We start from the raw sequence: 288,358 nt of genomic DNA on the forward strand, positions 1-288,358 counted from the left end.
ATGGCAGTCATCTCATCTGCACTGGAAAAGGTAAAAGCAATATAATTTCATTACTCGCAGTGAGCTTTTGCCTGTCACATCTGCAGAGCAATGACACCACAAGAAGATTTTTTAGTGTTAGATTTTGCTCAAATAACATATAATGGCTTCACTCTGCATGTGAATAACCTAAGAAACGGGTCAGTTTATCAGCAGCTAAAGCCCATATATTTGAATGTGTTAACTTTGTAGAAGTAATGGATGTTTTATTATGAGCAATCACAAATGTTATCAGAGCTGTAAAGCCATTATTTAGCTTAGCGCTGTTCATTGATTAAGAAGCACTTTTAATTAAAACTACCGAAATTCTAGTCTCCTTCATTAGTGACATAATGGAATTAAGATAAAAAGGGGTCAGTCTGGGGATTATTCTGTGAATATTAATTAACTCTATTAATTAATATTCTGTTAATTAATATTACTTAACAAATTCTGTCTTGGAAATGATAGTTAAGTTAATAGAGAATTATAGCCAAAGTGGGAATCTCATATTTGTTTGGTTTTATACTTAGGAACCTAAATTAGAAACCTGATTAACAGGAGTAAAATTCGCCCTGCCAAATTAACATTGAAGTTTTGAGTTAGTTTGTGTTCAGATTTTAAGTTTTCTTGCTCATATTAGTAAGACACAGAAAAATATCTACCTAGGAAATCCTGTTCTGTCTTCGATGACCCATGATGAAGAAAAATACAGAAATGAGGAAGGGTTCCAAGTACATACAGACCTCCAAAACCAAAGACCTCTCTTATTCAAGAATATAAGCATCTAGGACATCTAAATGTTTGTTGTTGTTTGGTAGTCGTTTTTTTTTTTTTTTTCTGTAAACCAAACGTATTAATCTGCAACAGTAACCCCCCCCCATTTTTTAACACATTAATACACATTGTATGGTTTTAAAATAGTTTGAAATTGCAATTATGTGGTCCAGTTTTACTCAATTTCACCCACACATAACACAGGAGTAAATCTAACATGAATGCGAGATGAGGTACTTTTTGAAATGTAATGTATATATATACAAAAGGCAGAGGAATTTCCTTTCTCTTTTCTAAAGGATTTTGAAAAGCGGCAGCTTTCTTGAGGTCTGCTTTCCAAAATGAGAGAGGAGCATGCGCTTCCAAATTATCTAAATTGTCCTGAATTTTCAACTAAAATAAGATAATCAGGCAACTTTTTCTTTGGGAAAAAAAAGTATCATACTACCAAATCCAAGATAATTGTCACTATGAACGCTATTTGCTTTAAAGGTACTGCTTGCTCTGAAATTTAAGTTTTCTTAATTTTCATTACAAATCTGAAAAATTGTAAGACTGTAAGCTGCTACCAACTAATTCTGGGCATGACTAAAAACATCAAAAAATCTGCAAACTATCTTTTAGTTTTAAAAACTACCACTCTGCCTAGTAGCTATCTTAATTAGTAGCCATCAGATGAATCTTAATTCATTTTTCTGTGTATATAAAATCAAAATCTCAGCAGTGAATTTCAAAGGAGTGGAAATATTGTTCTTTGTTTCTTCCCTGGGGTTCTGCAATGGCTACAAAAGTGATCCAACATTTAAAATTCTTTTTCATAGTGAAAGTAGTATTCTTTCAGGGGTTGCTTGGAGATCAATTCCTGGTTTCTCTCCTATTCTGTTTATTCTGAACAAGCAGAGTTTGAATGTAATGTGGAAGAAAGAGATGTATTTACTCACGCATATAAATGAAAGAAATTATCGTCAGAACTCCACATCCCAAATGTTGGGCTTTACTTGTCTGCACTCATTATTAGCAGCTTTGAAATAATTCTGAACCAGTCTTAGTATTAGTTTTCCCAAATAATAAGGAATAAATAACCCATATATATGGGGGTTTTTGTGGTTTTATTTAACAGCTGCATTTAAACTCTTTTTTTATATCTCTATACCTATATATCTATCATTATATATAGATAGATACAAATATATATAGAAAAAGTATTCTTGACGCTACACATTATATAAGAATATGGTGTATATACTATGATAGAACATACCACCTATAATATAATATCAATTATGGGTGGACATATATTATGTATTATTATAAATAACTGATATATAATCTAAATTATGGATTTTACATAAATGCTAGGTATTATAGTATATATATTACTATATACTAATATGTAATGTATAATATATAAATTATTGTTGGTTATATAAACATAATATATATATATATGTTAATGTTAGTTCTAATGCTTGTGCCTCCTTTCAGGTCACCACAGAATGTTAGTTCCCAGAAGCTTCACTGAAATTATATGGTCAAAAAATAAACTAGCTCAGGGTTCCTAAAACAAACTTAAATTCTAAAACCTACTTTATGTGGGTCCTATTTCAATCGGTAATCAACTCTTTCTTTGGCATCAGTAAGTCTAGATTTTGTTCAGGGTTTTTTTTCGCTTTGTTTAATTTTGGTCTGTTTTTTAATTTTTGTTCTTTTAGATGATATCTTCCACTTCATTTCTCAAAAATTCACTAGTTTGAACATCAACCGAGGCTGTGATAAATTACAAATCCATAAAACCAAGAGTAAGTCAATAATACTTTTTAAACAGCACGTTTTCCCATATCACAGGAAAGGCGTAAATAAATTCTCCTTGTTTCGTAGGCACTAAAGAAAGTGTGCTGAACATATTTTGTTAACTTTGCCAAGGCTTACAATTCTGAAACAGGCAGTTATGCTTGGTGTAATTTTAAAGGCTTTCAGAGAAAAGAACAGCATGGAAACTAGTGCTTACCCCATCCAATTCTCCTTAATGTTGTCTTTAATTACAAAACAAGTGCCGTAGCAGTATTTGCTCAGAAGTACACCTGCCACAGCGTCCGAGATAACACTGGGGTTTGACATGATGCCTCAGCCAGGATGTCAGATGCTCACCCAGCACCGCCTGTGCCAAAGCAGTCGTCCAAGTTCAGTGACCTAAGGAACATGAATAAACGTACCTGCAGAAAATGTCTTTTGTCAATGGGACGTGACCACTGTGTTGCCTTAGCTCCTACTGTAGCAGGATTTAATAGCAACATAATCCTTGAAAACGACACTTCAGCCGACAAGCTGACAGTAGAAAAGACAGAAAGACGGGAAGAAGAAAGTGAGAGGATATTATCTGATGCATAAAATGAAATCCTTCTGAACATCACATCACTTTATGCTACAGGTCAATATTGGACAAAGATAGATGTTTAACCAAGTGGTTTTTGATATGCCAAAATATTATTTGCTTGTCATCGCATTAAGCAAAAGTATTCCTATTAAGTTACAGTTAAGAAGTGAGACGGATACATGACAAATATCCAGGTTTCTTTGCATTTGCTATATAGTTTTAGTTAAATACTCTCCAGTTGAGCATTGCATGGAGCAAGGCAGTATGTTTGCAGCGTGCATGCATATACACCTATGTGCAACATTATGTCTAGAACGCTGCTCGTCTGTTTTCAGGGATACTGGTGAACTAGCAGGACTGCGTGAATAAAACAGCAGAACTGATATTAACTTAATCTCCAGTCCTTGAGAATGGAAGAACTGCCTGTTTCAGGAGCATTCAACACTTCCAATTATAAGGCCCTGTTCTTAGAAGCTCCTAGTTTTAATTATTTGAATTGTTCTTTCCATTTTGGACTTCTACCCCAGGTACAACTTTTCCTTTAATTTAATCCAAAATGATTTAACTCATGTCCAATGTAAGCTCAGGAAAAACAGACCTTTTTTTTTTTTTTTTCCACCAGACTTAAATAATAATAATAAAAAAATCTCCTAATGACCTTTCAGTTCTATACCTTAGCAATGACTGGGAAAATGTAAAGCACATACATTTTGTCACAAGTACGTTGTTGGTTTTTTTTTTTTTTTTTGGCCATATCTGCAAGACTGGAAAATTTACACTTTGAAATCTGTGGTTGGTGGGATCAAAATCCACCAGTGTGGATTTTTTCTGCGCTCACCCTTTGTGATGCTACCGTAGATTATGCAGAGTTAAAACAATTTATTGAAGTAAAGGCTGCCTTCATTTTCCTAGAGGAGCAGGGAGCTTGGCGAAGCTTCACTAGTGCCAGCTGGGGGAAAGCAAAAGAAAAAGAGAGCTACTGACCTTGCAGTCGGTCTGCAGGGCTGCCAAGGCAAAGCCTGCTGCAACGCACCGGGAGCAGCCCACGGCACGGCTCCTGGAGGACAGGAGACTTGTCCGGGTGAGCTGCAGAGGACAGCTGTCCACATTTCCATGTTGCCCACATATCAATGGAAAAGCGATGGGCTGAGGACAAGTACAAAGGAAAGAACGCAGCAGCAGCAGACAGACTTGCTTTCAAATTGTTTCTCATTGTGTCTTCACACAAATTATATTCAGGTGATATAATTTTCTGTATTAAAAAAGCTTTTTGTTGACCATTTGTAAAAAAACCTAGCTTTTTGGCTGTACTATTACGTAACAAAACCTATTTCTGGGTGTACTATTAAGGAAAGGGTGCAGGCAGATACATGTTAAGCTCCCGTCTGAGCTGGGCTGATGTAAACACATGCATTCAGGAGATGCTGGCACCCACGGTTTACGTAGGTACCTAAATACAGATTGAACTGAACGGTTTTGCTAATTTTGGTCTATGGTTTCTTCTGAATGTTTGTGAAATGTTCTGTATCTGCACATAATCAGCAGGTTTCCCTCCACCCCACCCAACCACTACATCCACTTCTGGCAATGATTTCAAATGAACAGTCACTTTTGTTTACTTTCATTTAGCTCAACATAGCTTGGTCACTAGGTATCAATACATAATTCTAATCTCTTGCAATTAGCGTTAATTACAGTACGTGAATCTATAAAATTGAACTATTAATCATGATAAAGTACAAAGAGATCACCACATCATTGCTGTAGTACAAGGTTGAACGTGCTGCGGAAAACTAAAACTCATTATCTTTCTTACTCTTCTGAATCAGTGTATAGATTTGGGGACACTACTGTTTCACTATGCAAATCAAGGTGAAAGCACTGAAGTAAATTTCTAATGTTATCGTACTTGAAAATACCACAGAAATTTAAGGAAAAATATTTTCACTTAGCACAGTTAATGACTGTCAGGAAAGTTTTCCTGGTCTGATACTTTACATATATGATTTACTTTAGGCATGAGTTGTTTCATGGCTTGAATTAAGGCAAAAATTATGAAGTTAAAACATGACAGTAAAATCAAATTAATGTTTTATAGATCATTAATTTTTATAGTCTTTACTCATGGCACCGTTAAGAATATTTTTAAAGAACAAGTTAGTGGTTTCTGGGTATGGCTTATATTCAAGGTTTGTTTGGTTTTTGTTTTGTTTTGTTTTTTAAACTATTCATTTAAATAAATGAATAATTCTTACATAGCAGTGCATTTTAATATATATTTAATCAGATATGCCAAATCCAGTTGACTGCTTGTTCAACTTTAAAAAGAAGCCACTAAAAGTAAAATAAAGAGGCAACTATCAAGTAGGATTGCAAATGCAGACTTTGCTACCTATTTTCATTATGAAATGGTCTTCTTTTGCGTTCTTAAGTGGCGCCAAAATAGGAATTTTTCTTATAGACACTTAGTGAACATATGTAGAAAAAAGAATGCTCAAAATACATAAAATAGAAGACAGGCAAGTAAAATAGATATTTCTAGCTATTATTGTTTTGAGATTTTTTCTAGAAATACACCCGTTTCTGGACCTTCTCTTTAAGAAATCAAATTTGAATTTTTTTTCAACAAGCAAAGAAAATGTGCTAATATATCATATGCTCCTATAACATGTTTTGATCAGAGGATCTGACTTAAAAAAATTAAACTATCTTCTCCCATAATGATATATTCACGTTATAGAAAGTAGTGTATTATATAATTTGTGCTGAAGTACTTACAGAAGTGAGAGTGAGACAGCTTTCCTCAAGCTACAAGGTCAGGGGGAGACACAGAACTTAACCTATCTTAAGTTTAATGTTCTAAGACTCAGTGAGAGCATCCTTTGTTCATATTCAAAGAAATTCTTGTTTAAAGAGAAAAGTCAGTCCTTCTGACCACTTCGTAACACATGCCTCTGAAGTGGACTGCCACTGTAATTTTTGGCTTTTCATAGCCCCTTATTACTGAAAAAAGTACAAACTTCACCGGTTCCTGAATAATTGAATGAAAAACTCTGTATATAAAATTCCATATGAAAAGTCAACAATGGACTGGATTTCACTGCCTTAATTCTTAAGCAGGGAAGCACCAAGACACCCTGATGACTGAAACAGAAATCAAATCTAATGAAATACATATGCTCACCCAAGCAAAATCAAGTTCTACTGGAGAAAATCACCCATTTTAAACACACAAATAGGCCAAAACATTTCAACAAGAAAACTAGAGGAATTTACTGTTCTATTTTTATATACAGGCATTGCCTTGACCTTTGACATTTTGCTAAAGTGAACACCTCAGTTATAAATTTTATAATGCAAAGTAAAATCTGACCATGGATGAAACTTCACTCGAGACTCTTTAATTTACATACACTCATAGATGTATATGCATATTCACATGTAAACTTATGTATATACACATATATAATATGTATTTATGATTACAAATACATATGCACATAGATACAGGTGGACAGAGAGATTAATTCAGAGAAGTCTATTATGCAAAAGGAAAACTGAAATGGAAGTTTAAAGTTTGAAACAACCTAAAATCCATCCCATTCTCTTACAGAGGTGAATATGTTTGGCCTGCTCTTAAACTGGAAATTATATTGCTTTTAGCTGCTAAACTTTGGAATATCTAATAGAAAAGCGCTTTGTTGCCTTATGTGTAAGGATACGGTCTGTGACCTGGTTGCCAGGCAACTACGCGGCATTACAAAACATTTTCTTAGGATGTGCTGCTCGGCGGTATGATGAGTCCACACAGCGAAACAGACCCAGTGACACGGTTCTCTCTGAACCTGAGCATAAAAGAGTTTTAGAGTGTTCTAGAGAGACCAAGTAAGTGCAACTGTGACTTAAATTGTATAAACTGAAGTTCCTTTATGACCATGTTCTTTATAACATTGAGTAACTACAAATCAGAGGAAATAGCTTCAGCCCAGCGCTGGGATGTGAAACTACTCACACTCATGGCTGGAATGAAAGAATGGTTATTGATCCGCTGAGGGAAAATATACACACCGTTGCTAGTGACAAGCTATGTTAAAGCTTGAAAACATTATTGTGAGGGGTTGGGATTTTTCTTTCTTCTTGAAATCCTTGACTTTTACCACACAAACTATTATACATCCCAATGTCCTCTCTAAAATACTTTTTTCTTTTTTTTTCCACGTATAAATTGAAAAGAAGTTTCCTCTCAAACTGAAAAGATGTTTATAAGTTTTTGAACTGCAGTTCTCTGAGATACAACCATCAAGGATGGATTTAATTTTAGATGTGAACCAACCTCTTGACAGAATCTTTAGAATAGCAATATTTGTTAAGCCATACCTACAAAATATATCAAATATACCTACACCGTACACAAATAAAAGATTAATTTATCCATCCTTATATTTCTTAATTCTGTGTCATTATGTGGGTTATTCTAAATATAGTAGGTATGAAGATAAGCAGAGATTCCCTGAGTCATCATCTTCAAGTGAAATTCTTAATCACTGAAAATGAGTAGCAATCAATGTCTCCACCTGAAGGTAGTCAAGTAATCCTCAGACCAAACATAATTGATTTCTACACCTTTAATCAAAACAGGAGGATAAATTCTCCCCACCAACATGGGTTTATTCTGTTCTGTCTCACCTGATCTTCACCGTCACTTAAGAAAAGGGCCATACAAAAGTGAAAGCACACATGCATGCAAACATCCCCCAGACCATGATCCCATGGCTAGAGGAAAGCTTCCAACAATAAACCTTTTGGAAACAAACAAACAAAAAAAAAAACCAACCCCAAAATAACCTTACAGCACCCCACCCACCCCAATATTTTATGTTGTTTTTCTGGTGGTGAACATATTTATTACATTAATTATCTAACAGTGAAATACCAATTAAATGATGCACATTTCAAAGCAAAGGCCTGCTCAACCATTTCATTTATGTTAAAAAAAAAAGAAAAAGAAAAAAAAAAAAGCAGCAGGCTAGATTGTTGCTGATGTACAAGGTACAGTTTTTTCTTGTTGTGGACACCAACCCCAAGCCCTCTCTTGACACAGCAGTAATAAGCAGTTATAACAGTAGTAGATGTGCTGTCAGCACTGCTGAATCCTTCAGAAAGGTGAAAGGAATGCCAGGTAGGACAGCTTACCTCGTTCCTCTGGGACATGTATATGAAGATCCATGTCCTTTCTAGACAGATGACTGAAACAGTTTCAGTGACCTTTTCTGCCCATACCTCAGACACTTCAGTTAATAAGTGTGTCATATACAAAGAAATGTTGGTTTTGACATAACTAAAAATTAATGCCAGCTGCAGGTATGACAGGATCACAAGACTCTTGATCACTCAAAATTTTGAAATACAGCAGACTGTCTTCAGCCAGGTTTGTTGTGGCTGTAACTGAAATACAGCAAATTGCTGTATTGGCCCACATTTGTCTGAAACAAATTCATATTGTATTTGATAGGTATGATTTGATGATAATTGATTTTTGGATCAGATGTGAAAAATCACATGTCTTTTCTGATTTTTCTTTTTTTTATTTTTGGCCAGATTTTCACTTCTTTTGACATTTAGCACGGACAATCTTTTCTTTGATAGTAGTGTGACTTTGTTGAGCAGTACTTTGCCATTATTTTGTCAGCTCATGAGTTTCTTTTCTTTTTAAAATTGTTGTAGTTTCTCCAGGCAGAGAAACCTACTATTCTGCAATATCTATTTTTGACAGCTGTCAAAAATACAGCTGTCAAACAGATGAGACTGTTGAAGGATAGGTAAAATCTTAAAAACTAAAACTGAAGCAGAGAGCACCATTAAATGAAATACAAGATTTGTCTATTTGCTTTTTAAACTGATTGAAAAGCAAGCAAAAGCAAACTAATATAGTAAACTACTTTGAGTCTAGTAGAAGTTGCAATGTGCTGCTGTGTGTATAAGAGGAAGGTGGGAGTTTACAACAGCTTACAACACTTCATGCAAGAGGAAAGCATAAAAGCATTGCATCAATGTTTTTGCACTAGTTCTTCCATCATTTGCATCTCAACAAGGTGAGGCATATGAGTTCCTAAATTAGACCAGTAAAGACCTATGCACAAAGAAGCAAAAGCATTCTGTCTTCCCTCTCTGCCCTTCCTTTCTCCTTTCTTGTCATAGTGTATGTGACCCATGAGAAACTGGAAGAAATCTCGGAGTCACAGAGGTTACCCCAACCAAAATGCGCCTCTGCTGTAGTGACCAAGAGCCACCTGTAGTGGACAAAGTGGGGTTTTACATTTAAAGTGTATTTATCCTGTTGAGATCAGCACAAGTATCAGAGATTGAACTGACTTCCTGTGACTGGTACCCAAGCTATAAAATTTTAACTCAGTTCCATCTGCAACAATTTTTTCTTGAATCCTCAAAGCCATGACTCTCTCTATCTCCATCCCTTTACCTCTGCATTTCCGTCAATGCTTCAGTGCTCAAAACCAGACTACTTGTGATAGCAGTTAGAAAAAAACCAACCAAACATCTTTTATTGTTTAAGTAAGCGGATTGGAAATGGTATTACTGAAAGGTGATGGACATGGACCCCCCACTGTTCCGTTTTTACAACAGTTGCTTTTATGTGCTGTGTTGTACTTCAACTATGTTCACACAGATGTTTTTTTCCCCACATTAACTGCCCCATAATTCTTAACTTGATCTAAAACCTAATCTGCCATGAAGGTACATGAAATAGAACAGACTGAGAAAATATTTAAGAATGGCTGTTGTTACAAAGAAAATAATTTATAGTATGCAGTTACTGATCAGGTAGAACAATACTTCAAAAACCGGACTGCATTACAAAGCATTTCTTCAAACATCCATTTTGGATTATTGCTGAAAGGTACTAATCGGTCTATTCTAGACTAATTTACAAACATTCATAAAATAGTGAAAAATGCATGCTTTAGAAACCTGGTACATTTCATGCCTCTGGACTAAAAAGAACATGAAGATGGAAGCAAGGGATGGACATTTTTAATGTAGATTAGTAGTGCTTAGGGTTTTTTTCTTTTGCATTAACAGACTCTTCAAATTTTTTCTCATTTCTTTCAGGTGATTTTTTATCTTCGGGCTTAGTCCATGGAGGGTTGTGCAACTTCTGTTGAAGATGAAAATAGCATCAGTGTAAGCATTACATACATGATACATGCATACATAAGCAAATTAAAAAGTATGTTAAAAAGGCATGTCAAGAGTGCACGCAGAGCTGTATTTCTGTTAAACTGATGTACCAGTTTTGAACTACTATAACAGAATATGATATTCGTCAAGTGTGTCTAGAGAAGGGTCCTGATCTCTACTAAAAAAAGCATATTTAAAAATCTTTGACAGTGGAAAAGCATACAAGTCTGATGCTGATTTATAATCATGGTGATTTTCATCTTTTTCTCTCGGTCTATCAAATGAAGAGCTCAGGTGTACAACTCGCTTAAGACTTTTCTGTTGGCAACACACCTGCATACAGCTTCACATATTGCAGATATGTAATCATTTTGGAAATCTCTCCCTTTTCCGGTTCCCAGGGGTATGGGCATCACATTATTAAATTATTTGACTACTAGGACAGGCCAGTTCTCCAAGTATTATATGGGTTTGCAAATTGTTACTACCCAGAAGCCATTTTGAACAGATGAATTGAAATCAGGTGCAGTCAAAGTCTGAACTGACTAACCACTTCTGTTTCAAAAGCATTAGCGTCGAATGTGTAAACATACTTCAAATGATTGCATGCTTTACAAGATCTTTCAATAAAAACCTGAGAATTACTCAGAAACAGAATACCTGAAAGCTTGTCTCTGTTTCCGCTGTCTTCAAACGAGATGTTGAATTATTGCGATTCCCCAAACACGTCTTGCCAACCTGTCAATACAAATGTCAGAGATAATAGCTTCATATTTTTTTCCTAAAATATTCGTGTTTTGCCTAAAAAAACCCACTGATGAACAAACCCCAGAATCACAGTGGTTTCTTTTAGCCTAGTTGATGAAACGGAACAAAACAAAGTTTTCATAGCTAAGCAAATCCCATACTCCCATCTTCCCTGTAATAGTCTAATATGGCTACAACTTCAATAACGCTTATCTAAAGCTTTTTTTCTCATGTTTAAATCTCATTGCAAATAGTGAAGTTTATTCCTACAGTAGTCCCATGGAACAGATAAGTAATTATAATTGTCTGTTACGGGTGAGGAAATAGTAGCAAACAGCTGAAAATTATCATTACAGTTAGGATTTCTCTATTACTAGTCGATTGTCTAAACTGTTGGATCTCTTAGGTATAATAATCCCAGAGTGGGGATATACACAATAATTCCCTCAATGGAGAAATCAGATGACTCTCAAGGTACAGAAAAACTTGTTAGATTCATCACTGCCATTTTATTCCAGCAATAATGTAATTTTCTTTGCCAATATGGTTTTTAATATTAGGGAAAACAGAGTTGAACAGCAGAAATAAAATTAATTACACAGTAGATTTTTGAACCAAAGAGATCTCGTGTTATGAGTCTTAAGTAGAGATTTACCCAGCACTGAAATTTCCACTGTAATTAAAGTCCCTTCAGGAGTGGGATTAATGATGCCATAGGCAAAGAAATTAAAATGTGAAATACAGTAAAATATTGATAACCTTTGGTCATTAGTTTAAAATATGTTCTCATTGGAATTTCTCTCCTTGTTTTGCTATTAAAACCAATACATTTAAATGGAGTGAAAATAAAATAGAGGTTTAAGTTTTTAGTCATCAAGACTCTTTCCAACATAACAGTAATTTTGTTTATTTTAAATTTTATCATAAATTCTTAGCATAAACCCTTGAAGATTTTTTGAAAGTAAGTTAAGCTTAGATATAATATTTTTTATACATCAGACATAATCCAATATATTAATGAAAAAAGGGGAAAAAAACACTAGTATGTGGACATAATCTTTGCTCATAGGAATACAAATGCAAACGTTCATTCAACAAGAAATTCCCAATAATATCCACTACAAGGTTTGCTGGCATTTCTGCATTTTTTTTTCTTTTTTAATATTATGTTTGAAAATATTGGCCTAGGACAGAATAAGCTATTTGTGTCCAGGACAGCAAAGGAAGCATAATCAAAAAGAGAAAAAAAAAAAAATCTCTAAATGCTATATTTTGAGGCATTTTTTTGGACAGACTTTCTTAAGAACACGGAAAGTAAATCTGAATTCATCCTATAACAGCTTAAATCATGACACGATAAAAATTACCTCATTCAGCAGAGAGCACTGAAAATAAATATCATAACGTGTAAATTAAATATCAGGAAATTGTATAAATATCCTTACAGTATAAATGACAGTAAGGCTGAAGTTAATTAAAAAGTAAGAGACTGACAAGGGAGAAGAAAATTCATTAAGTTTTTGCACTTGAGAAATTCTGACAGTCCCTTGCCTGTAACAAAGTTGATCTACGAACAGGTGTGAATATGAAAATGAAACATGTTATTAAGAAAACTACTTGGAAAGGAGATGGCTGCCTCCCTCCTGAAAGCTTCTAGAGATATGGTGCCCCTGCTGAGGATTTTATAGTACTTCAGGGAGATTTTAGTCATGTTAAAGCTACCGAAGTGAGCCTCTGAGATGGTGCAATTGAAGTGATTGATCGTGGGGACTATTTTTCAAATTTTTCCCACTATACACAATAGCTAATAAAAGTTGGATTAATGTTTCATAATAGGAGATAATCAGTGTAGTACTGATTAAAAAAAAAATCTATTGATAAAGCACTTCTTTTATGAAAAAAAACAAAATATAAACAGATTGTTTATGTTCTAGACAAAGATTGAGATGACAAAGATAGAAATTTTTAATAAATTTTTAATACTTCAAAAGCTTAAAAGTGTGGTCCTAGCAGAACTTGTACTTAAAATATTTACTATTGAGCTAGAGTTAAAAAAAAAAAAGTTTTCAGCTTAGTCATGTTTAGAAAAATTTGAGGGTTTCACAGACTTCTAGGTGAGCAGCTTGAGGATGAAAGACGTTACAGGTCAAGAAAGGAACAGTATTTCAGGTTGTGCAGTGAAGAGGACAGAGTAACACCAATGAAATATGAGATCATTTACAAATCCATAATCTACCCTAACTGTATATACTAAAAGTTTTCAGGTAATCTATTTCACCAAGACAATACATAGAAGATAGGAATCCAAAAATATTCATTGCAAGGAATAAAAATATTGGTCAACCATTTAAGTTACATACAAAGAAAAAAAAAAAAAGGTTGCCTTAGAAAAAATAAAAGCTAATGATAAAAATAACACTTTGTAAGTGACTAATCCTTCATACCCTTTTCATACACCAGCTAATAAAGGCTGTCTTGGTAGGAGAACAGAAGTGAAGATTTATGTCTATAGTATTTCATATTTTTTCACTCACAGTTGTTTTCCTTTATAGTAACACACCATATGGATCGCTGTTGGAGAAAGACAGTAGAATGGGACGTTTTTCTAAACAAAGCAGCTCCTATGTCTTTATGTTGTTAAAGCATAAAGCATTCATTATTGATTCCTCGTCACAGTGAAGCCTTGTATATCATTAACAAATAAATTACAGATCAAACCACGGCGATGACTTGCAATATGCCATCGGTCAACAGCAGCTCAATAGCCAGAATCGTAACCAGTCACTGTGGATGAGCTGCGTACGTCCGCCCGCTCTCGGCTTCACCTCAGGTCAGTTCCTAAAGCTGAGACAGATGGGTGCAACAGCATCTTCTGCTGCAACTGTAAACTGGGTTTAACACAACCTAAACTGAATCCCATACATATACACCCTCACGCATATATACAAACACACGTGTATATATACACCTGTGTATATATGTGCTTATATATATGCACTACCACACCTTTCACAGCCGTGCGTAATGTACAGACAAAAAAAGCCAGATTTTTTTTTTTTTTTTCGCTAGTTCCCTCTATGCCAAATGGTGGAAAGATTGTTTTGTTTGCTCTTCTGTGTGACTCTCTTTTCCTGTCAGATTCACTCCTGTGAAAGGCACACTAATTACAAAAATACAGAATGATAGCTTGACATGGTGGAAACTAGCAAAAAGCAACAATAATTGCTTTTGGAAAATAAAGGGGTTGAAATGTTGTCAGCGTGTTTTTTTTATTTTATGAAGATGAGATTTTAGAAGTGCTGGCTAGAAGAGCTGCTGGGACTTTGCCAAGCTCTGAATTGAGATTTCAGCATATCAAGGACACGAGGATGAACTCATAGCTGTGTGTTTCTTTCACAAGAGTGGGCATTCCTGCCACCCTGTTTGGAGATGTGAGGGTGAGGAAGGGGAGAAGAACAGGAAGATGCCAACTGTGAAAGCCTCTATGCAGGACACTCATGTTTCTAGCTCATACACAAACCCTCTAATGCCACGGAATACAGCAGAGCACACCCTTACCCCTCATAACTCATTCCCTTCACACCTTGCAACATCAGGGAGGAGGAAGCCCGGTATGAAACGATAACCCACTCAACATACGCTTGTGCAGAGATACAGACACCTGGGCAAAAAGCAGCTTTACCCATTTCTCTCAGAGAAGATCAATTGTTTTTCTTCCAAAGAATGAACTTTTTTTTTTTGAAATATTATTACTACAAAAGCTAATAAAATGCTAAGACTATAACAACAGACTAAAAACATCCAAGTAGAATCAATACCTGAAGTTAAAAAAAAATTGGCAATAAGTCCCAGAAAAAAGATCTCAAGTTAGTCTGGTTATTTTAATGCAACTCTATTGACTCCTCTTGTACCATCATAACAAAGCAGGTCATAATTCAAAATCTTGTCAGCAATACTTCAAGGATACTCTGGTTTTCATGCCAAATATAACATGACATTTCACAATAAGGGCTGTTTCCCCAGCTGTTGTGCAGAAAGCTGTATGGAGAGGAGTGGGAATCACACAGAAGATTAAAGAGATCTGTCTGCACATAATCTCTATTGGTATTTCATAACATGAAATCATTTTTTGCCTGTGCCCCTTCTTAGTGCTTCCAGAGAAGTTCAGCCAGGCTCTTAAGCTACATCCTAAGAATTTAAAAAAAAAAGAAGAAATTCTAATACCCAGGGGAAATGAAGGCATTGTATCTAGATGATTGTGCTCTGTCCCTTAGCTAATGTCTTTCCAGGGATCCAGGAGTAGAGTAATAATACGACATAATAATGTTGGTTATTTTCTTGTTTGTGCCTGACGTGGCAGGTGGATAAAGAACACAAATTCAAAGGCAGAGGACATGGCAAATGTGGACAAGACTGAATACCTGGGAAGCTGTAAAGTAAGGAGAAGATAACACACATGCTTTAATCTAGCAATCTTTAATCAGCATGACTAAGATCTTGAAATGTTTTTAAAAGTGCAAATTATTGTTAGCATGGTGAAAAAATGTCTTTAAATGCAAGATAAGAGTACTTCAGCATACAGGTCTGCATTTATGAAACCGCCAGGAAAATAGCTAACAATGTTCTCAAATTCTAACTTCACAGACTTTAAGGCTATTTCCTGCCATTGCCATTTAGAACAAAATAGGCAGTTTATTCTTAACTATGTTCTGTGTTTTCTTCTGCCTTTCTTTAAGGAGCCTGAAAGTGGCAGTTTCAAAGGGAATAGGGATGGTAGACTAACTCCCAGTCTCATTCAGAAGCACAATTCCCATGTTCCCTGTATCAATGCACTGCTGCAATTCCAAATATTTCACAAAACTCCAATGTGGTGTACAGGCACTTAAAACACAATGCAAGGTAAATGCATCTTTACATGAACTTGTCAATTCTCCAATTCCTTGTTATACTTTAAACCGAAGTTTTGGAGATTCAATTAGTACTTGCTCTATTCACTGGCCACAAACAATTCTTACATCACCATGTTGGAAGGCACTTTTGGAATTTTTCATTGTTTTCCTCACCCAGCTACGCTTAACGTTTATTAAAGCTTTAAATGCAGCTATCACATTTATAGGTTTATCAGAGATGAAGAGGGATTCTGCTATTAAGGTTTTCTTCAGTTCCTAAAGACTTCCAATCAAGTACATTTTGTCCTGGCTTAATTAGCATGTGCCCACACAAGCAACCCCCTTTTTCTCGATTCAGGAAACAAACCCTCCCCACTTATAGTCACAGCCAGCATTTATCCAAGTACACGGTTATTAAGTAAATGATGGACTAGTCCTTGAAGTAATTTTATGACTCAGAGCAATGAAACAAGACAGAAAGATGGATTTCTCTGAAACTTTGAGTCCTGTCTTCTCTCTTCCTCCCTCCCTCCCCCTAATATTTCCTTATTTTAATAAAAATTATAATAGTTTAATGTGTTATATCTAACCATTCGTAACAGATCCTGGAATTCCACCCACAAACGAATACATTTTACAGAATATTCTCTATATTTCACATGTGGAAGTGTTCTTTACCTTGCCATTAAGTTGCTCCCACCAGATATACTGGATATTTCCAGTATATCTGCCATGCATTTTATAATTATGGGCATATTTATAAGACAAACATTAAATTCATTGAATTACATATGCTGCATTTTTATCATAAAATATCAAGAAGGATCTAATACTCGAATGCTAAGCTTTAAAAGTTCTAGCACACAGCAGTCAGAATTTCAAGTAGTAAAAGCTAAACCTTTCCCAATGAAGAGCCTTCAGGAAAGAGAAATTCTAAGAACTTTTATTCAAATGTGTTTCATAGTTGTTGGCCATGCCATTTCATTGTTTTCACTGTTACTAACTCTTTTCAATTTGCATAGTTTCTTCTTAATGTCTTCTTAATATTTAGCTTGGCCAACATTTACAATTTTTATAAATAAACACAAGAGAAGTCTTATTATGATTTTCTTCTACGTGGTAGAAAAATAATTAGACCAAATTTAGTGATGTTGAATGCTTGTTATTTGCTCAACACAAACTCTAAGAAACATGTTAGTGATCTATTTCTGTATGTAAAATAAAATTTTCATACAGGTGCATTGCCTTAAGCAATACATTTTGTATATATAAAAGGAAAAAAAAAAATTCAAGAGCACTAAGTGGGAAATTTAACAAGATAGGAAAATTGAGGTGGGGCATGTGTCACCTTTATCAGTTTAGTGTACAGTTTGATTAACAAAGTATCTTCGTGTGAAATTCTGGTTACTAAAATACGCAGCTTGATCAGTATAATCTGCAAAATTTCAGAAGTTGCAGTATTCAGTTCACCTAGTGAATCAAACAGCAGAGCTGGATTGGTTCACAGCTGGATGTATAAATCTTAAAGGATCAGCCAAGCGGGCATTTTCATTGAAAAAGAATTTTCACAGAAACAGTTAAAATTCAGCATGTCCCTTGACTATTAAACTATGCAATTTGATCTGCAACCCGCTGAACAATGTAACTGGAAAGGTATTCCACTGCGTCAACGCAGTGAATAAGAACTAGATTTATTTTCCAAATAAGTTTAAATAAGTGATATTATATTCAGCTTTTACAGTTAGGAAATAATTCTGTGGCTGCCAAAGGGTGGTCTACTGAATCTGTATGATACATGTTGTAGCTTCAGCATTCCTCCGCCTCACTACAGCCCTCCCTTTTGGCTTCAGCAGGCACTCAAGCAGAAATGCGGGATGTCTGCAGAGTACGATGGAGGAGAAAGGACCGACCTAGTTCTGAAGAGACTAAACTAGGTACGGAAGAAAAGGATGGCACAATGAGGTCAACTGACAAACTAGGTATCTTAATGAAAGTGGTACTCAGCTGTATCATTCATACTGTCGCAAGTCAGCCTCCTCAGCTCCACAAAGCACTAGGGCTGCTATGGGCGAAAGGAGCACGATGATTTGTTCACCTACTATGGCAATGATTAGCTTAAACCAGTGTAACTCACATAGCAGAAAAAGAACTTTAACACCATTTAATTTTGACTCTGCTTGGATGAGAGATCTCTTTGGAACTATTCAGATAAATCTGCATTTCCAGATCCTCCTGTATTTCTTGTATTGTTGGCTCAAATGACCTGAAATATTTAATCGACAAACTTGGTTAAAATTAGCTAAAACTCAAAATTAAACTAATTGAAAGTGACAGAACTTAAATTATTTGTATTTAAAATAGAAAAAAAGGCTACATTTCCTCATTAGACAAAAACTACAAATTCTCTAAAACTTTGCAATGAATTTGATGTTTGAATTGACCTTACTCTGCCAATAATTATGTGTGCCTGTTGGTCTACCATATGTGCTGCAGACCACTCATATTTTAAGAGGGCTAAGTCCTACTTGTTCATATAACAAATTGTGACCACTTGTACCTCAGAGTGATTGAAATTTTTTGAATACTGAGATTTTAGCTCTTTACTACATGAAGTACACACTTTGACAAGTTTTTTTTTCCCCAGACTGAATGGATATTTTGATTTTTTATTTCTTCCTCCCTGTAATGATACAAATTTTCCACTTTAGAAAGTGACTTGTTATGAAACTGAGACTTTGGAAATTGCAATTTTGTGCTGCCATAGAGCAAACGGCTTCAATGAAATCAGTAGTGTGCGTGCAGTTATACCCACTCCTGAATATGACTGGATGCTTTATTCTCTTTTTTTTTTTTTCCTCTTGTCAAAATAATTCCCACACTTCCATGAAACATTTCCTTAAGAGTTTGCTTTCACATTTACCATTTACATATATGCAAAATAGATGATGTTCTACTAAAATGCCATTCTGCAGCAGAAATAACACCATTAGTCAAGTTAGGTCCGCAGTTTCTTCAAGGACATGTTTTACCAGATCTGCTCGTGAATTTATTAGAGATCTGTATTTCAATCTCCTTTGACCCTCATTGTTTAGAAGATATGGAGCAGGATGTATGTAAAATGTGAATATATGTTTTCATAAGACACATCTGCAGTTCTTCATATCCCTCTCCTATTTTAGAGCACAGTATACTGAGTGGATGGTTAAACTAAGTTGATGTAACTTCTTATGACCTTCACTGTCGTCATTTAGGGAACAGAATTACTGAATTCACCTTAAGAATTTTATCAGGTTGAAATTTTGTTATAATGATGATTTCTTTTTTCTCTCATTACTCCCTTTGGAAAGCAATGGGGCACTATAATGTGATCAAAGGTCTGCAATTGAAACTGATAGAGAAAAATGAAGCAAAATATCGTGGTTGCTTAGAAACATGTACAAGTTTTGCTCCAATACTCGGCGTCCTTTGTCACTGAATGATTAATGAACATGCAGTGTTTGTTTACTGCAGGAAATTAAGGCAGTAAATAAAAGCACTATCACTTTTATTTATCAGAGAAGACTACAGGGACAAAGAGCAAGAAACCTACGATGAGAACAAAGAATCACTTTATAAATTGTTTGATGTTTTAGCACTACCAAATAGGTGGGTTTAAATGACGTGTTGCACACGTAAGAATTGCTTGTTATGAAAAAGGCACAAAGTACATTCTGGTATAAAAGCCAAAAAAAGCTCCCAAAAGGTTTTGGGAAGAGGGAAAAGGGAAATGATACAGGGAAAAGAGCTCTGTAGAACTCTAGCTCTGCACAGAGACTTTCATGAGCCAGTCATAGGGAAAATATCTCCGGACAAGACTAAGAAAAAGTAGTTTTCACAAGATTCCTATAATAATAATAATAATAATCATCATCATCATCTAAATAATGGAAACTTTAAAAAGAAAATTGATATTTTTTTTTTGTCTGATAAATTTCACATGATCTGAGATAATGAAGATGTTATATTACAGGATATCCTACCTACTTCTGGCTACTACAGGTCCCACATCAAATTTCATGACAGCTAAGGTATCAGCAGCATTTAATTTCAAAATTTGCTAATAGAATTTGGTCTGCCTCTATCCCATTTGTAAACAAATCTTTATTTCCATTCATTCCAATGTAAATTACATTAATTATTCTGAACATGCATAAAACCATAAGAAGAAATCGCAGTAGGATTACAAATCTGAGAGGGATTTTTAGCTATACAGACTAAAAAATATCAATTGAGACCAGCAACCTGCTATTTCCCTTTTTTTTTCCTTAACAACTGAAATATTGCACATTCTTCTCTAGTCAGTCTTTACTCAGTAACACTTCCAAAATATAATCACATTTTCTTTGTCAGAGACATCATCAGAGGATCTTTGCAAAGTTCTGAGAAAATGTTGCTGAAATATCAGGTTTCTAAGCAACAGAGTTTTAAGCATAATCATTAAGGTCCTGGTCTTTTATCTTGGCCTCAACCTTCATTTATTTTTCTTTTAAAAATGGCACATGAGAACTTGTCATACATTCTCAACCATCCAGCCTTTAATTCCTTCACTGGGAGTTTAGCAGCTGTAAAAGCTTCTGATAAAAACACACATAAACACATACAACCAAATAATGATAAAATTATGAGGAAAAACTCTAATGTATTCCCAAGTCTGTGGAATACGTTCACAGTTCACAGGTACAAATGACAGGTTTGTACTATTGAAGTAATATGAACCTTTAGGAAAAAAAATATGTTATGTGTTAACATAAGATATAAAAAATCATAATAAAAGGTGGGAAGAGATTGCTAGCCCAATGTCGTCATCTGCACTATTATGTCCCATGCAATCCATGTTCAGACAGACAGTATGTGTAAGAGAAAGAAAAAAATTTCAACTTAAACAACCAGGGAAAAAACCACTGTGAGCAACCCACAGGACAAAAAGTGGTCAAGGTAAGTCCTTAGACTTGTAAAATGGTTGGAACAGTTGTGAAAACATATTTTAATGCTTTAGTTCCCTTTGAAAATTTTACTACCTTTCTTTAATCAATCCTTAGGTTTACAAGAAAACTTTCCCATTTTCATAATTGAAGTTTGTGTGGTAGTTAAAGTGAAATCAGGGGATTCTGGCAAACTCAGATATTTTATTCTCCCATGACAGGCTCCAAATGATCAGTTTTTGAAAATTCATATGTGGAATCCCGTGAGTGCAGACAGATATCTCATAAAACTTCACGGGTCAGTTTGTGGAAGGTAGCATAGAAATAGAGAAAATTCTCTGAAAAAAGAATGATTTAATGTCCCTCTGGCAAGAAAATCCAGTACTTTGAACGCAGCCACAATTCTAAACTAAGTCCTTCTATAAAATATTATGTATATTGTCTATTACTTGAGCTATATTCATAGATCTACTCTTTCGCTTTTAGGACAGGATTGTTGCAGTTTGTCCTGCTTCACTATGCAGGTTGTTGCACTTCAAAATAGCTCCTGGCTCTGTGTTGCTTTTCCGCTATCTGCACAAAGAACCAACTCCTGGAATTCTCTTTGAATCATATCCATCAATTGCTTTTATTTATTAAAAAACAAAACAAAACAACTAGCTAAACAATTTTTATCTCCAATTACTATGGAAATAAATAAAAAAAACACATACCTTAAAAGTCCCACTTAAAGTAAAAAGAACATGTTTTCCTGTACCTGTAATGTTTTTAATTACACTGGAAATTCTGTTTCTAATTGGGATAAATACCACACTGTTTATGGTTTCCTGTTTGTAGATGAAGCTGTCCTAAAACCTTTTTTTAACTCAGCTCTCAAAGCCATTTCCCTCAACAGGCACTGCAAGCACAGAGCAGTGAAATCTTTGTATACTCGTGTGAATCCTTGATTGACTGTTTAAAATGTGAAGCGAATGTATCTATGTGTATTACATAATATACATTTCTCAGCTGGAAAATAAATTTATAGCAACATGTTTAAAAGCACGATAAGACTGATAAAACTAATGCCTGCTTAATTTTACAATAAAGAATTTTACCTAGCAAAGTACAGTGAATTTGAATATCCCTATGGTATGCTTTCTCTAATTTTACTTCTTTATTCTCCATACAGGAGGTTTTGCCAAATGTAGATTTAACAAACCTTAAAGATTTAAAATTTAAAAGAAATGTGAGTCCCATAGAATATAGAATTGGTCTTAAAATATGATAATTGAGAGAGTAAATGATATAAAACTTAACCCTATTACTCAAATTTAGATATATAGCCTAATTTCTTTTTCTTTGAATTATAATGGTACTAGGGAGGGAACAGAGTTAGATTTTAATTTAACTGGAATAATGAAAAATAGGTCAACTCCTCAAGACTTCTAACATCAGTTAGAGTCGTCTTCTGCTTTCTCAAACAAATTTTTCATACCATGCTGACTAAACGACTAAAAATACTAGTTGCTAGAAGCACAAAACCACACCACCACCCCCTAATCAAAATAACCGAATCCTTGATTTTATGGTAAAGTGCACCTTTTAGGTGTCTTGAAATGAAGAGAAATTAAATACTCTCTTGATTTGTGAAATGCGTTAACAACTTTTCTTTTTTGCTCTCTGCTTTAATGTATTCACTTCTGTAAAAAAACAGAACCTTGCTTGAACCTCTTTCCACAAATATTCAGCCTAAATAAATTCAGCCTTTACCTAAAGTAACCTATATTCCATCAAACTTTCCATAACTTTCCCAGGTGATAACCAATCTCTAGTCATAATCTAAATGGAGTTCACTCCGACTTCAGAATTTCACATCTTATTCATTCTTCTTCTTCAATTTTTATTAATAAGAAGTGAAGTTTCTTTTGTCTTCACACATTAACAAATATGCAACAGCAAATTATGCCCTCTTCACCTGGATACATAATTTCTCCTTGTCTCTGTCCCCCTCTAGAGGATGCAGCAGAGGGGAAGTCACTTATAACTGATAATTAATAAAACTAGTAACATACCTGTAATAAATGGATAATATATACAGCTTCTTACAATTTGTTGTATACTGAATTATCTAAGATTTTTTTCTAAATTTTTCTACACGTTGCTATGATCGCTACCAGCAAGCTACCCAGCTACCTCCAAAGGAGTTTGTTGTATTTGGACGTAGGTAATGTGTTCCCTAGTTCATTCCAGAGCCGTTTTGAGGGTCTTTTTCCTGCTGTCTTCTGCATTTATTCTGCGAATTAGTCAAGGTGGCACTATACTTTTCAGGCTATTGAGTAGATGATACACTCTCTCAACAACTTTTGTCCCTCATCCTTTCTGTCTTTCCTGTTTTATTTGCATCGGTATAATTGCAGCCATAATACATGCATTTGGGATTTCTGTTAACAGCTCCCACCATGCTGTTTGAATGAGAGTTTTGCCTCAGCAAAAGCAACAGATTTAGCTTTCTGTCAGACGTGTCATAAGAATAACACAGCTTGTGGCTTTCCTAGACTGGCAATGGACAAGATTACATATTTTCAACAGTTACACTGTCACCTCTTACATCTCCCCAAAGGTTTTGTTTTATCAAATGAAGCAACTGTGACAGCTGTTCCTGCTGATTAGTGGAAACAATATGTAAACAAGGTTTTGCATCTCGCTGTAATGCAGCAGTTCTTTAACCAGGAACAAGCCAATTCTTTACATAGTTAAACATCAAATCACATCTATTCCACTGCTCTTCTCCCCACGAAAGCTCTACAGAGCTGGTTTGTAAAATATATGTACCAGCTTGACCAGGAAAGGTAAGTCATGAGGATAATTGCCTAAGGCATTAAAATTTTCGTACAATCTAGAATAGAAACTGATTTCTAGGTGAGCTATGCTTACATCTTGAGAATCGCACTCCTGGATGCTCCGGTTTTCTTCCTTTCTCGAGGCCACGTGAAAATTCTCTTTCTCTCCTGAGGCATTTTGCTGGACATGGGAAATAATAATAAAAAGAACATAAAATAACCAGTTAATGTAGCTAAATTGTGAGAAAAGTCACATTTGAAAAATCATGATAAAAACAAGAAAACAAGAGGTCAGATACTGCAAACTGTGAACTACTGTAGACACTACATTTTCAGAAAATTTTCTAAAGGGCATGTTTTAATATTAATTCTCATTAAAGCACTCCCTCATAAAGGACTACTTCCATATAAGTAATCAAGACTTTCTACTTGAAAACTGAACATGCAAAAGTGACTGGGCAGTATATTGTTTTGTATGTTACTAAGTAAGATCATAATGAAGTACAAGGTAAATTACATTTTTTTTTTTTTGTGCAAACATTTAGATGAGGCTTTTAAAGGAGGAAAAAAAAAAAAAAAAGAGGATTTTCAGAACTCGTATTCCTCTGACTCTTCTGGATTCTGGGAAAGATTTAGACCCTGAGTTCAAGCTGTTTATGAAGTGCTTTAGCTTACTTCAACTGTCTGCACCCTCTGCCTTCTGGGACCTCACGTCATTGCGAGCTGGCAAAACGTGTTCCATCTCATGCCTTTCACTTACCTCCTTACCCTCCAAATGGACTTCTGTATAGGGCAGCTACTCAACAATCCAGGCTATCACTTTATATAAGCAGTGAATTTCCTTCCACTGAAATATTAGCCAGTTTATGCATGTTTTTTCATGTCCTGCAACTTTTAAGATTCAAAGGGACATGAACAGGACAAATATGCACTGCTTTTTTTATAGAGAGCTTGCACTGTATTTATACTTCGGTATAGTTTAATTTAGCTTGATAACTTCACCATTTTACAGCCTTAAATACTAGACCATGACAAGGAATTATTTCAAAAAGAAATAACCCATAAAATCTGAAAAACGTATTACTAAATTAACTGGATATTCTGATATGTGTATCATTGCCTGTACACTACAATGAGACATAAAGTAACTAGAAAGACTGCATGTACCATAATTGCTGATAGTCATGAGATGATTGCCATGACCACCTTGTTATTCTTAGTTCTACAGAATCATTTGTTTTATAAAGTATTCATCTTCCAGTGTCTAATTCAAAGTTCACTAAAATTCATGGAAGGAATGTAAGATTTGTCAGTGTTTCCAAAATATACCTCTGCTAAAAAAACAAACAATAAAAAACCCCTCTAAAACCCAAATCAAAACTTAATGATTTATTCTTACTGTGATACAATATATTCCCAGAAAATAATCAAATTTAAAAAATAGCATTGATGAGCCCCTCTTTTTGTTATAAGTTTCAGATAATGAAGAGTTTGAAACTACCCTTAGGGATTTGGCTTCCATCAGATTGTCTGCAAGACATCTTGAAACTGTTAAGGGGAATGGGGACAGGGAACAAATCAAACTAATTTCTCTGCAAAGAAAAGTTAGAACTTCAGAACTTTCCTCATGTCACTCATCCTGCATTGAATTATTAACAAATACAAAGTTTTCAAAAATGATGGAGAACAGAGGAAAACAAACCTGGCTGATTACTATTTGTAACATAGTCTCTGTTTAACAGCTCTTTAGTGAGGAGTTGTCAGTTTTATAGAGAAACTGACTACGAGAAAAAGTGATGAGAAAGTGAACAGATTAAAAGAAACAATAAAAATAATTGTTTTGTTAAATAATGAATGTCATTTCATATCTGTATTGAGTGATTCGCCTGTTTGGACTGAAAGAACTATTACAGTTCTGCAAACTTAAATTGCTTTCCATTGAGTATGAGAGACATTATGTACAGTGAATGATAGCACACACATTCACCTGATTTCTTGACTACCTGCACCAGTAAATCCACGCGGCATGCCAGGAAAACTGCCCAGCTTGAAGCCTTATTAACTCAGGAGAATAAATGCCTGTGCATAGTGCCTCTCGTTTCAGAATTTGATTCCTTCTCAAGATTGTAGTTTAGCAAATTATACACACAGCATATATACGCAATTTCTCAGCATGGTGTACTCATTTCTACAGAAACGGGGGAAGTTTGGGATATTTAGGTGAGGCTGTCATCAAGAAAACACTTTCCCAGTGTCATGTTTTCAAACCCTTATAGCATTTCCTACCTCTAGGAAAACGGAAAGCAAGAAAATTTCCAATTCTCATCCTTCAAAATATTCAAGTGCAATATTATATCCTAGAAGTCTTCCTGTTTTTTCTCTCCCAAAGCAAAACATAATATTCTTCCAGGTGTTTCAGTTTTCATATGATTGTCTTAACCAGTAGGACCAGATTCTGTAACAGCCTTTAAAAATCACTTGCCACAGCTGCAGTGCCCAGACTCCGGCCAAGGGAGCAGTGGGAGGTCTGCTTCATTCCCTGTCTCGTTTCTAATTGATAAACATCGCATCCCTTCAGCTATTGCACAACCATCATCTCCAATTATTTTTCATATTGTTACTGTAAGCTGACACTGATCTGTATGTCTTGAGTTCTAGTTTAAAACCCCACCACAATTCTCACGTGGAGGATAGCAGAACAGAGGGCAAGAAGGTGTCTTGCCAGGCTACGACTGGGTCTTGTAGATTGGAGTTCTGTCCTTCTGGCCAGAATGCCACAGAGCTTTCTTGCATCTCATGTGGGTACTTTTAATCTATAACATTTTCAGACTACAATACAAATAAATATTTCTGAAGGCTTATCCATTTGCTGATGATGTGGGTGTCTTTGAGCTAGACTTTGCAAACAAGATCCTTTGTTATTAAAAATAATCTCTCCTAATAAAAAATGAATATGCCATTATTTGTCTGCATGAAGCCTATTTACTAGACTGACAGCTTACCTAATAAAAATGCCATCAAGTATTCCAGAGTGAAACGGTTCGGAAACAGTTTCTGAACTCCTTTCCAATTTGCTTAAAGCCTTCTGAGCTCTCCTCAAAGCTTTTCAATACAGGATTTTGCAAGCAAACATTTTTTTCAAGGATCATCAATCCTTTTATCTTTTTTTCTTTGAAATAATTTAGAAATTACAGCATCCTCCTGGTGAAACCTTACAAGCTTGACTGAAAATCAAGCTTTACATTTCAGATATTTGAAATAAGCAAAATTGTTTACAATGCATTTAATGTATATTCTTGCAGATGAAACTAGACTCCGTTGGTGTGCACTTTGCTTGCAGCAAAACTTTCAGAATACTTACGATAGAGAAGCAAGCCAAACTCATTATTTCTTTGAGTTCTTTTCCAAAGTCTGCACTGGAATAAATGACAAAAGCCCAATTCTGCTTCATGCCTTTGAAATTTCCTTCAGTTATGCTTTATATATTTTTAATTTCTAACATCATACAGATTTTCTTTCTTCTCAAAGCATGCATTCTTATTAAAATATCCTCAACTGCTAAATAAAATTGCAAAGGTAGGTCAACTGAATTCCATCTTTCAGAACGTTTTTTGACTTTGATATGTGGTTCAATTCTTTCCTATATTAGAAATAGTCTTATCAGATCTTTCTTTTTCCCACATGGCTCTCTGGTGTGGCTGCACAACTCTCTCTAGTCAGTGTTTGTTCACATGTGATGCCAGAGTGCTATTGACAGGAGTGTTGCCAGATGACCTGCCAACACAAACGTGAGTTCCATCAACACATTCATTTCCTGTTACTTAGACTCTCACAAGATTACTCTTTTCTACACTGAGGGTTTCTAGTGATATTGAATTTCCATGTTAAAAAAAAAAATAAAATTTAAGGATACTCATACTGATCTAACAAGAAGATTGCACATTTTGAACATAAGCAAACAAACAAAGCAATTTCTGGCAGAGTGCAAGTTCATGATACCCAAGGACCAAAAAAACCCAACCTAGTTCTATAAGAGTCATGACAATTTTTCTCTAATGATGGGCAATGTCCTGATATGCATATTCATAGACTGTTTTGATAAACTTTAAATGCAGAAATCACTGGAGTTTGCCCAGAAACACATTTTTCACTACAGAAGGCTTCACTGGCCCTATCAACAAAAATTCAAAGACTACTTGTCTTTGGCATGCCTGCTGTGCCTGGTTGCACTTTGTGACAACCTTCTGGCACGTTGAGTGAGGCCAGCCTCAGAGACACCCCCCGGGCTGGGGCTTGCTCCCATTCACCCGCCTCCACTGCGGCTACTAAACGGATGGTCTGCAAAGGGGCTACAAACAGGAAACAACCAAGGCCCTCTTCTCAGCACATTCAAACAGTTTGTGTTCTCCTGGGAGATGCCTTATTCCTTTGGGATGGAAATAGCTTATTGTCATGTCTAGGAAACCCAAAATTGCTCAAAGATTTGTAGCACTTACTGTGAAAAACTAGAGCAGTTGTACATGTCGCCGGTGGATGAAGTTGTCAGAGCTTTTCTGGGCAAGGGGCATAGTGCAAGAGCCAGAAATATTTCCTTTCCAAAGTCAGTTCTGTCTGACTGCTCCTGGAAACCAGGGACTTTGTATATCACGTGCACACACAAGCCAACTGCCATGTAATGCCTCACATATTTATTTCAGTCAAGAAAAAGGTGTCAAATCCTATCACCTTTTCCTTCCCACCTCTTTTTTGATTAGCACTATTTACAGTTACAGAAGTTCACAGCAGATTGTGTGATAGACTTTTGACTCGCTCTCCTAGCCCTACAAATTTCAGCCATTTAAAAGTAATTGAGTATCTATTACTTTCCACAACAGAAATCACAGACAGATATGTATTAATATCTAGGTATACTATAAAGGAAATAATTGTATTGCATTTCTTTATTTCCTCACTTCAAAATATTCCACAGTTTAACTCACATGCAGAAATAAATGACAGGTCCAATTCTAGTAACAGTCATCACCCCATATATTTCTATGACAGAGAGGGTAGTCATATATGTATATACATATATTTGTGTATACAGCAGAGGTAACTAGCTTTGCTCTATTGCAGAGTCAATAGTATTCAACAGTAAGTGGGAGAGGCATAGTTCATTTTTTATTTCTATTTAATTAACATCTACAGAGTTACATTCATATAGAGTAATTCTTCTCAAAGGACTGCAAATCCTACAACGTACCAAATCTTTAAATTTCTACATACTGCTTCTTAAGTAAATACAATTGTCTTAGATTTATTTTTTTTTAATTATTATTTGCACCATATTAAAACATCTTTAAGCTGGAAAATAGCTGCTTACTGGCATACATTATGCCAACATTGAGCATTGATCACAACAATCATAATTTTGCAGGTAATCTAGGACAACCTCACTCCCATTAAAAGTGAAAATTGTTAGGACTTCTTTAACATGGATACCAAAAGACCACATTGTCTTTTCTTCACATTTTCCATGCATTTGTGTTCGTTGCAATAGAATTTCTCTGAGATGAACATTCTCAATAATCTCAAATGGCTGAACATCCATCAGAGGGAAAGGACTTGTTCTTTCAAATAGATCATTTGGGATGATAGATGACATATTTAGATGTTAATTTCCTGAATCACCCTTTTCATAATATTACTACCAGCACAGAATTTTCCCTCACACATGCAGCTGCCTCCCAGCACTGTATCATGTTGGACATAATATGTACATTACTGTTTTAAAATTTTTCTTTGCTATGTGTTCTGAGGTCCTTCCTCTCTTGAAAAAAACTACTCTAAAAGAAAAAAAAAATTCAAAAAGTTTATCATTTCTCAAAGAGCTAGGGAAGTTACCTTGAAGTTTTCAAGCACTGTTTGTAGTATTTCCTACTACATAATTCTCGCAGTTAAAGTCATTTTCCTTGGGGAAAAAACTAGTTGCTAACAACCTCAAACCAGTGGAGCTGATCTCTAACTGAACATCCTTTCTACATGAGAGCCAGTACAGTGCTCCCTGAACTCCAGAGAGCTGGAGGATGACAGTCATCCAGAGCAAAGCACCCTCTCCAGGCAAGTCCACCATGATGTATAGCAAACTCACAAATGTGCTTAAAGATAAGAAAGAAACACAGAAACAGATGATGAAAATAATAATAGGTCACCTTCCTCTTGTAATATACAAAATGTATTTGCATTTGCCGTATGGAGTGGAACTCTACTAACTATGCTCAGGCATTTAGACAATTCTATAATCTAGTGTTTAAGTTGTTACCCAAATGCCTCCAAGACAGCTGCAAAGGGCTGCTAAAGGAGAGAGGACTTGTAGGAGAGCAGTGCCCTTCACAGAAATAGCTGGAGAACTATTGTAGGGCATCTAAATAGGCAATGGATGCCAATTCAAAGCAATTCCCAAAATACCTAGCTATGCACAAAGAAGGCACATCTGTTTATCAATGTGCTCTGAATTCTGCTTTTTTTTTTTTTTCTAATACAGCTTATTTTGAAAGCATTACATACTTCAGATAATTTAAATACGTGTTTTCTAGTAGAACGTTAAACCAACGTTTTCAGTTGCCTCGCTTCCTTGTAACAAGTGCAGTTTCTTATTTATATTTCCACGCAGTTGCCGGGGGGGAACCCTCATGAAAATGTATGCAATCAGTTTTCTTAGGATCAATAAGAGGAGCTCTATGATGATTCACTGTACCTCAGCTTTCAACACAGAGATAAAGTGATGTATTTACTTATATTAGCCTGCAAACAATACAGACGATATCCAAGTCACATGTTTTGAGAAGATTAAGCAAAAGCAAACCACAGAAAATTCTGGTAAGATTATACAACAGAGCGTGCTAAAATTACCTAAATTAACTGAAGACAAAACTTAGAAATACTTTTCTTTGTACTGACTTTGTGAAACCCATAAATAATAATCTACATTAAGATGAGGACAAAACATCCCTATCTCCTTGTCACACAGCAGACATGCATAAGTTTGTATGAAACTTATGAGAATACAAAAAACCCTGAAATTATTGGAGTCAGCTGTTAGGTAGGCTGTTCAGGAAAATCAAACACTAAAGAGAACTCCATATATCATATAATTTTGGAACCTAGTGAGGTTAAACGTTTACAGTCTGAATTATATTTTAATCAATAATGACCACCATAAAAGAATCTAAGTAGTGCTCAGTGCACGCGTACCCCATATGTGGGCATATATAATTATATATAATTTATAATATCCAATACCTAGCATGATATATAATCTTGACATAAATAATATATTAATTTGGATATAATTGCACTTGTATGTCTGTGCACAAGTGTGAGAAGAAAAAGATAGCACAAGATTGAGATTAAATATCACGTCTAATTCATTTTTTAATGTCTTGGTTCTTATCCTTCCTAACTGACAAGATAAAATGAAAATTCAATAAACTATAATATTAAAAGATTTGCTTCCAATATTTAAGAAAAAACAATCTGATCATTTTACAAGTCCCACAAGGTGACAATTTCATGAGAGTTAGAGAAAGCGATAGGTTTGTTACTTTTGGTATGTGCGTTTCTACATTTTCTTCCAGAATACAGTTAATGTTGAACAAAGCATTATTACACTTGCTGATATGTTTAGATTTGAAGGTCACTGCAAGTTCTCTAGAGCATAAGTTATTCTTTTTTGGGGGTGGGGAGGGGTAGGGAGGTGAGGGTTTTTTTGACAGTACCCATTTATATATTTTCAAATACTCTGGTTATCAGCATACACGTTCACTTGCACAAAGAACGGCAAGGAAGCAACTTCCTACTTTTTCTTTTTATTTTTAACAGGAGTTGAATGGCCCTTATATGTTAGAATATTTCCTAATAATAATAACAGTAGCAAGAAAAAAAACTACTTGTAGATGGTTCATGTTAGTACAGGAAAAAACAAAAAAATTAATCAAATAAACTATTCACTGTCAAGCACTTGTTCCGTTCCAAAATCGTACATGTCTAGAGTAGCCTACGCGGTAGCTTCCAAAGTAAATGTTTATAACGGTCAGGCTATCAAGAGCTCTAAATAGAAATAAGACAGAGAAAAGATTCAACACCCCTCTTTGCAGAGAGTGGAACAATAGGATTGACACCGATACTTTTTGAATTTTTATAAATGTGCAATAAGCTGAGATTGGAGCATTAATAGCTATTTAACTACCCACAACTTTTTTAATTCTTTACTGGTTCCCTGTAGTAATTCTGTGTTCTCTTGTTTTATGCTTCAGTCTTCTATTACTAGAATCTTTTATATGAAAAAAAAATAGAAAATTAATACAATAAAGGTATTTTAACTTTCAATAAAATGTTGTCTTGCAGTTCTATTACTATCTCAAAAACTGTGAATACCCCCATACATCACCCCCCCCAGAAAACATTGCTGGTCCTAAACAGCTTATGCTTAGACCAATTTTACTTCTCTGTCACATTAATAGGGTGGAGAAAATCACAACTGGCCATAGAGCCTGAAGTCTAGAACTAACCAGAGAGCAATGCCTTAAGGCACTTAAAGCCAGGGAAATCTTTAATCAATCCTATTAGATCTATACAAGACCTAATAATAACCCAGCAAAATTTCGGTTTGGGTACATTCTGACAAGCTATATTTGCTCTATAAGATCATTCTGGCTGCCAGATTTTTCTACCTTACACTTTTTTGAAGTGTGCCTTCATAAGAATTAAAACAAAACTAAACAAACAAACAAACAAACAAAAACATTTAAAGAGCAGCCTGATTCCAGTTATAAAAGAACAAACCTGTATAAGTTTATTGATTTTAACTATTAATAAATAGTTAACTATGGAGGATATTCAAGCCCATTCTGTATACAGGACAATTGTTCTACTATCATACAGTTTCTGGTGATGAGAGCTTGTGCAGTTGCAAGAAAGATTCTTAAGAAAAAAGACATTTGGAATTTCCAGCAGATAACAGAACTGAGAACTGCAGCTAAATACATAAAAAAATCTTCTGTAATATAAGAAAAACTATTGCAATGTGAGGACAGATGGCATTCCAACAGTACTGGAAATGGCACAGCATCATAACAACACCACAAACCCCAGCTATTCAACTTTGAGGGTCACTGAACACTAACATTTTCCAAATGAGTCCCAATTACAAAAGCACCTGTGCCCAGTAATTTTATCTTAATTCAATGAAAAATGCAACATATTTAGCATCAAGAGTCTTCATAATTTCTCATTTATTACCTTAAGTGAGTTAGCCTATTGTTTACCCACTCTATTTTAATAGAGGACATAATTGCAAAGTGAATTTAGAGGACACTTGGCTTACAATGTGCCAAAACCAAACTGGTCGGTCTTTGCTAAAAATATCCAAACTTGTTATTCATGTAGTGAACTTAAAGTATGCTAACATAAATATCAGGCTAAAATTTGTATATATGTAAGAACCTATAAAATGAGCCCATGGAAATGGGAATTACATCTTGTCAGTAAAAAGCAATGCAAGACTTCGGTATTATCATTAGCAAGTGACACTGCATCCTGTAACAGAAGCCTGTGGAAATAGTAAAATATTTGCTTTGTATGATTATCTACTGGGATTTTGTCTGTAACTGGGTAGGTGTTCCCACAGCTGTCTACAGCTTCTGTCTTGCTTTAATCATTTGGCTGATATGTAGAGAAGAGAAAAATATCTTTTGAAAAATATCTCCTATTTTACGAGTGTATACCAATATATGACAGTTTGTGCCTTAAAGAACAAAAACTAAATTATACTTCATATAATGCAGTTAGGAAATTTAACAAGTCCTATTAGGTCGCTTCTACTCCATCTGTAGGCGTAGATTTTGTTATTCCTGACTTTTATAGGTGAGAGAAATGTTCTACAGCTATACAATTTGCTTCCTTTGAAGTCAACTGGGCTAATGATACAAACATTTTCTGAAGATTAGTGCTGCCTCTAATGATGTCGTGAGGTGTGAGCTGCATACATATTACGTATTTTGAGGACAGCTGACTGCTGTGGGAAAGGTGTTGATAAGACATTAGGGGTTTGGTCCTGCAAACTCCTAGGTACCCCCACAGCAATTTCAGTAGAAGCTGAGCAGGCTCAGTACCTTACCAAAATGTGTGGAATTCCTATATGACGTCTCTTGCCTCTCTTTTTTTAATCCCCAAAGGTAGCCTTTTTCTTTGACCTTTCTGGTCTGAGGTTTCCCTCAGATTAATTTCTTATTCTGTCACATATTTTAAAGAAAATGTTTGTGCAGTACTACAGGACTTCAGTCCCGAGTTCAGATCTCATGGCACTACAGTTAGGTCACTGGGTTGTGCTGCAGACATTTTTATAATTCATCCAATAGTGTGTTGTTAAAGGTCCACAGTCAGCCTTTGCATAAATATCTCAGGAGAAGTGGATCCTAAAACCTTTATTTATATCATATAGGCATGTATATGTCATTGGGTATATTTAAGAGCATAAAAATATCATTGCTAAACTGCGTTCAAGGCAATTTATTGGACCCAATACACCTAAACCAATATTACCTAGATAAAAGGAAAAGTGGAATAACCTCTAAAATGGGCAATAATTACATTTATTACTGAATGCTCTATATATTTGGCCTAGAAATATGACTGGATTTGCCACCTAGCACATAAAGACTTTCTTGAATTATTGTCCTGTTAAAGGACTTAGTAATAGACTTCTGGCATGCGTATCTTTAGTCATTTGTATTTCAATTATAAAGTTTTAATTTGGTGGTTTTATGAGTCAAGTGAAAGAACTGGGGGCAACTTGAGAAATAAGTGCGTTTGTAGACAGTAAAAGCTGTATCTACTTTTCATATTCCATAATTGTTAAAAGAATTGGTTCTGTGAAATATCTATGCTATAGACCTGATACAAAGCACTTAGATATCAATATTTTTCTAATAATTTTTTAAAAGACAGGACGAGCTCTACTGTGTTTTGCTGTCTTACACTAACAAAAGTGTCCTTCAAATCTTATTTCTGAGTACACTTTTGAAATCCAAGAAAGAGAAAGTAATCTTCAGCATGACTTTCAAGGTCTTCTATGACTCTCTGGCAACATGTTACATGAACTTTATTTCCAGGGGATCTTTTTAAGTATAAACAACAGATTTTAAAAATCTTTTTCCACAGTGCACCTTGAAAAGAATGGTCCTGATTGTTTAACTTGAGACTGCAGAGTCATAAGCAATTTAGCAGCCAGATTAGCCCAAGACAAAGACAGAGAGATACAGAGCGCTGACTGACCTAGACAAATCAGAACCTTAGGGCAGCTGAAAATTCATCACCTAGATAGCGCTGCTCATTAAAAAAGCAAAAACCACCCCAAAAACCCAAACCACCCCACTTAAACACAGAAGGACAAGATATCAGAAAGCATATAAGGAAAAAGGCAACCAGTGTAATAAAAAAAAAAAAAAAAAGACAGAAAGAGGCATTAGAGACAAATGGTAAGTAAAAAAGAACAAATATAGTATATTTTTATAATGTGTCTGCATTGCCATTAACTACAGCACATAGAGTTATTCACGCTAAGCTGTCTCCATCTCATCTCCCTATTTTTAATTCTTGCTTGTCACATCATAAATTGAAATTTACTTGGAACAATGAAAAAGTGTGGACTTGATAACAATCAGCATGCTCAAACTAACTCTCCTACCATATTTTTCGGTAGACAGTGCCCCTGATAGATGAGAAAACAGAAGTACAGCACGGTAAACTGCAGGATCACTTAATTAGTGGAAGTAATAGGAACAGAACTTTTTTTCATTCAGTTGGCCATGCTCCATTTCACATGGCTCACCCCACACAGGGACAATAAGTGAAATAACAGTCAATTAAGTTTAAGAATATTGTGGTAAAATACAGTGTAATTCCATCTCCAAACAAACGCAAATATTCTTTTAGGCCCTAAGCACGTGAAGGGAGTGAATACATTTGAGACTTCCTGAGACTCCCCATGCATTTAAAATATAAGGATGAAAACAGATATAAACCAGGATGGCAAATAAACTGCAATTTACATTCTACATAGGAATATCAAAGCTTTAGAAATATGCTCTATTAAAAAGTTAAAAAATTAAAAATTAAAAATATCCAGCTGCAGAGCACAGGTTGTACAAGTACTATACCGCAGAGCGGAGTGGGTCTGGACTTCAAGTTTGTATTTTGTGCTAAGATATCTACACCATCAGTATTCCACATTTCTCCAGAACACCTAGAGACCTGTTACTGTGCACTTTGAGAAAGGAAAAAAAAACCACCAACGAAAAAAACACAAAAACCCACAAAAAACCAAGCAAAACGTCTTCAATAAATAACATCTACATTTCAATCTCTAAATGATGTATTTGGAGCGAAGCTGGTTTTTTTCAATGTCTTCCTAATAGAGATTTAGGCTTGCTTGCTGGGACTGGAGGTCTCAGATCAGTGTGTGTGATATAGTACACTGAATATACTGTAAATATCTAGGCACAAAGTTATTGTTTGAGGATGAAGGGTGACCTTGAAGAAGTTTAATTGCTTTTGGCACTTATGTAACCTTTCATAGAATTTACTGCCTTTCAACAGAATTTTTGTGCAAGTCAGTAACTTTGTTTTGTAGATTACTTCAAACAAAAGCTAGCTGATGCGCTTCTGCTATTTTTGGCTATAAATTCATAATGAAACAATTCTATGCAACTCTACTGAGGCTATCATAATCCTAAAATCATGCATTTGAGATATTGTCTTTTCACTTTTTTTTCCCCACTTGATGTGGTATATTCACAGATGTGAAAATTTTCTATCTTCACAGTTCTCTAGGCCAGTGCTCTGTCACATCGTGACCGAAACACAAAGGAAGATGAACCATGGAATCACCAAACCAGATATATTTTTTTTCAACTGCCATATTGTTCAGAACTACAGTTGTGCTCAACTTCATGATGGTCCAAAGTATGATGTTACATTCACAACTGGAAATGGAGAAGACGACAGTTGGTTCCCGCAAGGTTAAGATTTGCACGACAGCTCAATTTCTAGCCCAAGTACTAGAAGTACTTTCACATTTGTAATTTATTGGATAGCAGAGGATGCCAACATGTAAATAATTAATTTGTAAGATAATCCATAGTCACTCTATGATCCTGCATGCCTTTCATGTTCACTCAATAGTACAGCAACTTAAAATTAATTAAAAAAAGAAACCAATTGGCTAAACTCTGCAAAAACTGATGAGTGTGACATATTACTAAAGATACTAAATATCTCCTTTCAAACCTTCAAAGAGAAACAGCAGCTATAAAGTCATCTTGAGTACAGAAAAATCAAAAGTTGCTTCTTCTTTGCCCACACTTTTAGCGGACCAGTGTCAGAAATGTAATAGTTTTTCCCCTCTCTTCCCAGTGAGACCTGCAAAATTACTTGAGAGTCGAAAGAATCACGTGTTATTCTGACAAGGAGCCTTAATATTAATAAAGAAAGAACCAGTAACCTAAACAGAGGAATATCGACATGAATCAACATAGATATTGATACAAACCAGCTGAGAAGCTGGACTGTGTTTCTGGAAGGTGTGCTACCAAGAAACGATTATGTTCAAGGACTGTGGGGTTCTGATGTATCTTCAGAATGAGTCTGAAGTCAGAAAATTAACCAAAACCACAATGTAAGATCCAATCAATTGTAGCTATTCTAGAGCAGCTGGAAATCATACTGAATTTTTAAAATAAAGGAATAAAATGTTAAAAAGGTAAAACTTCTATTTGGATAAAACACACCTGTAGTTTTGATTGCGTATAAGATGCTTCCAAATGCTGGGACACTATTTCTGTTTGCAGCATAAAGCATTCGAGGCATCCCTTATGTTCAAAGGGCTGTGGAGTACATGGAAAATAAACATTGCAAATTGTGTTCTCAACAAGAAAAAAGATATCGTCAGGGCTGTAATAAATTTTTAACAGGTTTTATCAGTAAATAATAAGCACAAGGTCAAAACCTGGACTTCTAAGACCATATAATAGTCATCTACATCTTTCCTCTGTGGGAAAACTTGTGGGTTAAGAGTAGCATTCTCCAAGTTTAAGAATAGGTAGGGTGGATTTTGGTTACGTGCTTTTAGTAGGGAGAGCATTTACAGATGTATATGGATGTTCTGCAAAACATCAGAATCCTGTGTTGTGAAACTAGATTTAATCCAAAAGGTTTCCTTCGCTCTTCATACCGGTGCCATATACCCTAAGGTACAAAATACAGAGGGGCACTGGTGAAAGAAAAAGCTTTGGAAAGGCACGCGACTCACACGTGTCTACTTCAGTGCTTCTCCATGAATAGTCTGTCAATATTTGACAGCATAAAACTGCTAAATGTAACAAAAGGACTACCCTCAATTTTTATTTTCTTACCCTTGTTACTGTGGTAACTCCCTTGGAAGCACTGAACGGCAGGAGCAAGGACACAAATCTCAGCACAAAGCACAAGGAAAGAACAGCTCTTTTCTCTCTACAGATAATACACCAACACTGGCCCACTGACAATTTAGGCCAAGTTGTCAGTGATTACAAGCGCGCTGCCTTACAACCACGAAGGATTTATTCCTTGTCCTATTCATATTTCTTCAGTGATGAGGTCTTCCATAGCCCCACATTGATCCTTTCATATGCAAAATAGTTTACAAATAATAAACCCAAGCTTTCATATCAGCTTTCTTCTGAATTATGCACAATTTTTGGCCATGTGAATTCAAAAGAATCCTTAAAGCTAAAAGACTTCTCTCCCAGTCTTAAATTATCAAGAGTTACTTCTTCCCACACTTCTATATGGTTTTGGTTTTTTTTGGTTTTTTTTGGTTTTTTTTTTTTTTTTTTTTAGTTTACTGAACCACCCATTTCATTATTCAGCACAGGCTTTTCACAGTAAACTAAGATTAAAGCAAAGTTTAGATTTGAAGATGGGTTGGTTGAAATACAATCTGTTCATCTGTTTATATTTATCACTGTTTTTGTTGTGGCTAGACTATCTGCTGAATATGAATGTAGATTTTCTTCAGGTAACTGAATAATTTGAGCAATTACTTGTATGAACAATCACAATCCCATTTGCAAATTCATTTTGTTGCTCTTCTGTGTCGGATTCAATGAGCAGCTAATGGAATTCTAACCCAGAGATGAGGCATCTTTAATGTTCATCGATTAAACCAGTTCCACAATATGAGTCTTAGTAACAATGACCGAATAAATTCTCTTATTAACCTTTAGTCCCAGATAAGCTATGACCAAAAACTCATGACAAGTTTGTCGTTGGCAGTGGGACAGATTTTCTTCACACTGTGCATGAATCACTGATGTTTTTCACTGTACAGGTGCAGAAGAATCCATTGTATACAAACACAGAAGAACGGATTCAGACCTTTCAGTGGTTATTGAAGGCAGACTATTTGATCAGAATAGAGAAAATGATACCAAAAATCACTATAGATAAATGCATATAATAATAAACATATCCATATAAACATGCATATAACCATTGGTATTTTCATTCTAATTGTACTTGATTGGTGACATATCAGAGTAACTTGGATAAAAAAAAAAAAAATCTGTACTTTGGACCAAGAATATGACCTTGCAAATCAAAAAATACAGAATGAGCATCCTGTTCAAAGCCAGAAAAAATTCAGTTAAGCCTAGTAGTTGATATTTTGATTACAGATATTCTTTCATGGTAGAAGAATTTGTGAAAAGAAATTGAAGCAGCAGTTATATATTTTCAAGATTAAACAAGAAAGAAAAATGATAAATTCTTATGGACTTCATATCAGGGGCTATAATACAGGAGAGATTAAAAATAAAAAGTTCAAATAATAAACAAGCCCTTACTTCATGCACTTAAAGTAAGACAGTAAAATGGAGTAAAGGAACTAAAGGTATTAGCAAAAATCTTTTACGTACTACCCAGAGGTTTAGAGATGGGGATGGGTGTGGAGGTTGAGGATGGTGTTTTGCAGTTGTATTTTTAGTTGAATTTTTTAAAATAGAAGCACTAACGACAACGCTGGCACTACTAGGAGTAGGGGAAGCAAAGGCAAACACAGCAGGGGAAATAGAGGAAAAAGACGTTATACTGTTGGGTTTTGCATTATAACTCCCAGGTCTTCTCATGTGCTTCTACCAAAGAATGTGCATTTTAGAAACACATCGAGTTTTTTATTGCACTGTTTAATTAAAATATAAGGAAGCTTTCCCATCTAAAAGGAATTAATCCCTTTGTTGTACTTCCAAGCATAGTTTATCATCTGTTCCTGGCACATGTGGCCATATGTCCCTCACAGGTCTGCTGATATCAGAAGTATTATCTCCATTCCTGTTGAGAGCTTTTCCAATCAAGTAACTAACTACTGGAAAAAATCTACAATAGCCCTTAAAAAAAAAAAAAAAAAAAAAGGCAGCAAAGGCTGCCGAATCTGCCTACAAAGCAAGAAGAATCAGAAAACACTGAGCTGGACAGAGCTTCCTTGAAACCAGTGAGGCTGCTGGTTCTCCTCCGTTCTTCAGCTGTTTCTGCTGTCTTTTCTATCAGCTGAAACTGGACTGTTCCGGATGCTCAGGACAGCTAAATTAAAAACGGCTGGGGTTATTCTTTGCACTTCATTACTGTAATAGGATCAGAAATTTATGGATACAAAAATAAAAACTGTAAAGCCCTTACTACTCTCTGCAGTTATGCCAGCGTACCAAGAATTACACATTTCAGTCTCCTTCTCCTCAATGTTTGAAGGGTACTAAAACTGCAGAAAATACATTCCTGCTAGAATGCCACCCCATATTTCCAAACTGGCTGTTACACGGTCATGTTAGTGTTATGAAGCCTAAATAAACAGCACAGCAGTACTTGTACATAAATTCAGCCATGATGAATGCCAGTATCTGTAGCTTCTAGCACTTCTCTTCTGGAGAGTAAGAGTGTTTTCTGACAAATTACAAATACCTGTCATATATATTTGTATCCCCATAAATACAAAGCGTTTTTAAAACCATTCTACAAAATACACCTAAGTAGCCCAAGGACCCTTTGCATAAAGTGATTGGTGAAATAATTGTCATTATAAGATCTGAAATTAAAAAAAAATAAATAAAAAAATAGGACCATAATTAGAAGAGCTTAAGTTTGGAAATATCTACCTTTCAAAGGTTTCCATAATTTTTAGTCCTATGCCTAACGATTCCTATAGCAAATAATTTAGAATAATGAGAGGTAGTCTAAACCCAAATTTCATCAAGAGAGTGGCAAGCTTCATAGCAGAGAACAGGCAGGATTTACAAGGGAAGGAGGCAGCTGTTGGATGTACTGTTTACTAATGCATGAATTTGTTTCCACATCAATTCTTTAATCACATTTTTTCCTAGTAACTTTTGACTTAGTAGTACGTCATGTGCTTATCTGTGTCCTTTTTCTTCATCATTTTGGGCTGTTGCCTGGATTAGGTGCCAGTATGTAATTTGCCAGGACAGCACCGGAGTCAGTTGTGATATATTGGCTTGACAGGAAAAGACATTTTCATGCAGGCTCTTAAAAGTACAAAATGCATCATTCCATGCATTTGGAAAGGGCTTAACTCACATTAGTCCAATTTCAATAGTAAATAATAATGGGCTGGACAGCAAAGTCCTAGCGCCGCAGGTGGCATTTTCCTCCAAGCAGCAGAATGCTTCCAGGGGCACTCAGCGATGATGATACAATATGTCAGATGCTAAATTATTGTGCAATGAAATTTACTGTCCTGGTCTAGATTTTGTCTGTTCAGCTCTTTTTATCTAAGATCTAAAAACCAAAATACACTTAAGTGTAATAGAGAATAAGGGGTGGTTATAATTCCGCCTAACTGAACTACATACTACAGAGGGAGAGTTACCCAGCTTATTTCTTCTAATGAATGTCTGTTTAGGAACAGGCAGAATCTGGGCTTCAGTTACACTGGATCACGACATGCAAGATAGAAAAGAAGGTCTGAGTTATGTGTTTATAACTCCATTTTGCTGAATTTCTGGTACCAAGGACATGGATGAAAGCATTGCATTATTAAAGAGTCTTTATACAAGTGGTAAACTGGTAGAATAAATTTTTCAAGGTATACATCAATTTTTTTATAGAAAACCCTTGTGGCAAATATTATGCTGGGTGAGACTAGATGCCCATAAAGGTTTCTTCTGTCCTTACTCTGTATCACAATATAATAAAATCATGGTGTAAACCAAGTTTCGCTGATGCCAAAATATTACTCCCACATAGCAGGGGCTAAACAGCAGAAGTCTAGTTTTTGAGTGACCTCATTACTCGTGAACATTTATGTCTAATGCCAGAATGTAATTAGCTCACTTGATATGGATCATATGACTTATGACACCATGAGGGTGGTGGAGCACTGGAATAGGTTGCCAAGGGAGGTGGTTGAGGCCCCTTCCCTGGAGACATTCAAGGTAAGGCTCGACGAGGCCCTGGGCAACCTGGTCTAGTTGGGGGTGTCCCCCGCTGACTGCGGGGGGGGTCGGACTAGATGACCTTTGAAGGTCCCTTCCAGCCCAGAGGATTCTATGATTCTATGACTTCAAATTTCTTCTAACTATTATTTGTTTAACAGTAGCTCCATATCTATTGTAAATGTATCCCTAGCTAAAACAAGAAGAAAAGGAAATAGAATTAATTAGATTTGAAAAATAGAAGTTTTTGTTGCATCATCATACATATAGTAAATATTACTAGAGAAAAAAACTTGTTAATATATTTATACATGTCAATTACCTATATTACATTATATCTAAACCTGTAATTTCGCATTCCCTTAATAACTGCTAAATTTTGTCATCAGTTTTCTTATAGATGGGGCATGTTAGAATACCTAATGTTTTGTAGTATGCAAAGTTCAAGGATGGCCACAGAGATGGGTATATACTCAAGGGTACAACTACATGTGTAAATAAACCCACTTCATGTATAAATACCACTACATGTGTAAATACATCTACTTCTCTTCATTTTTCTATTATTTCTAACATTTAAAAACAAGATATCCTTCACTGCAGAGGAGAAAATATCAAAATTATCTTTTATTTTTTTATAAAACTATCAAGATACTTAAGCATCTTAAGTTGGGGGTTTTTTTGATGTTATAATACTTAAGAAACTGAAACAACCAAATAAACAAACTCCTTCAATAAATGTCTTGATTTTCTACAACTGTCACAAAGGAAAAAACAATTAGCTCTGGGATAATGAACATTGTATAACATTTCTTACACTTCAGAGCAGCAATAATACAGAGTGTCAGAATATGCTTTATAGGCAATTACAGTCTTCCCAGTTGAAAAAAAGCAGCTACTGAAGTTACAGTCACAGACATGAACATCTGTATTTTCAGACAAAAACAAAGCCAAACATGCCCAGCCCAGGAAGAGTTACAGACCCAGGAGGACAGACTCAGTGAAGATGGAACCCTTCTGAACCATGAGCTGAGTGTCAAGAAGGAGGTCACTTGGAAAAATGCTTTTCCTTTTGAGACTTCAATTTTTTTCCCTCAATCATGCCTTAAAAGTGGCTTTCTTATTGATTTAAGAACAGACAGGAATCGAGGCAGACAAAGGTTTTCCAAAATAAACTCTGTTTGCTTCCAATTGTCTGTTTCTTTAAGTCCCTTCTAATAAAGACATTCATTCTTATAAAAAAAAAAAAATAATACCTGACAATACAATTATCATCATGACCATGGTTCCATCAACAGAGATGAAGACTTATTTTCCAAAAGACATGAGAAAATAGGATTCTATAAATAATCTGTAAACTACCTCAAAATATTTAGTAATAGAAAAGATTCAGTAATCATTTATTATATGACTCAATTTTCACCACTTCAAACATTAAATTTAAGCACCATCCATTTAACTTTTAAGGACTTGAACAAATATAGGCTTGATGCTAAAAGTTTTGGTTTTAATTGAATGGCTGCTTTTCCATTATATGAGATCACATAACTTCAGACCATGTTATTTTCTTATTGACAATAAAATAAATAACATTTTTGATTCATGAAATAATAAATGTAGAATAAGGGGATGCTTAACAGTTCTGGAAGATGATAAGACCTAAGCCAGTAGGTGATTTCTTGAATTGCTCAAGACTAAATTGAACTTGAATGTCATGAGTTTATCACCAGTCCATTCTACATTTCTTCTGCTTTATGATTCAATGCAATGTTTTTCATCAAATTTCTAGAAAATTCCTATTAATGGCCAGAAGGCCCAGAGTCAATCAATATTTTCTTTCTGAATATTTTCCAAATCACGCCTTTGCTCAAATCAAAGAAAAAGATCACTGAACTATCTCTAATGTTTCCCACTTGGCTCCATATACACATATCAAGTGAAACTTTGTAACAATAGATTAATAATATATTGTATACAGAATACTGGCATTAATAATTTTTAAATAAATCCTTACAATATCCTTGAGCAGCAAAATTCCTTTGGGAGTACTTTCACAATTGCATTCAAGTTTGTAAGCCACTTAAAATTAATAATTAAATCATCTGCACATTTTTTGTATTCTTTAACATGTAACATCGGTAGAAAAAAGTGCTAATATTAAGAAATCTTAAAATAGTTTTACTAACGTGCAACTGCAAAGGCACATTAATTCAGTTTTGTTTTCATTGCTCATATACACATTTTTTAATGAAACATGTAATAAACACATCAGCTAGGAAAGTCACAAGATAAAACAACGTGTTACTATTTTTCTGCTAAATGCAACTTTAACTAATATTAGAAATACTGTATATTTCCCTAGTCATCTCTGCTGTCACCAGGGGAAAAAAAAAAAAAAAAAAAAAAAAAGAGAAACGTTAAAGAAACCGTCACTTGGTATGAGACATAATCAGGTGAGGAAAGGTATCTCTAAAATAATAGCATCTGAAAAGTAATTAAGGAGATCTTTTCTTTTTCCCTTTTGATGGAGAAAAAGACAAGTAAACTTGTCTAGAAAGCTGCTGAATGTCACAGCAAGCCTGAGGCTGCTCTAGTGTGGCAGCCCAGTTTTAGACCAAGGTAGAATTTCAGAAGATGGATATAAGCTGTCTGTGCTAATCCCCAGGTCCACACGAGACCATTAGCCATAATTAACAATTTGGGGTTTTGATGTTATTTAAAACATTCTTAAGAAATTTAAATTTGATATAATCATACCCCTTTTCCACCACTCTAAAGCGGCAACCCACAGTATTTTTGAGACTTGTCATGTACTAGATTGTGGAAGACTGTACAGAAACATCTGATAAGTAAAAACATTAATTAAAAAAGAAGTTATTTGGAGTGAGACTTCGGAGTATTTTTCGCACACAGGCAAACTGACCTGCAGTTAACAGCCACAAAAAGTGCAGTAATAAATGATTACCAGTTACCTCTTCAGCCCATTAGCTCATTGCTAATTTCAGAGTTGAACCCTGGGGTAATGGGCCAGTCCAGATACTTATACTTTGGAACAAAGAGGAGTGAGGTCAAATAGTTAATGAAATGAAGATAATTATACAGATCGTGTCACTAAAACTTGAAGAAGAATGATATTGTTTTGGAGTTACGACTAAATAAGAGATGCCAGGTGCTTTCTTTCCAATTTTCCTTGATTGTACTCAGCTGAAAAAAATTCTAAAACTAATTTACTATCAAGATAATGTGCTAATAATGAAGACTTCTTTAAAGTAAGTAATAAAAGCAAAGAGCTTCAGCTTTCAATTTAATGATCTCTGGTGTTAAACGGTTTCCAGCATGTAATAAAATTTTATTAAAAATTAGTCACTGATGAAAAAGGGACATAGAAAAAGTCCTGTAGAAGCTTTCTGAGGCAACAGCAAAAACATACTCAATCTGAAGCAAATTCTGGAAATAAAAGATATGAGGAAGAGTTGACAAACCCTTATGAATCATCATTAAAAATAATACAAGACTATGGTTGGTATCTAGTTGATCGTAATGAGAATAAAAGTCTATAAGACCAAAGAGAGCTATAAAAAGCAGAACAGGAAAGACTTACATGAAGAAACAGGTCACGCTAGTCATGCTTCTGCAATTAAATTATCTTTTATCTTTTTAAAAACAAATTTTTCACTACATTAGCCTTATGATACTGATAATACCTGAGATTTCTATGGTGAGTACTTTAGGAGGAGACACGTATTTGTTACTTTCTTTGAAATTACATTCTAAAATGATGGAGAGTGTAATTTTTCAACGCTATTTTATTCTCATAATGTTTATGCATTAGGGTTATACGATTGTATGTCATTACCGCATATTAAAAAATGTGGCTGACTCTGCATTTAGTAATTGCCTTTTTCTTTTTTTTTTTTTAATTGTGGTTTTCCAATCCCCACACAGAATGCAATGATCTACAGGTCACTGAAACTGCAGGTGTCAGCGATATCTCATTAGCTCAGGCAGAATCAAAGTTTGAAGCAACAAAAGTAGAGAAGCACTGAGGTACCACCAAGGCAGAATTCCTAAAGCTTTAATGGAGCACAAATCTATTCACTGCCCTCAGTCCTCTTGCTGTTTACTTATAGTGACCACAGACATTATATTTTCTGTCCTTAGGCTCAACCTCTGTTTCCTCCGATAGAGTTATGAGGATACATACACACTACTTTTTTTCCCCTCAATTGTGAGCACATAATTAATTTCCAAATAAATCCAAGCATGCAGTGCTATATCTGTATTGGTTTGTATTATCCTGAAGTTTGATGAAATAAAAAGTTTTGCTCATTGTTTCTAGTCTGACTTTATGTTTTATGATCTTTTTGAAAAAGACACTTTAAAATAGACCCTTCAACAAAGCTGCCTCAGACAACACTGGACCTGCTGTTCTCTCAGGTCTGAATGCTCATTTTATAGGAAAAGAAATAGCCTTATGAGATTTATTAATCTTAAACTTAAGGAAGGGACAGATGTCAGAAGAGAATATGTCAGAAGGGAATGAGATAATGATGCTGAAAAGTAGTTATTTAGGAGAAACGATGAGTATTTAGCAATAAAGAACAGGAGAATGAAATAAAGCGGGGAAACAGAGGAAAAAACCTGAGTACTAGAGCCTTTCTCTGCCCTTATGGTCTGAAATACCAGACAGATGCAGAGAATGATTCAGGCAACAGCAAGGCAGTAAGCAGCAAAAAAATCAATGTAAAATTAGAAAAGAACAGTCAGAAACATTTTACATGTTAGAGCTTTGGTTTTCCAAATCCACAAAAGAGAGACTATGTTACCAAAAAGTGGATACATATTGTGAATTTCAGATATCCAATTCATATCACTAATATCTTTTTTAAATTCAGACTAGCATCTTTTATTTTTCAGAAGTCCATTTGCCCACCTTTCTTCCTCTGGGATGGGGTTATTACACACAAGATTTGGGGTGCTTCCTGACATAAAGCCATGATGTCAGTTCGAAATGTAATGCATAAAGAGAAGTAATTTCCAACTTACGTTTTCAGCATGTTACACAGAGGTCACTCTGAGTAAAAATAATAAGAAACATTAGAAAAGCTTTCAGTGTCTTAATCTTTCCTATAAGGACAAAAATTAGTCCATAATTATTTGTGTTGTTTCATAGATTCTTGAGCAAAGAATTTGCAATTGCTTTGTTCAAAGGGTCAGAACCTTAATTTATATTGGAATATTATGATAAATACTATGAATGGCAATAGCTCTGATTATAGGAAAAAAAAAATATTTCCTGAAGTAATTTATTCTGATTTAGGTTTCTTTCTTGACCTACAAAGGGAGAGAGTTGAGATGATACATTGCTACATTCATCTGGTTAATTTTTCATGAATCTGAAGCTATCCTGTTAATTTTCCAGGCTCTAAAAAAAACACTCTTAAAAGATCGTTTAAAAAAAAACGTTTTTCAGTCTTTGTAAACATGGATTGGGTCCAACCTACACATTTCAAACATTTCTTCATTCCTTCAAAATGTCTGCATATATTTTGAAGAAATGTACACATGTGACTATAGCATTTTTCAAATTTCTAGCCAGTTATATAATATCCTACAATACAATAATAATAATTGTATAAATAATATTTAGTGCAAATAATCAACTATTATTTTACATAAGTATTTATATCAAAAAATTCTACTTTTGTAGAATGAAATGGACAAGATCTAGAGCCTAAGAAATATCCCGGCTTTCTAGATAATTCATAGATCCTTTATAAATAGGTTATTGTAAGAAAAAAAAACAAAAACCCAACCTTCAAAACTCCTAATTAGTGAAGAAGCTAACACTCTCAACACTATGATCATTGTATTTTTCCAGCAGCCTTGCTCTGTGTCTGTAGTAGATGCTCAGTAACCACGCACTCAGAATAACTGTGAGCTTAAATTTAACCTAAATACATTCTTTTTGTGCCAACACAGAAAACTCAGCCTCGTGATTTCCCATATGGCCATTTCAAAATGCTTTTCAGAGTCTACCTTGATCCTGACCAACTTTCCAGACTTGCACCTTCTCCGTACAGTCTCACAAGCTCTCAACCAGAACACGTTCTTAGGCTTAACAAAGATACAAAGTTCCTCAAGCTCCCTTTGATGGGGAATGAAGTACTTAATTCCAGACAAAAGGAGGATGGCCCACAGTACTTTAACTTTTCTGGATTTTTACATTGATCAATGTATGCCGGAGTCCACAATATTCACAATATATGAGGTAGAAGCAACAGCTCCTTGCAGCAGTTTTTACCACAGAAGTGATGCATTTTCTTGTGAAATCTTTACATCTTTTAAAAATGGAGTGGCAGTTCCCCTTTCAGTCCGTACTATACACTTCTACAGAAGGATAGTTGTCATTCTTATTCAACCTATATTTCCTCCATCAAGTCTAGGACACTGAAGAGGCATTCATAGGTGGGCTTTCCACCTATGTTATGTACAATATGGGAGGGGGTGTTATTCTTCACAGTCTGAAATTCATGTGTGTTTCCACTCTTAAAATAGCACAGTTCACAAAATACATTAAAAAAACACAGGGCATTTATAATGAAGGAATTCATTCGAGGAATAAATAAAACAACGCTTTTGCATTAGGCAAAAACACTATAGAGCAAACTAATTACTGTTATATTCTGGTATCTGTGTCACTGTGTTCCCCATAATTTGTGTATTCGACCTTGCTACTGGAAATAGACCTTTCTTCTGTTTCACTTCGATTTTGGTTTGTCATTCATTTCCCATGTGTTACTAAAGATCATTTTGTTGCATTCAGAGCACAGGTATATTTACATTGCACAGCCAAAGATATTGGAATGATAGCTATTATTATTCTTAATTATTTTTTTAAGGTATAACGTTAACTTTTTTCAGAAAGAGGAATTAAAGCAAATGAAGTAAGAATGCACTCCATCTACTAGCTCCATATAAATTCACAGAGTTGTTTGTTATGCTGAGATACAGTAAATGCAGAAAATGCCTCAATAGGAAGTCAGTACCAGTGCTCTGATTCACAGATTATACCAACCCACATTCCCCACAGCAGGTAGCCTCATCAATATTACAGTTTCCATCCATTAACAACACCCTTTAAGGACTCAGGACATCTGGAGATTAAAAAGGAAAGCAGAGTTCCAGTCCTCCTCCTTCCTCTTCATTTTTCTCTTTCCTTATCACCTCTGTAATGGGCACAAGGCAAGGAAATTGCTACAGGAAAAGCCCGATTGAACAACTCTCAACTAGTTTGGAAAAATTTTCCACTGGCAGAACGCAGAACATTATTGCTGCGACATTACAGCGCAAAAGAAACTATATAATAAAAATAACTGCAAATAATCCAGAAAGTTAAAGACCTCACAGTTCAGTATTAACGATCAGCCTTCTGGTTATGCTTGGGTTTAGTGTCATTGAACTTGTATGCACAAAGCCCTAAGTCCATTTGTAACGGTTAATGCTTTCAGCACCAGTATCACTATTATGACAGGTACATGAAAGGGAAAATGGGTTTGGTCTGAAATACTAGTGCCAATTCAAATGGCAAATTCTGTATTTTACGTTCTCGTATACTGTAAATATTAACTAGTTTAAGACATGTCACAAAGTACACATCAGACCGATACTGCTTTTGATCACTTTAAGGGAACTTTTTCTGTGATTTAAATGTAAGAATTTTCCATTACTACCCACTCTTCCAAATTACTGAGCTATCCAGAACAACTTTTTTTCACCGATTCAGGCATTTTTGTGCACTGATTTGCACTGATTTTTTAAACTTAATTTATGCTTCTTTATGTCACATTCTCTAGAAAGACCAAAATAACTCACTACGAAATAAATTTTTAAAATGAACCTTCCCAAGAAATTTGGCAATTTGCTTTCCTAATTATCCTTTCTACACCACGTTCTTGTGTTAAATATCATCTCTAACAAGCACTCAGGTATTATGGTTACCAGTTATGAATACAAATATACAATGTACTATTTCGTTTTGTTTTTTTTAAGCAGGAGGCCCCCCCAATCCCAGGGATGATTGTCCCTAAGTGATACAGGTATCGTATGATGTACCCTTCACTGGATTTAAAGTAAGTTTGACATTTGTAGAAAGCAATTTTTAGGCTGGATGAGAATATCTTTGAAATAAGATATTTACCAAACAAATCATAATTTCTTTCCTGAAGGTGAAACTGCTGCTTATCAGACATGACAAGATGCGTAAGTGCTGCTCATCTGAAGTTCCCATTTTACATATGAAAACACATATAAGTAATCACACACATTTATATTCACCTAAAAATACTAGCCTGCTACATCAAAATGTTTATGTAAATCAAATTAAAAAAAAAAAAAAAAAAGAAAGCTATACATGTGTAGTGTAGAGTTAGTTGGTTTGTAAGAGGGAAAAGAAGCCAAGGAAAAGACACATAAGAATGGATTATCAGAGAAAAAAAGCCTTCTATAATACAGCTCAAGTGCAGAGGGTATAATTCTGGACTCGCTACAATTCTTTGACAACCTATTTCACAGTAGCAGATTTCAGTGGTTTTATAATCATAGATAATGCACAGATTTGTAATAATGAGGTGTCAATGTGTGGAAGAAGAGGATTGCAGACCATTATTTTCTCAGACATTTTCATGGCATATGCCAAGTGCAGAGAAATGTGAGCAACGTCTATTAAAGAGGAAATACAACTTATTCAAGCACTTTTGGATACAGAAGACTAAATGCTAGTTCTCAAAAGGTTGTAGCATGGAAATACTGATACATTTAATCATCATGAACATTAAACACTACATCTATACGATCGTGGAAAGAAGAAGAGTGTTCTGTGTTTCAGTTAAATATCAAAAATCTAATTCTAATCGCTATACTGCATTCCCATTTCTTTCGTTGCACTACAGCGATACTTTCAAAACCAAGGAGACCTAAATTGTTTCAAAGGCTCTGACCCTACATCAATCTTAAACACAGGCAGTGTAGCTTGTTGAGCGTTATCCTTCAACACACCTCTGCTTTCATGGCAGAGGCACAAATGTTTCCAACCTGAAGAGAAGGACAATTAAGAACAAGATTGACAATCCTACAGCCACATGAATTAGGAAAAATGTCCTCCTGAGATCCCAGAGCGAAGCTCAGACTGCATGACCTACAAAAGAAGAGTCCACTCTCCTGCAGAACACAAAACCAGTGATCTTAATCTAAATGAGCAACAATATCCTCATGTGCTGATATTAATTAATACAGTGCTTTGTTTCCAGAGGTAATAATTTTTGGGGCTGAAGGTTTCTTCCTATAAAACAGTTATTAAGGAACCGACAATCATTATTGTAAGAGCAGCAACGTGAGATCCAGTTTTATAACTATATTCTGCTTTCTGAAATTATATTTCAATTTTATTTACACACAGAAAGATTACTAATTTTTGGATTCAGTCTCTGTACTAATGGTCAATATCAACAGCTGCTTTATAAAAATTACAAATTGGCTATGAATTAGCAATTGCTATTTATATTTCAGGAAAGAGTTTTGGAATTTAAAGAGGATATTAAAGTGTCCTTTGGTCATTCTTCTGTAAAATTTCCTTTTAATTGAAATCACAGATTTCTTTGAGATCTATTGAATAAGTTGAATGCATGAGAAAAATGCAACCCTGGAGATGAAAATTATCAGGACAGTTGTTAATCACTTTAAATCTTGACTGCATTAAAATGCTTGAATCTACTGAATCAAAACACCTTTCATAAAATCTTTCTCTCACGCTTTCTCCCAAACTGCATATTCCCTATGGCCTATTATTGATTCCATAGATCCCTTTTGGCAAGTTTGATTTGGGTGTTGCAAACTATTTTATGTTTTTATATGTCTTTTTCACTAAAAAAAAAAACATAATAAGGAAAAAGTGTCTTACTGTTTAATGCTACATTACCACAAACTCGTTATCAGTGCCTCACAGGTAAATAATCCTATAAATTAGCATCTTCACTTATTTTAGATGCAAATCCATCTTCCTTGTAGATTTGGTATGCAGACATGGTCCATTTAGCAAGTGATAGCTAGAATTTTGCTCCTCAGCAAAAATAGTAGCTGCTTCTCAGCTTTTAAAAAAAAAAAAAAAGTTTATTGACATCAGAAACGGGCTTAGAATTATCCTCAAAATTCATCCTGATCTTCCAATGAATTTCAAATCCTCCTTAGTTCCAGTTTGGTGCTCTTACAGGACAAACTTTCAAAGATGTTTAAAAAAAAAAAAAAAAGACAGACAGAGAGAAACCATACCTTGGTGCTTGTCACTTGAAATGCAACTTTTGAGCCCTTTGTAAGCGGGGATGTCAGCTTCTCAGCTGGTTTTGAAGGGATTAGATTCGTAGCGGGAGGCTGATTGTGCAGAACGGAAGACAGGCAAAGCTGCACCGTCTCCTTCAGAGCTTTCAGCTGTGACTCCTGGGGAAAATAAGAAATCATCACTTCTCTAAGGTGCGTTTTTATAAACAGAATTGTTTGCTTTCTCTCTCTGCATTAAAGCAAACATACATGAGCAGCTGCTGCTTTTTCTTATTAACAGAGGAAATTGAGGCTGTTTAAAGCAGGGGTTTTTTTATATGATTAAGTTACTGTGCATTACACACCAAATTGCCTAGAAAGTCATTGCACTCCACTTTCCTCCACGCAGTTTTATCCACATTGATTATTGCAAATAATTATTAAATATTATTTTATCTGAAAAGAAACAGAAATACAATCTACAAAACATCGTAGAGTGTCCTGACTTTTACGTATAATAGTTAGAGAGAAGTAAATGTTCACTAGTATTGCAAAGATGCAGACTTTGCATGGAATTGGGTTTATAATATTCAGAATAATTGGTATTTATCCACAGGTTATAAAGATTGATTTTAATTCAGCAAAGGCAACTTTCCCTCGTGTGCATATTATGCTGCTGCAGTGTATAGTAAATAAACCATAGGTCTTTTCATCTGTTAAGAATATGATTGTCCAGATCCATTACTGTCCATCAAGCAGCCAAACTAAAACCTTTAAGTGCTGAAGTGCTCATGAGTCATGTTAGATAGAACGCTGCTATATTACTCACAGAAATACAGATAGGTGTGATGATTAATGAAAATAGCAGTCACTGAAATAAGCTGAGGCAGTAAGAACAGTGAAATAACTACGACACTGAGGAAATCTTATTTTAAATCCTTGCTCCGTCACAGCAAGTCACTTGGAGTAAAATGTTAGATATTGAGGTAACATCCATATGTTCATGTCAGGTCAAGTTTGGCAGCATTTGGCCTTAAAATAAATATCTTGTTCTTCATTCTTTACATTAAGAATATGTCTGTAACTCCAGGGTATACATCAGCATGTTTTGACCTTCAAAGATTTTTTTTTTTTGAAGATACATAAATCAAGGATTGTGAGGTATACCATGGCAAAAGTTGACAGAGAATACATATATATTCAACATATTACACACTACATACTATGTATGTGAAATATTACATATAAAATATAAAAATTTTTCAGTTATATGAATCGCAAGCAATGGCATTCAGCATACACCACCTTATTTTAGTTTATTTGCTGAACAAGTGTTTTTTAGAACCTGACAAATATTCCATATTTAACATCAGATACATTCCCTCGTTCCATTTCAGGGAAAGTTTCTCTCATAACTGGGAAAATCTGAGCGTTTCTTTAAAAATAAACAAAAACAGTTAGTAGGGTACATTTCAATGGTAGGATCAAAGACAATCATAAAAAGACCATTAATGAGCAGCACAATGAGGAAAATCAAAGAAGTAGGAGGTAGAATGGAGTTTAGTTTGTTTGCAAACAGACAAAATTTAATGTCTTTCCCTTAAGATGTGTTCAATGAGGAGGAATGCTAGATTATCATCAAAGAGAACAGCACTTTATATGAATAACTACTTATTAAAATGTACGAACCCTGAGTCAGACCAGTATGTCTCTGACCTAATGGCAACGTAAAAGGGAAAGGACTACTTTATCCATCTGACTCCAAGATCTTTTAATTTCTAATTGACAACGGAAGATCTTAGCATACTTCTTTTCATGTAATATGTTTTTTCCCCTACCTTTTCAAGCAGTGTCTGCACACAGAACATAAATCACCATTTGACATAGTCAAAATAAGCTCAGACACCAAACTGGCAGAGGTAGAAGACTGTCTAATTTTGCTTGAAGATATGGACTCAACCATTATAGCACTATATCACCCACGCTGATTGAAACAACACACCTCCTGTCCAGAAATCCTTCTGGATAATTTACTCACTTCTCCTGCCCCTGCCATCCAGTGCTTGTTCTACCTTGCCTATGGCCAGCCATTGTGCCATTCCAAAAGTAAAAGCAGAATATTTCGATTTCATCCTATGGGTAGAAAAATTCAATTTTGACTTTGCTGACAGGAGATCTATAAACAGGTGGCACAAGAGTATGACATAAGGAAACACTATTGGAACCAAAGACATTGTTTGACAAAGTTCTGAATAACCTTGCATAAACATGACTGTGGTCAAAACAGGCTGCGTGGTAGTTAAAATACCACCAATGTGAGACGTGTGTCTTCAGATTTTCCAGATCTGTTTATACTCTTGTCATGTGGTTAAATTCAATATAGAATAATCTGGGCTGTGGTAATGCAAAATTTGTCAGTCTTCCAAGGATCCATCACGGAAACTAGAAAAGTGCTGTAGTGTAAATAGACTTATGAGAGACACCAAGTCCACTGTCAGCACAAACTAATATTTAATACAAAAGCCTGACAGCCTCCCAAAAGAAAAATACAATTTAATGCCTATTTATAGGCACAGTCTGAGATTCGATCACTCAATTATTCATTTCAAATACAGCTCATGTTGCAAAAATGTGCATTGCTTTGCATATTGCTTCCATTCCTTTAGCTGAAACTATGTATGCTAAGACTGTCAAAATAGTTAAGGCCAAGACTTCATATGGATGAGCCATCAGCTGCTTCTAACTCTTTTAAGTTCATAGTTCATACAGAAAAGTTCTTAACCAGGGGGAAAAGGTACCTGCAACTTAAATGGTCTTACTACTCTGCAGTTAGAACTAGTCAAACACAGACATTTCTAGTCTCATAAAACCGTCTCGCAATTCTCACTGGCCTGAACTGTGCCTTTTTCCTTCCTCTGTGCTGACTTTTTAACTCCTGATTGCCATTTCCACTGGACTTTTGCAGCATGTAAGCGATAACGCTATCCAAAGACTCTTTCAATGATAATTTGCAAGAAGATGACACCGGGCTTCTGGTAAGCCTATGAAATCGTAACTGAGCCCTAAATCAAAATTCTATAATATTTAATAGGAAAGAAACAGAAGGTCAGAGAAGTCAGTTGGGTGTGCTGCAAATCCCCTTTTAATTTGCAGACAGAATCCCTTAATAGCATTCTCATTAAAAGTTCCTGATGTCAAATGTTCTTTGCTGTCTCCTTCACAACTCTCTGCATTATAATGAATAACTGCATTTAGAAGGTATTTACAGCAAGCATTGCCCTCTTGCCATTGCCACAGACAGTGAATCGGCACTAGTGAGAGACCATGTCTGACTGTTATACGAGCAAAGAAACAACATACTTAATTTTTAAATTAATACGTGGAACAGTTCAGTTCACGATATATCACCAGACGTGACACAGGTTTGGATAACGTTATTGTGAGCATTGCTTATATTTTGCAGTGATGGATGCAAATCCTCACTCAAGAGGATGATTTCAGTGATTGCGATATTGAAGATTAAAGAAAAATGCTTTTAGCGCAAGGGCTATACTTTTTTTAAAACTTCTAATGGAACCTGAAAATACTAGAAAGCAAACAAAAAAAGTTGTCTTTAATAATGTACTGAAGTCTCTTCCCTTTCTGATAAACTGCTTTCTCCCAGCTACCCTAAATCTAGAATAAAGCTCCCCTGTTGCACAGCTGTCAGGAGTGAATGTGTCCTGCTTTGTCCCCTTCCTGAGATTCCCGGCTGCCTCCCTGTCCTGGGCGGCCACCTCTGACCACAGCAGAGTCACATCAGTCCCACCCTAACAAGAGACTGACCCATTTCTCTTCTGCATCCTACCCGGAACTATGACTAAACCTCAGACAAAAATCCTATCGGTAACAGGCAAGTTCACATTAATATACTTTTGCACATAAAGAATTGTAGCACTTGGCTTTCTGTGGGTTTTTGAGATGTTTCTTTCTAATTTGATTGCCCTCCTCTTAAATCACTTTGCAGCTGTACTTCATGCATCATAATTAGTTCCACTGACTTCAGTAGCATTGCACCCAGGTACACGCAATTAAGTAAACATCTACATCTTTGTAAGACTTTCATTTGTTTTTGTCAAGTTACACTGAAACGTTCACAGGTGATAGAGATAAACATGCTTACATTACAATTACACCTCTTACTTTGTCAAGGGCTGCCTTTTCCAATTCATCTTTTGCAACTGCTAGTTTTTGTTCCAGATCCGTTAGCTGTTGTGCCTGTGGGAATAAAGAAGAAAAAGCTGATGCAATCTACAAGGCATTTTTTCCCCATAATTTTCCATGCGGTGTCTGTGAGTGAGGAAAGGATATAAATTTTACAAGTAATACACATGAATTGGGTCAGAATTGCTTGCAAAAAAGACCAGGCCTCAAGGGATTTAATTTTTTTCTAAAAATTTTAATTTTTAAAAATTATATTCCATACTGTAAAGTATTTAGAATCATGCCATAGTATCCTTTTGGAAAATTCAAAGTATTCAAACAGTTATTATTATTTTGTTCATTTATCTGACTTCTGTCTGTAACAGTAAGCACTATGTCGCAGTTTTAAAGACTGAGATGCTAACATTAACATAACTTGGCATAAACAGAGAAATTAGAAAACACCCAAACGTTCATGCATGTAGACACCTTATAAATGCTGCTCTCTGCTGGTATAACAAGGGGTTAAGTCCAGATTTGTTTCTCCATCTCCTTCCCTGGAGATACGAAAGGAAAATTCACAAGAATAGCTAGTTATGTAACTACATAGTGAGAAGGCATTTGGGGAGATTTGTGTTTGAAGTCAGGGCCAGGCAGCAGCCGGCACCCTGTGCGGAAAGACCGTTGGCTTTTTATATGATGTAACATTATTTTCCTGCACAGTCCCTCAGGAAGCCATCCGGCTTTTTACAACATATATTCAATGTACTGAGTGCAGGGGTTCAGGAGATGCTTTTAAAGCCTCAGTAAACAAAGACAATGAATTTCTCTCCTCTTTCCTAGGAGCTAGATACACTCAGACAGACTGCTCGCTTTAGGGAAATACAATCTCTGAAAACCTTTCCATTTTAGGGAAGTAGGAGCTCCCAGATTCCTGCAGTTCTCTGCCCTGTCATTAATAATGCATTACTATGCAACCAAAAGGAAGAAGGCACAGTTTTCTTTTACTGTTGTATTTGCAAAAGCTGCCCACAGTTGTCCCCCGTTTATGGTGGGAACCATAGAGAAAGACACTGGACTAACCAGTTATCCTTTCTCTCTGAAATTCTGATTAGGTAACACACATTTTGTGTGTACAGAATAATTGGCTGAAGTTCTCATTTCTCTGCTAAAGAGCAACACACTTTAATTTTGACCAAGCATTTGCAAGCACCCTTTCCCTCAGCACCACCCCACGCTCACCAGGTTTCTGAAGTTCATCCCCAGCCAGATGCTATTTTTCTTGCTGGACCTTTCAAGATCACATACACTCTGCTGACTGTAGCATAGCTTAACATATAGCCACACAACGGAAATGCTCCTTAGCATAAACCCCATAAAACATGGTTAACTTGGTCTCTGTGTTGGGGCAATGACGGCACGCGCAGCACACAGCATAACTGATGTGTATGAACTTAAATAAGCCTATAGTCCTCAGCAGATACCCCAAGTGGTGTTTATTAGCATTAGACATCAAACGACTATTAGCGTTAGGCATGGGTTGATAAAAGACAAAAGCCTGGCATTTTCAGTTCCCTGCTCATGTAAAGAGCTACTTAGTCACATTTTAAAACAGGATTAGGTATTTATCTGCAGATTTATCACAGCAGCTACAGTTTCATTAGTCAAAACCACGTATGATTAGCCAATCTTGCTTCAAAGCAGAAGCCAACTGTTTGCTCAGATGATGGGAAGTCTCTTGTGACTGCAAACCCTAATTTCCACTGCATCACATTTCCTACACCTGATTCCAGTCACTATCACTCACACAAGACAGATCAGATCACTGGTGTGGTTCCCTCAGTCTGGCAACAAAGCATCCTATATGGAAAGAAACCTTCAATTTCATTGAATTTGCAAAATTTAACTCCAACTATCACTGGCTTTTTAGAGAAAAAACTTACTAGCATACCAGAATTTTTCTAGAGTTTATTAACTTTTGCATCTGTTACTAAATATAGTACATAATATCACTCACCATAAACATGGTCCCAGTCAATGTTTGAAAGACTGAACATTAAACTTGGCTTTATCTGACACAGAGACAGTTTTCATTCGATACTAGAACTAGACCAAGTATTTTCTCTCATTGTTAACATTTTAATTATTACTTATTAAACTATTTTTACAGTACAGTTATATAAATATATACGTTTTTAATTAATGAGAACCCAGATTTGAAAAACCAGTGTATATATAATTAAATAATTTGAATTGCCATTAAAAAGGACATTATGCAAAATAACATTTACACGATAAATGAGAGGCCAGGATAGCATCTCCAATGATATGCATTGCTAAAGGATTAGAATCACATGGAAGATGATGGATTGCTGCATGGTCTGGGCCAGACAACTAGGCAACTTCTCCATTCTGCGAACCATCTGTGTTACCATTTAAATCAGTGAAATAGCAGAGCTAAAACTGTGAATTTTAGGATGTTAGGTTTTCTTCCACACACACGTTGTGTAGGTATCTGAAAATTCAGGTTGTTGATAAGAAGCAGGTAACGGTGGTTACAGGTGACTGCTGCCTCTTTCGTTGCAGGGAAATGTCTGCTGCTGTATAATACATTGTACTCAACGAAACTGCAGCCATCTCAAAAATCAAGTTGGAGGAAAAGCATTTAATTTCTTTAATTGCTGTCTTCCACTAGAAAAAATTAATTAATCTAACATATTGTCATAGCATTGCTCACCATCAGTTTATGGTGAAAAGGTATTCTTCCCAAGGACAGGCTCACGTGTATTCGTAAAGTCTTTCAGAATGCAGCATTTACCAAATCTTACTCTTATTGTTGGTGATATTGTTATATTTTGATGGACTAACTTTTTCTGTAACTTTAATGTAGATTTATTTTATTTCACAGATTACTAAGCCCATAGGCCAATGATATAGATACAATTGACATCAAGTGAGAATAAAATCCTGGCAGTAAAAATGCATTTTTGATGAACCACTCACTGGAAAGTAGTGACATTTATCCAAAAACTGCAGCATAATCATATTTTTCTGATTTTTTTTTCTAACAAGGCTAATTCATATTGCAATAGATTCACTGCTGTTTTAATGTATAAGTTTTTTAGGGACCTCAGTTCAATTAATGTGGACAAAGAAAAAGGACAAAATACCAGTACGACTACACAAGCCCAATTCTCATAAGGAGTAAAGTATCTTTAAAAAGCATAGCCTGGAAAAACTTAAAAATATTAAGTTTCTCTTAGGCATTCTTGTAGGATCAGGTCTTACAGAGGAAACAGTGAGATAAATAATTTTTTCATCCTCCGAAAGGCTGCACTGAGCCATTACTGTCAGTGAAGTACACTTTTCTAACTCACTGAAATGACTGTACTTACCTTTATTGTGAATTACATTACACAAAATGCCCATATTGAAGTTTTCCCAGTCATAAATACAAAAAGCAAAAAGAGAAGACTAGTCTGATTTCAAGTAGAGAGACATCCAGAGAGAAATCCATACTGACATAGATTTTTTTTTTATAATGAGTGATTCAGACCAGAGATAATTTCTGCATGTAACAAAAAAAAAAAAAAAAAGGCGGCAATTTCTTATATGCTTTTGGGATAATGATTTTGAATGTTCAAGAATTTATAAATATCAAATCAACATAATATAGGTAATCGAAATGTTCTTGTTTCTCAAAGTCACACAAAAGCAACAAAACAGGGGGGTGAGAGAAAAGTTTTGTAATCTGAAAAACAGTGGCTGGAAGCTTTACACTTCTACACTTCCTTAGTCATGTTAGAAGGAAAAAAACATTCACTAGTGCTCTTTCATGTACCTTTGGGGAAGTTCTAACTTTTGTTTGTTGTAAAAAATTATACCCATGTAAATACAATGCATAAATTACTGTGGGATTATGCATTGATCATAACAACATGGTACTTTACAAACAAGTTCCAAATACAGTTCCTTTAAGTGTTCTTGTTGGTATTTTACCCTGAAAAGGTAGAGCTGAACTTTCTTCCCAAACCTGCTAGTCTATAGGCTTTGCCTCCTCCAAGTCCTCCCATTTCTTCTCAGGAGTCAGATAAAAACCCTAAAGCTTCTCACCCATGAGGCGAGTTACTAGATTTTTTTCCTGAAGGTACAAAATCAGCAAAATCAGGCTGTGATCCTGTTTCTGTGTACAATTTAACAAACCCCAAACCACAATGACTTGTTGAAAAAAAAATCCTATTTCTTTCAGAGAAGTCCCAGGAACAGGATCCTTTAGTACGATCAAACACTAAGTGTGCTGTGTGGGTCAGAAGGAGCGGTGCCCACCTTCACATTTCAGTCTTATTTGATCCCAGATCTATTCCACGTTAATAGTGGGACATGAATTCCACTCCCAGAATAATTAAGGGTTAAGGTTCAGGTCAGGTGAGCGACGCAGCTGTACAGCTATTACAAATACTGCATGCTTCTTAGCGCAGGTAAAAAATGTTTTTTTCAAAGGCTTTTTAGCATTTCTTTCCCAGAAAATTTATACAGTACATCAATGTGGAATATAAAGTATATAGTGATAGTGGTGGTGTAGTTTTTGCATGGTTGTTAAGTTTTTTTATTTATTTTGTAACTGTTGAAAATACTCAGGGGAAAAAAAAAAAATACTCCATTCCCTTTCTTTTCCTTATACAAAATTTCAAAATTTGTTGTTGGGCTTTTTTTTTTTTTTTTTTTTCCCAGAAAAGGCTAGGGTATGGCTTCATGTTAGAAGGATTACTCACACGTGCAGAGATAAACATAGTCATGACCAGGTTTTCTTCACTTCAAGACATGATAAATTGGGATTTTAGTTGGTTATTACAAAACTTTTAAGGATGTATTGTATTTCATACCAAGGATTGTTGTTTATTGAGGACAAAATTATCACACATACTGCTTAATTAGAGAACATGATTGACTAAGTGATATTTAATCACGTGTAGATTGGACATTCTGAACTCCATTTCCTCCCCCCAAAGGCCTTAAACGAATGTTTAAGGAGAAAAGATAAAATATTTACTATACAACTTTTTATTTTATAGTTGACTATTTTTTTTTTAACATGGACAACTTTTTAATTAGAAACCATTTAACCTGAAAATTGAATAAATTATCTGGTAAACAGAATTCTACTGTGTTTATTCTCCAAGCATTTTTTATATCTTAGAAAACAGAGGCTTGTGCTTTTAAATTATACTGTGTTCTGTAGCACAAGGTGTTAAATGTAACTGAGGATAACACTTTTTGGCAGGTATTCCATTTAATCAGTTGTGTAGCAAAACCCAGACTTTCAGCAACATCTGAATTTTATTTCAAGCACTTCCAACAAGAAGAAAAGTCAGTTAAAAACATAATTTCTGCAAAGAGTCACAGCTTGTGCATTTTCTTAATGTTCATTACTTCCAGAATGCTTTTATCTCTTGTTTGTGACTACTCTGGATGCACATTTAAAAAAAATGGAAATAAGACCTTTGTGCTTTATTAGCTGAAATTTCCCTTTTTCTTCCCCAACCCTCGTCCTTTTCCTTCACATAAAACTAATTGCAATAAAAGCAAAATAGCAGTTTGCTAGGGTTTTAGTAAAGTACGCAACCTCTAAACTAAAGGAAAATAACTGTTTCTCTGCAGAAACAGGCTCAGAGGATGCTCATGTAGAGAAGAGCCACGTCACCCACCTTCATGCCTGGTTTGCCTTTTTATCTCCTGGAGGGGATTTTCCTCCCCTCAGTTCAGGCCAGAGCACTTTGGGTTTAGCACCAGTTGTTACGCCCCATGGATAACTGATCCCCATGATTACAACAACCTGCTGCTCTTTCTTTTCTGAGTCAGTCTTCTTTAAACAGTTGTATTGCTTATTTTAGCAGTAAGAGAACAAGCACGGAGGGGGGTAAGCATTTTAAAATTCATTTGGGGCATACCAGCGTGCTCTACACCTCTATCAGGACTGCACTGGAAACATTTACTACCTCTTTTCTTGAGAGAGGATTAGTTCACATCTTGCCCAAAGCATCAGGTTGGGTTTTTTTTTGTTTTGGGGCTTCTTTCTAAGATTTGACCATTCCATTCAAGAGTATAATTCAGCCAGGAAAATACAAAACAAAGAAAACTGAATTTGTATTTCTGGGAATATCACTTAACTTAAAAGTGTTTGTCAAGAAATAACTCTCTCAAAACTTTCAATTTCAAAAACATTACCTCGTATTCAGCTAATGAATAAAGTCTAAAATATCCAACACATACAGTATTCATTAATTATTGCAAAGTGCATCCAAATCAGCCAACAATGAGTCATACAGAAATTTAAAAAACCCTCCCCAAAATACAGATTAGATTTATTGTATTTATTTTGAGAACTTCATGCTGCAGATCATAGATGGCTCTGAATTTGCTGCCAGCAATTCCCAGAAAACAGAATCAAGCAAGGGGGAGACTAAATACTGAAGAATGATCCTCTCAATTAATTTTTATTTCTGTCTGATTTGGAACAAATGCTGAGGTATTCAAAATTCCCTCTGCTAGGAAGCACATCCAATTTAAGACCTACACATCAGTGCGCTCCAGATGCTGATTGCCCAGACCCGGGTGATCTCCCAAGGGGTCACCCCACAGCATGGTTCGTCGAGGAGCCCCAGGGCCAGGAGAGCGGCTGGTTCTGGATTTCAACCCGTGCCAGGTGCCACCAAGGACCTGGTGCCCAAGGCACCACCTCGGCTGCTCCTCCAGCCTCTCCAGTTCCAGGGAAAGCCAACACGTGTGGACATCGTGGCAGGTGGCTGCTCCTCAATTTCACAATTTGTCATGTTTGTGTCTGACCATTCCCTCCGTTACTGCACAGAGGCTGGCAGCACATCATGTCCTGATACCCTCAGCATGACATGTCTTCGGTTCTAATATTTCAGAAAAAGACATTTTTCATGGTGATTTCTACAGCACCTACCACTGCAGAAGATAAACTTTGAAGAAAAATGATTGTGCCAAAACAGCTGCTCTCAAAGCGTACTTCTGGCTTCAGCATTAGTCATACATCATCTTCCCCCCTTTTGCCATATAGCACACATGGATTCAGGTCCATTGTTTTCATAGAAAACATTCCCTCTTTCTCCTGCTATATGTTTACACAAGATGAAGCTTTGACTCATCTTTCAGCTTCTTATGTGTCTTTCTCTGTCCTATTTTTTTCTCTGATCTTTGGGCAGTTTGGAATTTTTCAATACTTTACGTGACAATGTTTCTAAATTTTTCAATCCTACCGGGCACACTCCAAATCATTATTATAATTAAACCATTTGGAAAATGTCAGTCAAAGTCCCAATCAATTTCAATTTGATATCAATAGCAAACCTCTCCTCATTTTAGCGGGAGCTGGACCAGGTCTGTAAGTTGATTGAATAGCTGTACGCTGCCAGTTGAACGTGGAGCTGCTGCTGCTAGATTTCAGTAACCTTGTCTCATGCTGGCTATCGACTAGCCTTGTCTCACGCAGTAACTCAGGCTAGCTATTTAAGACTGCACTACCTCCTAATGCAAGTTCACATCTTTAAGGCCACATCCTCAGGGCCACATAGCATCTTTTAAAATTGGATTTTTCAGTTCATTTAAAAAGTTACAACAATTTTCCTGATCATAACTGTGTTGTAAAAAAAATGTACTGACAATAAACTAATAGACCTGAATTATTAAGTACTGACATGATACCCACAGTTTGCAAATCTGATTTCCAAAACCGCATGAAAGCATTAAAAAAATAGAATAGTAGAAGGAGATTTGTTTCAATGAGGACATCAATGAATTATGTTAATACATAATTCAATGTCCTTTCTGGGAAATACATATATGATGACATCCCTCCACCTTCTTGTACGTCACTTATCTCTTTATATTAAAAAAATTCCCATATCTGCAAATAGCTTGTAAGTATTTTTCAGCAGCCAATTCTGTCTAAATATTTGGGCCCTTCCTGAGTTGCTAACATAATGTGCTAACATTAACACATTGCTAATGATTATAACATCATAGAAACAATATACAAAATGCTAAAATATGGCGTTTGAAATGGAAAATATGCATCAGCAAGAACATGCCAAGGTAAATGGTGACACCTACTTTCTAAGCAACACATATGTAATCTAGATAAGACTTTCTACATACACTTTTGTCCATGTTGTGAAAATACACTGTACCACTACTCAGAAAAAAAGAAAAAACTACTACAAAAGAAATAGAATTAAAACCAATATATCTTATGCTTCTTGAAAACAAAAACTACTCGCTCACCATACAGTGATAAAAGAAGATGTAATAGAAAATGAGGAAATGGTCCCTAACCTTTGTTATGTCAACAAGTAGCTGTCTGAAAAGTGCTATCTTTTACCACCCAAACATCAATGACAGATATTTATGCAATTGCCCTAATATATTTCACAAAAATCAACGAAGCAAATATCAATTTCCTGTCTCTCCCAGGAGCCTCAGCTTCTGAGAAAAAACAACTCAATATTATCCTGTCTTAAAGCATTTTTCTACATCCAATAAGGAGCCAGATCCAATCACAAATAACTGATAACCCAAAACCCAAAATAATACAGCCAACAGTGGGCAACATCCAACTACATATCTAAAAGTGTACATACTCACTTGATCAAGAAAAAGAACACAAACCAAAGTGTTCCAAAGTGAATAATCCATAAAAGCATTATAAAAACAGAAAAAAAAAAACCCCAAACACCATAAGCCTTCTCACTTGCAAAGAAAAAGAAAATAATCCAGCAGCTTCTAAGACTGAACTACCACAGACAGGAAGAGCTATAGGGATCCTAAAACATGAAGTACAACATTCATTATACTACAGAGTAGAAATACTGCAAGGAATACCCCACCATCTCCTATCTAAGATCTCAAAGAAAACATTAATCCTCACTCGTGACATTAACCCATAAAACCCTGCACAGCCTAGCCCATCAGTCATCCACCTCAGGATGCAACTTGCCAGATTCTTCAGCAAAAAAAAAACGGCAAAAAATTTATATTCAATTCTATTATTCTCAAAATAGCAAAAATTCAATTCTGTAAAATTACTGTATTCTAGAAATCCATAGCTAAATAGAATAACCTTCACATAACAACTTCAAACATGAATAAAATCTACACCATGCTTCCATTCCCTCAGCCATCAACGCAATTGCTTTGAGTACTTAAAATTTTCTTTCTGCTATCCTGATGACTTACGACAAACAAGCATACTCCTTGAAGAAAATACTATTTTCAAGCAAGTCAAAGTAATAACTGTACATTATCACATTGCAACATGAAACTTCAGCTCTCCTTAGCAACGTGCTCCCGGCTGTCATACATCACTGGATACTGCAACTTCTGTGAAAGAGCATTAAGCTATTAAACATATAACTTCACTGATTTTGGAATTACCTCGTATTGAAAATGCTTTGAAAGAAAACTATCATCAATCTTTCTATCTGGCTTTGCACAAATCAATGTATACAAATGGAACCAGAGCATGAAATGCAAACCACTCCATAAGCTCTGGGCTTGTAGACAGGCTGATCTGCATGTATAACCACCAAATCACGTCATCTATTACTCACAAATATTTAGTAATATTAGCACAAAGATTATAATTCCTGACCTGAAGATGAAGAAAACCATTTTGCAATACTTGCAGCCATGATGCTATCTCCTACACTCAAAGGACCTTTTCTACAAAAGAACAAATCATACTTTGAAATAATTAGTCAAAATAATAGTACTGAGCTCATCTCTCCAGATCAGGGCAAATTCCACATGATATCTTTGATGCAAAGTATTATTTAAGCCTTCCTTCCCCAAATTATTTTAAATTTTTTTTTGGGGGGGGGGTGATGAATGATTTATTTCCACTACCACCTCCACCCCTTTTTCAGCCAAATTTAAATGCTATGGTACACAGAGCTCTTATTTTAGATGTAGTTCTAAATTTTTAGACAAATTGTTTTAGACAAATGATCAATTTTCTCTCTAATACAACTCTGTCCAATTACAGATTGATAAGAGTTTTCACCTGATTGCTTTCTATTAGTCACGTTTATGCATCATCACTTTTATTACTTTAGGAAGTGGTATTAGGTTCTACGATCTCAGTTCTTATAGACTCAGCAGAGTGGATGAAAAACCTGAAGACTGAAAAAGAATATGCGTGACACCCACCTTCAGAAAGAGAGAAATTGAAGAGGTCATGACTTTTAGATCCTTTAGTACAATATCCACCTTTTGGAAAAGTACTGAAAAGAATAATCAGACTACATTCTCTAGGGGATAGAGTTTTATTAGGTATATGTATCATTCATGAACTAAACAGTGAACCAGACATATACTCATTAAATATTCTGGTGACATCAAACCAGAACTCTGTGTGTCATAGAAGAGGGGTTATATCTAAATTTATCCTGACAAACTGGAAAAATAGGATGACATTCACCAAAGACAAATATAAGATGCTAAATACAGACAAGAATAATCAATAAAACAAATAGAGAATAGAAATAGAAATAGAAAGAGAAAGAGAATAGAATAGAAATAGAATAGAGAACAGTAGGGATGAATGACTCGAGATGATATCACCACTGAATGTGTTATGTTTTCTGTAGAAAAGGCAAAGAACACTTGGGTACAGACGACAAAAATTCTTTTGCTCTGCTCAGCATGAGTGAAATGCCCAGCTAGACTCAGTGTCCGTTTGAGGGACAGTGTCAAATGCTTTGCACAAGTCCAGGTAGATGACATCTGTTGCTCTTTCCTTATCCACCAACACCGTAACACCATTGTAGAAGACCACCAAATTTATCAGGCACGATTTGCCTTTAATGAAGCCATGCTGGCTGTCACCGATCACCTCCTTATTTTCCATGTGCCTTGGTATAGTTTCCAGGAGGATCTGCTGCAGGGTCTTGCCAGGCACAGAGCTGAGACTGACCAGCCTGTAGTCCTCAGCTCTCCATTTTTGCCCTTTTAAAAATGAGCATTACGTTTCCCCCTTTCCAGTTGGCGGAACTTTACCAGACTTCCACGACTTCTCAAATATGATGGATAGTGGTTTGGCAACTTCATCTGCCAATTCCTTCAGGACTCGCCAATAAATCTCATCATGTCCCGTAGATTTGTGCACCTTCGGGTTCCTCAGATGGTCTCAAACCCAGTCACTGGGCAGTACCTCATTCTACCAGTTCCTGTCTTTGCCTTCTGTGACGTGGGTGGTTCCCGGTGAAGACTGAGGCAAAAACGTCGTTAAGTACCTCAGCCTTGTCCACATCCCAGGTGACCAGGTTTCCCATTTCCTTCCAGAGAGCACCTCCATTTTCCCTAGTCTTCCTTTTGTCACTGACATACCTATAGAAGTTTTTCTTGTTGCCCTTGATGTCCCTGGCCAGATTTGACTCTATTTGGACTTCAGCTTTCCTAACCCGATCCCTGGCTACTTGCACATTTTCTCTATATTCCTCCCAGGCTACACATCCCTCCTTCCAGCCTCTGAAGGCTTCCTTTTCTGTTTGAGTTTGTCCAGGAACTCCTTGTTGATCCATGCAGGCCTCATTTCTATTTTCCTTAGAAAATAGCTTTTGCCAAAACCGAACCAGATTGCCACGTATGTATAAGGATTTTTTTTATCTCAGTAAACAGGAAGTAACCTTTCTTATTCATGTATTTAAAAGGGAAAGTCCATAAGAATATCTTCAGACTTTTCATCATCTATCAGACTCTGCTTGTATTGTGGGCACTTTTCACTTCATCTTCATTCTTTGTAAGAAAAGCAAAGGCTTATAGAACAAAATAAACTGAATCCAAAGAAAAAGAACCTCTTTTTTTCTAATAAAATCATAAAAGAAAAATATTGAAGCCACACTAGACCAGTGAGATTAAATTTATCAAAAAGAAAACATCATAAAATAAATAAAAATATAGCTAAAAGGAGGTTCGTTTTGCTACTTTAATTCATTGTGTCATTTCTGGCAAAGTCCAGGGAAACGTTTTAGAGAAATTTTCTTATCTGAAGTCTTTAATAGTTATCCTCTGAAAATAGTATCCTTAAAAATGCTTTACATTAAATGCATAACAACCAGCAAGTCTCCTCTTCCAGACTCTGTTCAGTTGTTATGCAACATGAAGTCAACCTGTAGCTTACAGACCTTCTTATCCCTAATAAAGTCACTGGTTGAAAATCTCTGCCAAAAAAAAAAAAAAAATCGCTAATATTTTGCATTACATTTATGTTAATAACTGATAGTTTATAACAGCTTTTTTTTGTTGTCTTGTTTTTCCTAAGGAGCATTGCTAAATCTCCCAAGGGAGACTGCAGAAGATCCAGATGCTGAGGAAACACATTGGATGAATAAACACACTACAGGGTAGAGATCCTGTCTGAAAGAGAGTTGACGTACTCTCTCAGGGAAGTTGATATGACAGGCCCACAGGAAACCATCCTCAGTTTTCTCTTATCGTCTCCTTTTAACACTGAGCAACAGAAGTTACATTTAGCATTACAGGGCAATGTAAAAACAACAACAAAGATAAGAGCATTCTTTTTGTGCTAAAAAAAAATATCCATGTATAAATACAGTTTAAGGAAAACTGCTACTTTTCAGGAAAGCTCTCTGCAGGTATTTTATGGTACTTTGAACAAAATGAAGAACCCCTTAAAATGTGTTAAATGGACTCATTTTTCAAACATACAAGGGTCAGCTGATTTCTGCAGTTGATAAAAATTTTAATACAAGCAGGTGCAAATCATGGGTGAAGTGAATGTACACTTATGAAATGGCTGGATTTGGGTCAAGCCTGACCACCAACTGCATACGAACAGTTAGAAGAATTGTATTGGAAAAACCCAAAACATTTGCATCTTCACACATGTGCAAGCACACTTTTGTAAAAGGTTATCAAAGATTTAAAATTATGTAATCAATTATTTCAAGCCCAGGCAACAAGGTAATTTATATTTTAATGTGTAGCAAAAGTTCTCTGCTAAATCGGGTCCTTTGGTGGTTTTGTGGGGGTCTTTTGTTTGTTTTTCTCTAATCATTTCACCTCTTTCTCTGTAGGGAATGCAGAATCTCATATTCTGCATTACAGAAATAAATACTTTGCAACTCTGGAAAATAGGTTTACCATGGCATGTAATTAACTAGTTCTAATAAGGAGCAAAACACATATGGTGGCATCAATTTTACTTCAGAGGGAGGAATGGTATAAATATTTACCATACCCAGTCAATATGATGTGAAAACAATTTTACATCATTTTGCTTTTCTTTGACTCTGTTTACCGTATCAAGTGCATGGTATAAAATTACTTTCACACATCCTAATTTTTTAATTTATTAAATTAAATTTAATCCAATTAATTGATTGGTGTGGAACTGTGTTTCAAGGAATTTGGAAAATGGTTTTGACTATAAAAGTCAGACCTTTATAGGTCTAGTTAGGTAAGTCTTTAAAACACATCCTTTGCCCCTTATAAATAAAGTCAATTCAGGTGTTTCCCAGAAAAAAATACTTTCTTGAAACAAGGCTTTGGAAGAAAAAAAAAACCATTATTTGTAATCTGCCTTCTCTTTCTCTTTTAAGCCTGTGTAAGTGGTTATAAGACAAGCGTAAATTGGAGATACTGGTGTGATATGGAATAGTCCTTCCGAGGTACTGAACGCTCAGTACCTGAAACACTATTTAGGACCATAAAAAAAGAACTGAAGGCAAGTGGCAATCCTGGTCTTAATTTGTGATACCACAGTTCACAGAAACATGTGGGTTCAAGAGTACCACCACAAAAACAAGCTAGACTGCTGTGAGGAGCAGCAGAGGTTGTCAGGCTTTGGGAGTAAGATTCCTATAAGCAAGCACCTGGTGGCTCTAAACATGTGAAGAAGTCTAAGGACCTCCCAGGGCCACAGGCAAGCACTTCACCAGTATAAATAGCTCACAGCCTTGAGAGCTGTGCTTCAGGAACTGGCCCCAACCATGTACCCAACTGGAGCAAACGTGGTTTGCTCTTCAGAGGAAGGTGCGTAATTATAAACCATCCTGCTCATGATAAGACTACAAGCAGAATACTTATTAGCAATTACCTGGTTTGTTGCAAGGTAGATGCTATTTATTTGCTTATTTAAATTTAAATTCTACTATGGAACAAAGATTAAGTACATTAGTAGGCTAAGGTTAGTTAACTGTCGCTCACATTCAAGCTTTTTAGGACTGTCTATCAAAATATTTTGTCTCAGAATTTAAATGACAAAAGGGAAAATAGATAAAGCAATAGATGAAATTCATAATTCTGCAACTCTGAAGCAGAATCCTTAGAAATTCATCACAAAAACAGCAAACAAGGATATACTCAAGTCATAAGAGTGAACCATTCTCAACTTTTACATTTAAAAGAACGATAATTTCAAAAATACAAGATACTTGTATAAACTGATAGTGAAAGCTCTTGCTGGGTTTACTTTTCTTCAGACTCAAACATATGTTTGCATTTCATGAATAAAAAACCAAATTATTTTTAATTCTTTTTTAATTTACTAAAACATGTGACGACTTCTAGGACAGTATAGCCAAATGATGGGAACTCAGTTAACGAAGGAGGAGTAATTTGAAAACAAGTGGTTATGAACGCCTGAAATAAACATAGAACTTAATTTAGCAAAGCGTTTAAGTTTGCGTACTTCACTGAATCAGAGTTTTAGGACCATAATTAAATTATTGTAAGTAAAAGCAGACTAATTCAGAACTAGTAAGTACCTTCTTACAAAGGCAGCTATAAAATTAAGAAGTTTAAGCAAAAATTTTTATTAATGATTCCTTATTTTTCTCATTTTAATACAAAGCAAATGTCAACTTTTGTCAGCTCTTTAAGGATACTACGCTGCACAACTTAAGGGACTGAACTCCGACAAAGAGACAGAAGCTCAAATCCTAATCTCAGTAGAGGCACTGACCACCTCTATAGCCTTGAGCGCACCACTTAACTTCCATGACTCTCACTGCTTAACAGTCATATGGCATTATATCACTCACAGAGACAGAAAAATAGAGACATATATACACATAGCCACATAATTAATCAGCTAGATTACCAAACACTTTGAAAACATTAGAAGAGTAAATACACGCCAAATAGGATGAACTCATGTTCTATTTACTACCACTTGTTAAGTTACTGTCACATACTGTGAAAAGTAGACACAATTTACCAATTCACTGGAGTATTAAAGGAGAAAGCTGTCTTTTCTTCCCCTTCATCTTCCTCTCCCACTTAATCCCCCCAGTTCTAGTCAGTACAGTCACTGACATTAATTGTTACCACAATTTCAGAACTAGTTTCTCGATGTTGATTATGCAGAACAGAAAAACAAACAAAAAAACACCCTACTTACTTCACATAGATCTTCACAACTAATTCCATCACAGAAAGCAAGAGTTCAATGGGCACAGACAGATGCATTCCCTCATGCCCTTTAGGAATCTAATACGAAGTTTACATCCTTCTGGTGAACTGCTGGGAGAAGCTTGCAACGTTCAGAGCTATACAGAGAACAGAATTCCCTAAAGTCCTCAGTAAGGCATACAGAAAATGTAAGGCTTTATGAGGTGGGAATATGGTGGAAGGGGGAAAGGGTAGAATACTGTAATGCGACAGTAACTAGGAGCCCAGAGATTATCACGCACACCATTCATGCTCTGTGCTGCCAGAAGACTATCCATCCACTGTTTTGATCTTTTATCAGAAAGAATCAGTCTCACAAAACAGCCTCAACAGCATTGATAACATGAAATCTGTTTAGTTCCTAGACTCAAAGCAACTAGAGATGAAACACCACCTGTTCGTGCCCAAACCTAGCAGTGTCTCTCTGATCAGACAGAGATATTTAAAAATCTTTCTACTCTATACAAAATGGCTTCTACTCCATTCGGTATTTCTTACTTAAGACTTGAAACACACACAAAACAGCACACTCAACCTACCCTTTCCCACATCTCACACGATTATTTTTGAGGACAGCATGTTTGCTGTTCCCTTTTCTTCAGAAATTGAAATTTCCTTTAGTCAGGAAAAAGACCACCAAATAAACCTGAAAATATATTTATGACTACACATGAAGGATATATCAAATTAGCAAGTCAGGCAGACATGTACAGAACTGCACACAGTCAAGAGATGTTTCAGATATTTGCATGTGCCGTTCTCAGTACTTCGGAATCAACTTCACAATTCATTAACATCCATCTAAAGTTCTCAAAGTGTTTTTAATTACACTAGTTAATAATTTCCCTAAAAAGCAAGTAGGAGTGTTCCCTTGCTAAGCATTACTACACAGTCTTGCATAATTCAGACCCAATTTCGGGGTCACTGCAAATTAGCATAATGAAAACAACAAGTAGACAGTAGCACCAAACAATCCTTCTGCCTCAGCCAAAGAAAACAAGCGTTCGCACTCAAGCAAGTTTAGAAGCTCTATTTTTTTTTCCTCTGTTCAAACTAGCAATTATAGCTTAACTGAATTTCAAGAAAGAATTTGTTATTTTTGTTAATCCTAGCTGGTATTGACATTTAACTGCATAGATGTATAATATGTGTAGGTTTTATCTCTAAACTTATTCCCTTGCTTTGTGCCTTATGATGACCAGAAATTAATGGTCCTGAAAAACCTTGGAATTAACCCATGTGTGAAAAAAACAGGGTAAAAAAGAAAAAAAAAAAAAAAAAAAAAAGAATTCACACAAATCACACTACGTATTTTAAATGGCCTTCCTTATTCCATCTTTACAGTACTATGCATACAATAGAGAGAGTTAAATACTTCCAGAAGGCAATTTGGACCTCTTATTGAGATGAATTGCTTTGTAAGAAATTCTAGCTCTAGTCACTTTGAAGATGACTACTTATCTTCATCCTTTATGCCAGGATTAAAAGCACTACTCAATTAGCAGCCTCCAGTCAGGTGACCTCAATCTCTCTCTCCCTTCTTTAACAGGGATTAACTTCTCTCTGTGTTAACAAGGACATGATGCACTTCAGCAAAATGTCTGTATGTTCTGTCCTTTTTTTCCCTGTCTCCCCCTCACTCACCACCCCCCCCCCCTTTTTTTTTTTCTTAGTATGCTAGCTAGACTGACTATTCATTTGGATTGTATAAACCACAGACAATTTTTTTCTAGAAGGTTCAGTTTTGATAAAGATGTTTCAGCATATAGCAGAAATATGGATCCAGGGACCTGAGGAACATTCCATTGCTCAAGTTTATCACAAACACAAAAATTCGCTTTAAGGTGCTGGCAATCATAGAATGGTTTGGGTTGGAAGGGCCCTTTAAAGGTCATCTAGTCCAACCTCCCTGCAATGACCAGGGACATCTTCAACTAGATAAGGTTGCCCAGAGCCCCATCCAACCTGACCTTGAATGTTTCCAGGGATGGGGCATCTACCACCTCTCTGGGCAACCTGTGCCAGTGTTTCACCACCCTCAGCATAAAAAAAAAATATCTTCCTTGTATCTAGTCTGAGTCTACACTCTTTTGGTTTAAAAACATTACCCCTTGTCCTATCACTACAGGACCTATTAAAAAGTCTGTCCTCATCTTTCTTATAAGCCCCCTTTAGGTATTGAAAAGTTGCAATAAGGTCTCCCTGCAGCCTTCTCTTCTCCAGGCTGAACAACCCCAACTCTCTCAGCCTGGACTCATAGGAGAGGTGCTCCAGTCCTCTGATCATTTTTGTAGCCCTCCTCTGGACCCGCTCCAACAGGTCTGTGTCTTTCTTGAGCAATAATTGATATTGCCCTGGAGGACTGCTAATTAAAAATAAAAATTAAAAAAAATCTGTAAAATATTGTTTAGTTAGAAAGATTAGAAATGCATGAGAGAATCTATGGAACAGGGCAAGAGATTTTGGTCACCAGCAGCAAACTAGAACATTGCTTTATGTGAGCATGTAAACACAGACATACATAAACTAAATACTTTCCACTGCTTTTGTCAATTTAAAAACAAAGACAACTTCTGAGGCTTTGAATCTTTTATTCCTTGCAAAAGTAATTTTATAAAAAGCACTGTCCCTGTTACAGGGGTTTCCAAAAAAAAAAAAAAAAAAACCACCACCAACCAACCAAAATAGATGATATTTCTGAAATTGCATTACGGTATTATGCCTGTCTTTGGTGCTTTGAGCTCTTTGTGGTATCTTGAGAAGGAAATGATTCCTCAGAACTACAGTAATAAAGGCAGCTATCATACTCCTACATTACTTCAATACTATATTAACTCTAATACTTTAGCTAAATATAGTGAAATAAAACTTACCTTAAAAATCAAATCCTTTTTCCCATAACGAAGCTCTTTCAGCTGGGCTTGGATCTTTTTTGACTGAAATTAAGGAGAATAAAATCAGGGTGTTTTAAATTTTAAATATTTACTTTTAAGAACAGAAAGAAAAAAAAAGAGTTATTAAGTTCTGACAACAGCAGAAACTAGATCAGCTTTAAAATGCAGAAAAATAATCAAAATCAGTCTATTTCTTTTCCAGGGTAGCATGTCTGAACCAGGCAAAAGTATCAAGGAAAATGTAAAATAGCACTCACGTAAAGAACATACATGAATTCACACTATTGTGAATAACCACTGGGCTTACGCATTTTAGACATGAGATGTTATTAATACTTTTAATACTTTTCATGAAGCATAACTAAAGGCATCACCTTTGAAGAGTCTTCTTTTTCTTAGAGGGAAAAAGTTACCATAGTATTGCATAGGTTCTTCTTTTCAATGGCTAGGGAGTTCCAGTGAGTATCCAAATGAACTAGGCTCTCAGTTTGCGACCATGTCCTCTAGAATTGGCATATTTAGGCTGATTTATATCAGCTTAGGCTGATACTTATTTTAAATATTATCAAGTTTATCCTTAAAATAATTTTAAGTAATGGTCTATACATTCTTTTACTTATTTAACCAAAATATAATAGAAATTAGGGTTTTTATATATTACACACACCTATTTCACTCTTTATATAAGAATTTTGTTAAAATAATAATTTATATTTAATAAAATCTCAACCGATTTTCAATATTACTCAAAATCAGTCTCAACTGATATTCAATAAGCTTTCTCACATTACTTAATACCAAATGTTTAGAACTTGCTGGAATGGATTAGAAGTCTATTCTGCATTTACTGAAACAGCACATCCATAAATATAACATATTACAGATGGTAGCATATCTTCTGTAAATCGGAGCTTTTAGAAAGATTTGATGTCTTTCCAATTGGTACAGTCAAATTAGGTGACAGAATTTTGGGAAGGATAAATGAATCTAAAGATAAAATTCTAGCACTTTCTTTAAATATTTAAGAAGTATGACCAAATTGGTTATTGTAGTCCATAAAATCTGAAACAAATAGCCAAGACCAGTTCAGTCTTTCTTTAACTATATCTGCTGTTATTTCATCTACACAGCAGAACGTGCCAATTGCCTAGACTCAATAGCCCTGTCTTCTGATCCAGACAATGCAGTCGGTAGAGCTATGAAATAAATTCCTCATCAACTAAAGACCAATGAGAAAACCTTAACTGACTTTAATTGTTCTAGGTGGTGTGCTTAAGAAAGTATACAGTCTCTGTGACATACAAGGTATCCAAGTTGGCTGTAGAGGAATCTAAGAGTTATGATTAAGGTATCACTCATTCACTAAATCACAAGCCTGTGATGAAATTAAAAGTTACGGAGCTATATATATTCAGTGAGTAATATAAGTGACTCAAAAGCACGTATATGACCTGTAATTCTTTGTGATAAAATTTGTTTGGTTTGTGCTTTTTCTGTGCTTCTAGGGAGTGGACTTACAAAACTGACACCTTTTAGTGCAGTCAGCCATGTAATACCATCTTTAGACACAGGTTGATAGCCATTTCTAAACCACAGCATCTGGCAATATTTCCATTTCTGTGTCCTGGGAAGTTTGAGGTTTGGGCCACTCAGCCCTTCTTTCTCCAGGGACCTGAATCCCTGGAGAAGAAAAGGCAGCCATATAAACAGTATAAGATCACTAACATGCTCCCATCTATGCAACTGGAGAACAAGGAATCACAGGGCACACTCAAACTCTTTGTCTGCAGTCTGAGAGAGCAGAACGAAGCAGGAGCTTCCTGGTAGGCAATTGTATCCATGAAGGGTATTTGAACTAATAACTAAAAGAATACTGATTCCACACAATTGTTATGCTTGGTGAGTACAGTACTTAATTAAAGAGCAGAAAATGCACTATGTTTCTCTGGCTGACACTACCTAACTGGCAAAACCACAACAAAAAAATGGTGCTCCGGTAGCAACTTTGCTTGTTCTAATGGCACTAACCCACTTAAAAGCCACAAATTTGCCAGGATGATTAATAAAGTCTGAGATTCTTAAGGTTTAAAATACACTCACAATCTGCTGCCTTGAGAGTTAGCTAACTTATGTTTAGTTTTCTGAAATTCTCTGACAGCAAGGCTTGTCACACTACACTAAATTTAATTTAATCCTAGGTTTCACCCTTAGACTTAAAGAAATTTATGTTGCAAATATTGAAGGAGACATAATCAGGGAAAAGATCTTCAAGTTAATTACCAAATATTCAAGATGTTATGCAGCAAGGAAAAACAAACTTGAAACAGAGAGGCAAACAGAAAGCTATGTTGAACATGCTGCCAATTTTTTTAGCAGTAAACAAGGGCAGAAAATATATTTGTATTCACATACTGTGGCATGTTTGAAAGCAACAGTGGTGATATAGGAAGTAACATAGATTTTGAAAAGTTAGCAAAAAAAACCCCACAAAACCCAAACCTAAGCCCCTATTATTTCCTATCATTAAGGATTTCCCAGAAACAGTGCTTGCAGATCTTCAGTTAGGCTAAATAACTAATATAACTAGGTACTAGGTACTTGGACCTCATAAGTTTTGACCTTGAAGTTAAAAAGTAGCCTTAATGAAGAAAACACATTCAAGCACAACTATGAAAATTTTAGTCAAGAAGATAAGTGTTACACTTCTGTTTCATTCTGACAAGGTGCATTGACTTTCGCAGTATTTATATGTGCAAAAAAGCATGACTAAAGTCATGTAAATGAGACAATCAGATTCATATATAGTAATATTCTCTGTCATGAAAAGTTAAATAGCTAAAGGGACTGCTCATGTGAATGCATTTAGCTGTACATTTATGTATTGGCAAAATATAGGGCTTTTGTATCATCAATATCTTTGCTAGCTCACTCCTCAGTAGAAGGAAGATTCCTTTCCCTGTATTTTTCAAAGTGACCCTTTTTACCTTGAAGTAATGAAACATTCTAGAAATTAACAACTATAAATCTTTCCTGTCTCTATAAATTATTTTTTAAAAGGTATTCAGCTATTCCTGTCTTATTCTCAGCAGGGAGATCAGGGAAAGGAAATCAGTTTTATACGTGTTACAGATGTATAATATACATCTACAGAGCTATATATACTTTTCATAAGCATGCACAAACTTTATTTTGATTGTCTAAAACTTGAGTTTGCAGCTTGTTTCTAATGCATTCAAGTTGCTTCTAGTGAAGTCACAGAAATAAGTTAGGATGAGAGCGCTTTAGGAACATTCACAATATACATATAATATATAACCTATGCCAGAACCTCAGTAGAAAATACTACTATGCAAGCTTTTTTGGGGTATGTTAGATTCAGAATAGAGAGGAACATTACTTACCTCTTCTGCATGAATACCACAAAGCTTGTTTCCTGACAGGAGCTTGTTTTTGAGGCTTTTGTTCTGGGGGGGGGGAGGGTGGGGGTGGAAAAATAAAGCTTTATTACTGAGAGTTACTGAAATATTAAGGGACCTTTTAAATATTTGATCATACTGGTTTTATTTTATACATGGATAACACCACCTTCAAGTCACCAGCAAAGACACAGATAAGAAGACAAGACAGATGCATCATGGCACAATATCATCTCTTATAGAATTCTAAAAGGCTATGACCTTGCATTAAAACCTGCTTTCACAGAAACAGGATTGCACATAGAAACCTTCCAAAACACTCTAGAAACTGAAAGCAATTTAAATTGGATATTCTGGGGTAAAATAGCAAAGAAAAAATCCTCTAATCCTTACCTGGTAACACTGGCTACTGCATAGCTCAATATCATTTTCAGTAAATCATTGTAACAACTAAGTAATAGGGCAAAGATCTCATCACTCGACCTTGATGACCAAATTCATGGGGTCTTTGCGCTAAATTGCATAATTCAAAACTGCACATAATGAAAAACTTTAGAAGGTTAGCTCCCTGATAGCATTTTACCAACTCAATATTCTTTTTCATGTAAGAGTTTTAAATTTATTTCTTCTTGTTTTCAGGGAAAATAATAAACTTCGGTAAAATGAATTTTCAGTGGTCTGGTAATTCTTTCTACACCTCCTCACCCATATTATCCCATAATTGACAGTCAAGGGTAAAGATTTCTTTGCAATGTGAAAACATTTCAAAACTCTTCAGAAACATAAGTATTCAATAAGTAGATCTTCAAGTGCTGGATGTAACATGCTTACACTAAGAAGAATTTAAAAGCACACCAAAACCAACTTCTCCTGTGCTAATGAACTGCAAACATATCTACAGAAACCTAGTCCATCACATTTCAGGAATGCATATTTATTACTGAATAGCAATAGCTTTCTTGAATATTGTATGAAAGAACAAGCTAGCGTTAGAGAAAAAAGGATAATTACATCCAGAACATCCATTCAAATTTAGGTCCACGTCCCACTGAAACAGTGGAAGCTTTATTTCCAAAAGTAGAAGCTCTACGTTTTTCTTGAAAAAACCCTCCTTACTCAAACAAACGCAAAGAAACTAAAATTCCATTTGAAACCTCCTGTCGTGGTTTGAGGACCTAAACCATGACACCTCCTTTACACAAATCCAAAATAAGGAGAAGATATAACATCAATTCACATGTTTCACCATTGCTATCTACCATGCACCAATACACATCGCTGCAGAAACAATAAATCTTTTCCAGCTGTTTGACATGGGTGCCCACAGCTCTGTATCGCAACAAAAAGGAATTGGGATGTTACTTTGAGTGAGACAACCCAGAGTCTGCCTCATCAAATGTGATTTGCAAAGGGCTGGGTGTGGGGAGGGAGAGCAAGTGTTGTTCTCGTAAGTCTCACAGTCAATTACTTTTTGTTCTTTTATGAAAATGATATAGCTCATCACAGAGCAGCACCTTATTGTACTAACCACTGCAGAAATACAGAAAGTTTCTGGCTCTGCACAAAGGGAACTGGGTAGCAGATACAAGATGAACAAAGATAAACCAAATAGAAACCAAAGAGATGAAGCACACCCAGCACATCTATTGCTCACCAGGCTTGCATCTAAAGAGCTACATTGTGCTGTCACCACACTGTAGATGTGATTGGTTTCGTATAAAAGAGCAGCATCACCTCTTGAGGTGACGGCCTAACAGATGTGACAAAGGCACTGCTTAATTAGGGATTGCACTTAATTAATCCAGGAATTAAAGTCATCACTTTGTTTTGACTAACTAGCTTCATTACCCTCCACTCTCCCTCAGCCTCGCCATGGTTGGCTTAAGTAACAGGCTCTATCCATATTTCAGAACCAAAGTTGTAATCCTTACACTTTTACTCATTTATGTTCCTTTGGCCAAGCATAAGCTACTATAAAAAATACTTTTATTAATACATTAACACTTTGCAAGTAACTTCTACACATGTTGCTTTGAGAAGACCCTGCAGTAACCCAGAACATGAAGAATTGAATGCTTACCCCCTTGAAAGGGCACACATTTATTAGATGGTTGTCACAATTTCCACATTTTGTGCCGAAGTAGCCTGGCAAAAGAATATGGTTCAAAAATAAAACTTGATGAAAATATTTTAAGTTAGAAGATGGACTCTGTTTTGGAGATTTAGGTAGGTTTAACAGGATTTACCAATGCTGTCTCATTATCCAGTCTACTAGCAGAAAAACCCCAAACTCCAGGGTTACCAGAATGTAGGCAAAACAGTCATGATTTAATCTGCACTTAGCATTTTTAGAAATGAGAGCAAGCATTAAAGGTTACAATTATCAAGAGCATAATAAGTAGGAACTTGTCAGAGGCAGATGACAACTTCTTGCTTACAATTTGAGTGTTTATGTTACTTAGCAAATAACATGTCACTGACAAATACAGCTTTGCATCCTGATTAATAGGGATAAATTTTCTATAGCAGAATGTGAAATATACCAGTAAAAGTATGTGAAGTATAATAAAGTCTGATTTGATGGGGATTGTGAATTAAATGTTTCAAAATGAATGGTCTGATCAGGTACATATTCTGTAAATTTGCTTGAAAGGGGCTATTCAAAATCAGATTAATCAGTGAGATTTTTAGGTTACAAATGCATGTTGAATCAGGACAGAAATTCTGACTTCTAAGTCTTAGAAAAGGATTCAAGATGATGCTTCTTGTTTTCCTATTAAGCATCCTTCAAAGAACAACCACAAAAGTTAAACTAACTGGAGTTTTACACAGTTTTTATTTCAAACATTTTATTTGTTATAAAATACTTGAATGGAAAAGGTGCTGGAAATTTCCTGTTTAAAAACCAATAAAATTTAAGGAATTAATTAAGTGTCTGTAAACATGTCTTTAATAGCCGCTATTAAAATTATATAGAATAATGATTTTAATTAGACATGGCCTTTTAGATTTAGCAAAAGAATACCATTATATTCAAATTAACTAGGTATTTTAATGTATTTTAACATCTCGGAAAGCTTGTAGCACAAACAGTTAGCTGGAGTAATCATATCATTAAGCCAAGTTACTCTAGTATTTAATTCTTAATTTATTAAATCTTTTAGCTCATTTGCACCAGTAGTTTCAGTTCACCCTAAATTCAGGTGCAGAAAAGCGCTGTCAGTGGTTGCCACACGGGTGGGAATCCTGTTGTCACTTCCCATGCAGTCCATTCTTACTGTCCTGGTACCTACACTCAAGAAATTGTACCAAATGTGAGTACAGTGTCAATCAGTGTCAGCCAAAAAAGTGAGAACTCTCAATGACAACTTGTCAGATTTGTTAACATATTCCTCCCAGAGTTTCCATACTGAAAATAAAAAGCCTCATTCCTAAATAGAATTGTCAGTCAGTCCCTGGTCATTCTTCTTCCCCTTTCCTCTTATACTGCCATAACATTCATATATTTTAAGTTCTGATTTTATTTTTAATATGTGAGATCAGGCTTAACAGAAGCTGAATTCATTATATGAATATTGACAGTAACCCTATATTTAAGTTGCCTAAAGATCTTCCACTGATATAAAAACACATAGGAGAAGCTGTAGCATCTGCTTCCCAGTGTGCCTTTGGAATCTGCAAGGAAAAAACACCTTGCTCACTGGCTAGAGGCGTATATATTCCTCTCTATTCCTAACTTCTGAAATAACTTCACTTTGGTCATTTATTCTCCTGAATCAAAGGCTGGTAACCGGCCAAAGTCATCACCAAACATCTGAAGAGACACACTTATACATTATGACAAAAGCAGAAACCTCTACATGACAGTCTGAGCACATCACCTCTCCAGAGGAGGAGGAGAGAGGGAGAAAAAATACAGACAGATATGACTACCTTAGAGTTCTTAGAAAACAATAACCATGACGCAAATGGTGCTTTCTTTTAATATTGTTAGAGAATTTTATTGAGATAAAAGTTAGTAAAATTCTAGTCTCCTTCCTTCTCCTTTCTCCTTCTCTCTACAATATCAATGCATAATGGCAGGAAGGTGCAACAGATTTACTTATTTGCTTATTTTAATTTCCATCTCCCTACTGTAAAACTTGGACAAAGGCTTGAAAAGAAAAACACAAACTATACGCTTAAAAGCTCAATATAAGCACTTCTACAGTTGCACTTTTAGGTCCTTCCTTTTCTGCAAACTCATTTTATTACAACCATTAATTATACAGCTTCATATTGTATTTTTCATAATATCCCCTCTTCATTTAGCATATACAATAGACAGCACATGAGGCAAGAGTCACAGTTTATAGGCATTGCTAAATGTGTCAAACTACTCCTGGGTCCATTTATAGGGGTTTATCATCATTGTAAATCAGAAGTTATGGGGTTTAACATTTATCTGATTTATCATATATTCTGCTTATATAAGGGCAAAATTATGTGACCGACATAAAAGGCAGAGATTTTCAGGTTTCATTGCTTGAAGTCAGGCTATCTTGATCTCTGCCCATACAAATGAGTGCTTTAATACTCTTACGTTTATGTTTCATAAGTTGAAACACTAGTATTACCTCTTTGAAACAGCATCAAGATCTCAACCCAGGCTGAGCAAACTATTCAATGTAGACATCATCAGTACAAAACAAGTTTAGTTTGCCTGCTAGCCTTTGAAAGCACGAGGACACAAAGTATGTTCAAAGGAAGAAAATCACTTTCTCTCTCAGAAAATTATTCCCAGCAATCAACTTCAATTCATACATTTTATCTGAGGTCTGACAGCAGTTATTTGTTGTATACAAGATACATTTTGGCTCTGCACCCCTTGATGAATAGCACAAATCAAATCATGCTGAGCCCCCTGCTCATCACTGGAACATTTCTCTCTTACGGACATCCTATTTAAAAAAAAAAACCAACAACCCCAAGAACAACAAAAAAACCTGGATTCTGCTCAGCAGGAGCGTCAGGGCCAATTGCCAAGATGAACTGTTTTCCACCTCCTGTTAAAGCAAAGCAGTTCGCTGCACCCTTAGGAGAGAAATCAGAAGACAGCAACAGACCAAATTCAAATATCTGGACTTATCTGATATCACAATGTATTGCTACCCGCTTTGCTTTGGATATTAGCTTTATATTTCACGATGATGAAAAATGTTTTATACAGCATGAAACACTGCAACTGCTTTAATCCCAGCACATTTGGCTCAGCCCTTCATCTTTCTGAGACAGATAAATTGAGTTTCCTGCACTCTACTATGCATCGTTTTTCAGATAAGACCTTAAAAACTGGCCCCTTTACGGCCAGTGAAGACACTGCTACTTTTTGTAAGAGGATGAGTTTGCTTTGATATATTGAGGATGTTTGGGTCTCTTTTCCCCACAGTTTTTCAGTGATCAAGTGTGCCAAACTGCTGAAGGACTCTGCTCATCAGTGTATTTTAGTACTGATGATGCATATATGAACTGCACCTTTTTCAGATCTGTCTGGATCTAAACTCAGAAAGCACCATTGTCGTTCTAGATCCAAATTTCTGGGAAAAGTCCACCTTCACCATGCCCAGGCTTCCGCCTCTCCGTGCCCAGAAATGCCCTCCAACACCTCTGCTTGCGCTGTGTTTAGGAGGCAAACGCAACAGCCAGAAGCTGACAAACAAACTGAGTAACGCAGCAAACACATCACAGACTAAGCTGCTTTAAGCTTAGACGTATTTAGACCTTTAATGTTCTGTTTTGTTGCTTTGGGTTTTTTTTTTTTTTCCTGTAACCTGTCCCCCTGCCCTACACTCTTACACTACAGATAAAGTCATATAAAAGCAGGCTTCCCTCAGTGGTATACATTTGTTTTCCTCTGTATATCTATCCCTTTTAATACTAGACACTGCTATTTTTTCTCCTGAATTTCAGGTAGTCCAGCTGAGATGAAGGAGCTGCTAAGCAACACACAAAAATCTTCTATTTCAGCTTTTAGCAAGAGTTTTGTGTTGGGTGCCACAGGTCACACGTACAACTATTTAGAAGCAGACTATTTTCATGAATGCCCAGGCACGCAGGGGAAACTCTGACACCAACACAGTCTTCTAGAGAAACCAGCACACACTTTTGCTGTTTAGTTGAGAAGTGCTGTGTCCACAACTTCTTCCAAGGACTAACCTGGAATAACTTGTGCTCCAGGGAAGCGCATAGAGAAAAGGAAGGGCAGAGTCAGGAAATATAGCTGGGTACAAAGAGCTCCCTCCTGAGAAAGACAGGTTTTGTTAGTATGCCTTCATCTTTGTGCATATAATTACAGAATCACAGAATCTTCTTGGTTGGAAGGAACCTTTGAGATCATTGAGCCCAACCAGAAAAAAAAAAAACAAAACACCCCAAAACCAAAAAAAAAAACCCACCACAAAAACAAAAAAAGAGCCAAACACCAAAACCAAAAACCACACAAAACACCCACAACCACACCCCACACCCACCCACAAACAGACACAAACCAACAATTTCTGGCACTAGAGCACGCCCTGAAGTGCCACGTCTACACATTCCTTAAATACCTCCAGGGATGGCGACTCCACCACCTCCCTGGGCAGGCTGTTCCAGTGCCTGACCACTCTCTCAGCAAAGTAATTCTTCCTAATATCTAATCTAAACCTCCCCGGCCAGAACTTCAGACCATTTCCTCTGGTCCTGTCATTATTCCCTTGGGAGAAGAGGCCAACACCCACCTCTCTACAACCTCCTTTCAGGGAGTTGTAGAGGGCAATGAGGTCTCCCTTCAGCCTCCTCTTCTCCAAACTAAACATGCCCAGTTCCCTCAGCCTCTCCTCCTATGACTTGTTCTCTAGACCCCTCACCAGCTTGGTGGCTCTCCTCTGGACACGCTCCAGCAGCTCAATGTCCTGCCTGTAGTGAGGGGCCCAGAACTGAACACAGCACTCGAGGTGGGGCCTCACCAGCGCCCAGTACAGAGGCACCATCACTGCCCTGCTCCTGCTGGCCACGCTATTCCTGATACAGGCCAGGATGCAATTATGATACATATATATATGACATATATATGACAATTATGCACAGCAACAGCCTGACTTTTGGATAGTCTCCACTCTAGCAAATAAGCAACTCCTTATGTGTGAGGCACAATAAGTATGCTCTGCAGTTTTGCCCCATATGGTCCCACTGTGTAAAACTGAAATTGTGTAAAACCTGTTGGAGCAAGTCCGAAGGAGGGCCATGAAGATGATCAGGGGGCTAGAGCACCTCTCCTATGAAGACAGGCTGAGAGAATTGGGATTGTTCAGCCTGAAGAAAAGAAGGCTCTGGGGAGACCTTATAGCCCCTTCCAGTACCTAAAGGGGGCCTACAGGAAATCCGGGGAGGGACTTTTTATCAGGGAGTGTAGCGATAGGATGAGGGGTAACGGTTTTAAACTGAAAGAGGGGAGATTTAGATTAGATATCAGGAAGAAATTTTTCACTATGAGGGTGGTGAGGCACTGGAACAAGATTGACCAGAGAAGTTGTGGATGCCCCATCCCTGGAGGTGTTCAAGGCCAGGGTGGATGGGGCTTTGAGCAACCTGGTCTAGTGGAGGTGTCCCTGCCCATGGCAGGGGACTGGAACTAGGTGATCTTTAAGGTCCTTTCCAACCCAAGCCCTTCTATGATTCTATGAAATGCAATGCCACTATCTGTACTTTATCAGCTATCTAACATTTGCCAGATGACAACACCAATAGCTTCAGGCAAATACACACCACTGCTACCCAAGTCTCCTGCTCTCCATGAAGTTTGTTGCAAGTAGCCTCTACTATTGCTGTGCATCACCTCCAAATCTATTTGCACTACATTTAAAGATGTGGGACTTGTTTTTCATCCCTTTTAGCCTGTATTTCGAATTGCATGTCTGCGAGTCACAATAAGTTTTGCTCTAAAGCTCTCAGCTAAGGTGAGATTTATTTACTGTCCAGTTCTCACAATTAGAATCACTTGGAGAGTGATGCCTGCTCAGAATGCTGTAATTCATTCATGTTGAACAGTCATTCGGGAGCTATCCTCATTCCTTCTGTTTGCCAGGTGGAATTCAGAGTCTTCACTATGACTTGTAAAGCAGCTAGTCTCTGCTACCACCTCCATGTACAAATAAAATAAAATGCCCAATCTGAACTTCCCCTGACACAGCTTCATACCATTCCCACATGTAAATAAAATAAATATAGATAAATATAAATAAAATAAAAAAAAGAGAGAAGAGTACACTGGAAACAGATCTGCATTGTAAAAGCAAGATTATAGTACCTTGATACTTTAATACTTGGGAACTTGCTTCGCTCCTTAAACCAAAGCTCTTTTTTTTTATCCGAAATAACTGATATTTGGAAACTTTTTGCATTTGCTAAAACACGCACCTGAATATTAATATTCTGCCAGAGTTTGCAAATATGTATCCAAAGACAAAAGAACTGGTTTTAGAAAAAATAAAGCAACTTCATGAATTACTAATTGTTTGGAAGGTTAGGGTGCAATATCAAATGTTGGTACACGCAGTCTTTTCTATGCATGTCTTAAATAGTCCGTGGGTAAAAAAAAGTCTCTATCTCTCATCACTGAGAAACAGTTGATTTTTATGTTTCAACAATGAATCACTGTACTGGACCAAGTATGCTTTTTTTTCCAGGGTGTTTTTTGCTTTTGGATTATAAGGGGTCAGGGCCATTTATTTTCTTTTTCCTCTAGACAGCTCATGATGGCAAGATCATACACAAAAATATTTGACTGTTTTAATTTTCCATTACCTCTTTCTGACATTTCAACAGGATGTCGTTATGGGAAAGCAAATGCCATTTCTAATTCTTTCCGTGTCAGATATTCTAATTAAAAGCATAGCAGCATATTAAATACAGAATCCCATTTTACAGAAATTATATCTGAAATTAAGGGTAATTGCCTATGCCATGCAGGATTATCTAGAGAAGAAACCTGACAATTCTTTGATCTTTTCTTTTGGTAGAGATGGCTGAGTGCCCTGGGGATGGTTTGTGGGATCAACAAAGTAGAACACCTAGTTAGGTATAAGTTAGCCTGAAGCTCCTTCTTTTCATTTGTCTAACATTTGTGAACAGAATGGTGAAAAGAAGCTGGTGCTGCTGCCAGCTGCAGGTTAGGTTTAAAAAAAAAAAAACAACCCAGTGAGAGCTCTATTAAAGCAAGGTGACAGAAATGAAAAGAGCATGCTGCATGTGACCAAACATGTAAATAAAAATAATCTAAATATAAAATGCATTTCTGACTTTCAAAAAACCAAGCTCCTCTATCACTAGAAGAGTGAAGGGTCATACTGGTTACATTCTGCTCCACAATTTCACTTTTTCTGCTTTACCAGTGGCATGGGATGAAATGCTGCATTAAGCACAGTTTAGATCCTTGCACATTTGCATCCCAGAATTGTCAACATCTGTCTTAAAACATAAATGGCATAGCTATGAAAGGAGAAGGGCAGGAGATGACTAAGGAATACATTTATGCTGCTCGCTGTGGAGTCATATCACTCAGGTTTGCTTTAATATTAATAGGCTGTCTCCTGAATTCTCTCAGTAGCAGTGCATTGAGTATTTGTTGTTACAGAACTTTTTGGCCAATATATTTAATTTTTAAAAGAGGTTTGCAAGTACAATCTACAGACATATAAAATATATATCAGCTGTTTTGAAGAAGCTACTACAGTATCTTTCAATCAGGAAACAGATATCCCTGAGGCAGTTTTACTGGCTTGATTCACATATTAAACACATTTCCACCATGCTGTGCTTGTTCAATATACTGTGAGATAAGTTCCTACAAAACAGGTACTAGATAATATTTTCTTCTTGCCTCTGTCCTGGTACGGTCTTAGAACAAAGTGATCTCCAGAAGTATAATAATTTTCATGTTAGGATATTTCAGTACTTTCTAAAATATTATTTTAAATTCACAAATTCCATGCAAACATTATCACCAGTGTTTCCGGGTTTGGAAGGTGAGACTTTTGTAAGGGCAGGAGGCAATGCAATACTGGCTCCATCTTTGGAACAGATGAAATAGAAGTGAGTTCACATTCTCTTATATCTTGTTAAGCAAATCTTGGTAGCAATTTATCACGATCAGTAGATGTATAATAAAACCATAATGTACACCCATGTGTCTTCAAAACATCAGAAACATAACCAAACACCATCCACTATCCTACTACATCAGCTGCAGGCAGCAACACAAATTCTACCAACGTCTGAAGCTGGCAGGACATGAAATATCTTCAGCCTTGTAATGGCCTGGTTACATTAGCAGGGACACTGTGCTGTTTATAAGCAGCGTGGAGTAAATCAGTAAATAGCTCACTTAATAATGCAAATATAGGCACGGGACAGTTTGCACAGGCAGTTCAGGGTATTCTTACTCTACCGGCACAGAACTCTAATCACATCATCATTAATCTTTAATTATTTCCTAAAAGTCATTCAGCAAGATAAAGAGAAGTCGGGAGTAGGATCTAATTCAGAGGACCTGACTGACATTTTTGGGGCAATTAACACTATTTCTTCAGGAACCATTGATCTACCCATGATAGTGAATTTACCTTTTTATTCCAGGAGTATATCCTAATTTAAACCAAGCTATTTTCCCATGTTATTGAAAAGTGTTTCCCCCTGTTAAAGCTCAGTACAGCAATGTAAGGTACAGATACTTCGTATGTGGCTCCTAAGGGTTCTTATGAGAAAATAAAAAAGGCTCTGAGTAAAGCTTAAACTTCTTTGATTTCTGAGAGTAGATAACTTTTATCTATAAACTAACTAACTATTTTTCAGAAAAAAATAAAAGTCAATAAATAATATTTTAGTGAAACACTGAAGAAGTTAAAGATCATCATAAAAAAAGTTGAAGATAACACTTCTTGGAACTTGTAAGAGAGGACATGGGACATCCTTCCTCTAAGAACATCTGGAACAGAAGGTGACCCTACCTCATCATCTGCTAATCAATTCCTATTTTTAACAGGAATATTTCCTTCTCATTGATGCTTCCATGAATGTGGACCTGAGTGAGTATTTCAAAGTCAAGGGAGATTTTCAGTGAGATTGGGGGTCATACCCTAAAATGGTAACAATTTAATATTGCAAAATAAACATTTTCTTAGTAATTTTTTATAAGTATTTTATGCAATAATGCAAAGTTCTTTGAAATTATTCCAATAAAACATATTTCTCTGTAGATAAACTGTTACATGTTTTCTTTTGATGACTTGATTCAGTATTGTTGTTCAGCAACGGACAAAGGGGATTTGCTGATCATTTCCCTCAGACGATATATAATTAAACAACAGAAGTTATGCTATGTTACTCTGAAATTACACAGACCAGAATTCTGAATTATATTAAAAAAAGGACAAATCCCCAAATATTTGAAGTATCAAAACACATGCGTTGCTTTTCACTCTGAATCTCTGCCCAACAGCCTATAACTTTTGGCAAAGACTACCTCCAAAATTTGGCAGTGAACTGTGCATACAAAAGAAAAGCATGTGCTTCCTTTGTCAGAAAAATAAATTATTAGTACTTTGCTATATCTTTTGATAGACACTAAAAAGTAAAGCAGCAATCAGAAGTCTTTTCCGCTGTAACCAGACTGTTAGTCCTTACTGTTATCTCCTGGCATCCTGTTTTTGTGCACATTCCAAATGTCATCTATTACTGATAATGTTCTCTGAACAGCTGCATTGATGTGCAAGTTGCAAAAAGTAATTTGCCTCAAAGTACTGGGGCCATTTACTGTATTTAAATGTCAAAAAAATATCCTGTAATTCTTGGTTAACTTCACATTTTGTTCCATGTTGCTTCTGCAACAAAACAAGTTTCAGACTGCTTGATACCAAGACTTACTCTAAAACTGTTTTCACAAACCAGGTCATAATTCATTCAAGTTACTATTAGCATCACACGTCAGAATCCCAGCCATGACTCCAGATATTTCGCAATGCTTGTCATGTTGAAATAGCATCCCTAAACCAGCATCTTCCCTTTCTTTGCCATACTTTCACCTTCCCAAAGTAGAGAAGAAATGGCAGAATATCTTTCATTCTGATCTATTTTAACTGTCCTTCGATCATCTTTAGTGAGTCTTGATAAGACCAAAAATTTTAAATATTTAGGGAAATTTCCGAAATAAAAATACAGTGTTTCAGCCAAACTACTAGACTAGCTTCACTTAGGTGACGTGTCAAGCATAAATGTACACATTGCATTTTGTAAACAGTAATGTCTGTAGTTACACTGCAAATGGTGTAATAAAGACAAACAATGAATTAGAAGACAAAACAAACTTGTGATATCAATGATAAATTGTATGCGTTCAACTCCATACACACAGAGAAGGAGAGGCTAGACAGGAAAAGCTTCCTACCTTAACCTCACAGACCATGTGTTAGTCATCTGACAGATATAAAGATCTGTACAGTCAAAACGTGTCAGAACAAAATGTGTTTTTAAATAAAAAGCAACCATAGCCATGAAAAATCCCAAGTTGGACCTGCAATCTTGCAATTACAGGGTTATGCTGTACAGGTCATATAAATCACATGCTATTTCCAGGCTATAATTTCAACAATGAAAGACTCAGACATTTTGGATGGGAGCCACCACTTAGTCAAATGGACTGCTGAACATTCCCAGATACTTTATCTACCAATGATGGCAGCCACAAAAAGGAGCCTAGATTTTCTCCTGAGAGTACTAGGTTTTTTCCCCTTTGCTTCAGATATCCAAGTGAAAGCCATTTGGAAAGCATGTCAAGACCTAATAACAGAGAACAGAACATGCATGTCAATGGAAATTGTAGAATTTACTGAGCATTCTCCTCCTGACAACAGCCAATATCCGTAAAGTAGGACTAAGGATTTATTCCTTCTACAGCAGGTAACAATGATAAGACCTCACTTCCAAGACTTTATTTTGAAAGCTGTGGTAAGAAAGTATTTAAAATATTCTCTGAAGAAGTTTGAAAGGATCTGCATGATTTTACATCTGTCCTTGAATAGCATCACAGTTTAAAATATTTAGAGCAGAAAGCATACTCCCGCAAACAATACAGCCAGTAAAACAATGCTATGCTCTTACTTTCCGGGCCAGAGACCGCTCTGTCTTTTAAACACAGGAGAGTGGTTTGCAGATGGAAATTTTATATAAATCTGTTATTCCTTACTTTAATCGTTGCGAAAAAAATCCATGTCAACTGTCAATATGTTATCATTCAAAATTCTATTTAACGCAATAGTTTGATAAATGGTATTTACAAAATTTGTTTGGCTGTGTTTTCTGTACCTTAAGTGCAGTCTATGTACATTGCCAAGGTATTTTTAGGACTGGAAACATGCTTTATGAGAAACAGAGAGACTTGTTATTTTCTAGATTTATGATCCTTTTTATTTTACTGGATAGAATATAGGCACATTAATCATAATAGCAATTATTTTTATATTGATTCAACTAAACCTTCACAGGACATTTCATGCTAAAAATAGAATAACAAAAAAAAAAAATATACGTGGAGTAAGAAAGAGATAGCTCTTCACTTCTCCCACCTCAACACTACGAATGTGAATTTAGAATGTTTATGTTCCTGCTTGAGATTATCATGATGCAAAATATTTTGCTGAATATGGTAATTGATGCATAAAATTACATCAGAATTAATGCCTGGTTGCACTTTCTCCAGATTCTTTCTGGATTAAGCACTAAAATGGGAAAACACTGCATGCTGATGGATTGGAAAAATTGAACAAAGTTTATGCATCTGGAGAACTATCAACAAATGTTTTAAAAACCTCATCTGGTAAGGACTAAAATGTTGCACATCCTGAAACAAAAAGAAGGCAGCAAATCTATCCAAGGAAAGACCAGGAAAACCAGAATAGACTCAGGCAGATGGTCTATTCTTTGAGGACTGTATCAGTATGTGCAATGTCAGTCAGGAGTTGACCACATCCCCTGCCCCCAGACATCAGTCAGCAGTGCTGGCTAATCACATCAAGTGCACACTGACAGGATAAGTGATGACAAAGTGATGTATAAAACAAAACAAAATTGTAAGACCAAAAGGAGGAGAAGGGAAGTAATTAATTTGTCTGCCTGGTGATTTAAGGAGACTATGCACCAGGTTCATCAGTCCTGTGTGGAGCCTTGAATTAACAAACAGTGAAATTCTCATTCAGCTGCATGAAATCTATGACCCAGCCTGAGATTTCAACTCTGGGAGCTGGCAAATGTAGCTATAACCATGGAGAACATCGTTGTAGCATTCCCCCAACATCAAAGGCTTCCCAATCCTAAAGGCGTCTGCTAGCTGAATAAAGTACCAGGAAATGTGGCAAAGCAAAATAAATGACAAATACTTAGTATTTATCCCTACAATACATTAATAAACCCATACATGCGCACAGAAGCAAAAGATATAAATGATACCTCCTTTACAAAGGCTCTAGGGAGAGGTAAATGATGTAAAACAGCCCAGTACTGTTTACTGCTCCCTTAAGAGGAAAAGGCTTAGACAGAAAGCAAAAGGCCAAGCGTGTCAACTATGTGCTCATTAGGTGCAGATTCTGGATTAAGAGTCAAGAAAAAACAATCTTGCACAAAACCAGAGCAAGAGACACATATTTTCTTCAATATGGACCCCAATGCTGTCCTGTTGCATCTCACTGAGGATGTGGAAGATCTAGGTTTGGCATTTTTCTTAAAGAGGGCAGATCCAATACACACATACATGCATCTTTTCAAAGGGGTGCTCTAATCCTGGAATTTTTGGTATATTTGGGGTCATGGAAGGAAAAGTATAGAAATTTAAATCCCCTCTGTAAAAGTTTTTCCACTTTGCACAAAATGCATGAACATTCAGGACACGTATTCCTAAGACAGTGCCCACAAAATTCTGCGCAGGATTAATTTTTCATTTTTTTTTATTATTATTATTATTCATCCATACTTTATATTTCAATACCTATTCGATTTTTTCCTTTTTATTTTAGTCAAAACTAAGTGTTAATAGGTTTGGACAAGAAAGCAAGTTTGACAGTCAGCAGATTTCACATTAATACTTGTCTTGGAAAAGAAAGGATGTAAAAATGTAATTTACCCAATCCGATGATATCAAATAGAATATTGGTCTGTCAGTCACAGGCAGGCAATCTAAGTAATGCATCTGCCCAGCACATTTAATAACTTTTATGCTCAGAACTATCTTAGAGATCTGGCTCTAGGTCATAGAGGTGTACTTTGCATGAATCCTTCTTAAAGCTACAGCTAACTATGCATACTATTGAGAAGTCGTATGCTTTTATCCAAAAAAATATATTTCAATATTTCTGAACGCAGCTGGATTTTCAGAGGAGTCATCTTTTAATGAACTTAATGCTCAACAGCTGCATGACTTGGAATCCATAATTATTTCTCAAAATACAAATTCCCCATGCGTGTCATTCCAAATTCCCACAAGGTCAGGATTTAAATTCATAAATTTGTAGACTCATTTCTGGAAAATATAAGTAACTATACTTTGACATACTAACAGCCAAGACACGACATAATCATGACGTAAACTTTAAACCTGACAAGCCAGGCAGGTGTGTGGTTCTATTCCCAATTATACTTACTACATTTAACTTAACTGATAATATCTCATTTTACTTTCTGTAAGAAGTAGTGATCCTACTGAGTGTTCTTCGGAATAATTGATTAACCAGAGAAATAAGGCATTTGGCAAGTAAGGAAAGGGGAAAACAAGGCACGGAACAATGAGAATCCTGATTAGGGGCTAGCGAAGGAGAATAACCAACCAAGCTATCAACCACGCTGCAGCAAATGCATCCATCCCAGGGGTGATGCCGATACCACAGCTCAACCAGATAACAGATTCAGCAAACACTTGTGTACTTTAGGGATCCAGCAAAGCTCAACAGGTGAAACCAAATCTACCTCACTTTCCAAATACTTCACAAACTTCTTTCAAAACTTTGAGATGGCTGAATCATTAAATCACCTCTGCTGAGGCCGGAAAGTGGAAGTCATTTAATTAGTGGTTTGTTAAAATTATCCGTACAAAGCCCAGTTACTGAGATGAAAAAAAAAAAAAAAAAAAAAAAAAAAAAAAAGACAGCGGATGCTAAACATTTTCTTTAGGAATCATGCAATACATTGTATTAACGTGCTTTAAAAAATTTCCTTAAGGTTCCTACACCACAAGTCTGCAGCCCCTATAAAAGACACACATTTCTCACTATAAACCACCTACTAAACAGCAATATTCTTTTTCTTTTAAGCAAATAGTCCCGAATTCTCTCCGTAAATGTATAGTTCTACTTACAAACTTGCAAAGACAGACAAAACATTACAGGCTTGAGTGTCCTGTCTGGCACCTCCACTCACCTTTGCAAGCCGGAGAGTTACTCTGTGAAAAACTTATAACACTATTTTAAAGTCAACCTTAATTGAATGGAGCAAAGTAATATATTTTGGACTATATTTAAAGTATATCTAATCAGACTTCAAAAGAAATCTGAATTAGATCTAGAAATATATAGTCTAAATCATCACTAACAGTAATAGGAGAGAACCCCCAAAGGTTAGGGCGAAGTTAGGTTTTAATTTCCTTCCTTCTAACACTTACAGGGCTACTCCTAGTTATATTACTAAGACTAGAACAACAAAAGGAAAATCAAACATTTTCCAAAGGAAAAAAAAAAAAAGTGGGACATTAATGATGAAAAATAATTAACTTAAAATTACTGAGAAATTTCTACGCCATTCACTGAGCTTAAACCACCATAAAAACTGGGTATTATTTTACAACAATTTTAAAGAACTCCCAGTAGCCATGCGATCTGTAGTGCACGAAGTGCTACCAAACTATTGTTTTCTACATAGTACTTGCTCTGTGCAGAGGATGTATGTCATAGCAAGCAATGCAGTGCAAATAAGACTACTGTGAACTGGACATACATACTGGTCTCTTTCAAATGTAAATAAGTTGGGGCTTTAGCCAAAAGATAAAAACATGAGTTGGCAACAGTCACTGAGAATCTGCATCAATTAAGAGAAAAATATTTACAATGTGTTTCCACCTAAGCAAGCATTTTGGTGAAATGCAATGGTATAATACTGCTTTTAATTTAACTGTGTATGTTTTAGCAATCAAACTAGATCTGCTTTTGCTTGTTGCAACAATAGAAAGTTTAAGAAATTTTACTTTTTATCCATTTTCAGCCACAGAAAAAGAGTCACCCTCTGACCCAGAAAAGGATGCAATTAACTATAATCGTATGAGACAATTCACTGAGTCAGTTCTTGTGTGTTGTTGAAATGATGCTTAAGGGAGCAACATGAAGCTTGAAAAAAGATAATTCAGATTCTACAGAGTATATGAAGGAGGCATGCTGTATCGGCAGGGGGACATTGCAGTAGTAGTTCACGAAGAGGATTGAATTGCTGCATCCTTATACCTGTCTCAGCAGTTCCAGGTTTGACTGGTTCTTTGCTATGTCATTTTATTTACATTTCTGCTAAAAATAATGTGGTCTTCACAATTAATTCCCATGCCACATTTTATCTTCCTGTGAAATTAAAATAAGGTGACATCAGGTATCTTAGCTGAATCAGGATGGGGATTCACAAGACAGACAGCACTATAAGAAGGAACCACTGGTAAGTAGCAGGTTACTCCTTTTACCCAGAACTAATCAGCACCCATTGAACAGCTAAAGGATATGAATTTCATGCCTGGGTACTAATATATCCTTGATGTGGTGAGGGCAATTTTTCGGCACATGAAGGAGGAGTTCTTAACTCTCAGGTCCCAGATCTCCACTTTTCTCCTAAGCCTTAAAGTTCATCAGCATAAAAATCTATAGTTTAAATGCTGAGTGTCTATCATTGGCCAAACCAAATACGCTAAAGCTCGTGGTTGTGACGCACAAATGCACAGCAAGAAAAGATTTTTTTTTAAAAAAACCACAAATTATGCTATTGAGAATTCAAGGAGGGGAAAAAAAAAAAAAGTCCATTAAATTTAGTCTTCTCTATGCAGCAGAGAAAATGAGAAATTTACAGCATAGCAAGCATTTGATTTAATACAGACAATACATGGGAATTACCTCAGGAACTTAAATTGGGTTCATCTGCCCTCTGTGACTACTGAAGTGATGCAGCAGAGTACAAGCAGAGAGGCTGAACCACTGTCCCATCTACTCCTGCTTGTTCATTTAGGCCAAGCTGGAGCCACAGCTAGCCATCAAATGAGGTGTCATCACATGTTTCCTGGGAATTTTGGTTCATACAACTCTTCTACTATCTCTAATATCCAATATTTTTTGCTATCCATGTACATCAAATTAAACGGAAAGCATTTAACAAAATAAAATAATAAAATAAAAACAAAATAAATCAGAAATTGACAAATTGGAAATTAAGAAAAGATAATCCTACCATCTGCCTTCACTCCAACAGTAAAACATCCTCATTTTTATGACATTGTTTTTCTACCACCTTGCTTGTTAAAAAATACAGCCTTTAGACCACAAATAAACAGCCCAAAAGAACACACATCCAAAGAGACAGAAGTTGTTAGTGGCTATTCTATTTCTTATGAAGATGTTTCAATTTTCGGCTTTTTATTGTCTCTGGGTCTTTTTCTACATAGGAAAAACTCCCCAAATCCCTTCTCGTGCCTCCCAGTGCCTCAGCACCTAAAGCCTATGATGCTCAATGTCATGCAGCACATCCCACGCTCTTCCACTAAAACGTTATTTTACTGCACAAGTAGGCCTCCGTCCCAGTAACCTGCCTCTCAATATGGACCCTGGCATAAAATCCATCATGTTTAAAGGTACGTGTTCTTGCAGAACACCAGCCATCCATTGTCAAAATTAAGGATGGCAGGCGGATACCATTTTAAGAAAGACAAAAGGGATGCATTTCCATAGATCAGTACTTGAGACAATTGCTGAGTCTATTTTTGAAAACGTGGATTTTCTAGCTCAGCGCTATCCTGAAGTACTTCAAATTTAAAGATCAAATTATCTCCTTCAGTAAATCAGCTAAGCTCCACTGAAATCAAGTGAAAAATAATCTTACATACGGACTGAAAAATCTGATACAAACAGAATAATTTAAGAGTGACATGGAAAGATCTGAAGTTCTGATAGAAGCAAGAAGATCAGCAAATCAATACTAGAAAGAGAAAACTTTCCTGGGCACACCAAGGGAAATCAAGCCATTACAGCTGAACCAGCTGCTGGGATTTTGGCACCTTTAAGCTATTTTTAACATCACATTATGTTCTTGCACATGCATAAATATGTCTATATGTAAAGAATGTTTTTGATTTAAATGACCACGTAAATACATACATACAAATACATGCACAAATGCACACAAACAGGAAGTGGACACCTGACGCAGAATTAAATGTATAGTCTGAAATAGAAGAAATATTTTACATTTGAAATAAAGTAATCACTGTACATGAAAGGACACACAAGTAAATGTATAGTCTGAAATAGAATAAGTATTTTACATTTGAAGGAAAGTAATCACTGTACATTAAAGGAGAGCATAGATTGTGGATGAACCATAAGAATTTGACATTTTCACAATTTTTTAAGCCATGCAGACCTTTCCTAAATTCATTTATGTATTTAATAAAACAAAACACTATTCAGAGATCCTTATTCACAAAATTAAAACCTTCCAGAACACTTTAAGCAGCATCTACTTGATAAAACCCTTATTTCACCTAAGAAACATTTCCACATCTATTAAGGAATGTGTGTTTTAAATTGTTTACAAAACAGAGATCATTAAAAAAAATTAATAATTCAAGAATTATGACTTGCTGTGTCAAATATTTTTGGCTCTAAAAATTATGAAATCAAATTCTTCAAGAGCGGAAGATTCATTAGATGGGAAAGCTTTTATAGGTAAACTTGACAAATGGGCAAAATTATTGGGACAGATATGGCAAAAGCACTTCACGGTAGTCTAATGAAAACTGTATTTTTAAATCATAGCATAGCTATAAACCCAGCTTTCTTAAGATCAATACAGTACTGAAACAACAACTAAATAAAATCAATGCAACTCACTCGAGTTATTATGCCTAAAATTAGTGACAAGGCGATTGATCTGTTTAATATTTCCTTCTCCAATAACATCTGCCCCAGATATGGTTGAACAGAGTTCAAAAGGGAGAAAAGACTCCAAAACTAAGTGGTTTAAAATGTTTCTGGATAAGAGAAGACTGGCAATTTTGGCCCAGAATAGCACAATTTCTGCATTTAAGAGGCTGACTGGACACTGAGGGTGAACTATTTCCTACCACTAGATTAAGATCTGGTGAATTGCTGCAGTGGTTTTATAGAAAGAAGACAGTCAAATTTATTTTGTTCCCATGGCACTAGCCAATCATTTTTTTTCCCCATATCTTCAAGGTAAGCAATTCCCTAGCAAGGCTGAGATGTTCATTAGGAAAAGTGATACATAATTATTTGACATGAACAAACTTTGAACACCCTCCTAATAGGACCCCACTGAATTTTTTGCAGGGACAAAAATGTCTGCATTTAAAAATATTCCAGGCTTTAAGGCTGAAATATATACGCAAAGCACACGAGAACCAATTCTTTTTGCTGGCAAGAAAAAAACCTGTTTCATATGGTTGTGCTTCTTTTAAGTCACATTCCAGCCAAACAGCTTGCACAGACACCTTAACTCAGGTAGTACATGACCAACAACTTAGGAATTTTACGTGTGGCTTTTTTCTAGAATAATTCTAACATAAATTTCAATTAAGTATTTTATTATTGTTATCTTTTAAACCTCTTTGAATATACATACAGAATTGGAATTATCATTCCAAATATTGTATTTAGTTTGATCAATTTACAACAAGAGGATAATTAGTCTCAGGAGAGAACTATAATCTTTATAAAGTCACAGGCTATCAACCCTCCATTGAAAAAAAACCCGCCATACAAAGTCAACATTTTCCAGCTACACTTCATCTTGATTAAAATTAAAAAGTACAAAACCACAGCAGTCAAGTTTAATTTAAACCTCTGCATAGCAAAAAATATTTTTAAAAATCACTTTCTGCTCCCACTGCCCTTAGCAAATAATCATCTGTATTCAACAGTATGATCCTAAAGAAAACACAAACACTCCAAGCCTTCTCCCTCAAAATCAATGGTAGTTTTGTATGGTGTACCATTATATGATCAATTTGGGGTTCACCAGTCTTTTTTCCTCTAAATTCTTATTGACTTCCATGGAAATCTAGTTATAACTATGAGAATCATTTTCCTGCCAACTAATGTAGTAGTCTGAGCTTCACAGCCTCTGGAGAGCTCTCAGCCCAGGTCAGAAACATTCCAGGTTCAACATAACTTTATCAAGCAACTTTTCAAATTAATAGGCCAAATGCATCTTAATGTCACATATACCTTTTAAAATTCTTATGCTATTAAGTACTTTGTGCTGCTTTCAAAGAATACTCTGATACTGAATTTCTATGACTCCAAGCTCCTTGAGAATGATCCCTCTTTTTTTTGATCCTAAGTGACAAATATCAGTAATTGATAGCACTATTCACAATGATGAAAGCAACAGCTCACCTTCTCTTTCTTTATGAACCATGGAAACTTGGTTACTAAATGCTCTTTTATTATTTTATCTAAGGATAAAAATCAACAATGTCTACTTAAGATTTTGAAGTATCAATTTACATTCTTTTCTTTTAACTACATATACCATCATTACTTCCTTTTAAGTGTGTGGGAGAATGGCTAGCTGAGAAGGGTCACGTAGACATGATCCAGCTGGCCGAGCAAAAGCTTGAGAAACATCGGATTCAGCCCCCGTAACTACTGGGCTGGTAAAGACACCTCGTCCTTGACTATAATTGTTGTAAGATAACAGAGAGGTTGCAGCTGCTCAGGCATGGGAAAAGAGGATGAAAGTAACTGTAAAGAAGGAACCAAGGGTGGAGTTGATCTTTCTAAGAACTAACCAATCATGAGCTTAACTTTTGTAATATGTATGAGCTAATTATGTTAGAACATAAAAGGCCACTGTGTGAATCAATAAACGAAGCTTGCTGATCACTCATATTGAGTGGCCCTGTCTTCCCTCCGTCGCGACAAATGGCGCCCGAAACAGGGACCCTACAGAGGGCTGAACCTGCGAGCCACGGTCAACGGAGTCTCAGTGCTGGTCCTGTAAGCAGCGCAGGAGGCGAAAGGGATTAAAGGAAAAGGTCCCCGCGCCCGAGAGCGAAAGGGATTAAAGGAAAAGGTCCCCGCGCCCTGGAGCACCTATAGAGAGTGTCCTGCCGGCTACGCGCCGCCGAAGTCTGGAAGGCTGCAACAGCGCGCTGACGAAGGTATGAATAGACAAGCGGCGTATGATTTGCTCAAATGCTTTTTAGAAAAGCGGAGCATAGAAGGTTTACATTGTAAAAAGGAATTACCAGATTTATTAGCTTATGGGGCAGCTAGAGGATTCTTTGCCAATCCCGATACAGTTTTTGAGGAAGAGGAGTGGCGGAGATATGGGGATAAAATATTTGATGAAGTAATAAATGATGAGAAGTTAGCCAAGAAACTGATGAAGCCTTGGCGTGCAGTTACGAACGCTCTGGTGATGCATAAAGCAGAGCAGAGAGCTGCTGCTGCTGCGTCTGAAAGGTTAGGGGGATTAACTGGGACGGGTGCAACTGCCTCGCAACAAAAGCCAGGTCCCCCTCCCTCGGGTTGCCCGTTGCCTCCCTCGGTTCGCACTATAGTCGTCCCTGAAGGGGTAGCGGGAACGTGGGAGCACTCGGTCTTTGTTCCATCTCCTCCTGAGTCACCTGGAGATAGTGAGGACCCATCGGCCCCCCCGATGGAAACAGAAAAAGGAGAGAAGTCAGAAGAAAGTTATGCAGGGAAAGGAATGAGCCATAATCCTTCCACGGAGGGGCAGAGTATTATCACAGAAAGACAGAGGATGTGGCAGCAAATTGCAGAGGAGGCGATGGCCTCCGGAGATAGAGAATTTGCCTCGAGCATTGTACATGAGGCGTTCCCGGTAACTTACCAGCTAAATGACCAAGGGCGAATAACTGCCACAATTCAGAACCTAGATTGGAAGTTATTAACTCAGTTGCGATCCACGGTGAGTGACTCAGGGATCAAAGGAGAGCCCACAAGGCAAATGCTAGACTTTATCTGGGGCACCAATATGTTACTCCCGGGGGATGTACGTAGTATTATGAAGTTGATTTTGACACAACACCAGCAGCTGTTGTTTAATGCGCATTGGCAGGCTGCTTGTCAGCAATCAGTTGCCACAGTAAGGCAACCGGGAGATCCGTTACACGGAGTCACCCTTGATGAGCTATTGGGGGTGGGACTGTATCTGCGGCCAGAAGCACAGGCACTTATGGGACCGGATAAAGTAAAAGAATCAATGACATTGGCAAGACAGGCTTTTGATCGTCTTAAGGAACCTGGAGGTGTGCCTTCATATATGGGTATTAAGCAGGGAAGGGAGGAACCATTTGGCCTATTTATAGATCGAGTAGCAGACGCCATACAGGCAGCCGGGGTGCCCGATTATCTCAGAGGCACTATACTAAAGCAGTGTGCTATACAAAATAGTAATCCGGCCACACGCAACATCTTGGCTACATTGCCAGGGACATGGACTATCGAGGAAGGACTAGAAAGGATGGCTCAGGTACCGGTAGGGCCACAGGCAATGTTAGTTGAGGCAGTAAAGGAACTAGGGAATAGTTTAAAGGAACACGCGCAGGCTACGCAGAGTCAAGTTCTTGCAGCCCTTGCTCCTTTGCAAGCCTCCGTTCAACGATTAAATGCTACTGGATCACCTCGCCCACGATGCTACCGTTGCGGCGCTGCTGGACACATCAGACGGAACTGCGACGCCGGCTCAGTATGGTGCAGAAACTGCCGGTCAGACAACCACAATGAGACTGCATGTCGCGCTTCCAAACCGGGAAACGGACGATTCAGCGGGAAGAGCCGCCCCGCGCCGACACAAAAAGCGGCTGCATATCCGGCAGCACTCAATCCCTTCAGCTCAGACCAGCCACAAGCGGAAGCCTCGGCTTGGACCTGGCAACAGCAGTAGATTGTACCCTGTTGGACTCAAAGCCTGTCAGCATTGCTACCGGCACACAGGGACCAATCTGTATCAATGGACAAGCTGTCGGAGCACTACTTATAGGCCGTTCATCGGCCACCATGCTGGGACTTAATGTGTTGGTGGGACTGATTGATAAGGATTACCACGGTGAGATCCAGATCATGGCCCACACGTTATTCCCACCGCTCTTCATCGCTAAAGGCACCAAGGTGGCGCAATTAATTCCCTTACCACATCTTGCGGGAGCCCTTCCACCACTGCAAGAGCAGCCACGAGGGCAAGGAGCCTTTGGATCTACAGGACAAATGGCCCTACTAACTGTCGGCTTGCGCCAAAGGCCACAACGCCCGGTTGCTGTGCAATACGCCAACCTAACTATATCATTTGTTGCTCTTCTAGACACTGGCGCTGACATCTCCATAATCAGCACGCATAAGTGGCCGGCTCAATGGCCGACCTACGCGATCAGCGCCACGGTTGCGGGAGTAGGAGGATTGACCCTTGCTCGCAAATCACCCCTTCTACGATGGACCAGAGGGGACAAGGTATCATCTGGGTTCCCAGCCGTTGGGTAAGGCCTGCCATCGACCATCCTGAAGTCACCGCTGAAGGTGACCCGACTAATCACCATAAACCAACGGACTGAGACCGCTGTGCCTGAGTGTGAACCATGAGGTCGCAAAGACAGAAATTAATTGTACAGTCTGTGGGGTCTGTAACCCCTAGGTATTATGTGCATGCTATTTGCTTAGAAGTTGAAACAGAGAAAATGGTTAATTTAGGTATAGAAAGCTTTATAGTAGTTGCCTTAGTTGTAAGCATAAGAGCCATCCCATATAGCGAGATGTTTGACCCACGAGAAAATGTGTGGATAACTTTAGCTCGATCACTCAACACGACCAGCTTTTGTGCAAGCCTAGCAACACCCCGCTCCCCATTTACTACGTGCCTTATAGGGGTGCTCTTGGAGACTGGTTGGGTCTGTCCGGATGGCTGAGAAACCTTTTACAGACGGGATTGCTAGTCTTAATCATTGTACTAATAGCATTGCTTTGTGTGAGTTGTGTGTTGTCTTGTATGAAAACCCTTGTGTTACGAATGTTTAACCAAGCCTGTGTCATTCAAAATAAAAACGGGGGAATTGTGGGAGAATGGCTAGCTGAGAAGGGTCACGTAGACATGATCCAGCTGGCCGAGCAAAAGCTTGAGAAACATCGGATTCAGCCCCCGTAACTACTGGGCTGGTAAAGACACCTCGTCCTTGACTATAATTGTTGTAAGATAACAGAGAGGTTGCAGCTGCTCAGGCATGGGAAAAGAGGATGAAAGTAACTGTAAAGAAGGAACCAAGGGTGGAGTTGATCTTTCTAAGAACTAACCAATCATGAGCTTAACTTTTGTAATATGTATGAGCTAATTATGTTAGAACATAAAAGGCCACTGTGTGAATCAATAAACGAAGCTTGCTGATCACTCATATTGAGTGGCCCTGTCTTCCCTCCGTCGCGACATAAGTGGTCTTTAAGTGGTCCAGGTAATTTTAAAATCTTGGTACTAAAAGCAAACTTTTCCACTTGTCTGTATAACATGAATAAATTAGATCAGCACTTTCATTTTCCTGTTTGGCAAAATTTACACTAGCTTCAGGGAAAGTTTTACATTAATTATAAAATTTCATCTGTGCTTAAAGTTCTCTTGAGTTTGGCTCTAAGCCACCTTGCCCTTGAGATCTGTAATACTGGAAAACACTGATTTGGATAACACTAAGATTCACAACACTCTCTGTACAAGATCAAAGATTTTAATTAGGATTCATGCTGCCCGTTTTGCCTGGTGAAGCTGTCACTGAGAGTTGCATGTACAAAGAAGAGAATACAGATCTTTTTAACTTTACTATTCGAGATCATCTCTTATACTTCATGTTTTGCTACCTTTTTGAAATCAGATGTAGAAAAGGAGCCACTAGGATTTTTTATTCTCAACCCTTAGTTTCAAACATACTGATCATACTCGCATAAACATAAATTGAAATGGATTATCAGAGAACCCCTATCCCAAAGGCCTATACAATCTGATTTTTTAAATACTTGAAGTTTATCTTGCACACTACCAACGTCATGTAGCATCGGTATCCAGGAGCACTAATTACCAATGGCAATTTCCTACACAAGGAAATGAAGGCACAGATTGGAAATTACTCTTTCTTTTCTCCACAGATGATATTGTGCTACAAATGACAACGGAAAAAGACTAAGCTTCAGGGATAAAGAGACGGTTACACAGACTTGAGACTAGATGAGTAAGAAAACTAAAGAATTTACACCATTTTTGGATTTTTTTGACTTAATGAAGGAGAACTTCAGAAATGAGAATTTAATAAAGCATCCTGGGCAGCCTGGGAAAACTGAGTAAAGACATCAGAATTACTTCAGCAAGATTACAAATGAACATTGCTGTGATTTTCAACTTTGCTGTTAACTGAAGAGACAACAGACAAAGAATATTGGGCAAAATCCCAGCAGTTTTCTAAACATTGTGGCTAAGTACAGGATGAAAAGAGGGCCCTAACAGGTATACATTTAATTTTTCATCTTCTCATTCATTAAGGTACATTTTACCTAATTTACCTTCTTATTTGAAGATCTCCTTCCCTTTCTAGTAGTTCACGGATGTTAATCAGATTGTTTAAACCCTGGATCTGGATGTAAAGAATGAATGAAGAACCCAAAAATACGGCAGTCCCTAGAAGAGAACGATCCAGACACACCAGATCCAATATATTCCCTTAATTGATGCTGTAATTTTATCATTCAACAGCAGCTGAGAAAATGTGTCCTATGCTCCTGGGCCTAACAAGGTCAGGAAAACAAAACTTTTAAAAACAAAAGCTTATTCTAACATTCACTGCAGTTGCTACTGCATCATTATAAATATATTTCACTGACAATCTTTATGCAGCAGGATTGTTCTCTGTGTGATCTCACAGATTGTTGCCTAAGAACAACTTTCAACTGATAAAGCTGCATTTCCACCTTTTCCTTATCATATTCAGTAAAAAACCTCATAGAGCCATTTTAAGCAAAAATTTTTTTAAAATAGGACATTTTACTTCAAAAGGAGGACTAATCAACAAGAAACAATACTGAATTCAAAACCCTTCAGCAGAATATGGTATCTGAAACTGCTTCTGTGCTCTCCCTGCTCTTTCACCTTTCCCTGGACAGTGCCCCTGTCCCTCACACTTATGGATGTTTTCTGCTGAATTGTAGAGCCATTGCACTACCCAAACAGGGAAGAGGACTTCACCCAATTTTCTTCTCAGGGGGACAGACTTTTATATTTAGAAAAAAAAAAAGTTAGTTTTACCTACAGAATATGAAGAGCAAAACCTACAATGTCCTCCTTTATAGAGTAGTACCAGCATACAGTCTCAAAGCCTTTAAATTTCATTTCTGCTTCACTAAGGGAGGTTTGCTGTTGGGTTTTTTTTCCGCACCACAATTCAATGCAATTTGACTGAATTCACCCTGCAGGGCATGAAATTCCCAATAGATCAGGTAAGACTTTAAACTGCTGTGACTTTACCTTTTATTAGTGCAGCTAAACACAAAGAGATTGGAGAAAATTCTGTTAAGGATGATTTACTCAACACTAAAGCTATAACCACAATTTATACATGAATAGAGCAAAAGCATTGTTTACAAGGTAGTTATTTGAAACGATGCTTCTTAGCAAAAATAACACATATTACTGAGAGCTACAGTCAAATTCATTTTCCACTCCTGGTTTTCTTTGTATTGCCTGTACTACTATACATCTTTTATGTAATTCGCATTTTCAAAGTTCTGCCACAGCCTAAAGAGCAGAGAAACATATTGCTTAATATAAACCACTGGATCAACTTTATAAATTGTTGTAAATAGCATCTGTAAAGATAGCAACATACCTTAATCTAGCTATATGCAGACATATTGTAAAATGCTTTGCCGAAAGATAAAAGACAAGCTAGACAGTCATTTCTTATCTAATCAAATGTAATTCAATGATTTAAATAAGAGCAAACTTCTTTTTTTTTTATACACACCTCTAAGTCTAATCTGAGGCAATTATAGCATGCAGGTGACAAAGCTGAGTAAGATTTCACTACCTTTCAGTAGAGAACAAACCCCCTTTATGGACTCTTAGGGAAAATTCCCACCTCCTTTATCTCAAGGAAATTGCATGTAAGCGTACATCAGCTAGGACACTTACCTTTAACTGAAGATGGCTTTTATAGGTGTACCAGTAGGAAATTAATGAAAAACTAACAAAACGCACAACAGATATGAAGGCAGACAGTCATTTAAGAAATTAATCCATCACGTCTATGTGTATTTAGAGTTGCACTCAAAATGACCTATTCTGAATGCCAAACGACCATTGTTAAGACCCATGATTTTTCTGATCGCTTTAATAAACAAGGGTTAACACAGCATCCTGCCTTAGCTTCATTTGTAGAGCAGTTTTGGCATCATTTTCCACAAATGATATCTGACTGACCTGACAGAAGTGAGCTGCTCACTCTGTAACAGGTCATCTCCAAAAGTGAAAATTTTTAAAGTATTTTATACATATTCTATTTTAGCCTACATTTTTACCAAGTTTCTTAGCTCTACTAGTGCTTCTGAATTTCCTCTTGGTTTCTTTGTCAATAATAGAAACTTTTCAAAATAAGAGGTTATCTGTTTCTACATCAATCCTTTATTAGAGTGCATTAACACAAATCCACACGATGGTACAGCTGGAAGTCTCTCAGATTTTTTTCCTGATATTGCAGGAAGCACTTAGTGACCGCTAAAAGACAGGCTTTTTAGACACATAATCCCTATATGCTGTATCTGGCTCTTTTTTTCCTCCACACCAGGGACTATTTTTGTTGTTGACTGTTTTTTTTCCAAAGCCTTGAATAGCCTGAAAATTGCCTTTCTGTACAATGTCCTCTCCTCATACGCTACATCACAGCTGCTACATTCAGTCGGAAGCTGTTGTTGTCTATTCCTATCTCTGAATTGCAAAGCTGAATGGCAGTAGGACATGCGCTGAAAGAACAGAACTAAATAGGGAATTATTTTTACAGTCATGGAAGAGCCTGAGATTGCAAAATTCACAATTTGCCAATATAAACTGAGGGCAAATAAGATATTTGAAAGGACAAAAGTATCTATGAAAGGAATTCCATTTTTATTATCCTTCTCTATATATCTACATGCAGATAGGATTATTTTAAAAGACATATAAAATGCTATCTACTGTTTATATATATAGCATATCCAATCTTATAAACAAGATTTTTAAAAGCATACTGTATATTCAGTGATTGGAGGCAGGACCTAGAAAACACAATGCTTCCTCAAAACCACGCCACTTAAATTCAGTCAAATCTTTCTCAAAATTTTAACTCCTTATTGAAACCCTCAAAACCAAACTCTGAAATTCTAGAAAACCTGATATTAGTGGGCTTACTTTTAGGCAACTGGCAAACATAATACAGAAGCTTAATAGGAAGCCATGAAGTAGGTATAGCTATTGGTGCCTTTTCCACACATTAGCTGATGCAGAGAAGGACGAAGCAACACTCTCAAATCAAATATCTCTCAAGGGAAGTTTAATTGACTAAGCCAAGAACAGAATGTTGGAACTTCTGATTTCCGGGGCACACTAGGATCATATTCGTTCCTTAATCACAAGTACTATTATGTGTTTCCTCCTAAAACGCGTGCAAAATAAACAGCGACCACAATCTTTTCTTACAGCTCTTGGAACATCTTGCAAGATGACAATATAAAAATAGAAATATTTCAGGCAATTTGATCAAATTCGAAACTAACAAAAAGTGGAGTTTTCCAGTATTTATCTATGTGAATTGTTTGGATAGAGTAGCAAGAATGGCAGATGCATCACCTGAATGCAAGTACTGTCAGTACTTGCACAGCAAACATTTTCCTGCCCTTTTTTTTTTTAAGCTACATATCATTGCTGCTCTTAAATATATGTGTGCAAACCCCTTGTATCTTGGGCGGGGGGGATGGACAGGCATTTAGGTCTGGGTGTTTGGGGAGGAAACAGGCCTTTATCACTTCTTATGCAATTTTGAAAACCTAGAAGGTCAAATCTTTATTGCATTTTTCCTACACCTCATTTCCTTTTTGCTGCATACGATATGAAGTCTCTTTTCCTTAGTCATGTCTTTGTTATTACACTCCTTCTGCAAGATTTAATCCTTTTATTCCCACATCAATTTCAAAACATTTGTAGAAAGTGCTGGAAGGTTCTGTAGTTCCATATAGAGCATCTAGACATTAATTCACTATTTCCCTAGAGAAGAATGTGGCCTTTTTCTTCTCCTCAGTGAAACTTCATTTTCCACTCCCTTTTTTAATTTTATGACTTAAAAGAGATGAGTAATACAAATCAGACCAATCTTTTTCAACAATTCCAGTTGAATGATAGTTAAATCCTATGTAATTTGGACATATGGAGGATGAAGGAGAGGCAGGTGAGCAAGAGCAGAAAACACATCACCAAAGGCTTCAGGAAACTGAAAATTTGTTTTATTTGCCTGGTGTGTTCTCCTTCTCATCTAAACCATTATCTCTAATTTAGCCATTGCTTTACCTCTAAGGAGAATTACCATTATTCAATATCCTTTTTTTTTTTTTTCTTTTTGAGAAGCCCCAATCACAGATGCCCCAAATAACATTTATACAGGACTCCAGAAACCGTCCACTCAGCAACATACAAAGACCCTGTCCATCTTCTCTGCTGTTTTGTAGTCAAAGTTCTTGCCTAAAAACTCAAAGTCACAACCAGTTGTGGCAAGATAGTGGAGATAGTTATGAAAAGTACTGCTCAAACACTTATGATCTTATAAACATCAGCTGCTCAGTTTACATATGCAGTTTTCTCCCGTGTGTTTATCTGTTCTCCCAGGATTTGCCAAGATATGAAAAAGAAAACATGATCTTTTTCATTTTTCGTACAGTGTGGAGACCCCAACCAGACTGAAGCTTCATTTAGCGCCAGACATTTGCTCTATGAAAAAGACCCTGACTGAAAAAAGCTACAAAGTGAATGACTGCAGCCAGCCCTGCAGCCCCCAAGAAGAAATGTTATTCTTGTTTGTTTTCAAGGGTTTCCTCGGGCTGAGCTCAAGAGGAACTAATGGGAGACTTTTTGCAACAGCTGTATGTGATAACAGCTACTACTGTGGCAGGACAGCAAAACACACATAAATGCATTATGCAGACATTTATATCTCATGAGAGTACTGTGTATAAATATGGCAAATAGTAACCAATTTTGAACAGTCAAATTCCAAAAAAACAATACAAGCTGCCTAGAAGTTTTTTAAAAATGCTTTATTAGAACCCCCTCAAAACTTTGATTGACTCTATAAAGCTAAGAAGGCTACACAGGGAACAACTCAGAACATATAAAAACTTGCTCAAGGGAGGAGAACAGGAAAGGACTTTAAAAAAAATAAATATAAACAGTGAAGTAAGAGGGACTTTGACAGTGTAAGAAGTTGGGGAGGTATCTGATATCAAAAAAGGATTTAGAGAAATTAATGGATGGCAGGTTCGTAAATATACACTCCAGGGAATACGCAGGGATACATCTTCTGACATCCCAAAACCAGTGTTTGCAGATGCTGTGGGAAGTGAGGCAGGCTCACATGCTCTGCCCTAACAGCATTTGCTACCGGCATTGTCACAGAGGAGACACTGAGATTGATGGACCATTAAGCATTTCAAACGTTCTTGTAATTCCAAAGATGGGAGGAGCCACACTACTGTGCCACACACAAGGTTTTTACTTCTAAGAGGAAGAGGGAAGCAGATTTGAAATGTGTGTGAACTTGTACATCTGTGGGTATCCAAGTCAACGTTTCTATGTCTTGAATTGAAGGAATGTTGAACATTCTTAATTGTCCATCCATTTTAGCTAGTGATGGAAATGTTTAGTCACTCTGCAGACTGACACACAATTGGAAACATAAAATTGTAGGTATGCAAAATAGATGTTTCTCTGAAAGGCCCCATGATAGCCCTAAAAACCTTGCAACAACGGTACATCCAGTTTACCCAGTCAGCTCTTGCAATTTCAGAAAGGAAGGCATCAGGAAATAAAATGTAAAATGAATCACTCCATCTTTAAATTGAGAAACAAATACTTTTGGTGCCAACAACAAAGATTACTTTCAAAGCAGATTTTCTAAAATGTGCTATAAATACACTAAATATTACAGAAGTCTACTGACCCACCTAAGAAAATCATTAGCAGTCAGATGGTTTGCATGTAGACTAATGAAGTATTTATTTGTGTGCAGTAAGAGACAGGTTTTTTTAAAGCTGGTCAATAGGATCAGACTGATATGATTTATTAGAATTAACAGGCTCAATTGCAAAGCATCCAATAATCACAGGTGGGAAAAGAAAGCAAGGTGGTTGTCACTGTAGAAGATGACAACTGAGAATGTGGCTTAAATAACATGAACAGCTGAAATAGACAATATTTCCTTTATGAGTTAAAAAGTAAGGTGTGCTTTCTTCAGCTTGGTGGTATAGATACACTCTCGTAGACTAAAGACATCAGAGATCATTGTTTAAGTGCTTTAAGGAGATCAAGTTTTCACACACGTTTTCTGAGTTTGAACTCAGAATAATTCAGAAGAGCAAAACATAAGAATTGAACAAAACAGGTAAAGACAAGAAGTTTGGATGTATAAAAGAGCAAGAGATCATCTGAATAAAATACTTTCAAGTGCAAGGTTCTTTGCAAAGTGGAGCAATGGAAAAGTAAACTACAACCTGTTTTACACAAATTGTTTGTTGAGAGAAAGAAGTAGGAAAAAAATATGGTGTTGCTCAAATGTTTTAAGTTTCTATTCCAAGATCACATTTCAAAATAAATTCAGTTTATTTTTATAAAAGCATGCTTTATTGGGAATTTTGGGATCAATTTATTTTTAGTATTCATGACAAAAAGCTTAAGAAAATATTTTAAGAATGTAATTTTTTTTTTTTTTAATTTTATTAAGAATCCCAATTTTGAGATTGTATTTCCTTTCTCCTCCTCTTGCTGTATATTTTTAAAGCAGGTAATAACACTGTGGATAAAGTTTCACTGCGTATCAATAATCTATAGAACTGAATTGCCTTTCCGAAAAAGCACAACTCATAAGTACAGCAAAAGTTACAGAGGTGTAACTATGGACCTATGCACCGATAGCAAGTAGTCAACAGGTGCATTCAATAAAATACTATTTCTAAATGCACACCATCATTTTTGTTTGCTTTTGTGGCTAGAGTATTTCACTGGAGCTTTATCTTTCTACTACAAGGTGTGTTTTAAACATGAAGCCGAATCATAATCTTCTTCAGTGTAAACTCTGAATGGAGATGACAATCAAATGTTCCTCTTACCTCGTTTTGGAGGTCACGGATCATTTTGCTCTTCCTTTCCATTTCAGTCTTCAAAAAGTTAATCTACAAGTTTAAAGAAACAGTGAGCGTCAGCTGTTGAAATGTACCTAAACATCAGTTTAACCATTAACTATTTTTTTACTAAAACAAACAACAAACTTCTGCTTATATACCAAATTAGTACCGGCCACAGTTAGGTAGTTGCTAATACAAACTTATAACATTATATTTATTAGAAAACATAATCAAGAGAAAAAAATTGCTGTGCATAAATGGCTTACTTTACTTTTGTATCAGTAGATTTAGTGTTTATTTTTCACAATGAAGTCCCACATGATCTTCAGAGAACTAAGGATTTTTAGAATATTAACTGATCTTACAATCTAAAAAGTTTTTAACCCTCTAAGAACACAACATCTATCATAGCAGGTTTCTAACACAACTATTTGATTTGAATGCTACAGTACTGTCCTAAAGAGATAAACCCCTTAATTCTGATCAGACGCACCTGTGGAATAAAGTGTATTATATGTGAAAGTATTTAAATCCGGTCTTTAGTTCCTATTTAATTCAATTACTTGCCTTGGAAAGTAGATATTTTGATCTTAGTTTTAACACTGAATTTAGTCAAAGACACTTTAAAAAATAGTTTTTGCAAATCAGTTTAAGTTTCTTTCATGATTAAGCTTTCCTCCTGGTTTATGGAACATAATGGGAGAAAGGACATAATTATAATAACTAGGATTAAAAGAACACATTCCTGTCACTTTGAAGGAGGATGCTCTTGGATAGGATACTTTAATTAGCAAAATCCTCATCCCTATATACACCTATTGCCCCATGCCGCATTCTCTTCCCATTGACACAAAAGCCTATCCTTGTTTCATGAAAAACTACAGTTCATTTGACACTGTAACAGACTTGTTAAGAAAAACAAAACCTCTGTAAGAAAACAGATCTGGATTATAGAGACATTGACCCAGAGATTAATGGTTTGGGCATCATTCAGATAAAAAATGACAGTGAATCTGCATGATATGACAGCTATTCTTAGAATCATGTCCACACTCAAGTAGACAGATGTCAGTAATTTAAAAACCATCACCGGACTTGACATCACGCTCATCTGTATCAAAAGAGAAGTCAGAGAACACTATCATCACTTAAGAGAGAAAAGTAGGGGGGGAGGGGCATGAGACTAGCACCAAATGACATGCATAAATGTTACTTCTTTTGCAAACTCTACCAAAATTTTGTCTAAGTGGTTTGGTTGTGGAAATACTAACTATACATCCAGCTACCACTTAGGGTGATGTTTTAATAAAAGACTAATATATTCAGCACTTGCCTAGCAACCACGTCCACAAATACTGACATTTAGTCCATGTATATTGTATAATAAATACGAAGATTTTGCACACAAATAATTAAAGATCACTATCAAAATACGAGATCAAGATTAACTGGGGAAAAAAAAAACAACCTATTCACATGTTGGATTTTTTCAGCTGTTCAAAAGATTTACCAGCTACCATTAAATACTGACAAAAATAATATACTGACCTCCATTAAAGAGTGTTCCCTTTCTTAGTCCTAGCTCTCAAGAGAATATTAATACTCCTCTCAAAGCACTTCACTTCTAAATCTGAATATATATGAAATAATTAAAGCGATATGATACGAAAATTACTGTCTGTGTACTCTCTATACCTAGCCTGTACGTATCAGCATGCATCTTCTGGTGGAGAGATATTTAAAACACCACAGTACTGTTAATTTAACCAGCAATCTATGTGAGTTAAACTAGTAATTTTTGTTAATTACTGTTCACATACACATGCACCTAATATCACTGATATGGATATCTTAAATAGGGCAAGCTTATTGTTTTAGCTTAGCTGATTAATTAAAAAAAAATATGTCCCTTTCTTTTCTAAAAATAATACTAGTATTAATTAAAAAGTCATTAATTTTTGCTTTCATATTATAACAGCATTTTTAAAGTGTTTTTACTAAGTCTCTAACAGCTGAAGAGCCACTTACTCATAAAGAATAGGCTACAGAGAGCTTCATAGGAGGGATTTATATGGCTTGGCTACCAGACCTAATAGAAAGATAATCATTTAAGTGCATCTATGTCTATAATTTTGTACTTTAAGGCAGATCAGACTATACAAGAGCATTTGCATGAATGCTTTTAGTCAGTTCCAATGACACGGCATAATACCATTTTCCAGAAGACATATAAAAATTCTACTTTCAGTCACGAAATCATGACAGTACAATAAACAAGAACAGACATTTATACCCATCTCTAAATTAAAAGCCACAAAACAGAAAAATTGAAACTAAGAAACTTTCTACAACTCTTCTTCCTTTCTACCCACTCTTTGTTCTTGTTTGACATTCACCTCTTTCCAAATGTTGACTGCCTTTAATTACTACCTCGCTGTAATTATGAAAATAGATAATGAAAATATATTGGTGTTCTAAGGCTGAACTTTGCAATATTAAGCAAGGACACTGCTTCTGTCTCCTGGAGACAAACATCCAAGGTACTCAGAGCTTTGTGTGTTTCAGAGCTCATTACATTTATTAAAGGCAACAGCTTCCATCCAGTAGCCTTTACTCACAGCAGTTTGTGACCTTGAAATGTTCAAATTAAATTTTCCCCCATCGAAATACAGAATGCTTTAGCAGATGGCAGTGATCTAATTCTAAGAGTCAGACAATAGTTAGTTATTAACTACAGACGAAGGATGGAAGAATACCGATATAGCATCATTACCACACAGTCAAAGCTCAGCCGTATGTTTATTTGCTTACCTCCAGACCTCTTGTATCTTGCTCAGGACTAAGAAATGAGCAATTAAAATGGGACTGGAATACATTCATTAACACCTAACTATTTTGGCACTACCTGGAAACCCTAATGTACTCAATATTAATTTTCACGGTCTAATTTTCAAGTTATAGTGTAGGAATCTACTCCAAAAGCCAGAGAGAACTGGTTAGGCTATTACCTAAATCATAGGAAATATTCTTTCCTTTGGGAAAAAGTGCTCTACAAAGTGATAATATTTCTAAAAGCAAACCTAAAGATATTTTTACCTACTAGGACTTCTTAAATGAATGTAACTTTTAAGCTGTAAGTTATATTTTAATTCATAGACCATGTTTTTGTCAAAGGTACATTTAAGACTTTAGGAGCTGTCATAAGGGCCATTACTAAACAAAATAAATATTTTTAAAGTGAAATTAACATCTGATCTTTTTATTAAAAACATTGCAGGCATAAGTTTGTGATGGTTCTTAAGATTCTTGTTTGGTGGTGCATCTCTCTGAATTAAATTCCCCATATTCTGTTAGTCTTTTATGACTAAGAAAAACCCTACTGATTTCAAAATAACCATATTTTTTATTGTTTATTTTTACAAGTCATGCATAATGTGTTACTTAATTTTCATTTTTCAAAGTGAATACCGAGCAACTGGGAAAAAGGAATTTACAGACATGTTTTCTCCTCTATTTTGACAGACTGTACTATAACTGTATTGTCAGACAATTCTATCACCATGTCTTTTTAAAAATTGTTAGCATGATATAAAATACCAACAGGAATAAAGCTTAGTCTACTTAGCCAAACTACTAAATATTTTCCTTTTTCCTTCTTTACTTTCTCCCACATCCAGCGTTATCCGGCTCTTTTTTATACACTTCAGTTGCAGTTAATGGGAAACACCTTTGCAAACCTTGAGGTTTGCACCTCCTAAAAAATAATGATTTCTTTTGATACAAGCAGGTATCATGAAGCACAGTCAAGAGAAGAGCCCTTCTTCAAAAAAGCTCTAAGAGCCTGTTAACCTAATGCAGACATACAGAATCACTACTTACCCTGTTTATTCAAATTCACTGGGAAAAAAAACCCAAACCACCACACTTTCAAGTTACATGTGTTATTTGCCCTCTGCCTCTTTGTTAGCAAAAGTGAAAATTAATCCATGGTCCCTAATCCTGTTTCTGGAAGAAGTGGTTCCACTTCACATTTAGAGATATAGCTTGACATTATTATACATTTTTTAACTGCATAACAATCTATTTTAAATTGCTTAGGTATTTGATATTAAATGCAGACCTAAACGCTCCGGCAACCCTCATCAATTGTTAAAGAGGATCACAGGTTATTTGGAATGATGTCTTACACATTTTACATAAATGTTGTATAATTAAACCCATTATGGTGCTTCTGACTAACAAGCTTTATCTGTTTAAGAAATGTTTTTTGATATACAAATAATCCACAGTTCTAACATGAGATGGTCTGTAGAAAAGCTCCCTCACAACCCAAGGCTTTCTGAAAGACTGTGTTTGACCTTGAACTTTGCAACATAGGACTACACTAAAATTTAAACCTTCCTTATAATAACTAGCATTCTTCGGTACATTTTATTTTCCTGGATAGTGCAGCTGAGACAAGGGGCATGAATTTATCCAAGGTCTGCCATATATTTTCTAGAAAGACCTGACCCAAGAAGGACTACTGCTGTTCTTCATATGTTAGTGCTACAGATGGAGAAGACAAAGGACCCAGAAAGGGAGTCCTCACTCCTGCTAAGGGCCCCAAGGTCAGCCCTCAGTGTTATTAGTACTGTAAAGGACAGAAATGTCTTTACACCTCCTTTTGGTTTCCTTAAGCCCAGGTTGCTGCTTCTACCCTCAGAAAGTTGTTACTACCTAGCACCACCTCCACTAGCTGCTCTCTGAGAGACAGTACCTACCAACACTTCAGCAGATGCTCAGAATGGCAACTTTTTAGCAGCTAACCAACCATTCTTGGCTTTTCTGGTCTTAAAGGGCCAATAAAAAGGATAAGCGTGCACAATAACATGGATAACATTGTTTCTGCTGAATCCTTTGTGCGACTGGTAGTGAAGAGTCTTGCCACACATTGCAGAAGACTTGGATGCAAAGTGTGATGTATTGCTATGACAACTCCTTTGTTCTTTTGGTTTGGTCAGAGTCCTTGAATGCTTTCCAGGTTATTTTTCATGTAATTTTACTTAATCCTTGTGAATTCTTACTTACACTTTTGCATTTACCTAATAAAGAACACCTTCAAGCAGGTGTTCCCTGTTGAATACGTACAGCCCTGTTGAATAACACACAGGAAGCACTGTAGTATGCCTCCTTGGCAAGTGCAGAGAAGAAATATGTATTTCTACCCCCCCAAGTGTTTTATTCATGTGGCTTTGAGAAATATAATTCTATTCTTATTTACTCTGATTATAATCGAGTTACTTCACCAAACCCTGTAGAATAAAACATGCTTAAATTGTATTAGAAACAAGACTCAAAATTCATTAAATTAGAATTAAATTCAAGCTCTCATTCAAGGCTAGCCTTGCCTCAAAGTACCTAGACCTTCTTTCACAGCATTCATATTGTTTTCAGAAAAACGAGAAAAACATGGAGAAACTAGGTGTAAAGCAACCCTGTGTGACAGTAATAATATTTATTTCCATTTCTATTGCACTTTTTGAATATTCATCCAGTCTCACTGTATTGGTGAGCTTCATTATGCACCTTGTATCCTGAGGCATAAAGAAATAAATGTCACAAACCAAGGACACAGTTCTGCATTCCTTAAAATCAGTAGAAAATGTAATATTCTATTATTGGCAAGTTTTAGAATATAGCTCAAGAATTCAGTTTCTCTAACCAGCTGACAACACTCCCAGCCAAGTTCTGTTATAAAATCAGAGAGGTTTTTCCTGGTTTCTGCACTAGGTATTACTTTCGCTTACAGTTAACAGTAGATTTTGTTTGACTTGTGTAGAACAAATCTTGTGCTCTTCCCCAGTGCCAGGGTGTGGACTGAATCTACACAGGACACTGCTGCTCAAGTTAAAAAAAGCACTATATGACAAAGAACAAAGCCAATAATCCATTCACGACATCTGAGATGTATTTAACCCACAGCTGAATTGTCTTGAATATCAAAATCTAATACAGAGATTAAATAACAAAATATATTTTCAACCTTTAATTTGTAGGACTAGAATTCATTGTACGGATAAAGCTAGTGGAAATGTGTCCGTGCACCTGAAAAAAAGGGAGCTTTTGACCAGCATGTTCTGAGTACTCAGTAGAGACAACCAGGTTCTCATTTTCTTATTTCCGGACTATATAACTCACCATCTTAAAACAAGCGCAGACTATTTTTTTTTTTTTCTGGATATACACTGCCCTGGCTATTGAGAAACCCTTGAAATATGCTATTCTTTTCAACTCAATACAGCATTCAGTTTACTTCTTTTCTTCCCTCAAGGACAAAAAAGGATTTTTGTTCTCTAGATAGAATTACAAGTACCAAAAATCCATTAAGCACATGTTGTGGGGGACACAAGAATAGGTAAAACAGTGTCTTTACTCTTCAGACGTCTGAGTGACAAAGGGAAAAAAAGTGTTTTCAAAAATCACATTAATTGAAAGAAACTTGCAAAAGGAACACTTTAGTTCAAAATCTGCATTGTTTCTAATCAGAAGGTAGCATGCAAAACATGCACTCTCACATCTTGTTCAACAAGGGTATAAAGCCACATACAAATCACAAAAGAAGACATTTGGAAATATTTGCTAAATTCAGTGATAATTCTTAAACCTCTGTCTTGGAGGAACCCTTGTTTTGTGGGCCTAGAAGACAGTAAATTCTTACTAAATAAACTTGTAATTATCTACTATGAAACTAAAAATAGATCTATAAACCCTTACAGCAGTTTGTTTTCAAGTCCAGAGTTAGAATCACAGAACACCTGAGGTTTGAAGGGACCTCTGAAGATTATCTAGTCAACTTATGCTTAGTGGTGTCCATGTTATAGGAATATTACTAACCAACATAGGAAAAAATTTCCTTTTTACATCTTAAACAGAAAACATGATTCTACTACTTTTTTTTTCCTGCAATAACAAAATGTGCCTATTTATGCCCCATGACGTTACAGTGCTACATAAAAATCCAACTGATTGTAAAATTTATCCAGAAACAGAATTTCATTAAAGCAAGAAATCTTAATGGGTCTTAATAACTTAATAACTTCCTATTGTGATAATTAGATCTACTATGGTCAGTCAGACACTCTACTATATATTTTGTTGCTGAAAATCTGTAGTGATTCCAAAAAAGTCAATGGATGTATGACAGCGTACGTTGGTATAGATGAGATACACATGAGGGTCCACAAAGATAATCTCATCAGGGAAAGGACTTAGGCCCAATTCTCCAGGCCCAAGTCTCCAAAAGTGTATACACACACCTAAATCCCACAGCAATTTGTGAAGACAGGGAATTAGTGATTTTGAACATACAAACTTTTTTCATCTCCTTTCTTCTGAAGCTTGTAGAGTACTACCACATACTTGAAATCCAAGCTTTTTATGTGCAAAGTTATTGGAGCTGATGACAAATTCTCAAGACAGAATGATTAAAAAAAGACAGAAGAAACAAACAAAAATAATGAAAGAGGGACAGGGAATCACTCACAGTAGCCTGCTGCTTTTCTGCTTTCTCAGTTGCCTCATTAAGCTGCTTTTGAAAGGCCTCCTGGAGAGATTTCATTTCTTCCCTAGTTTATTGAAAACACAGAACACAAACTTCATCACAAGTGTCCATTGAGAAATAATTCTTCCGAATCAAGACAAGGCACCTTTAATTATTTAGAGTAACAAGCAGATGTACTATGTATATGAGTCTTGCTAATAAAATCATAATGACCCCATGAACTATAGTGCCAACGAAAGACAAAAATTATCTGTGATGGAAATTGGCCACCTTTTACATCTACTGAATAGCCTGCTGTGCAAAACATCTGCCAGTGTATAATTTCTAGCAAAAACGATTGGCACCAAAAAAAGCGACAAATGTGGGCTATTGAAAATGCACCAAAATGGAACCATAATATTATCAAAAAGAACTAGCTTATACCTGCTTTAAAACAAATAAATAACGATCTGATAAAATTCAACCTTCACCTAGCTCCTTCTAGAGACAAACACCGCAAAACTTGGTAGAAGAAAAAGGCAAACAGGAAAAAAAAACAAACAAAAGGATAATTGCTTGGATTGGGCTTTATTTGAATCAAAATATCCCTTTGTATTACTGATGCAGGAAGACAATTTCTCTAAACTGTGAGAATTGCAACAGGCTGAGATCCTCGGCAGGCCAAGTCTTTCTACTCACAGCATATGACACATTTTGGGACTGTGACAAATTAGAAGAGTTACATATTTTGGAGCTTCTTTGGGGCTGTTGCTTGCATGGATAAACCTTCACAGAAGACCAATGCAGAAATGGATAACATTAGATAACACAGATAACAATTTATCCCAGTGAAAACTAAACTGGAATGGAAACCATCTAGCTCACACAAGAACAGAACTTGTGAGCTGCTGGATCATCTTTCTTTTTAGCCAATAACACTACTACTTTTAGCAATTTCAGCAGCACTAGCACAGAACAGATTTAATTGAAATACTGATTGAGCAGCATGAAACCCATGCACCATGAGCACAATACAGCTCTCTTATCACACAAACAGATGCCTTCATTTCAAAGTGCTGATGGTGCACACAAAGAATTAAACTTGAGGCATCATCATAAGTGACCAAGTTTTACTTGCAACATGGGAAGTACTGAAGAATTCAGATGAAAGGGATTAAAAAAATATCTAATTTGAAGTCAGCAGAACTACATCTACTTACACAAGCTGAGATTCTATCACTCTAAACTTTACTCTATCATCCATCATTGCAGAGAATAATCAAAATAGTGCTCACAGACCGAACACAGCTCATGTTTGTTCAAAGAAAGAAGATCATAAGATTAATACTGGGATATATTGTGAATTTTGGTTCAAATACAATAGATTTAAGCAAAACACTATGTTCACTGCTTTTCACTTACTCCAGATGAAATACACCCTGAGGCTTTTGGCAAATAAACTGTGACCCTTGAGAAAATCGATGGGGGAGATTCTCTGGCACATTTTTAACACCTCTTTCTTACACTGAACTTCCACACCTCTCCGGAAGTGAAATCCAGTAAGCCTGTAAAGAGCTGTCAAGTACTCGCAGTAGCTCCAAGGCATTTTCTTGGAGTTTATTGTAAAAGCCTTTCATTTTCTGAAGAAGAGGAAGGGCTGCTCAGCGATACTGCTCTGACCCAGGGTATATCTCTGGGAAGGGCTGTTGTGCCATATACTCAATAGCTGAATCCCTTAAAAGCAAAATTCAACGTGTACTTTGGGTGGACCTTGAGAGGCTTCAAGTGGTGATTTAAGGAGGAGATTAGGAAGTGGTTGTTACTAGAAGTTTTAACACAAACTTGTAGTATGTAGCAAAATTTTCCCTTAGCAGACTCAATTTTCCCATCTGCAACTAGATCTATTTACTAAACAGTCCATTAACAGTTTTAATCAATAAATCTCTCTATTTCACAAAAGCTGCACAACAATCAAACCACTACAAAAACACATTCCTGTATGAAGGAATAAGGGATGGAGTCCGTGACAAGGGCAACTATGATGCTGAGATGTATACCTTCAGTTGCACCCAAGCCACATTACATTTAAGTGTTTAAACAGGACGTTAGCTGAAGTCTTACTTTCATCATTTAATAGATTTGTCTGGAACACTTGAAAGACTTCTATGTATCTGATCCTTCTCTGTCAAAGTAAAAATGAGAACTTCTATGAGTATTGTATTATAGATCTTATTTGTTGTGTATTGAAGAAGTGAAGATCATTTTATCACAAGCCTTCTCTACAGGAATGCAATTTCATATACTTCTATTAAATACAGTGTCAGCAATAAGATGGCCATGGGATTTAAGTATTGCTTTTCTAACAATGAAAGAAGTACGAACTTTATTAAGTCCTTCAATATTTTTTTCCTAAGGAAAAAGATGAAGTATATATGCATTCATTATGTATTATTGTTTCAGCGAAAGTGATCCCTATATTAGTTGCATTTTCTTGTTATTAAAACTGTATTGATGTCGTTATTTGCTGGTCTGCATTCCAAGAATTAGGAGTAGTAGAATGGTGACAGTTACTTGCAGCAAAGCATTAGGGGATTTGAGACTAAGGACTAGGCTGGGAACTTGCATCCCCCACCATGAAAACTCATTGTTTCTTAAGTACTCAATGATAATTTGAAGTGAATACTTCTCTCTGCTCCTAACTGCCTTCCTCACAGATATCCAGTGCAAGTATTCCCACATTTGCACAATGACTAGTGATTTTGAGTGTCTACATGCATGAATATTTAACTATGAGGCCTGAATAAATACAATATCATCATCTTTAAATTCAGAGATTGAGATAATTTAATAACTTAATTAATTAGGCACTACCATCAACTAGTAATTTTATTCTTTTTAAGAGAAAACGTCATGACTAAACTTTCCTGAAAAATTCAAAGTCCCTTTTCTTTAGCAGATATCTCACTACAGCAGTTGAATATCTTTTCCTAATATGGGTCCAATATCAGCAAATAAATAATTTGTTTCAAAAAATTCCCAAAGAGCATCCCTTGCCCTTATTTTACTGCTATAATCAGTAGACTCTGGAATATAGTGTTTATAGATTAAAGTAAAAGGAAAGATGGAATTTCCTAGTCTGACAGTTATCAGTCTGGAAACAGAAAGAGAAGGGAGGAGGTAGGGGTCTTACCTTTGTTTTTGGCCCAGTTCCAGAAGTTTCTGCACATCATTTTTGGCTGATGCTTCATCATTTTTCAAAGACTGATAGCAAAGGAAGAACTCTATTACCAAAGAGATCTTTAATATTATTAATCTGTGAAATTATTAATTTGGTCATCTTTCACAAAATGCTCCTGGTAAGTAACACATAATACCACTCATGAGAAATGGAGGAACAGCCTGACTTTTCTTTTACCAGAACTCAGCACAGCTAACTGTACACAGCTGTTTTTCAAATATTAAATGAGAGCTGATCAAATAAAATAGGTAGGTTTAGAAACAAACAAATGACTGAAAGCATTAGGATTGTATGACAAAAAAAAGTGTGTATATACAGAAGATAATACTATAGCTCTTTACCTATATCTGGTTCTCTACAGTGTTGAGTCTAAAATATCTCATAGTATAACTTCGCTGAGTATTACCTTCAACTGTGCTGTCTAAGAAATCCCATTCTCAAATTACTTTGTTATAAGGAGAAGCACATCTCCCTAAAAGGTATGAAGAAATCCCTACGATAATAAAGAGCGATGAAACACAAAAAAAATAGTACAGTAGTTCATATTAATTAGAACAAGAGAAGCCTAGAATATAAGGCAACATAACATAATAATATAATATAGTACAGTACTGATACACAGTACAAGTATTTCTCTGTGAACAGATACAGGGATGCTACTCTTTATATTTTTCTCATCTAGCTTACATCAAATGGAAGATCAAAATGCAGTGTCAGAAAAATACTGTCCTTTTAAATGGCATGAAATACAGAGACAAATCTCAACCAAGAATCAGGCTGAATGTTTTCATCAGACCAATAGACTATATCTGGAAAAGACAGGCATGCTCTCAAGTGAGCATCTGGTGATTTCAGGGCCTCAAATCCAGAACAGGATTTTTCATCTATTTTTCACTCCAAGGAGCTGATTTGACTCCAGAGTTAATCTGACTATTGCCCTTTCAGTTTATCCATGACACCTCAAAACCTCCCAAGTTGTCTCAGCTCTAGCTGGAGGCTCATCTAGCACAATTTGTCAGCTATACTTGTAAAGTAATGCCCTGCAGTAAATCCAGTCAGTCCGCATGCGTGGCATGTCAGGTAGCTAAAGTGAGCAGCTAAACGAGGTTGAGTAGATGGAACTCATCAGCAAAGATGCAACCTGCAAGAGTAAAGGAAATCCTTTATAGTAGCGGACAGGACAAATGTGTGGTAACTCCACTAAGACAGCTTATTCTATTTCCTTCCATTCCTTTTTTTATTCTACTATGCTCTATTTTCCTTTTTTTTTTTTTTTTGAGTAAGTGGTCAAAGGGCCTAAACTCATTAGGATAACGTTTTCCATAGAAACGTCAGTACAAGGTCAACAAAATAATAATTATTCACATACCAAAAAAGCTCACCCCATATTTTTTATAATAAATACATATCAATATGAAAAAATCAAGGCAAATAATCCTACAGAAACCAAGACATAACCTAACCTGGAGGTTTACTTTAATTCCCTCAAGTTCTTTAGAGGTCTTCGACAGTTGACGAAGGATATTGCTCCTTTCCTTAAAGACTTCTTTCAGCTGTCTTTCCAGTTCTTCATAGCCCTGTCTAACACAGAAAATAGAAGCATGAGATCTTCTCAAAACATTCCTCAATGCATTCGAAAACAGTCTTAGGTCATACAAATTTTACTAATTCAAACATTCTTTATAGATTCCTAATTGGAGTTTGGGGAGGTCCCTCTGTTCACCTGTATAATAACTTGATTTCTCCTAACATAGATAAATAGATGTCTTATAAGTCAAAAGGATGTGCTGCATCTGACTACACAAATTATCAGACTGAAACACTGTTAATGGTGTATTGTCTGTGATGAACGGGAGACAGAAAAGATATATTTAATGTGAGTGATGGTACACTGTGAGATTTTTCATGTTTTAAAAGATATTCCCTGCAAGAAGCCAAGCAAAACTTTGAAAGTATGAATTTCTGTGACAGCCAGTAATTTGAGGGAAGGATGATTCACATCTGTTTTAACTTTGCAAAATATATTTCATTCCACAATTCCCCCCACTTAAATCTCCTTAAAGTATAAACTAGAACTGACAAATATGCTAAGAGGAATCAAACCTAATTATTAATTAATGGATATGTCAAAATATTCTATCCTTTTCAAAATGGTAATTTTAACTTGGAATGCAAACTATATATTTTAAAGTTTTTCTAAAATCCACAATGAAATAAATCCAACATATATTGGTTTAGGTTGAATGACATACAGATCCAGCTCTCATACCCCGTTTCAGAAAAAAACCCCAAACATTATAGTTAATTCTAAAACAACACACTTTCATTTGAGTTATCTTCTATTGCTTCTTTTGAGGAAGACTCAAACATCCATTCCCTCTACAACTTAATTTTATTTTTTTCCTCCTTGCTGTACCTCTGGTTCTAAGAAGGGTTGTGTGGGGAAGAACCTCAACTCTGCAACACATCAGTAATATTTTATTATCAGACCCAAGACCTTGAAGTTAAACAGGAATCTCAATGCTCCTTTAATGGATTTTGAATACTCACTTTAGCAAAGAAACTCAGTGAAGCGAATTAAATATGCTATTATCAGCCCTATCTATTTTAGCAATAGCTCACAAAATACGATAGATTTATGAAAAAAGAAAATCCTTCTATATTAAATGATACTTTGGACACCTAGAAGAGATGAAAGCGAATAAAATGTCTCTTTCATCAACACAAGACTTTAGGCAACAAATTTTCACTGTATATTGAAGTTTCAGGAATAATTATATTCAGCTTTGACAGAATGTTGCAAATTAAAAAGGATAGAGTTCTTTGAGTTTGCATCTCTAATGAAATACAAAACATCTCTAATTTCTGCTTGCTGCTGCAAAATAAGAACTAAGATGATTTGTCTGCAATGTAGCACCCAAACACTTTCAGTGAAGATCTTAAGCACAATTTCTAGGTCAACTGTTGCATTTTACAGCAGAAGTTATCTTTTAGAGGAAAGTTGAAAAGGAAAAGAGGAGGGAGATTCACCCCCTCAATAACAAAAAATGTTAAGTTTTCCCAGGGTGGTTAAATAAAAACTGCAGTCTTTCTAACGTGTTCCATAGCTGATAAATAAAAGCTTAGCTGTCAGTAAAATATTTTATTCTCTTTATAAACTTTGCTTTTTCTTTCAATTTGTGGATGAACTTTACTTCAAGAAACTGTGGTTTCAAACCATTTCAATTATGTTCATCCATCAGAGGAAAGGAAAAACTGCAGATCTAATCAGGGAACAAGAAGTACTTCTGAGAATGACTGCAAGAAGACACGGCGTAAAGTCAGTGTTAAGGACATAATGCCAGAACTCAGCTATTCATACCTACTGGTAACCAAACAGCACCCACAAGTAATCTAGTTATCCTTGATATGGACAACTAATATTATAAAAAATAAACCATCTCAAATAGACATCACGTAGTGAAAGTCATCACAGGTTTACAACAAAATTCACATGCCAAGATACTGAACCTTCCAGAATTTAGTATGATTTACATGGAGGGTTTGGTTCAAATTTTTCTATCAAACTGAATGAAAGATCCTACTGTTATATATGAATTAAATCTAGCCAGTGCTAAAATACCTGATAAATCTTAGCATTCTGGTTGTTACCTGCAATGTAAATAAAATCTCCTGCATTTAAGTTTTATATCGAAACACCTATCGTTTTTTTGTTACCACTCCAGCTACGTGTGATTTTAAACAAGTTATACATCACTGTACAAGAGCTGTCTCACCTCAGCGGCAGTAACAACGTTATGTGTAATCAGCCTGACAAGCTTCAGAGAACACTCCCCTTTTAATTTGCTGACGAACAGAGGTCAAGGAGGAATGTCCTCCTGCTAAAGCAATCAGGTAGTTTCAATAAGGTCATCACTTCCATTCCTCTTTTAGCATCACAAAATGTGTGTGTTAGACTTAATGGTCTCTTTTGCGGCTGATATGTCGTGCTTTTGTTTAAAGTTAAGCTTTGCATTTAAAAAAAAAAAAAATTACCTGCAAGTGGTAACACTGTTTTAACGATCACTTTAAAGTAACATCACCACCCCTAACTCCAGTTTAGCTTGAGCATTTAAAGGCCATCTGTCCCAAGCAGCTAATTATGCTGCCCATGGGTACTCAATTGGCACAGATTTCATTCTCCTGTCTTGTAAATACTGATATCTTCCAATTTGCATCAATTAAGGCATTTCCTGAATTTTTAAATTTAATTTAGTATAAACTAAGCATGCTCTTACATTTTCTGTCATATTACATTTTGTGGCACACTGAGCTGGGAGGAGACAAAACACCAAGAACAAACTTACACAGAGAATCACAAAACAAACCATACCCTCAGAACTGTTAGAAGAGAACTTAAAAAAATGAAAGAACAGCAAAGACACAAGACATAGCTATCACATCTATTAACCCTTAGCTCCTCAAAGCTTTTAATCGTGGACAATATTTTATCTGATGACAAGCCTTGACTCTTAGCATTGTGTCCAAGCACAGTGTCCATGTAGTGAAGGCAGTAAAATCCAGCTCTTCCCGTGTGGCAGCCAACAAACCCTTGGATCAGTTCATCTTTTTGGATCACCTGAATTTCTACATTGCAAACTTGTGTTATTTAGTCTAACGTAGTGCAATGCAAGTGAAAAAGGTAAACTTGTAAAATGCATTGCTCTAAATCGTGAATCTTTTAGATGATTCAAGTCAGTGTTTTTCTACAAAACTGAATATACATTCACTTTTACACTTCTTTAGTATTAACAGGATTCTCAGGATTGGGTTTAAGGAAAGATCCATGGTCAATTGGTTTTCTTATTCTCCCCGTTTTGAATGCTAAAAAAACAAATTTTGCTCTCTCATATATTTGATAAGCACTCTATGGAAGTTTTCACATACATACATAAATGTAAATATAAGTATGGATAGACAGGCAATTCTAGAAAAAGTAATTTTTCCACATCAGCACGCCCTTACTCTGCAGCTATGAAAAGCCTAATGTTTTTTCTGAAGCTAATGTTCGATTAAAAAAAAAAATAAATTCCACCATGATATAGTAACATTTTTCCATATTTGAAAACACATAAATCACAAAATATATAATCACAAATACAGAATTTTGTCCTGATGAATATCAGCAAACTCCTCTGATTGCGATTAACTAACAAGAAGGTTATTTGTATAATTAAGAAAAAACTGCAACATAGAAAGCAATTGGACCAGATATCAACAAGCCTTAATCAGCATAATTCCTCTGAATTCAGAGAAGATTTAAGTTGAAAGAACACCTAATCTACATCTAGGAACCTGAATGAAACATACGACATGGATGGCATCATCCCTCACCATGTGGGAGAAAATAAGAGAAGGAACTGTAGTAGAAAAAACAGTGAAATGTTAAACTCAATGATAAACTACGTGTGTGTGGAGAGAGAAAGGATTTTTGCAGCCAGAACAATTTGCTTATGCTGAACTTGGATGCCAGTTTTGTACTAAAGGACAATTCTGGAAGAAGTTGAGTCAGTTAATGTGACTTGTGTCACCACTGCATCACCCTGCCATAAACACCATGAAATCCCAGTGACTCAGAAACTGTGAGGGTTCTTTACTCGTTTTGCGGTATAATTATACATGGCCGAAATAGCTTAAACCCATTCCTAGGACACTTCACTATGAGATTATACACAGATTAAATCTGTTCTCTGAATATTAGGTTACACCAGTTACACCATTGTGCAAAATAAAGTGTCATTATCAGCATATCCACCTGGGACTAAAATGAATATTTGCCATTTTAGCACATGAATGCTTTTACAAATGTTCATTATGAAACAGAACGATTTAGCAATACTCTGCACATTAAGGTCACCTGTAGTACTCTAATTGCAAGTTGTTTCCCTTTTACCATCAGGCTATTGATGTAGTGTCAGTGTAAATTCCAATATCATTTGTTTTCAGGGAATGATATTCACTTACACTTTTAAGCTTAGTCAGCTGTTCTGACTCTTCTATTATTCTTACTGACGTGATTTAATAGATTATAGTAAACATTTCAGCAGATTCTAATTTTCAGTATGCAACAGAGACAAATGCCTAGTAACCAGAAAGACTCACCACCCAGAGATCACTCCACCTCTGACTGTTATTTCCTTAAATATTAGAAGGTAGGCTTTTAGTCTCCACTATACGGATTGAGTTTATTTCTCACTGAATAACATGTACTATGTCAGGACAAAGTAAAATTGATTTTGTTTTCCCACTAGGTTTACAAAGCCTGTCTTTGAAATAAAACTTTTATAAATATTTCAATTATTTATGGTACATAAATGTCCCTGACTGAAGAAAACCCAACCCTTAAAACAAAAGAGCAAACTGAAACACAGTCTGCAATTTCAGAAAAATTTAGATATCTCTTTCAGCAAATCTGTTGTCAGCTATATTCTTTAAGCCACTCTTTCTAAAAAACTTCACTGTTCTAATTGCAACTAATAGTTTAGGGCATTCTACTGTGAATTCTAAGAAAATTAGGTGAGATGATGAGAAGGTTACAGCTTCATGGGTTTGGTTAGTATTTTAAAGGAGCAGCAGTTAAGAAAGGAGTATACTGTATACATTTTCATGCATCATAAACAGTAAATGCTGCTTACAGAGCACGCTTGGAAAGTGCATGATTGCCTAGGTGTTTCTAAAGCAATCTTTTGAAGACATTCTTGGTGGCAGATGTGTACATATGAATGTGGTTTGTATTCAATTGAGAAAGATTCATCACAATTCCAAATCAATGTATCTGGAAGGTGAAGATAAGAATCTTTAGAACTGTAAAAAAAGCAAACAAGAAGGAAATAACTTTTGGTAACAGAGCATTATAATGTTGCTTTTTCTCTCTTTCTAAATATTAGCATTTTTTATCTAGAGATTCAGTGGGAGGGAAGCAATTTATTAATGATTAGCAAACAGAATGATCAGTTTATCTAAATAGAGTAGGCAATATATAATATATATAATTATAGTGTGTATCTATGTAATGTATTATAATAGTATCCAATCCGAGTTTCAACTACTTGTATCTGATTTCAGTGAATTCTGAATTAACAATTATATTTGGGAAAAAAAAAATCATATAAGCATTAAGTTGATCATCAGATAAGCTCTTGCTGAAATCCAGCCTTTGTCAGATACAACCACTCTCCATACTCAAATAGCACTTTCGTTATATGTTTTGTATTTGGGTATTATCTAAACACTGTGTTTCAGAGTGTGGGGGGCGGGGAAGGAAGGAGGGAGGAAGAAAAATGAACAGAAAACTTGGGGACTTAGAGCAAGACAAGGACCTTCATAATTTGTACAAAATGTATATACAGTTGGAATGTTTCATCCCTACCTACTGAGAATAACGTATGATCTGGTAATCCAGGCTTGATTTATTAACAGTTCAAATAAAAATCACATTGTCAGTACATGTATGACTATAGCAGGTTATGACCATTTAAGTAGAATTAAGTGCCCAACCTATTCTAACTTTAATAGCCCACAAAATGATAGGAGCGCTGATGCATCTTATTTGGTTTCTACATAGCTAGCAGCTAGAAATTCAGGCCCTTTGCATCTATTTCCTCTTATTTTTTAATGCACTCATCGTAAATAAACCAAAACAATCTATCATCTTTTTGGCAGATTCTTGGCTGTGCATCAGCAGGGAAAAGATGCAACTGTCAGTTCCCATCAATGAGTCAAGGAGCCAAAGGAGATTTCTGAGGACTTGTGGCTGGCTTAGACACCCGGCCCAGGGAAATGAAACAGCAAGTTGAATCATCAATGTATAACGTGAGACTGAAAACCAGCACCCAAAAGAAAATCCCAACTTGTATAAATCCACTGAAAAGTGCACAGGCCACAAAAGCAGAGTTGATACCACGAGGAAGGACTGTACAAAATTCTGTGACTGACTCCACAGTAAAATGAACTCCTCCCAAACATACAGATAGGTGTGTTGAGCCTTTTTAATTCTTCAGTAGGCTCTTTGCCTAGAACAATGAATCCATACTGGATTTATACAGCTGTAACATGGAACAGACATCTTCAGAAAAGGAAGTTATTAAACTCTTTGCAACCTACTCAAACACAGACTGCATATATATGGACTTGTTCTCTGTATGTAGAGTTGACTTTTCACATCAGTTCTACAGGATTTAGTCTTTAATAGGAAATCCATTAACATCAAACCCATTCTTTTTCCAATAGCTAACATTACCCTTTTCAGTTCTGATATTCTTCATCATTTATGTCCATAATACTCCCTGATTTTCTACTGCACATTTAAAACTTTTGACTATGACCTCAATTGTATTACCCTTAAATTTAGTACTGTTGCACTAGTCTTCTCAAATAACCAGCAATACTTTTTTCCAGCTTCTTTTACATTACAGTCAGATTAATCTTTCTGTCCCAGCTAGCTGTATAATTCAATCTCATAGTTGTTTTAGAATTTTACATTTAATTCTGCTGCTTAATAAAAAGAGAACCTACCAACGTCATGGCATCTGTAGGAAATTTCACTCTCTGTAAGCTGTTATTTCAGGTGATATAAAATTGAAATATTTCTACTTTACCTGACAAAACTGTCCATGGGTATCCTTGAAAGTCTATTTCACTGTTTAAAAACTTAGTTTAGTAAAGTTCACTGATCAGCTATAATCAAGTTTTAGAAATGAAACTTGTAAAACTTTTTTTTTTCAATTAACCCAGAGGTAACAAGATGAGAAATTAGTCCCAGATCATTTGATTCTATGTACATAACCATGCACACACACAATGTATACATATATAAATGTAGACACAAATAAGATGTATAAACCTAGGGCTAATGCATTTCTAGGCAGAGATACGCCATAGGAGTATTCTTTTTAAATTCAAGCTGGAACCCTATAATGTTGCAAAGAACATGCATAGTGAGATCAGCTGGCAGCGTGATCTAGATTTACCAAGCCCACTCAACATTTCTACTGGCTGTGGAAGGGCAAACAAGAGGGTATATGGTTAGTTAAATTAACTTCTCCTACTCTATTTTTAAAAATAAATGTGACTTGTCTTAACAATAAGCTCCTCACCTTGTGCTATATGGCACTTCCCAAAAATCTAATACTACTAAGTTAGATTCATTGCCATAATAAACCATAATTCGCATCTTAAGAAGTTAGGATAAAGCTATATTGGTACTTAAGGGAATTATGTGCTTGACTAACCCCTCATTTACCACCAAGATCCCGCATTCCTCACCAGTTGCTATCCAGCACCACGGGCACCTAAAGCATTTTCTATGTTACTAGAAATTAAATCCTGACACTGCTGAATTGATCACAGGCACCAAGAATGGAACAAAGAGGACTTGAATCCATGGTCTGGTGACCAAGCATGTACCTAGTTTATGGACAATGCAAGTGCTGATCTTGTGAGTATTTATTTAGGCAGGAAGAAAAGCCAAAGCAACAAGCAGTGTGGAAACTAGTGTTCTCCCGCACTTATGGAGACCTGGGAGGGGCTGGAAGTTGCATGGATAATGTAAACTGTAATAAGAAAATAGTTGTGATTTCTGCTAAAGGAATCTAAAGTCCCTTCACTGAAATGAACGCTACAAAGATTGCCAAACAAGGCAGCCCAGACTGGCTCCCCCGTGTTCCTTCAACACCAAAGGCGTCCCATTTACACAGCTTATTCACAAAAGGTAACTCCAGCCTGAGACGGGCTAACCCCTTTATATTCCGTGATATTTGAAGGAGAACAACCACCCTTTCAGACAAGGAATACAGTGACTCAGGACCAAACCACTCTCTGGCAAGATTTGTCTCTCCCACTGACCTCAGAGGAAGCCAAGTGATAAGCATCATCAGGGTACTGTTTTCTGGGAAAGACGGAACAAAACTGCTGGTTTATTCAGCGAACACAGGTGTGGTACTGACAGTAGAGGAGTGATCCTGATAAAGGCTGGCAGGCTGCCTGCTCGCACCAGGGCTGCCGGCACAGGCCCACTCACCTGGAGCAGCCTCCACCACCTTTGAACATAACTATAGTTACAGATTTTCAAAATCCTTACTCTGCTTAAGAATTTAGAGAAGATGTATCTGCACCTCCATTTCTAGTCTGTCTCACATGTTTGAGACAGCAGGCATTAAAGAAAATAATTGGGTTACTAGCAGCAGATATATATATATATATATATGTTAAAATTTGGAAGAAAGACATTTCCTTACTATTTAAGCTCCTACCATTACAAAATATGATTATATTAGGTTTATCCTGTAGCAACAAATTTCCTATTTTTTTCCCAAATATTGCCAATTTCTAAATTTTTTTTTTTTCTAATTTCCTAGTTTCCAAATACTTAACATTGCTGTTGCATCCTAATGTCTACATTAGTTCTGCTCAGACGTGAAGAAAACAGTCTATTCAGTAAAATTCTTCCTCTTTCAAATGCTCTGGTGTTAATGCTATTCAACCTACATCATTACAAAAAATAAATGCCAACGTTTTTCAACTGAAGAAATAAAAAATGCCTCCATTTGATTAAAATTGTTCCAGACATTCTTACAGAAACTTAGAAATTCAAGAAGAAAAACTTTATTGAATATTCCATCATCTTTTCCTGCTGAGACCTTACTGTTCTCTGTTGTACAGATTATAGTATTTCAGCTCTTTAAATTTTACAATGGCTCAAAGCCTTGGAACTTCTGCCACCACCTCTGGGAAGCATTTCCACAGTCTACCAAAATGAGAATATTTAAAAAAAAAAAAAAAGTCTCCTAACTCTTGCCAAAAAATCTGTCGCATCCAATTTTACTGCCTCCTTTTTCCCCTTCATGGTGCTATGAATTAAAATATGCTAGGCACGTAAAGAGTAAGGACAACCTCATGGTTGGAAAGGCATCAGATGTAAACAACTTATTTTCTTATTGTGTTTTATAGGCAATTCATATGGCTAGTTTAATACTTAGATTTTTGTTCATGCACTTTGACATCTGAGATTAAGGAATATCACCAGTACCAGAGTCCTATCTGCTACTGAATCTGGCTGACCTGGAATGACTGAGTATATTCAGTAGAAAATTTGTCAGTTTTAATTGACTCTTCTCACATGGCATCCTTGGTCTTACAATATTAGAGCCTCACTCAGGGGAATACCAGAATCTGTCTTGGATTCTTGATAAACTTTTCAAAACCATCTGGGGGCAGCTTGCCTGCAGTAAACCTCCACTTTTTCTTTTTTAAATCCGTCTGCTGGACAGTTATACAAAAGAAAAATCCTGCTTATCCCTTCAAAAGACTACTTTTGAAAGGGAATGCAGTAGGAATACTCCGTCCTACCTAGTAGAAGGATTTCTAGATACTTGTTTTACTCAATCTGGCACAAAACAAGAAAGTGAAACCCAAGCTCCTTATAATGCATGTCACTGCTCAGCAATTCTGTTAGCAGGTCTGTCCTTGCACCTGCTCTTTACCCCTTTCTAGTGACATTAGAACAATAAGCGGAATAGACAGAAACAATTGTATAGTTCATTTTCTGCCAGAAAGGACAACTTTGAACAATTTACCATTAAATTTTTCCTTATGGTATCAAACCACCTTTAACTTTGTTCGCTCCACTGTGAAAATAGATTATCTGAAGATATTATCCTGTGCTTGTACCAAATACAGGACCACATGTGCTGCTACTAATTTCTTTAGGATCTTTAATATATTACAAAATAATTGAAGTAACTCTTTGTTACTTTTTTTGCTTGTATTGGCACAATGATGGTACTGTTCCACTGACACAAGCAGGATGTCTTCTTCAATTCTGATTATATAACTTTTAAAAACTCTTCTCCACATCTTGAACTTTGTCCTCACTAAACTTCAAACACTTGCTTAAAATACTCATAAAGCCTAATTACAGATAAGTGGTGTTCTGGGTAAAAATCCATGTTCTTATATACTATACTTAACCCGAAGTCCCTAGTCTATTGAGAACAATTGAATTTTATTTTCTTGTTACTATATATTAAGCATTTTTATTGAATTGTACAGATGTACTGAATTTCTATTTTAAATACAATTAAACAGTAGCCCCAAAATGCATTACTTATTAGGGTCATATATTGGTCAACCAACTAAAACCTTTATCTTGACTTTACCCATAACGTCACTTCATTTGTATTTCTCAATGTGATATGATCATCAGATAAAAAAAGTCAAAAGAAAAGTCAGGCAAGCTGAAAAAAAAAAAAAAAAATACAGCTGTATCTGCTAAGGATCAAGGTATGGTCCCATAGGGATGAATGTGGATTGTAGAAAGACAGAAACAGGACAAAATCATTGAGTGGAAAAGGAGATATAGAAGCAGCAGAAAATAAATATGAAGTTCTGAAGAGTAAACTGAAATCTGAATGACAGCCAGAAATATCTGAAGAGCTCAAAAGAATTGGCAAGTCCTGGGTAAGCAGCGAAGAGGGCTAAATAAAGAACCTGAGGTCCACTGCTGTGTGCCTCTGACTCCTTAACAACAAAACACTTCTTTCAGCATAGCCTGCACCAGGGAAACTTGGAGCAATAAAATGTACAGCAACTAGTGAATACAAATTATGAAGAAGACACAAGTACCTGTGAAGCAATGGAACTGGCAATTTCAAAAAATGTTAACTTCTGAACAATTAAAGAGAAATGCTGAAAACAAAAAAAGAAATTAGGTAGATCTTAAAAAACAAGGAACACAAAATAAATGAAATAGATATAAAAGCAAAATTATTTCTCTAACACTTGCCAAAATATTGCTAATTTATATGAGAGAGATATAGTCCTCTCAAACTGAACCACAGGAAGTTATCCAGAAATAGCTGTATGCAGAAAACACTGCAATGTATCACAGTATCTACTCTGTGCCTCTCCTTTCAAGAGACGATATAGAGCTACATATATTATTTCAACACTTCTTTATCCTGTGAAATGCTTCTCTTTGGCTCAAAAATGTACTGAAACTCAAGTTTAAAAGAAAAAAGAAGTGATACATAGTAATTTAAGTAACAGCTGCTATTCTCATTGGACCAATACCCAAAACGATATTGATTTTTCTCTTTATAAAGTCTGTATGAAGATAGTCTTCATACAATTAAGCTTAAATGTAATTGTCTAATAAAGACTGCCTGTGATATTTATAGCTTGACAATTCATCAGTAATATATCTAAAAAAGCAGAATAACATGTGAACAGATAGACTCCAATGGATGACACAATAGAAGAGATCAGCAAAACAAGCATGCTTTACTTTTTTACATTAGGTTTATTTATATTTTTTCTTCTAAGACAACTTTGTATTTCCAAAGACTTGGACATACGATTTTATGTCTATAATAGAAATTTTAGCTTAACTTATTAATCACCATGTCATCTATCCATTCTGAAACTTATCTTACTAGTGTGTAGAACTTTGGCGAAATTTGGATCAATTCTTAATGAATTCTTTGGTCATTTTCACTAAACATTTTTATTTCAGAAAACCCTTTAAGGTCTATGACGAAACAGTCAGGCAACTTACTCCCTTCTTTCCATCAGTGTTCCCGCTGTGTTTACTTGTCCAGTGCCTAAACCACTTCATAACCACAAATCATTTTTGTTGGATTTTTGTCTATCATTTTAGTATCTGAATGATCCAGAACACAATTGGGTAATTTTCTTCATTGGAATAAACATCCTTAGTGAACAGCCGAGAATGCCATGAGAGGAAAAGAAACACCCGGTAATGAGACACTGCTAACCTCAATTTATTAACTGGACTAAGCAAGGGACTCACTGTGTCAGGACAAGCTTCACGCTCACAGTCATACCTACACCCCAATTGCCACTCCGATGAGCTGGCACAGTCACGCCTGGGGGAAACACAGCACTTTGGATAAAGTGCCTCAATGTCGTGCACTGAGTGGCAGACAGGCACCAACACGTGATGGCTCTCCCCCTCCTTTTTACATTGCCTCCTCCCCAATCTCTGCTACCTGGTGGTTTTATGACCAGGTGTCAGCACAAGCCTACAGGCAAAGTATCAGTGATACTGTGGGTATAGCTTCCAGCAGTTTCAGGTATTACTCTGCTGTTGATACCCAGACCGGGCCAAGTGATGCGAACTGGTTGATGCACAGACCATTCCAAGGCTCGTCATGCTCAGGTCCTGTTTGCATCATGTTAGGAATAGCGATACTCAGTTACTCAACTCTTGACCAAGACAAGGTCACGATGTTCCTGTGACAAGGAGAAAGGAAAAACTAAAGACAAAATACAGGGGAATGCCAATGCTTTCAATTGGACACTGATTCCATAGCAGCTTCATCTTCAAATGACTCGGAACAGTGAAAAAATATCACTAACTACAAATTTTCCCTTTCCTTTCCAGAGACTCTGTGGGAACTACAGACACTTTAGAGGTTTTTCAAAGGTCACAGCATAATTTATGACAGAAAGCATTATCAAGTGCAAATATACACGTTTCTATCTCTTCCCACTATAATCTTTTTAATTCATTGAAAATACTTATTTTCTGAATACATCATAATGACAATTACATGGGGAGGGAAGAAACAGCTAAATTTACCACATACAGGATGCAAATCAAGTGGTTAAGAACAATATTCTTATCAAGTTTCATGCAAATTTGTGTTTGCTGTTAAGAAAATCCTTCTGGATTGCTGAAATGCAGCTATGTTAATGAGCAGATATAAAAAGCAAATGCTGAACACAAATGCCCATCTTACTTCCTACAGACTTTCCTTTTCTCAGACACTAACTCTTCCCTCAGCATATGCCTCCATCAGCAGCCAGCACCTGGTATATCGTCTAGATGGAACAAAATGTACCTCTTAACTTCACTCCAAAGTTTTTATTTTTATCAGGTTCCCAGTCATATACGCTTCTTCAGCTGCATCAAGAACTACGTGAACTAAACCTGCTCAGAGAATATCAAATTGACATAGAACAGCTGTGACCATACGTTCGTGTTTTCCTCTCATTCCATATCTGCTTTGACTGACATTCCCATTGCAGATTCAAAGGAAGAAAATGCTGCATACATAACTAGTTCTTCAATACACTTTGTGAGATTAAAAGGTTTTTTTCCAAGAATCATACGTGAACATGCCTGAAATTCGCCATATATACAAACTAAGGAGGATGGCTCAATATATTGGGTACCATTTCACTCCTTAAAGAAAAAGAACTTCCTTCCCCCTGTATCCAGCCCATGTTTACTCGATCAGAATTGAGCCAGATATAACTTTGTGAAATTGCCTATAGCTGCAATTTTTCTTAGCATGACTGTCACACGTTTTCCTAATTGTGATCCTAATTGCATTGTCTTTTGTGATCCTCACTCAAACGATCTCCAAAATAACTGTATAAAAATTGGAGAGAACAGGCTGTAACACTGCTATAGCAATGCTGTGATCATGTAAAATCATACAACTCTTGCTGGAAAGACTTCCCAGGTTATCAGCATACTAATACATGTATAACTGTTCAACTTCCAGTCTACAAATATTACTGCAAAATTTAAATTTTCCTAAATGTCCAAATATCAGATTTCATCATTTCATTCAAATGATAATTTACTTTCACACATAAAATTAATATAATAAAAAAATAAAGAGTTTCACTTGAAAACTGTTCAGGAATTAAAATTTGAACAACTCTAGGCACAACTTAAAAATAATCCTAATTCCTTATCCAAGAAAAATAAAGATAATGGAAATATCTAAGAAAGCTAGTCTGCACATATTCTCATCTCTGAAAACTGTGCTCCTGTGCAGTAGCTGTGCAAGGATTTACCTGTGTTATGAAAAAAGGTGAAGGTCAAATTTCACTTAAATATCTCTTGCCAGTTAAGTAACTTAAATAACTTACATTGCTTAGTTTGAACCTACGCTCAACTTCTCTCTGATAACGGCTTAGTCTTGAGGGAGATAAAAATGTTAATCACTTATCTGGAAACACTGATAACTTAAAACAACTGAGGTTTTTTGCTGTTGCTGGACCTCAGATAATGCGGACAGAGTCTTGGGGAAGATCCTATCCCCTAGTATAAGTACGTGGTTTGAAAAACCATTCCTACTGCTCTTGGAAGTATTGCTGAAGAGCAGACTGACTGGGAGAAACAATACAAGCTTTAGCAGAGATTAGTTACAAATTCCCACAATCAAAGTGAACAGTAGTCAGTCTTTCAGGAGGCTGTAAAGGAGACACTTCTATTTACCACTACGCATTCCAAGAAGGTTAGAAAATGAGTATAACCTATATAACCCCACAGCAATTTAAAGGGTTTATTGATCTACGGCTTTATCGTACCTGAACTGTAGAATGGTTTTCTCAAGGGGAATTACAACATGAGATCACTTATCAAGGACAAGTCCACTCTTTTTCAGGGTGATGTATTTTGCCTTGTAGTTTTTATACCCAAATGTTTAACTAAAACAAACATCATGAAGGATTATAATTATACTGAATTATGGTAATATTAGATATGAGAAAAGATTAGTTGCTTACAGGGTGAGAGTTGTATTTAACATACTCATTCTATGATTTGTGCTGGCTATAAAATTTGGGGTATTGACTTTCTGATAATTCTATCATCGTTTGATCCCTCCCCCAGGGAATAGTTCACTATTCTGAAAAAAAAAACCCAAAAAATCAAAAAGTAACAGCTACATTTTCAGACCAATTGCTCCTTCCACCTGGTGCACTTTCTTACAGGAAACAAAGAAAGCAATTGTACACAGGGGAAAAAAAAGCCTTTGTATGTACAAACATAAATACTTATATCTAAAAATGCACCGAGCCAAAATACAAGGTATTTTCCTCTGGATTTCTTTTTCTTGGAGACTAAATTTAACACTTGAAATCTTACAAAAATATGCTTTTCTAGTTATATATGCTATTCATTACCATGTGAAGAATCTTGTACTTATTTCAGTAACTTCAGAGAAGCAAAGGTGATGTCGATCTCGATGATATATTTACACACTCCCAGTTAGGAGAATTTTAAAAAAAAATGCCTGCACATACAAAATTACACATTCCTATGTAGCTCAGAAGTCAAAAGTGATATTTGTGATAAAAGACTTTGTATAATCATACTTCAAATTCCCAAGCTTCACACATCTATTTATGCTACAAGCAACACTCAGCACATTTGTGCCCTCGTATATTTGCATAAATCCAGAGTTAGGAGGCATGAACTCTAAAGCATTATTAAGACAAAATCTTGAAGAATCCAATTCCTACAGGCTTGCTCAAAGCCAAACACATCTTTCACCTGTATTTCCTGTTCCCTCTTCTTGTTGCAAATCTTGGCCGATATCCATGTTTTTCAGGAAATGATCATCACACTTGTCTGTAAAAGCTTATTTACAGCATGCAATTCAATTACTGATACCGTTATTAAGAACAAATAACTGAAGCACAACAGTAGCAAAAAGAGGTGGCCGACCGTCTCAGACCAACAGGATTATTCTCTACACAAACAGACATTATTTTTATTTGCATAAGGTACATCCTTATTCATATGTCAGGTTTTCAAAGACTATGCAAACATGAAAATAGGAAAGGGAGTTGCAGCACATTAATTACAGCAAAGAGGCCAACTTAACTATTACATCAACAGAGTGGTTGACATTGACCTCAGCAGCACCTGCATTAGGAGCAATATAACGATTCATGTCTTTCCTTTTGGCTGAATACTTACGTGTCAGTAATTTGTGTTCAATTAATATTAAAAGTGGTTATTAATTAATACTGAAAGTCAGGCTTTAAAGTCAAAGTTGGTTGGGCACCACAGCCTCATAATAAATGTTTTATGGCAATTATTGTAATGGAAACTCTTTGATATGAGTCAAGAGCTTCCATTCTCATAAGAAAAATCCCACATAATTCAACCATTAAGAGTAGTAGGATTCTAAATATTTAATGGAGTTCTACAGAAATTATGTTGTGTATAAAACCCTGTATTTTTCCAGTAGCAAACCCTCCAGTAAGAAAACTAGACAAACTGAACCTTGTATACACATCCTGTAGACTTGAAAGGACAGTAACTTTTGAAATCTACCTCAGGGAAACAGATCCAAATGTTTAGTAGCATACCATTTAGTGTTTACGATATAAACCTAGAAGCAAACTCACCAAGAATTACATAGGCATTACACAACTCTGTGATTGCTGTTTATCTTACTAACTTTTGTGTATATTATAAATAAAACTTTGGAATTCTTATGTTTATACTTCTTTTGTGATGAATTTTATGAAGGGGAGGGGTGAAAACAGTAACAATTTTAATATTCATTCACTTTTTTCCTCACTGCACTTCATGACGTGAAACAGTCATTGGAAGCGTGCCTTCCTGTATCAGCTACACAGGTTTGACTTTACGAACCCAAAATAAGATGGCATTTTACTTGCTTTCCTTACACAGCCTATTACTAACGCACATTATCCTAAACCACAATGTCCTTTCTTACAGGGACACCTACTTATTTCTATGTATTTATATCCGAAGCAGTCTTACTGTTGCTAAAGCCATTCTCATTATTATTAGAGTTGCGTGTGCATAAGCAAACCAGGGACTGATGCAACATTCTGTTGTGTTGGATCACTAGAAATTTTCCAAAGAGAACTACCTACTGCACTCACTAGATCATCTCCTGAAGGTACCTAGATTTTTACTTCAAGACAGAAAAATATGAGAGGAGGGAGAGCACAAAGAGTTACGGTTTTAGTAATTTCAAAATTATTTTACTTTGAGCTAATTTACCAAGTGGCTCTTGCTAGAAGGAAAAAGTAATTATAAATCTACAGAAGCAAAGAAGGAAGAGCTACATCCCCCATATTCAACAGCCCAGATATTAGTACGTAGGAGAGTTTGGTTCATATTTTCAACTGCTTTACCTTTTATCTCTGACAATGTAAAGCAACCAGGTTTTAAAGCACTTAGAGGAGACACAGCAGTTCTTGCTGATGTTGTTCACGCTTTATAAAGAATTACATATTCACCATGGGAGGAGTACAACAATCCCATCCCTCATGTGAATGAGTCTCTCAAAAAGAAAAAAAGAAAACCATTCTCAATGGATTAGCCTATTTTATAGAAAGTAAGCCAGCTGTAAAGAAATGGGATTGATGGGTACTTCATCTTCTTACCTTTTGGAGTAACTAATTAGGTTCATATTTTATATATTAAACTTCAAAGGTAGTACAAAACCACAGCCTGTATAACACAGAGAACTCTCCAAGGATTTTATAACATTGGGGAGGGGAAGGTTAGGAAGAAAGAAATACAATTTATTTGAATTTGTTGGGGATTTTTTGGCAACTGAATCAAAACTAATTATTCATTCTACCTCACCACTTTTAACACAAAATCAAAAGTTTATGTTTAAAAACATTAGATGTTTAATACAGCTTATTAGTTGTAAAAAACCCCTAACCCTAGAAAGGGGTCAGAGTTTTCTTTCTGGCTTTTGAGATTGTTTGCTTTGTTTTGACACATTGTTTTCATTGCATGTGGTAACGCAAAGCGTCCCATGTACCTTTAGGGTATGAAAAATGTCACTTTTTGGTTGACAAATAATTGGGCTCAATTACCTTTCCCTCTTTAGGCAAGTAAGACTGGGAAAAAAGCTTTATGAAATCAACAGCCAAGTCACAATAGACCCTGTACAATACTTCAGAGGAAAGGAGAAAGAGGTCTTAGCTACCTAAAACACATCACTTTGAGAAACAAGTATAGTAGTAACACTAATTCCTCTTCGGGACCTCACTAGGCATACTGCTAGGAGAATTATAGTTCTGGCATTTTGTGCTAGTGTTTTACATCAACCCTAAGGCTAGGCTACCCACCAGCATAAGACAACATAGTTCTGTTGAAGGCAACACATTCAGCACATCTGCTCATCTGCAGCCACAGACTTAATTTGACAAAAAGCTCTTTGTTGTAGATAAGTCTTTTTTAGGTTCTTTTCAAATGAGCTCACCTTTGCTGCTTAGCTACAGAAGACTAAGCAGGAGAAAGGAGACGTGGATTTGGAGCAGTCAATTATCTACAATTGCAAGCCTGAAGCAAGAATTCTTTCTTAACTGCAGCTGATTTCTTGGTATACACTGCTCTTATGGGGTCACTTGCAAAGACTTCTTATTACCCATCATTAGTATGACAACCTTTGCAAAACACCAACTATTGATAAATTTAAAAGAAAATTTAATTCGATAACAATTAATTTTCTATCTTCTCGTCAACCTTTTTTTAAAAGCTATTCTTTTATTGCCAACTTTTGGAGGCACTGAAGAGCTCCATACAGAAGATGTTCCAGGAATGTATTTACCCCTGACAGACAAGGGGATTCTGAGAATGAACCAAATGCAAAACAGTATTCTTTATGGCTGAATTTCAATTGTGGGACACCTCCACCTTCTTCTAAGCTTCCCAGTGAAATACAGTTCTCTCCTACATCAGGAAATAGTGGTTAGGCTCAAAATGCACTATTCTATACTCCGACCTACAAGTTGGAATGGAAATTGCTGTTTCATTAATTAACAGCTACGGGAGAGCAATATTTGAAGCTGATTTATGTCATAAAATCTGCAATCTGGATTTTGGTATAGTTCAGAATTGGCCATAAAATAGTAACCTTCACCTTCTTCAAAAGATTCTGAATGAGTCCCTCACATGTTTTCTTAGATAGCTCCTGCAACATAATTTATACAGCATATAGGTTTCTTTGGGGAAGGAAGGGCTGACACTGATTGTCATAAGCACTCTGCTCCCAGCGATATACTAGCATTTTTAAAGGCTGCACAAAAGGTATTTACTATTATCAAATTTTCACAGCTTAACACTTTCAAGTGTTTTGACTAGTATCACATATCCAAGAAATAGAGAAAGGGTGCAGGAGAGTGTCTTGTTTTTAAGAGGAGGACAGCTGTAAGGGGTTAATTTCTATTTTAACTTCATGTATATTTTTTCCAAGTTTTATAATCTTTTCTTTAGTGCTGTATTCAGAAAGCTTATATATTTCCCTGAGAGATCTTTGAGTAGTTTCCTGCTGCCTGTTTCCAAGGAAAAATTAGATTCTCATCCATTATCATTCACATTAGACTGAGTTTTTAAAGTCCGGTATTAAGTTCATATAGCCAAGGTTAAGTGCTTTTATGCTACTACTTTTAATGTAGCCAAACCAAAGAAATCATGATCACTGGACCCTTCATATTTAAAAACTGATGTCTAATTCATCGCTCATGGTTCATTTTCCACTGCATAGTCTGAAATAACCTGTGAAACTAAAGCTCTTCAGCTAATACGGTTCAGAGGAAAGAAAGGAAAAACAAGGAAAAAGGAGTACTGGTGCAGATTTTTTTTTTGGTGGGGGAAGGCAGGGACCTATGTTTTAAATTGTTTCTAGTAGAAAGCAATCTAATAGTCTAGTTCACTGAAACTCTCCCTGATAACTGTAATATCTCCCTCTACATATTTAAGCGTTGCCCTGTAAAGCCTGTTTGCAATTTATGCTTAAGCTATCTTTGGCAAAGCTGTCTATTTACCTTATGGAGTGTAGGTTTTTAATTAGAACAGCATGAAAAATATTTATATTAAACAGACAAAACTGCAAGGAAAAAAGAAGCATCTGGATCTGATGGCTTCAACAATGAAATCTTAACATAGAATATCTTCCAAAGAAATTGCTTTTGTGTAATGAAACAAACTCAAAGAGCAAGCGTCCTTTTCTTCGTCATATGTAGATATTCAACGCAAGACAGAACCTATCCCTGGTCCTACAGTCTCTATAAAATTTAAGTTACAGGACCTCCACAGTTGTCCAAATCCAGTGAAGGAACCTGTGCCAATTAAGTCCACCCCTGGTGCTTTCCTATCCTCTTCTTTTCAAATGCTTTCTCTGAAAGTTGAAAATTACCAAATGGTAGGAATCACAGAATCACAGAATGGTAGGGGTTGGAAGAAGCCTCTGGAGATCATCTAGTCCAACCCCCGTGCCAAAGCACGTTCACCAAGAGCAAGTTACACAGGAAGCCATCATATTTAAAGCACATGGAAGGACGATAGAGAAAGCAGAAACCTAAGGCCTGAGGGCCTTTTTTCCAGCTACTCTCTTTACACATCAGTGGAGCAGAACTGTAAGTACCAGGGCAAATCCCTGATGCAAACACATGGAAGAAACAGAAAAATGAACCTTCATTTAAAAAACAATGCAATGTCTGCCTCTTTTTAGCAAACACGGTCCATTTTACTTTTATAATTGTCAGAGTGCAATGCTGCTGTCAATCCCAAAGATACATTTAAAGATGGATAGATGATCTGGTATTATGCTAAGCAGGTTTTCTGCACTTTCTCTTTGTTGTACTCAGTTCATAGATGTGCTCTGCTATCCATAGACCGCTCAGGAAGGTACATAACACTACCAAGGAATATACACAAAAATTAGTTGTCCTCAGGTTTCCAGAAGCTGAACAGAAAATAAAAATGCACTCTACCCAGGAGCTAGGAATTTATTATCAGCAGCTTTATGCTAAAAGGTGTTAAGGCTAATTTTTGATGCCATAGTCTGTTATTTAATGATTCAGATCCTGGTAGCCTAATACTTTGTACATAAACGTACTCCAGATGTTCTCAGCCTACAAGCTCCTGGTAGTCAAGCAGCTTGTCTCCTAAGGTACAAACAGACCATTTTTATTACTGTTATAATTAGTATTCCAGGTAGACTACGCATACATAGATCGACATCCGATATGAATTGTATGAGCAATTTAAACCTCAAGAACTTATTTTTATGTTTTATATAGCAATTAGCTTGAAAACAGACTATGTTGTAATTTCCATGGTAATGAATCATACCTTCAGAGAACTACCAAACATAATCAAGGAGACTAATATGATACTATGCAAATTATGAATCTATAAGTCTGCTTTAAGATCAAGCGATTATAGTGGGGACAAAGGTATGAAATACAAATCTACATCACCCTCTCTTTTTTTCTTTTTAACTTGGAAAACTGTAGATTGGCAGGAACAAACATAGGCAGTATTATTTCAGTCTCTAAAACCAATGGTATACCTGTTTGTTTCCAAATAAAAATGAAGCAAGATCCAACAAAGACAATGGGAAGCACCACTAACATGAGTCACACTCAGCACTTGCACTGATCAAGAAAAACACATATTTTACTGAAATACAGCAGATTTCTAAGTCATATCTAAACTCTGAACTAAGGAGAGAGTAGATTTGTCAATTACTTTGTTATAAATCTGTAATTTGTAACAAAAACCATCTCCATCCCAGTATTGACCTAGAAGCATTTATTTAAACTACCATCTATCTTCCAACCTAATCTTTATTTTCTACTCCATACTGAATACACATAGTACTTATTAACTGGAAAGAGGAACAGCATCCATCAGGTAATCAAATAAAAGAAAGCAAACTAAAAGAAGGCAGAAGCAGAATAACAGGTTTAACACCTAGCTAAAAGGAAAAGTATATAACCTCCCCCGAAAACATTCTAATTTATTGCAAAGTCTCTATTGTATTTTTCCCCTTTCACCTACTGAAAATGTTTTTCTTTAAAAATTCTCCCCTGAACACTAATCGTTTATTTTCATACATTTATTGCAGTAAAATCAACTGGATGCTTATAATGCACATATTATGTCATTTATATCCCTGGTTGCTCTCAATTAAAAAGTGAGGTGAAACAGGTGCCTTTGAGAAAATTGAGAACAAAGTTGCAAAGTCAGTAAGTACTTGCTCCTTTTACCCGTTTTTGATCAGGCATGATTTGATTAGGTAATTTATTTTTCTTTTTAAACTTCAGTAAGTAGACAGAATGGTAGTCACTCATGAGCTATATCTGAATACAGAAGAACTGACATGCTATTGGAAATGATAAAATATTGATATCACATTCTTATAGCAAGCTGTAAAGCAAAAAGTCTGTCCCCGATACTGCTCTGCCCTATGCTAAAATGAAATAAGTGACTACTAAGTTAGTGAACATGTACCGGAATTAAACTGATGTATGAGATAATCAGGGCTAGACCGTATACAAGACTGACATCTACTTTTTGTAAATACAATATTAATCTACAAAGATACGTAAATCGGAACATATTTGCTCTGGCAGATAAAATTGTTAGTTACTTTTGGAAAAAAAAAAACCAAACAACCCACCAAAAAATTTTAAGTCATCATGCTAAGCCTCGATATATTAGAACCAGCCTCGTAACACCTTTCACTACCTTTGTACATAAATTTAAGAACCCAAGAATCCTGGTAATATTTCATCATCATTAAATGATCATACCCTATTCCTCCATTTCCCTTCTTGGCATGAGTAATATCAATATTAGATGTACATGAACAGTAGTTTTTCCTACATAACCATCCTTCCAGATTTCTGCAACAGTAAGAAGAGGTTAAGGGGGTGAACAGCAATACCTTTTCTGAAAATAGCTGTAAAGTTCGGACTATAAAACTGAGCTGGATCTATTGTACAGATTATTAAAGAATCTGGCTTTAGGAAAAAAAGCCCAGAGAAAACTGACTTGCACACAGCCCTTGTCCCTGAAAATTGAGATCTCTTTGGACAATTCAAGAACACACTGAGACAGAGACACTATCATATTCAATAATGAAAAAATTTCCAGAAGTATTGAACAGAAGTTCACTTATGTTGATTCTCACTTATGAATATAACATATAGATACGCATAAAACAGTTGCATTTGACTAACAGTTTTTCTGTTAATCAAATCAACAGGATACTCTACTTACGTATATTCTGGCTTTCCACAGAAGAATCTTGCTTCAAGCACTCAGTCCATCTCATTAATTTTCCTTTTTTAGAGTATGCTGAAATTCCAAATTCAACATGAACATCTACTGCAGACCTCTAGGAAGGTGCGAGGTGTGGGAGAAATACATGTGCTAATGAATAATTGCTTTACTAAACTTTGAAATTGTATTTTAGCAAAAAGTTTATGGAGTCAGGTTTGACCGTAAAGTATGAGCAAGAATTGTTCTGTCATAGATGGACTTCAATTCTGAAAAGCCTGTAATATGCTCACTAAATAGCAAATTACATAGTACTGTAATTCCCGCCCCTTCAGAAGTTCCATTTGTCTTGTGGACTTCTGTTCTTATCACTGCCACGTAGAGGAATAGCATCTTTCACTGCTACTTAATAGCACTTGCACAGTTCAGCACAGAAACAAAACAAGATAAAATCGGTCAGAAAGGACCAGGACAGATATTTAAAAAAAAAAAAAAAAAAAAAAAAAAAAAAAAACAGAACAAAAAAACCCCACAAAAAACTTTCACTTTTCTTAAACAAGCCTTTAGAAAGGCTGCCCTTACTCTCTGCCACTACCTGATAGGGTTGCATAAAAGGCAAGCACTTTACAACAAGGACTCTCATCTATGTTTCTAAAACACCTGAAACCACGTTACCACTGTTAACAGAGATCAGCATTATATAAATGTTAGTTATAGTATTATATAGAGAGTGTAATTCTGACAGGAATTCTTGGATGCTAAAGCTTGCTGATATCAAGCGATGACTAAGTTCGCCACCACCAAAACTTCACCTAATATATATAGTTGTGACTTACCTTCACTGAATTTCATATGGCTACTAAGACTGATAAATGTTCCGGCACTGGTATGTATTTATGACCGTTATATTTTTGCTAGGACACACTTTATTTCTTATAAAAGGTAAAAGTGATACATATTTTCAGAAACTAGGAAATGTTTTCCCTATAAAAAACAAAAATATAAAATGACAACACTCAAAATTATTATCAAGTATGTAATAACAAAAATTAATAACCTTTTTTTACTGCCATAGAACCTCATAAAATTGCTGTATGCCATAAAATCCTGTGACCCCCTGGAGTCACTAAAATAGCCCTGTCTCCCCGTTTTAAGCCCCAATGTGACCCTATGGTCACACCAGCGTTCCCTTCAAGTGCTGCAATCCCTCCTTTAAGCTCTCTTTGAAATTCAATAACAAAAAGCTATATTGGGCAAACTTTTGAAAGGTTTAAAGATCAAACTCTGTGTAATTGAGTAATCACTCACAACCTTAAATAAGAGTTCAACGGACTAAACTTCAACATGGCACTAAAAAAAAAAAGAAAATAGTCATCTTCACAAGCCAAAGAAATGTCCTCAAACAATATCTGGAAGTGAACACAAAAAGTGTTTCCAAGCATTCCATAAACAGTGGATGGCTGGGTTTTTCTTAGAAAGATATATATAAGGAAAATGTAACTTTTCTTATTTTTATTCTGAACTGGCTCACCCATTCACCAGCTAGAAAATTTTCTGAACATTTAATACACTATGTTTCATATTGCCTCATTAAAAGAATTGGTATTTCCAATAATTCCTCATATTTTCCCTACCAGGGAACACATATAATATACATATATGTGTATATATATACATATGCACACAGATACAATCACACAAATAATTGCACGTACACGTGCATTTATGTCAAAGGATTTTTAACTATTTTTGAAGTGTCATCATTACCATCACATACTTCCCACCCAACCGTCTTAAATATTTTTCTTGTTTCTGCATTGATTTTAGGTACCATCACAGAATCTCTCAGGGCTTTTTGCATTTTTACTAAATTACTTTTAATAGAGTTCAGATCGCTTCAGTTACTACCCTGATAGTCACCTCACGAGTATTCTCAGTTCATATTTTGCTATGAGAATACAAGACCTGGCTTTTAAACACTCATTTTCATTTAGAAAAGCAGAAAAAAACACTGTGAAATTTGAGGAAGTATTTCATAGTCTTTAAACTAGAACCAAGTCAAAAGTAGAAACCTTTCAGCTGTGTGCCTGCAGATACCAGAAAAATTAGTTCTCTGTCTTCTGCCAGAGAAGATCAGACACTGCTAATGGTTCTTCTATAAGCCTATTATTCCTGTATGTCCATTTGCAGTTTAAAAATATACAGAAAGAAATGTAAGAATAAAGAATAAAAATATACAGAAAGCTGCCATATTGGCAGCTTCAGGTATGCAACCATTCAGCATTTGCTTATGTTAAACAGTCATTTCTATACACCTGTTTATCTTTTCAGACATATACGAGCTTGCTCATGCACAAGAAAATGATCTCACAAGCCCTGATGACTCACCCCTTCCCTGAAAACAGAATTTGTAAAATACTGCCTTGTTTATGAAATTTCTAGGAAGGGTGGAAACAAGCAATGGACCAGATTTTTAACTGACGTTACATATTTCAGTGAAATCTGTTTGCGAACATTTGCCTTAAAAGATGTGGTAAACACCAAACAAGCATCTAGCCTGAAAACAGCCAACGCAATTTTACTTGGAGAAATCAGTATTTCTATAGACCTGAATCTGACTGACTTTACTATTAACTACAAATACGTCTTTCAGCTGTTCTGTTTGCAATTCTTAAAGACAAATTCCTGCAAACAGCCCCTCTTTCAATAAAAAAAGTTTGGAATATAATCCATTTTTTTAATTGATCCACTGTTATTGAAAGGACACATCACAATGCAAGAATGAAAATGCATACACAATATAAAAATATTACATATATTGAATGGAAAAAACTGAACATACATTTTTTTGTACTTTTGAGCATCACGTCACATGTTTGTGTTTCATCATGGAAATTAAGAACTTCTAGAAAGGTGACTTGACTGAAAAAACCATTGATTTCAAAGGCATTTATCATTTAACTGAATTTGAACTCAGAAATTTCCTTTTAAATCTGGTTTCATTATATAATAGTTTTTTGACACCTGCTCTTTATATATTGAATGTTTTCGTACAAGTATAAATGTATAACCTCTTTCAAGAATCACATTAGAAGTCAAACATTTTACATATTGAATTTTCTTCAGGTTAAATAAATAAATTGAATCAGAAATTGAACTGAAAGCTTGACCTTGAAGTTGGTTTTACATTTCTACAGCTCTCAAAGGTTCCGTAGAATCAATAATTTTCTTGCTTATATATAAGTTTAAGTCAGGAACATCTGCATGTTCAGCAGAGAATCTGGGAACTCCATTTCTGAAGTACCTGAATCAAAGAGTTGCTCTTTCTTTTGCTAGGGGCTGTCACGGACAATACTGTCTCAACTTGGGAAATTTTTACTTAATTTATTGTTAATCAACACCAAGTTCTGATCACTGACTGGGTACTAGGAAAACAGTGGAACATGAAACAAAACCAAACAGCTTCAGTAAATACTCTTATTTCCTTTTTCCCACACTCATTCTATACCAAACACCTTCCTTCCCCCACCCCTCATCTCAAATTTCCTTATGTGCATGACAAGTTATTCTTGAGCCATCACAGGAAATTGGGGGCAGCACACAGCAGTTTTCCTCTGCTGCTTTTTGTTTCTTGGTGCTTTTTCTCAGCTCCAGCATTAGTCTTCCATGGGCTGCAGTCACTCAGGGTTGTCCCTACCCCAGTGTGGGTGACCCACAGCTATAGTCCCTTCAGAAGTGCCCCACTTAGGCACTGAACACCTCCTTCCAAGATCACATTTACAGCCTTCTTTACAACAGTGCATCTTCAACAGTGAACTTCCAAGACTATCTCCTCTACATCTTCAACAGCATCTTCCCGCCCCTCCTTCTTAAATATACTTGAGCAGGGACACCACACAATCCCCTAATAGGCTGCAGTGTTGGCATACCATGGGGTGTTTACATCAGTCTTGGAGATAAACAGAAACAACAAAAGCAGCCAAAAGTTTGTGGCCTCCTGCCATGCAGGGCACTCGTGCAGACCCCTTCTACCAAAACCCTGCCGAATACACCCAGAGAAACTGGGAAGAGTTTAATAAATATACACAAAGAACTGGTTTGCAATTTGTTTAAACATATGCACACATAAGTCTCTCTGAAGCAGGCTAAATGTAATACAATAGATAATATGCTCTTCACTAGTGTGGTTTATGGACGTTCAATAGAAGTTACAGAGAGTGGCTGCCATCTGAAACCATGTCACTCACAACCAGTTAAAGCAGTAAGAGGGACTGAATAGAGCTTGCTGAAGTCCTTCACCTTGCCTAGTAGGCAAAGCAACATGCCAGCTTCAATTAAGCAAGTCATGGTCAAGGCTAGAATATATTCTTTTAAACTTTAATGTCCCCTATCTCTTTCATCTTGGAGTCCCCAACATAAGGAGGACATGGACCTGTTGGAGCAGGTCCAGAGAAGGGCCATAAAGATGATCAGAGGGCTGGAGCACCTCTGGTACGAGTCCAGGCTGAGAGAATTGGGGTTGTTCAGCCTGGAGAAGAGAAGGCTGCAGGGAGACCTTACTGCAGCATTTCAATACTTAAAGGGGGCTGTTTTTGTCTTTTGACAGGGGCATGGAGAGGGGCAGAAAGAGGTTCTCTGAAAGAAAAATCCTTCCAGATTCAGAAGGAAATTAAAATTCCTTTTGATTCACCACCACCACCTGTTCCATTTATTTCACCAGTATACGTCACAAGGCATCTCTGACTCATTCATTTACAATAGTTACAAAACGTAAATGACTGCTTATTCTAGATATTTCACCTGCCTTCAAAATGAAAGCTAGAGAAAGCATCATTTTAGACTGGCTCAGCAAGCTTTCTTTTAAGAAAAAGAGCGTGTAATGTTTTACAGAGTGAAAAAGTGATCTTTACTCAGAATTTTGCAAGCTTCTATTTTCAACATTTTCTCTCACATTTTACAATGTTCCTATAAGTTCAGTTAATGGCAAAAATACAGATACGTAAACAGATTAGCACATCTGAATTCAAAATAATACTGATGGTTACAGTTATTTTATTCTACATATCTGTACAGATACTCCTTCCTCTGAAGTAGCTGCCACCGAGAACATAGCACCAGCTGCATCTCTGCATCGTTACAGGAGGGCAACTTCTACCTTCTCATGTTAATAAGAGTTCAGAAGCATTTGGGACTTCTGGCCAGAATTTTAGAAGAGACTGCAAGGTGACACTTGAGCAGATGCTTAGATCCATAACTGCTTCGCATTTCCTATATGTATATCCACTTAATGATGATCAGTTCTAGATTGAGAGTATAATTATCCCACTGATTAAAAATTAAAACAATTAAAAATTGGCAATTAACATTTCCTAATATGTCAATATATAGGACACATTATTAGTGTCACTGCAGTCATAACCTACCAGAAGTGCAAAAGAGGTCAAGAACTTATAAACCATGCTTAGATATTTTTTCAAAGAAAAACAGATTTACTGGCATCTGATTTAATTTCTTGCTTATATTGAGTTAAGAATTAAAATGCACTTCTTAATATTCACATTTGCTAAAGCAAGTGCAATAAATTATCAACAAAGTATGCAAATGTAATTGAGATATTGGATAATAATCGTAATATACTTTTAAAAATATATAATCTTAAATTCAATGATGCATAATCATATACTGATGACATTCAGAAAAAGAACTGGTTAGAAATGCCATAAGAAAATTTGGCTGGGATCTTCTTTGATTTTGTACTACAAGAGTTGAAAATAGGAAATATTATCATCAGACCTAGCAGAGCACACATCCTGGGGCAGGCCTAAAAGTATGAAGGCAACTACTTCAGGTTTCAGAGCTACCAGCTAAGTGCCTTACAGGACCCTCTTGAGGTGATAATCATAATTGACAGTCATCAGATGCTGGATTAAAAGGTACACCTCTGACAGGTGCAGCATACAACCCATGTTTATTACTGTTGACTAAAATGAGATGCAATATTATTTAAGCCCTTTTGCAGGAATCATTTTTCACTCACTAGCAACAATATGGCAAGTTACAACAAGAAAACACATAAAAATTAACCATTTTGAAGAAGGAGTTTGGAAAACATTTAAACGTTTTCAAACATTTCATATAATGCAAGGGGAAAGAAAAAAGGGGGAGTAAAGTTTTTGTTTGCCTTTTTTTTTTTTTTTTTTTTTAAATCTCTACAGAAACAGACACTTTCCTGACCTAAAGGAAAAAAGAGAAGTAATTATGCAGACAAAGTTGAAAAAATTTTTGGCAGTTTTCCTGATTTGGAGAGAAAAAAAAAATACGGCACTTTCTTGAATATGACAATTTAGTTAATAAAGGATACATTAATCTCCCTGAAACACTTGGCAAAAGGAAAAATATACAGAAATGCCAATCTGGACATTTAAAAGTGATTTTCCATCATTGACTGACTTTACTGCAAATATAAGCCAGCCATGTTCACATAATTGCTTGCAGTTATCACCTATAATACACACACTGTGTTTTAAAACAATATACTGATTTATTCCATATTATTCAAACAATAATGACAATATCTTTTCTTCCCTCATGATACAGTCATAATAAGTATCGCATTTACATAATTCTTCAGAGAAATTGTCCTAGTGCACTACATTTCCACCTATTTAAATGGATCATTGACTTTTAACAAGTCAGAAATTTCATGTATGTTTTAATTGACTTTGCTTGCTCCCCAGGTAAAAGCACCACCAAATACTTTGAGGCAACTTTGACAGAGGTCTGCTTTAGCTCAGTATGCCTCTGAAAAAGGGTCTAAGAAAATCACACTGGTCATTCTAAATATCATCCTCAGTACTCAAACCCTTCAAGCAAGCTAAACAAAGCCGTAACTATTCCCAAATAAGAGGTTTTGTGCTGGACCCAGCCTTTCTCCAGATGCGTGCTACTCCTTATTCTCCTCATTAGCAATTAAAAAATAATGTGACTATGAGGGCGAAAGACATCCTTGCAAAGAACATTTACATCTATTCATAGTAATTCTAACATGTTATGTGGAGAAACAAACTGCAGATACACATAACTTGAGTTACTGATTTTAATTTCTTCAAGTTTCTCTTCTCTTTTCAGTCTTTTAGGAATGCAATTTACGAAGTTGCACTTGATATTTCAAATTTGGTCAGAGAGAGGAATTAATGTTTTCCAAGTTTTAAAGGACTTGATAAAGGCAAGTGAAAGAGAAAAGCCTATGAATTACTTTTAACAGCATTAACATGGTTCAGCCAAGCCCTCTAACATAATAATCTGAGTAAAAAAATGTTTATCCAAAAGAGATATAGAAATGAAAGAAAAGCGAATAAATGGACTAAACCAAAACCAGAAAGTAAACTAAGTGCCCCAAAAAGGTGGTGGTGGTTTTTTTTGAAAAAGCAAAACTGTACATACAGATATCTGATTTTTTTTTTTTCCCCCCTGGAGATAATAGTCTACATCCTCACACAGGTTTCAGTACAACTATCCAACCTAACACTTCCCACAAGTCTCAAAAGATAGGAATATATAGGACATTTTTTACATTATTCCACTAATTTTTCATTGACATTTTGGCCAGTGACAAAACAGACTAAGCCTTACACCGCACAACCAATGACATTACGCTGCTGCTACTCCCTTGTCTTAGGAAAGCAAAGGTGTGCTAATTATATTTGAAGCTATTTATAAACCATGATCCTTTCCTAGCATGCTCATCAAGCGCATTACTGAGCTGTAGCACACTCTCAAGCTCTGTGCCAAGATTATATTTGAGCTGGTTAGTGCCTCGTACCCAGGAAACAACCAAAGTCAACCAGAATATCCTGACACCCTAGAAGTCAATGATCCTTTTTAAGCAAATTAAAATTTAGTGTGGTCTGACAAATTAAGGAGTTGTATGAATTCAGACTAACACCTACTGCAAGTGTATTATAAATGAAGGAAGGATATGTTTATTACTTTAAAAAAAAAAAAATCTAAATGGCTACGAGGCAAAGTGCATTGAGAATTTCACCCTAAGTCATCTGATTATCTTAGAGTTTGTATATACCTAAATGAACACATTTCCACATATAGATCCTATACAGCCTGGAAGTTTGTTTCTTGTTTCCTAGTCTTGTCCTGCTCGCTCTGAAAAATAGACTCTCTCTAAAAATATGATGCAGATGATTCCTCAAGAAGTTTCTGCTATTTTTTGTTAAATAGCAGGTGGCTCTCAATGTCTTAATGACATTGCTATCATAACTGATAAGTCCTTTGCAGAGTTAAACTAATTTTATTATTATACTGAAATGCAACAGATGCATTCTAAAGAGATTCTACTATGTAAGACTCATCAACTTCCCTTTTTTTTTTTTTGTCTCCTGTTTTTCCTTGGTTTTAAACAAACATTTCCGAATATCATCATAATGAATACTCATACAGGTTGTAAACTTTAGAGCTTCTCAAGTCCCTATAGTTTTCATATTTACAAGGACTGTTAACATGCACTTAAGCCCTTGCTACTCCTCCATTTTTCATGGAGTATTTTATATTTTTCCTGGATAAACAAATCTAAGAGATCATGACATCCACCCTTTCATCAATTATAAACCCAAGTACTCTGTATTAGGCACACATTCGTATTCTTCCAGCAATTTGGATGTCAACAGCAGATATATTTCCTATTGTATTTAACCTTTTATCTAAAATGCAGCTATTTCATCCATTAGCTAGCATTTCATTATTTCCATTACACAAATGTAGTCAGTATAAAGCCACATCTGCTTTGAGAGTTAATCATTTGGGCTCATATCTCACTCCTCTACCATGAACTGCCACAGCACAAAACCAGTTGCCTCATTTATTATTTGGCATTGTTCATTTCTTAATGCTTCTTCTGAAATCAGCAATACATTTTTGAACACGCACTGGGTAAAGCCAATGCAGAAAAATAGTTGCCTGAATTAAGAATGCTTTGATAGTTTTCCTATTAACACTCAAGAAGAGTTTAAGCTTTATTCTTTGTTAGTTATTAAGATACTTCAAGTCACACAGTAGACTAGCCAGTTTCAGTGCCCAATGGGTTACTTTTCTGATTTTAGCAGGCACTCGATCAGACTTTAACCTTGCTAAGCTTATGACAATCCCAATACGTGCCACTCTGTGTACAATGTACTATATGGCTTTTAACACTATGGGTTAAAGATATGTCAAAATGCTGGAGGATATCATGCAAATTGCTTCTCAAAATATAAAATTACTATGTAATAAGCTCAGAGAATGGTACAGTCCAAATCCTTATAAATCTAAGTAATTATATCACCAATCTGGCTGATTATTTTCTATCTATGACACTAGCCCCTTAGGTTAGCTTCATTTACCCATAAGTTTATGAAAATGAATAATCTTTGAAGAATTAACACTTTACCATTTAAAAGAAAAGTCAGTGAAACACTCTTTAACTCTTGTGAGAGCAAATTCCTACATGAAAAGTAGTACTCTAAGGAGTTACAGCAGTTTTGACTCCTATTTTACATATCTTAGTGCTGTTCTATTAGCAGTGACAGTGACACAACATCATTAAGGGGCATAGGCAGTGTTATATAAGTACAAACAGGCTCAAAATTGGTTTCCTTCCATTTTCCACAGAGGCACCAACCTCTTATTTGTACAATGCAAAAGTAGTGAAAACGTTTGACACCACCAGGAAATAAGGTTATGCTCTGAGTAGCTTCCATCAAAAGCTGTTACAGGCATAAGTGAATAGTGACTCTGTAGGCTGTGTTAAGACTAAAATTATGTTCTTCCCATTTTAATAAAAGTAAGTTCAATGGGTCAATAGTAGAGCAACGATGGAAGTAATGGCACAAAGTAAACTTTAAGAATAGAATGGAATTAAATCTTTGTGTTTCGTAGTGGCATTCTCAAAAAGCCATAAACCCCTCTGTTTCATTCTTGTGGACTTGCATATATTAAAAAGTACATGAACTACCCCATGTGCACTACTGAAGTACCATCATTAGACCATATTTGGGAACACTTTTAAAACAAACTGCAGCAAAGAAAATATGTATAGAGACGTATGTCATCAAGTTACATACAATTTTTCAATAGTAAATATAATTTACAATAAGAAGAAAATGCAAATTTCCCAAGTTTTTGATTTTAGTAATGACTAAATATTCTGGCTTTTAAACATTATTTTGTTGCAAAAAAAAAAAATCTGTAAAAAAAATTGTTATATGTAATGCTTAAATGAATTAAAACGATAATACATTACAGAATGTTTTCCTGCTACTAGTTTAATGCACTTGACAGGCTGAGGTAATAAATTGTTTTTTTCTGTAGATCCTCTAACCATGCAAATAGAAAATGTTATCACAACAGTATTGTGCTGCAGGTTTACATCAGAGATATAGCTTTTAATAAAATATCTCTAATGTCCTGGTTCGAGGTCAATCAGAACCTATTTTCTTTTCAGTAAGTTTACTTTTCAGTTAAGTCTCTTCTAACTAACTCTCTGAAATTAATGGCATATTTTTAAGACAGTGTCCGCTTCTTGCGGATAAGGTCTGATGTTTATAGTGAATACCAAGGAATGGTACGCAGAGAGACTCCTGCTTCTACTTATTACCATAACAACCAAAGTCATTTAACTTTGTTATGTACCAAGTTGGAGGGTCAGAAGCAGAAAAGCGTAAAGGGTTCACACATGCGGGGAGGAGGGGACAGGAGAGGTGACCCAAAACTGACCAACAAGGTATTCCATCCCATCTGCATCATGCTCAGTATAAAAGCTGAGGGATCAAAGGGTCAGCTCTCTTTCCTCAATGGCCAACATCTGAGGAGCACTCTGTCTGTCTGCCTTTGATCCCGATCCACGCGTTCCTGACTCCAGTTCCAGAATCCAGTTCCCCTCTGTTGCTGAGTCCAGTCTGGGACTTTCCCAGTGCCTGCCAGTGACGTGATTGTCATCCTGGGAGCATTGTTTTGTATGCATTGTATATATTTCATTATTTTCTTATTAATATTATATTTTCTTTTAATTATATTATTATTTCATTGGTTTAGTTTCTTTTTCAGCCCATAAGTTCTCTCTGTCTTTCTTTCTCCTCTCCTCTGAAGGGAGAAAGGTTAAAGAGAGCATTTATCATAAATTTAATGGCCAGCCCAACCCAAACCATGACAGCTAAGTACCACAAGTACTGCATTTTTTTGTTTTAGTTTTCTTTGTTTTCAAATTGAGCATCCATTTAAAAGCAAACATTAAATTGCAAAGCTCTGGTTACTGTGAAACCTCATGAGCTGAATATGTTGGCTATCTCTAGACACACAAGAGATCTCTGCATGGAATTACTCTCATCACTTCAGAAAAGACCTATAGTGCACCGCTCAGTGATCATACCATAAAAAGTATCTAGATTAATATCTACATCTCTGAATTTCTGTAACTTAAAGTCTAACTCTTCATCTAACTGCTAGAGTTATGTCAGGTCGTACATTATATGATTTCAGAAGTACTAATACAATCAATTACTGCTCTGACACATCTTAGTCTCCTCATGTTGGTCTCGACAGAACTTCAATAACAGCAGGGCAAAATAAAACCCTACAGAAGACAGCCTGATTTCACTTCTAGTGACATGCCTATCCTGAACTTTAATTGGAAGTTACTCTTAATAAAAATAAGCCTGTTGGCCAAAAGAGGAATTTGCCTGTGCGTTATTTCCACAGCGATGTTATGCAAGACAAAGAATAATGAAAAACCTGCTATGTGTAGAGCTCTCGTTAAGGCTTTTTAAATTAAAAGCTGGGTGATACGATATGAGGGTGCACGTATACATACATCCTTCAGCCAATGATGATGGTTGCATATTTTCATACTATTTTAAAAGGAATTAAAAATAACACCATCTAAAAGTACATGCAATAGAAAGTAGTACAGTGGAATTCAAATACTTTGATACATTTCACAAACAACTAAAGTCAGAATTTCTGTGGTTATACTGAATAAGCAAATAAAACAGAAACCTAATGCCGTCCTGTCTTTTTTAGTTTCAGGACCATACTGAAAATCTCATTAGTCTTCATGTAGTCAAAAAAAAAAGCCAAAAAAAATATTTAAAAGAAACGAAAATAAAAAATCTTTCCAGGTTTCTTTGGTTTTAATTAGTTATTTACCATTTTAATCATAATATGATACTTCATAACAATATTTATAAAATTCCTATTGAAAGTCAAGTTATCACCTGGAAAAACAGAAGAGATCTTTGACGTTCTTTATCTGTCAAATAAAGATCATCTACACCCAAGTTAATGAACAACAACAATATATAGGAAATGCTATTCTTTCCACTGCCAGAAAATGACATAATTGACAATACCTTGCAACTATTTTTAGATCATACATATGCATGAGCTGCATAGTTGCAGCAATAATCCATGACCCAGTATCAAAATGTAGGTCAGAGTTATAAAGGACCAGATGTTGACACACAAATAAGTAGAAGTTAAACACTCTGACACACTTGTCCACTCTATAACTAAAAGGTAAATTAAAAAGGACAGTGAGTCCATAAATAAGTTCAGAATTCATCTCCATAAAAGCAGACATCTTTACTTTTGAGAAGTTATAAAAATTCAACCTCATCTTTGGTTAGGATTGCCACTTAAAAGACAGCTAGTGAGTTACTACAGATATGGTCCCACAGATTGAGCAGTACAGCAATCCCAAAGAGCGCTGGAGTAAAAATACAGATGCAGACATTGTACTCCATTCTAGAGGACAAATTTGAGGGGGTCTCGTGGTTTTGTGGGGTTTGAAACCTATTTTCTTATGCAAACACATATCTCCCACTGATGCATAAATTTGAAGATAATGCCTCAGGAAGCAAATATTTCAACCTGTTCGTCTCGTTGATTATCATTTCCAAGAATTTGCAGTAGAAATAAGAAACAATAACAGACCAACTACACTGGAAAAAATTGCAAGTCCCCTTAACAGATTTTAATCATTAAATATCTCGGAAAGTGTTGGTTTTATGACTACAAAATAGATTTCATCTCAAAATAACTGTCTTCAATATTTAATCACTCCAGAAAATATGCAACACAGAAAGTTAGGATAAGAAAGTAAACCAAGAAATCAATGTTCCTGAATAAGATGGAAAGCTTTGAAAATATTCCTTAATGCTGTATTTTTATTACCATTCTCGGTGAACACTCACATCTCTAAGTTTGGGTTCAAGAAACTTTTCCACAGAATAGGAGAAAACAAGCAAAACACTAGAAGTAAACAGACTCATAATGAATTTGTTTCCACATATCACTGAAATTTGGTAGACATTTTAAGTATGCTTAAATGCTTCGTGAAAGGTTTTTCAGTTTATAATAATTTTCTCCTACTCAATGTATATAGCCTAAATGTGAACTTTAACAGAAGGCATAATTGCTCATACTTTTCAAAGCTAAGTGATAGGAATGCACAGCATGGTTCATTTTATCTTCTTAAGAGACTCAGAAAAAGTTCCTTGGGTATGGGTCTGAAATGGCCCACGTGTCTTTTGCAGACAGATACCTCTTCTGCAGAACTGGGATGCCATACTGAAAACACATAAGGTTACTAAAAAGGTCTCAGTAAACCTCTAGGAAAGAAGTAAGGAGGAAGATAACCTCCACTGTCCTCTACCTTGTGCAATCAGTTATACACCTGTACAAGGAGAATTTCCATACTTTTTAATCAGCCTGCTTTACACTTACTTTGAGCTGACACAAAGCCCAAGAGCTGTGGCTAATATTGTTATACATAAAGCCCATTAGCCACAGACAAAACAGTCTTTCCCTCTTCCACAGATTGTTTGTCTTGAACTCTTCCTTCTTTTTAATCAAGGAAATACAATGAAAATAAACCCCTCCAAAAAAACCCCAAACAAACCCAACAACAAAAAACAGCACTCTGGATAAAATCAAAGATCCAAATTTTCGAAGCAATTCAAGATACAGATGTTTTCTTCTCCATGGTATTCTCACGATCTTATTGCATCGTACAAGTAAAAAAAACTCTTTCCTGAAGTACCGGCTCTTTTTCTACAGAACGTTTTTTTATCCTTACTCCTTCCGATATGCACCACCATAAAAAAAAAAAGTGGTAAAACCCCAAGATTATTACAATAATCTATCATCTAGATAAGATCTTAACTTAAAATTTCTTATCTGTGGAGCTCATAACTACTGTTTTATCTCAGACTAGAAAAAGAAAGAAGAATGTTTGTCCAAGCACAGCAGCATTGCCTTTCTTCCAACATATGAGCTATCAACCTTACATATGACTTATGGAGTAGTTTTTGCTGTTCTATTCCTTTTTTTTTTTTCTTCCCCTCCTTTTCATATAAAATTAATTCAAGCAGGGCCCTGGAGCAACATACAGCAGCAGAGTTGCTACAGATGATGGACATTTTTCTCCAATTCATTTTAAACTAAAACAATAACTGAAGTCTCCTCCAGAAAACAACAGCTAAAGTGCAATACCAGCATTAACAGATAAAATGAGATATCTCATTCATTCTGCTGCTCTTGACTATCCTAGAATTAATAATTCTGGGCGAGGAGATAAATGAACTAACAGGATAATAATGCTTACAAGAAAAAACCCAAAACCTCATTTCCAAAGGTATCAAAGCAAGGAAGGCACATATATTAAATGTTAATCTCACCTGAATGGAGCTTTTCATGTTGATCAAAAACACTGAAGTAAAATTTCTGGCATTTCTGATTCAACATTTCATGACAGTTTTTTATAGAATCATAGAATAGATTGGGTTGAAAGGGACCTTTAAAAGTCATTTAGTCCAACCTCCCTGCAATAAGCAGGGACATCTTCAGATAGATCAGGTTGCTCAGAGCCTCATCCCACCTGACCTTGAATATTTCCAGGGATGGGACATCTACCACCTCTCTGGGCAATCTGGGGCAATGTTTCACCACCCTGAGTGTAAAATATTTCTTCCTTGTATCTAGTCTGAGTCTACCCTCTTTTAGTTTAAAGCCATTACCCCTTGTCCTATCACTATAGGCCCTGCTAAAAAGTTTGTCCCCATCTGTCTTGTAAGCCCCCTTTAAGGACTGGAAGGTGGTAATAAGGTCTCCCCGCAGCCTTCTCTTCTCCAGGCCACACAACCCCAACTCTCTCAGCCTGCCCTCATAGGAGAGGTGTTCCATCTCCCTCATCATTTTCGTGGCCCTCCTCTGGACTCGCTCCAACAGGTCCACGTCTTTCCTGTTCCGAGGGCTCCGGAGCTGGATGCAGCACTGCTAGGTGGGGTCTCACCAGAGCAGAGTAGAGGGGCAGAATCACCTCCCTCGCCCTGCTGCACAAGGTTTGATGCAACACAGGCTACGGTTGGCTTTCTGGGCTGTGAGTGCACATTGCTGGCTCATGTCCAGATTTTCCTCCACCAGTATCCCCAAGTCCTTCTCCTCAGAGCTGCTCAATTCCTTTACCCTCCAGCCTGTACTGATACTGGGGGTTACCCTGACCCATGTGCAGGTTGGAACAGACCTTTAAGATCATCAACTCCAACCGTTGACCTAACAATGCCACTGCTAAACCATGTCCCTAAGCAGCACATCTACGTGTCTTTTAAATCCCTCCAGGGATGGTGACTCGACCACTTCCCTGTGCAGCCCGTTCCAATGTTTGATACCCTTTCAGTGAAGAAATTATTCCTAATATCCATTCTAAACCTCTACTGGGGCAAATTGAGTCCATTTTCTCTTGTTCTATCATTTGTTACTTGGGAGATGAGACTGACCCCTTCCTCACTACAACCTCCTTTCAGGAGGTTACTGGCTTTCTTGGCCACCTGGGCTCACTGCTGGCTCATATCAGCCAGTTGTTGACCAACATCCCATGGTCCTTTTCCTCCAGGCAGCTCTCCAGCCACTCTTCCCCAAGCCTGTAGCGCTGCATGGGGTTGTTGTGAGCTAAGGGCAAGACTCAGCACTTGGCCTTGTTGAACCTCATACCACTACTGGCCTCAGCCCATAGATTCAGCCTGTCCAGATTCCTCTGTAGAGCATTCCTACTCTCAAGAAGATCAACACTCCTGCCCGACTTGGTGTCATCTACAAACTTACTAAGGGTGCACTCAATTGCCTTGTCCAGATCATCAATAAAGATACTAAACAGAACTGGCTCAAATACTCAGTCCTAGGGAACAGGTAACTTGCACCTATCCTTTACATCATGACATATTTCCATTAATGTTTACAAGCTATTCAAGTAAAAGTGCAAATAAAAATTTGATTAATTCTGATATCATATAAGGGCAGTCAATAGTATACAAAGGAATAAGAATGGGAAAATGTGCTCAGAAATGTTGATCTCTAGGTACTACTAGAAAAGTCCCCCAAAACACATGAAACTCCAGGAGATCCAGAGTCTTTTCATCTGCAGAAGCCACTTGGATGGAACACGTCTACTTTCCTCTGCACAAAGATGTCCCTAAAATACTTTGCACCGTGAGTTCTACAACTCCAGGAGGCTCCTTTAATATTTTCCCAGTGCCATTTACAAGTGGAAAAAATTGAATGCTGTGTCAGTGTTGTAAACTTAACTTTACACTCTACCCTACATTTCATTGCAAGAGTTAAGGAACTTTTTTTCCTGAACTGTTTGGAAAAAATTGTATTATCATTTCACTGAATTTCACTGAATTTTTAGAGTTGGAAGGGACCATAAGGATCATCTAGTCCAACTCCCCTGCCGAAGCAGGATTGCCCAGAGCATGTCAGAGCATGTTACTCAGGACTGCATCCAGGCGGGTCTTGAAAATCTCCAAAGAAGGGGACTCCACGACCTCCCCGGGCAGCCTGTTCCAGGGCTCTGTCACCCTCACCGGAAAGAAGTTTCTTCTCATATTTGAGTGGAACCTCCTATGTTCCAGCTTGTGCCCGTTGCCCCTCGTCCTCTCACTGGGAACCACTGAAAAGAGTCTGGCTCCCTCCTCCTTCAACCCACCCTTCAGATACTTATAAGCATTGATAAGGTCTCCCCTCAGCCTTCTCCTCTCCAGGCTAAAGAGTCCCAGCTCTCTCAGCCTTTCTTCATACGGGAGATGCTCCAATCCTTGAATCATCCTCGTTGCCCTTCGCTGGACTCTTTCCAGTAGTTCCCTATCCCTCTTGAATTGGGGAGCCCAGAACCGGATGCAGTATTCCAGTTGCGGCCTCACCAGTGCAGAGTAGAGGGGGAGAATGACTTCCCTCGACCTACTAGCCGCACTCTTCCCTATGCAGCCCAGGATTCCATTGGCCTTCCTGGCCACAAGAGCACACTGCTTGCTCATTGTCATTTTGCTGTCTACCAGTCTATATTTAAGTATAACCTTCTTCAGAGAGACAGAAAAGTAATGTAATTACACAATACCTAGGTCATTTTGAAAATTATAAGTGAATTTAAAACAGTAATAACGAATAATTAAAATACATTAAAAGTGCAAAAAGTACAAAGCAAGACAGGTTTTAAAACATTTTGAGAAAATTAATGCCTTTCTTCAGTTACATTAATATAATTTAGAGGAGAAAAGGGTTGTGCTTTTCATGGCTTGATTCATTTAAATGATAAGTTACAGTCCAGGGAAATTTCAAATCAAATTTTACCAACAGATCTCGACCTCACCTCTATTACCAGACATATAAACGAGAGCAGAATTTCCTTTTTCTGCCAGAGAACAGCAACAGAAACACCATGTAAAATATGGAAACAACTTCAATTATTAGCATTCATTAAACCACTGTGGCTAAACCAGACAAGCAGAGGAAAACACAAACACATACTACTTCATGTTAATAAGGTATAAGAGTACAGGTTGAAAATAGTTCTTGACCCAGAGTGACTGGCCAACAAACCCCTACAATGACAGAAGGCCCAGAGGAGATGGGCAAGGGTGAGGAACCCGCGAAGCTCAGGGAATAGTATGGGGTATGATTGACCACAGCTGATACAAAGAGAGAGGACTATCATATCACCAAGGGGACCATCTAAACACCTAAACAGCTGAGTGGATCAACTCACCATATCACAGTTGAGCAGATAACTGGTGGTATAAGTGTTTCTCCCCAAGTTCATTAAAAAAGTGTGAATGACTGAGTTAGCCAGACCAGCATAGGGGGAGCAAATTTGTGGCTCAGGCCAACACAGAGTATAAATACTGAGCAACTAACAAAAGAATTTCAAAGAAAGCAATGGGCTTGAGCTGGCTTCAACCCACATATTGCTTCCTGGTGTCATGATGGCTAGCATCGTGACCGTGAACATATTCTAGAGATCAGTAATAGAGATTACATCAGAATTGTGATTAATCTGTATATTGCAACTTCTATATTTTGCTAAATATAATTTACATTTGTATGGCGATTTCTGTGTATTGGTGTATCATTCTGCCAAATAAAAATGTCTTGTGTAACATCAAATATCTTCACATAAGAGCATTTAGAAAAACCTGGTCAGAGTATTGAATTCTGGCACCCAGACAGAGATCCATTAAAACCAGTATTTCCTACAGTGACAGCACAAAGTCACTTGCTCTCCACAGGAAAGACAGCAGGCTACTAGTCCCTGAGGGCAGAAGCAAGTAACACGTAATACTGAAGATTTCCAAAGATTTGCCTAGATACTTACAGCCAAATAACCTCTGAATACAGACCTCATACAACAGCATGCAACACCACACTAATATAAGGACTATGGTTTCTAAAGCACTGCACCCTAGCCAGCAGTTTTGCCCCTCAAACAAGTTCCAAAATTCGCTTTAGAAATCACAGCACTATTTTATCACAGCAAAAATGTGCATTAATTCTCCCTCAGGTTCTCTTATCTGAGTTTGTTGGTTTGACCCTACACTAGATCTTGTTTTGTGGACATGTTCTAGCTCTCAGAAGCTACAGTTTTAAGAAAGAGGGAAAAGAATGGCAGAGATGTTACTGGGGTGCAGTTCAGGAGAGTAAAATGATTTTCCGTCTCATTGAAAAAAAGTTTCAAATTACAGCAGTAATAGCCAAAACTTTCTATCTGGTAAGCGCTTGCTCAGCTATGTGACCACTGCTGGTAACTGCAGTTTGGTCCTACCCAGTAGATACAAACACACGATCAGGAAGATTGCGTTATTCTCAGCACTTGCGCCAACCAACACCTAAGCAGTACCATGCAAACTGCTTTTTCCAGGATATTCTTACTGCCTCACTACAGCTTTGTACAATTGAGCATGTCCTCAATTCAGAATCAATTCCTCAGTTCCTTCTCCTTGTTGTTATATCTGAGAAGAAAATGAAAAGCACAGCAAGTGAGAGAAATAGATGATTATCATTTGCCACTTCTTGCCTTCTGTTATGTGTTGTGGTTTGTTCGGTATTTTTAAACACAAGTATCAGGGTTCCGACTTCCAATTGCTTTTCCATTAAAAGAATACAAATAAATTTTTTTATACAGGAAAGACATTCCAGTAGTATCATAAATTTTCCTGGACCTATTAAGAATTCTTAAACACTTCCTGATCATTAGTACTGTGCTGACTTTCGTTTGCATGAATAGTTCTAGGAGGCCTTTGCTGTTATTCAGAATAATTTGTATAAAAGCACAGATAAAACATCCCTAGATTTCTAACATCACTTCTACCTCTCTTATCTTCTGCGGTACACTGTCTCTTTGACTTCTTGTATCACTTAAGTAAATTATCCCCCCTCTTCCAAGAAAGCAGCAGAATTGATTTATGGCACGATATTACCATCCTGCTAGCTGCTATACTTCTTTTCCTCCTTTCTGTCATTTCTCTTCTGAATGTAGACAAGTGAAGAAGCTACTACTCTGCGTTTGCACAGTAGTTAGCACAAATGGGACTTAATTCTGACTTTGCTCTAGCCATTACTTTAAGAAGTAAGATAAAAACATTATTACTAAGATAGAAGCAGCCCTATCAAACTACTCTAATAATAACTGCCATATCTCAGTGTATGCACAACACTGAGTCTCAGTACAGGCTGTTCTCACTGATTCAGTGAAAAAGGGATGGTACCAGAGCTTCCTAGTTCATCGCTTCCCTTTCTCGTACATATCACGAGCATGACAGATAAATAGCCAAAAAAGTTACTTATGGCATTTCCAGACATTATCTTCTGGTTGCTGAAGCAATTTCAGCAATGTGTGATACATATTCCTAGACAGGCCTTTTTTTTTTTTTTTTGGCTTTTTTTTTTTGTAGCTTAGAAAAGAAACTGTTTAAGAGTGAACTTCAGCTAAAGAATTTAAAAGCACTGTCATTTTTACTAATGGAAAGAAAACAGAATATGGTCAAAGCTTTTAGTTTAGCATGCAAACCTACTACAGGAGAAAGCATACCTTCCTACCCACCACAAGGTGAGTCTCAGAATCAATATTTGGGACTTCTCCTCCCTGCCCCCTCCCTGTTAGTTGTCACCATCCAGCGGATTTCTTCCTCTATAACTGTAGCTGCTGCATACTGAGCATTACTGAACAAAGAGATAGCTCTGTCTGAGCTCTTCTAAAGAACTGACTGTGAGAAACCTAAACTGCATGGAAAAAACTGGCGTTGGTGACTAAATTGTATAATTTTCCATCTGAGTAATATACAGTGTAGGCAAAAAAAAAAAAAAATTTAACCAGCGAACTGTGATGACTTGAAGCAAATCCACAGGCTTCTCCTATATAGTTACTATCTAAAGAGCATTAGAAATAAGAGATGCCTCAGCATGTGCTCTGAATTCTGAAGAGAACAAAGAGGGAACTGGAAGTTCCCTGTGTCCTCCCTGCACTCAATGCAAATTCTACACAGCCAGGCCACACCTGTGCTCAGAACTGAATGGGATTAATTTTCATTATGTAAGAGCTAGTTATATTCTGATTCCCCAGGCATTTATTTTTCATATTTTCTTTTTCCATATCTGTGAACTTCAGAAGAGCAAGTTTACTCAGAAGTTAATGTTTTTAATCTCGGGAAAATGTTATTTTTTAGGGACTCTTGGTTTCAGAATTTTGCTTTCATTTTTGTCTGATGCTGTTCAAGTGAATTAAATGTGGAAAAGTGAGAGTAAATTCAAGGAGGAAAAGGAAATAATGGTGCCCTATGAACAGGACAATTAATCTGCATTTCAGAGAAATGGCCCTGATGCCTGAGCTATTTGCACTCAAAGCTTTGACCCCGTGTATTTACCTCAAACTGCCCAAGATGGTCTTTGACTATGGTTCCAGAACACCCAGAACTTCAAGTTTTGCTGAAGTAGGCACTGCTTTATATTCAGCTTGGATTTCTTTCATTACAAGTGGTTAGCTACAGGGGAAAACCATTTCTTCTCCTAAATACTAACTTCTCTATACTTTTGGGAACTTGATTGCCCCATAATCTTGATGAAAACATGAAGGCAGTTCCTCCCCAGCATGCTTGAGTATCCATCCCCTTTCTGAAGGACCGCAGTGAGATGTTGTAAGAACGACTCATTCATCTCTTAGTTTTAAAAAAAAATAATGCGAGATAACAGTAAATCTTAGGAAAAGTATTACTTTGATTTTAATTCTCACTACTGATTCACAAATAAGCTCCTAGTTTGATTTGTATACATCCAACGAAAGCAAGGAAATCTGAGCAAGTGCAGCTGTAGGAGCTACACAAATCATCTTATTTTTTTCACACCTGTATACACTTAGCCTACTTCTTCACATTTCAGTTAAATACAGACAGTCATCCTTTATGGAAATAAAAACATCTTTTCTGTTACATGTGTACGTGCAGCTTTTAAACTAGAGTGGATTTATTTTGACTGTAAAATAATTATATTCAAATCCCCAGTTAAACAATTCACACTAAATCTCAGATGAGCAAAATAATAACAAGCATGTGGTTAATCTGTCAGAACATCTCAGGTTATGACATGCTTAGTTGTGCTCTTTCCAAATATCAGGGCTCTTTATAAGCAACAAGCTTGCCTTAGTTCACATCTTCCATGCAGCACGTCCTAGTAATTATGACTGCCCTAATGTTAGAGAAACATATGCTAAAAAAGAACAGGCTATACCAGATAGAGGATATGGAACTGTCAGAAGAAATGGGGTTGTGCTCCCATCTCTTTATAGTATTTTCTGTTGGTTATTTTCTTTTACGTATCTCCTTTCCCACCATTTACAAACACATGGAGCTTTTACAAAACCTAAATAACTTACTGAGACAAATTTATGCAATAATATATGGGCGTGATTATTTCAGATGTTCACTTAAACCAGAACATCAAAGTGGAAATTGGAAAAGCTAAACTACGTTACTAAAATAAGTTTGATATTTCGTCTTTCCATGAGTAACTACAATTATATGCAAGACCAAGACTTGGCAGTTTATCTTCTTTTAGAGGTAGTAGTGGGAGCAAACTTCTTGAATTAGCTCCAGTGAAACTGATAGAAGTACAGATTTACTTTAAGATTAAAGTAACAGTAACCAGTCCGACTTTAGAAAATGTCCATTTTAAAATGTACAGTACCTGTAATGTGAACGATATGTGAACACAGGTGACTTATACACCATACGCCTGAAAAGCAAAAGAAAAGAATCCTACAAAAGTAATGTAATGTAATGAGTTTCTTTGCACACTTCAGCCAAGAGAGATTCAAGCCATTAAATAGTTAGCAAAACCCCCCCCCAAAGCTACAAAACCCCACCCTATGGAGGAATTTGCAAGAGAAAAAAAGCTGATAAGCCAGCAAATACCATTTCCAGTCTGACAGGGAATTTTCGTGGAGCAGAATAAAGCCCCAATAATGCTGAATATTGTCCACCTCATGAATGCCCACCTTGGAGTGCCAAGATACTACAATAAGGGCCTAGAGCACCTCACTGAGAAAGCCAAGGCAGGTTTTGAGAAAATGGGGCTTCTGCTATGCTGGGGAAGTAGCATCCCAGGAAAGGACTTCTGTCCCCTAATAAATTGATCATTCACTGAGCAATAGGAAGAACTTGGTACCTTCAAGGTCGAAGAGCAGCAACCAAGAGGAATCATCTATAACTGACTGCCGTATTCCTGAACACTAAACGCATCCAGATGAGAACTTTGAAAACAGGAATCAAAATAATCCCATTTTTACTCCTCACAAAGAAATAAGCAAAGTAGTTAAATAATTTCAGCCCACAGGAAAAAAAAAAAGTTTTTTCTGCGTCATTAAGGTAAGAAATCATTGAATATGGAAAAATGGTGCCATTATTAGCAGGAGAAAATACATCGATAAATATATTTTGTTAATGAATCCTTTTCAATTAATAAATATGCAAGAAATAGTACAATTTAGTACGGGAAGTCAAATTAGGAGAGCTCATTAAAATCTGTAAATCTGTTACAGACACCTAGTGTTGAATAATTCATCAACTGTTTAACATATTTACTAAAAAAACCCATGTAAATTACTTTTATCACTGGCCTAATTCTAATTTTTTGTTTTGTGAAGGGATTCTTTTTTCCTAGCACAAGTCTGAAAGTTTAATTGCAAATTGATTAACATGGAGCTTTGCTAATTAAATCAGCTGAAGGAGATTTAGGCTGACACCATGCTAGGTGCTCAAATTAAGAGATTGTCCCATTGCATTAAATATAGTGCATTTATCACAGATAAACTAACAGGTTGTTAATTTGAGCTGACAGATAATGGAGGAGGAAAATGAATCTTTACAGTATTGTGTGTAATAGATACACAGCTCTTTTACTACTAATTGTAGCTTCACACGTTTCTGAACAATTAGAAAGGGTTTTAACAATATTGCTTTCAGTTTGAAATAAGAGAAGAATAAAACCCCTCACTAATACTTTGCTTATGTGACAGTATCAGTCCAAAGTTCTGCACATATTTCAGTCAGCTTGTGGGCTGACTGTTAGTACCTAAGAAACCTTAGAAAAATCCATTTAAGTTTAGAAACTTTTGATGGGTGACTGTTAATAAAACTAAAGAAATTGGCTGTATAGTATCTAAATGAAACCCTACCTCTAAACAAATCTTTATTATCTGGGCATTATCATCTAGATGGTGGTATTAAGTTAGCGTAAAGCATACAAGTTTCATTAACCCAGCAAGTTCCTTCAGTTTTCAAAGTTTCTTGGCACTGCCAAATGCCCGTACTCTGTTTTCGAAGTTATCAACATGAAAAATTATCAAGTCAATTAAGTCAATTAATAATATAGGTCTAGAAATTCTACTTAGGTTTCTCCACTGGAGCTCCAAATCCCAAGTAAAGAGATATCCAGGAAACTAAAACTGCTTCATTAGTGCAGATTGCCAACACCCTTCATTGTAATCAAGCAGAACCACCAGAGAAGCTTGGGAGCATCACACCATTAGGAAACCACCCCAACAGCACAGCTTACTATGATCACTTGTGCAGGCTGTAGTCAACAGCAGAGAGCTGGTTTCAAACCAAAGTCACAATGTGCACAGATGCTCATTACAGATGTTCCGTAACATTCCGGAACATTACAGATGTTCCGTAAGACTCAGCCAGAATCAGGCATCATCCTGCTATGCACAGAGATCCCACCTCTCAGCACGGCCGCAGGTACAGAAAGGAGGAATGCAGTACTACACACAAGTATGCGCCAGCAGCTACAACACACTAAACATATCTTGAAAGTTTCTGCCCCCCACAGTTCAGGTAAAATACATCACAACATGCAACACTGGAAATATATTTGGATTTTTTCTGCCAGCTCCATACATGGAACTTAACATCAAGTTGGCTAGCTTAGCAAATTAGAGACGACAGCAGTGAGCATCTCTTCCTTTCCTTTTTCCCCTGTAGTAAGTTTAAGACAGACTGTCACCATGTGACCCTCTCTCCTTCTTCACACCAGCACCAGTGATTATGTACAAATCGGTCACAGAGAGAGAGAGAGAGAGAGAGGATCAGGGTTTGGGTAAAGCTTCAGCAAGATCACTTCCTTGATACGCCTCGTAAGCAAGTACACTAATGATACCTCAGGAAATGCACGTCTGAAAACAGGAGAAGCATGACACTATTTTGATATCAGATTAAGTGCTGGCTGCTCACAAACTCGCCGAATCAAAAGAGTAGCACTGCTACTACCTAAGCAATTTCAATCAAAATAGCTTTCCTTTCACTTAAGAAATCAATCCCCCCTCTCACAAAAAAAAAATTTTAAGAGTTTAAAAAAACACCAAAACCAACCAAACAAAAACAAGAGCAGTCAGCTTAGAGTACAGGAAAAATGGTCAAGTTTTTTCTAATAAAATCTCTTCCTCTCCTCACACTCCTTCCAAATGACTGTAAGAGAAAGGAGAGCAAAACCCCAACAGTGCTCTTAGATTGACAGTAGATATTAGTAAGAATATTAATGTCATGTAATTAAGAATAAAATTTAATAATCTCTATTTGAAATTAATGATATTTAATAATTAAATTTTGCCTATATTTTGAGATACTGTTGCCAAGTGTTATCTCATACACGTTTGCTCCATCAGCTGCATATGTAGTCAATACAGAAAGCCTACATGCTTCTGAATTATTTAAGTTCTATATTTAAAGATTAAGTTTTTGTAAAGTATTTCCTAAAACTTCTACATGAGGTGCTCCCAATATACTCCAAAAACTGTTGTCAGCAGAACGTAAAATAATTGTATGTTTGCTTATGAGCAGGGGGGGAAGGGGGGGGTGGAAGTTATTTGGCTAAGAATGCACTATAGGTTTTCAAGAAGCAATACGCTTTTAAATCCAGATTGTCTGACTTTTACCAAGTGACAACCTTTCAGGAATTTCACATTATTATCCCTACCTAAAATATATTACCTCCATTAAACAATACATATTACAAAGATCTGTAGCTCCCTTTAATCCTTTTACAGTAATAAACTGATGCCTTTCCTCTTCCATTAGAGGTTGATGATATATTATAAGAATTGTAATTTCTTTTCAGACACCTTCAGATGGCTAACGCAGTAACTCCTGAATCTGTCACTTTTGGCAGTGTCTGTTCCTGGATGCACTATTCTGACATTGTCATGGCTTTCTAGGTAGCTTTTTTCTTAAAAACCCATCATGCTCATTAATTGCTTACTGTACATGCAATACTGCATTATGAGCTCTCATCTTCATCTCTTCTTTCTTCACCACTGCTACCCAGAGCATTGGTCTTAACTTACAAACTTTACTGGAGTTTTCAGTGTTTCAGGCCTGTGACTCAGGATGCAATTGCATAACTTTTACTTGCATCAGCAAGTAAACTAGTAAACTTTGCATCAGCAAACCACCACCTTTTCAGATAAACTTTCTGACTGCATCACTAACAATTCAGCAATATGAGCTAGTTATGTGGGATTTTGAAGCTATTTCTTTTGGTTTTCTGCTGTTTTTTTTTTTTTTTCCATTTTAAATTCCATGCTGGATAAAAATGATACAGTATTCTCAGCTACCTATTAAGATCACCTTGTTTGCAAATGACAAAACCTTTTCTTTGCATCGCATGGGTTTTGTACTTTAACTAGATTCACCTGAAGTTTTCTGTCACTTAAGTGACAGGTAGCACAGACTCAGACTCTTCACCACCGTGCTGTATTTAGTATGTTGTTATTTCCCTCTGCTCTCACTGAAGAGCATCAAGAACAAAGTGACCGAAGACTTCGCAGTGTTGGTGTGCTCATGCAGAAGACGTCTAATGACATCCTGCAGAGAGAGACAATACACATCAGAGCACATCGGAGTAAATGAGGACTTTCTGTCCCTCACCAATTGCTTTTTCTAAGGAATTTTTGTATGAATAATTTGATGCAGGCAGTATAGACTGTGCAGTAGAATAAAGAGGAAAGAGGACAAACCTTGAGATTAAGAATAATATAATTCTACATTATTATATATCTGTAGAACTAAATCTATTTTTATAACTGTGACTGAATCAGCGTTATTCTACTATATGGGAAACAGCATTACTTGTAGTAACACTCAAACATATAGATCCTGAAAAAACAGGCGGAACTTAATTGGGACAAATCCATAAATAAGTCACCTTAACTTGTAAGCTATACAAAAGTCTATTCAAATTTGTCACTAAGGAAATACCATGGAAATACAAGGAGATGGTGCTCCCCCTACTATCACTGCATTAGACTTACCAAGCAAACATTTTGTATTTAAAACAAGCACTTGCTTGAAGTTAAAGGGTTTTCAAGATACTCTGTTAAAGACACATATAGCAAGAAAACATTCAGTGTATGCTGAAAACATATTCTGAGTTTTAATCTCTTTAAATAGTTTGTGTTTCATAAAGCTGAGAAAAAGAAGCAGTTATAACTACAGCTGAGCTTGTCTAGTCTATGATTTAAGATACGAAAAGTTTATATTGCTTCAAAAGATAAGCAAAATCTAATTGGACAAATGCAGCACAATCATCAATGGGACACCTTATTCCATTGATAAATGTATTGTTATTTCCAAGCCTTAGAGATTAAAGCTATTAATTCCCGATTTTGTTTTTCCTATAATCAAGGTTTGCAGATAAACAAGTGGAAGAGAACTATTTCTAATACACACAGTAACAGCAAGATAAAGGCTCCATTATCATTCATTGCTAAAAACTAACAGCTTAGATATTCTTTCTGCTTTACCATCTAAAATTCAATTACTGTTATTATAGTCTATTGTTTATTTGTGCAATAGTAGTGCCCAGAGGATTGAAATACTGATATAGATGTTGAGGCCCTTATGTGAAAGGCACAATCTCAGTACTATGAAAAGTAACTTTTTCTGCCCTACATTGCTTTACAGACAAATCACTAATGACAAGTGGGGCACAAGTGCAGTAACTTGCTCAAGGTCAGACAGCAGGTCCATAATAAAGCTAAGCATAGGAATCAGGTCTCTCAATATCTACTGATGTACCCTATTTACGAAAATAAGCTGATCAAGTGTGATAAAAAGGCTACATCCTTTTTACAATGAAATTATTGGTAAGTAGATAAACATTTCAACAGTATGTTTATGATTAGTAATCATTCTTCTCCCTGCAGCCTGTGAAAGCTGATGGCACAATGACATCTCCGCTAGATAAGAATTCTTCTCTTTCATAAAGTAGGTACAAAATTACAGTTCCTTTGCATATGAAAAGCCATTGACTTCTAAAATAACTTAAGTGAGGACGACTACTAATTTTTAATCTTGGCCAGCAAAAACCATACATTGGTCTTACCGAATAGCACTCCTAAATTCTCAGGATTCATATGTTCCTGTACACTAGTAATACAGGGGACACTGCTTTGATAAACTAACATTTCTGGTACTTTTCAATACCTGACTATAATAGCAATTCAAAAACATAAAAAGGGCCTTTATTTTTTAGTTGTTAGTTAAAAAAATCACCACAAACTAAAAAAAACCCCAAAACCCAACCAAGCAAAGCAAAAAAATACACCAAAAAAACCCTTGTAAAGCACAGCCATGAGAAATCGCTGAGAACTCTTTAACAGAAATTACAAAGTAATTACAAGGCTCAGTATCTACCCCCAGAAAACTGTGTGGTCCAACTATACTAAACTATATGCCTTTTGCGCAGAACATGGCTTGAGCTTTTATGTGTAGAAGCTATATAAACTAGGAGTTATGGACGTCCTGACAACTGCTTTACAGTAATCTCAAAACTGATTCCGAAATGTTGAGCATTTCTGAGAATGTTCTTTCCTAGCTCATTTGATTTATAGCACTACTTACCTGTACAGTTCTGTCAATCTATTCCCTCACCAAGGGTTAAAACAAAATGAAAAATGGAGGTGTAAACACTATGTATATTTTTTTACATTACATTCTTAGCCATGATTTATACTTTTTAGTAAAGGCTTTCGGCTCTCTACTTCACTGAGACTGGAATAAAAATATTAAACATCCTATTTTAATGTTTCTTCACATGGTACTTCACATCTATAATGCAGGTACTAGATAAAGATGTAGACCCCTGTAGATGAGGACAATTCCACTAATGTCAATAAGAGCAAACGAGCAAAGGAAAGTAGAGAACATGTTTTATTTCCTATTGTATTCTACCATGAGAAGTATTTTCTCTTACAGGTTCACGTAATTAGATTTCTCACTACAAGTGATGAAATAACAGATTATCTTTTCCTTTGATATTATCTGTCAGGGAATAACAAGTTTTAAAAAACTAAATGGCATACAAACCCAGTGCAGACTAAGGTAGAAAAAACCCTTGTTATCAACTCACACAACTAGTGGTTTTGCTTAAATCTGTATTTTTCTTCTAGAGTTCTTGTTTTGTCTGCTTTCCTAAATAGCACATGATTTAGGAACCTACTTGATTATGCCAAACACTAACATTATTCATTCCTTTCTCCAAAGCAGCACTGAATAGGCAGACTGCTTGTGTGGATTTTTCTACCATTTGTTTGCCTGTTTCAGTGATACTCACTTTCTTGTGTGCTAGAGAGTCATTTGAATGCAAAAGCACCTTCACTTCTCTATGTAGCATTGTCAGAATCCAATTTTATTTAATAAAATACAGAATACAGTTCCTGTAACCCCAGCAGCCTCTGTCAGCATGAAGACAAAAAAACAAACCATCATTTGAGATGTGCTAGTGGACAAGCAGGCTGGGGTTTTTGTGTGTGTTTATACTATGCATTTTACTTAAAATCTTACTGTGTGTGCACTCTAAAGTTACAAGATATTTCTATTCCTCCGCCTCCCTGTAGAAATAGCTACCATAGGGCTTTTCTAATTTAGCCCCGTGACAGGACATCCGTACCTAGTAGTTTCCTAACAAGTTGTGCTCAACTTAGTTTTAAGGTCTACTGCCATTGGTAGCCAAAGATAAAACCTGTGCAGCTACTGCCCACACATAAAACAGTTCTGCTTAAAGGTCTGCCATACTTGCATGCTTTATGTGTCTGTATTTAGCTTTGCAGGGTCACACAATCTGAAGGTCTTCATTGCCAAAATAGGGATAGAGTGGCTCACCAGGCAAACATTTGCACATTGTTTACTTAGAAATCGTCACTGTTCATTACACCCGTCCGCCCTCATACAGGAAGCAAAAGCACAAGTATAGGAAATTCCACAAGTAGATAGGTCCTCATGTCATTTTTCTAATGATTTGCCCCAACAGTACCTCCTTCTCTTTCGCGACTACCTATTGTCAGAAAACTTGGAAACACATCAAAGACCCTCCTTATTGGCTAAGCCATATAATTTACTAGTAAAATGAACCATAGAAGCCATAAAGAGGTGGAAACCAACACATATAACATGTAATCAAAAATCCATCTAGTACATATATATATATCTGTGGTCCTAATTAAACTGTTCAGTATGCTAATACCAGTTACTAAAGTACAGTCATGACATCTGACATCTTCCGGGTGGGAAAAAAACCCAATTAAATAAAATTAACACTTAGTAAGGTGTGTAAAAGATGCCTTTCAAAGATGAGATGTTTGAAATCACCAGACCACCAGGTTTGTAATACTGCACTTGAAAAACAAGCTTATTATCTTGAAATTGACAAACAAGTTTAGCTGATATCTCAAAATACTCCAACAGAGAAAATGTAGTTTTTCTTAATTCCTCTGCTTGTTGTTTTGGGGGTTTTGTTATTGTTGTTGTTGGGTTTTCTTTGTTTCTTTGTTTTAGGTTGGGTTCTGTGTGGGTTTGTTTTGGGTTTTTTTGTTGGTGTTTTTTTTCTCCCCCTTAATAGTTTATGAACAACAAATGCTCAGTGTCCTCACTGCAGATCTCTAGATCAGAAAGTATCTTGCACTTCTCAGAAGTTCTAACTGAAAGCTGTGCTAGACAAAAAAAAAAAAATAATATGAAGTGACGTTTTTACCTCAGACTAAATCACAAAATCCTGGCTAGTTTCCAGAATCTGGACTGGCTGTGGCTTCTAGATAAGCTGGCTGAGTGGCTAGAATAAATGCTTTCTGTGGCGTACAGACCTGTGACCATGAGCACATTGCTTTAAGATTCTTGCTCCATCTAACCTACAAATACACCTTTTTTTTTTTAATTGCTCATCGAGGAGAAAGGGACAAGACAAAGTGTTTGTGCATCACGTAAGACACTTACTTAAGAAATACCAGAATAAGTGGTATTCAACTATACATATATTTAATATTATAACACTGAAGTCACCACAGAACAAAGTGATTTCAACCTTTCAGGAAATTTTTTTAGAAAATGATTCATTTGCACATTAAAGCCTAAACATCACTTTAGAAGCACGTTGCTAGAATATATAGCATGATTTGAGCTGTTTTACATTTCATTTTTTAGAGCCAAATAGTCCACTTCAGAAAGCTCTGGGTCCAGAGGCCATATGCACTCTAAATCAGAGCAAATCTAGTCAATTAATTATAGAATCAAATTGTTACCTAATCTCTGTATTTCCAAGAAAATCCATATTCAGTTTCTTACAAATAGTGATTAATCTATCAAAAGGAGCTTTCAAACTTATTTTAAGTCATTCACATCTAGTTACAGAAAGTAGAATCTGAATCTTAACATTTACAGACACTAAAAGTTTATAAAATCTATAGGTACAAAATTTCTGCTTGAAAAGCAATGATCAGAGTAATGCAGGAGTTTTGCATATTGACATCAATCAGATTTCAAACTATCTTTCTGTATTAGCTGAGATTTCATGAAGTGAAGATTTCAGAATGTAGCTTGACACTAAGCAGGAATTCAACAATTAAAACAAATTCGTGGATTTGGGGTTTTGGGGAGGCTGGGGATTTGATTTGACTTTGCATTAATAACCTAAGTATAAACATTCAACAAATTACTATGTTCTACAGTACGCATTCTCAGCATTTTAAGTCCAAGTACTTTTAGATTCATTTGCCGATTTCTTTTGTCAAAAATCTCAAGTGCACACTGAATTTTAAACATTTCCAGTTTTCCACTTTTTGAAATCATAATCAAATAAAACATTCAAGGTGAATGTCTCTAATTTAGTATGTCTCTGACCAATAGATTTATATTTGTAGTCATTACTCATGCCATCTGGCTTGATGTCCTCATTAATAAATGAAAAAAAATCTGTTGCATTATTGATTTTAGATAGTTGATGACTTTCTTCTCCCTGAAACTGTCATAGCCTTACACTTGTATTTTTTGTACTTCATAAAGAGTCATTGCCAAATACGGCCACATAAATCTTAGTCTTAAATTTTCCAACTTTCTTGTTTGACTCTCTAATAGAGCTGACTGTTTTCTAAAATCCTCTTGAATAGTGTAAACTCTATTTCATCAAGACTTCCTGCTGTCAACAGCAGCAACTGTGCAAGACATTACTTCTACTTTGATTGCTGCACTGTCACTTTTAATTAACTTTTTTTGCTATGCTTTTGCATTTTTTTCTAGCACAGGAGGGATAAATTATTTATATAACATACAAACTACTTAAATATCCTTCAGCTGGCAGAACTGTGGAAAAAAGCTTGCAAGGTGTATATTTCATGGGATGGTTCAGTGATATCCATTGGTTTTGACAGCAGTACTGTTCTGTATTTTAAATATTTCTAAATACTTCACAATGTAGTTTCAGCAACACCACCAGGAAACTGAACTGGCTTGTCCAGAGCCAGAAATACCTGGAAATAGCTTTTTACTGTTCAAAAGTAATACATGCTTCATATTAAAACTCAGGACCTAGTTATTACTCTTCTGCTGCCTGCAGTGATGATCTTCACGTCTCCTCATTCTGCCTTAATCTCTTACCATGTGCACTCGCACCAGTCGAGGACAGTGCCAAGATAAATCCCTGCAAACACACACCAGCTATGACTGATTTGGTGAGTTTTCTTCTAAGACAATGGCAAAGCATAGAAGGTATTTCTCATTTCAGGTTTTAATTTTGGAGTTGTCATGTATTTCTATTTACATAAAAAGCATTGCACCGGCTGCTATAGATAGAGTGAAGTAAGTCTCTAGAGGTTTGATGTTTTCATTTATCTACATATGTGTACAATTTACATACAATAAAGTAAAACAACTGATGTAAGGCTTTGAGTACTTTCCTACGAAAGTATGATTAGTTTGATTCTTTACTAACATTAATTATTAAAGAACTCAAACTTCAGTTTTCATGTTTAACCAAAATCAGTTTGGGTTCCAAATCTAAACAGTTTGCCGAGTATAAAATAAGGTCTAAATTTTAAGACTCAATATAGTGTTGAGCAATAATTCCACCTACTCAGCAAACTGTTGTTATGAAGGTCTTTAACACACATTTGTATGGAAAATACTATAGGCCTCATTTTTAAAACAAACTGCTTGCACAATTGTGAGATTTACGCAAGGTGGGTAACTGGGCATAGAAATCACCACCACCAAGCCTCTTGGAATTTGCTTTCTTACTTCATTCTGTATGAGGAGAATGACTGACCATTCTCTGCTCAAGTACACCACGTTCTCACCATTATTTCAATCCAAATGTATTCTAGAAGTACTGGTAATGGATTTTGGACCAGTAACTACTATTTTTTTTGCAGTCATAATGAGAGACTTCAGACCACCCACTGACCCAAAGAGCAAATAACTTCTGGTCCTGCAACTAGCCTACTGTCTTTCAGGTAGTTTTATACCTCAATTTTCAATGGCCTACATTTTACATTTTACTTGTAAACCACAAATGTCCTCTCCTGTGAAGCACTTGGCTAGTTTATTAATACTATTTGGCCCTCAAGCATTTTTTGGAAACGTAGTCCGAAGGATTGAAGGAGAGCAGAAATGCAACAAAAACAAAAGTGACATTACTAAGATCATAGGAAAAAAAAAAAAGTAGAATTGGGAATCAATTCCACACTGTTTGAATTCTTGTTTTGTGTACCACTTGATATTGACTGTATTGTTCTCTCAAGAGATTAAAGTGCCTACAGTCCTTTATGAAGTTAATTTTATCCAGGGTGGTTTTCTGAAAAGAAGTGCAGAACAGGAGCATATAGAATGAAACAGGTACAAGCAAAACTGGCTGGCTGGCCTTCTATTATTTCTCATATATGACTTGGAAAGCCTAAGCATATTTTACGTTAATAGAACATTCTTACAGTAAAATTAATGCTAATGTGGAACACATAAACAAGATTAAATCTCACATGGAAAGCCAAAGAAACAGCAGGTGCCACCAGAGAATCACAGCAGATGTACTGCTGAACACTTCCAGTACTTCCAATGTATCAAAACAACACAAGCACCTGAACTGTCTCAATTCAGTTTTCTAGCATAATTTCACTGATTCAAAACAGTCAAGTTGCTTTAAGCTTTCAGTGAGGGCCCTAAATATAGTGGGCCTTATACTAACTCACAAATGTACTTTGAGAGAAGTACGTTACTTCCAGAAACGACTTGTATTAATACCTTTGAAGAAAACAAAGGAAGAAAACAAATAATTCTGCTTTCAGGGATCGTTATCTTTGTTAGCCATTCATTTTATACAAATTCCTTAACAAAAACCCTCAAGACAGCAACCCCTCCCTACACACAGCAAAAAAGATCCCTTCAAGCAACCCCCAAAAAGCCAGAAACAACACGAACCCCTCCAAAAAAAACGCCCAAAGTAAAAACCACTCACTGGCAAACCCACCAAAAACGCCACTTGCTCACCAGAGAACAAACTTCTGCCAAGTTTGTTGTTTGTGGTTTTTTTTTTTTTATTTTATTCTGAAGTGAATGCATTTTCATCCTAAGAAAGCTCATTAACCCAGCAAAAATTCTCTTCTTCTGTTTAGGAAAAAAATATCTTAATAGTAACTAGGAAACACTTTTGTGAAAAGAAGCAAGACTTATTCAACCAAATGACTAAGCACTAAGTGAAAAGGAGGAAGGCACCTTGGAAACAACCATTTATATACATCATGCCTGTCTCATGCCAAGTCAGAATTCCCATTTAAACGTTTATTGACTTCATAGCATATATCTGGAGACAGTCAATTTGACAATCAAGCCCTTTTTCTTGCCCTCTCTCCCCCGAATCTTGTTGATTATTTAAGAAACTTCAGAACAGAAGAATGTGATGCACGTTATTTGCAAGAATCAATCTGTTCTACAACTTTGACAGGCAAAGGATTAGAGCTGACCCATTTTTGCCATGAAAGAAAGCAGCAGCGATACATTTCTACACCATAGCAACCATAATCTGCATTCCTCCTTATGAAAAAACACAAAGAATACCAAGTACCCACTGAAAGTGAATACCCTTATTAATACATGATTAATAAAAATGCTTTCTAATGCACACAGAACTCCTGCACGTCTATTCCTGCTTTCAAGTCAACATCTCTACTCCCATTACAGATAAGAACATTAACAGAACCTTACAAGGGGAACAAATCAATACAGATATCAACTGTTCAAATAGTTCAAACTTTTTTTTTTTAATACTCAACATGAATGTTTTAATATGGGCACTTTCATATGCAGAATTGAAGATAAGATTTTATTCCAAAGCAGAAGAAAAAAATAATAATACCCCCTCAGAAGTGACTATTGAAAGCAGCGGCCAAATCCACTGTGGAGCAGAAAGAGCAACATTTTGATTTGAGACAAGTGAGGTACTGACCAAAATAACCAATCATCCAAGAGCAACAAATAAAACTTCAAATCTTCATGTAGTCTTCATATTTTCTCTACTCAACGTTCACGTACTCTCCATAATTTCTCTTCAAGAATTTGCGTATATTTAATCCTTTCTCATCTAAATATAAAAACACTTAGCAAAACATGTTCCTAGAAATGACAAAAATCATCGGTTGTTCTGTTTCCTCTGACACAAAGGCTTGAAGATAGGAGTATAATATGAAAACAGTATGAGGGAGAGGGAAAAAAAAATATCTTGCTGAATAAACTGTTTTCATAAATATGGGTCTACCAGTCTAAATCAAATTTCAAAGTAAGGCATACTCCCACAGTATCCTTCAAATACTACAATCATGATAATTGCTTATTAATTGAAATGTATTAGACAAAAATGGACTGTGATACACACATTTAAGTCTAGCAAGTTGCTTCTGCTTGATGCTGAAGAGGCAGGCAATGTAACTGCTTAGTCAATATCAAATATAGTATAGCAGTGATGTGACTTTAAAGCTGAGGATTAGTTTATCCTTGTGCACATAAGCTGAAATCATTATGTCCTGTATTAAATAACACAATAATAAATGCATATTAATGTTCTGGAGATATGTTTTCCCCAGCTCTTAGGTGGTTAATGGTTTTAGTAGAATATTTTTTAGCATATTATTTTTTAGAACAAAAAAAAAAAAAAGATGCAGTGAAAATAACATGACTGAATAAACCTTTATTTGGTATGAAAAGCAGCAGCAACAGAAGACCATCATTTGACACCAGCAGCGCACAAGTACGAGTACCTCTCTAAGGTATTACGGAATCCCATCAATACTCACACCATGAGAGTATCTATCACAGTTTGGAATACAGGTAATTGACTAAAATCTATACATATGGTATTTTTCAACTATTATTCTGTTATTATGTGGAAAAAAGCGATTTCATCATCATTCATTTTATCAATAGAAGTTCACCTGCTTTGTTGCATGTTTGTATATTCTCTAAAGTCCGCAATATAAAATTTTAACCCTGTTACTGAAATGTGGTTGACTCACATAAATGATTTGAAAGACAACTACCTTCCCTAGTTATTCCTCTTCCATGGACTAGTGCAATCTCCAGCCTAATTAAGATCTCTTGGAATCCCTAGTAACGCACACTTTCACAGTAAGAGCCTACGATGCTGTCCAGAGCCTCCACAGTACTGTACACTCCACCCATCTCTCTTTCACCTTCTCCTTCTGTCACAGGCATGCGAGATGACCCTTACTGACAGCTGAAAGCTTGTTTCCACTATGTTCATTTATTTAACACACCACCATCACTCCACTTTTCTCCATGCAGTAAATGCACAGGTACATTTACAGTTCAGACAAGAGAAAACCATCCATGTCAGGGTTTCTTCCCTTCTGACCACATTAGAGTAACTCTTCCTCTTATTCTCTGCTGGAAATGTTCATGGACAATACATTTTCTATTAACTTCCTCCGCAAATTCAAATGTAAATTCTGTTATCTATAAGCATTAGTGCTATTAAAAATAGTTACACAATATAATAATATTAAAAAAGTGAGCTGATCATCAGTAATTTTGACCAAGGAAAATTAACTTAATTCAAACAATTCACAGAATTATTGTGTGTGTGTTTTAGGGGCTGTGTCCCTCCATAAATGAAATCACAGTGAGTAAAAATCATATTGCAAATTTCTGTGTTTATCATTTCTTACTGATATGAAGCAGGAGTATTATTCTTATTTTATGTATTGCAGGTGTCAGTCCAGTTCTCCTATTGGGAGCCAAAATCAAGTTAGATCTTCCTCCCACTGTTCCCTAAAGCCTTTTATGAATCTTGTACAGAAACATGTGAGGCCAGATCAGTCTCACTGACATGATTTGAACACCTTTGATCACAATATACATGACTTGGCAATAGCGGTTAGGAAAAAGTCCTTTCAAATGCTTCCACTGCCAGTGCAAGAGGCCACAGAGAATAATGCACTGAAAGAAAAAGAATACAATCCTCTCTCCTTTAACTGAACAGCCACTAAAACTGTCTCATGTGACTAAAATCCTGAAGAGCAGACACAGAAGACTGTGATTAGGTCCCAAACAGAAAGTTTATTTTTAAGGTCATTTATCACTCTCTAAAATTAGTCTTCCTTGAAGTTAGTGTTTTTCAGGAGATAAAACCAAGCAAACTGTCACTGGTATGGTATGTTACTATCACACTCTGCCTGTTTTCTAAAGGTACAATAATGGGGTTTCACAGAAACATGAGAGGCAATGAAATTAGGGTTACCATTTGTTTTACTTGCTAGTGTTGCTGGCAATCAATAAGAAGCAATCCTTTTAGAACAGTCATCTGCTATACTTTTATCCAACAAATTATTTTTAAAAAGAACTGTGCACATTTTAAAGATATAGGAACAATCTACACTAGCTTTAATTGGTTTATATTTCCTAATTCACTAGACATTCACATGAGACTATCCATGCTAGAAATGTTTCAAAATTATCAGCACAGACAAGCCATCTACACTATTTAGTAAAGGATAGCTATTAATTTCAATTTGTCTAAATAATTTTTTTCTAAAATCGGAATGCGGTTTCTGAAGAGAAAACAAATTAATTTATTTTTAGTCGATAATATAGGTGGATACAATAGATTTAGGCACACATTTTTAAGATACCAAGTAAAAATAACGAAATAGAGTATACTGCTACATTGTATATAATACTGTGTATTCTATTGGAAAAGAAAATCAAAACAACAATCAAATATTTTTCCTCACCATGAATTCTTAACCTGAAGTCTTACCCGAATTCAACTTCAATTTTAGAGTCAAGCCTCTGCCTAATTATCAGCTGGATATCCTTCTGAGCAAATAGGTTTGCCTATAACATGTATCATATTGTATAATATCATTTAAGTCTACACTGAAATGGAAAGAAACAAGAAAGTCTGATTCATACAGTCCTTTAAATAGTAACTGTATATTTCTACTGAACAAATATAACTCATCAGTCTAATAGCATTTTACTTGAAAATACACAAATATATTTTCCTTAATGGTTCTTTCAAGTAAAATTTAAGTACAGCTCTGACTTAAATCTGAAAAGAAAGAGATGAAAAATAGCTTTGATGTGACATTAGAAAGTAACAAAGAGGGCATAAATGACTCATATTTAGTCATTCATTTATATCCATTGGACAGACACCAATGTCATGATTTTAAATTAAGAAAAGGAATTATTCCACTCATTAGAAAAAAATTTCCAATTACTTGCACTGCACATAGTAAATCCAAAGCTAATTTGCTAACATCAAAGATCATTAACCATACACTACGTCCAAAACCAAGGGTCTCCAAATTAATGCTGAAAACCTGAGAAAGCAGGTCTACTCTTCTGTATGATAGCAGCCTGAAAAATCGCTGTGCATAAATTCTGCTTCTGTCACTCAGGTTTTTCCATTTACTTGTTGTAGGAGAAGCTGTTTAATGCGCACCATTGCATATGTAATATTAATAGCAATTGAGCTTGAAAATATATCCTTTCTGACTGCTGGCGATTTTGCTGGGATGTATCTGCATTAAAATTAACCAGGAGAGTGGGTGATTTAAAAATTGTTGGATTTCTGATAAAAGGCAGACTTTTCCATGGTGAACTCACTTAAAAGGCTTACCCCATCATCATTACCACACGAATTCTGTGCAGGTTAAACACACAAGTACTAGAGTTTGGCTGATTTGCTATTTTTTTACCTTGACTTAACCTCTATAGCAATTTCACAGCTCTAAATCTATACTATTAATGAGCAATCATACAAGCTATAAGTGTAAATGTGACAATTGCACCTGCAGACTTTGATAGTATGTTGTCAATTTTTTATTTTTCTTTCGAACAGTAATATCTCTCTCGGCTACTACTGATTTCTGATTTACTGTCATTTTTTTACATAAATAACTTTGCAAAAGATTTGTACCCAAACTACAACATGGTAGAGATTACATATATAAATAACTAAATATATGTCTCCTTCTGTACAAAAGTAGTTTAAGTCAAAAAGGCTACACTACAGGACTACCACCCTTTTGGCTTATATTCATAGTATCAAAGTAAAAAAAAAATATTTAAAAATGTATTTTTAAACTGGAAGCATTCTAAACAAAACTTTACAAATATATTTCACGTCATTCTATGGTACATAGAACTACATGTGATATGACAGTTCTTGGCTTCACAGCTATAGAACCAGAATAAACACCAGTTACTGGAGTTTATTAGACACAGGTTTTATGATTTATAAGACATAGAGAAGAAGAGGTACTTCCTACCATCATTTTACTGTCAGAAAATTGAAGAACAGAGCAGGTAAATTTGCCCACAGTAATAGATAGAACCCTTAAAAAGGAAAAGTTAAGTTTAGTTAGGATTTTTTAGCAGAGGATTACTCAGATAAGCCTGGAAACAACCTCAGGTTGCTACATACTACAGACAGAACAGACAAAGGAGTTAGGATAACTTCCTCCAGTTCAGGAACATCATGATTTTCTCAATAACATAGGCAAAAATAAACCTTTATATCAGCAGATATGATCTCAGCCTGCTCAGAGACTACATACAACTGGTCTCCAAAAAACACAGCAATGCTACAAATAGCCAAATTTCTCTCGATGCCATCAGCTTCAGAAAGTATCTTATGAGCTAGATACAACAGGAGAAACTAAGGGTCACTACAGACCTCTGAGATAAGTTTGGTCTTGTTAAAGGTATGAGTAATTCAAGCAAGTTGAACTGCAACAAAGACTTGCTGTACCTCTGAGTCAGCTGGACGATACTCCATGTCAACGAGATATGCTCACACTTTGTAGGTAAAGCTCAATACTCACATCAAGAGTTATCAAGGCTGATGGCATCTTCCTAATGTCTGCACTCAAAGGTCCCCAGGCTGCTCAAACTACCAATATATGGTAATTACTTTTTTTTTTTATTTTCAATAGGAGTGGTTGCAAATATTCTTCAGTTTGAACTTTACTACAACAAACTGTGATTTCCTAGCTGTGCTAGGGCTTTCATGTGCGATAAAGTTCACGTTTCAACTTTCCTCGTGACTTCCATCAGAATGCAGTTAAATATTAATTTGCACAGTGGTACTTTACTTCTTACCTACATGTTTGCTTTTCTACTAATATCAAACATAAATGTACTTTGCTGGTTTTGAAAGCACATTTTCAAATATATTTATTTGAACATTCCCTGAGAGATTACTTACATACATTAAATTACTAGAATATCTAGACGTTAATTCGCAACAGGAAAGTTGATGGACAAGTCTAATTTCCCTATCTGAAATGTAACTCAATCACAGAAGCTGAAACCTTGTTTTGTCTTCAGTAAAACAAGAAACAAGCTTCTATTTTGCTATTACTCTGAAGTGTTGTCAGGAAGGATTCATCCAATAAATGTTTACATACAGTTCTTGATAATAAGAACAAGTTCTGATTTTCAGTCTTTTTTTTTTTTCCTGTTTTCAGGCAAGACCAACATTCAATACACAAAATATAAAACCAAAGCGTTACTGTAATAGTGTAGTTTCATCAGGTTTTGTTGGTTTCACTTATGCATATACGGGGGCTAATATCAGAGGCTTAAGAATCTCTCTAAAAACTATTAATCTGCCAAATTCAAAACATTACCAGTTAATGCTCTTCCAAAACTTTCAGTTTGTTTGGGGTTTTTGTTTGTTTTGAGGCTTTTTGTGGTTGGGTTTTTTTTGCTCAGGAATACTAAGCCCACTATTCCCAAGTCAAATGATCACGCAACAGAAAAGAAACAAGTTTATGAAGCCTTAAAGCTTGTACTAATATGATAAATTAATACTTCGTGATCTTCTGTTTCTGTTGTAACAACGTAAATGTTTCACCATAGGGTCTATAAAGAGAAAATTAAAAGATGTACTACAACTGTAACACCTCACTTTAAAGTACAAACAGATCTTATTTAAGAAACTAAAAGGAACAAAGCCGTGTTCAATACAGCATCAGGCCCCACCTTTTCCTAGATATTCACATTTATTTTATATTTCCAATTTTCCATTGCATAATTATCTGAGACCATCTCTTGTTTAATGAAATATTGAATTGTTAGCAATTGAGTACAGTAGCTTGACAGGGAGGGTGATTTTTTCTTTTTTTTCAAATAATAGGCTCCTAACAGCTTAAAAGAAACATGATTTTTAACTGCAAAACTCCATGGATAATTCTGAAATAATGTAGGCAGCAGCTACTACATTGCCAGCCTCTACAAATATACCAGCTGAGTAAAAATAATTATGTAATTTTGATTCACAACAGGATTCTAAAAAAATATTTTGCCCTGAAAATTACATGCATAATCTAAAATGTCTCTAAGTTCCAAGTGATAAGTTGCAGAAAACTTACATGATGTCACTGTATGTTAATTGATGCAAAACTGGTTCCTTTTAAAGAAATATTTAGCATGGTTTTTTTTCATTAAAGAATTCAACAGTAACCCACTACCACTGAATTTCATCAGATACTATGTTTCACTAAACCATGTTGTGCATTAGTGTTTTATAGAGGCACATGTTATTAAACTATTTCAATCCACTGATTTAAACTGGAGGCTGCAGGAATGAACTAGTGAACAATCAAACATTTGTGACTGATTAGAAGAGGTGGGTGCCAGTCCTTCGTGGGCTTTACACGAGGCTGCAAGTCACTATATGTCACTATGCCTCAGCTTCTTACTGAATCTCCAAAAAGAAATACCTCAAGAGAAAAAAATCCTTAGTATTGAAGGAAAAAAAGCATTTTGTTTTAAAACGTAAATTAGCTGCTATTTAGTTATTGCCTACTTCACTGAAATCAGATTATCAAAACTTGGCAAAGTTAACTATTGATTTTTCATTTCAAGAACCCCCTGGTTAAACATCATAACCCTGTAACATAGTGTAATATTTGTAGCTTTAGATCATAATCTATCTCATGTATATATATAAAAAGACATAAAGAGACAAAGATGAGATAAGCAGTATATATTTCAGCATGATTTCAATCTAAAGTCTACTAATGTTCTTCAGGAAGAACAAGGGCAATTCAAAATGTATTTCTGTTCTTTCCTACAATTCTTCATTGTAAGTCAATGGAAACACCCTTTGAGGAATGCTGGTTTTAAGGAACAGCTAATGACTATGTTCATACTACATCTTATACTTGCAAAATAAAAGATTCTCAATACTGTAAAAATTTTTAAGTTAGTAACTTTATTTTTTTTCCCCATAGATAAAGTTTTAACTGACCATTATTGAAAAATGTATTGGTTGGAGACCACAGTTTGTTTTCAGTGTCTGCAATTTTCTACTTTATATGATAGAACTATTAACTTCAATATGCTCAACCTTCAAGATGAAGGCCTGTGAAAAGCCCCAGGTAACTGATTGTACTTCCATCAGTGTCAATAGCAACACTTCAGCTGAGCATAGTTAGGGCATTATAAAGATGGAGAAACAGGTTTTCTTGGAAATATTTCCTACAAAGACACATCAGTAACTGAAAGGCACCATTTCAGCCATACAATTTCCCCTACAACGCTCTCCAAACAGCGCTGACTCAACTGGTGCAAAGGCTTTCTGAAAAGGACTGCATCCAGGGTAAAACTATGTCTTTCAATTATAGCCCAGGCTTTCATGATGAAGTAATTCAAGTATAACAGCTTCTTTACCATTTTGTCACAGTGGGATTCTAACTGAGTTGGATTGGGGGAGGGCGAGGGGGTGCAAGAGTAGAGTGGGACTGCAGCTGGAGTGGTTTTTGACTTTAGTGTAATGCTGAGAAACACAACAGGCAGGCAGATGCACACTGGCCACCTTTAGCAAAGGAAATAACTTCTCCCTGGTTTCACCCAGGCAGGCATTACTTGGGCAGTATTGCCAACTGTTGAAAACGTCATGGAATAACAACTCCCCCAAAATGAAATTTTGTGTAGGTTTGAGTTAAGATCCATTTAAAATGCAGCATCTCTCTTCTCCTAAATTAATTTCTGCAGATCTTATCTCCCTAATGTTTTTATCTCAGAAGACAAAGGCATAATTCCCTTTTACTCCTTCTAAATAGCATAACTTTTGATGTCTTGCTCTCTACAAGTTTTGCTCGTTATCTTTCCAAGTGCAGCTCTAATGAAACTGCTCAGATTATTCTGCCAGCATTTACCAAAAAAAACATCTAGGAAGGTCATTTCCTAAAGCCAGGAGAATAATCCAAGAGGAAAACAAGGATTCCTTTTCATCATCATGTCCCTCTCAGCATTTTTATGATAGAGTCCATCATTTCCATCACACATTCTGCTCATCCAAAAATTTTCTCCCTCATCCTCTTTCCTTAAGTTCATTTGGCGGGAAAAATAGCAGCATAACATTAAATGCCATAAGGATAACAGGGATTCTAGTGCAAACAAACTTAAGACCATCTGACAAGCTGGAGCACAAGAAACCAAACGTGTGGGTACAAGATCCAGTTCCCTTGGATCAGTCATGTTGGCACGACTGATCCTGGGTTGAAATCCATTCAGGCAATGCTCTATAGCCAAGATAAGTAAATTTCTGACCTAAGATTTCAACACTAATAAGGTAAAGTATAAGAAAGTAGTAAACTTTTACTCAAAAACTCAAAACATTCGCTATTTGAATTAGAGAAACACGTGCATACGACTTCATGTTTCAGATCTTCCTCTATTTTATTTCTACAACTCTTCCTATAAATTTTATGGTCAGTCTCAAAGTAAACTCCAACATTATAACTCAGTCTTTTACAAAGTCACTGGTTTCCAGATCTCTATTTTTCTGTCAAGCAGTGTTCCTCTTCATCCTTCACTACTTATCAGTTCCTCCAGAAGCTTTACTACACTTTGTCTCTGTTACCATTGGAAATAATTCCACGGCATGACGACAACTGTATTTGTGCAAGTCACATTTTCAATACCAATTCCTTCTCCCGGCGACATCTGAGCGGATCTTTCACACCCACCACAAGAATCTCCAAATGCACAGGTCCTAAACTTGCTGCTTCTCTTCGAAGTTGCATAAACCATCAAGCTCAAACCACAGGAAAGCAACAAACAGGACACATTCCTTTGCATCCCCATTGTTTCAGTTGTGCTTCATTTACCGAGTTCTTCAACAATTCATGCTTCAGCTCATGCAGGAATTAAAATCCAAAGTTATAGCCTGGCCTTCAGAGAAAAGCATTTGTTTCTCTTTTACTGCAGTGTGTCCAACATATGTTAGTCATCTAGTAAAACCGTATAAATCTTTCCTGACTGCCAATACATATGACATCACTGCGTATCATAGCACTGTTAGAAGAATAAATAGGATTTCAATCTCAGATTTTCTCACTCTATTACTTGCCTTCTCTCTCCCTCTTTCCTGAAGCTGAACTGATTTTCTATCCCTATTCCTTTCATCCTATAATGAAAGCTAAACCAGAAATATTTTCAACTCAGTTATGTAAGATAATTTAATGATGCAGTTCTTTCCCATACATTTCCAAGACCCATTGACTTGAAGCGTACAATACTGCCTACTGTATTGTCAGGGGAGACACAGGAAAAAAAAAAAAAAAAAAAAAACCACACACAAAAAAAAGCTTTCCTTTTAGCCAAATCTAGGTTTGAAAGCAAAGGCATCCACATTGAATCTGAGTAATACAGAATGGAGCTGGGCAAGGCTGCAAAGTAGCACAAAAGTAGTACTGTAGCATTTTTTACTATATACTACATTTCAAGTACCTCTATCCTACCTTATATTTCCCCTGAAGCAATGCATCTTATATCTACATTCCACTATCCCAAATACATCTGTATACATTCTGACACTGTTAGGGGAAATCTGAGAATTGTTATTTTCACATGGCAACAGAAGCCCGTGTTTTTAATCAGTAGAGTATGCTTTCTTTCCTGATGTTCAAAGGACAAGCATGGTAACAATTACAAGTACATCTGATAAAAATCTAACACAGCATCAGTCTTAACACTGCCACACAAAAAAAAAAAAGGAGATGGCACAAGCCAACTGATAGCAATACTTACAAGCCTAAACATGCACAATTCACTCAAAGAAAATAAATAAGCACTATTAGCTCCTTTAAACAGGAATTATATGAATACAAAGGAAAAAATACAAGAAGCCTAAGAGATATGAATCTTAAGAGATCTTACTGGTCGCCAGAGTACAGGGATAAAACAGTATGTGGTAAAACTTCTAGCTTCAAACCATGTTCAGTACAGACCCCTATAGCCCTGCTTGTTTAGTCATTGATTCATCAGTAGCAAACATTAAGCATTCCATTACTGTGGAGTAAGTTCAGAAAACACTATGGGAACATGTTTTAGTGCTCAATATATTAAAAAAAGTAAGAGGAATAAAGGATTATAAAGTAAATTACTCTTTATTCCAGAGTCTTCATACCATTTCCTAGAGTAAACAGAAATGGATTTCTACCCCAAATCACCTTAAAGTTGTCAGGAGAAATGCTTGTTCCTAGTGCTCTTCTACCATCTTCACCACCGAGTTAGTATCAGCGAATAATTCCGACAGGCTAATGATGTTTCCAGATTTTACAAATATTTAAGTCTCTCAATTAATTTAAGCAGCTAAAGGAAAAAAAAACAAAAACACAACATCACCCACCGAAGTAGACTCTCAACTACTGCAGTTTTCTTAAACTAACAGCCTATCTCACTTAGCACAAATTTTCTCTATTAGTGAAAGATAGTAAGTGGAAGAGACGTATTAAATATCGCTATAGCCAACATAAATGCCTAATTTTTCTCTTCCTTCTCCATATCTTCTGCCTGCTGCAGAAGAAACATGGAACCTTTTGGAAAGAGCTGTGCAGGTGAGTAAGGAAGAAGGTGGGTAGCCACTAGACCAATCAATAACACACAAAGTGAATACAGTCTGGAAGGGTGGAAAACTGCACACAGGATAGAGCATATTCCTGCATAAAGAGTCTGGAGGGAGCTCCAAACTCCAGTTCTATATGCTGCAGTAAACTCAAAGGGGCTATCTTAGTTTTGGAAACAGGAGGTCATCTAACATTATTGTTTTTCATGTCCAACATTAAACAGTGGCTGTTCCTACACAGCTCAGCTTAAGAATCAAGTCTTAAATACCGATTTGAATTGAAACGTTGAAAGTGCTAATTGAACTGGCAAAGATACAATGCTCACAATTAAAAGATGTCTCCATTTGGTTAGTGGCCAGACGCATAGCTGGAATAAAGTTGCAGATGCCAGCTAACGATCTGAGCCAGTTCCACTCTGAAACACAGTACTGCCTTTCTTATACATTGGAAGGGACTACAGTGATTCTTACATTGCAGTGTAGTCATTGACCTCAGACAGTAGCTCTTAAATGGGAAGAATTGTTTTCTTCTTTTCTTGGTGGCACAGATACAGCCATAATTTAAACATTAAAATATCCGCATTCTGTTTTCAACAGAGCCATCCTTCAGCTATGATGTACAACTCTTCCTGTTGACATGCAATGTCCAATTACTTACAGATACACACTTTATTCTTTTGAGTTGCTTATTGGATTCTAAGATAAATTGAAGTACACCCTACGCCATGCCTGTATTCCTCACTTTTCCACATTAGAAGGCACCTTGTTAAGTTGATCAGTGCTAATTTGATGATCGCTGGAACATTCTCCCAATCATCATTTTCCCTACTCATGTTATGCAGAGGACTAACAATAACCTATGAGCTATTCTCAATAGCAAACGTTAAGAAAAACAAAAGGAAAACAACTTCTAAAGCATCAAAGGCTTAAAATATTCAACTCTAGTTTGTTTGTTACTTGTTATAGATGTATCTGGGACAATGTAGATTTGATAGGTATTTCATAACTACTCTAATATCCATTCAATACTCATTAAGGACAGTTATAAATATCATTCAGAAAATAATAAATAAAAACCAACCAAACAAAACAAAACCACAAACTTGAAAGCAGAATGCCTTGTATTTCACAGGATTAGATGGCTCTCTGAGAAAGATAAAAGGAAGTTAATTTAAACTGCTTAGTATACCTGACTGCCCTTGTGTGTCCGGCAGCAGGATGCCATAAAGTTCAATTCTTGTACTTTTTATTCAATTAGAAAGTTATAAAACTGCTGAAGAACAGTATCCTTCAGGATACCTGACATGCCAAAAGTAAGAGTGAGAGTCACTCTGATCTGTATCAAGACTCCACCTTTTCTCCTTCTAGCCTCAGAATCAAGTAAACAAGATGCATGAACTTCTTCCACAGGTCCTCAAACAAGAACAGCAGAGTGAATATACTAGCAGGTTGTAAACCAAGAAACCCGACCAAAAAAGGAGACAGATCTGTATATTATGCATTCCATCTTTACTGTGGTTACATAGACTTTAAAGTAAGTAGTAAATCAGGTGTGCATTAGCAAAAAAAAGGCTTTAAAGAAAGAAATAAAAACTAGGGTTCACTGTATGTCAGTATTTCAAGAATTTAAATTATGAAGCAAATTTAAGTACAACCTCACACTTATGTTCTTTTAGTGGGGGATAATTGAAAACAACAACTAAAAGTACACTATCTTTCACACGAGAAGCCCTAACCCAGTGAGATTTTCCATTTTACAGAAATTAGAGATAAATATCAAAGGCCAAACTGAAAAATAATCTCTAATCATGTCATCTATAAATACGAGAAGAAATCTCGATCCAAAAAAAAAAAATCTTTGAGTATTGTCTTGGTTCTGTCTTTGCTAAACTGAGTGGCAATTTCTTATTCTCTTTCCATACATGCCAGGAAAATACCCTGGGAGCTTTATATTATTCTAAGAGTCATGGTGATTCAGTGAACTCAGTGGATGGTACAATGACCCCAAAGGTGTCAAATGGGTAATTTTGGTAGCAATTACTGAAGGTGATCAAACAATTGATTTAAATCTACAGTCTGTTTTAATCCAGTGAAGCCAGTTAATATTCCCAGGGCTAGCTATCTGCTGAACAAGGCAAACTTCTATGACCTTGACCAATAGAGACCGCGAAACAATAAAGTTTTGGTGGGATTTTTTGTGAGTTTTTTTGGGTTTTGGTTTTTTGTTTTTCTAAGATAAGATATCTTAGTCCATGGTCCTCCCCCATTCGTAAGATGCAATTACAAATCGATTACTATTTCTTATTACAAATAAGTAATCTGTAACAGAAAGTTCTATATTGTTTGTTCCACTAGTATTTAGAAACCAAGTATCAAACTCAGCCTTACATACACTGTAATAGAGGCACTTTAGTTGTTGCTCAAAGTGGTTTCTGTATATAAGAGGAAGTCCTTTACTCAGTATCACAAAAATAGTAATTCAAACCAGAAGTGGGCAAAAGGATTGGTGCGGTGTGAGGGTCTATAAATGGATTCACTTAAGGTTGAAAGTTTATTTACTCTGAAATCGATTTCATTGAAGTATCCCCGTGGTCACGTAGGAAGAGAGGTCTATAGTTGTGAACGCAGGGGTCTTGTGAATGCAGCCTGAAGTTTTAAAATGTCTAAGCAATTGTTAAGCAAACAAGGATTTAGGGTGAGACAAAACACGTTTCTAACACTGTAATATTCATTTAAGTAATCACTTCATTTTTAAAGTGCTTGTGAGTTGTTGGATATTTTTTCTCTTTGTTTTGTTGTTTGGATTTTTTTTATTTAAAGATGTAATCTTTATGTTCCCTATCCTTTAATCTTCATGTTCACTATGAATACATGTATATGTTTTCATATATTACTGAAAGAGGGTTTTTTTATTATTTTTCCTGTTTCAACATCTGGAAGACAAGTGAACTTCCAAAACCAACCTCCACTCCTTATACATATTCTAGGCTGTAGCAATATCCACTATACAGGTTTAACCAGGGAGAATTCCAGTTTAGTTTAACCAGAAATGTACCAAAACCACCAATTGATTTGTTTGTATACCATTCATTTTTTCCAATACTCCAAGTGAAGTTGTGATGGAAATCCAGATCTTCTGAGTATTTTAGGAAACAATATTTACACAAGCATATTAAGAATGATCCTTGAACTAGCGCCAAGCTGAAAACCCAAATCAAATGAAGCGGTAGTGACCCTAACCTTGTCCAAAACCACCCATAACGTTTTTTTTTATGAAGGCAAGATTGCATCTATTTTTCCACTCAAGTTTTATATCTTAATTCTCAAACAGGCCTTTGGATGAAGAGAATAAGGGAAAGTAAATAGAAAAAGAAATCTTCATACTTTTCTCCTCCACACAAATAAAAATTTGAAGCCTAACACAGACCACTTCATCAACTCCAAAATTATCTCAATTGAAAATGATGCTGCAAGGCATAGTAATGATGGTAAAAGAACATTGTTCTTCTCTCCAGCCACCTGTCTTGCAAAAGTTAGTACTACTATTGTTTGGTATAATTTTATAGATCAATACCTTCTAATCCCAGTGGTTTTGTAATATATATCCTAATCGTTGACTGAAAGCTTCCATTACTTTACTCTCTTCCTTTGAGGAACAGAGTGCTGCAACATGGGTCAAAAGGCTAAAGTACTTCAATGAGAAAATAATCATTAAAACATCCATTCAAAGACAGTGTTAAAACCTCAGCCATCGTAAACCAGCATAAACACAAACATATTAATCATAGGAGGTTACTATTTCTACTATTTCTGTAATTATAGTATGATTACAGTATGGTAAGAGCAGCAGCTCTCAAGAAAGTAAATAAGTAGTGAAATGCATATTGAATACATGTAGATTTACCAGTTTATAACAACTGATATCTGTCCAAAGGAGAACAGATTGTCTAAATTTTATTAACAATTTTTTCCCATAGTACCATTGCCTTGTCATTTATGTAGTTCTGTATCTATGATCATAGATCACTTTTTTACTGTCTTGTCATCTCTGTACATAAAAATAATTGTATTAAGACTCACATTTGCTTCCATTACCAAAGGTAATACAGAGATAACTTGAAGCCCAGCTACCCTAAGTGGTTTAAGCATGATTTTATTTATTTATTTAAATCTTTTGCCTCAGTTGATTTCCTTTTATTATTACTCAAAACCACATGCAGGATTCTGCTCATCCCACCTACTGGTCCAATCATGCTTGAAATCCTATTTTATAAGCTTAGTCGTTTTCAAAAGCACAGCTAACATTTTTAGCATGGATTTAGAGGTTATATGAAATGCTGCCAGTTCATAAAAGGATCTGAGGCCTGAAAAGATTCAGATCTTTCTCTGAAGTTGATTTGGAGGGGTACCTGCCATGTAAACTTTTTTGCAAAAGATTCAGAGCCAGTTAAGAAGAGAGTCTGCAAAAGTACCCACTGTTTCATAGACAAGGGAGCCTGAACAGCCCCTCGGGATGTGTCAGATGCTGCTGCAACAGGAGATTGCACTGATAACCCAGCCTAGCTCAGAAAACCCCATCAAGATAACAGATTGCTGAGTAAGCATTTAACACAACACCAATTTATCAAGTTACCTTTTCAGCAGTGTTGCACCTATGCCTCGATGGCAGCAACTAATGGGCATTATCAACACAAATATAATATTATTTTGAAATACAAGGAATCTAAAGAAATTTTTCATCTTTTTTACACTGAAGTGCAACACTGTCCAACCAAAAGACTGCAAAAGTGGAAGTTAGCAGAATAATTCCAGATTATGTATTTGCCAGAAACATAGCCTGTCTCCAGCACAATTTCTTGCATTTCAAGCAAGCAGCAGGATATAAAAAAATTGAAGTCCAATCATATCTGTAGAAATAATTTGATATTTTTATCTGCAAAAGCTGCATCCAAATTTGATGCCTTAGCTGCTGAAAAAAAGGTTCAGCTGTTCTGAAGCATTTCATTCTGTACAAGCAAAAGCATACATAACTATTCAAGCCACTGAGAAAAGGTAGCCAAAAATCAATTTTTCATACTTCATTATGTGTCTACAACTAGAAATCCTTTACACAGAGGCACATACACTATACATATTTATATATTTTCCCTTGAGTGAAAGATACCTTTTAACATTCAAAAAATACACTAATGGAATTGGATACAATTTGGCAGCCTTTAGTTTCTTTTTATCAGTATCCACAATGATGTTTTGGCATCTACTCCAGATGAGGAGACTTTCCCACTGCCACTCGTTTTCATTAAATTAACAAGAATTCTTGCTGTCCTCATTAGTGTGTGGTAAGTAATGAGCACTAAGGAGATTTCCCCCTCCACACACACTATTAGCATTATCTGCAGAACACTGAAAGATTTACCCTTAAGTTAGCATTAGGTGTACATCATTTATGAGGTTTAAAGTACATGGAGCATAAGTATCTCCATGTAGCACAAGAGATTCTATTACCCTAGAATTCAGGTGAAAAAACAGCTTCTTACTGTTTTCTTATTAGGATAAGAATATGTCTTTTAAGCCATATTTTAAAATCAATTTTAAGCTTTTAAAGATTTAAACCTACACCAATACCGTAATTTCTAAGTCACGAGCAGAAACAAGCAGAGCAAAACAAGTCCCCTTCCCTCCAATGTTTTCTCAAACCCTACATTCTTAGCATTTTTTTCCCCCCATCTTTGTATAGAATGAGTAGCACCTGGATGCAGCTAGCCTCTGGTAAGATACAGGTAAATAGATAAAAAGGGACATTAAATGATGAATAAGTTGGAATATTGATACTATTCTGGAGATATTCTATCTCCTTCTAACAGATATCAAAATTAGTCTGTTTTCCCATCATACACATACAGCTGCTTGATATCTTTTCTCATCCTATTAGGTCCCAGAACTTCTATGGCAATTACTCACTTATGACTTTGTATAGTGAAACTTCCCAACAGTTTCCCTGCAATTCAGGTGGGAAAGGTGTGGGGGTGTGTGTGTGTTTGAGGTACTGCTTGGATATTTATGTTTGTTTCCAACTTAGTCACCACCTGAATTGCTGAAAACACAGCTACTTATTTCTCCAGACAGATCCTTGCAAATATTCACAAGAACAAAGATTCTGTTACCTGTATGGATATTCTTCTACAGGAATGGCTCAAGCAACTTAACGGTTCATCTCATTCCCTAGAACATGGAAAGATTTAAGGCAGATGAAATTAATTTCATACTGCTTCTTCCACGGTTTTTTCATCTTCCTCTGGTAGCAACCACTCTTGTCAACAGCACATTGTTCTACAGGCTTAATCCAGTGCAACAAAAACTTCATATTCCTGTAATGACTAAATTAGATTGGGAAAGGTTTTCCATTACACATAAAAGCACTATTTTAACATGTGATATAATCATCAAGCTTAAGCAGGAAAGAAACATCTGACATGCCTACAGTGGAGTGAATGTATTTCAGCTATAATATAAAACCCTGACTGCAGTATCCACTTCTGTAAATCACCTGATGGAAATGGATTAAACCATTTAGACTACATTTTATAAGCCCAGTCATGAGGGATTCACATAAGCCCCCCAGTACTGAGAGATTCATCTTGTACAAAGGGAATGTATATTCCTTAAACACTTAGTTCTCGTATACATGTCCTGTATTTCTTCCTAGATATTTCAGAAGCTATTTAAATTCTGTCAGTCTAGGGACATATGAAACAGGCCATACCACATGCTATCACATTAAAACAGATAGAAATGCAAGTCTGAGTCTATTTGAAGAACTGATTACTATTTCTTTAAAACAGATTTTACTATTTAGGTTTTATAGAAGTTTAATTCGTTTTTGCTTCCAGGATCAAAGAACAATCTTCCTTTGAGCCAAAAGAGCTCCAGCTCCAGAGTAGAAATTAGGGAAGGAACTAGCAAGTTTGAAACAGGGACAGAGAGAAGTCTGAGTTAAAGAAAAATATTAAATTAAATGTCTGCTTTCATAAGCTTTCCTAAAACAAATACAGCACATCTGTGTATACTGAACAGCAGAGAGTTGTTTTACAAGTAAATAAAAAAGTGACTGCAGAGAAATCTCTACTCACTACCTATACACTCGAGGAGTGCATTTTTTTAATACATCATTCATGTATGAATGCAGAGATTTCAAAGAAAGGAGCATTTGAGACTGATTTTTCACCAAATTAAATAGCACAGGCTGCACTGATTGCAAAGTTAGAGATGCTTAATGAAGCAGAGGGATGGAGCAACACTGCCATGAGTTCTGACTCCCTCCTTGCTCCATTGTCATCTGGGCACCATGGTTACAGATTCATTTCCCAAGCATTACCATTTGCATTAAGCCAAATAACCTTATTCCTCAACACAGGCTGAAACAAAGCAAGCTGCAAGGCTAGACTTTCTAAAGCAGGTCAGGATGGATTGATAACAATCATGGCAATTTGGTATCCCCCATACACATCTGCAGCTAAATAAGTCTAATTTTCAAAGCATATAGCTCTCATTTATGTTTAGATTTTCACAAAGTTAGTGCAGCCAATATGCTGTCCCCTTTTGAAATTCAAAAGGCATCAGATTAGACTCGTCCAGATCACTTAAAGAAAATCCACTGCAGATTATAGATATAGACCTTTCTAAAATGCCTGGTCACTTGGCAAACCTTGGCTCCCTTCATGGAAGGAAGTAGAAAACAACCCAAAACCAACAGAAAACCCACAGTGTCTATTTTCAGAGAAGCATATGCCAGGAACTTGTGTACTTTCCATAGAACAGAGGGGTAGATCTGCAGCAGCACTGATGGACTCTGCCAGTAGCTATTGTATTCTTACTACTTACTACTTATGTGGTATATTTTGGGACAGAAAATAAGAATTAATCATCAACTCATTGGTTTCAGCAAAGCAGCTCAAATATTCAGCTATTTACTAAACACAGTTGTTAGATTGGCATCCCGGCTGAGCTTCACTCCATCCTGAAAATTTTCCTTTACAAAAAAAGCTGTAAGTGATGCAGAAATAAAATTGATTTTATTTCTCTATTTTCAAGACAGGCATTTTCTCTTTGCACATTGAGCACACATTTCATTGCGCTGCATCAGGAGGAAGAAACTTCCTCAACAGACAATCTAACGCCAGCCAGAACACAGCTGCTTTTCAGTCTTGCCAGTTCAATTTTTCTGCACATTTTTTTCTTTTCTCCTCCACATTTTAGTAAAATCTCACCTTTTTTTTTACCTTTTTGCTGTCACAGGCTAGTCTGAAACAATCACAGGACTGCAAAGTCATTCAGACATGATGAGGACAGCTTACATCAGGTGAACAAAGTCTATTACTGTCATTATCATCGCTCTAGGTCTCCTGGTGTGCCAAGCAACGCTGAGGTCCAAAGTCACAGCTCCTACTTGTCTAGTCATTTACATAAACAAACCCACAGAAACACCTGAAAAGCAGTATCAAGTATTGAGAATCCAACTGTATGATACTAGTAAGCAGCTACATTTTGTTTACCACTTACAGTGCTAGGTAATTTTGTCTTACCACCACCACTACCCAGCCAAGTTTTATAAAGATCTATAGCAGCTACTGAAAAATACGATAAAGGGTTATATTATAGTGAAATTACAGAGACTGTATCCCACCACAAACCCCTGTTTGCCTGTCCTTTCATAGAAGGTGTTTGGATGCTCTCTAAGGGAGAAGATAGCAAAGCCAGTGATAACACACATTGCCTGGTGGAAGTGCGGTGGCCTGGAAGAAGTTCATATGGAGAAGTTAGAAGGATGTTCTGCTGCAGTTCCATCACCCCTAAAAGGGAAAGGTGTTAGTTCTGCAATTATATGGGATTGAGCAAATATGTGCTCAGTTTTTTAAGTGCTGCAGTTTGTCTGACAGTGGGTAAATATGCTTTTCACCCAGCTTCCACTTTCCTACTCAGCAAATGAGGAACAAACCTACCTATTTTCCCACAAGGAAATTGTGACCATAAATTGACAAAATATGAGCATTCATAAATGACAACAATAAAAATATGTAAATGGATGGAAAAATTAACAATTCGGGTATAATACACCAGCTGGCAGCATACTAGCCTTATCTTATCTATGTAACACATGGAGACAAAACCAGAATTTTTGACATTTCCCTACTCTTTTCCGTAGAAGCTATCAGTCAATATCGACAAGTAAGATATTGAGAAATTCCATACACATTCTTCAGCTTGTAAGAGTCACACGCATTGATTTCTCTCATGATTCACCAAAGTATTGTTTGTTTCAACAAATACATCAGATATTTCAGAGGGAACACTACAAAAAACACTGCTAAGACACAGTAAAAGTAAAGATTAATAAACACAGGAGTGATATGAGGTAAGGGGTAAGATGAATAAATAATAGCACAAGAAGAAAAGGGGAAAAACTCTATAGTGGTACACAAAAACTGCTATTTGATGCAGTGTCACATTTATTCTTCAGCATTTCTAAGATGTACTTGCCAGTGATGTGTTCAAAACAGCAAATATAACAAGACATATCTCAAACCTTTGCACAATATTTAAAATTGAAGTATCATATGAAGTATCTTTATTCTTTCTGACAAACACATTACTTGTCTTCCATACAGAGAATATTTACAGATCTGACCCTTACAAGACAGCTGGCGTACCCATTGTGCAAAACTAGACAATAAGGGAAAACATTGTTTTTGACAAGTGACATAAATGAGATTTATTTGTCTGCAGTGGTGTATTATAAGGATTACTATCTGTGAACTGGTTTCTGATAAAAATAGAAAATAATATCAAACGCATGATCTCACAGAAAGAAGGATTACAAGTTTAGGTTAAGTTTTCCTTATATTCTGCCCTAGCTATAAATTAATAAATGAGAAAGTAACAAGAAGGCGTCTTTACTATAATTTCTCTTAAACACAAAGAATACATTAAAACATCAAAAGTAACTCCACAGCAAGTCTCCTGGGCAGAAATGCATAGCATAACAAGCAGAATTCCAACTGTTCTATTACATTAAGACTGAATTCTAGAGATCCTCAAGATTTACCTGAGATCACGTGGAACTTCAAGAGTATTTTAACTGTAGATTAGTTCAAATCTAAAATAAGTCTTTCCAGAAGGTTACAGAAGTTTTTAGTATCATCCTTTCTTCCCCTCCTCTAATTTTTTTTTCTTCTTCTTCCTTTCAGATTCGAGAATCAGAAGCACAAATGACAAAACATCATAAAAGAATCTATTTTTAGTATTTCTTGCCAAACTGAGAAAGACTTACTTTCTGGATTTCTAATTTAGGTTGTTAATCTTAAATTTGCAGAGCATTTTTAAATGTTGTAGCCCAGCTAATAAGATAACATAGCAAGCATGCCAATTCCAAGGACATCCATACAATACCATCCCCTACCATAACAGCTGAAAATCCCATAAAATTTAAAACTTTTGACGAAAAGAAATTCTCTCCCCCACTACCCCAAGTGCAAGACAAACAGGTAGAATAAATGTGCGTCTGCCCTATTGTAGAAGGGCTGCAAGTATGGAGAAGCAAGTCTATTATGTGAGGCTAGCATTAAGAATATACGTGTGTACACATACACATATTCTTATATGCATATATAGCACAGTTCAAGTACAAGGATTCCCAAACTGGCTTTAAGCGTTGCCATTCTGATGCCAAAATAGTCCACCCACAGCAGGTTCTTGTTTACTTTTCTACAAAACATAGAGATACCTTAATTACCTTGTTTAAAAGCCTTGAATATCTCTGCACTATACCTCAGCCTGCAGATTTGACATGGCAGCATACTCTAAGGCAGTACGGTTGGCAACTGCACTCGTGCCAATAAAAGGGTCACTCATTTTGCCAGTTTTGTAGTCCAGCACCTGCATCCTCTCTGAGGCCATGGGCTTTGTGCAGGGAGGAGGAGAAGTAGCTCCTCCCGCCCACACATCTGGTGGTTTGGTTTTGTTGGTTGGTTGGTTTGTTCAAGGCTTTTTTGTTTGGTTTGGTGGGTTGTTTGTTTTTTTTTTAGTTTGGGGGAGCGGTGGTTGTTGGTTTGTTGTTCTTTTCAAATATATCACTAGAGCTCAAAACTTCTCTCCCAGGAGGAAAAGGCTTTGTTTCATCAAGTAGCTTCTCATTTGCTGTATTAGGCACTTGCTTAGAAGTCATCAAAATAAAGCCATCAAGCTAAACACTTTACTCGAAATAATGGAGTTGTGCCACTGGTAGATTTGTTCCATTATGTTTAAACATAGTTCACAACAGGGCGCATTCTTCTTCAGGTATAGTAAGGTCACAAGCCACACAAAAATGCCACTTCTGTCCCTCAAACAGAAGTCCTTACAAGCCATGAACCAAACATGCGTCATCATCTGCATTGATAGAAATAAGAAAGCTTTCACAGCCCAGAAAACTCTGACAGGAAAAGTAAGCATGAAAGGCATTCTAAGCAGAAGACCAATGATAGAGTTAATGTCCCTGTACTTCTGGAAGAATTCAGAAAGCAAAATATTAAAAGTCCCTGTTATCCAACATACCTACAGCAAAAGTGCATCATCTTTTCCGATAAAGAAGTAGGCTACTACAACTCTGCAGAGTTCACCTTCAATCATGAGGAAAAGGAAAGACACTCCTGGACCTCAGCCTGAGATTGCAAAAGTGAGAATCGCTTTTGGCTACCTGCTGGAGCGTGTAACCGTGGTGTGGCTATAGCCAAGGGTATAAGCATACTTTAAGCCTCATTCTTCCACCTCAAAGTCTCAAAAGGAGTAGGGTTCCCTCTACTCTCATTTCAGTCTAAATGAAAAACAGTTACTTTCAACATCTGGTTATAGCCCAAACAGTGTTTCTAAGATGGGAAAGAGCTTAAGAACTAGAAACAAGCATTTTCAACATTTTCTCCACGACCTCCCCAGTCTAATAACAAAGATGTTCCCCTTTATCTTTCTTCAAGTCTTAGACTGAGTCCTTCACACAGCTTTATCTGAGAAGTGGGAAAGATACTAGTATTTTTCATATTCCTTAAAAAATAATAACCAAAACTAGCAAAGAAAATAGTTGACCTTGAAAATATGTCCACAGAAAAAAGCAAGCATTTAAGTCAGGTTCTCATGCTTAATAAGTAAATTCACTATATTTCTATCACTTCCAACATTAGACATACACCAGATCAATACCCATACCTTCATTAAGCAACATCCACCTACCAGAAACGAGCACGTTATTTTTATTCCACATACTGAGGTGGCATTCTATAGAAGCCAATGATTTACAGATTGCTTCGTAACATCAGTGTGGTAAGATTGCCAGTGAACTGCACTTTTAGAAAAAATGACCACGAGCCATTTCTCTGCCATTATAATAAGTTCTGCCTTTTAGACCGCTGTTGTTTGCACATCCATTTAATGAGTTGCTGTAGTAGTAATACTATTATTGTTATTTAAGTGCATCTTGTTGGGTTTATGGCTCTGTTCTCAGCTGGAAAGCCAAGTTATTCAATGTCTTGCATCTTTGTCGCATTTCTCGTATAGACAGAAAGGAATTTGATGCCATAGAAAAAAAAAGGAAAGCTTTGTTTCACATCAAGCTTCTTCTAAGGAGTCAAATTTGTCATTTGGACAAAAAAATTTCTTCACTGAGCAGAGAAGTGTCCAGCTTCAATAGTAACGTTAAAGACGTATCTAGAAAATTCTCCTTTTAGCTAAGAACAGGCAAGCGTCATTAGACAAGGTAATCTGGACTGCAGATCTTAGTTACTGATGCCAATGACTGACCTCATGCAAGCACTCCTTTCCACTAATGCTTTTCCAGTTGGAATATTTAGGTGTCTGGGGCCACAAAAGCACTTGACAGCTGCAGAATCAGACCCTGAGCCCGTTATACACTATGTGCACTCACCAAGCACTCCGTATGGTGGGACTCATTTCTGAAGGTCTCTTCAGCATCGGATGAAAAAATAACATACACACAACCATCTCATTAGATCTGCCAAAACCAAGTAGCCCAAGGAAATATAAAAGTAAACAGGAAAACATTGGCTTCAGAGTAGTTTTACCAAGTTAATTTCCCCTTCAAAAATTTATTCCCCTTAATTTTTTGATGGGACTGATTTTAGAGCAGCAATTTTTACTTACTCCATCAAAACATATGTAGTTAAATTGACAGGCAAATACACCTCAATCTTTTTACCTCTTTGGCACCATAACCAACTGGAAATATGATTAAGAGTCATCATTGTCTCAAAGCTGCACCAAAACCAAATTTACGTAATACAGAAAAGATTGTTCATTTCAAAAACACAAACTTTATTTAATTTGATAGGCATTTGTTCGACGCATGTGATTTTAGACAGTTTTGAGAAGTTAGCTGCATACAACTCTGAAAATCAAAAGCTAATAACGAATGCAATTTTAAAAGTGATAGCTGTGTATTTTCCTCTTTTTAACAATACCATAAAATAAGAGAAGATGACATGGTGTGTCATGAATGACATATATTTGTTTACAATTAGGCTTGCAGACATGCTGCGGTCTTCCAAAACCATCACCATGACATGATGCAAAGAAGAACGCATCACCACATGACAAGGAACAAAAAGCAGCAGCTGTCCCCCTCTGCGGCAAGTACTGTGCTCACTGATTTCAGCACCAATGTATGAAATGGAGATATGGTGCTTCTGTACAAACTTAAAAAAAAAATATATAGTCCTCCTGATGGAAAACGTTCTGCCCTGCAACACTGATGCTTTGCCTTAGCTAAGCAATTTCACACAGTGTGATATTAGACCTTGCTTTTTGCAAACACAACTAGCCCCACAAACATGCTCTGTTTGGGTCCAACCAATAAATTAATAAGAAAAGTTTACAAGAAATGCTAACTGCCACAGACAGAATTGCCTTCTGCTGAAAGAGGTTAAAGCATAATCTCTTTCCAGTAGATGGCATATTCATAGCACTGTATCATTTTTTTAAACTTCCATCATGTGCTGTTGAAAAATTACTCTATGTTCTACACAGTCAGTTAAAAATCAAGTGACTGAAATCAACTGCTGAACAGAGTAGTCCAGGACTTTAATAAATCTCTAACTCTACAGTAGAGTTTCAGTCTCCTTTTTAACAGGATGACCAATCTGGTGTCAAAAGCAAAATTTCACTTTGCAACACATGCTGTACTTGGGTGGAATTTCAACTGGAATTTCTCTGACATTGATCATCTCTCAATTGTATAAGAACATAAATCAACAAAATAATACTCTTATGAAAGTATTTCCACTCCTCAGAGTCATACTGTTCTTAATTAGTATTCATATGCCAACTACAACTACTTCATATTCTTTCCAACTATTTTTTGAAAGGTGGGGAGGGACTTGATTTTTTTTTATTTTTTATTTTTTTTACAATTATCAAGAATGACCTACAATTCATATTTCTTACAGTTAATATTTTCTCAAGAAGATGAGGACCTGCTTGTATGGCTTCACATTGGATACCTTGTCCCATTTTAATTCCCTGAATATTCAAGTAGTTTGTAAAACATCGCATCAAAACAATCAAATATGAACATTTAGAATGGCTTTCCACATCTCTTTTCACTGCAGTTTTACCTGCACAAGCTCATGCAAGATACAAACCTGAATCTGCAGAAGCTGGCTTAAAACTTCCTCCCCTTTTTAACTCTGGTATAATTTAGCAAAGAATTTATCACTCTTAAATGAGTGTAAACTTATTAAGCCGAATTGACAAGAAGTTTCACACTTGACTGCTAGTGAATGTCTCCTTAGACCACTTATTAAATCAGAAGGGATAGTTATTGAATCACATTATATTACAATTTTCCTCCAGGTGTAACATTCCAAAGAGCACTGGAGTGGTTTGTATGGACTGGCACTGTAGAGTCCCTAAATCAGAAGTGTTAACAAACAAACAAAAAAAAAAAAAAAAACCACACCACTAAAAACCCTTTCCCTCCCCAATAACAATCCCCTCCAAAGGAGTGAAGTAATTGAGTAATTTAAACATTTTGATATTCCTGATTTCTCCCTTTGTCCCGACCTTTTCCCACTCAAAGATTTTCACAGTTATCATTTGCCTGTGTTTGAATATGTACAGAGATGCGCTCCTGCTGTACCTGACTTCGGGTACTTAGCAGGCACACACTTTTTTTTCTTTTTTTTTTTAAAGTCTCAGCAAACAATTAAGGCTTAAAACATGCAGCGCTTCTGGAAAAAGCTGCTTCAATGCCAATTCTATAGGAAGAGACGAAGAATCAGGTAAGAGAGACATTTTCCTGACAAACGTGCATGCATACATCCTCTGGTAACGTGCTTTATGGACTTAGAAGTTTATAGGGTACTTAACAGTAGCACAGCACAGAAATGCCATAGTCAAAATTTGGGCTTGATTTTCTGATAAGGAACTGCAAGTTAAGAAACCTTAACTGAGAGCAGTATCATTCTAACAGACCTGCTCTGTACCCAGCATTAACTTTCCATCTGTGTACATCAAGACAACGGGATAGTGTGTCTCAGCTTTATCTTTTCTCTGTTGAACATCTTATGTCTACAGCATGGAGAATATACTATCTCTGAGCAACTGAGCACTACACGTTATCTTATCAGAACACTCCATGGTCAGAACAGGTTTTATTTTTAAGCTGCAATAGATTTTTTTCATATTTTTCTCAGTGATTTATTATACTTGCACAGAAAGGAATGCTTCTAGATTGCAGCAACTTTTTAACAGGTTTCCTGGCATTGAGATAACACTGCAACATCCCACCTGCATTTCATAGTTAAAAAAAAAAAAAAATGTAAGCCCTAGGTCTATGTTCAGATACACAAACCTAAACTGAGATGAGATTGTTCAATTGATTATTTTTCACACACTATAAGGGAAAACGTTAGCATGTTCTCAGTTTCAGCTGTTTGGCTTCCTTATTTCCAACGGAACAGAGTCTACCTGCTATAACTGATGTATATATAAAGCTTGTATTTGTTACTGCCTTATGACATCACATGAACTGAGGGTCAATTTATAAACAAGCAGTTCTTTTACATCATGAAAAAAAATAGTCTTAGAAAGACCAAGACAAGACTCAGTATCTCCCAGAGGACCGGGGAAGGGGCAAGGGGGAGAGATACGAATCAGAGAAGAGATCTGCTCTAAACTTATTACCTCAGTAAAAGCTGAAATCTGTGTTATTTCTCTTCAGAGCACTGAATCTAAAAGAGCAAACAGCAAACAAAACAGAAGAACTCTAAGCAAAATAGCTCTCGGTACTCACCTAGTGCTGAAGATCAGTGCAGGAAAGAGAGGCAGCAAGTAATAAGCAGAGATGAATTTCATATTGGAGCTCCTGTTTTGTTCCGTTCCTCACTATCCTCTTTGTACCGACTCTTTCCTCCTCCTTCCTCCAGCAGCTCTTGAGCCTCGCCTCGCCTGGGGAGCTGCCCGCCCTGCTGCGGGAGGGTCCTAGCTCCGCCAGAGCAGCCAGACCCAGTAAGGAAGGGAGCTCCGAGTGGGATTTGAGCTCCAGGAGTGATGTCACGAGGCACGGCGAGCTGCTGCCGCCTCTGCCAGCCCACAGCCCGGCCGCCAGCGAGCCGCCGGCTCCAGCCGCGTCCCGAGGGATGCGCTGGTACCCGCCGCCGAGGGGGCGGCCGGGGAGGGATGAGCACACGGCGCCGGGCTCTAAGGTTACAGCACAACAGAGCTGAGAAATTCTTCCTAGAAGGGGGGAAAAAAATTAAAGAAAATTAAAAAAGCCACAGTGGAAAAACTACCGTTATTTTGCAATTAGTGTCTTTATTTGAAGTGAACCTAGACAAGACAGATGATACAAAGGGCAGGAATTGTTTCAAGTAGGTGCCAAGCTACAGGTCAGCCTGCCACTACATCTGGAAAGGTAGCTCTGGTTTCTCCAGAGCAGTAATTCCCAAGTTATTTTTTCAATTAGGTATACATCCATCCCAGTACCAGATCAAGTTGACAGTAAGAGCAGAAATAACTCCCAAAGCTGGTATTTTGAAATGCTGATGTTGTCTCTAAAAGCCCTCCATCACCTGTAGCAACTGATAAGACCTTCAGAGCAATTAAGACTTTTACCTACCTTCTGTGTTTGGAAATTCACCTGATACTAATCTTGATTTAAATAAATCATGAAAGGTGTTTTCTGAATCTAAGCTTTACCTACTTTGACACAAGTGAAAGCTCATCTGATGGCAAATCGTATGAAAATATAGCACTTGAACAAGAATCACTTTACTATGTAACACAACAAACAAACAAAAAAACCACCCCACCCAATATCACAAAAAACCACCTAACTTGTCTACAAGTGAATGAAGTGTGATTACTACAAGAAAGAGTTTTGGTCATCAATGTGCTTTTCTGATCATATGAAAGGCATCCAGAAACTAATTATACATCACATACATAAAACAGGAGTTTCTGTGGTTTAAGTTGGTGTGTCATTGCATTCAACTTTTTATTGAGGAGTAATTTTGGAGTCCATCACAGTAAATAGAAATTCACTGTTTGAAATGAATGGAAAACTTTTTGAAATTAGTGTTGGCCATTAATAACACATTCACGTGGCTTACAAATAGAATTAATAAATTATTTGTTACATTCTTCAGTAACAAAGTGAGAGGGAGGGGAGAGAAAAGAGAGGAAAAAAAGAAAAAGGCAATTGACCCCCAATACCCAAAAAGGAATAATGTATTTCTGACTCCTCTTCCTTGTGTCTAAACTCTATTATTTTTTTTCAGTACACCTAGCAGCAAGTTCTATTCAACCATATTAATTTAAATCAACATTTATTGTTATTTTGATGCTACATACCAGCATGAAAGAAACAGTCATGTTACCATGGATACTTATGATTGAATAGTAAAAAGGTCATAAAAAGTGCAGTCAGTTTGTCATTTTCTCTTCCAGAAAAAGCCAGCCTTCTCAGGCTACCACGCACCTCACAGTCATGTATCAGCAGCTAATACTTCTTCCATTTTCCTTTTACATGCATACATACAGGGTAGAATGAAAGGAGAAGACACTGGTACATCAAGGGAGAAAATTATGCCCAACGATGCTGAGAGATTAAGATGACTCATGGAATTTTGCAACTTGAGAAATTATTTTTTTTTCATTATGTTACTGCTCTGCATCTTTTTGGGGGGGGTGGAATAGAGAGGCCTCCTGCTAAATCTTAGTTTCACGGCATGAGCTTTACCACACTCATGTGGGAGAACATCTCCACAAGTGTTTTAATGCCTCCAGTACAGGTAGTCTACTGCTATAATAGTGCTATATCACCCGGACATCATATTATCACTCTTTGCATATTCTCCATCCTGATCAGAATTGATTGAACAGCTAGGATGCTTTCATGCTTACCAACACTGCTGCTTTAGTTCTGCTCTGATGTGAACATGTGAACTGCCACAGTTGAGTTGCAGACTATGAACACCTCCAGGGCCAGGTATAAAGGACATAGGAGTGGGGGCCCTCAGCCCACTTGGGCACAGCCAGGCCATTAGGAGGTGGCAGCAGTGGCTAAACAGGGATTGCAGCAATTTTAATCCTTAATATTGAGATTATGCGCAGATAAAATTGTATTACCGTAAAAAAGAAATGCCCAGCAGTGAATACAGGTAGGACAAAAGGAAAACCTGCATTTTTAGAGGCAAACTTCTATAATTAAGGACTAGGCACTTTATCTTAGATGCTACTCTTGTCAGACTTGATTGTGCTCCAGTAGTTTCCCTGAAGACATAGAAAAAGCATCCTTTTTTCCTCCCTCATATTCAACCAACTGACTTTGATCTAGAGCTTTCTATTGTTTTGGGGTTTTAGGGGTTTTTTGGGTTTGTTTTTTTTTTAGGGACATGTATTTTACCAGTGTAATGTACAGCTTAAGAAAAGAATAACATACTTATACTAAAAAAAAGGGAAATAATTGTGGATTTTCTTAGACTGTATAGTCAATTTGTTTAGAGCTGTGTACACGCTTAAAGCGAGATCAAACATATAACAACTTCAAAGACCTTGCATAGAAGTAATTCCATATAAACACACATTAGACACACAAAACTCTTAAGATTTATCATATTTTCACTATTATAATTAAAGGCCTTCCATGTCTTGGCTCAAATTTATTGACAGTCTTACTAAATAAATAATTTCTGCTAGCTTAGCAAGCAGAAGGTGATTATATATGCTCTTTTACAAATAACCATACACAGAAAATATAAGTAAGAATAATGGAACTATTACTGCAAAATTCCAATGCATTTCAAACACTAATTGTCACACAGGTTCTTGCAAGTTTGGCTAAATACACTGATAGTGTAGTAATGTCATTGCCTGCTTCAGAGAGGCAAACCAATCAGCTGTCTCCCTTCGCAAAATACAGCATGAGTTTATGCTTGCCAGAGCAGAAAGACATCCTGCATTTATGTAGTAACTACTATAGCAGGGGTCCTAATTTTATTTTCATTCTTTGGAAATAACGGTAATGAAAAAAGGAATCATGAAATGATGGTGTATATTATATTCAGTTATTTTGAATTCATATGCGTTAGAGAGAAATTTCTATAAATATACCTAACAATGCAGACCATTAACGTATCTTGCTGTTGAATATCAAAAAATCTAAATGTTGAAGCTTTCACAAGACTTTGCACAAAAGACTTGCAGAAGAATAAGGGCACAACCACTGGAAAAAATATAACACATTTTATATCAAGGTGCTTTACAGATGCAATTAGTAAATTTTCATTTGTGAAAAAAGCCTACAGCTGAGGCAAAGCTACAGGTAGAACTTAACTATCCCAATTTCATGTCCAGTGCTCTGTGAAACAGACTACATTTTATGCAGATATCTTATCACTACTGCAATGCAGAGAGTGCCAGCTTTTTAATGTGTTTTTATATACGTGCATGTATAGACATGTACATGCACATGTATATATATTTTTGTTGAACTGAAACACCATTTTAGATAACTAGAGCTGTAACTTGGTACATTTTTTTACCCTCTATACAACATACTACATTTCTATGTCTTAAAAAGACTAGCCAAACACACCGAGTTCCCAAGTAATAATATAATCTCTGAAATACAGTATGATAAATAGCTTCTTAAATAACAGAGGAAGTACAGAACTACGCATCGGTAATCTCTTCTTAAGGATAACTGTTGTGAGCTAGTTCATGTTGCAGACCTCGGTGATGCAAGATGAGTGCAAGTAGAGTTCTGAGACAACAGTCCCAGTTGAGCAGGAGCAGAAGGGACAAGCAACTTAACAGGAGACGCTTTTTCAGCTCTTATTCACATTCCTCTCTACCCTCAAAGAAAGATTTCACTTGAACTTTGAAAACAGATTCAGCATACCTCCCAATTTTTCCTCCTGCTTTTCCCACTTCATCAGCTCATTCCTTCCTCCCCAGGGGAGAATTTTTCTGCCTTTGGAAATGCTCCTCGATTTAACTAAACTCTGAACAAATCTGTTAAGTGACATAAAGGCAAAATGTTCTTAGCAAAATAGGAAGGCAAAGCGTAAGTCTAAGGGTGACATATTTCCATATACTGGGCCTAACACTTCATATCCACATGTACAAACACAATCAGCACAAACACATACATAGAATTAATGCATGTAGCTAATTACTGCTCCCGATTGAAACCTGACATATTAACAATACCTCTTTGAGATAATAGATTTGCAGTGACTGACTCCCAACTCCATTTTCAACACACATGCTTTTATAAACTCTGCAGGAATCCAGTTGCTATGAATGGTGAAGCCCTGGAGACTTGCTTGCATGTCAGAAGAAGGTATATGAGTTACGTGTGTAAAAATTGTGGAAGAGTTTCTAGCAGTGTCCTCTTCAGGAGTGTATATTTCACTTTCATTTAAAAGTATATATTTCATGTGAAACAGGATGCTTATTATTACCTCCTACAAGTATACACATAGCAGAAACATTCAGAATCACATAGTTAGCTAATCCAACTTTCAGAGCATCTCAGAGGAAGTCTGATATGCCATTATCACAATTTTTTGAAGTTTAAAACAAATAATTCTAGCAGTAAATTTAAATACTGTATCACATTGAAAAACACTGGGGTTTGTTATGTGATATGGTATTTAACACAATACTAGCTGGTATAGCATTTACTATCACAGAATCACAGATTTTCTTGGTTGGAAGGGACCTTTGAGATCATAGTCCAACCAACAAAAAACAAAAACAAAAACAGAAACAAAAAAAACCCAAAACAACACAACACCAAAACAAACACCCACAACCCCACACCACACCCACCCACAAACAGACACAAACCAACAATCTCGGGCCCTAGAGCATGCCCTGAAGTGCCACGTCTACACGTTCCTTAAATACCTCCAGGGATGGTGACTCCACCACCTCCCTGGGCAGGCTGTTCCAGGGCCTGACCACCCTCTCAGTAGAGTCATTCTTCCTAATATCTAATCTAATCCTCCCCTGCCGCAACTTCAGACCATTTCCTCTGGTCCTGTCATTATTCCCTTGGGAGAAGAGGCCAACACCCACCTCTCTACAACCTCCTTTCAGGTAGCTGTAGAGGGCAATGAGGTCCCCCCTCAGCCTCCTCTTCTCCAAACTAAACATGCCCAGTTCCCTCAGCCTCTCCTCCTATGACTTGTTCTCTAGACCCCTCACCAGCTTGGTGGCTCTCCTCTGGACACGCTCCAGCAGCTCAATGTCCTTCCTGTAGTGAGGGGCCCAGAACTGAACACAGCACTCGAGGTGGGGCCTCACCAGTGCCCAGTATAGAGGCACCATCACTTCCCTGCTCCTGCTGGCCATGTTATTCCTGATACAGGCCAGGATGCTGTTGGCATTCTTGGCCACCTGGGCACACTGCTGGCTCATATTCAGCCGGCTGTCCGCCAACACCCCCGGGTCCTTTTCTGCTGGGCAGCTTTCCAGCCACTCTGCCCCAAGCCTGTAGCGCTGCCTGGGGTTGTTGTGACCGGAATGCAGGACCCGGCACTTGGCCTTATTGAACCTCATCTTGTTGGCCTTGGCCCATTGATCCAACCTGTCCAGGTCCCTCTGTAGAGCCTTCTGACCCTCAAGCAGATCAACACTCCCACCTAGCTTGGTGTCATCTGCAGACTTACTGAGGGTGCACTCAATCCCCTCATCCAGATCATCAATAAAGATATTAAACAAGACTGGCCCCAAAACTGAGCCCTGAGGGACACCACTGGTGACTGGCCGCCAACTGGATTTCACATATATACTAGCTATATGCTAGCTGATATGGTACTTGATGGAATACTAGCTCACAACACACTGATGTATCATCATTTGTATTCAGCTAAAAAAAAAAAAAAAAAAAAAGAGATGTAGATGCACAAGGATAGTGCCTGACTAACTTCAGTACCAAGAAAAAAGGAAGAAAAAAAATCCTGGCCGTCACAGTGCTGGAATTACAGCTTAAATGTCAGAGTTGAGTAAAACCTACTACAAAGGTCCCTTCAAAGGTCATTTAAACTTTCTAAGAGATTTTAAAGGTAATCCCTTTTACATCTATGAACCAGAGAATCATAAAATGGTTTGGGTTGGAAGGGACCTTAAAGATCATCGAGTTCCAACCCCCCTGCCACGGGCAGGGACACCTCCCACTAGACCAGGTTGCTCAAAGCCCCATCCAGCCTGGCCTTGAATGCCTCCAGGGATGAGGCAGCCACAACTTCTCTGGGCAACCTGTTCCAGGGCCTCACCACCCTCACAGTAAAGAATTTCTTCCTAATATCTGATCTAAATCTCCCCTCTTCCAATTTAAAACCATTACCCCTTGTCCTATTGCTCCACTCCCCCATAAAAGAGTCCCTCCCCATCTCTCCTGCAGGCCCCCTTCAGGCACTGGAAGGCTGCTGCAAGATCTCCCCGGAGCCTTCTCTTCTCCAGGCTGAACAATCCCAATTCTCTCAGCCTGTCTTCATAGGAGAGGTTCTCCAGCCCTCTGATCATCTTCATGGCCCTCCACTGGACCTATTCTAACAGGTCCATGTCCTTCCTGTGCTGAGGACTCCAAAGCTGGACACAGTACTCCAAGCAGGGCCTCACCAGAGCAGAGTAGAGGGGTAGAATCACCTCCCTCGACCTGCTGGCCACACTTCTCTTGATGCAGCCCAGGATGTGCTTGGCTTTCCAGGCTGTCAGCGCACATTGCCAGCTCATGTTGAACTCATCCACCAGCACCCCCAGGTGGTTCTCCTCAGGGCTGCTCTCTAGCCATTCTCCACCCAACCTGTATTTGTGCCTGGGATTGCTGTGACCCAGGTGCAAGACCCTGCACTTGGCCTGGCTGAACTTTATGAGGTTTGCACAGGCCCATTTCTCAAGCCTGTCCAGGTCCCTCTGGATGGCATCCTTTCCCTCCAACGTGTCAACCGCACCACACAGCTCAGTGTTGTCAACAAACTTGCTGAGGGTGCGCACAATCCCATTGTCCATGTCTCCGACCGAGATGTTAAACAGCACTGGTCCCAGTACTGACCCCTGAGGAACTCCACTTGTCACTGGTTTCCACTTGGACACAGAGCCGTCGACTGCAACACTGTGAGTGCAGCCATACAGCCCGTTCCTGATGCACCAAGTAATCCACGCATCAGATCCGTGTCTCTCCAATTTAGAGACCATGATGTCATGCGGGACAGCGTCAAACACTTTGCGTAAGTCCAGGTAGATGATGTCTGTTGCTCTCGCCTTATCTACCAATGCCATAGCACCATCATAGAAGGCCAACAAATCTGTCAGGCATGACTTACCCTTTGTGAAGCCAATTCAGAAGCAAGTTTATTAAAATAATAAAGAGTTAAATTTAAGTCAATTTAACCACACTGTTAAGTCTGCTTTTAGTAGGTTAGACTTCCAATTCAAATTATCATTTGGGGAGTTGGACTAGATGATCTTTATGGTCCCTTCCAACTCTAAAAATTCAGTGAAATTGTTAGCAAATATATGCAGCCCACATAGGTTGATGTTAAAGTACATTGAAATGAGCAATTTCATGATAAGCGACTACAGAAAAAAAAATATAATTATTTCATTCTAAAAAACACCTATTTTTTCCACTGTCCAAAGCAGCAATGATTATGTATTTGCTATTTAACTTATCTGGACTCCCTACCTTCCTTCTACACAACTGGTAATTCTGGTAGTGACAACAAAACTTGATCCAACCACTACATACATGACAAGAAGCAGTTCCAGGATCTCAGAAAACAGAACAACAAAATTAACTCACTGAAGAATTTCTGGACTTCCCTATGTTGACCACGGAGTCAGCAGTGCTGCATGTTTTAATCTATGAATTTACATTTAAACCTGTATGTGGTAGAGGAAAGGGAGAAGAAAAAGAAAACAGCACAAGGGAAAACCAATCCTCCACTTCTTGCTGCATAAGTTGTGCAAGTACAAGAACTAGGGTCAAACCTCAACATCCACAAATGACCTGCAGTATATTACTTGGTATTAGGAAACTTGAACCTTTTTTTTTGTTGGTTTTGGTTTTGTTTGGTGTGTGTTTTTTGGTTTTGGTGGGTTGTTGGGGTTTTTTTTGGTGGAAGTTTCTGAAGCAGAAACATATGTTACAAGTGTCTCTCCTTATACATGTAAACCAAGTCATCCCTGGTAACTTGTAGAAGCTGTCATGTGAGGCGGTGTTTATTTAAACTCCGCTGTACCAAGCACTTTGAGTCCAAGGTTTTAGAGCGACCTCTTTCCCTTTGTAGCTATGGGAACTGAGACTTAAGTCAAACACACCACCAGCTTCACCAAGGTCACTGAAAAAAAGGAGGTAGGACATCTTCAGAAACAGCGTTTAGGTCAGCGTTCATTGACATTAAAATTCTTTTTTTAGCATCTCCAAGCTGAGGTTAACTTATATCCAGATGATGCTTCAGGGAAAATCTGCCTTCTCATACCAAAATTCCATGCTGTTGAAGTCAGCATTCATTCAAAACTGAAGGCAGAAATAAAATATGTGCATACCAAGGTGGTTTGACAATCTACACACAGGTCCATTACAGAATTATTTATAGTTTAACTCTGAAATAATTTCTTGTTTAATTTTAGAAATTTTGTGTTAAATTGGATAAGCTTGACTTTCATAAAACAAACGCTAATTGATAATTCTTCCAGATAAAATAAAAATCAAGTCTCAGAAAACATTTTTTTTCATTTCTGGGAGAATAATTAGTTTTAAAACTGAAAAGGCCAGGCAACAGTATTTTAATAACATTCTTAACAAAGCAAGGAAAGAATAACAAGTTTCAGTCACACTTGAGTAGCCCTGCAGAGGTCAGGAATCATTACTATTGGTTTCACAGTGGATGGACTTATTCTAGGTATCAGGTTCTCAAGAGACTTCAGAGTATGCCAAAAGAGCTTTAAGGACTTGTTTTCATTTTAAATTACATTTTGGTTTTTGTGGGGTTGTGTTTTTGTTTGGTGTTTTTTTTTTTTTTTTAATCAGTTTGGAGTTCAAGAGGACTTTTCTAATGCTTTTTTTGGTACATCAAATGAGGCTGAAGTTGCCTGATAACAAACAATGTTTTTTATTGTGGAAAAAAAGTCTTTAAAGAATTGCCTCCTCTTAGTCAGAATATAGCATATTTAGCACCAATTCTTTTAGCATCACTTCATTAGACCATCCAAAAATTTTCACCTAGAAATGGAGACACTGATTAAAGGTGCCTTGAAAAGCTGAACAAATGTTTTTCTTTAAAACATTTCTAGTAAATGGAAAACTTTGCTTCCTGCTTTCCTTTCCCCCTCCCCACTCCTTAGTTTAAAACAGTAAAGGTAGGCTGGAACCTGTGCTTAGATGTAGGGCAGATGATATCTCCCAGTATATTTGGATCCTAAATCATCACCAGTTTTAAAAACAAACAAACAAAAAAGAGCCACATGTAGAAAGAAATTAAATTCAATTCAATCAGTTGTAAAGCATTTGGTCTTCTAGAGCTATAACGCGATTGACCGTGATCCAAGAGAGAATTGTTATAACAAAGTCATTAGGATATTTCAGTCTTGAACTTTACAAACATCCCAATCCAGATGATCCAAATATCAGAGCTGGTATATGTACGACTCGGACTCCTGTACCCAAAGTACTTATGCTTTCTTGATAAACCCACATATAATTTGATCACCATTTGCCTGTTGGGAACCTACAGCATGAAATAATTTGAGACATTCGGGGGGTTGAGGGTGTGTGAAAAATCACACAGAGAAGCTACTGTTGATAAGCTTTTCTTAAGGAAACCTGCATTATAGTAAGTATTTCTGCCTGCATGTTAAATAACATCAAGAGTAGTCTTTCAAAAGTATAAATAGAGAGTCTGATAACATGCAATACAATGACTAGCAGTATAGAAGATACACACATAAACCATATCTATATCGTGTCATTCTCAAACTGCTACAGCTATTTATGACGGTCATAAGTTTTCTGCTTCATTCTATACTTGGTTTGCTTTACTGTGTTGTTTCATAATATAAAAGTTGTTATAGGGCTTTTATGTCCAAATAGAGGTTACAGGTCTCCTGCAAGCTAAGGAGAATGTTTCACGGTTTCTTTACAAAGCTACAAACAGAACATGGTGGTGCTCTTATATATGTAAGTGATATATATACACACCAGTGATATACTTATGTGCCTTCCCCTTTGCATAAACAAGTCTGCATAAGTTTTCTTAATAAAGTAGGAATGTAAGGCTTTAACTGATAATTGGATTTCCTTGATGAAATAATAAGAATTTCCTAGTATTTTGAACTGTTTTCTGTTATACCCTATTAAAAACCTGATTTTTGAAAAGCTAGCAGAAATGCAGTTCTAATTCAAAATGTATTAGATATGACAAGCATTAGGATTATACTATCAAGATCATATCAAAATGTCATTAATTCAGAATTAATGGGAACACAGTGAAAATTGCTATATTATATCAACAGTAAGATTGTCACACTAATATTATGTTATAATTGCACAGTTAAAAACCCTGCAGATCTCTGCATTATAATGGAACAATTGCACATTTTTTTAAGCACAAAGTACAGTCTGAAGTTATATCAGACTACTATGTCACTACATTTATTTTTCATATTAATTATATATACATTTTTTGCATGTCTCATTAGCTATCTAAAACATACAGTCCATCGGTAATGAACATAAAGTATCGGTCAACCAGACTCAACATGTAAACAGAAAAATGCTCTGGTCTTAACTGAAAAACTTCAGATATTAAACTCATTGCTTTTGTCTCCTCATGCAGTGCTGGGAATCACAGTAGGAAAACAGCATCTGTACTTCTCCATAGCCATCTGTGATCCTATCTACACTGAAAACTGAAACACACAGTAAAGATTTAAGCTCAGAACTGAGATACTGAGCTCATGAAAACCCTTATGATACCACTAACTTCAGAAAAAACACTATTTTTTATTTTCTGAAAACATGACTAAAAAGGCTTCGTAATACTCAAGAGTTCTCTTATTTTCTTTACTGATCTTCAGTTTCCAATTAAAGCCAGTAGATATCAAATTAGACACATAAGAGGCAAACGCTAGCCATATTAAAAAGAGTACTAGTACAAAAAACCCTGAACACTCTTCATTATTTAATTGATATATTGTTTTATTTTTTTTTTTGAAAATTTCAAAAACCAGTAAGATTGTTTAGGAATCTTCCACCAGATCAATTTTTCAACACCACTACCACACAAAAAAAAAAAAAAAAAAAAACCACAAAAACACACCACGCTATTTCAAAGGGAGGGAAAAGGGAGTTTTAAAGTTGTGTTGAATAACCACAAAATTTTCACATTTATTCCAGCATTCATGGCTATCAAAAGCAGCAAAACCAAAAAAAAAAAAAAAAGGTATGAAAAAGGTATGGTAACCCTAATTTGTTATTTACCTTAAAATAATTTCTTCTCTTATCTTTAAGCAAAAGAAAGCAACTAACCAGGATTTCCAAGCAGTGGCATAACATAAGATTTCTTGTGTTCACCTCTCCATGCTATTCCTAGATTTTGTAGAATGCAGCATTCTATCATCATTATTAGGAATCTGTTCAAGTGTAGGGTGTGTCATATGTCACCTATGTTGTCTAATATCAAACAGACCTTGGTCCAATTAATTGATATCAGCAGAGCCCAGCAGCTGAAACTGCAGTCCTTAAGCTCCCTGTGTTTCTAGCTCACCTTGCCACCAAAGTGATATGGGAGTTTTGAACATGCTTCCAAACCACGTTCCCCAATTTCTTTTCTTTAGATGGAGTAGAATGTAGAATTACATTCACATAAATACAAAATATGTTATAAACAAACTGATTTTTAAATAAGATTTAATAAGCCTGCTTTTAAGGCAGCTGAAAAAGACTGATGTGGATGAACATAATATAAAAGGCAAAGAGAAGAGCCCTCTCCTGCCACAAGGAGGTTGCTGCAGGACAGAAGAGAAATACCCTCAGACATGTGAAAGGCACCATCCCATGCACACTCATTTTGTGAAAATTTGAACAAGCAAACTAGGCAAGATATCACAAAACATTTTCCAAAACCCAGTTGGAATTCCTGTGCTTAAATGGGTGCTAAACCAACTGCAACATAACTCCTAATATAACCAACTAGATGGATATAGAGAGATTTTTTTTTTTTAATATACTTTCTTTCCACAGGATACTTTTGCTTTACTACTTTCATTCATAAATATAGGGTTTCAGTCATTCGTGAACTGTCCTTTCAAATTAACAGAAATATCTATCCAAATAGTCATGTGTGAATCACTGAACAGGCATACAGGAACAACACTTTATAGATCTTTTGTCCATTCCCATCTCTCCTCTCTAATCTAGTTTTCTACTCGCAGGACATAACCATACTAATGGTTGCAAAGTTCAACGGGAGAAACAAAGAACGGCACAAGGGACTGTTTGGCAGGGCACAGAGCTACAAGCCACGCTCTATTCAGTCACCTTATGGCTGGCTTTTCTTACAAGAAGTGTGGCTTCTTGCAATGGGAGATACATCTAACAGCTATTCCCATTGAATAACCACTGGCTAGGAGGTTGGAGAAGGGATATGATTTTTTTGTCATAGCAACGAACTGGGTCACAAAAAGCTCATGCAAAGAAGGTCGACATTAAAGCACAGCATGCAACGTGGCATCTACACACGTAACTACACAGCTTTCAAATCCCATTCTTTAACCACAATAGGTTCTACAGAGAAGTCATTTATCTGAACTCTGCATGAGGTAGGATGATTTGGCCCTAAGTACGCTGGCATTTCAATAAAAACCTCTAGAAAAAGTGCTTTACAGTGTAATTCACCAGCAAAACGGAGTCTTAGTTCTGGCCTAAGTTGAGAAAAAACAGTGAGTACCAATCATGATATAGAGCACTATACATTAAGGGCACTTGAGACATTTAAACCACCTCTGCCTAAAACAGACCAAACGCATTCAGGTAGAATTCAAAGGTGACAATACATTGCTGAACCCACAGATACTGAGCTTCCTTAAGGTCTGCTTAAAGACACATTTCAGCTTCTGCACATGTTAAATACATAATATACAATTAAGAAATTGTGCATTCAGAACCATATGCTCCTGCATTTTCACCTGAATTTGTGGTTATAGTCACATTTTAACATCAACTAAAAGCACCCTAAAAGAAGCCAAGCTTTTCTCTGACATTTTTAGCTCCATCTTTCTGAAGTTGTTTTCTGCATCTTTCTCAGAGGGCAGATCACTCTGCATTTAAGGCCGCATATTGTTTCATATTTTTAAATAAGATGCTGAGAGATTGGTAAAAGCAAGAGGCATACTTCAAATGGGGCTCATTTTTCGTAGCCAAGGTACCCAGCATAAAGATGGCTTACATAAAGAAAACTGAACTGGGAAAATTAAATTAAGGAAAGCAGAAAAAAAAAACCCTGCCCTAACAGTAACAGATTTTATTACTTTTTTTTTAAACATTTAAAAAAAAAAAAAGATGATCACATGTCTGTAAACCTATTGTGACATATTTCTGCTCTTCTTCTAGTCTTGGATTCTGTATATGCTGGAAGCTATAATGGAGTGTTTTGATTTGGTTTTTGGTTGTTTGGTTTTTTTTTTTTTTAAATAAAGCAGGTGTTAGGGGAAGGAGGTGACTGAGATTCTTGGAGAGTAAGACTGAAGTATCATGTTACTGTAGCCTTAAAATTAACCAGTACAGTCTTTGTATCCCTTCTCAAATATCAAACTTATTGCTAAATTATCATCAATACTGATTTTTATTTTGTGACTCTCCAAAGGGTAAGTCTATTATCAAGATCATGCAAATTAAAGTATGCAGCAAAATATTAATATTCAATATCCTCCAATAAAGGGATAGGAAGTGATTAAAGTGTTTGTTTACCATTTCTGAAGTATAAAACAATTATCAGCATGTAATTCATACTGTACAGAGACTTTCTTGGGTGGTGATTTTTACCCATAACAGAACCGGCATGACTGAAAGATTAACTCACTCAATACACTACTGGAGCATTTCTACTGAGATTTGTTACTAATCTAGGACAAACCGTGACATTTTAAATCTTTATCCTAGCTACCCTGTGAAATCTATTAAATTACATCTTAGTTTATGAAGATTTTTTTTTTAGTATAATCCTTCAGATAATCACTTTTCATTAGCTAGTGAAGGCTAATGCATAAAAGTTCTAATTTTTTAAAATCAGTATTTAATCATGGAAAGTTCCATAAATGCTAGGAATAACTTTTAAAACTGATATGTATTTACAAAATACAAATTAATATGTTGTATTATTCTTGAGTTTACTCATTCCCCTAAGAAACATCACAATTTATAGCATTCCACAATAAGCAGTTAAATCCTCTCCAAAGAGCTTTCCTGTATTTTCTATGACCTTTAACATTTAATGGTGCAAGACTTTCCTATTGTAGTTCCTTAATTTGGGCTTGATTCTGTCATGGATTTTAACAGAAAGAAGAGGTTTTGCAGGTCACAAACCAGGCATATAATTATTTGCTTTTCCCTACCACCCCAGCTGTCTGGCAACTGCCTGTCACACAAAAACGTTAATTGCACAATCTGGTACAGCACTGTAAGTGACAAGGTGAAGCCCACCAAAAAGTTAATTTGATAACAGACTGGATGAGCAAGAACCATAATACATAGGATTTAGGGTGGTTAGCTTCTGTTTCATTATTTGCTGTCCTCTGGGGAAGATGCCTGCTTTTACCAATATATTCCAAATATCACTGTACTGACCTTTAAACTCTTCTAAGCTATCATGGACTTCTCCCCATTTTCATCCTTCACACAAGGAACTGCTCAGCGTGCTTCAAAATTGTTAATTATACTGAACACAAAAGTCTTCAAACCATATTTTTATGGTTACAGATTGTCTTCAATATGCAATGCTATTGTTTCTCCGCAACATTGGGCAAACCTTTAGAACCACAATTTCAGTAGGCTTGACTGAGCCTCACTGTAGAAATGCTCTGAGGCAAGTAAATATCAGATAGCTTCAGTAACCACAGTGGCTTTTATATAACTGGAGACAGAACTAGTGTACTCATTCCATTTTTCCATTCTATCTATTTAAATATACTCACACTAGGGATAATTACAACCTCTTAAAAACAAAACAGCTCAGCCCTGCTATTATGCTATTCTACTTTAGAGAAGCACTTGATTCCACTCCAATAAAAAGTGACATTTCGTGCATTAAACTCACTATTTTTCTTATGAAGCAAGTGAGAAAAATAAACTAATGTAAGAATGCAATAAACTAAGCTCCACTGGGTAGCTCTTTGATCACCTGAGTAGTTTGACTATTTGTAACTTTGAAGCCTATCTACAATAAGTGACCCAGGCCCTTGCAAATAAGGTCATACACAGAACACAGATGAATATTGCTTATAACGTGTTTATAATTTAGGTTTGATGTCCCTGCATGCTTTTATCCAGTTTGAAAGCCCTTTCTGAAATCACCTATCCACTTTGCTCGTTTCTACAAATTGAGGTTTTCTAAACACAATTTTCCCATCATATGCAGATTTGTAACCCGTTGGACCTCAGGTACTCAAGCTGATTTCAGTCTACAGCTCTTGCTAGAAGGAAACAGGGCTGAACAACATCCAAAAATCTAATGCCCGCTTGAGATGCTGCATACTGACATGTTCTTTACCGAGAAAAACAGTACCAGGCAACATCCATTGAACCAGCAGCCCCCATCCCAAACAAAACAATTAGCAGGATTATGCCACATATCAGACTCATCAACAATTTAAACAGTATCTCTCTTGTAATAAGATTGTATCAACTTTTCCAAAGATCAGACACTAATTGCGGGGCAGGAGGGGGAGGGGGGCATAAATTTTGAATTAAGTCCTTACAAAAACCCCAAACCAACAAAACAATCTGTAGAGAAGCCCAGTGATCTTCATAGGTAACCATTATTAAATTATATATGAAGACCTCAGCACTTTTTGCTTGAACTTAAACTCTTTACAGCAATGCAGATTGCTGAAGTTAACATAACTTAATTTTCAACAAGGTGAAACTGCTTATATTTTCCACACAGCCTTGCAGCATACCTTCCAAATCCAACTGACATATTACTGATGACAGAAGGTAGGTCTGTGTACATGACGTATGCCTCTTTTTTTTTTTTTCCCCTCCTCCTTTAGTCATTCTCTTCTTCAGACTTTTATTCTCCTCAGCCACGTATCAGCTATATGTCTTGTTGCTCACAAAGCAGCAGGTGGTGATGAATAAACACTGCTACGTAACTTCCTCAGGAGAGGCATAGCTCTGTACTAGTCAACTGCACAAAAATCTCATTGTAAATAGCATTTAAGTAAGTGACAGATGTTTTAGTGTAACTACACTATCAGGGTAGCATACAGGTTTTATCCCCCTCCCCCCCTCAATTTAGCTTTTTTAGGCTGTACTAACAGCCTACTACAACTCCATCAAATGTCACTGTAATTGCCTGTCAATTCTCTCCTCCTCCTCTTCCATTCGTTCTGTCCATGTGTGTCCTGTTACACACCCCCATCTCATCCCCAGCAGACAAATAATTCCCAGGAAGGTTTTTGCAAAGTACGCATTTCCTTGATAATGTTAGAAAATATACAGAAAGCATTTGTTACTTTGTAAAAACATAGAAAGTCACCATTAGTGAGACATATATATATATATATATAAAAATATCTTCTATACGTAACTCTAAGAGACCTAATGCTATATATCGTCTCTGCTTCATTGCTTTACAATGGTCAAACATTAACACATGCAAGATGAAAATCAAATTTCACTGAATTTGGAAGGGACCATAAGGATCATCTAGTCCAACTCCCCTGCTGAAGCAGGATTGCCCAGAGCATGTCAGAGCATGTTACTCAGGACTGCATCCAGGCGGGTCTTGAAAATCTCCAGGGAAGGGGACTCCACAACCTCCCTGAGCAGCCTGTTCCAGGGCTCTGTCACCCTCACCGGAAAGAAGTTTCTTCTCATATTTGAGTGGAACCTCCTATGTTCCAGCTTGTGCCCGTTGCCCCTCGTCCTCTCACTGGGAACCACTGAAAAGAGTCTGGCTCCCTCCTCCTTCAACCCACCCTTCAGATACTTATAAGCATTCATAAGGTCTCCCCTCAGCCTTCTCCTCTCCAGGCTAAAGAGTCCCAGCTCTCTCAGCCTTTCTTCATAAGGGAGATGCTCCAATCCTTGAATCATCCTCGTTGCCCTTCGCTGGACTCTTTCCAGTAGTTCCCTATCCCTCTTGAATTGGGGAGCCCAGAACTGGACGCAGTATTCCAGTTGTGGCCTCCCCAGTGCAGAGTAGAGGGGGAGAATGACCTCCCTCCACCTACTAGCCGCACTCTTCCCTATGCAGCCGAGGATTCCATTGGCCTTCCTGGCCACAAGAGCACACTGCTTGCTCATTGTCATTTTTTCTGTCTACCAGACAGAAGTTAAACCAATTGAACCAATTATTCTAGGATTTTGCAAGCTTGAACCTGTAGTAGAGCATAATCTGTTGTAACAGAACTTAAAAACATAGGTATCATTGCAGTATATATTTAGAAACATGCTTAGCCTCAAATATGGGCTAGTCCCAGAGGTGATACACTTACTTCAGAGCTTTGTCTAAATTAGTATTAAAACTCAAACTGAGGTTAGGAGGAAGAGGGAAATCTGCCTCTATATTTTCAAAGTGCTTCTTTTGGGGACAACCATGCTCTATATTGGACCCTCAAGGATCCAGGTCGTTCAATCACATCAAAAAAATAGCCCCCAAGAGCTGACAAAATTCCAAGACTGACTACCACACAAAATTTCACCCTTGAATCCCAGCATGAATCATCCTTCCTACAAATGCAAGACAAAAAACCTAGTTATAGAACTTTCTAATACTGAACCCCCATGAAAATTAATTCAAAACACAGTTTTTGAGTTTAAGGGCATTCTTATTTGTAGAAGCATACATCAGGATTTCATGAAACTGCAATAACTAACAGCAGTGCTGGATATTTCACTTCACAAGATAACAGATTCCAGCAGCCTCAGTCACATCTGTATTCGTGAGCCACAGCTATTCAGTGAAAGAAGAGTAGGATGAGTTCATCCCTGGCATTTCCATAACCTTGATTCTCAGTCCACCTTAAGTCATCAAAAGATAGGAAAAGGTACTTTCTTGATTATTCTAGCAATTCTCAAACCCAGTAATAATATAATTTTCCCATTCTTAGATATAGGGATAAAAGATCAGAATTCACAGCATGTGAATTACAAGGTTAAATATGACTTATGTTTACAGAGAAAGATATCCAGCATTTTTGAACTAGGCAGCCTTCTTTTATTTACTTAATTTTATTATTCGTTTAACATGCTTCGTCTACAAGATGTTATAGAGAATTTAATTGGTTTTTATTTCTGGCAGTTGGTTATTATTTCTAGTAGGCTCACACATTCACAGGCTAGTTTGATCCTCATCGTAAAATACAAACGTAACCATTACACATTGTATTAGATTTCATGATTAGGTATGTGGTTTTCAAGCACAGACTGGCGCACTGCAGAAAATGTTACATATTTAAAGTATTCAAAGTACAACTTTGATTACCATTTGATGGGTCTTACTTATACCCTATTACCGTCATGCTGCAAAGAGGAGTGCTGGGGAATCTCTCCCACGAATTTGCCAGAAGGCAGGGAAGGAAAAAAAAAACCAAACCCACCCAAACCTCCCAAAACCCACCAAAAAAAAAAAACCCCAAGGCCCCCAACCCACTCTCATCTTCTGCTGGTTAGAAACCTAGGCAGACAACCTACGCATGCAAAAAACATAACTGGAAGCAGAAACTAGTCATTTATATCTGAAAGAAAATTTCATCTTGAACTTCAAAGAGGGAAGGGGAAGGATGCTGCCCCTGAAGCCACTCTAGAACACTTTGGAGCAAAATTTCTTGTTTAGGCTGTGATAAGGTCACTTATTTTTGGGAGGATGCCTGCAGCTGGGGAAGTAGGCAGGCTGCTACATGCAGTCAGTGAATGCTGTTTAAAGGACATTTACAATAACTGTCATTTACGTAGCTTGGACCAACACAGTGTTTGGCCTTACAAGAAACAATTTCAGGAAACTAGATTTAGTGCTTTTTTGTTACCATCCTATTGTACTCCATGGTACTAATGTATTAATGTACTACACAAAGTAGCTGGCTTTATGCTACCCCCAAAACTCCATCGTCCTAGTGCAGAGTAGACTGAGGGCTTCAAGAGCCTCATCATTTATGTTTATGCTAGGACATTGCTGGAACTTTAGAAGTTCATTGCTCTGATCATACTAAAATTTAGATCAAGGAAAGTACCCTAAAGCTCACTTGAAAACCTCAACCTTTATTTCTTTCAACAATAAATTGCATGGGAAAGGAGAAAACTCTTCATAGTAATATTTCAGTAGCGTTAGTCTCAAATTACTGTGTTTTGTAAAGTTTTTGGAAATATGATTTTAGATAAAGACTTCTTTTTAAATAAATGATTAATATGAGAATCTCAAGTGTGGGTTTTTTGAGCACAATGGAAACGAATGAGTCTTGTATTTCTTAGCCAGGAAGCTAGTAAAAAGGAAAAAGTGGCAGAAGGAAGCCCTAAGGACGTAAGGGTACCGAAATTCATGGAGAACTTATGCTCGTAACCCGGAGAACTTGTGAGAGGCAAAAAGCCTCTATAGAAAATTAATCTTTCATCTCTAGTTTCAAAATATTTGGCCTTGCTCTCAAAAATACTTTCTGCTGCTTATTCATAAGGTTAAGCATAGAGAACATCAGACTATGTTTGTCAATATTATTCCATCAGTTTACTTCGTCCTTGATTTGGATTTTCTCACATGACTTAAAGGTCCTGTAGGTGTACTGCACTGGCTTCTCCAATACCCAGTGGAAAATCTACTGTCAGCCAGAAGCATAATAGATGCAAATATTATCATTGACAGTCTATACTACAGACCTACATGGCCAAAAGAATTCAGTAACCCAACATCCATTCTACAGATGAAATGATTAAAGTGTCAAATAAAGAAAGAAATTTAGCTGACGGAGATATCTTTCCCTCTAAATTCCTATATGGAAATCAAGTGAACTTCACACAAGTAGATGGAAAGCCATTGCAAGCTCCCTTGCTTATTACTGATTTTTAGCGACTTATCTATTACATACTTTTTTTTTTCTTTTTTTTCCAAAGGAATGTGGACTCTGACAGACAGTATATTTCTTTCACGGCTACATGAGCCACTGTGGGTTTTGCTGTCATGCTTCAGTTTCAGTACATTACCATTTTTGTATTTTTTATTTCATCTTCATTAATTTTCAAGTCCTTTGACACCTAAGGATTTTTTTTTTCTTCGCACTTTGTCAGTCTCAGATATCTTGTGTAAAAAACCTAATAATTTACAAATTCTTTGATTAACCAAGATTAACAATCTGTCTGGTCTCCTGAAGTTAATTCATAATTTCCTTAACAAATGTTTTTATGGAATTATAATTCTAAGATGAATGAATAATAAAAATTGCTCTGGTTAGTAACATACTTTCTGCTGCAACTATCCTTCAATTAAAAAACGTACTGATCTATTATGTTATGGGTATATGAAACCATTTTCCAGCTTCTGTTTTGCTTTGAGGTGTTGCAGTATATGCCTATTAACCCTAAAGAAATGGAGTTCTTTTTGAAAGAATAGCTGGATGATATCTCCAAATTTTTTCTTAACTTGTCTACCTTTTTATCTATGAATAGAAATGCATGCATATATAGATATGCATGACTGCATGGAAAGGTGAGAGAAGAGCTGTTTCTCATTGTTTGTACATGTTAAGAAAAAGAAGGATCTTATAGTTTTCTTGGAATCAAGTTCATCTGGACCCTCATTGCCTGATTAGGAGAGAGATGTAAATTATATTCTATCTTTGAGTCATTTTTGCAAGACAATTCAGCCCTTACCTTCAAATACTCCCAAATCTAACACTCCTCCTTTGAGTTAGAAGTTCATACCTACAAATAGCATTATTCCATTCTAATAAAAGTGGTTTGGTTCTATTTTAAAAAACATCAATTTTTTAATCCCTCCTCCCTCTCCTTTTATTTCTCTTTCTCACTTACATGGATGCACTGACTTTTTCTTTCATATCAGTTCCTCCTTTTAAATACCACCAGACCTTTTTTTATAAATCTTATGTTCACATGTATTGTGTACATGACTAAAACTAACTGGTGGTACTTCAACAGAAGGAGGAACAAAAGTTTTGTTTTCAATAGATTTATCCGAATAAATTAATTTATGGTGCCTAGAAGAGCCATCACAAGATAGACCAAGTACTTCCACTGTTACCTATTGTAAAGCTGATGGGAAGTTCTGGAGGCAGAATTGGCTGATGTCAGGCTATTCCATCCCCATATTGATTCTTCTGAAATTAAAGTGACAGAATAACCAAGGTATCATTTTGGCAAAGGCAAAAAATTAAAAAAAAAAAAAGGAATACGGCTTTTCTCACTATAAAAGAGCAACAGTCCCATTATTATAAGTGATCATGTCTTACATTTTTGAGAGTTCCCAATATTGATCTAAAAGATTTTATTATATGTTATAGGTACAAGTTTTCTAATTAGGGTTTACTACTTCATTATGCCTTACAGTGGTAGTCACAGTGCACTGGATTTTTTTCTCATCTGTATTTGTTCTCAGTAGGCAAGAACAAGAGTACATTCCGATTCCTCATTTTCACTATTTGAGGAGATAAGTTTGGGTCTACCTGTCAAAACAGGTAAGGGTTACTCCTCCAATGAACGACAAATCAGACACAACAATAAAAAAGAAAAAAATAAGTAACAAGGTTATTACTTTCCCATTAGCAGGATGAATAATTTATTCATTTTAAGTTTTTTCATTCTTTAGAGACGGATATTTATATCTGATGGAATCACTGATGTTTACTGGAAAGGGTACTTGCTTTTCCAACTCTAAAGATAAAATTTATTCAGGAGTACCTACATCATCACAAAACCACTCACTCAGTTTTAACCACAGAAGGAAATTGCATGCACCTCCTTTAATTTATCTTGAAACAATAAGCAATGCCTAAAACATTCAGCCACTTAGCCTCTGGAATTACTAGATTATTCACCATGACAAATTTAGTTTGTTACTCATCTCCTCATAGAGAGGAGAGAATAGAAGATAAACTTCACACTGTCTGCAACCAAAAGATTCTCAATTATGTATTCTTGAAGAGTGGACAGACAAGACCATTTATCTTTAATCACAATAGAGGCACTCCACTCCCGAAAATGAGATTTTTTTTTCAATTGTCTGTGGGAAGTTGGACTTTTAAAACATATACAAACATATGAATTCACATGTTGCACCATCTCCAAAGACTTCACCTTTACCCAGGTTCAATATCAAATCTCTTCAGATCCACCTGCAGAGCAGTCTGTGTAAGCAAGCTGTGGTTCCAAAATTTACCTTGCTGTAGGAGCACATGCCACCATTAGCAGCATGTCTCTCTGTGCTAGATTCCTTGCTTTGCATGAAATTACCTGAAGTACTCCTCTGCTGCAGTAAAACATAACTACCCTCCCAGGTGAGCTAAACCTCCACAAAGTTTAAAAACTCCTATGCAAGTCACACAGCCTGAAGACTCAGCAGAAATCAAGACTTTGTTCTCTGCAAGACTTTGAAAGCCAAGAAATTTACAGGTTCATTTAGGTGATACTATTGTATATCTGTATAATAGAAATGTTTAGTAGATTAACGTGTAAATTCTACACCTCCATTTCAATAGAGCCAAAGGTTTTGGGTGTGCATGTGATGGAAGCTTTAAAAGGGAACTATGTTCATACATCTGTTCCTTCTAAATAATAATGCTCCAGTTAATAACAATAAAAAAAAAACTCCAATTGTTCACTTCAATGCTGATAGGATTTTCCTTGTAAAATGATATTTTAATGGGTTCTAATTGGCTTTATTTAACATTGTATTTCACTATTGATTACTCTTAGTGCTGTTGCACAATGAGACATGATAAGCAGCTTCTCTTCCAAGAGCAGTTTGTTCAAGTTAGTGATGAATGTGCAGCGTGGAGCAATTAAGGAATAGGCTCTCGACTGCTCCAGCAGTTGTCAGTCTTTTGCAAACATCTAACACAAAAGCTGAATAAGTCACCAGAAAGAACTGCAAACTTTGAATTGTTCCCTAATATTCAGGATGGATATTTGGAAGATCAATTACACCTGAATTATTATCCTGAAAATAATATACATTGCTGGTTCAGTTGTCATGTATCCTAAAACACCACAGAAAAATTTCTTTGCTCTAAGTAAGCTCTTTCTTCCTCTTTCTCCATCTACATATCCCTATTCTAGGAGAACAATCTCACGTCACCAGGTAAAAAAATTAAAATAAAAAATTAAAATACAAATCACTGGACTGTAATCAGCCTAAGGAAATCACAAGCCATTGGAGACTTGCAGAATAAGTTGTTACTTGGGAAATTCATACTCCAAAAGGTAGGAGATAGCCTAAAGTTACAAAGTAGGTTTGGATGTTTTGAAATCTATCATTGTCATCTTAAAGCTGGGGGCATGGTGAATCGTTCAAAAGAGCCCCCTTGCTTAAGGGAGCACTGCTCCAAGTTGATACTTCCTTAGACTTTTTTGTTTAGTATCTATATTTTATTAACATTATCATTCAGAATCAGACTGAAGTAGTGCCAACAAATATGCTTTGAAGCTCTGCTCATGCACTTTACCTCGCCACAGGAACTAGATAAAATTGCTGATGACTACAAACCTGAATTCTATTTAATTTACAACAGTCTGAACCACATAACTTCCTGTCCAAATCTCATAAGCCTACTACAACTTAAAGCTCTGCAAACTGCAATTCAAAGGTACAATAATCAGCTTTCTCACAAGAAAAAAAAATGGAAAAAAAAGAAAAAAAATAAGTGTTAGTTTCAACGTGTCTCTTTACCTCATAGCCTTAATCCCTCTACTATTTCCACAGCGAAGGGAAAAGCAGAACATATTTTTCTTCAATTATGGCACTTTGATCTTTCATTTCATGTAACTAGGTGGCAGATCTTGAATACGAGTCCCTGCTCACTAATCCACAACTAAAACAAGGATGAGCTTGCCTTGAGAGAACTGAGACTGATACAAAAAGTCTAAATCTTTCCTTACATACACATCAAGTTTTCAGGGAAGGGACTGTTCTTTGTTTAAAATCTTGATATCAAAGAAGGTGTTGCGGTTTTACACACACAGTGACATACATATTAGTCAGCTAGACACTAGAAATGAAGTTCTATAAGGCAGTACAAACTTAACTGCATGAATCATCATCAGGATGCTTGGGGGATTTGCAACTTCAAAATTCTACAGCTGGAGGCATTCACATAAAGACTACTAGTGCCCAACAGAGACACTCAAGTGATGTGACTAAGTCACTGAATGCACGCATCATCGGGTGCATCATTACATGTAGTGTAGATGAGTCATCAGATGTCTAAGTGGCAAACTTGCATATAATAGAGATCAGGCTAAATTCAAATTACTGGGCAGTATCTTGGTGTGGTTAGAGTCTATGTGCGGAACAAAACCCTTCAGAGAGTTAATTCAACAGAGGCTCAGTAAATGTGATTTCTTGAGACCGAGAATAGGAATTTCATTCCTATACATCTTTGAGCAAGCCCTGCTTTACATTTAATTTCTCTCAGAGCAGATTTCTTTATAGAACATTGAGATCTATAATTTTGCCACTTCAGTCATCCTCTTTTACTCATACTTCTGAGAAATATTATTATAGCATACTTCAGTACAGCTGGCTTGGAAACAAATTTCCCATCCCTAATATGACAGTAAGAATTTAAACGTCTTTCCTTCACTATTTCAGTCCATAACAAAAATTTTCCACTACACCAGAAAAGTTATAAATATCCATTGACAATTTTTCAAAAAGTGCGAATAGTTTAGTTATATCTTTTATTCAAAGCTAATTAAATTAGATTTAGTTAAAAACCCAACAAGATACAAGGAAAAGACTCATAAATTCAATAATATGAAAAGAAAGAAAAAGTTCAAGCGGCCCCCAAAAAGGTTAACCCCTGTACTGTTCATTAACTCATCTGCTGCACACCATGTCAGTTGATGAAAGAGTACCTAGATCAAATTTGTGCTTTAAGCTGATTCTATAGCGCACAGATCCAACATTAATAACTTTTCTCCCCAATCATAGAATGGTTTAGGTCAGGAGGGTCTGTAAAGTTCATTTAGATCCAACCCCCCTGTCATGGGCAGGGACACCTTCCACCAGAGCAGGTTAGGTAAAGCCCCATCCAGCCTGGTATAGTTAAATATACACTATCTAGGATTTACTCATTCCCCCAAAAAACCTTAGCGTACAACACAGCAGATGACAACTATTAACTCTTGCAAAATTGCTACAAATCATTTCATTACACTGTCTGATTAATATTAGTTTACCTTCCGTTAAATCCAAAGGTAGTTTCACTCCTACTTCAGTACTGCAGTCATTAGACTAACTGCCTTTTCATGGATTTAAATCACTTCTATATTTCCACAACTTAGTCTATTCAGTATTAGAGGTGCTAGGTTTTACTTTCATTTTTTTTGTGTTAAAGAACAGAGTAATCCAGCATACAAGATGAGTCGTGAGGACACAAGACTAGTTCAACAGACAAATTGTCCATCCCTGCTTCTGACAGCAACTGGAAACAGACATCTGAAAAAGGACCACTTAAGAACTTCCCCCAACTGCAGTGCAAGCCACTGAAAGTTGGGAAGAACAGACTTTCCAGGTCTTTACACAACCCTCACTGGATTTCTGTTTCAACAGCTTTTCCAGGGCTTCCTTGAACCCACAGACTTTCATCCTGGATGGATCAATTTTCCAGCATAACAGATATGGCTCACGCTTCCATCTAATCTCGTTCTGCTGCAGTCACCTATTACAAGAGTAACCCATGATTATCCATAAAAAAAGAAAAGCACACCAGTTAGGCACAAGGCCCATCTTACACTACTTTCAGCTACAGCCAGGACCTTTGCTTGATGTTACATGAGCCCACGTTAGTCCCTCGGCTTCGCTTCATTTCTGTTGACAGAAACCACTTTTGTAGTACTCTTCCCTAAGAAACATCAAGTTGCTTTTGAGAGTGAACTTATACAGCACTGCACAGTACATTTCTTATTGTTTCTTTCAAGTACCTTGCACTGCATACAGTAGCTACTGTTGCAGCAAGAGAGTACTTTGTGCTGGCAAAACCACTTAGAGGTTCAGTTTTAGTCATTCCTCCCTCACTACACAGTGCAGTAACAAGAGGATGATATTTATTTCTCTCACAGATAACGCAAGAAAGTATTTCAGTGAGGAAGAAAGAATTTTTAGATTCCCAGGTCTTATTACACTTGGATTTTAATACCTTCTTTTATATTTAGTTATCAGGCTATGAGAACATAATTCTAGGGTTTTTTTAGGACAGAGTCAATAACAAATATTAAGTACAATACATGACACCAAATCTACGTACTACGGCATAAAAATAACAGGATCTAAAGCTCCTACACTATGCCAGATTCCTAGTGTAACAGCTACATGGCAAAAAGACAAAAAAACCCCAAACAATAAATCCCCAAAACACCGACAGCTAGCAATAATGAAAAGGTAATACAGACAATAAGTGACTGTGAAGCAAAGGTAGATGGTATAATCCGGCTACAACTATTTAGAAAAGACTGGAAGACCATATCATTTTTAAAACAAAATCATGCAAAGAACCAACCCACACTCTATGTTGGGAACACGTAGTTCTGAGATGCAGCATGTTTAGCAGCTCAATTATAACAACCAAGAATTTGTCTGGGTACCAGCTTGTACAGGGTTCTCCAGTACATCACTTACTCTTTAGTGCTCTGCCGATCCATCTGTGAAGTGGATACATCACTTAGTTCTGCTTTCCTCCTTCAACATTATTGGTGCAGTTATTTAAGTGTCAGAGAAACAGTGACAGCATTTTTGAAGAAATCAAGAGACACTTGACATTGCCTGGAACATCACTTTACCTTATGCTCTACGCTCCTTTCTGTCATTTGTTGTTAGTGACCACATCAGTAACATGGATTTGTAACATTCATGTATAAAGATGCACCATGAAGCAGTGGCTCTCAGAAATTGGACTGTTTGGACTGTCCATTCTTTGTTCGTTATTTTATTAACAGCAGCATTTCACCTCAAAAAAAAAAAAAAAAAGGAAGTGCTATACATCATTTCTGCATTATTGCATTATTTTATATTAAGCCAATAAGCTGAATTTCCCATTATTGCACCAATTTTCACCAATTCTGCATGGATTTGCACCAATTATGGATTCTTTTGCAAGAAGCACCAGAATACTTGTCCGTGTATTACACAGAAACTAAAATCGTAGAATAAGGTGTAGTGCTATTTTCCTTGTGTAATATTATAACTGTTAATACCTACAGAATAGACCTTTATAATATCCAGGTTGCAATTTAATAATTTCTCTCAGACCCTGCCTGTAAAGATCCTTTAGTAAAAGCTATTCTCCTACATGCAAAAACTGGCATATCCAGTTATTTTATGTTTGATTAGGCATCGAATTCTCACTATGTCAATGGGAGTCACTTGCCTTATTCAGGTGCAGAGTCTTTCTAGATAGAAGCAACAGTTGTTAACGTAGAGTAATCCGTCATTAATTGGTTCTGTCTGATCTCGTACGCATATTTGTCTTCCTTACAGACATATCAGTCCAAGTAACATAACTTAGACTGGTGTTAGCAAATATTTTCAGTTTAGCTGAATTTTAAAATAAATTAAGAATTTCAGCTTCTGTAACTTTCAGAATATAGAAAACACCAACAAAATAATAAACAGCTGTGATAGTCCATGATGCAACTTTTAAATCGGTGATGATAATTCTAGCCTTATCTTATCTACAGTAATGCTCATTGCAATCCTGCCTTTCCTCTATAACAACTAAATGAAGTTTATTTCGGTATGTGCACCTGTTGTCTTTCAAGAAATATAAAATTTAATCTTAATGTTGAAGAAATTAAGAAGAAAACCCTAATTTTTTCTTTGTGGCTGACTGCACATGAACCAAGACTGTCCATGTACCAATATCCATAACAGAAACATCTCCAGTATCCGTGGCCACCTGTATATAGCTAGATCAGCACCTAATTTATGCAGCTATTTGTTCAGAATTACATTAACTTTGGGCTAGCTTATGTTGTTGACAACTTCTAAAACAAGCAGCTTTGCAGTAACATCTTATCAGAATGATCTAACACAGAAGAGTCATGCAGGAGAACTCCTTATGGAGCCTCAGCTCTTCCACTGACAAATGCTTGCAAGTGGGCAAGAGGATTTTTTTTTTTTCCTCTTCTTACGTTAAGATCTCTCCTATGATACATTTGAAGGACTCAGGTTCAGCATATAGTCCTTCTTAACACTTGCACCTTTACTCCTTCAGTAACAATAACAAATTTTGGTCTATTATTCATAATGTGCTGAGGATTAACTACAGCAGGGAAAATAAGCTTCCTTTTAAACTTTTTTTGTGCTTTGGACACAAAAGACCTTCAACTCATTTAAAATAAATATAGATGTAGGAGTCATTCATTTATAGAAAGCTGCCACAATGAAATTTTACTTAAATAACTGCTGTATTAACAATGGAGTACTGAAATGCTTTCTCAGGTATCAGTCTGTTTTAACTATTTCAATAACAAATTAAACCAGAAGCTTGATGACCAGTGATCTCCATTGCTAGTGTTAGTTAAGGGTACTCAAATTGCTCAAAGAGAACCAGTTTCAAAAGAGCAAGCAAAAAGATCTATTTCTGGCCTTAAGAGATAGAGCCGTTGATCCATAAATCCAACTAATGATCTGATTTTCATTAGCAATGTACTGCACCAAAGGAAAACTAAAATAAGATGTAGCCAGGTTTCTGAATGCAAATTAACACTTGAGGGTAACAGACCCATTACAATGTAAAATGTATGAGGACTGGTGAGCAACCGTCATGGTTACCCAGCATAGTGTTAGGAACATTGAGAAATTAACTGAGATGGCAAATACAGCATGAATTTGAGAAAGGGAAGATTTTCTGCCACTTTTCAAACAACCAGAACAATATAAAGTATTTGGGATCAGGAGTAATAGGAATTAATTCAATATCACATCCAAAACATTTCTTTCCCCATTATGTCATAAGAAAAACATAAAAATTTACAGGGATTTGCACATGCTCTCTGTTTTAAAAGAAAAGACAGTTTAAGAAAAAGTAGCTTCAGAGCTACTGTTGTTCACCTAAAGCATTCCTGAATTTCCAAATTAACATAACACAGACTCCTTTCACTCTTTAACTGCAGCAAATCAAAACTCATGCTATGAAATAAGACAGAAAAGGTGCAATTCAGCTCTTTATGTCATCTTTCCTCACACAGGGAGAGACCCAGAAAACAGCTTACCCAGACTGTGTAACAGTTACTGTGGTCATCAAGGGCATCTATCTGCACCACATAATTACATTATTATCCTCATAGGGACTCAAAATTTCTGCAAAAGAGTTCTGAGGTTAGGGTTTGTGTTCTTGGCGTGTTTTGTTGGTTTGTTGTTTTGTTTTTTCCAGCACTGAAGAACTGATGGAACAAGGTAAAGCGACATCAATTAATTTTCATTTTTCATTTAGTATAGGCCACATTTCAAATTCTGATAATCAAGCCTGGACTATATTAACTGCATGGTGCTTTACACATAGGCAAGCACACTGTAGCCACTGTTCTGTATTTTCCATAGTCCTAAAAGAGGTAGCCATAATAGCAATACATAATGAAAAAGTTGTACTTCCTCAAAGTTGTACCCCAGGGAAATTACGAACTAAAAATTAGGCTTTACGAACAACTTAAATACCAGGAAAGATATATGTTTCCTGATTCTTCAGCCTGAGAAGATGCACCACTGTCCACTAAGTAACAATTGCAAATTGGCTATGGAAATGGGCTTTTTAAAGGAGCCAAACAGGGTTAAATTTCTCTTACAGGATGGCAAACAATACAGCGATGTTGATGCTTCCCCTTCAGCCCCTCCCCACCCCATGAAGCAAGTTAAAAGTCAGAGCCCTTGACCAGGCAGTGGATTACTCCTGTTCAAATCCTTCCTTGCCACAGAAGGAATTTTCTATAACTCGGCACTCTCAAGTTTATAGGAAGTGGTTTATAGGAAGTTGAACACTGTTGGAGTGCTCCTCTGAGGTATGGGACAAGGCAAACAAAGTCTTTCTGAAGGTTTGACATGATTTTCTTTATTCTTTTTGAGTTCAGGCATCAGCAACACATTGAGATGTGCAGAGCGTACGCTGAAATGGGGCTCTCAAGCACCTAACCTAAAAATCATGAAACAAGCAAGCAAGCACCTTATGAGTAAGACGCAATTGAGGAAGACTAGTTTGGATATACTTTGAATAGAGACATTCATCAGGCTGAAAATCTCAATACTCTGTAAAAAAATTGAACCATTGAATGAGAAACCTCACCGATTAAAAGCAACGTTATTCTTTTCATTAGGATCACACTGGAGCCAAAAATCCAGACACCAGTGCAATTTTACAACTATTTTACAACACGTTTCTGTGAGTTGTAATATTTCACTAGTCTAGATTAAAGCTGGTTTCACTAGGCGTTTTTATTATTCATAATGGAGAACTGAAGGTTGATTTTGAATGCCTTACAGCTCCTCCTTCACTCCTCTGCTTCTCAACTGTTCTAGAGATCATTAAAATATTTTTAGAATATACATATTCAGCACTTCAATACAAGTAATATTAAAAAGCTGAAATTGAAGTTCCCTGCTCTTTTTTTAACCATATTTAGTATAGCCAAGAACCATACTATTTTTGCAATGCTACTGATAGAAAAGTGGTGGATAACACCTCAAAAATTTAACAGCTTAGCTTTCTTCCAGCTTCAAATAGAGATCAAACCAAGGAGATAAGTCATTAAAAGATTAGCTTCTTCAGTCTAATGAAGAATAAAGCAGCAAATGCTTTGCTCTCAATTCTGATAATGATTTCAAAACCTTTGATTTCAGAAAAGTGATCAACTGCAATTATAAATTGAAAGCTTACCAGAAGCATTATTCAAGTTTCTGGCATAGTTACATTCATGACAGAAAACTAATTTGAGTAAAGAGGAATATTCATGTTTTGTACCAATTTTAGCAACTACTAAAATACTGGATGTGTTTGAAATTTCCATGCCACTTTGATTGACAGAGCTCAAAACCGATATATTAGAAAGATGAAATGTGACAGAAGGAATAGCAAGCAATGTATAAGCTGCAGTTAACTAAAGATTCTCCAATACCAAGACTATTCATAATATATAGGCATAAAAAAAACAAAGCAAAAAAAAAAGTCAAGGTGAATAGTTCTAGCAGATAAAGGCTTACATGAAAATGCACATATTCTTGTAAGTGCCTGGAGATCAGTTTGGCATGAATTGCTGCTCAAACACTCCTGGGTTTGCCACCGGAACTGTGTAGGATAACTGTGGAAATGCTGGGACATTTCAATATTCCTGATGATTTTCAGCTGTGTGTTAGGAAAAAATGAATTTCTGCCCTCAACAGAAAAAGTGCACAAAGCAGTTGACGTAGAATTAAAGTTACTTTATTCTGTCTTATTTAAAAGAACAGACTAGATTCATACTTAAGTTAGCAAATGAAATTAAGTCTTATGCCAAAGCAGCCCTGATGATTCTCAGAAAGTTGTTAGAAGCTAGAATGGATTTTGATTTCCTTCACCCTACTGACAATATTGAAAAAACACAGTAATACTAAATACTCACTGTCAGATTCACCTGTCTGTCCTTAGGTTAGGATTTAAGATTTGGCCCCACCTTTGGGAAACCCACATACATTTCAAGTACATCCCATTTTTTTCCACCAGCCTTCTAGGACAGGCTTCATATATACCAAACACTACACTACAGCTAATCAGTCATGTATAAGCTACGCAAAAGAGCAGAGCTATGTCGAACAAAAAGTCCCCAAAGTATAAAACCCTGAACAATCTGCCATCCTTTCGCTAGTTATTTGAACATGATTAACATCCTTTTAATCATATTTTTGTTTTTAAAATATCACAGTGTGTCTGTGCACTGATAGTAGAGCCTTTGCTTTTAGCTAATTAAGACAATCTCAAAGGCAGGAAGTCTAGTGCATAACTCATAATGGGTGTTCATTAATCAAACAATGCCTCCTAAGCATACTGGTATTCTTAGTCCTAGCCCACTTGGGATAAGCTGACTGAGAAAAGATTGTAAATCACAAAGATGCTGGAAGGCAGCACATAACAACACTTAGATATCACTATTTTATTACATGGGATGAACAACTGTGCAATATTTCTGTATTGTACAGTTCTTAGAATTTACTGACAGAGGAAAAGCTGGAGACATACGTCTAGCAAGCCGCTCAACCAGCAAGATGCATATTGATGTAGTTGCAGTGTGAATAATATGATTAGTACAAATTATAGTTGAAGAAAGCTCGCTTATTTAACTGATGTTCTCAGAGTTGCTTGAGGTAGTTCAAAATTTATTAAAAAGAAAAAAATCAATAGGCCTAATTCCAATTATTAGATGGAGAACAGATCTAGCTAGAAAGAAATGCCAATAGCGAGTTTTACATTTACATTAGGCCACCTAAATCTAGACTATTACTGAAGATCTCAGTTAGCACTTTACTCAACAACCACCAGAACTTCCTATTTATTATATTCATATTTAGACTCTTATGTTCTACAAACACTGAAGGTGGACTTTTTGCCACATCCATGCTCAGAAACTGAGCACCCCTAAGCTCAAATTGACTCCCAGGAGACATTCTTCCTTTAAGCCCTTATACAGAGGCAAAACCCCACTCTCATAATGACATTGAAATGTTTGAGTTTTACCCAATAAGTTCTTCCTTGACTCTCCTCAGTGAATTTACTGCAACACAATGACGCCCTTGGAAACTTTTTTTATTTTCTTTTTTAAACCAAGTCATGTCCTTCCAGACATAGTCTGGCAGCACGAGTACTATTTTTAGACCTATTTTATCCAAGACGTCAAACAAAATAGAGATGCCATATTTCAAGTCCTTTGAAAGACATACGCAACCAATTCATACTAGACAGCTTGGCCCCATATATTTTGAATTTTGTAGCTTACTTAAGTCATTATAGTAGGAAAATAAATTTTTTGGAAACAAAAAATATGCCTCTTTGTCACTGAAAGTAATTTGGAAATAAGAGCCCCCCTAAGGGCTATCCAGAAACTGTTGACAATTTTGATGTATGGTTTCAGCAAAGTTCCCCTCTGTACTGGCTCAATGCTATCTGCTCACAACATGCCATTCAAAGGCAAAATAAGGCCAGTGACTACTGAAAAAAAAAAAAGGACAGAGAGAAAGGACCGTTTATTAAATTAATCAAAAGAAGAGTTCATTAATCAAAGCTTGTTCTTTAAAGAGATCCAAAAAGGAACTGGCATGCATATGACGTTCCAGCACAGTGCATTACTTGGTAGAATCTTGCCAAATTGTTAATCAGTATCTCAATTTTCTTGTTTGGCACCATTGAACAAAAGGAGTAGCTATCACCAGCTTGAAAAGACTCTTGTACTGGATATGTTGTCCCAAACTGGGATTTTTTCCTTAATAGTTGTTCCCTGCCCTTCTGCTTACTGTCATTAAAATCCAAATTTTAGAGACAAATGGACTTGAAGTCCCTTATTATGTAGGTAGAAAATATCATTACTGAAGACTTCAAATATATGATTAACTGTTAAGAATGCTTCCATCATTATACAACAGTACTTTTAACACTTCTGTGATGTCTTTACTGAGAAGAATATTGAGATAGTCTTTACAAAGGTTAAGGAAGTTATCTAGTAATATGCTCAACACCTAAATCAGCAAAATACTAATTATTGCAAGGGATCAGGCCTTTAGTGCATTTTTGCAAGGCTTAATTATTTTAAGATTAAAATAGTAGAGTGATTATTCTATTCACCAAATACAACAACCTCTTGAAAAGTTTAGCCACACAGAAATAATGTACTACAGCAACAATACCCTTTACTATGACAGTTTAAAATATATTAACATGAGGAACCTCCAGGTGGATTAGTTCTTTTTCCAGCAATAAGAGATTTACATCACAATATCGTGGATTTCAGCCACTATTGAGGACATTCCTTTTTTCTTATTGCTCAGCCCCCTTAAGTGTATACCCTGGTTGTATATCAGACAGTATCATATCAACATTGCAAAATTACAGCTGTCCCCCCCAGTTCTCCTACTTCAGCTTATCTATAACATACTTCATTTCAAATGAGTTAAGTAGCACCCATCACCTTCATTAACAAACGGAGTAAGGCAACAAATTTTGCATTTGAATGAATGAGTTTATTCATTATGCGAGCATAGCTTTACTGTTCAGTTCAGTTATGGTTTCCTTATTTAAAACTTTTGGCAAGTGTTTCACTGCCTGCTTTCTTTCAGTGGAGTCTCTGGTGCTAAGGACCAGGTGCTGCCAACTGGAAGCTCTCTCTAAGGAGAGGATCACATGGGAAGTGGCTGGATGTGCGAGAGCTGCGAGTGATATACAGCGTGACAGTTCCTTGGAACAGGAATGCACCGCACTCTGGTAATGCTGGCAGACTGCAGAGCTCAAACTTTTTCAGACTGCAGAATGAATCAAGTGTTCGACAGACATTAGTATGTGGTAGGGGCAGCAGCTTCCTAATCAATGCTGTGAAAAGAAAATTGAAGCTACAAGCTCAGTTGCCAGAAATAAAAAAAAAAAAGTATCGGAAAACAGAAATGGAATAAATCTTTCTACATAGAAAATAACGTCCAAAATAACATAGCACCAATGTAAGGGATTTTAGACATCTGTGCTGGGAATATTGAAATATTAAATACTGTGATCTTCCAGCTGTTCTTGGGGAAGAAAACACAATGAACAACTCCTCCTCTTGATGCCCATAAGGAAACCCAAGCATTTGTTAACTGTACCCATAGTTGCATTTATTAAACAGCAACTGAGACTGTATCCACAGTCTTCCTGGCATCCTCCTTGATGGCACATACACACATAGATACCCCCTTACTTTTGCAGAGGAAAGCTTATGTTTTACTGAGCAGTTCTTCACTGATTAAAACACCAATTTGGATGTTCCAGCTAGTAAAACTAAAAAAAAAAAAAAAAAAAAAAAAAAAAAGGGAGGGGGCGCAGAGAGAAGGGCAACAGTAGAAAAGAACAATGAGGGAAGAAAGCCAAGGCAAATTTTAAAAATCCAGGAAAGCAGGAAAGGTGACAAAACAGTGAACAAAGAAAAAAATTTCTTTCATGAGAGGAAGAAAATATTAAGTGCTACTGATCCTAAAGAAAAAATTATCTGTTTACTGATCTTAATCTGGTGTAGTCTTCCATATCTATTTAGCAACATTAAACACTACCAGTGTAAAGAGAGGTAGCCAGCAGGAAATCTGTTACAATGGCATGGCCAATTCTGTGTCTCTTATTCCAGAGAGGAAAGCTATTATTGTGAGATTCATCTTAGCTCAATGGAGACATCTTCAAACACCTAAGGATGGGTTCTAAACCCTCCCTGTAATTAACAGTCAATGAAAATAAGCATCTGTAGAGGATAACTCATTTCACACATACTAAACTGACTCAGGACAAGATGTTTCATTTTCTAGAGTGTCCCTAGCCCTGCATCAGGTATTGTCAACTCCAGATGACTGGCATGAACACAGTTCTCCACATTGCAGAGGTCAAAAGTTTAAACTTTGACAACTTCACAAAAAGCAGTTCAGCATCAGCAAGACAGAACACCGAGTTCCCATCACGTTCCCATCAAGTTCAGCTTTCCAACATAAGGTCAGATTCTACTCACTGAAGAGCAGTGTTTGTATTACTTAAAAAAATAACAGGTAATAAGAACCAACATTGCCCAGAGTGTTTAACCAAAGATTGATGCTATTCCCAAAGTTAAAAATGAGAGTTTTGACATATGTATGTAAACATTTTTTTTTATATATATAAAATATTCACACCTTGTGATCCTAACAGGGGTAAAAACACACAACTTTTTCAATTTCCTGATAATGTTGATGCACACCACACAAGACTGTCTAGTGATACAGTCTGAAGTGCTTAACAATACCATGAAACTTCTTTGTCTATCTCCACTATCAAAAAACTTATAATGAATGTCCATCCATCTTTATATGTTTTAATTAATATCCTGTGGGAAAAGGTTTTATCTGTCTATAGCTGACATTTTCAGTGTTGCAATGAATCCAGAGGTCTCCTGCTAAAAAAGAAAGTGACACCCCCTTCCCCCTCACACACACTCACTTAAACACTCAAAGCTGCAAATGTTTTTCCTTTTTGAGTTCCCTAACTGAATAGAGCTGTCAGGCATCAGAATCCACCCAATAATTTCAGACTGTCTGAAAGATGTATGAAGATTTTTTTTTTTTTTAATTCCATGTATAGCAAATTTTAACTTGAACCTTCCAAAGAGATGTTTTGGAAGCTCCTGAATGCAGGCAAATGCCAAATAACTCAGATAGTGTTTTCCCCTCTAAATGTCTTATCAAAGCATGGATAAACTTATCTAGATGAAGCTGCATCTGCTCCAGAGACAAAATTATGCATGGTTTTTCAAAGCTATCATATTTGATCACAAGTTTTATAAATAAATTTGTATATTGTCACTCATGTGGGAAATAAAGTATTTTACATTTTGTTTGCACAGATAACTTAGAAAATGTGCTTTACAGAAGAGAATTTGAGGTGAATTAGGATGGCTTCATTGATAAACCTAGTGCTGGTAAGTGTATCTAGTCCTTTGATAAGTCCTTTCCACCACAGTTGGTAGTGCACTGCTTTTAAAGCTGATGCTGCAAGCCTCACTGCACTTCTCCATAGCCAGCCATGGAAAGCAGAAGACTTGGAAGACTATTGATGAACAGCTTCAGATCGCCAGAATCTCTCCTAAGCCTGAGCAGTTCTGTTTTAGTTCTTCAACAAAAAGAAGGATAAAAACTAATGGTAGTGAAGAGCCTTGTCTCTGAACTTGCAGCAGGCAGCTTGTAATGTTCCTAAAGTGTTCCACACTTTTCATCTGTTCCTACTATTTCCTCCCTCTGAAGTCATTTATCCTGGAAAACTCTTTTACCCTCCCCTAACTTGTCAACACATTTTTCTACCTCTCTGAAATTCTACTTTTTCACTCCAGGTTTTTTGTTCTATATTCAACACGCTCTCATTCCCCACTCAGTTATTCATCATCTACTACTCTATTCCTCTCTCAGGCATATAGAGAGTCACATTGCCTTTACTTCCCTGGAGAGATTACTCTGTTCTCTAACTGCTATCCAGAGCACCCACCAAGTATGGCAGGTCTACAGCAATAACACATTCATCTCAACTACTGTAGTAGAAAACACACGTGCTAATCTTAAAATAAAATACCCTCAATACTGGAGCCTTTCCTTTCAGAGGTGTTGAGATTATAACTACAGATATTCTATCTGAAAATAAATGACTACATAGACAAGAAGTATCCTTCCCTCAGCTAGGAAGCTCTCCAAATCCAGTATGTAAAATCACTGATCAACATTATCGCTTAGAAGAGGGTGATTTGTACATTTTGTCATTAAATCCAGAGCTCCACTCACCATTAGCTTCATTTTTTTCTGCAATATGGACTTCCACTGTCCATTCGGTGCTCTTCTATCACAGCCAAAATGCTAAGGACACATGACACCCATGCTTGTCCTTCAACATCCTCATACCAGAAGGTTCAAGTACATCTCCTAAATTTTGTACAATTTTTTCTCAAAAAAACCCAACCCAACCTTCCCGTTTCCCCATTGTCAAAATTTCCCCACATTTTCATTTTTCCATCACTGTCCCTACAACTAACCTTAGTCTTTGTGACAGTACTTGGCTTATTCTGTCTTCCAGTCACTAATAACTAGTGATTCACAGAAGAAAAAATAAAAATAAGCTTTTGACTGAAAACAGGGGAAGATAAAAGCTTTCCTTCCTACTACTCCACTCAAAGAGACAGACAGGACCCTGCAGAACCTCCTCTCCTTTATGAAAGTGATGCTGCCTCCAGGGGAGAGAAAAATAAATAAAAATAATCAAGAAATGGACAACGGTTGCCTTAGCTGTGCTAAGCAGAGCTCTGAAGTAGATTCACAAGCTTTAGCTGTGCAATCTAGTTAGGTCTCAGGTTCAGACCCTCTAATTTCTCCAGCAGTTGTTTTGGCACAACCCCTATTTTATTCACTACTACTCTTTGCTCTGGGGGAATTTACAACTGGTTCTGGCATCTCACTCTGATTCTCCTTCGCAAGCACTGAAACAGAATTCATTTAATTTCTTAGCACTCTCCTTTCTTTTGTCAATAAATTACTACTGCTATTGAACAGAGGCCTGGCTGTCTCCTCCACTGACCTTTTGTTGCTTATAAATTTCTTATTATTTACCATAACCTTTTGTGCAACCTTCCTTTCATCTTTCACCTTTGCTTTCTGTATTTTTATTTTCCCTTTGAGTCTTCCAAGTCTGCAATATTTTTAAGTCCTCTTTAGTTGCACTTTTATATCATCCATTTGATTCTTTTGAGGTTTTTTTTTTTTATATATACATGCACACACACACATATATAATTTATTACTTGCTCAGCTCAACTTGAAAGCTCCACGCCTGGCAATACACTGACCAAGAGTAAAGGGCAAAATATGGTTTAATCATAACTGAAATTTGTTTCTGGTCAGGGGTGTTTTTTCATTCAATAATTCTGTTGTATCCCAACACAGCACACTCCAGACTATTTTAGTGCCTTAAACTGTAGTGAAAAAGAAGAAACATTCAAGATTTATAGGCAAGTTGAAATTCTATGACAAACTGAGAACTGGGTCTGTGGTATTATTCAAAATATATCCTACTGCAGAAACCGCACAAGTCAAAGCGGAACAAGCCTTTCACATAAATATCAGTTCTGGTGTTGGTAGTTAAGCCTACTATTTTTCTTGACAGCTATTAGCACTGATTGTAAGCTGGTAGTCACCTACAAGAGAACAGAAGCACAAAACTAGGATGGTCTGAGTTACAACTGCATTGAATCCCTCACAGGTGCTGGCAACAGTATACCTGTCAGAAGGTCCAAGAAAATCCATAAAACCATTTGCCATCTAAAATATCTTCCAAACACAAGCAATAAATTAGATAGAATGAAACCAAAGCCTGCCACTGCCAACACAGTTTAAAATATTTCATTTTCAGTTTTTTTGTTTAACATTTCACAGATAAACACAAATAATTTTTCTTTGCCACGTGGGTTGGGATAAGACGATGTTTGACTCAAACATGCTAAAAAATAGGAAAAAAAATATTTGTCAGCAACCACAGCCAGACTGATCCCAAGCTGTATAGATCTACAGCACCAATCAGTCACCTACCTTTACAATATGTAGCTCTTCTCTCATTCATTGGTAAATGTTTATGTTTTGTGTTATTTGGATGCTTTTCTGTCAGAAAAATGTGTCTCTGCAAGATGATTTTCTTCAGTTATTTCTTCTTTCCATACCAATGTATATTTATGTTCTTATTTGATCTCCTACACAAAGCAATTCATCGATAAATATGCTCTTACAGTTCCATTTTATTGACACATACTTCTCTCAGTGTGATTGCACATGCCTAGTTCCAGAGTTGGCTTTTATTACTATTTTTTAATTTAGGTACTGTTATACTCAGAATTTGCCTTGCATACAAATAACTAGTTATCTACACACTGTTTAGGTTCTGTGCATCAGAATTTTTCCGGTATCAACTGTCAAAAGACAGAAGGGTCCTGAAAATTGTTACAGAACCTCAAATTTCAACTGCAATCCAGCAGAATTGAGGGCCCACGAGGATATGTAGGAACAGGCTTCCCACCTCCCATCCTTTTTCTTAAAGGGGTTATCGCCACTAGCCCCCTTACCTGTGTTTAAAAACAAAAAATAAACCCCACACACAGATGATGCAATTTGTAAGCAGTGACCAACTCCATAGCTTTCATAGCTGTGATCATAAAGAGAAAAATGCTGATTAGCCAAAAAAGGAACACTTGGCCAAGCCATAAGGGCAAGAAAATCAGTTTTATGCTTGTTTAGAAGCTTACTGTGCTTTGTGTTTCACAGAAAAAAAGACGCCAACAACCATACAACCAGGCAGTAGCAACTACATTAAGCTTCACAATTTATGTGGATTAAACAATACACCTGAATAAGAGCTACCCACTGTGTGACGTTTTCAGGACAGACACAAAAGCTTTCCTCTAGAATCTCCACCTTTTGATCTGTTGCACACGTGCTTTAAGTTCAGTACTGTATGAGAGGCAGCAGCTGACCTGAATACAATCTCGGATAACTAGCACAAGTAGGATAAGCCATTTTTACATCTCATACAATTAGACAAAAACCTATGTCAAGACATTATGAATCAGCACCGGTATCTTACATGACCTTGTCTATGTATATTTATGAGTGACTTAACTAACACCAACAATATTTGAGAGAAACTGAATAAAGCTGTAATTTAGCACTGCCCTGCATATTAGGGCAATGGCAGCGAGGCTAGTTTTAAGTTGAAATAAAATAGCTACACTGTGCCCCTCCAAAAAAGCCCCCCCCAAAGAAGCTGCGTTTCTTTTTCTTTGTCACACAGCTGCCCTGACAAGAATCAGCTATTCCTGCAACGTATGTTCAGTTACTCTAGAGACAATGACTGTTTGAACAAACTGCAAAAATATTTAACTGGGAATTTTTCATTTCCTCCATTTTATAATGCAGCATATACTTTGGGACAATATGTACTGCTGATGTATATCAAGTGATTTTTGAAAATATGATGATACTAGGATATGCATAATACAACTAAATGCATAGCTCTAAATATTTATTGTGCTTACCAAAAGCAAAATAAACATTCCTACAGAAAATATAAAGCTAAGATGAAGGCAGCTGACAAAAAAGAGGAGCTGATCCAGACTAAATAGCTCCTGGGTTTTGTTTAGCTTCTCCAACCACATTTCAGTTCACTGGATTCTTCTCACTAGCTTGAAGATCTTAAGCTAAGGAAAAGAATCATTAATAGGAAGGACCTGGAATTTGAAAAACCAAGAAAAGAATAGGCAATGCAGTTTTGGTTCACAAAAGCCTGCAGAATAGTTAAGAATCAGGTATCAGGTTTAACCCACCTGCTAAAGATGCATGCCCTGATTCATACAGGATATGGGCTTGACAGTAGTTAAAGCTCAGGATTCAGTCTCAGAAAATGCATATTCATATTTCTCTACACCCTCAACTTCACTAAAACCTCTTAAATGCCACTGAATCTGTGTGGCTTGACATTGTACATTTCTTTAACTGAAATATGTTACTATTCATGAGAAATCTATTTTGACCATGTCTTGTAGTTACACATATGCTGTATGTTTGCATATCTGCTAAACCATACCTGCATTTGATATGTTACATAATTCATCCTTGTACATTAATCACATTAATTACCATCTCGCTAAATTTATTTAGATACCTGAAATACAGTAATCAGATATATGAGATCAAAATGTACTCTTTGGTTAAATATGGGCTACTGCTGAGACTGAGAACCATGGTAAGTTAACATAGTGTTTTTCCTAAATGTACAAACCAACAGTACAATTTACTTATAAATGTCAAAATGAAATGCAACTAAAAAAAAAAAAATAAATCAAAGAGTTAGCCAGAGAAAGCACTTAAGTGATGTTCATTTCCAATTTCTCTTTAAATAATACCTTCTACTTGTTTTTCAGTCTTATAATTCCCAAAATGGATGCTCTATTTCTCAGTAGGGCTCTGTAACATAAAAATATAAATGGTTTTCTTCCAGTCGAAAAATCCCATTCCTTTGTTTCCCATTATTTCCTGTTACACACCACGTACTAATTCAAATGCCCTCTCTGCTTTTGCTATTCACTCTCAGTATTCCATTAAGATCTATCCAATTGGAAAACTTTCAATATGGTTATGTAGGAAGTACGTAAGGGAGACCAGGAACCCTTAACAAGGGCTCAGAATAGGCCTGTTGAATAAAAAAAAAAAATAAATCTAAGTAGTTCTCCTTCTGCACAGTAAAATAGTCGCTACAAAAGGAAATGCAACTGTGCAAGGGGTGTCTTAGTTCATATACCTCCCCCTTAATTATAACTTGTGAGAGAAGCCTGTTACTTGCTCCCTGTCCATTTTTCCACCTCCGTCACAAAGCTCTGGATATCTTTGCCAGCCTTAAAAAACCCTCACACAGCGAAGGTGAAATTGAGGGTCAAAGCTGAAATGCAGCTCACTATCTCTACATCTGTGTGAATTTGACAGCACACTAGCCAGCTACATGAAATAAATGATTTCCTTATCTAAAGGATTTCAACTGCATACCCCTTGCTACCTTTAATTTCATCCTAATTCACTCAAAATTCAAGCATTAAAATGAAATCAACTCAAAATATCTTGTCACAGCTATTTTTTGTTTGTTTGTTTTGGTTTTGGAGAGTCTAGACTCTACATCAAACTGCCACAAATCTCAGACATCTCAATTTATTTACCTGACAATAAGTTGCATAATTAGAAATTTGCCTTGAAAACTGCTTGTCAAACTTACAAAGTGGAAAATGGGAACTGTGTAACTGATTGGGAGGAGGACCAGGTACTAATCATACCATTTACTTATTATGGCTTTATATCGCCCCACCAAAAAAAAAAAAAATTGTAAGATGGAATATGTGAAAAGATATCCCATATTCAGAAGCTAGAGCTCCTACAGCGTAGTCTGTTCCTCTCTCGTTGCAGCTCTACTTGACAGTGGAGAAATGCAGAGTGCTGAGCAGTGAATAAGAAGAGAACGAGCGCTCAGGAAAGCCAGAAATCAGAGATGCTTTCCTGGTGCAGATGAGGTGAAGCTGTAATATATAAGCATGGTCAGAGCAGCCCTGTTTTTGATGGAGAGGCTTGGTCACTACAATAACTCCCACCAATTTTATGGATTTCTGAGTAGGTCCTGCACCATCATTCTTTCTTGATGTTATATTTGAAAGGAGAGTCAATATGTAAGTAGCCAACTTAATTAGCTCATCGACTATCAAGGAAATCTGCATTGCTGTTCAATCACAAAAAGTAATTTCCTACTGAACTGGCAATATATAGAAAATCCAGGAGCCAAGAGCTAAACTTTCTACCAGAAGATAACAGATTATTTCCCAAACTAAGGACACTGCAAGAGTATTCTAATATGCATTTACATGTCATTCCATGTCTGCTAAACTCCTAGGAGCTGAAGAAATACACAACAACCTCTACTCATATCAGCTTCTCAGGAAGCAGATTCCAAATAGTAGTAGGTAGTGTTACATCACCAAAAGGCAGATCATAGTAAACGAATCTTTAAGATTAAAAAACTGCATTTGTCATATCCTCAAACCTAAGGAAGCTCTGCTCCTCTCAGTGTCCCGATGCACAATCCTAATCGGTTCACTCTTGCTTCTGAACTAGGTACCAAAATAATTCCTACAGGGAAGCGTAGCACTCTCACACCTACTTCTCAATTTCAAGACCAGTCTGAAGTTCAGATTTTTCCACAAACTACTTAACTGCTTGAAAGCAAAGTTGGTTGTTTTCTGAAACTGCCCCAGCATGGTTGTATCTTCAGGCCTTTTAAAGTAAATTCAGAAAGATTAATAGACCACAAAGCAACCCAGTCCAAATTAGGTTAGAAAATGAGTAAATTAGCCAAGCAATTATGCAAACTTCATATTGTACAACACATGTGCAGTGCCACATTGCTGGAGTCTCTCCCAAAGACAGATACAGGCATTTGTAAATCATCTAAATATCAAAGAAAAAGTTACTGACACAATTACTGAGGTGTTTTTTTTTTTTCAACTAGTACTTTCAATATTTGCCGAAAGAGTCTCAAAGAATAATTTAGTTTGCAATAGATCCATAGAGATCATCTATTCCAGCTTCTCGAGCCTGTCCAAGTCACACTTAATTGAACAGTAATTAAAGTTTGCCTTCAAATTTCTTGAAGTCTTTTCAAAGCAGCAAGTAGTGAAAAATTTCAAGGAAATCCATGAAATAATCTGAAAAAATAGCTATCTGGGATTGAGAGCGCAGGTGCTCTGAGAGTAAAACAATAAACTCGGATTAAGGTTCAATTCTTGCTCTGACTGCAGACTTTGACCTTCAGCAGATTGATCTCATTCTCCTAGCCTCAGATACCTGTTTTGTCCTCTCCTTTCCCTGCAAGGGAACAGATGGGTTTAGTTTGTAAATTAATTTGGAGAAAAATTGTCTCTTAAAATTTATTTTTATACAATACACTCCACTCTAAAACACATCTTAGCATTAATGTGTTCTATATTACCATATACTAAATATAGATAATATTTTTGATTCAGTAGGTATATATTATGCTTCTCAAACACCTCAGTTGCAAGTAGCAACTACATTAAGTATACTCTACAATATCAGAGGGTCATAAAAAATACAGGTAATGTGATGCCCAGAAACCAAGAAATCTTTTCCCTACCTGTGAAACAATCAGGAATCACTCATTCAAATTTCATTCTAATTATAAATCTTTAAGGTGGGGATGGAGTGGTGAATTAGATATTTTTGCAGTTTATACAGAAGGTACAATATTCTGCCAACTCTGTTGTGGAAGAAGGGCTCTTTTGGTTACATCCAGATTTTTGTAATATATTATAGAACTACAGGCACACTAATAGTCATTAGAACTATTCAGCTTAATTGCTGGTGACCAAAACAAAAATAAAATTATGTAAAGCACCTGGGAGTCTACTACACATTCATAGACCAGACCCTTCCTCTGGGCTATACCATCACACACTGTAGCCTCAGGCATGTTGTTTTGAACTGTCTTTTTGAAACTGACGCAAGACCTTGGCTAATAATTTCTGTCAATTGCTTAGTTTTGCTGAACAGCTTTTTTTCATCCATGAGTTTCCTTTATCTTGTAGCTCTGGTTCAAAATAAGCATAAAAGAACCTTATTTTCTTTTTCTAGCACTTCATCTGATTTGTAGCACAAGTAAAATTTTCTCTTTTTCTAAATGGGTGTTATGCTTACACAGAAAAGCTTATTATGTTTAAAGATGCAGCAAATAGCTGAAGTTTTATCAAACTAAATAGCATTCTAATCCACCAGCTCTCAAAACTATTCAGTGCAGATATTCATGCTCCTCCTAAAATAATGAACACTTATAAAAAAGCTAATTAGCTTTGTGTGAATCTCCTCACTGCATGAATAGCTTGCGCAGGTAATTAACTTGAGCACTTTATTTTACCTTAGTCCTACTCCTAAACAAAGACTCAAAGGTTCTTATAGGTGGAAATTTCATCTTAGTGTTTGTTCAGCTACAATCCCACAGTTTTGTCAGAAAAGCATGTATCAGGGGTTGCTTTTTGTTTGTGTTTAACAGAGCAATGACGCTCTGGATGCCTACATTAACAGTAGGATTCCAGGAGTCTTCCCTGGATATAAGTTTATTCTATTATACCACTTCTTAACATAGACACTCGACAGCTCTGTAGCTATTTAGCAGCTATCTTAAGGGCAGTGTTAGAATGCAGACTTCTTTGGGAAGTCATTTGTGTTCATTTGGGATTCAGGAAAAAAAAAAAAAGCTAGAAAACCATTATTCTGCAGCTGAAACTCTCTTGGCTTGCATTTAACCAGATCTTAAAAACAGTCAAGCTTGCCCACACCTAGGCAAGAGTGGGAAAAGCATCAGTTTTGTCATACATGTTGAAATCCAGGAGCCAAAGCTCAAGTTTTGAAAGCAAGTAGATATTCTAGAGCAATCACAGCTTCATTTGTAAAAATAAAGATATTAAGAAGCTACAAAATTTATGGGTAAATATAAGGTGACTTAAGCAGGTGTATCAAGCTAAGCTTCTAGCTGCATCTTTATACTTCTAGATATAGGAAGACTAAATTTGATATTCAGTGAAAACAAAAGTGAACATAAAAAAAACCCCATACAATATAGTGCAGTGTTTCTACACTTGGTTGCAAATTACTCTTGGTAAGGAATTGCAGACAGTACACATCTTTCCTTGCTGTGTTGAAATTTTATATGTTATGTTTTGGTACAATGTGGCTAGGTTTCCAAGTAATCAAGCAGATGCCTAACTACTAGTTTGACAAGTCATAGTACAAATAGACTCTAGAAGTTAATATATACAACACCTTGTGTCTTTCACTGTTCAAACAGTGAACTTTCACTTTTTAAATATTTAAATGGTACTTTACATTCAACTAATTCTCAAACAAAGATATGTTCATGGTACAATGGCAAACTGTAATCAAATCACGGAAGAGGAAGTCAAGTTTATTATACAGTTTGTACAGTCTCCGTAGTACTATTCTACTTATTTGTGGCTACAGAGGAAGTTTGCTCCTCATTCTTCCAGTCCTGTGAGAAGTGAGAATCGTTGACGCTCAGCCACCTGTAAAGGACAGATGTAAAACTGACCTAATATTACATTTCGAGTCCATTTGGGAAAGACCCTTGACTAAATTCTTAACCACACTTTTGTGTGATCCTTGCAGTGGAAACCTATATCTCCACTGCTGGAAAATCCACAGATGGGAAACTCTTTTCAGGAAGTGAAAATTCCCTGGCAGTTTCTTAGTCTTCAGCTGCTTTGGTATTACCCATCAGTCACCAATACATGTATTGTATACACATATCGTGCAAGAGCTTCGAAAAAAGTTCCTAGTCAGCTGTAATATCAGGGACTGAAGAATTGCAGCTTTACTTGCACAATCTCAGCCATACATCAGCAACCGCAGCACAAGATTTTGCTCTCGCTACCCAAGTAATTGAGACTTAAAGCAGAAGTCATCACCATGTCTCAGAGTGCTTAACAGTGGAAATAGGATGTCTACAATTGTAATTCTTTTTGCATCACCAAGAGGTGTAGATTTTGGGTTTTAACTGAAAACAGAACCTGAAGCAAAAGAAAAAGAAACCAGTGAAATCTCTCCTGCTACCCCTTCCTTCCCTCCCTCCCTCCTTCCCTATAAACTTTTCCATCAAGCTTCTAAAGCAAAAGAAAAGTACAGATAGAGATGCTGTACTTCTGTGCTTTCTGTTATTAGAAGGGAAGAACAGCAAAACATAAACATCATTGCTAAAACACAACTTGTGTCTTTAAACTGAAAAAAATTCTCACACCATTTGAAATGCATGTGCTTATTTCTACCTTAGCAACAATCTAATGTGAGCTATAAAATTCCCTATTAATACAAATAGGAGAAGGGTCATAAGAAGTGTTATCATCACAACTGAGAATCTAGATATTGAATGTGTATTTGATGGGAGTCAGAAGGGAAGCTGAGGTGAGCTACAGCCAGAACTGAAAGGGAGAAAAGGAGGAAGATGGGGTTTGCAACCTATTTTTGATCTTAAAATAGGGACTCCGACAAATTGAGAAAAGGACCAAGTGCCACAAATCAAGTAGTTCTGTTTTCCCATTCCTCTTCCTAATCCCCTCACCCTTCCATCTTTCTGCAAAACTGCCTCTCTGTTTATTACTGAAAAAGTGTCCAATAGATAAGCCAACCAGAACATTTTCAGATTTACAATGCAGTCAAACTCTGAAATTAAGGTAAAGGCATTTAGGCTATCATTTAAAAAAACACTTTACATTTAAGTAAACTAATGACATTTGGTGTCAATATAAAGCGTGCTCAAAAAGCAGACCATATTCTAGAACTGCTTGCGAATTGATTTTAAAACAACATATTGCAGGTCAGTAGCTTCAAAATAAAGATAGGTTGAGCAAGACCGCACACACCTCATGCTTTCCTCAGAAGACAAATGGAGTAAACTAGACCATCAAGCAGGAGGCTCAACTTAGTTTAACCTTCTGTTTTGAAGATGAAAAAAACCCACCATACTTGACAAACAGCTGCTGACTTTAACAACCACTAGTGCCATCAGCATGGTGCAAATATAGATTTAACCAAATATTCACCCAGTTTCTTATAGTCTAACAACAATTCTTAAGCAAGTTTGCAACAGCTGGCTGTTTTCACACTACTTAATTATATATAGAGAAACAACCATTCTGCTTTAGAAGAATGGACTGTAGTAAGCATACATATTTGGTGATCATCTATACATTGCACGCTCATTTCTATTTTTTCACATAAATCCTCAACCAAGCTGCTCATATCACTCAAAGGTTTTGTGGAGAGAAAGGAAGCACACTTTAATAACATAAATCTAGGCTTAATCACAAACTAGCTGGAATATTTTCTTGTGGATTTGTGGTATAATGAAATACTGTATATCTAAATATTCTAAATATTACAAAATTTTAGTGTTTCCTATGCCTTTGAAAAAATAAATACTCCCAGTAACTGAAGTACGCTGTCATAACACCGGTTGATACCTCATTGAATGTGCTATATCCGCTCTCTATTCCAGCAATAGAAGGCTAGAAGGTGGGGAAAGGAGTAGAAATATTTCTGCTTCTCTCCAGAACAGAAAGCCCCGTTTCACAGAACAGCTCTGAGAAGGTGAACACAGCAGAAAAATGTTAGGCCATTGTCTGAACACTCAACAGCAGCAGCAAACCCTGCTGCACGTTTCTTCTTAGAATAAAGCAAGCAGATATTGACTTCCATTCATAAAGAAATTTTCCTTCATACTAAATCTGTGGAGAGGTGAAGTGTTCATTGTTGCGGTATTTGACATCAGACTTTTGGAAACATGGTGTAACACCTCTTACATAGCTCGTGCAGTTTCCAAATGTAAGTTCAGTGGAAATGCTCCTTGAAGGCTTTCTCAGCAGATTTTACAAAACCCACAAACACCCCCACCCCACCCCAAAAAAACCCACTAAGCAAGCTATACCAGTTTTTTGAGATTGAGAAGGGAAAATAGGTGTCGTGTCCAAAGAAATACAGGCTATATCACATAAATGTTGCATCAAATACACATGATGCTTCATTAAAGTCTATTTCTGGCATTTCCTGACTCCATTGCACACTGGTAGACTTTACAGGTGTTCTTTATCTCTTAGGAAAGGCTGTTCTGCAACTACAGCATTTCTCACAACAGTTTGACTCTTCCTACTCTTCCTTCCTTTTCCCACAGAAAAATTTAACTTTTTTCTGTGATATTTTAAATTTCTCATTTATCTATCAGACAGTAGCTTCTTATTCTGATTTGTGAAGAGATACTGAAGTGTTAAAGTTTCTTAAGGATAGAAAAATTGCCTTTTATCAGCGTTGTCCATGATTTCCCCACTTTCCCTATAGACACAGCAGCAATTTATATACACAAGTGAAATTTAAGTGATCTCATTAGCAGCTGCAAATGACATTTAAATTGCATCTGTTAACCCAGTTGTCATCTGGGGACAAAAACATTTCCCTTCACACAGTAACCAAAGAGACTCCATTTCTACGAAATTAGTATAATCTCTTGACAATGAGAAAATGTCAAATTTATCCAATTTGTTTTGGAACTGGGCATGGATACAGATTCACTCCCAAGTCTAATGATGATGTGGAAACAGTTTGTAAATTACTGAGAGACACAAACTCCAGCAGATCCATTACATGATTCCCTTGACAACAAAGCTGGAGAAATCCCTCTTTCTTGCCCTGATCTGCAGGTTACAGCTATACAGCAATTCAAGAAATTAGCTGTGTCAGCACAGCTAAACTACCTCAGAGAAATCACAGAGAATCACATTCATTGTGGTGAATATGGCTGAGCCCACAAACAGTTATGTCACGATAGCTTAGAGGGCAAAACACAGGCTAGAAGAGCAGCAATTCAAGACAGCTTCACTGCTACAGGACAAGTTGGAATCATGGCCTTTAAAATTAAAATTGTGTTCTGCATTCTGCTTTTATAACCGGCTCAGACTTTTACTACTGATCACAATCACTCAGCTTGAATGTTCATGCTGTTAGGATTTGATGGGGGAGGGAGGGAGCTGTTTTTTCATTAGAACAAAAAAAGAGTTAAAGCAAGGATCAATCATTTATTAGAGCGGCACTCAAACCAACAAAGCAGATTCCTTCAGTACAACAGTGCAGTTTATCAATACACTGAGATCAAGTGGGCCAGATTCCTCAGACAGTCACACCTGATGAAAACACAGAACACACACTCTTGGGCTGCAAAAGTGATTTGCCATCTCCTCCCCTCACTTTTTTCTTCTTCCCTATTAATATCTCTCCCTTCCACCTCTGTGAGGCAAATACCTGCTGGAAGTCAAGCAGAAATTAGAAGAGATACCTATCGTAGCCTATAAAGTTTTCAGTGTGCTATGGAAATAAGAGTCAATTGTTATCCCAGTGCATGCTGAGCCTCAGAAATTATTACTTGCAAGCTCTACACCTCTCTCAGCATCTCTGTATTATCTCATGACAGAAGTATAGCAAAATTTCTTGGGCAAAACTAATGCAACTGGTAGAAGCCTTCATTCCAATATGCTAGACAGTCAAAGTCAAAAGAAACAAAAAAAAAAATTATCTGTAAGAATTCATGTTAATCTTTTCATCTGAAGAAGGCTAATTTGCCTTCATTTAATTCTGAAATGTTGCTGTTAAAATACCAACTTTATTTTCCCTCCAATTATTATTCATTATTTATGAAAATTTAACCTGCATCTCATTCATAATAGGTTTAAACATTACTAAAAAAGAATAATTAAGTTGCTTAGAGTTTCATTTTAGACATGATTATGAAAATTAAACCCATTATTAAAAATGTAATGACTTATTGAATAGATAATTCAAAACTATGAACTGACATGTTACTCTAAACAAATTGGCACCACTATGATGCCCACCGAACAAGGTAATAGATAATATGAGCCTCAAAAGTACTCAAACCCAACAAGATTTGACTAAGTGAGAGTTTCCAGGCAGAAAAAGTGCTTACCTAATGTGACATTTAACTTGAAGGCAACAAAGAAAAACCAGACAATACAACAGAGAGAAAAGCAAGAAAGCTTTCAGTAAATCAGCTGTTCTGCTTCTCAGTTTTCAAACCATTCCAAGCCTTGCCAACTGACTTACCTTGATTGTTCCTAAACATTGAATAAATTTTCAAATTACAAAATTTAGAGTGGGGAGGGATATAAGCAATGCCTATGCTGATCATACAGAGGTGGGTTCCTGTTCATGAGCTAGTTTTACAATTTGTTTAACAAATGGCTCAGAAATAGACCAACTTCTGTAGAAGTATTTATTTAAACGAATACTCAGCAGCAATACCAATCCTATATAAACATACATTCCTTGATCAATGTGTCCACTTAACATAGATAACCTGAGAAAAATGTTAAGATGTTTTAAAAAATAAATCAAACTGCATATGATTTATACAGTCAGGCTGCGCAACCAGCCTAGGTCAAAGTTTCTGATAACGGAATGCCATTAATAAATATTACAACAGCAGAACAGTGGAAGCCTGGGTGCTGAAGCAGTCAGAGGACAGCCAGCTATTGCGTTACAAACAAGGTTTTAGCTTAATCAGAATCAGAGGAGCTCCATATATGATCATCCTCCTTCTGGTTCATTTACATTCAAGGGGCATCATTAGATGAACATGGCAGAATACAGTCCAGACATTTTAGTCATTAAATGCACATTAGCAGATTCATGCTTTGCCCTAATTCACAATTGCTATTCATAAAGCAATGTTAGAGGAATCATCTGACTTGTTATGAAACAGTTTAAAAACAACAGCACATCTCTTACTTTCTCCTCTCAACATTTAAGCAAAAGTCCCCAAATAAGATTCTGTAGTAATCAGACTCGTGACAATCACTAACTTCATTTTGATTTATATAGAAAGGAAATAAAGGCACAAATAAAAACAATTTCATAAACCCAAAATATTTGTATTACTCAAACTCCTATTATATTCCTCGCAAGCATGCCAAGCAGTGTTCAAAATTATACAGATGGAAATGCTCTTAGACTGTTATTAAAGTCTAGGATTTGGGGACTCAATCGGAAAGAACCGAGTTCAATTCAACAGTATTTTAGGTACATTAGAGGAGACATTACTTGACAATTTTTAGAACTAAACAACAACTAACTACGTTGAGGCATCCAGTATACAAACAAAAAACAGAAACAAGTAAATCACAGTCTATGACCTGTTCTTTCGCTTTCCCTTGTTCTTCTTTATGGAAACTTTCCTTTTATTGCAAAAAGAAAATGATCAAAAGCTTCACATACTTTGAACGAAAAGTGTCTAAAAGCCACTTGAATAAAGCAACAGACCTTCCAGAAGTTAGGAGCACAAGAGCCTCTTAAGACTACAATGCCCTATTGTTTGTCCCAGTATTCTGCAAAAGAATAAGAAAGAAATGTAGTAGGGAAAAAAAAAAAACCAACTTCAACTTGCTAGGTTCTTTTGTACAAACCCTTTTATACAGCCATGTAACTGAACGAGGGGAAAAGCACATTGCTTTGCATTTCTTCTGCAAGTGATATAAAACCAAAAGCAGTTTATACACAGGTTAGTCAATAACATAGTATTTATGGATGCAGCTATCACAAAAATTTAATAAAATAAAATCTTCTACAATTATTCTTTCAATATAAACACCAGGTACTATTCTACCCAGTGAGCAACTTTTCTTGATTAATTTAATGCACATCACAAGTAAACTTCATCTGTGTTAGAGTTCTGTAGTTCTGCACCGTCAACTATTTTTTTCTGAACAGAAAGGTATTTGTCTCTTCTCCTTTGCTGATCAAATTCAGAACACCTGGTGTCCAAATTGTTAATTTGCCTTCAATTATCACCCCATGCATTTTCAAATGATCCACTTGCAAATCCCAGGATAATTTCCAGCTTGTTCAATTAGCATGTAACAATTTTGATTCAGCTCCCTGCTGTTCAAGCCTAAGCAACCCTTTTTGCCACTGAGGAACTCCCCCTTCTTATGTGTGAATTACAGGTTTTGTAATTCACATATCCATGCATACTTCAGACAGTGTAAAACAAGAGCGGAAAAATATCCTGTCTCTGATTAAGTATAATCATATGCTTTCTCCAGTATCAGAGTCCTCCCTAGTCCCATACTGGGGCTTTCATTTAACAAAAAGCAACGTGAAGGAGCATCATCTAGAAAAATGGTATTTCAATTTCCTGCAAAGCTAGTTTTACACATTCCTTCAGCACTCTCACTCCTAATAAAGGAAAACAACACTCCAAGATGTGGCGTTTTCATAAACACTAAGAGGATTTAGCTCAAGTGATGTGTCTTCAGTGTACAGAAAAAACTGTATAATCCTTTCAGCTTCCTGACATGTTCCTTAGCACACCCTCTCCAAATGCAGTAGGTTTTCCCCACTTCTTTCTCCTATTGTCTCCACTTTCCTTCCTGACCACTCTTTTATCATCAGTTATTTCTTGATATGAACAGTTTGACCATCATCATCAATCTAATATGTAGAACATGAACTTCATCATAAATTTCATGGATGATATGAACTTATCTACTGACGTGCCCTTTTCTTGCTGTAGAATCCCTTCCAGACTCAAGATCTTTCTGTAGTAAACTAAGCTGCCTCCCAGACAAGGGATGCATGAAGAACATTTAAAGTTGTATATCGCATTTCCCATCGCCTGGACCTTTTTTTTGGCCAATATTATTACATTATCTCTGTGGAATGAAAAATGATCCTGGAATTTTGTTTAGGGCCAAGAAACATTAAAATCTGAGATGTCAAAAACACAAGCAAAAATTTCCACTCTGTTGCTTAAATCACATCACAGACTATGACCTTTAGCATTTCGTCATATCACTTTACTGACCATAACAAACCATCTACTCAAGCAACTACAGAGCAGGGAGAAGCTACAGATCAAGCATCTTGCAAGTAAGTGCAACAAAAGGGGTAACTAGTAAGGATATAATCTTCATGGCAAACATTCTGTTGTTAAATCCTTCCCATGATCAGAAAGAATTTGTTCAACAAGTAAAACCATAATATATGCAGAGTTCTACTTAGCACCATCTTGAGTCCCATGTAATAAATTTTCTGCTAAGTTCTCTTTTATAAAAAAATTCTCACAACTTGCAAAGCACATTTGGTACTAAAATATCACAAAAATATTTTAATCCTGTATATGCCAAAATTACATCAATGAGTCCCAGCAGAGCTTCCTTTAAGCAGGCACCAGTAGAGCTGTCATGTACTGTTAAATGACTACAGGAACAGAAATGAGGGAGAACTCTACACCCGGTTGCACCTTCAGAGGAATGTAGGAGCATTGCTGCTTGCCAAACATGTCACAGCTTTCAGAGATAAAAACCTGAAGATAAGTGTACTCTGTAGTTTACAGCTTCTGCACTTATCTTTATAAGCACTATATACCTAACAAATTTCACTTAGGTGCCAAAATGAAATGTAATGGTATTTTGAATGTATCTTGAGCAGCTTTCTTAGCTGGCATGAAACAGCATGACTTCCTGACCCCAAAGCCATCTTACTGACTTACATCTGATAAGAAATTGGTTGCTGATGGCTTTTTTGTTGTTGTTTGTGGCTCCTTCTCATAAGAGTTTTCAAGGAAACATGTTCTGAACATAGTGTTCTTCAAAACTATTTTTTTTTTCTTACTGAAGCAGCACTGTATGTCAGAAACTGTCTATTTTGACATTTAATCATAAGGAAGGTTCCACAAATAGTCATCTTCTCATTTCCTAACCTGATGATAAGAAGTACGAAGATTTTCCTCTCAATTTTGGCTCTATATGCTGGTATTTTGCTGCTTAAGAATATGCCTTCTTAAGTCAGCAGAAAAAAAAAAACAAAAACCACCAGAACACCCACTACCCTTGATTTATAGCAGAATCCATACCAATAAAAGGATACCTGCTAAACTCTAGCGCCTGGACAAGTTCCTGTGCAACCTGCTCTAGGTGGACCTGCTTTGGCAGGGGGGTTGGACTAGATCTCCAGAGGTCCCTTCCAACCCCATATTCCGTGAACTGGAATGGACAGACGCTGCAGTAATTTCAATGTGTCATTAAGCACCAAGGAACTGTTTAGCTCAAGATTTTAATTCCTTTTAGAACAACAGGCACTGTCTTCACTTGAAGTGAAAATATCATTTTTAATATGTTTCAGTCAAGCACATGGTTTTTCTCACAAGATCTAAATAAACAAAGTGCCGCAGGGCACGTGCATTATGTCAGAACAGTGACTGGTTTCACCATGTCAGTACATATTTAGAAAGTAACTCATGTTTACGCAGAGCAAGGAAGACACCCTGAACACACATTAATCCATTTAATCCAAACATCGCAGCACTTTTTCTGCGTTTGAGGAAGCAGGATCTATCCCTAAAAATCACACACACTTGGCTACAAAGTAACATTATTACCTATAGCAACACTAACAGGTGTATTGCGTGACAGCCTTCAGGAAAATTCACCTATTCCCCTACTCAAAGCAATAGTAGCATATACAAAATCCTTTTGTTACAGGGATTTTTATTTATTTTTTTTAATCTCCATGCACTAATAACCTTAAACCAAAAAAAAAAAAAAATCTGTCTTTTGATCCTTTGGTGCTGGGTGTAACACAATTTTGAAGGATAAAGCTTGCTATCTCCATCCGTTTGGCCATAAGCTGCTTTTAGATATGGTGTCACCAAGAGGAGCAGGGCAAGAGCTCACCAGTGTCCCAGCCCTGCACCATCAGCGCGATTTCCTCCCAGGCACCATCTGCTCGGGAGCCAGAGGAGCGGAGAAAGAGGGGGCTTGCTATCACGACAGCCCCAGCTTTGGCAAAGAAGGGGCTTTATTCCTTCAGAAAGACCACGGACTTCAAAGGACTTGATGCAAAACGCAGTTCAGCAGCAGCCCCAGGTCTTTTTATCTCCCCACAGAGCTGGGAGAAGAGCGCACTTTCCTCAAGCCTTTGATCAAATTTTAACATTTAAATAACACTGGCAGAGCTTTTGTCCCTTTATAATTTCAGTGGTAAGTGAACATAAGTCATTCTGATAGAAGAGAAAAAAGTAGGGCTCTTACTTTCATATTCACACTAAAACTGGCCTGCACGATATTAAAGGGACTCATACAGCAGAGCTGGAAATTGTTTTGCCAAGGCCCAACTACAGCAGCAGCCAAGAAGAGCCATGCATTATCTGGTCAATGAATGTACACACACACACAAATATTAATCACTATTTCCTATCTGTATTGGCATAAGCATGAGACAAAGGAAATACATCTTACAGCTACCTTCCCACCACTACTGAAGTAATGATCAAGACCTTTAGCTGGCACAAATGGATTTAGCTATAGGATCTGATCATACAGCTCAGAGGATTTGGGTTTTTTTGCTACTGTTAAGCTAAACCTAATCTGAGATGTACATCAAGCATTGTGATGGCTTTTGTCAGTGTTAGGTTGATGGTTGGACTAGATGATCTGAAGGGTCCGTTGCAAGCTAGGCAATTCTGTGATTCTAAGCATAACAATACCAAGTGGCAGGCATTATTCATTTAAACAGTCTTAATGGGTCATTTGACAAAACACAACACCCAAAACTAAATTTTGAGCCCAGAGCAGAGGATAGGAACAGCAACTAATGCATGAACGCTATTTTTAAAAAATCCTCTGAAGGAAAGCAACAAAGCAATTAAGTAAGAAAATAATTCCCTTTTGGATGCTTTGACTAGCTATGCATAGTAATTTAGTCACTGAATTACTCAGATCTACTGCTCAGTGACACTGGCTTGTAAAAACTATCCCAAATATCGAAATAGACAGAACTTTTAAATACTAAGCCAGTAAATATTCAAATGTCCCTCAATGACTAATTGATTGTTATTTTTATATATATAAACCAGAAGTAGTATATATGTAATATCTTCCACGTTTGTTTAAAAAAATTCAACGTTCCACAGTTTTTGTAGAGCTGCTCATAAGTCACTTTCCTTATTCTGGTTTCTTATTAACTTATATGTCAAAAGGCAAAGGCCAGAATCTCAGCTGTAATCTCAAGTGTAAATCAGAGTAGGTTAATTCTTTTGAAGAAGTCTGGCACAAGAAACATTCATACAGAATATAGATTGAAGGTTGAGGTTATATACTCAACCAGTGAAAAACTATATTATCACAGCTGAGAGGTTGGCTGGCCCAAAAGCCAACTCCACTTAAAAAACTTCTGTTGTAAAGTGAAAGAGACTCTTGTTAAAACAGAATTTTTAGATATGTTTCTGCACCAGTAACACGATATCATTTAACAGTTTTTAAACTATATTTTCAATAGAAAACTATCATTTGATCTACACATTTCTTATGGAAAAACAAAGCATGTCTTCCTTTGCATCAAGATACACTTTTTATTCCTGGTTATTAGATCAGCAACTTGTGTTCTTTTTTGTGGTATAATACTTTCATCCTGTTGTGTTTTAGCTTTCTAAAAAAATTAAAATCAAATCTTGTACCTTCAGGACAAAGTATCAGCGGTCTACAGATTTGTCACTGAACGGGCACCACGACCAAAATATTACTGACTTAAATCCAAATTGGTAGGCCAGTTCAAATAAATTCTGTTGTAATGCTATGCTATATATAATGTTCTATGTAACACAGAAGTCCAGTCTTTCATGAAACTAAGCACTTGTTCTTATTTATTGTTCTCCAAAATGGAAGTTTAGTCTGCAAAAATTTTAGCTCTTCACAGAGAAGCTAAAGTAACACTGCCTTTTACCTTCCCAAAGCTGCGTTCAAAAAATATTCAGCAAGTATGACCTTGTTTTATGTGTCTCATGTTCTGCTTACAACTACTCTTGAGGGCTGGGGAAAAGATTTTTCATGTATTAGGAAAATTTCACAGACATTTTGGACAGGAAAAAAAATAAATGCATCAGAAACAGCTGCAAGAGTAACAGCAACAGCATGATCATGCCACATCTCTCAAACTAAGAACCGTCTGGGAAACTTCAAAGTTTAGATTGCATTTGTTTGAGTGAAGTCTCACTCTCCTTCCCCTTGAGACTCATTAGCCAATGATCTAGAGGATATTAATGACTACTGTGCTACCAGTAAAGATATTTTTCAGACAAAATGAAGATATCAGTGATTTTCATTAGCGTTCCTATGACTTTCTGTGAAGACTGCTAGTCTCAGGGCCCTGCTGAAATTTCAACCAGAGTTATGATTGCACCTGAAATTACTGGCTTTATCAAGTTGTCCCAGTGGAACTGGCCTGGCTCCATTTTCTCTACACACTCCCTTCCAATATATGTACACATTGATCACACACACACCACACCCCTTTTCTTCATTAGGCTAAACAGTTTCAGCTCTATTTGCTTTTCCTCATGTGAGAGATGCTCCCATCCCTTCATCATGCTGGTAGCACTTCACAGTAGTTCCATGTCTCCTGTATTGGAGAGCCCTGAACAGGACACACTACTCTGCTTTTGCAGACTGAGTAGAGGAAAAAGATCACCTCTTTCAGCCTGCTGGCAACACTCCTCCTAATGCAGCCCAGAACACTGTTTAAGCCTTCTTTGTTGCAAGGGTGCATTATGCAATACAGCTTCTTTATACATTACACGCTTTTTTCATTGTGGATGCCTATATGGAGTCATTTAGGCTTCAATAGCCAGGAAACGGGCCACACGGAAGTCCTCCCATGCAAGAAGAACTTGGCCTAAGCCTCACAAAAATCATATACTTTTCTATAACACTAATGTTTGCGCAACATATAATTAGAAGAAATCACAAAGCTTTACCAAAACTGAAGAACATTGGAGAAAGATTTCTCCCAAATTTGATCTTGATATCAGCTTGTACACTCCATTATGATGTTACCCCGCCCCACTATGAGACTGGTCTATATAAAAGAACATTCACTATATCATTAGCTTTGCAGACCATTTTTGTAAAATTAGAGTGATATTTTATGAACATGTTTTATTTACTACACAGCTAGGTAGATGGAAATATGTACATTTTAAAATAACAACAGGAAACTCTGAGGATTTAAAACACTTGCTTTACAACATTCACTTCATTAAATATATATGGGCAAAGACTGCATAGTCTGGAATTACACTGGAAGCTTAGTAAAAACAGCATGTTCAGAGAGAGGCAGCAGAATGAGCGACCTAGTGCTATGAAGCCGTCCACTTTGATTCCAGTATACAAGGCATTTACAGACATGACTGTGCTTCGTATGCAAATTAACTTATAAGCTAATGACACTTGTACTGAAATAATGGCTTTAAAACTCAGTTGTATGGTGGTTTTATTTTGTTTTTAAAGATTCTACAAGGTAGAATCTTTAAAGTAAGTTACTGTAGGTAACAACTAGCTGGCCACAGATTAAGTGGAATCAGCACATATGAACAGCTCACTCCCATCCCCCGAAGTATTACGCACATACACACAGAGACACCTTTTCTGCCTACAGCATTTTGCCAAGATCGTATTTGTTTACAGCGAGCTGATCATCTGCGGTAGTGGATGCAGTGGAGTTGATTAGATTTTAGAAATTTGCTCACTTGCTAATTAGGACAATGTATCTGCTAGCTCCAGATCCTCAGCTAGCAGCCTTTTTATTTAATGGAGACTACAAGGATGTGCCCTTAAACTGTAACAGTTTAAATTAGCTGAGCGGAGCTAAAAGCCAGTCAAGGAATGATTAGGTGAAATATGTGCTGAGGTTATTAAACTAAACAGACTGTCTGGAAATTCACATCTGCTCTACAAAGACCTTGAAGCTGCAAGAAACTCTTTGATGTTCTCCATCATAGACGCAGAAGTGCTTCACTGAATGGCTATAGCCATCTACCACGGTATTATCACACATAGCTCCTTTCAGAGGTCACTGTTACGGACAAGCACTAGGTAATTTAAGCCTTCAGGACTGTCTTTCTGAACATATTTTGTGACACAGCTTCTCTTCGGAACTGCCTTGCTTGTGACCTCTAGGTTATGCCACAGCAACACACTCTACTTGGGGCCACTGTTAAATAATATTCACATGTTCAGACTTGAGTTACCTTTAAAACCAGCTGAAACAACTCCCGGGGCTGTTTCATGCTGGCAATATTCTGCAACCTGTCCTCTTTAAAAAATAACCATACTAAACCACAGAGGACTAAAATATCCATGTGACCCACTGAATCCTGCCTTCCTCACATTGCTTTAGGTCATCACAGGTACAGATACTAACCATCTTATACCATAACTTTAAAAGAAAAGTATGTTTGAAGTATTTCTTTCCCTGTTGGGAGGCAAAAATAACAACAGAGTTTCTGTTGCCCTTTTGTGGAGAACTTGAGCAGCAATTCTTTCAGCCTCTCCTGTGCAGCTCCTGTTCTTTGTTGGCTGAAGTTTTCCAGTATTTCTGACAAATCTAAAGAGATTGAGGCTAAAATCTAATTTTAAACGCAGAGAAAGATGCAAGAAGCCTGCAGTCACACCTTTACAGACAGATTTTTCTGTTAATAATGTACATTAAAAGTAGAGAAGCAAATAATAGGTACCCGAACCGGTAACCCAGCTTAGCTGAAGAAAAAGGCAAAACATCTTACTACTTCTCTTTCCAAACATCCATCCAAAAAATAAGCATCTAAAACAGGAGTGAACTGTAACTGAGGCAATTAAGCTTTACTTAGGCCACACTGTAAAAGCAGCTGCCTCTGTAGGATACCTTCGAGAAAGGCAGTAGCCCTTTCAACTGGGACTGCTTCACACAGTTGTTTGCCTTCAAAGCCTTTATTTATCACATGTAGGAGTAGCTGACAGAACGATTTCTTCCTTGGCATTATTTCTTTGGTTGTTAGACTGCACTAAATCTTTTTGTTCTCTATTACTCAGAACTTGGAAATTTAGGTGCAAGTACCACACAAACGCAAAGCAATTATTTTAATACAAGGCAGTCCCAGAGCACATGCTGTTTGTGTAGCTCACTTAGCAACAATTCACACTGGTTTTGGGGGTTTTTTTGTTTGTTTGTTTTGTGCAGTGTTTTTGTTTTGTTTTCTTATATTGGCAGCAAACTTTAGTGCTGCACACTGCAGCCCGCTTGGAGACAGAACCAACGGGTTTATATGGAAAGAGACACAGCCAGCTACAACCCTGGATAGAAGATACAATGCCTCTCAAAATGTAACCTGCAGATGTTAAAGACAGGACCACAGTAAAAATATTTAGCAGAGTGCACTAGCAAAATACACCATTTCCCTTGAGTAGAAGAATTGTCCAATAACAAGGTCATAAAAACAATCCAACTTATTTGAGAAAAATTGTAACAAAGTTTAAAATGCACTTTTTTGGTTCAAAACTAAAATTTTACTTCTATATTAGTTTGTATAAATTAACTATGGTGGTTCACATATACATTTTGTTTTGTTTCTTTGTGCTAGCCACTATAATGTCAGAACATCATTTGAACATTGGACACTAACAAGAAATTGCAATAATTCGTGACAATACAAAATACAGTTCTGTATTCTTCTCTACAATTATCTGTTTGGGGTTTGTTGTTGCCTTTTTTTTTTTTGGGGGGGGGGGGGGGGGGGAGGCAAAAAACTGTTTTGTCTTTTAGAGGAAAAAAAAAAAAAGAACTTCAACATAGAACCACCCACTTCATTCACTCCCTCTAACATCCAGATAGCCTGTAGTACATGCTGCAGAGCACAAAAAGAAAAAACTGGGGAAAAAACCTGCAGCAAGCACTTCAGCTAAACTTCAAGAGTTCACTGTTGCAGCTGATACAAATAAAGCCAGTTTCTTAATCTTAGGTGGAATTACAGCAGTGTATTAAAAGTTGGCCGAGATTTTTATGCTTGTTATCTCTTTTCACCTCACAGTATAAGGCTAGTCTACTCTTAGTCTACTTCCTTAGGGCATTCTTCCTTTCAAAATATCAGAATGTTTTTGTAGCTTGGTTTCTGTACACTGGCAAGAGTGACTACATTGGCTGATTTTCCTCCCCATTTACCTCTGCATTAGCTACATTTCCAAGCCTCCTCCCTGCCTAACGTAAAACCTAACTGAATATCTGAGCATAGAGAGATGAATTCGGTTTCCTTTCAGTATGAGTATACTGTATAAGCCCTTCAGTTCTTACCCAAGTAATAAAGATGTTCTGATCTGGAAAACTAATTAAATACCAGTTATTTTGTTGCAGTTCAAAATCCATTGTTCTTTTTCAGGTCTTGCTGATGTTTTTGATACTGAATACAGTTGCTGATGGGAAAGCGTATGCTATTTATAAATGACGCTTCATCTCATAGCTCAAAAACCCATTGCTTTTGTTATAAATGTATGAAACACTCTTTTCACATTTAAACAGCAGCTTAATCCCTCCCACTTCATCTGGAATGGTGCCCAAGCTAGTAGAAGGAGAGTCAGGATAAATGTGCACATATTATCCTAGTCACAGACATTTCTCTCCCATTCAGTACTGTTCCTTACATACACCCAACCATATTAAAGCTTTTATGTTCTTATATAGCTGAATAGGGATGGTTTTGAACTACCTTCACATTACAATTTTTCATATTCTAAAGAGCTGAACTGGTGCTTCTCTTGCCACTTGTAGGAGCAGTAGAGATTTGTTGCTTTTGTTCTTAAAAAAAAACAAAAACAAAACAAAAACAAAACAAACATACAACCACCAAGAAGGAAGCACTACGGGGCTCATTCCCAATGCAACACAGTTGTAGCTCTGAGACAACAGCAACAACACGGTACTTTTATGAAAAATCCTTTGACTTCTAAGCCAGCAACGCCTACATTTGGAAAAGGATAAAATTCATGCCTATTGACTAGTCCTTAACTCTTTCTTTAAGAGTTTTAAGAATTTTAATACATTTCTCCTTATTGCTAGTACTCACTGACTCCACTCTCCCACTCAACAGAAACACTTCTGAGCCACACGCACACATTTTACACAGCTTTTAACAGGCTCTGCGAGGCTGGCTGTTTTCCTAGGCCATAGATGAAAGTAACACCTCAGGAAAAGACCTTCTGTCCTTGAGGGGAGGCCAAGCACACCGGCAAAAGCAGAACATGACAGCCACAGTTGCGCGCTTCATGCTGCTCAGTTTCAGAGGGGGCCTTGTGGACCTCGCTACTTGCTCTTAAGATGGCCACAGGATCTAACTCCCACATTTTATTTGCTATAAGGCACCTTCTCTATCACTTACTTCTCCCCTTCCCAGTCTTATTTCAGAAACACAGTAAGAATTCTTACAAGCTTACCTCCAAATTGCTGCCCGCTCACACCCTTTCTAGGCCACGGCAAGGATGCAATGTGGTGAAAAAGGGGGAATACTGCCGAGGATCACAGTGATGCCCCACGTGCTCCCTCACAAAAGCTCCCTGTTTCAGCTGGCAAACAGCAGGCATACTCCTGTCCGCCATTAAGAGCTGACAGGGAAACCCAGCACAGGTGTGGCGCTGGCTGCAGCCCAGGCTGTGATGGCCTCACCTGCGGCCCCGGGGCCTTGCTTCGACAGAGGGCCCCAAACCAGCTCCAGCTGCCTCCCCTCCCCACCCCACCCCACCTCAGCAAGTTACTCAGACCAAACGAGACAAATCACTAATTGCAGCTGTGGCAGCCCAGGGACCGTCACTCCCTCCTCACCGTGGCCCAGCAGCCCTGGCAGCAGAAGGAAGCTGGAGTCATATTTTAGCCAACGAGAATATGCTTTAAAAGAACATTAGAGATTTTACGGTCACAATGGTATCAGTTAGTATCCACTACCTGTCAAATATTATTATTTTAGTAGTATATTGAGGGTTTTTTCCCTGTCAGCCTGGCTGCTACATGCCGGGCTGCTGAGAGGACCTTGCCACGCGCTTGGTGATGGTTTTCCAGCACCAGCATCTCAGAGGCACCATCTCCTACCGCCACCAACAGAAAATGCCACTTCCAAGGGAGCAGACATAACGGAGACAGACAGGATCAGCAAAGCAGCAGCAGAAACGGTCACTCGAGAAGCAGTTCCCATAGCAGCTGAGCACAGGGGATGCTCACCCCCTTCCTTGCCTGTCTTTCCCTAATAAAAGCATTTCCTGCTCTGGAAGGCACGTCCCTGGTTCCTCAGAGCATAATTTGATTTATTATTTTACTGAAACCAGGAACAACATTCAAGTGAACGCAAGAAGGAAAAATCTGTTTACTGACTTTGCTGTGTCAGCTAAATCTCCAGGCCTGGGTGCCCCCTTCCAACGCTGGGATATGCAGGAGAATTAGCACTTTAGTCATGATTCAGCAAAGTATTTAACACATATTTAACATTAAACACATGAAGAGTCACAGTAACTTACTTGGATCTGTGAAATAAGAAGTGAAATAAGCTAAGTGACACCCTTAAAGCATTCTGCGTCACCCAGAGCTGAACTCTTCTTCTCCTGGTGGTATCAGGCTTCACATTCCCCATCTCCGTGAAGGTTTCAGAGTTTTCAAGAAGGGGAAAGATGCAGTTTGCACCACTGCTGTTCTGCCTTTAGCAAAGTACTGCTTCCTGTAAGGGCAGCAAATCTCATTGTTTATTTACAAATTAAGAAATGAAGAGACCTACAGTATTGTTCACACAGTGCGTAGCTATAGAGTAACTTGGGATAAGAAGACTGCTAAACTATATTCTGTATAAATATAAACTATAATATGCATTCAGGTAAAAGCCAAAAGACCCAGCTTAGCCCAGTGGAACTATTACAATTATATCTTCACCTAGAGGAAAACAGGGAAGATCTTAGATATTTAATAAAGACTCGCTAATATTTCCTCGATGAGGATGTACTGTCAGGCCAAAATCTTTACTTTCTTGAGAGCAAACTCACCGCTGTTGCAGCAACAACTGGTCTCCGGTGCATCCCTATGAAGACAAGGGTGAAAAATTCATCAGGAACAACCATTTCTATAGAACACAAAGATGTGTTACAGTAAACCAATTTCAAGATTTTAGTTATCTCACGGAGCAAACATGTTTTGTAGTAAATGCACGTCCCATTGAAATCGAGAACAAAAATACCCTTAATTTTAGCAGTACCAGGATTTGATCCCCCAGAACTCAGATACATATTTGCCGATAAAAATGCAGTTGTGTTAATGTGATCAGATATACTTGATTATATTATAAGTTAAATGAATGCTGCTGGCTTTTCTTGCTTTTTTTCCCAACCATAAGTACAATGACATCACCCTGAGAGAAACAGCACCTCTGCAGAGTTTCTGTAACCTGATTTCTGATCCAGCACTGCTACTACTGCCGCAATAACTAAACCAGACAGAATCAAAGCATCATAAGGTCAGCTCCCAGTCCCATGACTTTCTTAAAAGCCTAAGGCTACAATTTTAAGAATTTAAGGACCTAAAAACCATTTAAGGTCCTAAATTTAACAATTTAAGGACCTAAAGTGAGACTCGGGGAAACTTTATTAGTGTCCCCAAGGGTCAAAGCAAGCCACATAGGCTGATTTCCTTAACTTGAAAGTAAATGGAGGAAAAGTTAATGGAGCAAAAGAAGCTCCTCAAGACCACTTAGCATATTATTATAAATTCATGCCAAGTCTGCAGGATTCGCAACACAGACAATGTGAAACTGTGCCATCCCTGGGAATTCAGAGGCGGCCTTGCCTGAAAGGAGCACTTCTAGCCATACACTCATTGCTGGAGGTATGGGAATAACAGGATGACATATGCAGACTTCCTACATATTACAGGGGTACGATGAGTCTTTCCTTTCAGCTCACATTGCTCTTGAGCCTGTGGTTATCTTCATACCGATGATAAGAAACTAGTGACTCCTGGCATGGTGCAGTGGACCAGAAGCTTGAAGGGATTAAAAAACACTAGTTCTCAACAGAAGCATGAGATTCTTTCCTGAAAAACATAAAGCACGTCATGCTGGCATGTGCTCAGTTACATATTTTGGTTTGAAATAGATAAAAGCATGAGTATTTTACCAGCAAGTAGTAAATGTCCGTATCTTGCTGTCACAGGAGGATGCAGAGACAGACAGCATCAGGGAACTGAAAAAGGGATTAAACAAATTCTTGGGCAACATGTTCCAAAGTGGATGTTAAAAAAAACTGGGTAGGGATGTTCCCTCGAACATCCCTAGTGTAAAAACTGTGAATGCTGTGAAAGCATGAGGGGAATGGACCACATAAAATGACCTAGCGTGCGTGCTAAATATCCACTGTCTAAAGGGTACCTGGTATTCCCACTGCTGGAGACTTACTACTGGATGAGATGGACCATGTGTTGATCTGCTTGGGCTTTTTTGTTTTGTTTTGTTTGACAGACAGTGAGATGGAGAATAAACATCACCCCAAATAACAGTTTAATAACATAACAACAGATTTCTGTGGGTGGAGATTTTGATAGTTATTCAAAAATAAATAATTTACAGAAACTGTATATATTTAAAAACAACTTTGTTTGCCAAAACCAAATCATTAATTATTGAGAAAATTCCAGGACAGATAACTAAGAAAAAAACAATTAGTATATTAACATAAGCAGGGATTTGAGGATGTATGATCTTGTCTTACTGACCTTGAAAGTTGGAAATTGACACTGATACGGATATTTAGAGCAATAACGTTAGTCTTCTTGCTGTCATGATATTGCACTTCATACTTTCTACTCACAATAACTATTTATATTCATCCTCCTTTTAGTTTCCTGTCCTTTCCTTGAAATAAATAACACACTAAACTAACAAAAGAAATGGAGAGTTTATAATTACTCTCAATCATAAGCTGTGCAGTAATTTCACAGCGAGTCTGAACCAAAATTCATATACTCTGCAGCATGACAGAGCAGAGAAAGATTTCGTATCCAGCCAAATCTTCTGAATTTCTCATTCAAGAAAAGGTTCTCTTACACTCAATTACTTTGAAGTGAGGTATTCTTTTTTTTTAAGAACATGCTGTGGTTTTCATAAGCAAGTAGTAATTCTTATTACTAAAAAAGCCAGACACACAATCCAGCTCTTACTGAGGCCCAGTGATACAAACCCTATTGATTTCTATAGGAGTTATATTTCTATTACTTCATTAAGAATGAAGTCAACAGAAAATTAACATTGTCTTTTATTATGGGTTATTGGCTTTTGAGATAGCAGAGCAAACTCAGGTGTGCAAATTATAGGAAAGAGAATAAGTTCTTTAACAGTTGCTGTCCATTTTTATGTTAAGCAAAGGATGGATTGTTCTATCTGCCTACTTTGCACCACTCAAACGACACAAAATGAATGAATTCCAACCATAGAGCATCTCTCTTTCTCTGGGGACTGTGCCAAAAACTGGACTGATGCATCTTGTCTACAGATTTCCTTAATGAGAATATTTGTCAGAGAAAGAGGCCAGGTATGCTTTAGTGTATGGAATTTATGTTTTTACCTATTAGTAGGTATTTGTATTCTTTTTATGAGCTCCTATGGCAAATGGCTTTATCACAGAGAAATGCTTGTTCTCATTAGATATCAGCTTTAGTTATATATAAGATACTTATATTTTTGATTTTAACATTTACATTTTATTTTACTTAAGCTTATAAATAAAATATCTCCTTAAAAAGACAGTATTTTTACATTTAAACCTAAGGTATCATTTTTGGAAGTCAGAGGCAAATTGCCAGAGGTATTCATTTACAGCAATTAAGAAATCATCTACACACTCAGAGTGATGAGTAGACTGATTAGTGCCTTGCAGTTTTGCATTATAGCAAAACTGAGTTCTTAGACCAAGTCAGTCAGAAATCCTCTGCATTTATCACAGGAATTATCTGTCCTCTCTGAAACTGGATGGTACCATAAAAATTAAATCACTGAATCATTAGAAAATTACCCAGGATCACCTGTTTAAATGATACAACATAGATTAAGAAAATAGGGGGGTTTTTAACAGTTGTGGGGACACAGGTGGGCACAGAGCTCTTTAGTTAGTAATAAATCAAAACAGTTGTTACTAAATGCAAGTAATAATTCTTAGCATTTTTGACGTGAACTTAGTCTTGCATTGACCAGAGTGGAAGAAACCCCAGCCACAGAAACACTGTAGGGATGTGGGGAATATCTCTGCTACTGTAAAAAGTACATTACAAAAGCACAATCCTCTGCTGCTGTGTCCTAATGGTACTGACTTTGTGCTAAGCTTTGCAGATCAAAGAAAGAAAAGCGGTTTTGTAAAGTCAGTGGGAGCTTTACTATAGACTTCAGGAAAAGTAGGATGTTAATCAACTTATGGCATGCATAAAATACGCATGCCAAAATACGATAAAAATATGCACATGATAACATGGCATTTCTTAAAATAACTGGCTATGCATGATGCATTGTAGAATGTCTATATGCAAACTACAATGTATATGAATGTTAGCAATGAAAATACATCATGGTCTGGTGCTAAGGCTCTCAGAAATGCGCTCAGGTCTCCAGATCCACTGATACCCCTGCTTCCTTCTTTAAGTTACAAAGGCAGTAACACATACCTTGGAGAAATTTTGAAAGTACTTGTAATGTTTCGTGTATGTCCACATTTTTCATGTTCAAAGCTTCCTATGCCCTGTCAACTCTAGCAAAGTTTTCAGATATTTGTATCTCAATATTCAGAACATCCTTTCTATAAGAATACAAATAGTTTACAGATACAATTGCAATATTACACAGGAAAACCTCAGAAATGAAAGGCTGTTAACAGCTGCAGTAGAAAACTGAAAATACTAATGCTGTGAAAAGCACTTAAACTAGAAGAAATCTAAAATTAAGGCACTATTTAGGCAAATAAAAGACATTCATTTACAAGACAGATAAGTTATTCTTCAAACTCAAGTTTTGCTTTCTTAGCATGGAAAAGAGAGAAATCCTGAGGGTACTTTAGTAAGCACATGCTGATAACTACTAGTCATAAAAGACTGAAAGAAAAAGAAACACAGAATTACAAGATTATAAATGTGATTTTCAAATGCCCTGGTACCCAGCAAGTGTCTGATGACAGAGAAAATCAGATAATATAACAAATGAAGTACTCCCCTAAACCAGCATTCTTAAAAATTTCCAAAAAACTCACAGAATAAAAATCAATGTCACATAAGGAAAAATACATTTATTTTCTAAATTCTGCTTGAATTGTTTCTAATATACTGAAACTACTGCAAAACTATTGTGATTGTATCCAAACAGGGGTTCACCATTTTTTCAGTATAAACAATAGGCTTAATATACTTAGTCAGACAGACTTATGGCAGTGAGGTACCTTCAATCTGATATCAGTTTCTGAAACCAGGAGTTACTGTAGGGAAAAAAAATAGAAAAAAAAGAAATAGCATGTTTTGACAATCTAGCCTCAGATATGTACTCTCTCAAAAGAACTGGATACACTGGAAAGGGTTGAAAAGAACCACGGAAATGACTACCCATCAGGACATTATCCCTTGTAAAGAAACATATTTACATAAGAAAAGAGGCAATCACAGTTTTTCGCAGATGTTCACAGTTAACTACTTGGAGTAGAGACTTCTGAAAATATCTATTTAAATGAACAAAAAGATATACTATGATCCAACATTTAATGTCAATACTAAACTAACTAATTTTAAAAAAATTAAGTGCAACCTTTTTTAATGAGGGATATTAACTTTTGAAACAATAGTTTTCTTATAACTGCATTTTAAAACCAAGTTTTAAAATTAAGATGTGAAGTATTCTGATTTTACCAAAATTTGAGAAATATGACAAGGTAAAAGGAAAGCAGAATTTGGCCCATTATCTTTGTTAAATGGCATCTTAAGACTAGAAACATTTTTTTTCCTGAGAATCGGTATCAGAATCAGTTCAGTATCAGAGTCGGTTTTCGTTAGCAAAACTGGAAGAAAAAAAGAAGTATCCCAATTATTTATGCCATGATTTTCAATAAAATTTTACCATGTTGCCAAATCCAAGCACGAATCACTCTGATGCATCAGCAAAAATCATCTCAGTAGGAGAAGCTCAATTTTCTCTAGTGAAGGCAGGCAGAAATAGGTAAAAAAGGAAGTCCTTAGCATATTTTTTGGTTGGAATGAGATAAATAAATACAGATTTTTCCCGGAATATAAACTTGCTCTGTAAGAGCTGACTATTAGTCATGCAACTTGGAAGAAATCCATTTGATGCTTTAAGAACTGTTGGGAGACAGCTAAACCAAAGACAATTCTTGGTGCCACAGTACATTGCTCTTTCATTGCTCTTATTTACTAGAAACTGAAAACAAAGATTTATTTGTCATGTTGCCTTCTAACATGCTGCATTTCTCTTTACAGATAAATGGTGTTGAATTATGGGATTCGTGACATGTAAATGTCGTTAATAATGGAACGGGTCAATTCTTAGTTTATTGAAGCATTCTACGGGTGAAAAACATTTAACTTTCTGAAGAATTTTTGGGAAAGGTGCATGAAGAAAATCATCCTATGACACAAAAATTTGAACCGTCATAAATAAAACTGAGAACTAAGAAACAAAGTGTAGACACTGGGTATTTTTTTGTTGTTTGATATTGTTAACAGCTTCTTAGGATCAATAATTCTGAATGTCACGAGCTTTCTGTCTATGATCACTAACAGAGTCCTGCTTGTATAATCAGCAGCTTTCTCTATTATTACGTTTGCTTAAAACCAAACCCACTACATTAAGCACTGTTGAGCTGTAATGAATTCCCACAATACAAACCCATGTTTTGATTCTTTTATCTGTCTTTAGACTGGTCAAAGCAGAAAGTTGATTCTGAGACGTTCATCCGTCAGCCTCAGTTTGAAGTTTGCTGCATGGATAGCCATATACAAGAAAGTTATTTCCTCATTCCAGCAAATTTCCAACATTTTCTATTTTTATCCCATCCAGAATCAGGAGAAAAAGCTGAAAAGCTAAAAAAATGGTCAACAGAGTAAAGACAGTTATAAGTCTGGCTTGATCCAAGATATGTTTATCACCATGTTTCAGTATCTGTCATCATGTTCCAGTATTTAAAGGGTGGCTGCAGAGAAGATGGAGAGTCCCTTTTTACAAGCAGTCACATGGAAAAGATGGGGGGTAGCAGGTACAATTTACTCCTGGGAAGGTTCCAATTGGATACAAGAGGAAAATTTTTCCCAATTAGAACAATCAGCCATTGGGATAATCTCCTCAGGGAAGTGGTGGATTCCCCAACACTGGACAATTTTAAGATTCAGCTGGACATGATGCTGGGCCATCTTGTCTAAACCATGCTTTTGCCAAGGAAGGTTGGACCAGATGATCCTTTAGGTCCCTTACAACCTGGTATTCTATGATCCTATGTAACCTTTTGACTGCAGCACATTATCTTTTTTATCTCAACATATGTTTTTATCAGTCTATCAGCCTTCCTCAGGTGCTGCCAATGAAGAGAGAATGATATTATTCTGTAAGTTGCACTTGCACAACTCCAGTTGTTTGAAAAGAGAATGTATTTATACATTTATCTGGTGGAACACCTGGTAGTAATACTTTACAATTTACTTTTACAGTAAAATAAAATTTTCAGTGTCCTGATTATTTTATGACATGCTTTTCTACCTGAAACTAACAATCAAAAAATAATAGAAGACAATTCCCCTGCTTGGTGTGTGCTGTAATATAAGCATTCAGATAACAGGATTACCTGTTATTCCCATGGGTCTATTTTTCTGTTGTCAGTTTATCTTGCTACTTGTTCTCCTGCTTTAAGGACTAAAAGTCAGCCTAAATTTGGCTTTTTATCTAAAAGAGTTCACAACACAGCAACAGCTGTTATGTGCTTAACAGAACTGAGTAGGCTTCTTGATTTCATGCTGTCACTCCACCCGTGACAGAGTTAAGGTAAGAGTAGGAGGAAGACTCTCCAACATGTAGGTAGAACATGCTTTAATTGAAGCCAGTATAATATACACATATTGGCTTTTGGAAGAACATCACAAAACCAGGTTAATTTCCAGAGTCTGGCATTGATCCTACAATGCACCCCACTCACCTCTTCCACCTGCCATCTGCCTTGGTAATTTAGATTTTAAGAAAGCGGGGGCAGAGACTGTACTATATATATATACATAAATGCTATGTGACTCATCCACACTTGCTGTTGGGTTTGTTCATACTTACAAAATACAATCAATAAATAATAATTTATGTCAATTGAAACTCCTCACAGCTATACTAAACATGAAGTGCACAAAATCCATGAGTGTGCTGCCTGAACCCACAGGCTTATTTCAGACTCAGAATCATCCACATATCATAGCCTTTGTCTGATGACTTCTTACAGTTGTAATTTTCTTTCACGTTCAGTCAAGTGCTATCTTCTTTATGAAAGTGAAAGGCTTGATAATATCACCACAGGATCTGCTCCTTGATAGTTTATCAAAGGCTGGTGGAGCTGCCTGGAGCAGATGGAGAAGAGACTTTAGCAAAACTTGAGGAAGCAATCTCTAGTTGCTCCTGGCTGCTTAAGTTCACAACCAAATTCTCACTGACCGCTCTAATCACCTGGAATACCTAGTGCAGAGATGTCATCAGACTGCAAGTTGCACATGGCTCACCCCAGACTTTTTCTATATGCCTTTTAACACCTCAAGCAAAGGCAATGTTTCTGCAACTGTGACCACCACATCTGGAGCTCCGTGTCCAGTTTTGGGCTCCCCAGTGCAAGAAAGACATTGGCATACTTGAGTAAGTCCGGTGGAGGATCATCAAGAAGGTGGAGGGTCTGGAGCATAGGGTGTACGGGGAGAGGTGAGAGGGTTGGGCTCCTTCAGCCTGAGAAAGGGATGGTTAAGGGTTGGGGGAAATCTCTGTTGTCTGCAGCTACGTAATAGGAGGGTTTAAAGAAGATGGAGCCAGACTCTTCTCAAATGCAGATAGAGGTAGGATTAGAAACAATGGGCATAAGCTAGAATGTGGGAAATTCCGATTAAACATAGGGAAAACAAAATTTCCGTCTTGAGGGGGGTCAAAACTTGAGACTGTATTTCTTCAGAAAAAATGACGTCTGTTTATATTGAACCAAAGATGAGTACAACTTTATGGAGTAAACTGGAAAATGCATTGAGACTTCCATCTGAGTTCCTTAATTGTAACGTACGTCTCCTTCTGAAGTAAACAGAACAAGAGAATATGAAAAAGCCTGGAAATTGTTGACCTTTCTTATTTAAAATTCAGGCAAATGTCTGCAGGATGAGACTGTATGTAATTGTTATTATTTCATCAAATTTCAAATCATAAAAATATTCACAAGTCAGAGGTGAGAGAGAGAACACACCCGTGTGTATTTCTCATTTTCTTTTGGAAAGTTTGAAAGTCACTGAAAGGCAAATGAGGAGAAAAATTTGTCAGTCCTTATTGCTCAAACCAAATGTCCTCCAAAATGACAGAGGGTGCATTTGCACTTGTATTTTAGCTCAGGTCTAGAGCGCACTTCTGAAGCAAATCTTCTGTTTGTTCCCACTTACTGAGTTCATTTGTTCATTTTAAGAGTGTCTTGAACCTCACTGAAAATTAAACCAAAGTGGGAGACGGAAGCTCATTAGTGGATTCTATCTGCCAAAAGCCCCAATGCGCAAAGCTAGATCTACTCTGCAGAAATGTCCCAAAACATAGAGTTAGTTGATTTTGGGTCATCAGCACCAACTCTTTTGATCTGCACATCTCTTCCTATTGTGCTTCTCTACTTGCTAATGTAGACATGGCCAGAATGACCAATAATGCCCCGTTGAATTCAAAGCAATTTTGTCTAAGCATTGACATTTGATAGCATTTCATGTAAACTCAGCAGGAGTTTTTACTTGACTTTAGGGTTAGGGAGATCAAGCTTTGAGTAATGACTCCAAGATGTGGTCGTAAGTGTAGTATTCTGGGTTAATTACAGATGAACCTGAAGTGATGCATTTAAATCTTGACCACATTTTAGCTTCAATAAAAATGATGTAGAGTGAACTTGGAAACAATTACATTTGACTTCTATAGCGATAAATTAGTATGTTAAAAATTAATATCTTCCTCAGGCTACTGTACTTATTTAGCTCAGTGCAATTCAATTTCATAAGCCTTTGTCAGCTCCAGCCAAAAAAAAACCCCAAACCCACAACTTGTTAAAACAATTATTAAAAATGAAGCAAAAAAGAGTAGGAACTTTACTTAGTTTTTATTCACTTGCACTTCTTCCTGAACTCAGTGAATATAGTGATGGAAGATCAATAGATGTCTTTCTATAGAGACTTTTGGTAAGACTTTTCCATAGTTACACTGGAAGGATGCCAGCTCAATATTAATACTCTACATCTGTCTTAAAGTTAATACAATAATCTCAAGTGTTAATGACTCTGCAGAGCCTGCCTTAGCTCTTTTCTGACCATCCTCTATGACTTAAACCTAAGAGAATATTTACTGGCTTCCTAGTCTAAAGAATTTATCTTTTTGGGTCCACAGTTCAACAGTGCTCTTATCCATAAGCTTCACACTGGAGACACTCGGTACTTAAAGCTAGGAACATGCTTAAAGGCTGTGTTTGGTCAGGATCACATTGGCGATGAGAAATGCCTTTAAATTATTATAGCAAGGAAAAAAAAAAGATATCTTGAAAAAAGGACAAAGGAAGAGAAATAGATTTTTACACGTTTTAATATCACAAGGAAGAAAATTTTTCCCTCAAAACAAGACTTTTTGACTAAATAAGCCAGCAATCCAAAAATACCACCATTCACAAAGTTCCATTAATGAGGTTCCTTTTCCTGTGCCATCTGGTGGATTCTCATTAAAACTGCATAGACAGCTCAAACTGCCCCTAATTTAAAATTGCATGAATTTTTATCAGGAAAAAAATGGACAATTTTTAAATGTATTTCTTAAGAAATGAGGAGTCTTTCATCTCCAGAAGCAGGATACTGGTGCAAAATTCTTAAATATATTTTAAATAATGAATAAACTGAAAATGCTCATTCACTACTAATATGTTTTTTTCTTCCATACCTTTTTGAAGAAACAGCTGTCAAATTCTGTTATTTACCTTGTCCAGTTTTATTCTTCATGTAAATAAATATCTGAAAGGTGAAGGATGATCCAAAAATCAGTCTTTGAAAGAACAAAACATCAAGTGCTTGAAAGCTATGATTTACAGAAAATGTTCTGATGACACAAACTGTAAATTTGAAAGTTCTCTTGGTACAAACTTATAAAAGTTGCTTTGTATTCCATTAATGAATGTAATTTTTTCCCATTATGTAGTACTCTATAAGTATGTTTTATAGCTCTTTGTAATATTTTCTGTGTTGTCCTGGCATCAAAATGCAGTTTATATTGTAGAAACAGAGAGGGTTTGTGTCTTTACAGGACAGATCCCTAACTTCTACACTTCAGGGAAAAAAAGTATAAAATTCAAATGGCTGGACCTTAACCTTGCCTGTAGGATTAGCTCTGCTGGCTACGTTAGAAAGTTTAGGAGAATGGTGTTAGTGTTCACAATGGACAAGACTAAAGCCTTTCAAAACCAGTCATGCCCTTCATATTTAAAAGCAAATAAATAAACTCTGTATTTGTAATGGAAAGTTATGAGAAGTTGTTGTTCACAATACATTCAGTACGTGAAAGAGGTAAGGGAAAGCATTTCAATTATAGACAGAAAGCCGCTTTGAAAACAGTGCCCGTACAACATCTTATTCCCTGGTGAGGGCTCTGAGCAGACACAGCAGTTTCCAGATGTTTTATCATGCTATCAGACGTTATCATGTCCATGACATCATCTGTGGTAACTCTGTAGCTGATCAAACTAACTAGGATGTCCAGCTAAATACCCATCACGTACAATGGAGTTCACTAAGAACTGCACTAAGAAATAAAATTGCAATAGCACTACCTATATACATCATACCTTAGGTAGAAGCTTACCGTAGACATAATATTAATATCAGCATAGGAAGAAAGTTCGTGTTCCTCTAAATGTCCTTATATGATCTGCAAACTCTTAACATCATCTTGTCACTACCAGTACAGCGCAAACAATACAGATGTCATCACTGTGACTCAATAATTGTAAACTGATAATATGAGGAAATAGATGTAACTTTTACAATTAAAAATTGTAAAATATGAAAAATTTTGAAAAAAAACCCAGCATTTGTTTTCAACTAAAATTTTAAGTCTCATCTTTGCTCACGGAAAAAAAAACAACAAGCGTACAATTGAATAAGTTCCTAGTCTTCGTATTTATTCTTAATGCTATAACCCACGGCTCCCTTCTTCCAAGAAAGTACAGCATCAAGCCACAATCTCATTGATTCAGTGGGGCTCCGTCCTATTGAAATTGCCCTACGCTAAGTATTGATTATACTGTCAATAACGGCTGAAAGTAGCAGGCACAGATACTCAACTGTTAGAAATGGAGTAGCTTGTAAATGGAAATACCATATGTTTAGGCTGGATGTTATGAACACCTACTTATACATTTAAAGTATGCATACGAGTGCCACAGGGCCTAGATTTTAAATACCAGTCCTATTACAATTAATCACTGCTTGCATGATTAGGATCTAAATTTCTGCAGTCTTCAATACAGTAATTTCAAACACAGAAAGAGCAAGGAGTTCAGATCTCGCAGAGTATTGCATAGTAAAAAATGCTATAACTGAGCCCAGGCTTTCCTGCTAAGTGGAAGGAAAGGAAAATATTTTTATTAACTCCTTCCTCTTTATGATTGTAACATGCCAGAGAAAAGCAAACTGAAAACAATTAGGTAAATGAGATGATGGAGAACAAGGTTTGCTTAGCAAATCAGGGGATTTATGATTAATAAAGGGTAAAATCCATTGCTACTCAAGTATTCCCTTTGCAGTCACATTACAGACTCATAAATGGACAAAGAGGCTATGTAACTGCAGATTTTATCAAAAATCTGTTAGCATTTGAAATGAAAAAA

General features: G+C 36.5%; 1 protein-coding gene across 1 annotated transcript; it reads right to left on the bottom strand.

Moving 5' to 3' along the window:
- Window positions 1-10,229: 10,229 nt before the first annotated feature.
- LUZP2 (leucine zipper protein 2) lies at window positions 10,230-211,007 on the bottom strand. The gene is made up of 12 exons (XM_074148768.1): window positions 210,851-211,007; window positions 124,550-124,667; window positions 123,039-123,109; window positions 119,852-119,933; window positions 112,312-112,374; window positions 78,584-78,646; window positions 75,162-75,224; window positions 56,797-56,871; window positions 52,630-52,794; window positions 23,880-23,966; window positions 11,027-11,104; window positions 10,230-10,343 (listed from the first exon to the last, which is right to left on the bottom strand). Exons 1-12 carry the CDS (start codon window positions 210,910-210,912, stop codon window positions 10,230-10,232), a joined length of 1,041 nt encoding a protein of 346 aa, XP_074004869.1. The 5' UTR covers window positions 210,913-211,007.
- Window positions 211,008-288,358: the final 77,351 nt, after the last annotated feature.

The sequence above is a fragment of the Numenius arquata genome, chromosome 6 (assembly GCF_964106895.1).
Source record: "Numenius arquata chromosome 6, bNumArq3.hap1.1, whole genome shotgun sequence".
Lineage (NCBI taxonomy): Eukaryota > Metazoa > Chordata > Aves > Charadriiformes > Scolopacidae > Numenius > Numenius arquata.

Bases quoted from the DNA above. Each gene is read 5' to 3' on its own strand.
- LUZP2 (XM_074148768.1), bottom strand. From the start codon at position 210,912: ATGAAATTCATCTCTGCTTATTACTTGCTGCCTCTCTTTCCTGCACTG. The intron at 124,668-210,850 runs GTGAGTACCGAG...TTTCTGTGTTAG, and splicing joins GCACTGATCTTCAGCACTAG to ACAGGGCTATGAAGAACTGG. The intron at 112,375-119,851 runs GTGAGTGATTCC...TTAAACTTGTAG, and splicing joins CAGAAAAGCAGCAGGCTACT to ATTAACTTTTTGAAGACTGA.